General features: G+C 39.9%; 3 protein-coding genes across 5 annotated transcripts; 1 reads left to right on the top strand and 2 right to left on the bottom strand.

Moving 5' to 3' along the window:
* Nucleotides 1–19516: 19516 nt before the first annotated feature.
* On the bottom strand, nt 19517–40795 carry PSMD11 (proteasome 26S subunit, non-ATPase 11). The gene is made up of 14 exons (XM_060781171.2): nt 40637–40795; nt 34276–34377; nt 30519–30643; nt 29961–30032; nt 28477–28534; nt 27057–27251; nt 25915–26059; nt 24566–24626; nt 23926–23988; nt 22563–22688; nt 21959–21994; nt 20989–21040; nt 20541–20683; nt 19517–20434 (listed from the first exon to the last, which is right to left on the bottom strand). Exons 1-13 carry the CDS (start codon nt 40725–40727, stop codon nt 20541–20543), a joined length of 1269 nt encoding a protein of 422 aa, XP_060637154.1. The 5' UTR covers nt 40728–40795; the 3' UTR covers nt 19517–20434.
* Nucleotides 40796–55176: 14381 nt separating this feature from the next.
* NSF (N-ethylmaleimide sensitive factor, vesicle fusing ATPase) lies at nt 55177–146290 on the top strand. Of its 2 annotated transcripts, none has more exons than XM_060781169.2 (21): nt 55177–55285; nt 75879–75964; nt 81282–81381; nt 82713–82752; nt 91713–91879; nt 92484–92591; nt 93800–93875; nt 99744–99899; nt 115569–115768; nt 117443–117608; nt 117791–117865; nt 118890–119077; nt 123301–123396; nt 123526–123682; nt 125391–125524; nt 127918–127984; nt 129858–129937; nt 139190–139324; nt 140291–140404; nt 143155–143210; nt 144504–146290. In XM_060781169.2, the coding sequence occupies exons 1-21, from the start codon at nt 55274–55276 to the stop codon at nt 144520–144522; spliced, it is 2232 nt and encodes a 743-aa protein (XP_060637152.2). In that variant the 5' UTR covers nt 55177–55273; the 3' UTR covers nt 144523–146290. The 2 variants fall into 2 exon arrangements, with proteins under 2 accessions (XP_060637152.2, XP_060637153.2); XM_060781170.2 differs by having other exon boundaries at nt 144344–146290.
* On the bottom strand, nt 145985–195137 carry WNT3 (Wnt family member 3). Of its 2 annotated transcripts, none has more exons than XM_060781168.2 (5): nt 194848–195137; nt 162685–162926; nt 155444–155709; nt 152082–152569; nt 145985–150818 (listed from the first exon to the last, which is right to left on the bottom strand). In XM_060781168.2, the coding sequence occupies exons 1-4, from the start codon at nt 194997–194999 to the stop codon at nt 152090–152092; spliced, it is 1140 nt and encodes a 379-aa protein (XP_060637151.2). In that variant the 5' UTR covers nt 195000–195137; the 3' UTR covers nt 145985–150818; nt 152082–152089. The 2 variants fall into 2 exon arrangements, with proteins under 2 accessions (XP_060637151.2, XP_060637150.1); XM_060781167.2 differs by lacking the exon at nt 194848–195137 and adding an exon at nt 194334–194646.
* Between the last annotated feature and the right edge of the window lie 14985 nt (nt 195138–210122).

Genomic DNA, 210122 nt, shown 5'->3' with positions numbered 1-210122 from the left:
AGTTGTAAGGCCAAACAGGGCATAGGGTTACAGTCTGTGCTTGACGGGGTTACACTCCCCCTGAAGGCGCAGCTTGGGAGTGATCCTGGACTCATCGCTGAACCTGGAACCCCAGGTTTCGGCGGTGGCCAGGAGAGCTTTTGCACAGTTAAAGCTTGTGCGCCATCTGCACCCGTACCTTGGGAAGTCGAACTTGGCCATGGTGGTCCACGCTCTGGTTACATCCCGTTTAGACTACTGCAACGCTCTTTGCGTGGGGTTGCCTATGAAGACTGCCCGGAAGCTGCAATTAGTCCAACGCTCAGCAGCCAGGCTACTAACGGGAGTGGGGTACAGGGAATGCACAACTCCCTTGTTGCGCCAACTCCACTGGCTGCAAATTAGCTTCTGAGCACAATTCAAAGTGCTGGTCTTAACCTACAAATCCCTATACGGTTCCGGCCCAGTTTCCTGTCCAATCGTATTCTCCCCTATAAACCATCATCTGGAGAGTCTCTGCTCTCGGTCCTGCCACTTTCGCAGTCACATCTCGTGAGAACGAGAGACAGGGCCTTTTCTGTGGTGCCCCCTGACTATGGAATTCCCTCCCGAATGAAATTAGATTTGCCCTCTCCCCCCTTGACCTTTAGGAAGTTAGTGAAAACCTGGCTCTGGACCGAAGCCTTTGCAGAATGATGGTGAGGCTGGTAATCGACCAAAGTTATTGACCACAATATATGGAATGAATATATGCACTGAGCTGGACATGTTTTTATTTTGGCAAATGGCTTTTATCTTATCTTATATGAATTTGGTAATTTACTGTCAATATATGATGTTTTAGATTTTTACTGTTAGCAATGAATCCTTGCTGTCAGCCGTTCTGAATCCCTCTACAGAGGTAGAGAAAATCAGGATATAAAAGTTTAAAATAAATAAATAATAAATAAAATAGTTTTTGTGGCTGCCACCAACTATGTTGAATTGGTTGAGACCAGATGAGACATTCATTGAAAAACTAGAGCAAAATATGCTGCAGGGTGTCCCACAAAAAGCAAGTTTTTGCAGCTTAATAAACTTTTCTCATATTTTTATGATAGAACCAGTTAGTACAATATTTATTCAATTATTGTGTCAGGAGCAAACCAAACAGTTGTATTGCATTTTTAAAAACCCACAAAGTTTGCAAGCTTGGCATTCTTGGAATTAGCACAATATGGAACTCTCTGCCCCGGAGTGTGGTAGAGGCTCCTTCTTTAGAAGCTTTTAAACAGAGGCTGGATGGCCATCTGTTGGGGGTGCTTTGAATGCAATTTTCCAAGTTTCTTGGCAGGGGGTTGGACTGGATGGTCCATGAGGTCTCTTCCAACTCTATGATTCTATATAAAAATGTAATGTTTGTTTGTGGGATTAACAAATCTCAAAAACCACTGGGCGAATTGACACCAAATGTCGACACAATATACCCATCAGGCCAACGAGTGATTATCACTTAAAAAAAAAACTGGAAAACACAGCAGAAAAGACTTAAAAAGCCAAAAAATAAAAAATACATTACAACGCAAGCGCAAAACCATATATATATATATATATATATATACACACACACACACACACAAACACACATATATACATATACACACACACATATACACACATATATACAAAGACAAAACACATATACACAGACTGGGCCACAGCAACGCATGGCAGGGGATGGCTACTAATATATAATAATGTAATCATAGTATATATTTTATTTATTTATTTACAGTATTTTTATACCGACTTTCTCACCCCTGGGGGGACTCAAAGTGGTTTATATTATATGTACATGTAGTATTAGTAATAATTTTGCAGTATAGTGGTAGCTCCTGGGGGTGCAGTGGGTTAAACCACTGAGCTGCTAAACTTGCTGACCAAAAGGTCAGTGGTTCAAATCCAGGAAGCGGGGTGAGCTCCTGTTGTTAATCCCAGCTTCTGCAAACCAAGGGCAGGAGATCACCCCAACTTGCGGCTTTGAACATCTAACCCTTTGGTCAGCAAATTTCCTGCAGCTATCAGTTTAGCCCGCTGCACTACTGCGGCCCCTAAATTTTAACTAGTTATTTCCAAGCTCTGTTGTGGAGTTTCCTTTTCCCAGCATTTCTTGCTGTCAAATACATGCTTACTTGTTTGCTACTGATGGCAAAAGGCAAATCTTGTTAAGGTCACATTCAACTTGATTGTTATCTTTATGGATTTATAGTATGACCCTTTATCCATGGACCCAATATCCACGGTTTCACTTGCCTGTGCTCCAAAACAATATTCCCTCCAGAAATATTGGTGGGTCTTTCTAGGTCATCCAATGCTATTCTATGGCATTCTCCTATCAAAGTACACTCAAAACATAGGGTTCTACGAGGATTTTGGAATGTATCTCTTGTGGATATGGGAGTTGTACTGTAGTCATAACATTTGTGGCATACCTTTCCTCCAGTGAGATCAAGCTGGTATATATAACGGTTCCCTTCTCTTTATTCTCACAAACTTGTGAGTCAGAGATATGTGAGAAAGCAATTGGTCCAAAGGTAACCATTTTTTTTTCATGGCTCGCTAGAGGTGAAAACCTAGATCTCCCAAATGGTCTTCCCACTACTAATATCGTCGCTTTGTGATGATAAAATCTGATTTTAAAAAAAGCTATTCTGGTTGAGACCAGGGACTATTTGGCCCAACATCCCTTTCCCTACAGACAGATGCCTCTGTGAACTTGGCAAGCAGGCAATGACAGCAACAGCAAAGCTAATAATTGTTCCTATATACTGCCATTCAGAGGTGACCTGGGCTGGGGTATTGACTCATTTGCCACATTAGTCATCGGATGTTGTGTCCCTTTACATCACATTTTCAACAGCTTTATATATGCTGATGGCCTTGGCCTAACAACACAAGCAAAAGACTTTGAAACAGTTGAAATCCAACTTACTAATGTCTTAAAAGATCTTCCCAGCTACTTCAAAGATAATCACCTGAAGCCTAACCCTGCCAAAACACAAGTGTGTGCTTTCCACCTACACAACCGTGAAGCCAACAGGAAATTGAAAGTCACCTGGGAAGGTCAAGAACTTGAATATTGTTTCCATCCTAAATATCCCGGTGTCACCTTAGATCAAACACTAGCATATAGGAAACAGTGCTTGAACACCAAGCACAAAGTAGCTGAACGTAATGACATCCTGCGGAAACTTACTGGCAGCACATGTGATGCAGACCCAAAATTAGTAAGAACATCAGCCCTAGCCTTGTATTACTCAACTGCCGAGTATGCCTGCCCTGTTTGGCATAGGTCTGCCCATGCAAAGCAGGTGAATATAGCACTGAATGAAACATGCAGAATAATCACAGGATGTCTTAAACCTACACCTGTTGATGAACTCTACAAGCTAGCTGGCATTGCCCCCCCCCCCCCGATGTGTGATGGGAAGTTGCTGCTAAATGTGAGAGAAATAAGGTTGGACACTGTGAAAGCCATCCACTACATGGCTACCAGACTCCTCCCAGTAGACTCAATTCAAGGAAAAGCTTTATGAGAACGATCACTCCTCTTGGCGTCCACCCAGCAACAGCAAGGGTATCCCTCTGGGCAGCTAAACCAGGAAATCCCAACTGGATGGCCCCCCCACGAGGGTCTTCCTCCAGGGGCAAACCAAGAATGGGCAACCTGGAAGTCCCTGAATATACTCAGAAGCGGAGTGGGCAGATCAAAAGACAACCTGGCAAAATGGCACTACCTAAAAGAATCTCACACCTTGTGTGACTGTGGAGCAGAACAGACAACTCTGCAGCTGTATGCCTTGTCCATTGTGCCCTGCCTCATGTACAGAGGAGAAATTGTTGGAAGCTGCAGACAATGCCTTTGCTGTTGCCTGATTTTGATCAAAAGATATTTAGCCGCCTGCATACCTTCTATTGTATCAGTTTTATACAAATTTATGCAATGCTTTTGATACAAAATAAATAAATAACATTTTCTTGGTGATCCTAACCAGTCATTGCTCAGCTGTGGCACAGAGTGCAACCTTGGGATGTCTTCTTCTGTTCATCCTCCCTTATCGACTGGCTGGAGAGGATTTCTTCCCTGGAGATAACTTCTGTACCTCAGCCCTTCATCCCTTTCTCAAAGGCACTTTTCCTGTAAGGCCTTTGCTGTATTTCTCTAGCCCTCCCTTCCTGTCGAGCCTAAATAGATTGAACTGCATTTGTTCACAGTCAGCCCTCCAGGGAAGAGTTGTAGCTCAGTGGTAGAACAGATGTTTTGTATCGGTATGAAGAAGAAAGCTCCAAGTTCAGTCCTTGGCATCTCCCATTAAAGGCATCAGGTAGGAGATAATGGGAAATGATCTCTGAATTAAAGCTTGGACAGCAACTGCTGCTTGGAGCCAATGAACACAGCAGTGTTGCTCAATCTATCTGATGTGGGGGAGATCAGCAACTTCTTCCCAATGTGCCAGGGATGAATACCATATTTGCCTCTGTGCCAGCTGGCTGTGGTTATTTCTTTCTTTCCAGGAAACACACCAAGGACCAGCGGCTGATGGCTTGTGAATTTGTGTGTGTGTGTCAGAAGCACAGTTGAGAAACTACAAGTTGTTTCTGGTGTGAGAGAATTGACTGTCTATAAGGACGTTGCCCAGGGGACGCCTAGATGTTTTGATGCTTTACTATCCTTATGGGAGGCTTCTTTCATGTCCCCGCATGGGAAGCTGGAGCTGACAGAGGGAGCTCATCCGTGCTTTCCTCAGATTCGAACCTACCACCTGTCGGTCTTCAGTCCTGACACACAAGGGATTAACCCACTGTGCCACCAGGGGCTCCTGGCTTGTGAAATGGCATAGGTTTATGGACCACCACTTTGAATAACACTGGAATAATCAAGATTTGACCTGGTGGAAGGTAACATCTTAGGATCACTGCTCTTCTTAGCATTGTCTCTTCCTTACTTCTCTTCCATGCATGTCTCTTTGGGAAAATGTAGATTATAAGTTCCATGGGGAAGAGACTTAATATGTTGTTGATGATGTTATTTTGTAAGATGCCATGCACATGATATGTTCATGTTCATCCATATGCCTTTGCACAGGTAAAGCTTGTGCACTAGCTGCGACCATACCTCGAGAAGTCTGACTTAGCCATGGTGGTCCATACCTTAGTTACCTCCAGATTGGATTACTGTAATGTGCTCTACGTGGGGCTGCCTTTGAAGACGACCTGGAAAATGCAGTTGGTAAAAAGGTCGGCGGCCAGGATGCTAACTGGAGCAAATTACAAGGAGCGGTCAACCCCCTGTTAAAACAACTCCACTGGCTACTGATAAGTTTCCGGTCCCAATTCAAGGTGCAGGTTATGACCTACGAAACCCTAAACGGTTCGGGTCCTACCTATATTCGCAATCACATCTTCTCCTATTGACCTGCTTGAGATCTAAGGTCTGCTGGGGAGGCCTTTCTCTCACTTCCATCCTGTCACAAATGTGGCTGATGGGGACGAGGGAGAGGGCTTTCTTGGTGGTGTCCTTCCGCCCCCGCCCCCCCAACGCCTCTGGAACTCTCTCCTCAGGAGAGTAGTTTGGTGCCCACCCTGTCCACTTTCCTCAAAGAACTAAAAATGTGGATGTTTCACTATGCTTTTGGTTAATCAGTTCAGTAGACAATTGTGACCTCTCCAGCCATAACTCAATATCTGGTTCTCAATATCTGGTTCTTGCACTTTACCATTGTCCCTGACCTATAGTTCTATTGCTGTAATTAATTTGGCACTTCTAGCCCAAGCCTATCATATGGCTCCTGCACTTCCCCACCAGCTCTGTCTTTGCAACCGTATTGCACAAGCCCCTGCCTTTTCCTTTAGCTCAGTATATGGCCACTACGTTAGGCTATTGGCTGTCTGTTGATGGTTATGTTTTTATGATGTATGATGTTGTGTTTGCAAACTTTTACTGTGTTATATTTTAATCTGTGTTTCACTGAACTTGTTCCCATATAAGCCAGCCCAAGTCCTCTTGAGGAGGTGGTGGCAGGATACAAAAATAAAGTTGCTGTTGTTGTTACTATTTGAAACACAACAAGATGAGTCCACAGCAGACAAGATCACTCTGCTGGCTGTTGTATTGGATCACATGTTGGACACTTCCCAAGTGTCTAGGACTGTGTGATGTACTGGCGAATAATGCATGCAGATCCCAGTAGGGTGGCCTTCAGCAGCTGGCAGATGGTAATTTTGTCAGCGCCGATTGTGTTTAAGTGCAGGCCAAGGTCTTTAGGCACTGCACCCAGTGTGCCGATCACCACTGGGACCACCTTGACTGGTTTGTGCCAGAGTCTTTGCAGTTCGATCTTTAAATCCTCATATCGTGTCAGCTTTTTCCAGTTGTTTCTCTTCAATCCTGCTGTGGCCTGGGATTGCAACATAGACAATCATTTATTCATTCGTTCATTTATTTATTTACTTCATTTCTATACAGCGTTTCTCAGCCCTCGGGTGACTCAAAGCGGTTAACAATAGCAAAATTAAATGCTTAACATCATAAAAACAGTTAAAAAATGAGGTCAGGAGTAAATAATAATAATAATAATAATAATAATAATAATAATAATATACATCAGAGTATTTAAAGTATGCATAGATTGCCCTAAATTAGAGCTGTACATTGTGCACTCCTTCAGAGGTTCCTTGAACTACAACTCCCAGCAGCAATGGCCAGCATGAGGATTGCCAGTCACGAAGAATGCTGTGAGTTGCTTTTCGAAACTATCTAGAAGGCCGCAGGATTCCCAGTCTATTATATAAGCTGTTTCACTTCATTACTCTTTCAAAATTCTTGCTTGGTACATTTTTTTGGATTCAGCACCAGCATCGCCTGGCTGAGCCAGTGTTGCAAAACTGCAACTCCAATATAGCTAGAAAAATGTTGCTTTACACCCCCCTCCCAAGCTAGGTTGGGCCTAGGGCCAAAAATGTTTCCCTCCCTTATTTTCTGCAGAAAGGTTCTGCTGACTTGCAAGGTGAAATACGGATAGACTGCTGCCTCCAACATGAGTTGTGCTAAAGAATACAAGAAAGACTGAAGGCTTTTGAACTACTCCACAGAAGACATAATAATATGCATTTCTAAAATTCTGCTTTATGTGTTCAGCAGCAACCTACAACATGTAATTTTAGTAAAGTTTTCATGCCATAGCTTGAGAGTCATTCTCCCCTGTGGACAGCACCTGTTAACCAGGGAATTCTGGGAACTGTAGTTTGAGAGAAGTAACTTCAAAAAACATGCTTTGCGACAAAGCCTGACTGGCATCTTCTTTGAGCCAAATCCATTTGTATCCTTTCCGTTCCTGGAAGAGCTTCTGGACCCAGTAAATACCTCTGAAAACAGAGTAAGAGGAAGGAGGGCGTGTTTTTTCATCAATCATTCCCCTTTCTGCCCTTGCACCCCAATCACCCTCCAAATCTGATTTGGATGTACAGTGGGCTTTCTAGCACATTATGGAAGATAGCACAGTGGGCTGAAAGATGTGAGAGGAAATTTACCTTTCTGTTTGTGGAATTTGCTGCTAGATCAAACACTGTGCTACCAATGTGAAGACTCTTTCCATTTGTGGAAGTGATACACAGCGCTTATTTTCTTTTTATTAGGATGCTGTTAAAGGACAGATGCTATGAAGAGCTAGGGAAAGTTCTGTGTTAGGGATGGGAATTTATGGTTCTTCTACACATTAGACAAATACAGCCATCATTCCTGAAAATTGGCAACTAGGACTAATGGGAGTTGGAGTCCAAAAGTGACCAGAAGATCACACTGGGGTGAAAAAAATGTGCCTCCTTCCAAGGCCCCTTCCACACAGCTGAATAAAATCCCTTATTATCTGCTTTGAACTGGAATATATGGCAGTGTGGACTCAGATAACCCAGTTCAAAGCAGATATCGTGGGATTTTCTACCTTGATATTCTGGAGCTAGACCATAGGGAATGCTGAGCGAAGGAAGATAGATGCTTTTGAACTGTGGTGTTGGAGGAAAGTTCTGAGAGTGCCTTGGACCACCAGAAGAACCAACCAGTCCATACTTCAGGAAATAAAGCCCGACTGCTCATTGGAGGGAAATATATTAGAGGCAAAGATGAAGTACTTTGACCACATAATGAGGAGACAGGAAAGCTTAGAGAAGACAAGGATGCTGGGGAAAATTGAAGGAAAAAGGAAGAGGGGCCGACCAAGGGCTAGATGGATGGATGGTATCCTTGAAGCGACTAGCTTGACTCTGAAGGAGCTGAGCAGGCCTGTAGCCAGGATTTTGTTTTGCAGGGAGCTGAGTTTGATTCGGGGGGGGGGGGGGGGCTGAGTCTGAGTGAAAGAGAGTCTACCCTAGCAAACCTTTTGTATCATTACCCCAATACCCCCATGCATATGGGATATATTGAGCATGGTGATTAGATCATGATATGAATAAGCATAACAGTTTAAATAATGTACCAGTAAGGCCTTCTCGCAGACCACCATGAGAATTGGGGGGGGGGGTTAAGCCCCTCAAGCCCCCCCCCCCCCCCCCCCGCTACATGCCTGGAGCTGGGGAAGGTGACAGCCGACGGCGCTCTGGTGTGGTCCATGAGGTCACAAAGAGTTGGAAGTGACTGAACGAATGAACAACAATCCTGGGTCATATGGTTGTGTGGAAGGGCCACAAATTTTTTTGTGGTGTGGAATGCAAAATTCAAAATTCTCCCATGTCTCCAAGCCAAATGAGAGCCATTTCACTGTGTTTTCGTTTTCTATCAGCTATGTTAGGCCATTTCTTCACTGACACAATAATCCAGATTGAAACTGGTTTAAAAGAAATTAATTTCACTGTGGGATGATTTGATTGACAGGTGTGGAACAGGTTTGAGGTTGGAATCATTCTAGGAGTTGCATGTGACATCTGTAGATAGTCCATGTTTCGCAGGCATATAGCAGGGTTGGGAGGACAATAGCTTTATAAACAAGCACCAAGGTATCTCTACGGATGTCCCAGTCCTTAAACACTCTGTGATTCATTCGGAAAAATGCTGCACTTGCAGAGCTCAGGCGGTGTTGTATTTCAATGTCAATGTTGACTTTTGTGGAGAGGTGGCTGCCAAGGTATTATTATTATTATTATTATTATTATTATCAACTTTATTTATACCCTGCAAAATCATCTGAAGGACTCGATGCGGGTTACAAAGGCCAAGGCCGCCGCCAACAACAACATACAATACACAGTAAAACTCATAAGCAAATAATAAAACATCAAGCAAAACAATAGAACAGTAAAACAATGACACCGTGACGCAATTAAAAACCTAGGGCCGGGCCAAATGTAATGGACAAAAATTTAAAAGTGCTGAGCCTGACGGGTAATATATAGAGGTATTTGGCGGTAGGTGCAATGTGCAGATAATCCTGAATCTCTAACAAAGTGCGTTTGGGACTTGAAGCCAGGAGTTTCCTATTCTGGGAAGGCACACTGGAACAGCCAGGTCTTCAGGCTCTTCCTAAAGACAGCCAACATTGGGGCCTGTCTGATGTCCTTAGGGAGAGAGTTCCAGAGTCAGGTGGCCACCACAGAGAAGGCCCTGTCCCTTGTCCCCACCAAACATTATCCACCAAGGCATTCGCTGAGTCCCGTTCAACCCTCTTACAAGCTATTGCTTGCGACGCAGGTGGGATTGTGAGCAGGGCCTCTCCAGATGATTGGAGGGAGCGTGCGGATTCGTAAATGGAGATGCAGTCATGCAGGTAGGCAGGTCCCAAACCGTTTAGGGCTTTGTAGGTGAGTACCTGCACTTTGAATTGGGACCGGAAAATGAACAGCAGTCAATGAAGCTCCTTGAACAGGAGAGTTGACCAGTTAACATCCTGGCCGCCGCCCGCTGGACTAGCTGAAATTTCCGAGCCGTTTTCAAGGTAGTAGGCACAAGCCAATCCATCTGCAATGCCAGAAATACAGCTTAATGGTTTAACATTAGAAAATGTTGACCATTTCCTTAGACTACAAACCTGATCTTTTAGGCTGACCTCAGTCTGATCCAAAGAGTCAGTAAATCTCACCAAAAGTTCAAGTATAAAAGGAAAAATGCCTTGAGCATCATCTTCATATGACTCCACAGCTCAAATCTCCAGCTGATGTCATCCAGCTGTTTCATGCAATTGTTAGATGGCCCAAGGGAATAAAGTGAAGCATGAGCAAATTCTTTAGGCTGCAGAAATAACCAGGGTGGGTCAGAGTTTCGTCAACAGTATACTTGCAATTTTAATACTGCCAGAAGTAGTTTTCTTGTCAATTTATTTATTTTTCTTTGTGCTTACCCTTTATTGATAATACTGCAGTGTTATGTGTTCAGTACAAATGATAATTTAGTAAAAGTATGTCATGAACATTGAACATCCAATATGTTGTTGTTGTTCATTCGTTCAGTCGTCTCCGACTCTTCGTGACCTCATGGACCAGTCCACGCCAGAGCTCCCTGTCGGCCGTCACCACCCCCAGCTCCTTTAAGGTCAGTCCAGTCACTTCAAGGATGCCATCCATCCATCTTGCCCTTGGTTGGCCCCTCTTCCTTTTGCCTTCCACTTTCCCCAGCATAATTGTCTTCTCTAGGCTTTGCTGTCTCCTCATGATGTGGCCAAAGTACTTCAACTTTGTCTCTAGTATCCTTCCCTCCAGTGAGCAGTCGGGCTTTATTTCCTGGAGGATGGACTGGTTGGATCTTCTCGCAGTCCAAGGCACTCTCAGAACTTTCCTCCAACACCACAGCTCAAAAGCATTGATCTTCCTTCGCTCAGCCTTCCCTAAGGTCCAGCTCTCACATCCGTAGGTTACTACAGGGAATACCATGGCTTTGACTAGGCGGATCTTTGTTGCCAGTCTGATGTCTCTACTCTTTACTATTTTATCGAGACTGGACATTGCTCTCCTCCCAAGAAGTAAGCGTCTTCTGATTTTCTGGTTGATTGACAACTGGGAAATAGAGGGAGAAAATGTGGAGGCCGTGACAGACTTTGTATTTCTAGGCGCAAAGATTACTGCAGATGCAGGCTGTGGCCAGGAAATCAGAACATCCAATATACTTCTCAGAAAAATGGGCTTTGTATTTCCTTCATTGTGATACCAGGTTTCTTTGAAAGAGTGATTGGTGGAACATAAAGATATGGAAAATTGATACCCTCTTCCAAAGGCCAATGGAAAGACTAGTATTCATCTGAGCCCACAGTTCTTCAAAGAACCTGCTCAGATCATTAGGATATTCAAGGTGAAGCAGCAAATAAAATATATCAAGAAGAAATCATAGTACCACTGAGGACTGCTTTTAAACAGAAAGCAAGTCAAGGTCAGAGTTGATCTGGAAGACTTTATCCAAAGTGTGTCTCAGATTTTTCACTCCGTTTATTTTTCCTTGATGTTCAAGCTGTAATAGGTTTTTCAGTTGAGAATGGTGTTATGTGGATTCAGTAGTCATGAAAAAAGGTTACATTGTGCATCCAAAGTAGGTACCAAAATGGATTGGTTAGATTAATTTCAAAGGCCCTCTACACCTGGAAACCAGGTAGCTTTGTGATTATCCCTGAGAACAGGTTTTATCTTTTGGGATTTCAGCCTGTCTTGTCTGGATGTTTGAAGTCATAAAGGATAACCCAGTCTTTCTTATCATAGTGCCTTCCAGCTGTATTGGACTCAAGATTTGGAACAATTCCTTTTGGTGAGGGTTGGGGCAGGTAGATTTTTTTCCCCCAATATATGACAGCTTCCAGAATTCCTCAGCCAGCATGGCTAGTAGTATTATTGGCTGGGATTCTGGGAATTGTAATTTGAATAAGGGAACTTTTACAAAACCTGGTAGTATAGCACCAGATTGGCAAAGCTGGGCTGGATTTATAACTCTATTCGTAGTGAGCAAAAGCAGCAATTTTCAGAAAGCTTAGTTATCTATATAAATAAAAATGTAATGTTCGTTTGTGGGATTAACAGAACTCAAAAACCACTGGACAAATTGACACCAAATTTGGACACAAGACACCTAACAACCCAATGTATGTCCTTCACTCAAAAAAAGAAGAAGAGAGATTTTGTCATTTGGGAGATGTAGTTGCTGGGATTTATAGTTCACCTACAATCAAAGTGCATTCTAAACTCCACCAATGATTAAATTGAACCAAACTTGGCACACAGTTCATCCATCACCAACAGAAAATACTGGAAGGGTTTTATGGGCAGTGTCCTTTGGTTTTGGAGTTGTAGTTCACCTACATCCAGAGATCACTGTGGACTCAAACAATGATGGATCTGGACCAAACTCTACACGAAGACTCAGTATTCCCAAATGTGAACACTGATGGAGTTTGGGGAAAATAGAATCTTGACACTTGGGAGTTGTCATTGCTGGGATTTATAGTTCACCTACAATCACAGAGCATTCTGAACTCCACCAACGATAGAATTGGGCCAAACCTCCCACGCAGAACTCCCATGTGGGCCACAGCAATGCATGGCAGGGGATGGCTAGTAGAATCATAAAATCCTAGAGTTGGAAGAGACCTTGTGGGTCATCCAGTCCAACCCCCTGCCAAGATGCAGAAAAATCACATTCAGAGCACCCCTGACAGATGGCCATCCAGCCTGTTTAAAAGCCTCCAAAAGAAGGAACCTCCACCACACTTCAGAGCAGAGTTCCACTGCTGAACAGCTCTCAGTTAAGAAATTCTTCCTCAAGTTCAGGTGGAATCTCCTTTCCTGTAGCTTGAAGCCATTGTTCCATGTCCTAGTCTCCAGGACAGGAGAAAACAAGCTTGCTCCCTCCTATGACTTCCTCTCATGTATTTATACATGGCTATCATGTCTCCTCTCAGCCTTCTCTTCTGCAGGCTAAACATACCCACCTCTTTAAACCACTCCTCATAGGGCTTGTTCTCCAGGCCCTTGATCATTTTAGTCGCCCTCCTCCTCTGGACACATTCCAGCTTGTCAACATCTCCCTTCAATTGTGGTGCCCAGAATTGGACACAGTGTGATTCCAGGTGTGGTCTGATCAAGGCAGAGTAGAGGAGTAGCATTACTTCCCTGGATCTAGACACTAGACTCCTATTTACGAAGGCCAAAAACCCATTGGCTTTTTTTTTGCCACCGCATGACATTGTTAGCTCATGTTTTAACTTGTTGTCCACGATGACTTTAATATCTTTTTCACACATACTGCTGTCGAGTCACTCCATGTACAGGTACATATTGTAAATTAAGTTCACATTTAATGCTCAAAATTAAAATTAAGACATGTTATTATAAGAAACCACAAGGAAACCAAAGGTTGTTGGAACTGGCAGCATGGTCCAATAGTGCTATCAGCAGAGGTCAAGACTGGAAATCTGCCTTATTTATTCTCCAAGTCTGCTTACATTGCAGTCTAACTCCTTCCATTAATTTCTGCATTTACATCAAAGGAAAAAAATGTGAACAAGGCAATGCTTAATGGACTTCTGCTATTCTCTTTGTATTTCCTGCCAAGTAGGTGCTGTTGAGAAACAAAATGTGATTGAACAGCGATGCCCAGAAATTCCACATGAATAGCTGCTAAGAGGGAAGAGAAGGTGCGGGGGCTGCAGAGCATTCGCAAAACAGGAGAGAATTACTCTTGATGGGGAAAAAAATTCATCCACTCACAATACAGAGATATATGTCAATGATTGCTCACTTTGCTCTTGCATAGTGGGCAATCCGAATGCACAAGTATAAATTAGCCAATCCATAATTCGTTCATGACAGCCTATTCTAACCTGTGCACAACCACACCATGAAAACAATCCCTGATAATGACAGTCGTAGAAACTGTAAAGAGACATCTACAGGGAGAATTTTAATACCCTTTCCATTCACTGCATTTCTATGAAAGAGCGTAAGAGATTGACTATTCTTTGTTCTTTTGAAGTATGGAGAAAGAGCCGAGACTGCAGAGATGTGCAAAACTCAAATAATGTAGCATTCAACAGTCAGTATTGAGCTTCCAAAATTATGTTCTTATTCTTTGATAAAACCGTACATTTTTCTGCTTCTTATGACTGCAGAGATATACTTAAAACTGCATGAAGCAACACTTATGAACACCTTAGAAGGGCACTTATTTATTTATTTCTAATATTTATACCCCACCCTTCTCCCCCCGAAAGGGGACTCAGGACGGCCTAACGAAAGCATCATATGATGCTAGCATCATAAAAACAACCAAAATACAATCAAAATAATAAAAATTAAAACAATAATTAAAACAATTAATTAAGACACATCCATTAAAATTGAAATCCAAAAACCAGTCCGGGTCAATTCATTGCCATAAGTTGTGTGATCTTCTTCCACTTGCTGCTCACTGATCAAATGCTTGGTCCCATAACCGGGTCTTGATTTTCCTTCTAAAAGACAAGAGGGAGGTGGCCAATCTGATATCTCTAGGGAGGGCGTTCCATAGGCGGGGGGCCACTGCTGAGAAGACCCTGTCTCTCGTCCCCATCAATCGTGTTTGCGATAGTGGTGGGATCGAGAGCAGGGCCTCTCCTGAAGATCTTAAACTTCGTGATGGCTCATGGCAGGGCCAGAACTGTTTAGGGCTTTAAAGGTTAAAACCAGCACTTTGAATTGTGCTCAAAGCTGATCAGTAGCCAGTGGAGTTGGTGTAACAAAGGAGTATCTATCCTATTTCACCTGATCATGCCCAATATTTTAAAAGATTTTAAGTACTACATTTGGCCCTGCCACAGGTGTTATTGTTTATGTTTTTTGCTTTGTTTATGAGTTTTTATTATTATTGTACTGTTGTTGTTGTGTTTTACTGATATATTTGGGCTCGGCCTCTTGTAAGCCGCACCAAGTCTTTTGGGAGATGGTAGCGGGGTATAAATAAAGGTTTATTATTATTATTATTGTATGTTCCCTGTACGTCGCTCCAGTGAGCAACCTGGGTGCCGATCGTTGGACTAGTTGGAAGTTTCTGGATAGTCTTCAAAGGCAGCCCCACGTAGAGTGTGTTGCAGTAGTCTATTCAGGATGTAACAAGAACATGGACCACAGTGGCCAAGTCAGACTTCTCAAGGAACGGGTGCAGCTGGCGAACAAGTTTTAATTGTGCAAAAGCTCTCCTGGATACTGCTGAGTCCTGGGGTTCCAGGCTCAGCAATGAGTCCAGGATCACCCCCAAACTGCGAACCTGTGTCTTCAGGTACTGAACTAGATTCACTGGATAGGATACATAGATTCATAACACCCTGCACAAACTTTGTTTAGCATATAGACTATAGATTTTCAGCTCAAACTAATACAGATTGCAGAGGTGAACAGTTCTGAAACAGAATTTGGACCAGCTTCGCACAGGATTGCCATTTTTTTGTGTCCTAGTACAGTTCAGGACATCTTGCTGCTCTGCATCAGCTGTTCTATTTTTTTCAAGGATGATCTGAAGCCACAAAGCAAAGCAGACTAATTTGGCCATCATTTTAGCATCTTATTTTTCCAGTTCTTTACTTTTTACATGGTGACCATTCTTATGGCTTTCTCGCTCCTGCCTAAGTGCATTGGCATCAGGCGCTAACAGGATTCTGGCCATCATTTATCAAAATTGGAAAGAACTGATGGGCTATTTAACCGTAGCGAACTTTCAGTACGGCATCTGATTCTGACTTTGTGGCTTGAAGGGTACTCTGTCTTGTCTGACTGGTTCTCTTATTATTGTATCTCCTTGGCTATGTTGTTTGCCAGAGGACAAAGTGAGGAACAAGGACTGAAGTGAATATTTGTATTCATCACTTTCATGTGACATCACTTTTGCTAATGGAGAATATCGCAGCCAGACAGTTGAGTGGTGGGTCTGTTTACAAGCACAATTCCTTTGCAGAGGGATCTGTACCTGCTCTAATTTGCTGCCAGGTCAAAGATTTTGGGTATAGATTTAATACACCCAAATATATGAGCCCCAAATAACTCAAGACTTGAGACTGATTACTGAAATGTAAACTTGTCCAAACTTGGAAGTCATCTTCTGAGAGCCTATTGTTTATACAACACATTAGAGATGCTCACCTGACGAGAAGGAAGAACACTTTATTAGTAGTGATGATCCTGCTTTAGAATAGTCTTGCCTTACACCAAAGGCATTTGCCAGCATGGTGATGAATGTTGAACACTTTTTAAACCTAGGCCCCTTCCACACAGCTGAATAAAATCCCATATTTTCTGCTTTGAATTGGAATATATGGCATATATCTGTGGACTCAGATAACCCAGTTCAAAGCAGATATCGTGGGATTTTCTGCCTTGATATTCTGGTTTATATGGCTGTGTGGAAGGACCCCTAGATATTTAGCGGCATGCAAGCCAGTTGCTGTGGATTCATGTTATATTATCACTGTGTATACTGGATTTTAATTTCTTGGTGTATTGCGCATACACACACACACACACACACACATACATACATACTAGCCATCCCCTGCCACATGTTGCTGTGGCCCAGCCTGTGTATATGTGTTTTGTGCGTGTATATATGTGGTTATGTTCATGTGTTGTATTTTTTTTTAATTTTTTAGTTTTAAAAATCTCTTCTATTGTGTTTTCCAGTGATGGTCACTCGTTGGCCTGATAAGTGTATTGTGTCCAAATTTGGTGTCAATTCATCCAGTGGTTTTTGAGTTATGTTAATCCCACAAACGAACATTACATATATGTGTGTGTGTGTGTGTGTTTGTAGATTTTGCTTTTGTGGGTTACTGGAATTGGTGGCAAGAAAGGTAACATTAATGCCAACAACACAGGCGACCAAGTTTTTTTTAAAAAAATTGGTATGATTTTCTTTATTTCTGCCATTCATACATGTAAGAGCATGTTAACTGTGGTTGCAAAGAACCAGCTCATGTAAAAAGTATCAATATTAAAGCAATTTCTTCCACTTTCTAATGTAAAGATACACTGATTCTGTTTGCAGGTTTACTACATAGGATTTTTCTGTTGATCTATTATGCATAAAAATGCTGTGGTTTCCTGATGAATTTATTGATTTGTCCATTACGTTTGTTGATTTAACTTAAATTGGTTATTTGTTTTATTACTGTTTATGTTGCATTATTCACATTGTTGTAAGCCGCTCAGAGCCCCATCAGAGAGATGGGGTGGGATATAAAGTGTTGTTGTTATGCTTGGAAATGGTGCATACAGGACTGGGTAGAGGAGATAATAATAATAATAATAATAATAATAATAATAATAATAATAATAGTTGTTATTATTATTATACGACGTTTTAAATATTCCACCCTATCTCCCCAGGAGGACTCCAGGCGGATTCCAACATACAAAAAGGCAAACATACAATGCCTCCGTAAAACAAACAAATACCAACATAATAATCCCACATAAACCCACATATGAGTACAACAAACAGCTATCTAATCGTTTAAATGGTGACTGACTGACTGAAGAAGATAGTCGCTAAGAGTCATTTCACAGTGCACAATTACAGCACCCAATTGCTTTGGGTGCATCCTATGGAATCCTGGGGTGTCTGTTTTGGCGAGTCACTTCTTAATATCTATTCCCAAATTCCAAATCCCAGGTATCCAAGATTCCATGGATTGCAGCCATGACAGTTCAAGTGGAATCATCATAAAGCACCGGGATTGTGCCGCAGCAGGCTGAGTGTCAGCTGCATTAAGATCCCTCTGACCAAAAAGGTCATGAGTTTGAAGCCAGCCCGGGTTGGAGTCGGTTTCCAACCAATTGTTTGTAGCCTGTTGTCGACTTTTGCAACCCGAAAGACAGTTGCATCTGTCAAGTAGAAAAATAATGTATTACCTTAAAGTGTGGGGAGGCTAAATTAACTGATTTATGAGGCCATAAAGAAGACTCCAGCAAAGCATTCCAGGGGGAAGCATGCGGGAATGCAGAAGTGCTTCATCAGCGTCGCACATCTGACGATGAAAGCGACAGCTCCCCTGGCGGCCAGAAAAAGTTAAATAGCCTCTGTCTATATGTTTGTATGTCAAAATTGGCATTGAATGTTTGCTATATATGTGTACACTGTAATCCACCCTGAGTCCCCTGCGGGGTGAGAAGGGCGGAATATAAAAGCTGTAAATACATAAATAAATAATGGCATGGTGTGAAAGAGCTCGAAACAAAGTTGTTCTTTTGAGTGAAATCAACTATTAGGATGGGTTGTAGTCACCAATAAGTCACATCATGCAGCTGATATCTGAAAACTCCCATGTTGTAGTTTTACAGTTAAAGACAAGAGACAGGCTTGATGCGTTTTTTGAAAAAAGAAGATTTTTTTTATTTGTATGCCATCTGAACATCAGATATACCTGGTGTGTGTTAGCGTGAACCATTTGTACATTTGAAATTCATGGTGCCAAAACCCTCCCCCTGACAAAAAAAAGTCACTTCCCCAGAAGTTCTGGACTGGCTGAGTTGGAGAGAAATTTAAAGAACATTACAGTGCAGGGAGAATAAAACAAGGGAAAGTAGCATGAGGAAAAATAAAAACATTCAGCCAGTTGAGAGATTTCATGCAAATGCAGAAATGTTTTGTGATGTAGAAGAATCATTTTATCAAAACAAGTGTAAGAAAGGATAGAACAAAAGGAAAGATGAGCAGTGATGCATAAGGTTACACTACTCAGATGTCGGCAACACCTTAAATATAACTTCATCATTCAATGACATAATGTCAGGGTCAATCGCACCCTGGATCTCCCACACAAGCGCACCACCCCAATGTTCCCCGGGACTTACACAGAACTTGTCTTAAAAGGCAAACTACACTTTACACCTGCCAGAAGGATGCCACTGAAACAGGCATTGTAGTTCTCTCTACATACTGCTGAAACATCTATACTCAGTAACTAGTTTAACTGGAAGGTCACTTTGAGAAAGTAATGGAGTAGTAGACCAGGATCTCTTCTCCTTCACTCCTCCCATAAGAGTGGATTGCCAAAATATCCTGCAGACATTGCTTTCTACGCACGCACACTCTTGCCTCTTGAGTTGACAGTTTCAAGAGGTCAAATTTGGCACTAGGACCACCAACTGTTGATAGAAGTGCTCATCACACTGCGGTCTTCTCAGTTCCTGATCCACACCATCAGCTGGTGGTGATGAGGAAGCTCCGTGTTTTGACACTGCCATCATATGGCAAGTCCTTCTAGATGGCCTCAAAGGGATGGAAGAATTCACCATGGGATTGCAGGTCTTGGCAGCATACGTGTGGCTGGTGTAATGTGCAGCCTTGCCCTAAGGCTCATTCATCACATTCTATGTGTTGGAGGGGTGGCAAAGAGGTGAAAACACCTCTCTCTCTGGCCCCAAAATAACCACCTGGAAGCAAAATACATCTCAGGTTCTTTTTAGAAAGGTGAACTTTGGGGAACAGAAGCTTTAATTGTTCTTTCAGCAGCATGTTTTGTGAAGTTAAAAGGCAAGTACATTCCAGCCTTTCTTTTTTTAAAAAAAAAAAACCAACAGCATGCATTACAGAACGAGAAAAAATTCAGAGTCACTATTTAAAAGTGACTGGGGCAATCTCTTGTTTTTTTTTGTATGATAATGGAAAAAAATATGTTCAAGCAGGCGCCTGTATGTTAAGGCCTCAGAATTGAACTGGAAGGGTTTTTAAGTTGAGGGAGGCCAATGATATTTTAACTAACACTTCAGTAGTGTAAAGACTGATGTGGATAAGCAAACTCATCTCACTTTGGCTGCCTGATGTCTCTTGAGTTCTGAACGTAAGGTTAACATAGCTCTTGCTTTCTAGGTTGCTGCTTCACAGATTACAAAATTCCTCCACAGACCACAATAGTATGGAGGAAGACTGTGGGGAACCCCACTATCTGTATATATACCGAGAAGCTGCAGTCTGCCATCAATTTCCAATACATGTATATTTGTGTACAATTAGGGTATGCTACAATGTATGTAAGAAATGCCTTCTGTGTAAGAATTCTGTTGACATATGAAGCAGTCTTTGGTGGCCAAGTTCCTACCACGACATAAAGATTTAGCCTACCCCTCTGCCACCCTCAAGAAAATGGTAAGCATTTTTAAAGGTAGCATTAGCCTCTCTCCTTTTATTAGGATACTGCCACTGCTTCCTTCCCCCCACCCCCCAAAAGTTTTTTTAAACATTATTGTTTCCCCATCCCAGTACAAAGTTCAGCAGGTAAAAGGTTACATGGAAACTGGAACACACAATCGTATAGACAAGATGGATCAGATGAGGAAGTCTTAAAACTTTCCAAGTGAGAAGTAGAGCAAAAGGGGGTAGGGGTGGGGAACAAAAAATCCCCCCGCCAGTCTTCTAGCCTTTTGTCCCGCCCCCCAAAGGTTTCACGCATCAATTCGTCAAAGCAACAGCCAACAGTTCCCAACTCTGCAAGAAAGAAAAAGATGGCGCCATGTCATTCAAGTAAACAACCCCTTTTGAGGGAATGCAAAAATCTTTTATAGCCCCCGTTATGTGCCACAGAGCTCCTCACCTATGTTAGTTTCTTGGCTTTGTTGTATAATGAATCCACTACTTTACTCATATTTTGAATGGTCTCCAGAGCAGCTTCGTATGTTTTGTCTACGGGTGGTTCATCAAAAATAATCAGGACGCCTTCACCTTGGTCAAGGATCCCTAACAAAAGAAGTAAGTCTTAATTAAGTCTAAATGAACAGCTTGATACTCTACCAGAACCATCTATATACTTTGAGGTGACAGAGCCCAAAAGCTGGCAAACAGACAGAGCTTTTCAAGGAAATAATAATGCAAAACTCCAAGCAGGTATAGGAACTAAAACACATCACTTCTGATGTTTGACTCCTGCGCACTGTTAGAGCAACTTGCCATGATAAGTGGCCAAAGGTTGTGGTGAGCTCTATCCAACTCCTTCATTCACAACTTTATGGCTGTGGGTCTAAGTAGACAGAATGAAAACTCACCGTGGAATTTCTTGTCCAGTATCATCTGAGAGAGTTTTCTTTCCACATCTGCCTGAAATTGAACCAGGAGATGATCAACTTCTCAGAATTACAGGCCAGCAAGTATCAGCAGCCAAATTATTGGATAATACTGAAAAATCCACTAGATCAGGTGAGAGCAATCTATGGTCCTTTAGATATTGGACTGCAACACCCATAAATCCTAACCAATAGTTAGCAATGATGGTAGATGCACTCCAAAATTAACTGGAGGCCATAATTTGTCTACAGCTGCTCAAAATTTTAATGATTTACATAAATTAGACATGACCTAATGACAGCAACAGATATTGTCCTTGCCTTACAAGAAAATAATTGCTCTACACTTGGATTTTTCCTGGTTGATAAGAAATTGTTTATACATTATACAGATGTAGATTTTACAACACAGCAATACACAGAATGGGCTACTTTCCCCATGAAAGTATTTGTGGTTACTATTTATTTATTTACCACATTTGTGCCCTGCCCTTTTCACCCTGAAGGGGACTCAGAGGCACAATTTGATGTGCCTTTATATGCTTGCAGCATTGTTCAATACTGCTTACAACAGAGTTGTTTAAAATGTCACACTATGTCAAATTCCCAAACTGGCAGTTGATATTTAATATAATTCTTGGTACAGTTTAACTTTAATTCTGATCCATACTCTCTTAACTTTGAAAACAAAAGAATTATTTTCCATTAAAAGATCACAAGGGTTCTAATTGTAAATTAATTATATTCTTCAAAACTCTTAACACTAATGGCACCACATTCACATATGCACATGTCTAAAACCAATGTATTATTATTATTATTATTATTCCGACACAAAAACACTGTATGACACAGTAAATGAGATATATATGCTAAATTTTGTATTGTTATTATTATTATTATTTTATGCAATGTACCCAAGATGTTTATGAAAAAGCACTCAAGTTCTTACCTTGGACAGTTTGATAAGGCTAGATATGTGTTCAATCTGAAAAAGAAATCAAGGCAAGGCCATCAATGTCACTAGAAAGCAAATACAATACACACATAGAGAGAGATTTGTTGAGGGCACTGTATTCAGAGGCTGGTGGTGTTCATTTTAACATTAACATTTAACATTTTAACATTCCTTCTCTCTCTCTTCTTTCTTGTCCCTGTTTGGATTATGTTGTTGACATGAGAAAAGACTGGTAAAGGGTGCCTAGACTCATAGCATCCCTGGCTATAGATAACTTTAAAACAGAATACCAACTTTTATGTAAATGGCAAATGATGGTTTACTTAGAGAGAGTCTATTGCAAGCTAATTGTTCCACCTCCAATATCAATAGTTCAAAATAAAATGTTACCATGAAAAGACATGTGTAAGTAGGAAGATCTACAAGTAATGTTTTGAAAGCCGTAACCAGGAATGCCTCTAGCTTATATGGCAAGCTTTCCCCCCATAAAAAGAACAATTTTATGGGGGGAAACTTACACTCATGGCAGGTTTATAATATTTAATTGGGAAATCCAAGTAGACAACCAAAATCCCAAAGGAGTTGGAAAAAATCTTACCTGCACTCTGGAGAAAGGCTCAATAACCCTGATCAGGTTTTGTTCCAATAAGTTATCATAAAGTTTGCCCAAATGTGTGTTGATGATGGGGTCGTCCCTGAGTTCCACTTTGTAATCTTTGAGAGCCTATGGAAAATTGGACTGAGTCAAAAAGAAGTAAAAACAACCAGATTCTAATCATTCGCAGTCTACTGGAATAATGGCTGCCTGAAATAACCCCTTGAAATTATCAATTTGGGGCTTTGTTTATGCTATGAGCATTTAGTAATATCAAGGAATCTCACCCAAGAAAAGTTGAATTATGTCACTTTGCATATACGATCGACACAATACATTTGCAGACTTAATTTTTGTGGATTTGATTTATATGGTCCAAGAATCTATAGGTTCTTCAGTGCAACTTTATTGTCAACCTTTACTGGAAGCTGACCACAGAGTTGCAGTGGAGAATCTAGACATTTTCAGAACTGGGTCGTAGTAGGTTTTTCCGGGCTATATGGCCATGTTCTAGAGGCATTTTCCCCTGACGTTTCGCCTGCATCTATGGCAAGCATCCTCAGAGGTAGTGAGATTTTCAGAACCTCCCTGAGTCCCCTCAGGCGGTCTATAAATAAGGTTTTTTTAAAAAAATATTATTATTTTATTATTATTTTTAAATAATTTTATTAAGATTTTTTCCTATATATACAAAATAAAAACAGGGAATAACTAGACATAGCACTTTCTAGAGGACAGGGGAAGTGGGGGAGGGAAAAAGAGTAGGGGGAGGTAAGAGTTGGAATAAGGGGAAAGGAAGGGGAGAAAAAGAGTAGGTAGTTAAGACAAGGAAAGTGTGCTGGGAGAAGTTTAGCAACTAATTCAGCCCAAGTGTATTTTGTTTAATCCAGTCTCGTGGCTTTGGTCAAGGCCTAGAAATATGAATGTTAATTTAGCAAATGAGCTTCTGTCTCTCATGACTTAAAAAAAATTGAAATGCCTAAAAATAAACTGAAGAATAAGCTTCAAATTGAAAAAACAAAGAAGCCTCAGGAACTGCCCCCCCCCCCCACCCCCAGTTGAATTCTTTCAGTCCATCATTGCTGTCAACCACATTTCCCCAAAAAATTCACGAGTAAGGCATATTGGGCTTAATTGAATTTCAATTCCAAATGGAACAGACTCACTGAAATCAAGGGGACGGGTGATTGCTACCAAGACGAGTTCATTTAAATGGGTCTATTTTCTACTTGGCACTAAAACTGGATTTAGTTTAATAAAGGCACTCTTCAGTTCTCCTAGATATTTGTGGTAATTCCATATCTTAGGCTGATGAATTTATCAAAAGAAAATAACATCAGTTTATGTCTTTATTATGCTTTCTCACCTTTTTGAAGTCATCCAGCGATCGATTTTTACTTGCCTGGGCCACACATTTTAACGCTTCTGTCTGAAAGAGAAAGGAGTAAACTCTGACACTGTTCTGGATCACAACAAATAAAAGTTGTGTTGTCGAAGGCTTTCATGGCCGGAATCGCTGGGTTGCTGTGAGTTTTCCGGGTTGTATGGCCATGTTCCAGATATATTCTCTCCCGATATTTTATCCACATCTACCTCAGGATGCCTGCCTTAGATGTGGGTGAAATGTCAGGAGAGAATGCCTCTGGAATATGGCCATACAGCCCAGAAAACTCACAGCAACTCAATAAAAGTTGTAGTTGTAGCATCCAGTTTTCAAAAATGGCTTAGCAGACCACAAAGAAATTCAGAGAAAAATCTAAGAGTGTTTTAATTGCATTAGCAAACACTCAACCAAAGTAAAGAAAATAAAACCACCACATCAAAAGAACTCCAAATTGAACAGCAGAGAACTAGCCAACTGTAATTAGATAGCATCTGAAACTGTCCAAGCATTCTTGCAGGAGAGAATCATTTGCAAGGTAGCCAAAATCAGTGGGAAACCAACAGTAGCAGCTACGGTCGAAAGATTCCTTGAGGACAGAAAAGGTAACTCAGCATTTCTATACCTGTCTGCCTGCATACCGCAGTGCAAGTTTCCCGCTCACCAATGCCTGCACATCCTCAGGCCTGGAAAGACAGAACACAAAACAAGGGGAAATGTTGATTCACTCAATCTTATAAAACAGGTTATCACACAGGCTCACCACACAATGTCTACAATATTACACTAACAATTTTTAGACTGGGTTGTTGTAGGTTTTTTCAGGCTATATGGCCATGTTCTAGAGGCATTCTCTCCTGATGTTTCACCTGCATCTATGGCAAGCATCCTCAGAGGTAGTGTGAGGTCTGTTGGAACTAGGGAAAAGGGTTTATGTATGTTGGAATGACCGGGGTGGGACAAAGGACTCTTGTCTGCTGGAGCTAGATGTGAATGTTTCAACTGACCACCTTGATTAGCATTTGATGGCCTGGCAGTGCCTGGGGCAATCTTTTGTTGAGAAGTGATTAGATGTCCCAGATTGTTTCCTTTCTGTTGTTGTTTTAGATTGCTTTAATACTGGTAGCCAAATTTTGTTTTTAGACTATCTTTTTAAATTTCCTGAAAATGGCATATTCGATAAGTCAGAGACATCCAACAGATAAGAGTTAACTAACAAGAATTAGAAGAATGTTATTTTTCTTGGCTTAGATGACTGGCTGACCCAAAGAAACTTGCATGCAAGTGGTCACTCCAATGAGTCATAAAGAGAAAAAGAAAACCCACACAGTTTCCAACAGCTGCTAACATCAAACCTAAGCTGAAAGCACATATGTGTGCTCTTGTATAGAAAGACTTCTACTTCTTCTGTTTACCAATGCATGTTGTGTATGGAGAAAGAAAACGTTGAGCAGCTCTTTTGGTCTTCCAGCTCCCAAAGTCTTGAAATAAAAAGGTTTGCCTCAAGGGTCTGAACTCCCTCTGCATCCTTGAAGTAGCAGAGATCCCAACTGACACAAGCAAGGAAGCTGATCAGACACATATTCAGATTGCAAGAGCTTCAGATCAAATTGTTTTTAATTGTCTTGGACATTTGTTTCCTTTCAACATTGCCTAGAGAAGAGCAGTGATGTGAATTGATAATGAAATTCTCATATCTATAAGAGGTCTAAATAGTACTTACAACTGCAAGGAGAGGGAAGTACTATGCTACTATTCTCTAGGCCTTTGATTGTTAAGCCTTTTCCTTCCCTGCTATTCTCCTAATATCCATATCTTTTCACAACTACCAATATCTGCAACTCATAAAAACGACACAAGAAACTTCACAATTCATTTCACTCTGCAGACGCCTGATTACTCTCAATACAAATATAAAAAGAGGGAGGAAATAAACAGGTGTTGCATTCTTTCTATGACATAAAAACGACGTACAAATTCAGCATGATCTTGCACAACAGCATATACTTCAATGCTGTGATGGCTTTCGGACTGTCAATGGAATCGTAACCCTCAAACGCTTCATAGAAATAAGAATATGCAGTCTTCCAATCTTTTTCTTCTGCTGCATGGATGATGCCTGTTGAAATAGACAGCAAACATATGAATAAAAAAAACCCTCTCTTAGACTATCACTACCTGGAGAAATTAGGAAAGCCCCTTTCCTAGAAACCTTTAAATTAAGAAAGCTCCTACCCTAGAAACCTTTAAAAGGAACCTTAAAACCTGGCTCTTCTGCTGCGCCTTTGATGAGTAGGTATACAATCTCACACTATTGCTTAGCCTCAACGTTTTTGTCATTGGAGTATATGCCCCCCTCTTGTGGGAAAGCCTGATTCCACAACCCCCACTATAATGAGTCCTCCTCCACAAATAATCTGTCTCTCTTTTACCTCGCCCGAGTTTTTAATTAGTTTTAATCAGTTTTTCTTTTAATCATTACATGTTGTCCGCCCATTGTGATTGTGATTGTGCCTATTGTAATTTTATATTGCTATGTATTCACATGTTTATGTAATTATGTTGTTTATTGTTTGCGTTTTCGGTTTGTGTTTTTGGTTTTACTTTATTGTAAATTGTTGTTTGGGCTTGGACTCATGTAAGCCGCTCCGAGTCCCCATTGGGGAGATGGTGGAGGGGTATAAATAAAGTTTATCATCATCATCATTGTCTGGTTGATACTGACATGATAAATAAATAAATCATCATCATTATTATAATCATGACTACCTGATGAGATAAAAAAGGAAGAATTCAACTGCAAAGCCTGACCCATAAAGACTGCTTTGAACTATTATTTCCCTCACCTTCTTTGTCAAAGAAAATGAATTTCCGAGTGTCCCATGCAACCTTTCAGCTAATCCTACAAATCCTGCTTCTGCTCTAAAACAAGTGACTGCAGTTCAATTATCATATGCATATCTTTGATTTAATAATAAGGTTTTCACTGCAACTGTTTTACTAGTAACATGAAGAACAGAGAAGTAAAACACCTTAACCATAAGGAAAAGTTGTAACCCAAACTTCATCTAATAGCTCAGCTAAGTTACGGCACATTTGCTACGACCAAGACATACCTGACTGCATATCCAAAGCTGCCTGCAACTTGGGTGGGCAATAGATTGCATTGGCGGTGGTCCGGGCTGAGGTTAACGCTGCTCTTGCTTTTGGCAAGTTGCTCAAGGCATGATAGGTCTTGCTCTCTAGGAGCTGCACTTCAACTAACAGGGCCTTGTCGTCCATCTTCTTCAATTCCCGCAAAAGCTGTGAACCTGGCAAAAACCATACAATGGAATAAATAACTCAAACATCTATTTTTACTTAATGCCTTCCTCATTACTCTTAGATACTCAATCCTGATTATTTTGCTCATGGGAACTTATATGATTAATATGCAGTGAAGAGTATCCTGCTTTGATGTGAGAAACCAGTTTCAAATTCCCATTTCTACTTGAAGCTTGCTGGGCAAGTCCAATCTCAGAGAATGAAAATTAGGTACCAAACCTATTCTGGGAAATGCAAAGGAAGTGACCAGTACACACACACACACACACATATATATATGGAAGACATATAGTTTTCCTCTTCTTCAAACAATTATCAAAAAGTCTTTTTCCATTGGCCCGGTCCCCTTTTCTTCTTATCTTCTGTCTAGTTGCAAGATATTTAGTAGCATTGGTACAATGATGATAAAGGAGGGCTGGAGAAATGCACTTTCAATGTCGGTTTACAGTAAATAATGTGGTAAAGTTTAAGTTAGGAAAAATGTGAGCCTACTTTAATTTATTCTACTATAGTCATATGTGCTTACCTATAACAAACAAGGTAAACAGCAGCTGCCATGAAAGCCCTGAAGAGCTTGCATGAAGAACTAAACAACGTGAAACCAGGAAATAAGATATTTCTACCTCAACAGCTGTCACCAACAAGTTAAAGAAAAGCGCGGATCTGACCCCAAAGTAGAAATAATAAAAGTGGAAGTTTCTTATAGAAAAATATCCCCAGATGCATTCTAGCAGAAGGTTTTCAAGTTGTCTGTAGGTTACTTTTTAAATGTATACAATGCTGACCTGACTGTTTCATTTTGCATGTGCACATTGCTAATTTTGGATAAAGGTTTGCTGAAACAGGTTGAAAGGCACATTTTCAGTGATATAGAAAGCTATTTCTTTTATTTCTATGTTGTTCCTGCCTCTGACACCAAAGTTTCGGTTAAAAAAATAATGCAGAGGAACACATCTGCTTTGTTAACTGTACTTTTATTTATATGCAACACTGCAATTATCTGACAGCTCAACATGCAAACTGAAAAACACAGCTCTTAATGTGTTATGAAATGTTATCTCCATGATGTGTATGCACGAGGTGTTGCGATCAAGTGTTAAACATGATACTGTGAAGCAAACCTAGGGGCCACAAAAGTAAATATCCAGCAGATTTCCCTCTCTTTTAATCAATATGAAATGCTTAATTGTGGTCAGACAGTGATGAACTTACCTAACTGCAATGCTTCTTGGTACCTTTTAGTGTCAAAGTACAAAGACACCAGCCTTGCCTAGAAGAAAAGATGTATGAATTTGAATGGAGATTCCACTGTGGGTGATCCTACACATTCATGCCCCCCCCCCCCAGCAAATGTGAAAAAATATTAATACCACCCCCAATCAGAGAATGGGGAGCTCAGAGAATGGCTCCATCCTTGGGAGATGGATGTGTGTGAGGGGGGATCCTGCCAGTCATTCCTTGTTGAAATGTCCCACCCACATAGGAAGGTGGGTGGGGCATGGATCTCCCCCTCACTGCCATTTCCTGAGGGCGGCAAAGTCTTTGGATTGTTTTGAGGATACCAGAACCCATGAGGGATGATGGAGAGAAATATAGCTCTCATCTGCCCCACCATCTTCAGATTCTTCTAAAACTACAATCGTCCACCCAGATGGTAGGGGGGAAGTATCTGTAGATCATTCAGAAGTTGGTACTGTTAGAAATAGCAAACTTCAAGCCTCCATAGTAATTTGTTTGTATATGATTCTGTCTGCTTGCTGTATTGTATATGTATGTTTTAGTATGCAGCTTTTTCTTTACTCTATGTTTTTGAGGCTGTGGAAGGGGCTGCAGACCACATGATCAGATCTGGGACTGCTCAGACCTCAGACTCCATTTTAGAAGACAGGTGCCATTAGACTTTCAAAATGTAAAGATGTAAGACAGATGCCCTGTGCCATCTGCACAGAGAAACACCCCAAACTTATGTTGAACACATGAAGATTCTGAGTAAATCAGATATGTTACTTTTAACGAAGTCTACTTTATTTTTGCCTCTGAGGGTATGATATAGAAACAAGATATTTTATGGGAGAGTAGGTGTTTCTGGGCACTGAAAACAAAACACTTCTAAAGAACTGCTGTATTTTGTGCACTGGCATAATCTCTGTTCCTAACAGATTAGAGAAAACTAGGTTATCAATCTAACAACTGGAAACTAAATTGTCTTGCATAAGTACATGTTGTTAAATACCATTGAAGAGAAGATTTAACTCAAATGAGTTTTATGGCTCTTCTCTGGAAGATCATACTTTTACAAAAGGTTATGATTTTTAAACGGTTGTGAATGCCATTTTTCTCCAAAAGGTTATGGAGATTCTGGTTTTCCAAAAGGTACTACCCTTGGGGGATTGGGTAGGTGGATGGGTAAGATAGGTGGATGGGTACGATGCCACACCATAACTATTTTTAAACTTCTGAGGTTATATGAAATGGGGTGTCTTGTTTTTAAACTGGAGAGGAAAGTTCAGAGGCAACATATATACACTTTTTTGTAGCACAGACGATGATCAGGATATGCAACACTGGATATGCAACATATGCAAAATGTTCAGGCGTACTACAAGGGTATTCAGGATAGCAGGTTTCTAACCCTAGAAAGCTAGTGAGGGACCAGTATGCACAATTTAATGATATCAAATTACGCCATAACCTACCTCAAGAGCTTGGCGCAGGAATGTCCTCTTCTCTGATTTGGCCCACTCAATACATTCAAGACACAGGTCAACCTAAAAGAAGGACATTGAACTATCACCAATGTCTGAAGATAATTTACACAAGCTTCTACAAGCAGTCCCCAAGTTTGAAACATCTGACTTATAAATGGCACATAGTGAAGAACAGGGGTGAGACAACAGGAAGTGAGATAAATCTACTAAATTTACTCCTGAAAGAGTTATCACTGAAGCTTTATCACCAACCTTTGTTTCCACAACAAGCCACGTTTTTCAAAATGTAATTTTTGCAGGGACAGAAAGTGAGGCAAAATCTTCTGAACAGGGGCACAGATGGCAAATAAAACATCACAGGGGTGTTAACCCTTTCCTATTTTATCCAAGGATAGATAGATATATCTGGAGTTACACCTGAAAAATGTATCTGTTCTAACTTGCATACATATTCAACTTAAGAACAATCCTACAGAACCTATCTTGTTCAGAACTAGGGGTAATTCATAACAGGTAATTCTATGCCTAACATTAAATTCATCTCACCTCCTGTCCTGTTGCTGCTTCCATATCTAGAAACAGGTCTAGCAGAGATCTAACCAGGCGGGCTGCCTTTGCCTTACTGATGGAGTTCAAGAAAGGACGCACATACTTCAGAAGGCCTCCAAGTTCTGCATTTAAAAGAAAGAAGTCAAGAACCAGCATTACTGAAACAATACTAGAGCCAAAGGCCACATTTTAAAGACATTCGAGGATGGCAATAACCACACAATTTTAAAAGTCAGGAGCCGGTTTTCTTCAGGAGCACACAATGTCTTTCTACTATCACATCTTCAGTATGATTTTTGTATTATCTCTATATGACATAAACCTTTTCCAGTACTAGTTTTTATTTCCTCCAATAACTTTCACATTGTTTAACCAGATCATAAGCTTGCAAATAAAATGCTTGGTAAGAATGAACAAAGTTTTCACATTTTTAAGTATAGTGATAATATACAAATTATTCACCTAACGCCACCAAACAAAAGCTCATGCCCACAATGGTTATCATTCTAACTCAGAGCTGAGAAACATGAGGACTTCCTGAAGCTGCTGGACTGCAGCTCCCACTGTCCTATGCCATTTGACTTTTCCTGGTCGATCTGATGAAACTGCAGTCCAACAACATTGGAAGGCCCATCATCTTCCCACTCCTGTGCTTACGTCTTAAGTATGTGAGATGTGAAGTAGATTCTTAACAAGAAAAGATGCTCCTGTGTGAGATGTTCACTAAGAGCCAAACTAGGCATGATGTTAATGGTATAACTAGTTTTTTTCCAATTTGTCTTAACAGAATAATTGCTATGGCACAAACCAGAGAAAAGGTTTAGTTCCTTGCTGTAGCTGGTGTATGGTAAAAACCATGCAAAAGCCAGTTCTGTGATCAATCTTTTTTTTAAAAAAACAAACAGATAGGAACAGAGAAATACAAGGTTCTTGGAATGAGCTCCTCTTAATTATGAAACCATATACACTTTATTCCCAAATTTGGGAAATCCTTCACTCTGGTCAGATGTAATGTTATGTCATCAGCACTACTGCAGGGTAGGTTACAACTATGCCCCCTACCATGAGCGAATATGCCCATGAGGTTTGGAGGAAGTAGAAACTGCTAGGAATGTTCTTTTACAATATCATTTCTATAAGGATATTCAATCTGTTTTTATTACCCCCATTGTACAGAAGCTCCCAGGCAGAAATGAAGAATATTATTTAGAACATCTTATAGAGGATAAGGACCTATTGATCATTTCTAGAGTGGTTTTGTGAGTAAAGTTTTAACTTACTCATTTTATTACTCATGGACTTTCTCCTTTTAATGTTGCAAATTTTGATTTTAATGTTGATTTTTTTAAAGTCTGTTTTTAATGTTATAAAGTTTTAAAGTTTTATACTCTTGTTCTGTAACCATAACAGTAAAATTCATTCATTCAAGTTTCTTGAGATGACTGTTTATATCATAAATAGTCTTCAGAAGCAAAGTGGTAATCAATGCAGTTGAATATGTACTGGTACAATACTATGTTCTTTATTCAACATGTGCATTCCCACAAATGTCACCGTTCAAAAAATCCTCCTGAGGAAGACTACAGAAGAATATGTTGTTGTTGTACTACAATAACTGATGCAGAAGACTATAAGGACTTAGACATCCTTTTGTCCAAAGAAGATTAATCTTTGCCCTAGAGCAAATTTCTGGCTTTGGCGTTCAAACTACTATAATGTATTTGTTTCAATAAAAACTTTATTAATCTGGACAAAAATTTAAATCCGCAAATGTGGAGGGCCAACTGTATTAATCTAGCCCAGAGTTTACAAAACTGTGTGTCGGAACCCATTATTGTGTAAACTGCAGCATGTAGGTGTGTCCTGTGAATGTAACAAGAAATGCCAAAGGTTTTGGAAATACATGTTATTATCTTACAAATCATATAGTTCTAAAAATATAAATGAACGGTTTTCCATTATTGTGTTCTTATAGTTTTGTAATTACAATTTATGTATGTGTCCATATCTCTTGTAAAAAATTGGTTTAACTTCCAGTTGGTTAGTAATATTGAATTACTGTGTTATGAAATGATTCATGTCTAAAAAGTGTGTCACCAACATGAAATGTTAAGAAAGTTCTGATTTAGCCCTTAGAACAGACCCATGCATTTCTGACTCATTTTCTTCAACTCTCTCAGGCTCCCCCATCCACAAGTACCAGTTGTGACTTCTAGTTAAATTTCAGTGGCTGGTGTGGCCTGATGCAGGGACAAAAAGTGGTATCTGACCCCTTTGTTCACACTTGGTTTATAACAGAGATGTTGTTTATTTCTTCAGTTGCTTCTGACTCTTCATGACCTCATGATCCAGCTCACGTCAGAGCTGCCTGTCAACCGTCGCCACTCCGATAGCTACTCATAAAAATACTGCAGATTTGAATATTTGCAAATTTGCACACAACAGTCTTTGGGAGATGCAATAACTACTCACAGCCATAGCTGCCACCAACCACCTCCAAAACCAAATGTGCTGTGGGCTTTCGGAGGCTTTTAGCCTGGATGATTTGTGAGGAAGCCACCATGAATGTGTGTGGAGAACCCTTCCTTCCCTCCTCTGAAAGCCACTGCCTTGAGCCCTGTGAATGTTTTTCACCCTACCGGCCTCTCTTTTCCACAACTTGGATGCAAGGGGAAGCTCCAGACACAGAGAAAAAAAGGGAGAGTTCTGGGTGACAGCAGGGAGGCTATAATGTTTGAGTGGGAAAACCCTTTCCCTCTCTCTTCTGCTAGCCACCACTTCCATCATGATCCCCTGTATGCCTTAATTGACTTTTTGACCTGTTTCTTCTGCAAATGAGGTGGATGTACTGGATCTAGTGGAGGGAAGGGGTCTGGAAGAGTCTTTTGGGGCAATTAGCCAGGGAAGGAAGCATATAGGGTGTGGGGCAACTTTTTTTCCTCCTCTGCTGCCTCCATCCCTGGGGGCCTTGCTTGCCCTCCCTAACCCTTTCTCTGCCTACCCTCCCATCCAGCCTCTTTCTCCTGCAAGCTACTTGCCTCACCACCCCAGTCACCCTCTCAAACTACTTTCCTCCACTGTGCTCTAGTTGCAGGAACGAGAGACAGGGAGGGCAGGTGGGTAGGCAGAGAAAGAAGCCAGAAGGACTGGATAGCCCTTGGGTACCATGGTGGTGGTGGTGTCACAATGTCTCCACTCCCTAACCTTTCTCTATCCCTGAGAGATATTTGTCAATTTTCCATATTTACAAGGATCTTTCACCCACGACCCAGGTAGACGTAGTGGGCTGACGGTAAAGTGACTTTTCGACTCATGGATGCAAGATCAACATGATAACTTCCCAGTCATGTTACCAAACTATTCAAATTAATGTCTCTAGCTTTATAGTATGGGTGGAAATTGTGCAGCCTGCTGGATGTATACCACCACATGTCACTAGTAGATAAGGAGTACACTACCAGAAAATACTGGTAGAGTTTTAAGTCAGACAACACGGCATGGACAGGTTTGCTCCCTTTACAAATTCATGTACTTGTGGATATTCTATAGAACTGACAGAAACGGACTTCCAACGTAATAACGGGGGTCTCTTGAACTTTTTGAGTAAGACCAACTTGAAATTCAGGAGTGGGAGCAGATATGGTATAATGTATCTGGAATTAACAATGCAATTTGATATTCCACTTCCAGTTTTCTAATATTTTCCTTTGGAAAAGCTACAGTCCTATTTGATTACTGTAAACACAAGATTTACCTTCTGCCTGCCCTGTTTTGGCCAAGAGACTCCCCAGTTCCAAGATGCTCTGCTCCTTGACTTGCACAGCCTCTTCATCATTCTCCTGGACATCACGTTTCACTAGGAGGACAACAGAAGACAAGCTTTTTAACATATCAAAGAGTATGTATTTCAATCCTACTTCATTTTAAGTTGAATAGTTTCTCTGTGTCAGTAGGAAGCAATTGACAGTTTATGGCTTGGGGTCTCTGGAATTAAACAAAAGAATTCAGTTCTGTAAGAAAACTCATAAAAATGTGAGATCACGTTTATAAGATGCTTTATGCCATCTGACCTATTTGGCTTAATACTGTCACAGCAGCTGCATACACACAGCTGCCACTATGAAAATTAATCTTCTTCATGCTGCAATGTGTCACCAGATACTGTGAAGAAGCCAATGGAATCAAAGTTTTGCAGCACTACAAATAGTAGTTGGATTACCAGTTTCAGAAGATCGGCATGAAAAGACATGCACAAAATTGGTATATATTTTAAATGTCTGTATCCTAAGACACTGTTTGTGAACTACAGCAGAGAGTGATCATTATTTCGGACATTAAGGAGATAAAAGCTAAAGACTGTACAGTAGGACCCCCAAATCTGTTGTACATTTATCCATGTACAACAAATTACGTCCTCAACAGACATTTTAAGGTCTTCCTGCACAATCCTATAATATTCCATGGGTTATAAATCCTTCATTTCAATATGGTTTGCTATTGTTCATGATTTCACATATTCACACAAAAGTCAGGAACATAATTCCCAGAGATGGGGGAATCATTTCATTTAGGATTGGCTTCATTAATACTAACAGTTTATTTCATGGAACCCACATTCTCACTGCAATTTTCTTTTCTTTACATACCCAGAAGGAATATTGACCAGACCAATGGCTTACCCCAGAACACGTGATAACGGAAATCATAGAATTGTTATCTATGATAAGATGCACTTCAGAATATGGAAGGTAAGACTATAATGAGGAGAAACATAGTACTGTGTAAGTGGCCTAAAATTGTCTCAGTTACACTAGGTTACTCTTGGTAAGACAGACCTGTTCATCAAAGCAATTGTAGTGAGGCACATTAATACAGCAGTGAGATAAAGGTGTACTTCTTAGGTTTCTCTCTCACTACACAACTAAAGCATCCCAGGGAATATTGCGATTTACACTTTGGTAAGGCACTAAGGGTATCTGACTGAGAATTGGAGATAATCACACACCCATCTTTCAAAAGGATGGCGCTATGGCAGTTAAGCTGGGTACAAAGTAATATAATTGCATAGTGTGAGACTCAGTCTTTTCTAGTCTGAACATAACTGTATAGCAAAATGACATGGGGTACGATCTCTTCCCCCCTTTTTGGGATGGTGGTGTTGTAGTCCACAGGACCAGAGAAAGTTCTGCTTCCAACATGAGTTGTATCAATTTGATATACATCAATATTCGTTTTGCTCTTAAGGCCACAAAAATAAAGTTCCTAGCAGTATTCTCAGGCTAATTTTGTCTGGCGAAAGAAGAGTAAATGTCTGATCACTTCATCTAATTTAAAATAACCTACAGAAAGTCCATCATGTTTCAAACAAAAAGAAGGTAATATTTCGAAATGTGGACGGTCTACAAAGGAGAATTTACGAACGACAGGTCAGAACAGGGTAACCCCCAAATTCTTAATCAATAAAATGCCGACACATGTTCTGAAGCTGTAACTATAACTCTGAGGATCACAGTACATTCTCACTAAGTGTACTGTGATCCTCAGAGTTATGGTTACAGCTTCAGAACATCTAAGGGTAACACCCCACGTTCCAAACCCATTAAGTACAGTCGCTCTTACTTCTCTGACTCTGTTCCTAATTTAGTCCTTTACATGACATGTGCTGAAAGAACATGGATAACCTTTAGTTACTACAAGTAATTTTCAACTGCTATAACTTCAACATATTTGGCAGTGAGTTAATTCCCTTTTTTTGGAAATTTGTCTCCCTCGCATGTACATCACCTTATTAGTTCAAAGTAGCTGGTATATACACACACACAAGGAAAAAGTGAGTTTTCAGGCCATAGTCTATCTCAGGGATCCACAAACTTTTTAAACAGAGGGCCAGGTCACAGTCCCTGAAACTGTTGGAGGGCCGGATTATAATTTGAAAAAAGCATGAATGAATTGTTATGCACACCGCACATATCTTATTTGGAGTGCAAAAAACACTTAAAAACAATACAATAATTAAAATGAAGTACAATTTTAACAAATATAAACTTATTAGTATTTCAATGGGAAGTGTGGGACTGCTTTTGGCTAGTGAGATAGGATTGTTGTTGTGTGCTTTCAAGTAATTTCAGACTTAGGTTGACCCTGAGCGAGGGCCGTATCCGGCCCCCGGGCCATAGTTTGAGGACCCCTGGTCTATCTAGTCGAGGATCTCACTATCCAGTGGCCAAAAATGCCACTGAGAAGCTTGAAGGTTCTAAAGGCAATAACTCCCTTGTGTTTCTATCCCTGGCAGCCACTATTCAGTAACATACTACCTTTGTGGCTAGAGACTGCATATATTGTGAGTAGTTGATATTGATTAGACAATGATCACATGTTAAGGATGCATACTTCATTCTCACATTCCCTATTTAATTGTTGTGGAGGGGGAACTGTGAGAGGGTCTTCTTGGTGGCTGCCCCATGGCTTTGAAACTCTCTGCCTAAAGAAGACAGAATGGGCCCCTCCCTATAGTCCTTCTGGTGGCAGACTAAAACCTTTCAATTCAGACAGACTTTGAAAAAAGAACATTTTGAAGAATGAGCCAGAGGGTGGAATGTAGTGTTTTAAGAATGTAAGAATAAGTTTTTATTGGTTTTATATGAGTGTAACTATTTCTTTTTAATACTCCTGTTCGATTCAATTTTAGTGTTTATATAATGTAAATTGTATTGTTATTAGCTACTTTGAGAAGAAAGCAGAATACAAACAAATATAACAATTACAATAATAAAAGGAGAGGTATCTAACTTGATTCATTCTTAGAAAAGAACCCAGATCTCCCAAACACAGTACATTTTATGGCATAGGCATAAGTTATCATCTGTTCATCTGTGTATATTAAACTGTTTAAAACACAGGGTAGGAAATAATGGAAATCTAATTGTACAGTCAGCCAGCCCCCTTTCATCCTTATCTCTGCTGCTGCCCAAAATCCAGAAAATAGGCTGAATCAGGAAAAGGAATTAGCTCAATTGCTAATTCTTATCACTGGTTGCACATAGTGAGCTGAACTGCTTCCCAGAATCTCTCTACATTGTTAATCAGTATAACAGTGTAGAAAGATGCCAGTTCCTTCTTGCTCATGCACCATCAATTTTAGACCTGTTTCAAGGGTGTAGAATTAATGTTGTTTGACACCACTTTAATTGTCACTGGTCAATGTTATGGAATGACAGGAGGCACCAGCATTCTGAAAGAGAAGATGAAAGACCTTGCAAAACTACAATCTCCACAATTCCATAGCATTGAACCATGGCAGTTAAAGTGGTGTCAAACTGTATTCATTCTGCAATGTAGATGCACCCTAGATTTTAACCCAGGAGATTCTGAGGGCTGAATTGGAACAGTCCTGAAAAACAACAAAGAGTGACTGAGAAGGTCTAGCAGCTCTACTACAAAATATATAAAGAAGCTTTCAGTCAGGAAACAAGAGCAAAGTTGGGAGAGTAGATGGCAAATAACTGAAGCCCCTTCTATACTGCCATATAATCAAGATTACCAAAGTAGATAATCCACATTATCTACTTTGAACTGGATTATATGAGTCTACACTTCCCTATAATCCAGTTCAAAGCAGGTAATCTGGATTATATATAGCAGTATAGAATGAGCATGAGGGTCCTTCCATACAGTTATATAACCCAGAATATCAAGGCAGATAATCCACAATATAATAATTAAAAACCTTTATTTGTATCCCACTTCCATCTCCCCAAAGAGACTCAGGGCAACTCACAAAAAGCATTCAATAGTGCAACAGTATACAAAATATAGCAAGGTACATTGAAATAAAAAAAAAAAAAACAATAACAATGTGAGTTTACCTAACAAAATTACATAAAATAACATCAAAACCCCCACTAATATAAAAGATTCAAAAAAACAATAACACAACAACACAGCAATGGCTGTGGATATAAGCTTTTAAAAAAACTTTCTATTTCTGAAAATCATACAGATAAGAATGCATTATAATACAAACCCTATCATTCTATAAATCAGTATAGATGACTATTTACAGGTTTTGTAACTAAGTTACAGAATTTTGAACCAAGCCATTCAAACAATTAAATCAATGTATTAAAATAAGCTGACTCAGGTGGGGGGTGAGAAGAGGGGAGGTGGGGATTGTAAGGGGAAAGTAATTGTTTTATAGTGAAGTACAAACTGAACATGTAACTTAGTTACAAAAACTGTAAACAGTCATCTCTTTTGATCACAGAATGTCAATGCTGCGAATATAAGCTGGCTGTATACAGTATCAGCCCCATAAAGTAATGAAGTGAAGCAAATCACTATGTCCTCGAGTTTAATAATTAAGATACTAACCATGTTAAAAGGTGTGTTCAAAAAACATGTTTTCAGGTCTGAACTGGATTATCTGAGTTCACACTGCCATATGACCCTGTTCAATGTGGATTTTATACAGCTATGTGGAAGGGGCCTGGGTGAATTCACTCAGGAAAATCCTCTCCATTCAGCCTATGCCCCTTTCTCTGTCCCAAACACCCAAGATGCATCTACACTGCTGAATAAAATCCCACATTTTCTGCTTTGAACTGGAATATATTTGCTCCAAAGAAATGGGAAATTATTGTTTCCATTTGATGTTTTGTCTTATGTCTGTTATAACAGGCTGTGCATTTTATTTAATTTTAGTTTGTTAAGTTAATAATTCATATTTATATGTTGGGTTGTATAAATTTGTTAGTATGGATGTATTGTTGTTTGTATTCGGGCATTGAATATTTGCCTTTTGTGTTTGGAATCTTCCCTGAGTCTCTTTGGGGAGATAGAGCGAAATACAAATATTATTATTGTCAAAGGCTTTCATGGCCAGAATCCCTGGGTTGTTGTAGGTTTTCTCGGGCTATATGGCCATGTTCTAGAGGCATTCTCTCCTGACGTTTTGCCTGCATCTATGGCAAGCATCCTCAGAGGTAGTGAGGTCTAACAACCACCATGTCAGACTACACAGAGAAGCCATTGAAATCCACAAGCATGTAGACAATTTCAACAGAAAGGAGGAAACCATGAAAATGAACAAAATCTGACTACCAGTATTAAAAAAAACTCTAAAATTACAGCAGCAAAACAACAGAGAGGAAACAATCTGGGACATCTATTCACATCTCAACAAAAGATTGCCCCAGGCACTGTCAGGACATCAAATGCTAATCAAGGCGGTCAGTTGAAACATTCACACCTAGCTCCAACAGACAAGAGTTCTTTGTCCCACCCGGGTCATTCCACAGATATATAAACCCAATTTCCTAGTTCCAACAGACCTCACTACCTCTGAGGAACCTTGCCATAGATGCAGGCAAAACGTCAGGAGAACATGGCCATATAGCCCAAAGAAACCTACAACAACCCAAAGATGATGATGATTATTATATAGCAGTGTGGACTCAGATAACCCAATTAAAATAAGATATTGTGGGATTTTTCTGCCTTGATATTCTGGGTGATATGGCTGTGTGAAAGGGCTATCAGATAACCCACGTCAAAGCAGATATTATGTGATTTTCTGCCTTGATATTGTGTGGCTGGGTCCTGAGGAATTAATGCACTTTGACACTACTTGAACTGTGGGATCATGGGAGCTGTAGTTTGGTGAGGCAAAGAGAAAACAACAAAAAACCCTAAAATTCTCATTATTCCCCAGCAGTGAGCCAGGGCAGATCAAGTGGTGTCAAGCTGCATTCATTCTACAGTGCAGAGTTCCACTTGCAACTCTCCCAAGATAAACACAACCCGAGATCCCTTGCTTCGTTGTCATTCGGGGCCTCCTTCCATTGAGACCCGAATGGAGACCTCGTTCTCTCTCAATTCGGCCGCGCTTTCGCCTTTTTCACCCAAGCGGCGGTCAGAGCCCAGCACCCGTTCCTGCAATCCCTAAAGCTCCCTTCTCCCGAGGCCCCATCCCCGCCAGGAACCGCTCTCCGTCCGAGTGGCTCACGGTGAGTCAGCAGCGGCTCCAGCCCGACTCAGCCCGGCCTTTCTCCGCGCCCCTTCCCTCCAGGAGGGCGCCCCCCTTGCGGCCTGGCTGCCCTTCGGCGAGCCCGCCTCACCTATCGAGTGCAGGATGCCTATGGAGGCCTCGCGGTCGGTACTCAGCAAAGACTGGGCACGCTGGAACTCCAAGCCCGCCGCAGCCGCCATCTTAAAAGAAGCCAAACTCGCTCACTCACGCCGGCCGGAACCACAGGGCCTCACTTCCGCCGGAAGTCATGTGCCCCGCTGCCTACTCTTTCTCCTCCCTTGCGTCAAGCTAGACTCTCTCTCCCCCTCTCTCTATGGTTAAACAGTCAATCACGTCTAGCGTGCGCCCAGGAACTCTGGGAAATAGAGTCTTTCAGGCTCTCTAGTGAGGCTGAGTTCCTGTTGCTAGGAGACAGGAGGAGGGCCTGCATCAGCTTCACCACAGTGGCTGGATCTTCACTGCCCTATCATTCGGATTGTCAAAGCAGATAATCCACACTATCTGCTTTGAACTGGATTGTATGAGTCCACGCTGCCATTTAATTTAGGCCCCTTCCATACAGCAGTATAAAATCCTCCTTGAACTGGATTATATGGCAGCGTGGACTCAGGATCTGATCCCAGGTTTTCTGCTGCTTTAAACTGGATTATATGAGTCCGCACTGCCAGATATTATTTGTCGTGTCAGGGCAACCAGTCATTTATATTACATTTCTAACAGAACAAAGCGAACAAACAGACAAAATACAAAATTTGTGAGTTTGGTAGTTGATTAGATGTCCTTTGACCAGTATCTGGCCTCTTGGAGTGCCTCTGGTGTTGCTGCAAGAAGGTCCTCCATTGTGCATGTGGCAGGGCTCAGGTTGCATTGCAGCAGGTGGTCAGTGGTTTGCTCTTCTCCGCACTCGCATGTTGAGGATTCCACTTTGTAGCCCCATTTCTTGAGGTTGGCTCTGCATCTTGTGGTGCCAGAGTGCAGTGTGTTCAGCGCCTTCCAAGTCTCCCAGTCCTCTGTGTGCCCAGAGGGGAGTCTCTTGTTTGGTATCAGCCATTGGTTAAGGTTCTGGGTTTGAGCCTGCCACTTTTGGACTCTCGCTTGCTGAGGTGTTCCAGCGAGTGTCTCTGTAGATCTTAAAAAACTATTTCTAGATTTAAGTCGTTCACATGCTAGCTGATACCCAAACAGGGGATGAGCTGGAGATGTCTCTGCCTTGGTCCTTTCACTATTGGCTGCCACTTCCCAGTGGGTGTCAGGTGGTGCAATACCAGCTAAGCAGTGTAATTTCTCCAGTGGTGTAGGGCGCAGACACCCCATGATAATGCGCCCTTTAAGAGCCACATCCACTGTTTTAGTGTGGTGAGATGTGTTCCACACTGGGCATGCATACTCAACAGCAGAGTAGCTGCTATCGCACTGCTATCGCACCAGTAGCGGTATCGCACCACCTGACATCCGCCGGGAAGTGGCAGCCAATAGTGAAAGGACCAAGGCAGAGACATCTCCAGCTCATCCCCTGTTTGGGTATCAGCCAGCACGTCAACGACTTAAATCCAGACATAGTTTTCTAAGATCTAAAGAGACACTCGCTGGAACACCTCAGCAAGCAAGAGTCCAAAAGTGGCAGGCTCAAACCCAAAACCTAAACCAATGGCTGATACCAAATGAGAGACTCCCCTCTGGGCACACAGAGGACTGGGCGACTTGGAAGACGCTGAACAGACTGCGCTCTGGCACCACAAGATGCAGAGCCAACCTTCAGAAATGGGGCTACAAAGTGGAATCCTCGACATGCGAATGTGGAGAGGAGCAAACCACTGACCACCTCCTGCAATGCAACCTGAGCACCACCACATGCACAATGGAGGACCTTCTTGCAGCAACACCAGAAGCATTCTAAGTGGCCAGATACTGGTCAAAGGACATTTAATCAACTACCAAACTCACACATTTTGTATTTTCTCTGTTTGTTTGCTTTGTTCTGTTAGAAATGTAATATAACTGAGTGGCTGCCCTGACACGAGAAATAAAAATCGAATTGTTGCCAATTGGAAGCTGCCCGAAGTCGGGGGGGGGGGGGTTGAGAAGGGCAGGGTACAAATATTCGAAATAAATAGATAAATAATCTGAGTCCACACTGCCATATATTCCAATTCAAAGCAGATAATATGGGGTTTTATTCAGCTAAGTGGATGGGGCTTCAGTTCAAAGCAGATGTTGTGGATTATTTGCTTTGATATTCTGGATTATATGGCTGTGTGGAAGGGCCCTCAGTTCAAAGCAGATAATCCGGATTTTATATGGCAGTGTAGAAGGGGCTGGATCTACACTGCCCTATATCCCAATATTTGATCACAAATTATCTGCTTATCCTACATTATCTGGCAGTGTAGACTAATATAATCTGGTGCAAAGCAGATAATCTGGGATCTGATCCTGGGATATAGGACAATGTAGATTCAGCCTTACCTAGGGCCCTTCTACACTGCCATATATTCCAAACTGGATTATCTGAATCTACACTGCCATATAATCCTATTCAAAGCAGATAATCTGGATGTTATATGGCAGTGTAGAAGGGGACCTAGAAGGGCCCCCCATCTGCACCCTAAAGAGCATTCAATTGTTGATACGCTGATATGAGAAATGAAAGTCTGAAACTGCACAAAACATAAACAGTCCCTAAATTATGAACATGATTAATTCTGTAAGTTTGTTCTTAAAGTTAATTTGTGTGTAAATTGGAACAGGGACATTTTAAAAGTGTAACTCCAGCCATATATATATCTACATTATCTGCTTTGAATGGGATGATCTGACACTGCCATATAATTCAGATCAAATCAGATAATCTGGATTTTATTCATCTGTGTAGAAGGGGCCTGAATGACTTATCAGGATAAGACGTATAGTAGTCAGAAAGTCTGTCAAAGCAATGCTCCCCTTCATGTTCACCTATCAATGCGAATTAGGCTTTTTATCTTCTGCTTACACCAAAAACAAATTTACATATCCATCTGTTGAACATAAAGCCTGATTTCAAAACTATTTTTTAGTATAAAAATGAAACAATTTCATTCGTCACTTTAGATGTGAATTGAGTATTTTTGTGTACTGAAATAAATGTTTGTGGTTATATGTAATATTTTCTTGTGCCAAAATAAAAGTTTATCAAACCAGGGTTTCTTAAACTTTTCCGCTTGTGACCCCTTTGGGCCCAATAAATGTTTCTGTGACCTCATGTACATAGGAATATAAAATAGGTATAAAATTTAAACATTTTCTGATAAATTAGCATTTGCAAGACTTGCCAAACAGGCAGAGGCCTCTTCTACACTATCATATAATCCAGATTATCAAAATTGATAATCCGCATTATCTGCTTTGAACTGCATTATATGAGTCTACACTGTCATATAATCCAGTTCAAGGCAGATGACCTGCATTTTATATGGCAGTATAGAAGAGGCCTGAGTTTCCTTTTTGAATGAAGTATAGCTGAAACATATTCTGCAGAGTTCACTATAAACACTGCACAACAGATTAGTATCAATGTCTAAAACAGCCACTAGGTGACATTCAGAAAATGTTTACTGATGTCATTTTTGGGGATCTAAAAATTGAGCTAAGGGGTCCCCAAGTGGGATCAGGAGCTGCAGTTTAAGAAGCAGTGCTCTAGAGCTTCAGCTCTACCTAAAAATCAAAATAATCAAACTTCAGCTATCGCATTTTGGCTCTGTCATGAGATGACATGATTCACTGGAAAAGACAAGGATGCTTTGAAAATTGGGATGCAATAAGAAAAGAGAAAAACCACATTGTAGGTGACATACTTGATTAAGGAAGTCACTCTTTTGGTTAGTCTGAGAATGAAGGGTTGAGCAGGGTTGTTAATGACAGGGTTTTGGGAGGTCTCATATTCATAGGGTTACCATCAATTGAAGCTGACTTCATGGCAATTAACATCAAATAATAAACAATACAAAACTATAGTTAATGCAAACCTGATTATCTTCCTACTAATTTCTCCATGTATATAGCCTCCTAAGTAAGAAGATACGATAGCTATAGTTATTAGTCATATTGTGTTTGCTGTCCAAATTACTGCAACATCCTTGCAACTGAGATTAGTATTGTTGCTGCAGATTTTTTAATTTAAAAAAATCTCTTCAACTATAAGAAATCAATTGCAGCCTTTATTTGAGTTTTCACAAGAGAGGGGGGGGGGGGGGAGGTTGGGTTAAAATAACTTTCCAAAGCCCAGTTTTGTTGAAAGCATGTAAACCTGAACAGGAATTCATAACCTTGTGTTTTTACACAAAACTCTCATGATTGGCTTTGAAAAAAAAAGTAGAAGCTCCTTCTTTTGAGGCTTTTAAGCAGAGGCTGGATGGCCATCCGTGAGGGGTTCTGTGAATGTGATTTTCCTGCTTTTTGGCAGGATCTTGGACTGGATGTCCCACAAGGTATCTTCCAACTCTATGGTTCTACGATTCTATGATATAACAGTGTACACCCATATAATCCAGTTCAACATAGATAATCTGGATTATTTGTTTAAATAATCTGATTTATATGGCAGCGTAGATCCAGCCTGATTCTCTCTGTGTGTATGTATGCTTTTTACTCTCTAAAGTTTCTAAGAGGCACTCCAAAGGATAATCTAGTCCACTCCCAATTACTACTAAGCACAGTGCTATCAGTATCACCTTACTTATTTAGGTGATCCCTCATTGGCCAAGTAGGATAGTCTTCCAGGATTGGTATTCTGGTGGGTTCATAGGTGACTGTGGAGCCCTATTCTTGGTCTGCATCTTCTCTCACAGTGAGGGCATTGGTTTCCAGGTGGAAGGCGGTCTCAGTCTCAGTTGGCTTGATGCACCTTTCTCTTGGCACGTTTCTCTCTTTCACCCTCCATTCATGCCTCTTCAAATTCTGCAGCACTGCTGGTCACAGCTGACCTCCAGCTGGAACGCTCAAGGGCCAGGGCTTCCCAGTTCTCAGTGTCTATGCCAGAGTTTTTAAGGTTGGCTTTGAGCCCATCTTTAAATTTCTTTTCCTGCTCACCAACATTCCATTTTCTGTTCTTGAGTTCGGAGTAGAGCAACTGCTTTGGGAGACAGTGGCTGGGCATCCGGACAACGTGGCCGGTCCAGCGGAGTTGATGGCGGAGGATCATCGCTTCAGTGCTAGTGGTCTTTGCTTCTTCCAGCATGCTGACATTTGTCTGCCTGTCTTCCCAAGAGATTTGCAGGATTTTCCGGAGGCAGCACTGATGGAATCGTTCCAGGAGTTGCATGTGATGTCTGTAGACAGTCCACGCTTCACAGGCATATAGCAGGGTTGGGAAGACAATAGCTTTATAAACAAGCACCTTGGTATCCGTATGGATGTCCCAGTCCTCAAACACTCTCTGTTTCATTCAGAAAAATGCTGCACTCGCAGAGCTCAGGTGGTGTTGTATTTCGGTGTCGATGTTGACTTTGATGGAGAGCAGGCATGTAGCTGGGGGGCGGGGGGGGGGGGGGGGGGCTTGAGGGGCTTCAGCCCCCCCCCCCCCGAAATTCTCATGGTTTGCGAAAAGGCCTTACTGGTGCATTATTTAAACTGTTATGTTTATTCATATCATGATTTGATCACCATATTCAATATATCCCATATGCATGGGGGTATTGGGGTAATGATACAAAAGGTTGGCTAGGCTAGACCCTCTTTCACTCAGACTCAGCCCCCCCCGAAACCCCCCCTGAAAATTTTTTAGCCCCCCCCCCCCCCCCCCCCCGAAACGAAATCCTGGCTAGGGGCCTGATGGAGAGGTATCAGTATCACCACTACCATATTGCAAGTGAATGGTAGGATATATAGTATGGTGTAATGTTTGCAGTGTTGGAAGTGGAACTGGGGAGATTTCAAGTTGTAGTCTGCATTGAGTCATGAAAACTCACTGTGTGTCCTTTGTCCTGTCACTCTTTCTCACCCTGACCTATCTCTCGGGATTGTAGTAATCATAAAATGGAAAGGAGATCCATGTTTATGACCTTGAATTATTTGCCTCTGGGACAATATATTAATGTAACCTCTAAATAAATAAGCCCAGCTAAAAATTAATTGCAGAGGTGAGATATGAACCGAAGTGAGATATAAACTCATAGTGATTTGGTTTACATTGAGCTACAATAGTTGTTACCAATACTCAATCTTCCTTGCCATGTATGCTTGTGTATGTTCTTTACAGTTTGCTTCTGATAATTTGCTTAAAGCAACACAGTGCAGAAAATGGGATGGTGGAATTTGCGGCTTCTATTAGAATTCTGGTTTCCATGGTGACAATTTCCTTTGCTTTTCCACTCGGATGTCTAAGTTCATCCAGAACATTCTTCAAACGATATTGCAAAACGGCCTCACTTTCTCATATATGGCTTATGACCTTGAGAAGAGCAGCTTTGAAGAGAATTTTTAAATAAAGGAAATGGCAGTGTTTGAAATGATAAGCTGATTAAACAGAGAGAGCAAGAGAGTGTGCAAAACCATATGTGTGTGTATATATATTTCTATGCAATGCAGCACTGCCCATTTGTGTTGTCAAGGAACAGCAGCCCAAATACTGCAGTATGCAGTATGACTATTGCAAACTGCAGGAGTTTGAATTTTCCCTATAAGTCATAGCAATGACACACAACCAAAATTGATAATAGCCATCTGTCCTAAGCCTTCACTTTCACCTCCCGCTTGCAGGCATGCAGAGGCAGTTGAATGGCTATGATTGGAAATAAAATTTAGGATTCGTTTTTAGATGGTGAAACTGAAAGATTTGTGCTTTATGTATTCCTGCTGTGCCTCTCTGATGTAAATTAGACCCTTTGCAAATACACAGTCCTTGATCTGAAAAAAAGACACCAAAATTATTTTGTATTCTCTAAAAGCAGTAAAGAATCTATCATTTTTTTTGGCTGTGTTTTTTAAAAATTATTTTTGTACAACATTTTTTCCCCTTGAGCACTTTAAAGTCACTTACACGGGGAGCTCAGTGGCCTTCTGACTCATCCAGCACAGATTCGTCACAGTTTTATCCATTGTAATGCATCAGCTGCCCAGAGGCCATTCTCTTTACAAAAGTAGAGCAGAGCATGAATTTATCTTGTGCTTCTTCTAGTACTTCATAGAGAATTAAAACCAAAAGAGGAAGCTTACTGGAGAAATTTTCCTTCTCTATTCCTCTGTCATACACACAGATAGAATTTAATCAACACTTTGGCAATTATGATTTAATTTTCTTCTGAAAAGGTTTCTTCTAGTTTATGTACAAGACATTCTGTATTGCTCAACCACATTGCTTCCAGGACCTTGGACAGAGCATTAGGCACTTTACTGTAAGAGACCAAACAGCTTCAACAGGGTATGTATTGTTTAACTGAATTTGATTAAGCCCCATCTACACTGATGTTAGCTGAAAACTGTGGAAGCCAGACAACAAATTCCCACAAAGGTGCATATTTATTTATCGTGTCATGAGAAAACCAGAACAGTTGTATTGCATTAAAAACAATCAGACAAACAAACAAAACATAAAGTTTGCAGACTTGGTATTCTATTAAATGGCCTTTCACCAGTAGCTGGCCACTTGGAATGCCTCTGGCGTTGCTGCAAGAAGGTCCTCCATTGTGCATGTTGCAGGGCTCAGGTTGCATTGCAGTAGGTGGTCTGTGGTTTGCTCTTCTCCACACTCGCATGTCGTGGGTTCCACTTTGTAGACCCATTTCCTAAGGTTGGCTCTGCATCTTGTGGTGCCAGAGCACAGTCTGTTCAGCACCTTCTAAGTTGTCCAGTTTTCTGTGTGCCCAGGAGGGAGTTTCTCATTTGGTGTCAGCCATTGATTGAGGTTCTGGGTTTGAGCCTGCCACTTTTGGACTCTCGCTTGCTAAGGTGTTCCAGGGAGTGTCTCTGTAGATCTTAGAAAACTATTTCTTGATTTAAGTAGTTGGCATGCTGGCTGATACCCAAACAGGGGGTGGGTCGGAGATGTCGTTGCCTTGGTCCTTTCACTACTGGCTGCTACTTCCCAGTGGTGCAATACCAGCTAAACAGTGTAATTTCTCCAGTGGTGTAGGGCAGAGACACCCCATGATAATGCGGTACGTCTCATTAAGAGCCACATCCACTGTTTAAGTATGGAAAAGTGAATAAAAAAGCCCTTAATGTGTATCAGTACTCTGTGCTTTGTGTAATCACCATCGGGGGCCTCAATTGATTCCAGGATTTCCTTGTAATCATCTCACAGCAAAACCATTTTCTTCAATACCAGATTGAAACTGCATCAAATGGTTACTGTAGGTGTGCCCATATAGACAATTCTCCATCTCCTTGCAAAGAACTGAAAGTCCTTTGAGGGTTAGCCTACCAGGAGGTAAGTACGCCATTGCTTTTCTGTTACATCCTGCATGCTGTCATCTGTCTGGAAACATGAAGGAGACACTCGCAGTGGTAGGTCTGTGTTTTGGTTGGCTCAGGAAGGATGATTGGGTAAAGCAGGAACATTTTCTGACTGTTCCTCCTTCAGAAGGTCCTTGATTGAGGGACCTTCTGAAGGTCCCTCTAGCAGACACTATTGCACTTATCAATCAGAATTTTCCAGAAGACATCACAGCCCTGTTTCAACATTGCCTCACTACAAGCTACTTCCAGTGGGATAATGAATTCTATGAACAGAAAGATGGAGTCACCATGGGAGCTCTCTTAGCCCCCCCACTTGCGGAATTCACTCACCAGGGAAATTAGGTCATCATCATCCCTCATCACCTGAAGGTAAAAACATGGATGTGGGACCAGGCCTTTGGGTAATCTCGCTGACAATGACAGTGACAATGATGACAATGGCTATGGAAATGGACTATGGACATGCTTGATGGAGTCTCTAACTAGAGAATTCAGCTCAGATAAGGCCACCAGGCTGTCATTGAAACCGAAACCGATTTTAATTAATTAATGTGATTTAATATTTTAAATGTATGTAATTAGACTGTAGGGACAGTGGCAATTGAGGTTCATTTGGCTCTCCGTACTTGAGGGGCTATGATTTCCTTGTAGGTAGAACTATGCCTCTCTTTTTATTGGGGTGGGGGTGGTTGTATTCAATAACATACTAACAACATGGTATTCTGAAAATGTTTAAAATGTGTGAGAGAAGATAGGTCCCTACAGAACTTCACAGGACAAATGCTACAGGACTGATCTTCCCATAGTCTTCCAGCAATATCTGGCAATCCCAAAAGAAAAAGCACCTACACTGTACTTCAGTACTCAAAGTCTTCAGCCATGCAGGTGTCCAAATGGATAGCATACTTAAAGGTTTTAAAGTCACTGAAAAGTCAGGAGAATGAGTAGGATTTCACAATTCCCCATTGGGGGTTTTATGGTGAAAGTTATTCATTACGACAACTAAGGTCATTTCAGTCCCCAATTCAAGCCTGAAACCAAAATGAGATTAATCCAGTCATTCAGTCAGTTTCAACTAAGAATGAATGGAATTACACAGCAAATACCAGCTCAAGTATCACGGTAAAGAAGGGGATATTTGCAACTGCCAAACAGTTGTAATCCTGGGTATTCAAAGAAGGTAGGAGGAGTCAATGGAGAGCATTTCCTTAATTACTTTCTTGATGACCATGCTGGCTGGGAGATTCGGTGATCTGTAGTGCAAAAATGTAACTTTCCCATTCTCCTGGTAGAAGGAAGTGGGAGGAAGAATGAAGTCGTCTTAGCCAGTGTTTGTGAACTCTTCCAGACACCTTCATTGTCTACTGGGGCCAGGATTTTGAGAATGGAAAGGGATGAATGTGGTAGCCTTTGTGGGTTGAATTTTCCCCACCAGTCCCATTTGATGGCAAATTAGCAGGAAAAATGCATTGCAATGTGTATATTTGAATCAATTGCTTCATATCACTCAAATGCCTTCTTTCTAACTCATGAACGAGTTTAACCCCATCTCCAAAAAGGCATTAGCAAATGTGTTTATACTCTTTCTAACTCATGTTCGAAAGAGTATGAACTCATTTGGTACTACCTTTTTGGAGACAGGGTTAAGCAAGTTCATGCTTAATCAAATCTCTGTTCATTTCTGGTGTTTGGTAGTGCCAAGGGGACGTATGGCAGAATATTGTCCTTGAAATTGTGATACAGCCAGTCCTCCCTATTTGTGGATTTGACTATTCATAGATTCAATTAAAATGTTCTTTCTAGGAATCTTGAGGTCCTCCTTTGCAACTCCATGCTCAACTTCTGCCAGATATTGATCATCAAGTCATGTTGGAAGACCTAGAAATTCCTAGAGAATATATCTCTTGGAATCCCTATGTCTTCCAATACAATTCTATAGTTAATTTTGGCAGGAGGTGACTGAAGGGTCACACTGAAGAACCTAATGATTCCTGGAGATGTTTTCTCAGGTAAAAAATTGTTGTTGTTATTATTATTATTATCATCGTCACCTTTGCAGGATTCCTGAAACCCTAAACTCAATAAATGTGGAGGGCTGACTGTGATAGCAAATATAATTGGAACACAATGCTATTTTACTGGATTCTTGTAAACTTGTTGTTTATTTGTTCAGTCACTTCTGACTCTTTGTGACCCGGTGGACCAGCCCATGCCAGAACTCCCTGTTGGCCATCACCACCCCCAGCTCCTTCAAAGTCAAGCCAGTCACTTCAAGGATACTATACATCTGTCTTGCCCTTGGTTGGCCCCTCTTCCTTTTTCCTTCCATTTTCCCCATCATCATTGTCTTCTCCAGGCTTTCCTGTCTTCTCATTATGTAACCAAAGTACTTCATCTTTGCCTCTGGAGTATGGACTGGTTGGATCTTCTCATGGTCCAAGGCACTCTTAGAATTTTCCTTCAGCACCACAGTTCCTTCGCTCAGCATTCCTTATGGTCCAGCTCTCACATCCATAGGTTGCTATGGGGATTACCATTGTTTTAACTATGCGTATCTTCGTTGCCAGTGTAATGTCTCTATTCTTCACTATTTTATCGAGATTGGTCATTGCTCTCCTCCCAAGAAGAAAGCATCTTCTGATTTCCTGGTTGCAGTCTTGTAAACTAGAGGTACTCCATGGTAGCCTTTGAACATGGTAGCCTTTGAACTGGTAGCCTTTGAACTGAGTCATTGTATGCAACAGGCACAAATATAGTGGTAGTGTCTAAAATGTTTATCTGTCCCCTCAAGTCAGGCTCCATCTAAACTGCCATACAACATTTTTTTAATTATTATTATTATTATTATTATTATTATTATTATTTTACTGACACAAAAACACAGTATGTCACAGCAAACAAGATATATATGCTGGATTTCGTATCACAAAATCACAAGTCGAACACTTCTCAAGTGTTTAGGACTGTGTGATGTATTTTCGAATGATGTGCGCAGATCCAAGTAAGGTGGCCTTTTGCAGTTGACAGATCGTGATTTTGTCAATGTTTATGGTTTCCAAATGCCGGCTGAGATATTTTGGCACAGCACCCAATGTGCCGATGACCACTGGGACCGCCTGTATTGGTTTATGCCAGACCCTTTGCAGTTCGATTTTGAGGTCCTGATAAAGGCTGAGTTTTTCCTGTTGTTTTTCCTCAATGTGACTGTCAACAATCCAAACTTTTTTCTTTTCCACAATCGTCTGGTGTATTGCGTTAAAAAACTTTGTCAGTCTGGATTCAAAAGTCCCACAGTATTTTTGTGTGCTCATTTTCCACTACCTTTGCAGGTGTATGATCCCACCAATTCTTTACTGCTGGCAGGTGGTACTTGTGACATAAGTTCTGGTGAATCATCTGGGCCACAGAGTTGTGCCTTTGTTTGTAGTCCGTCTGTGCGATTATCTTGCAGCAGCTGAGGATATGATCCATGGTTTCATCAGCTTCCTTGCATAGTCTGCATTTTGGGTCATCAGCTGATTTTTCAATCCTGGCTTTAATTGCATTTGTTCTGATGGCTTGCTCCTGGGCTGCAAGAATCAGGCCTTCTATCTCCTTCTTCAGCTGGACCTTCCCTAAGGTCCAGCTCTCACATCCGTAGGTTACTACAGGGAATACCATGGCTTTGACTAGGCGGATCTTTGTTGCCAGTGTGATGTCTCTACTCTTTACTATTTTTCGAGATTGGACATTGCTCTCCTCCCAAGAAGTAAGCGTCTTCTGATTTCCTGGCCACAGTCTGCATCTGCAGTAATCTTTGCACCTAGAAGTACAAAATCTGTCATGGCCTCCACATTTTCTCCCTCTATTCTCCAGTTGTCAATCATTCTTGTTGCCATGATCTTGGTTTTTTTGATGTTTAGCTGCAACCCGGCTTTTGCGCTTTCTTCTTTCACCTTGATTAGAAGGCTCCTCAGCTCCTCCTCGCTTTCGGCCATCAGAGTGGTGTCATCTGCATATCTGAGGTTGTTAATGTTTCTTCCAGCAATTTTCACCCCAGCTTTGCATTCATCAAGCCCTGCACATCGCATGATGTGTTCTGCATACAAGTTAAAAAGGTTGGGTGAGAGGATGCAGCCTTGCCGTACGCCTTTCCCAATCTTGAACCAGTCTGTTGTTCCGTGGTCAGTTCTGACTGTTGCGACTTGGTCCTTGTACAGATTCCTCAGGAGAGAGACAAGGTGGCTTGGTATGCCCATCCCACCAAGAACTTGCCACAATTTATTATGATCCACACAGTCAAAGGCTTTAGAATAGTCAATGAAGCAGAAGTAGATGTTTTTCTGAAATTCCCTGCCTTTCTCCATTATCCAGCGGATATTGGCAATCTGGTCTCTCGTTCCTCTATGTCAGGGGTCCTCAAACTTTTTAAAGAGAGGGCCAGGTCACAGTCCCTCAAACTGTTGAAGGGCTGGATTATAATTGGAAAAAAACATGAATGAATTCCTATGCACACTGCACTCATCATATTTGTAGTGCAAAAACCACTTAAAAACACTACAATAATTAAAATGAAGAACAATTTTAACAAATATAAATTTATTAGTATTTCAATGGAAAGTGTGGGCCTGTTTTTGGCTGATGAGATAGGATTGTTGTTGTCGTTGTTGTGTACTTTCAAGTCGTTACAGACTTAGATTGACTCTGAGTGAGGACCGGATAAATGACCTTGGAGGGCCGCATCCGGCCCCTGGGCCTTAGTTTGAGGATCTCTGCTCTAGAACATAGCCATATAGCCCGAAAAAACCTACAACAACCCAGTGATTCTGGCCATGAAAGCCTTCGACAATACATTATACTTGTTTTCATTAATCATAAGACAAATGTGATGTTATTAATTACTTAAATGTTGTATTTCATCATTCTACTTTCACTTAACTTAGCCGATGGTTGACCAAAATAAAGGCTACTGACTGACTGACTACAAACAAATAAGAGATGATATAATACAAATAGGTTCCTGAATAAGTACATACAACAAAAATACCACTTATATATAGAGTAAACAATAATAGAAGTCAACAAACAGTTATATAGACATGTTGTACTGTTCAATTTCACAGTGATGTCAAACAATATTGTGTAAATTTTGGTACAGTCTCTTTAAAATAATATCAATGTCGTATCTTCTCATGTTGAGTAGCTTATAGATCAGCCATCCACAACCGGTTTCAGCCTACTTCAGGCCTTCTTCTGGTGGACTGAAATTAATGTATAAATCAATATTTTGCTCCAGTTGCATACATATAGAACATCTTATACTAAAATGCACTCAAAGAAATTTGTTAAGTCTTCACACTTGTTATTACAACAATATTTCTTGAACATGTCCATTAAACACCATACGTTACAACACATTTAAGTACTTACAAAGTTATACACTTGAGAATTTGTTCTCCTCAGGAGATACAGATTTTTGGCTCAGTCATATCTACAGCAAAGGAACGAAATGTGGCGATGAGTGTTTGAAAATTACGATGTTAAAAATGATTATCTCAAGTGTATAACTTTGTAAGTACACTTTGTAAGTGTGGACGGCTGATCTATAAGCTACTCAACATGAGAAGATAGGACATTGATATTATTTTAAAGAGACTGTACCAAAATTTACACAATATTGTTTGACATCACTGCGAAATTGAACAGTACAACATGTCTATATAACTGTTTGTTGAATTCTATTATTGTTTACTCTATATATAAGTGGTATTTTTGTTGTATGTACAAATAAGATATGTGCAGTGAGCATAGGAATTCATTCATGTTTTTTTCAAATTAAATCCGGCCCTCCAACAGTTTGAGGGACTGTAATCTGGCCTGTAATTTGAGGACCCTGGTTTAAAGCAATGATTCCCAAAATCTGGGGGATTTGGACTTCAACTCCCAGAATCCTCAGCAGCTTTGACCAATGATGAGAGATTCTGGGAATTGAAGTCCACCCCCCCAAAAAACAAAACAAAAACAAAAACAAAACACCTCTGGACGACCAGAATTTGGGAAACATTGAATTTGGCTCATCGGGAGAACGGAATTATCTCAACGCTATCATATTTTTCTCTTCTCAATTTAGGTGTTCCTGTGGCAGCATATGACCTCACTGACAGGCCTCATCAACCTCTACGAAGGCTGACAGAAGGAGGGCTTAAAGGAAGGGGCGGAGCTAGGTTTGGCCCCGCCCCTTACGCTCTGCGTGCCTCTCCGTCCGCTTTCGTGCTCTGTTTTCTGTCAGTCCCTGGCTGGGAACCGGCGGAACAAGATGGCGTCCCGGGTGAGTGAATGGATGAATGGCTGGCTGAGGGAGGGCAAGGCTGGGGAATGACGTGTCCGCCGGGTGAACTTGCCGTTCTTGAAGGACTCATTGCGTTGCTGTTATTAAAGCCTTGCTAATGCAATACTCTCCTCAGGGAGAGGACATCTCTTGTCAGTCTCCCTCTGTGAGGAGAGGATTACACTTGGATGGAGGGGACCTGAGTTCCAATCCTGGCTTGCTTTCCCTCAGGCGCCAATGAGGAGATTCCTCATAGAATCATAGAATCAAAGAGTTGGAAGAGACCTCATGGGCCATCCAGTCCAACCCCCTGCCAAGAAGCAGGAGTATTGCATTCAAATCACCCCTGACAGATGGCCACCCAGCCTCTGTTTAAAAGCCTCCACCACACTCCGGGGCAGAGAGTTCCACTGCTGAACGGCTCTCACAGTCAGGAAGTTCTTCCTCATGTTCTTCCTCCCACAAATAAACCCCCTCACAAGGTTGTTGTGAAAGGGATTTGGCTGATAAACCGCATCAAATATCTTTAAACTTTTTTTACTTTTTGAACTTGTTTACTGTCTGATTTAGAAGAATAGGTGGCACTTAAAGAGGTGGATTTACCTGTTACAGAATGGGCTCATCTGCACTGGCAATTGAACAGCCTTGGAATCCCCGGACTTGTAGTTTTGCAAGGTCATTAGCCTTCTCTGCCAAATGAATGCTGATGCCTCACCAAACTACAGATCCCAGGATACCATAACATTGAGCCTTAGCAATGGAAGTGGGCTTGATCTGCGTTAATTCAATGGTGTAGATCAGTGTTTCTCAAGCTTCCCAATACCGTGACCCCTTAATACAGTTCCTCATTTTGTGGTGACCCTCAACCATAACATTTTAATTGCTACTTCATATCTGTAATTTTGCTATGGTTATGAATTGTAAATACTCGATATGCAGGATGTCTTTTCATTCACTGGTCCAAATTTGGCACAAATATTCGATATACCCACATTTGAATACTGGTGGGGTTGTGGAGGATTTTTTTTTTTTGGTTGTGTCAGGAGTGATTACAAGTCGCTCCTGGTATGAGAGAATTGGCCGTCTGCAAGGATGTTGCCCAGGGGATGCCTGGATGATTTGATGTTTTTATCATCCTTGTGGGAGGCTTCTCTCATGTCCCCGCATGAAGAGCTGGAGCTGATAGAGGGAGCTCATCTGCCTCTCCCCGGATTCGAACCTGTGACCTGTTGGTCTTCAGTCCTGCCAGCACAGGGGTTTAACCCACTGCACCACCGGAGGCTCCTCGGTGGAGGATTGATTTTGTCATTTGGGAGTTGTAGTTGCTGGGATTTATAGTTCACCTACAATCAAAGAGCATTTTTTTTTGTCGTGTCAGGAGCGACTTGAGAAACTGCAAGTTGCTTCTGGTGTGAGAGAATTGGTCGTCTGCAAGGACGTTGTCCAGGGGACGCCCGGATGATCTGATGTTTTTATCATCCTTGTGGGAGGCTTCTCTCATGTCCCCGTATGAGGAGGTGGAGCTGATAGAGGGAGCTCATCCGCCTCTCCCCGGATTCAAACCTGCAACCTGTCGGTCTTCAGTCCTGCTGGCACAGGAGTTTAACCCACTGCACCACTGGGGGCTCTTAAAGAGCATTCTGAACTCCACTAACGATAGAATTGGACCAAATTTGGCACACAGAACTCCCATGACCGACATAAATTATTGGAAGGATTAGGTGGGCATTGACTTTGAGTTTTGGAGTTGTAGTTCACCTACATCCAGAGAGCAGTGTGGACTCAAACAAAGATGGATTCGGATCAAACTTGACACTCAATATGCCAAACTTGACACTCAATATGCCAAAATATGGACACTAGTGGAGTTTGGAGAAATAGATCTTGACATTGAGAGTTGTAGTCACTGGGATGTATAGTCCTCCTACAATTAAAGGGCATTCTGAACCCCATCCATGATAGAATTGGGCCAAACTTTCCACACAGAACCCCCATGACCAACAGAAAATACTGTGTTTTCTGATCGTCTTTGGCGACCCCTCTGACAACCCCCTCGCGGCCCCCAGGTTGAGAAACACTGGTGTAGATGAACCCAAGGTTAGGCTCTCTCCCCACTTTGACACAACTCCTCTCCAAGCAGTTACAATCCCTCAATGGATATTTATTTATGGCTTGGTCAGTGACTACATAGGAGCCTCTGGTGGCACAATGGATTAAACCCTTTTGCCGGCAGGACTCAAGACCAACAGGTAGAAGGTTCGAATCCAGGGAGAGTATGGGTGAGCTCCCTCTTTCAGCTCCAGCTCCCCATGCGGGGACATGAGAAAAGCCTCCCACAAGGATGATAAAACATCAAAACATCTGGGCGTCCCCTGGGCAACATCCTTGCAGACAGCCAATTCTCTCACACCAGAAGTGACTTGCAGTTTCTCAAGTCTCTCCTGACATGGAAAAAAAAGTGACTACATTTTACACTGTCCAAAAGCTGGTGCTGCCTGTGCATTTCTCAAAACAGTATCTTGCCCAGTCTGTCTTGTGAGTGGCTCTTCCCTTCAGCCTTCAGATTACTGCAGTAAATAACAAGGATGGTGGATGTAAGGGATAACTGCTAATTCCCGTTTTCTTGAAATAGATGGCTTTCCTCGAAGACGGCAAGGGAAAAGTTGCCCTTCTTAGCCATCTGTTACTCCTCAAATACAGCATTGCAGGACAGATAGCCTGGCCCACAAATGCTGCAGTGTTTTTCCTCTCTGTATGAAAAATACTGGTTGGTAACCTGTGGCTAATAAGCTTTTGCTGCTGTGTCACTTCCTCCATTTCAAGAAGGAGCATCTGCTGGGTGAATAAATAGCTCAAGGTGTTTATGCAGTGATCGCCTTTACTGCATTGTCTTCTTGGCTTGGCAAGCAGAGGACTGCCTGCAACCTGGCTTATAGATTGCGCCTGCAGTGATGCTACTGGATACTATGATGCACTGTTTTATTTTCCCAGGGGCCCAACATGTTATTGGCATTTGGTGACGTATAGAATAAATGGAGCAATATTGGGAGATTAATGGTGGGAAAATATTAATGAAGCTTCCTGTTTAAGGATTGGTACCCCTTCCCCACACAAAATCATAGAAGATTGTAAGCTTTTGCCACCAAGAGTATCCGTTTGATAAAGGTTCCTTCCACGCAGTTACATAAAATCCACATTGAACTGGATTATATGGCAGTGTGGACTCAGATATTGTGGATTACTTGCCTTGATATTCTGGGTTATATGGCTGTGTGGAAGGGTTGGTCTCATAGGTTTCTAGCAGGGTGATCTCAGCTCCTGCAATCTGTAACGAATTAGGGTATTTTTTTCAGAAGGGTGATGGGAATTAAATCTTTATGGAACAAAGTTGTATAGTTAAAGGTAGTAGATATGAAAGGAAAACAAAGTGTTTTATAGTGAGGAAAGTGGCTTGATGTTTTTGAAGCTTAATAGGGAGAAGGTGTCAAAGAAAATATACCAGTGGAGAAGTAATCTTTCCACTGTATTGTTATAAAATGAAAATCCTGCTTCTCAACTATATTTTAGGGAGGATAGGAGAATATATTGTTAATTTCTATTCCTTGAACAGAATTTTAACCACAAGCAAACAATACTGATTTCACCTGCTGATCTCCACCAAGAGATCTCTCCTATTAGAGGAATAAGGAAAAATTACAGACAAAATGTTGGTGATAATTCTGATAATATATGTACTTGAAATGCCAGGGGCAGCTTGAAGTTGTACCTAATTGTCAACACTGTGCTTATTTCTTGTCCCCAAAAAGGAGAATGGTGTGTTGAAAGATTGACTTGCTCAACTCAATCCTATAAATGATTATGTAATCATGACGGAAATGGATGTGAAAGACACGCAGCTCTGTGTGTACATAAGCTGCCTGGTTATGGCTGACCTTCTACTCCATTTATGCAGACTGAATCCTCACATTGTCACAGTGCTGTTGCTGTAAGCTAAACTTCTCCCAAACCTCATGGCTGCATCAAGAACAAAAATGGATTGCAGCGCTGTACAAGGTTATCTTCAAACTGGCAAAATGTCTGTAAAAATAGCACATACAATTTGATGTAAGCAAGTGCAAAGTAATGTACACTGGGGCAAAACAAAATCCCAACTTCATATACACACTGATGGAATCTGAGCTGGTAGCTGTGACTGTCCTAGAATAGAAGAGATTTTGAAGTTGTAGTTGATAAGTGGATTAATCCTTTGACTCAGAAGCTAACTGCTGGAAAAGGAAAGTACAAAGGAACTGAAAATCACACTTCTCTCATACGGATTTGTGGTGTGATTCCACTTGCAATACTATGAATGGTCTTGTCACAGTATTTTAGAAAGGTTATTGTGGAATTTGCAATAGTGCAGAGAGGGGCAACCAAAATTCAATAGTGCAGAGAGGGGCAACCAAAATAGTGGAAACAAAGTCATGGTGTTTAGAACTTCTTAACATAGATTTAAGACTGGGAAGGATGGACATGATAGCAGGGTATACATGTGGAGAAAGGGTCTATTGAGAAGCTTTCTTATTTTATCCAATTGCTAGAACTCAGATCATCTACCGAACTGAATGGTGAAAGATTCAGGTTGAATGAAAAGAAGTATTTAGATATGTCAAATACTAGAATTTACTACTGAGATTGTAGCAATGGCCACCAATTTGTATAGAACTAGATTCATGGAGGATACGCTTGTCAGTGATAACCAGTCATGATGTCTACATGTTACCTTAAACATGGGAGCTCTTGTGCCTGTAAAGGCAAGTTGTGGAGAAACAGGAGCATGAGGATGGATTTGTGTTCTCTTTCTAGACTTTCTGTAGGTATTTGATTTTGATAAACCTTTGGTGTGATTCAACATGGCTATTATATTCTTATGCCTAAGTCTTGCTATGGAGTGGAGCTACATGTGCAGTTTCCTTAGCTCAGTCTTTTATAAAATATGACTGGGATTACATAGGCTTTTCAATCTAGAAGGAATAATTAGGAAACAACAACCATAACTTAAGTGGGTGGGCAAACTGTATTTAAACATTGTTGGATTCCAAATTCTATCAGCTCAGATGACTACAGGTTACACATGAACTTATTTTTCCTATGGCAGTACGTTCTCATGTTAGTTTTGCTTTCTTAACATGCCCAGGTAAGCCTATAGTCCAAAACAGTTACCATATAATTCTGTGGTAGTCTTGCTATAACATAGAGATATAAATCCTTTTCTAGAATTTGTCTTAATGCCTCAATACAAATGTTAGGTGAATAAATTGTCATAGTTGGTAAATGTTAGATACATTATATTTGTGGGTTGGAGAAATTCAACAGCTCTTCAAATAGTGTATGTGTGTACTTGTTTAATTAGAAAATTTTCCTATTGGACATTGAAGAACAACTGCTAGAATAAAGAATAGGCTCTCCTGTGGAAACCTCTGAAGCAATTTAGCTAGAATTGAGTAGTATCAACATATCTTCAATTATTGAAGAAATATGTCACCATAGATACTATTCATGTGTTCTCCGGGGAATTTCTTTGCAGCTCTTAGAAGATGAATTGGGTGAATATCTGCTTCTGCCCTAAAAATGTCATGTAGTTCATTCCTTTGCATGTTTCCCTCCCAATCACATAACCATAAGTGTACAGTTTACTAGGGTTACAGCTGAAATTATTTGTGCCAGATCTAAGGGGGTGGGTGGGATAAACTAACTAACTTTTGCCTACTCATTTATGGGAAGCAATAACTACTACTAGAAAAGTGGTTAGGGAAAAGCCTGAATCATTCAAGGCCTGATGTCATACTTAACAGTTTTCTGAATTATGTGTTCTGTGTTTTCTTAGTGATTTGTTTAAATTTGGCAGCCTCTGTAAATGGGTTCACAATGCAAATTAGGACTTAATGTGACCTAATGCATGTTTAATGTGGCTTTAAAACAAGATTTCTTCTTACCTTGTTTTTGGATGCCAATAGCAGCTAGTAATTTTTATGAGTTTTATGGAAGACATGTCATGAATACTAAAAAAAAGTTGTTTTGAATTTCATGATGTCTAATTTGAGTGCATAAACATATAATTAAAAAACGAAAATCTGAATGCCTCCAAACTGACTAGTTTGGCAAAGTGATATGTGAAATTCAACATTATAACACCTTTAACGTCAGTGATGATAGAAAGTAGAGCTGACAGATGCTAATTGTCAGGGTCTAGACCTATCATCTCTTAAGTCTCTTTGGCTCCCCCAGCTGTATAAATTCCCTTTGCCTTAATATAGTTATTTTTTCTCAAGAGTTCGCACATCTCCTGACTGTAGCCTATGTGAAATTTTGGTCTAGGTATACTCTGTCCTTGTGTCCCTCCCCATTCCAAATCCCATATTAATGTCAACTTCTGTTCACCATATACCAACTTGTCATCTCGATGGCTGCTGTCCTAGGTGCCGTCCTTATATCTACTATCTCACAGTTACTATCCGTAGCACTTTTATCACCCTTCCTCTCTATATACCTTTTCCAGACCTTAAGCACTTTAAATGTTTTTAAGCCTCCCTTTTTAGTTCCTCCATTTCTTTTGCTTTTTCTTCTACCTATCCTTCCCTTGGTCTTATGTTTCTCATTCATTCTATATTCTTTCATAAGCTACACAGTTCTTTGTCCTACCTTTCATCTCTGCATGTCTGCTTCCTCTGATCCCTGATTTAAACCTATCCCATAAAGCCACTCTTTTTAGGGACTGAGGTTAACATTTCCTTTTTATCAGTTTCAAACATACTGAAAAAGTTGTACTCTTAGCAGATGGAATGTATGCGAACCAGATTCTATGCTGCTACACAGGCTCAGCCAGTCACTGTCTGAGGTTTCACTGACACAAATGTGGTTACAAGATATGTCTTTGTACAGGGTGAGGCAGCATAACTTCCTTTTTTAAAATGCGCGCCATTCAGTTGGTTGAAGATGAAAGCTAGTGGTCTCATTCGAGAGGCGGGAGTATAAAGTTTTGTCCTGACACAGTTCAGTCGCTATCATGCGTTGGAACAGTGAAGAGCGTGCTTTTGCCATTGAGGTCTACTTTTCGAGTGGATTTGGACTGTCCAGATTTGACCTCTTGTGATTTTTTTTCTATGGGGTTTTTTGAAATCCCGTGTTTATGTGAATGGTCCAAGGACCCTACAAGATTTGAAGACCAACATCCAAGAAGAAATTGCCAATAATGCCTGCTATGCTGGCAAGAGTCATGACAAACACCAGAAATCAGTTTACTCAGTGTATGGAGAATGGGGGATGTCACCTACCTAATTTGATCTTCAAAACTATGTAAAACAAAACTTTAGATATGAGCCTACATTATAAAAAAATAAAAAATTCTGATTCATACAATGGGTTTTATTAAGTTTTAAAAAAAGGAAGTTATGCTGCCTCACCCTGTAGAACTACCAGTCTAAGCTGTCCTTGTTCTTGTGCCCTGGGCTGATAATTGTGTGTCCCTCCAGCTGTTGTTAGACTGCAACTCCCCAAAGCCTTTGCAAGCATAGCCAATGGTGAAGAATTATGGGAATGTTCAACAACATCTGGAGGACATCATAATTCTACTTCTGCTATTCCCCAAACTTGTACATCACTTGTTGCCAGCAAAATATCCAGTTTTCAGTAAGATGTATACAATCCTCATAGAAGGACAAGGTATAAATGTAATAAACAAATAGGAACACGACACTGATACATAATTACATGACATACTTTGAATATATGTATATTTAAAACCAAATATTTGCTCTGGTTTGTAATCCATTCAAATTGTTGCCATTCTATGGCAACCATAAGGCAATCCTGTCACAGGGGTTTCTTATAAAGATTTATTCAGAAGAGGTTTCCTATTGCTTTTTTCTGAGGCTGTATAAGTTTAGCTTTTCCAAGGTCATACACTGAGTTTTATGGCTGATCATTCTGGTCTCCAGAGTCAAGATTTTCTTTAAGGAAATGAGAGATTTGCAGTTTTCTCTCCAAGATCTTCAGAGGGACTGTTGTCTTTAGCAAATGACTAGTACTATATATGGAAAAGATATGTAATAATAATAATAATAATAATAATAATTTTATTTATATCCCCCTCCCTCTCCCAGAAGGGAATAAGGGCGGCTTACATCAAGTAAGTTAAAACAATACACAAACATTAGTACATAGGTCAAATTAACATAACTTAAAATAGAACCATTACATTTACCATTGCAGTTATCTGAAACATACATACTTTTCCTCTATTAAAAACATACTTTTAATAGAGGAAAACAGATGGTGCTCCCATAATTTCTCCAGACCTAAACTGAAATCCAAATAGCTACTTCAAGTGTGCTCAAGCACTTGAAGCAATCTCTGTGTGACATCCTTTCTCCCACTTTGCAACCTGTTTATTAAAACTGCCTACCCTTTGCTGTGCATTAATGTAAATCATTATGAATTGGTGAGCTGCTCTTGTGAATCTAGAATCTCTTTACGAGGCAAGAACTAGCTTACATAATTCTTTGGGTTCTGGTTATGATTATAAACACTCTCTCTCTATATATATATTTACAGGGAATACAAACAAAATTCTTAAAGTACAACAACTTCCATATTATAGCACTTCTCAGGCCTGTTTGCCTTGAAATAGAAAAAAATCTTGTTGGTATTACTTTTGATTGGAGTTGAGGTTTTGCATGAGGGAGAACCCCAGATTTTTTTTAAAAAAAGGTTTCTTTACATAGATAACTATGTCCTCCTTATGGGAGGGATTAACAATTTTGTGTGTTTTTTTTCTATTCATGGTTCTTCCATTGTATGAAACCCTACCTGCATTATGGAATGGTGCAATCCACTGGCACGTTACCCATTTCATTGAGATTCTAGTTTTTGGTCATTTACATAAAACCATTTCCCCTGTTACCAGTGCCTTTTCAGCCATTTCCATAAAAATTAACAATGTTCATGTAGGATGGATAACATGTAATCCTTTTAATGCTTCTCCATACAAAATATTAAAACAAATGCAGATTAAAATACATAAGATAGCAGTAATATTTATATACACATACATACAGTTTTAAATGGAATTAGATAATCTCTAGAATTAAACCATTCAAAAATCCATGAAAAGGCAGAAGATAAAATTTCAAATAGAGCAAACTAAATCCTAAAAGCCTGTTAAAAAAGTAATGTTTTCATTTGCTGGCTAGAGGGACAACAAGGAAGGAGCCATTTAAGGTTTTCCAAAGCCTGGGGGCACATCACTGTTCCTTAGATTGCCTGCTGTTCTTTAGGTTGTTTAGTACTGTACACAAGTTTTAAGAATAGACAAAAAGTTTATGTTACTGTGAAAAGGTTAAGCTTAGGTTTCCTGCTAAGTAGGGAAAAAGTTGAAGACAAAATATTCCACAATCAATTTTTCCCAAATCTTCCAAACAAAATATCCAGAAAGACTAGATAACCCTCCCTTTGCTTTCTTTCCTCGCTTATTTCCTGATGTATGAATTAGATGTAGAAATGTGCTTCTCTTGATATATTTGCCAGAGAGTTTTTTGCAACGAGAAAACAGCACTGCTTTTTCCAGAGAAGGGTGAGCTTATGCAAGGTTAATATACATGTGTGTGATTTCAAGCCTGCATAGAACTCTTAATCAGACATGATTGGAAAGAGATCTCTTCAGGTCAGCTATACCTGCAAGGATGAACTGAACTCAGGTTACTTGGATTATTCTTCTCATCTGGTCCTGTATTTTTAATCTTACTATTTAAATTGCTTGCGCCAGCACATTGTGTAATAATCCCTTTATTCTGATTCCATTTGCTTTATCTAGTGGAGCATCATACAACATGAAACTTTAAAACCAGAGTAAGACAGCACATGTCTTTATTTGTTTTTTAGGGCTTTATATCCCACTTTTTCAAATTGCTTTCTGAAGTGGCTTACAAAACCACACTGAACATACAAGAAACACGATAAGCTGGAAACACGATAAGCTGGAAACAGCAGAAGCTAGAATCAGAAGTGTAAGAAACCCACAGTGATAAAAGCATTTAGGGAAAAAGTAAAAAAGAAATTTAATTGGCATTAAAACGCTGGATAATATCAGTTTTGGCACTAGAGGAAACAATTCTGCTCTGGAGCACCATTACTAAAAGGCCATTTTCTTGGGGGATGGACAGCCATGTGGGAAGATGAACATTAGGTTCTCAGATTCCAAGCCATGAAGCTTTAGAAATCAAAGTGAGTACTTTGAATTGGGTCCAAAAATGGGTGCTGGATTGAGTGCTTCCATTAGTGGTTACATTCATCTTTACAGTTCTTTGGAAACAGCTATTTAGACCATATTGCATGATCTCAGTGTCAATATCATGATGTGCTCATTCTGATATTAACCATGAGTTATCCATGAGTTACCTTACCTATCTATACTGTCTCTGAAATGTATCACTCTAAAAATGTCAAGGTTTTCCAGAATAGGGGGCAAAATTATGGGAGGGTTATTTAATTTTTCAGAATACTTTTTTTGTTTGGAAGGTTTGAGAAAAATGGATTGTGGAATATTTTGTCTTAGAATGATCAGTAAAATATTGAAAAAACTGTTCCTATATTTATTTCTCCAACATTATTTCTAAAAACTATCAGGTAGACTTTTTTTTGGTATATGTTCAGTATTTGTATTGTTGTGAACCGGCCTGAGTCCCTCCCCGGAGGTGAGAAGACCGGTATATAAAACTTCTAAATAAATAAATAAATAAATAAATATTCCACATCATTGCAATTCCAGATTTTGATTTCCTTTTCTCAGGTCCTTTTATGGGATTGAATGTTATCTAGCTTGGCACTATGGGGGACTAGAGGAGGCAAAATAATTTTCTTTGTTTTGGCAACTTTCTTTCTTATTGTGTTTTATCTTCTTCTCATACACTGCCAAAATAGTTTCTTTGTAATTCAGATGTTCTTTACAATTTGGGATATTTGTATCAACAACAAGTAATTTTTTTTTTAAAAAAAAGAAATTCAACTTGTAACAATTTTTGAATAAACATTATTTTTTATAATATCAAGTGTGATAATTTCTGCTAAATTAATTCATGCACAACACATATTACATTGTTAATGTTTGAAAGTATCTCTTAGTGTATAATCTGCATATATTTGACCTCCTAAACTTGTGTTTTTCTCCATTTCTTCAGTATTCCTGGAAATTGTTCATCTCTCTATCACCTCTAGATCTATAAATGAGCAGAAATATTGTAATTTCATACCATCTTTTTCTTTATTTGGTATGATCTTTCATTGGTTTCCTTTTGCTATCCCAATCTACATGTCAAAATATAGCCTGTATCCTCATTCAAAGAAGTGATCTGTCATTTGGAGCTTTTAAAAGATCTCCCCTTTCCTTCTTTATTTGTCTGTCCCTTTTAATTACTTAATAAATGAGTGATGTTCCTGGGATGTTTCACCATTTTGGAATAGTAAAAGATGCTGTACCACCTAAAAAGTTTGCTACTTATGAATTACAGAAGTAATTGTGGTCTTTAAATATAAAAATACAAATAACTTTGCTTAGATGCCGACACAGGTTTGTTTGCAGTGTGCTATACTTACACACACATGTCCTATTTTTTTTCATTTTCACCTCTTCCTGAGATATTGTGTTGCTGATAGAAGAACATTTCTGTTTTCTGACAAGTCTTTCCCGAAGCTAATCAATCTGCTACCTTCTGGAGAAGCAACTGCTTCTCGCCTCTAGGGAGAGAACAAGAACTCAACAGTGCATTTTCCCTAAGGCATATTGGAGTGATGTGGGTTTATGCTTTAGTCCAAGGGTCCGCAAACCCTTTAAATAGATGGCTGGTTCACAGTTCCTCAGACTGTTTGGGCGACAGGGACTATAGTTTGAAAAAAAAAAACACGAATTCCTATCCACAATGCATATTTCTTATTTGTAGTGCAGAAAAACAAAGCAACCCTCCAAAAAACAAAAAAGATAGAACAATAAAATATTGTATATTAAGAACAATTTTAACCAACATAAGCTTATCAGTATTTAAATGGGAAGTGTGGGCCTGCTTTTGTCTGATGAGATGACAGGTTAATTAGTATTGCTGTTGTACGTCTTCAAGCTGTTTCAGACTTAGGGTGACCCTAAGTCTAAAGTTATGGAGCCCCTGGTGGCACAGTGCTGAGCTGCTGAACTTGCTAACCAGAAGGTCGCAGGTTCAAATCCGGGGAGTGGCATGAGCTCCCGCTGTTAACCCCAGCTTCTGCCAACCTAGCAGTTCGAAAACATGAAAATGTGCGTAGATCAATAGGTGCTGCTCCAGCAGGAAGGTGATGGTGCTCCATGCAGTCATGCTGGCCACATGACCTTGGAGGTGTCTACAGACAATGCCGACTCTTTGTCTTAGAAATGGAGATGAGCACCAACCCCCAGAGTCAGACACGACTGGATTTAATGTCAAGGGAAAACCTTAACCTAAGTCTAAAGTTTAGGGTGGGGACCAGGTAAATGACCTTGGAGACCACATCTGTGATGTTCCTGGGATGTTTCACCATTTTGGAATAGTAAAAGATGCTGTACCACCTAAAAAGTTTGCTACTTATGAATTACATTTTGCAGACCTTCGTTTGCAGACCCCTGCTTTGAACTCTTGATTTTCCCAAACTGTATGGCTCTGAAAATGTGTTTGATGCTGCTTTGACAGGAGAGTGTTGCCCGAAGCAGCCTTGTTCTTTGACCACAGCTAATTTGTCATTCTTCCAGTGCCACAAATGAGGGGAAGAATGTAGCAACGCAAGACTTGGTACAATGGATTTTCTCCTGAAACCATACATCTTGCAACGTTGTGGAAAGGAGGGATTTGGTAGCATGTTAAAAAAACTTACCTTCCACAGTTTAAACTGTGGATGTTCATATATGTGCACTGGTTTCCTTAAAATGAGGTACAGTATAATGGCATGTGCACTCAGGTCGATTTTGAGGCGAAATTGAAGATAAAGGATGGAAGCATTCTGGGAGCCAACCCATGATGTAAGGTGAATGAGGAAACAGGCTTTGTCACCCTAGAGAGGAAGAGATGCTTAAGTGCAGTATAGAGTTGACTGAGTATATGTCACGAGAAGGGATATGGTAGAAGGCCAGGGAGTGTTTTGAAGATAAGGCCAAAGGCTGTCAATAAAATATAAGATTGGAATTCAGTGAGAGAATTTAAGTATGGAAGCCACAAGAGGAGTGGATAATATTTCTGTAATTTTTTTTTAATAGAATGAAATATTATTTAGTTATGGGTCTAATTTTTGGGGAGAGTTTGTCAGAGTTTTGTCAGAGTATTGTCAGAGTTTCGAGATGCTACAAAGGTGAGGCAGTAAGTCTTGGTTCTGTCTTGTGGTGGTGATTAAGCACCTAAGTAGAACAGAAGATACTGTTTTGCCAAAATGTGGAAATGTCTTGTAGAAGTTGGGACAGAGTGACTAACTGTATCAAAGACAGCAGAAAGGAATTTATTTATTTATTTATTTACTATACTTGTATTTTGCTTTTCTCAGCCTTGTTGGTAACTCAAGGCGGTTAAGAAGAAGAAGGTGTTGGCTATAGAGAAGGCCAAAAACTTGGTTGAGACTTTCAAGAGGATAATTTGGTCAAATTCGGGGACAAAGCCAGATTTGGGCAGAAAAGCTGTATGAGAGAAACACGAGACAGCCGTAAACCACACATTTGTAGGAGCTAAGGTTAGACTTTCCAGACCAGAAGTAGGGATGCAGGAATGACCATTTCCCCAAAGTGTGTATTCTTTATTAAAAATAAAGTAAGTTCTTAGAGATTCACACAATCTAGCAATCTGAAGATGCCTGGTAGTCCTCAATAGACTTGTCATTCCTAAACATTAATTGCAGCATTTTAATGAGTCACTGGCAGAATTGTTTTGAGTGTATGCGTGGGTGATCAGGCTAAAGAAAATTCAGTGCAAACAAGTTATCTAAGACTTGCAGATATAGTTGATTCTAGATCCCTACAAGAAAAATAAATGAATTCCTGATCATGACGTTACATGTAGGTCCTTCCCTTTTTTACAAAATTGCTGGCTCTCTATTACTGTATTTAGGTGATTCCATTTACTATTTGTGGTTTGAGAGAGATGTTCTTCATCTGACATAGGAGAAGCTTAACTCACTAATCCCTGCAGAGCAGGTTATAAAATAGCATCTAAATCTCCAAGAGACTTCGTGTTCCACTATGGCTACAGTGGTTGGGCATCGGGCAAGTATGGGTGACTTGAAGGCTCCAGGCAGATTTAATTAATGGGGTGTTTCCTTTTTAATTTGCTTTCTTCTTCACAATTGCCATATGCTTGCTGCAGTCTTGGTTCAGAGATGAGGTATTACTATGTTATGCCCTTAATTTTGTATCTCTTGGGCAAGATAGAGTTTTTAGAGAAAGGACTGGGAGTTTATAGTTAAATATTGAAGTCAATTGCATGTATGTTAAAAGAAAGAAACTCAGTTATTAAAAACTGTTCAATTCCCATTCAGATTTAAGTGAACTGCCTTACCAAAATGAAGCAGAAAATGCCATCCATATTTTTAGGTTATTATTTCTGTTTTGAGCCTTGGAGAGAAGGAACCAACAGCATGAATTTTTAAAAAATTGATTTCTAATCCACCCCTAGGAGCCCCCGGTGGCGCAGTGAGTTAAAGCGCTGAGCTGCTGAACTTGCTGACTAAAAGGTCACAGGTTGGAATCCGGGGAGCAGCATGAGCTCTTGCTGTTAGCCCCAGCTTCTGCCAATCTAGCAGTTCAAAAACATGCAAATGTGAGTAGATCAATAGGCACCGTTCCAACAGGAAGGTAATGGTGCTCCATGCAGTCATGCTGGCCACATGACCTTGAAGGTGTCTACGGACAACGCCGGCTCTTCAGCTTATACATGGAAATGAGCACCAACCCCCAGAGTTGGACATGACTGAACTAAATGTCAGGGGAAAACTTTTAACTTTACTTAATCCACCCCTATGAAAACCCCTTGTGTTGCTTTCCCTTTTTCTTTTCTGTATGATTTCATATCTTTATTTTTTAACGCTTGGATCATGTGATCTAACTCTTGCAATTCCCAAACCATGAGGGAATTTCAAAAGCAAGAAGTAGTTTTGTAAAATTAGGCTTTGGATAAGGGCCCAGCTGGAAAAAGTAAAAGTGGTTGGCGGTTTAGCACAACCTCCCATTTAGCTAATTAATACTTAATTAGCTTAATTCTGGAATTAATTTACTGCTGAAATGCCAACTTAAGTCAATCATTTTACTTAAAATGTTGCCCTTCCTAATTAGAAAATCCACTAAACTGATAATCCACTAAATCTGTGGTTACCGGCCTTTTTTGACCAGGGACCACTTGACCAGGGACCACTTAAACAGGGACCACTTTAGTACCAAAAGGGTTACAAATCTTTTTTTGGTCAACTTTAGATTTGGTTTGGTTATTTGGGGTACTGATTTAGAAAATTGCATTAGATAGACCACATCAGCTATAGTTTCTGATACAGAACATATGCCATCCAGTAGTCGCCATCTGCTCACCCACAGAAAGCCATATTTAATAATCTGGAGTTGATGTGATAGTAATAATCTTTTGTGTGTAGTCAACTTCTCCCCTCCTGAGATCTCTGTTGCCTCAGCACTATAAGAGACCAGTCGCTCTCATTGCCATGTGGTTTCGAGACAATGGTGTAGTAATGGTGAGGCTGCGGACCATATTTTTGTTCTTGCGGACCACTGGTGGTCCATGGACAACAGGTTGGGAACCACTGCACTAAACATACAATTGATTGCAACCAGTCAGTTCCTATCTCTGCTCCTGGAATCGTTTTCAGTATAACATTTCTTTAAAAGCAATCACGGTTGGCTTGTAGTTCCCTTTTGAAAATTTTATTAGTGATTATGAAAACATTTTCTCTGCACATTCCACAGTAGAACCTGAGCACTAGACAGCATCAAACTGTCACAGAGTTGTTCTCCTTAGTTCCTTTGCAGCTCGTCTCTAATTTTCCTTTGAACACCCAAGGCAATCATGAAAAAATGAGCTGCTTAGCATAATATCAGGCCCCATCTGGAAATCTTATGCTTTATTTCCCAGAAGTGCTGTGTTTCTCGTGCACAAACAACTGGTTGAGAAAATCTTCTGCACTTTACATAACATGTACTGCAGTAAAGATGCTTGTTCATATTGCATAGCAGTGATTTGGCAGTGAATGGTGGCACTTGGTATCTAACTGAAAGTGAACCCATCTATCAGCTACCTCAGAATATCATATTCCTCTGTCTCTCAGTCATCTTTTTGATCACATTTTCTGAAAGGCAAGAAGAGGCCAGAGGAAAGGCAGTTTCTCTATACATATCTCTCTGGTTTCCCCTAAGTATTGAGTTCTTTGGTGTCTTTGTAGGACTTTTGCAAATATAAGCAGGCAACATTATGGGACAATGGCACCATAATGTCTCTGTAAGAGGGAGACTAATAGCTTCTTTCCTCACACCTCATTGTTCCACTGCTCAAGAGGGACGATGCTTGATGTGACATGGCATATAATGATGTCCGTTTAATTATAATTTTGTATTTTCCATTCCATTTCTTCCTCCAGCACATGTTATATGTGACATTGAGAAAGCAATACCCAAAATCCAAATACTAGTCATAATTGGAGAAACCCTACTGAATCAAGATTAACTTAATATGTTAATACTTATGTAAGTTCCATTAATTCAATTGGTCATTTTGGTATCTTACAATGGGGTCTAAATAATTGGAGATAAGGCGTATACTTTATCAAACAGGAGCTAGAATCAGAAAAAAGCCAAAAGTAGGGGAATTATAGCCCCATTTGAATGTAGGTAGGGTAAGACTAGCATATAAAGCAGGGAACAAATAAGAAAAACACTAAAATCATTTATATGCTCAGAGGATGCCGTGCTTTCTGTCTTGCATTATTTTTTGAAGAGGACTGACTTATTTTTTCTGATTTTATTGGGCATGTGCCTCCTTGAACTCTGTGTCGTTTGAAAAACCACAATGAATCTGACATTCAGAGCCATTTGCTTTGTTCACTTTGTACTTGTTTGCAAAAGCACTTCTGAGGTTTTTAGCTCTTCTGAAATAAAGCTTAAGCTATCCAAGTCCTCAGTTGCTGCAAAGCTTTTCAAATGGCTTTGGGTTCATCCATTTTGCATCTCAACACGTCGCAACTTACTCATACATCTTTTCTGATATGCATGCATACACACTTTGCCTTGTGGCGGAGCTAATCTTGTCATCTCCTTTTTACAATAATAAATGCCATAGTTTTGTATGTACAATATCTGTCAGGTTGTAATGCTCTCTGTGTATATAGTTCATAACACTATTTAAATTGTATTCTGTTTTAGAAGCAGAGAATTGATTATTTTTCCCTATCAATGTCATAAATCAATGTCATAAATTATTATCTATATGTATAAGTCAATTTAATAGTCTGTGTTGAGAGGTAAATTCTTTGCTTTTACAGTGTTGGTTTATTAAGGACTGGATAGAACAGGGGTTGAGGATTCTCTTGTTTTGGAAATCTGGTGCAAAGCTTCAGGATTGGAGAGTGATACAGTTTCTAGAAATCCTCAAACCAAAGGGGAAAGAAATCACACCTCCCTCTGTTCTTTGCTTTAATTGGAAAAACAGATGGGAAAGATCAATATACTATAGAATCATAGAATCACAGAGTTGGAAGAGACCTCATGGGCCATCCAGTCCAAGAAGCAGGAAAATCTCATTCAAAGCACCCATCCAGCCTCTGTTTAAAAGCCTCCAACAAAGGAGCCTTCAACACACTCCCAGGCAGAGTCCCACTGCTGAACAGTTCTCGCAGTTCGGAAGTTCTTCCTCATGTTCAGGTGTTATCGCATTTCCTGTAGTTTGAAACCATTGTTCCATGTCCTAGTCTCCAGGGCAGAAGAGAACAGGCTTGCTCCCTCCTTCCTGTGACTTCCCCTCACATATTTATACATGGCCATCATGTCTCCTCTTAGCCTTCTCTTCTGCAGGCTAAACATGCCCAGCTCTTTAAGTCGCTCCTCATATCATATCAAAATTAAAATTAATTTACTACCTTAGCAACATATAAAAATCCTTAATAACAATGACAAGTTATATATAAACAACATGGCATATTTGTGATATCTAAAAATAAAAAGTCTTTGTGGAAGTAAAATGTAAACAAACCTTGTATTTAAGAAAGATATAAACTGCTGCTGCCTGTGGTGCTGATTTTTTTCTATCTGAGGAAAAATAAAAAGAAGTAACAGACTTCATAATAGATTTGTTTGGAAGAATAAACTGATGTGTTTTAATCTTATTTTTTCTTAGTTTTTTTAAGTGGACTTTCACATTTTTAGTATATTTACATTTGGACTGTCCTTCTTTACAATAGGGAAAGTGTTCAGTTGGTCCTTGAATTGTGTTTTATAGTGCTTTTCAGTCATTTTTACACCATGGAAGTTCAAACATTGGAGCTCTTTAAGGCATTTCAGATCTTTTCAGTGTGTACATTAAAAGTTAAGGAAAGTAGTCCAGTGTTCTTGTGGCAAAATGGCTCAAAATTAGATGATACCTTGAGATCACTAACTATTTGAAGTTGCTACAAGATAGGGTAAAAGTGATGGAACTGACATTTATTCCAGAGTTGTTTATGCTGATTGGAGTTTAACAACCAGAAAGATAATGAAAATGACTGTCTTGCATGGAGAAAGAGGAAAGGAATAAGGTTGCTCTATGAAAGGACTGATGGCATTTTGTGGAAATGTTCTTCGCATCACTTATATTGGCTATTGGCACCTACAGTTCTTAATAATACTTTTTTTGCAGAACAAAGATTGTGATAATGTTTGCATGTCTAGATAATCCTCTTTGAAAATGTGTTCACTCACTACAAGTCAGATCTGTGGAAATCCTGGCTTATCAGGAATAAGCAGCCCTCTTATAGTGAGTGTGGCCAAAGAAGCCATAGGATCATAGAATCATTGAGTTGGAAGAGACTTCGTGGGCCATCCAGTCCAACCCCCTGCCAAGAAGCAGGAAAATGCATTAAAATCTCCCCCGACAGATGGCCATCCAGCTTCTGTTCAAAAGCCTCCAACGAAGGAGCCTCCACCACAGTCCGGGGCAGAGAATTCTGCTGCCGAACAGCTCTCATAGTTAGGTGTGGGATATGGTGGGGCAAGGAGGGAGGGCACATGCATAACCCCATCTCACTCACTCACTTGAGTAGGAAAAGTGATGGAATTGGAGTGGAAAGGTATGCATTTTCACTCACTCACTCACTCACTAGTGTGGGAGAAAGAAAAGAAGGAAAGGAAGCAGGAGAAGAGCAAGGCCATAGCTACAGCAAAGATCCCCTTCTGTGTTATTGTCCTTCACTACTTTTGAAGAAGGAGGATTCGAAGGAGATTTTTGCAATGGCAGAGTCCATTGCATTCCTAATGTTCAGATGGAATCTCCTTTCCTGTAGTTTGAAGCCATTGTTCCACATCCTAGTCTCCAGGGCAGGAGAAAACAAACTTTCTCCCTCCTCCCTATGACTTCCCCTCACATATTTATACATGGCCATCATGTCTGCTCTTAGCCTTCTCTTCTGCTACTGTACACTTAATTTACTATGTTGTCAGGCAGTTGGCAGTGTCTCTTTACTTCTTTGTTTTTTTCCTTCTCCAAAGCAAGGAAAAATAATATCCTGGTCATAGGGGAGTCTGACAATCTGGGTTTGATATAATCACTGCTATGCTGGTCTGTGTTGAACCCTCATGAATGAAGGGCCTGTTATACTGAAGTCAGTTTGGAAGCTTCAGCTGACTGGGAAGACAACAGATTGCAGTGGAAGTGGGATGGTGTAATGGAACCAACATATTGCATATGAAATATTTCTTAAAGTATAGTTAGTGATCCCTAGAATGAGAATTATTCCATCTATACCCTTAGTTGTAGAATTCTCTTACAAAAAAGAACCACACTATTAAACTTTGAGCAATTGTGGGGCTATACATCTAATCAAGTTTTTTAGTCCAAAAGGATACTGATTTTTAGCTTTTGCTTTCTGAGCTAATGATAAAAAGGTTTTGATTTAGATGGTTGATGTTTATATTTTTGGTTTATTCATCTGGCTGTTAAGTGTTTTGAGAATTTTCTTGTGGAAAGGCATGATATAAATTTAATAAAGGACAGGTTTGTGTATGGTGAACTACTACACAAAGAAGAAATTGCACTGTAGAACTCTTGTCCTTGATGTACTAATTTTGAGTTCCCTTTGGGGGAACTAAAGCGGAGAATAATAATAATAATAATAATAATAATAATAATAATAATAATAAGTTGTATGAATCATCCAAAGTGAGGAACAATTTAATTCCACTAAGTGTTGGTTTTCTCAAAATAACTCTTGGCCACACACTTGACATAATTTTTAAAAGTGGACTTTAGAAAGCAAAACAATAATGTATCTGTAATCCCTTTTATGACTCATTGCTAATATTTTCCTTCTTTCTTTCCTGATACCATCACAGACTATGCAAGCTGCGAGATGTCCCACAGATGAACTCTCCCTAAGCAACTGTGCTGTGGTCAATGAAAAGGACTTTCAGTCTGGCTTGTGAGTTTTTGTTATCTTACTATAAACTTAAATGAGAGATTACTCTTCTAGAAGGAGAGACTAAAGTAGGGGAATTACATGAATCAATCAGTGTTAGAGCTCTTGTTTTGGGAGATATCATATATGCAGTTTTGACAGAATGCTAATTGCAATTTTTGACCAGAAATTGGAAAGTGGCTTTTCCTAGCTCTAGTTTTTATAAAGGATGAATCATTGTGTGTTACGAAAGAGAAAATAAGACACTGTGGGTAGGCATGACACATTCAGTGTTTCTTAAAGTCTTTGATGCTGGTGCAGAGGATTCTACCACACATTTGCTTTTTATCTCTGTCTGGTTTGCACAGGGGACTGGCACCAACCAAGCCAAAAGCATGATGTGTGAGTTGTGGAATTCTTCTGATCCACTCTCCTGAAGTGAGAAAATGGAGGCAGGGAAGGCATTGGGATACATTGCCATTGTATATATTCCTCCTCCCCAGAGCTGCTCTTTCCCTGTTGATGTCAAAAAGAACATAACGAATGATACAGTTAGATGGTAATGAGATGAAAGTGGAGGGACACAAAACTGATCCCTTTTCTCTGTGACATGGTATGTGGCCTCATTGAGATGTCAGTCAGAAGAATTGGGATGTAGCAGCATAAAAGATTATATGACTGTATATATTGTATTACTAAAACATTTACAGTGATAAGAACATACCATAGGAAAAAATGTTGTCCTTTTCAATAATGCCTGTCATATTTGGGTTTAAATGTCCTTGTAGGAAATGAAGAAGAGATGAGAATGTTCTCATGACAACCAGTGTAGGGGGAAAGGCCGTTCTGCTTTCTCTGTACATTGGTGAAATAATGCTATTTTTGGCACTCTTGCTTATGATTCAGTAGAAGGGAGGGGAGATGCAGAAGCTTCTGGCTTTCTCTGCCACATTTCATATTTTTGTAGTTTTTTCCAGCAATGAAGGATAACATTACAATTATATATATATAGGGCATTTATATTGCAGTGTCCCAGAAATGTATACTTTATGTTCAGAAAGGTGACTGTTAGTCATATGAAATAAGTCTTGACTGTTGACTACATTGCAGCTCTGTTAGTTGCACTTAGTCCTGTTGAAATTGGTGAGACTTCAGTTGGCCATAGCTTTCTATTTTAATTTACATGATGTGATGAATTCAATACCTCTTAAGGCAGAGAAAGCTCAGGAAAAGGCCCAGGAAGTTTAAGCAGCCATTTTAAGGAGATGGTGCAAGGAGGCAGCCATCTTAGAGCATTCCAGTTCCTAAAAGGGGCAGAGCTTAGGAGCAGCCTGGAGGGAATGTGGAAAGTTGTATAATTGGCTGGAAGAGAGTGGGTGGAGCTTAGCTGGAGGGAAGAGAAAAAAAGCCTTGAAGTAGGGCGTTTTAAAATCTGACAGCTCAGTTGGAATTTGGGTTTGATGAGTGAAGAGTTAGGGGATTGGTGTTTGAAGAGTAGAGTGGGGTTTTGAGGAGAGTTAGTGAAGCCAGAAGTTGGTCAGTTAGTCAGCAGAGTTAATTAGTTAGAAGATTTATAGCTATTACATAGAATAACTAGAGGAGGAGACAGATCCAGAAGGAGAGGACTGTCTGTGGAGTTTAAGAATACTAGTCAGAGGGGAACCTGCTAGTAGTTTCTTGAGGGAGTGGAGATGAGTTATAGGAACTAAGTTTTGAACTATTTTAAGAGTAACCATACACTTCTATGCAATATTGCAACCGCTAAGCTAGTGCCTGTATTGTCAAAGTTCTCTCAAATAAGCAACATTGTTCTTTGTTCACAACCACTGTCTCAAGTGTGCCTCTGTGTGAGAAGTTCCAAAGCAATTTACTGAAGAAAACAGAGTTAAATGGTAGCAGCGTTTGTTTAAAAAGAAATCTTTGTAGTTTTACCTCAGAGTACAGAGCCCTGAGTGCGAATCCAGAACATTCTAGCCTAAACAAACTTCAAGCCAAAAGCTAAACATTTCTTTAAATGTGATGGTAGCCAGTGTTCATTTTAAAAGGTTTTCCTGCCAAAAGATCATTCCAGCTTTTCCAGCTTTTGATTTTACTTAAATAATCCAATCCTATTACAATTGGTGGCAAGCGTTGGGATTTGTTAATAAATAAGTCTCTAGTCCCCTACACATGACATCAAAATAAATGTAATTTGTATCCAAAGATAGAATTTGTATGGGGTTGTATAATGCATGTTTTTATATATGTACAAGCCATGCATTGGTTAAGTACATGAAAAGAACAGACATCGAGAATTTCTCATCAGATCCTTTTTCAGCAGAAAATTGTTCTCCCCAAGCTGGGTTTTCACCAACCAGGTGTTGAACAGTCCAAGATCCATTCACTTCTTTATATCTCTCTTCCACAAGTGAAAAAAACAACAACACTTAAAAAGGTTGAAACAACCCTATTGAGTGTAAACCAGCTAGGAACTGTTTGAAGTTTTTGAACACTCTGCAGGAAATACAGGCAGCCCCCAAACTACAAACAAGATCGGTTCAGGAGGTTTGTTCTTAAGTTGAATTTGTAGGTAAGTCAGAAAAGGTGCATTTTTAAAGTGTAACTTCATCTATGTATGTATGTATGTATGTATCTATCTATCTATCTATCTGGGTCCACACGAAGCAGCCACCCGCCCACCTTTCCAGGGGGAAAAGAAGCAGAAGAGGTCTGTGTTTGATGGGGCTGACAAAGAGCCCCATCAAACACAGACCTAGAGGGAAGGAAGGAGGGCCCACGCGAGGTCTCGGCATGGTGGGGGAGGGTAGGCCCAAAGGCGAGGATGGTAGGGGCCCTGTGGGGGTGACAAGTGGGAGGGGGGGGAGACACCAAATTGGGGGCCTAGATTCTTCATATCTAGATACTCTTGGTCAAACCAAGGTTTGGATGTGAAGTGGCAAGAGCGTTTTTAAATATGGTTGTTGCACTGCAGGCATTTTTGCAGTTGTATGAGGAGGTCCTGATATGAGCATAGTACATCTTCTGATGTTTTTGCAGTAGTGTATTACTGACTTTGCTAATGGAAATCAGTAGTACACTACCCTTTTTGAAATCTTGCAGCAGAGCCATTCATTCCGTAAGTGGAATTTATAAAGCCTCAGAAGATATTATTTTGAATGAATGAAGAAACCTTGAAAGAAACCTGAAGAAGGGATACTCCTCCTGAAACAAGGACTATAAACACCTGGGAACCTTGTTGTTTTCCCAAGACTTTTTATCACATCTTGTATTCACATGGGACAATATTGGATATGTTGAAGTTTGTTCACACGACCTTTGGAGGATGTGACTAATTATTTTGGAAAACATGAATATTACAGTTGTAAATAGTCTCTATGTGTTTGTTTCCCACGCTTGTGTTAGTTTGGTATTTTCATCATTATTCCAATACTTGTACTATTGAAAAGTACAAAGAGTACAGGAAGTTAGACTTGCCATCACTACCTGCAGAATGGCTGCTATTGAAAAAGAAATATAAAAACTTAATTAAGGGAAAAAAAGAAGCAGGCATTGAGATAAAACTGGCAGAAACTAATCAATGCTTTGCAAATGCACAACACAGCTGCCTTTTGGAAAATGGTATCCAGGGGCTGGCAAAGCAATCCTCATGGGCTAGACTTCCACATCCCTGTGAAAACATGAGAAAATTATTTAGCAGTATGAGTAGAGGGAGGCAAGCTGAAGTTTTACTAACATCACAAGATCTTAATGGTCTGCCAAACTGGCCCCCTTTCTCAATATCTGAAATGGGCAGACTCATTTCCGAACTTAAACCAGGCAAAGCCCCAGGAAGTGATCATATGCCCCCTGAACTGCTGAAAGAAAACTCTGAATGGTGGGCACCAGTCTTAGTAGTCCATACATTGATCGATCTGCTTGTATATACCATCCAACTGGGGGCTTGCAATAATTGTCCCCATTTATAAAAAAGGCAATAGATCAGATCCTGCCAACTACAGACCAATTAGTCTTCTAAGCATCATCAGCAAAATGTATGCTAGTCATCTCCTAGACAAACTATTAAGTTGGTTGGAGGAAGAAAACTTCTTAGGAGAGGAACAAGCAAGTTTTAGGATAGGATATTCAACTATTGATCAGGGCTTAATATTGCAACATTTAGTAGAAAAACATTCCTCTTCCTCTCAGGGAGCTCTTTATACAGCCTTTATATATTTTAAGTCTACATTTGACTCAATCTCAAGAAACAGACTTGAGACCACCAATATAGACAGGCGCCTGCTGGTTCTCATTCACAGCCTTTATGAAAAAACACATCTGCGAGTGAGATGTAACCACGAAGGCCATTTGACTAGACCAATATCCTCATTTATGAGAGTAAAGCAAGGTTGTGTTCTTGCTCCCACTTTGTTTAATCTTTATACTAACTCCCTGGTGAACTCACTCTCAGAAATAAACCCTTAACTTTAGATGCCTTTACCACAATAAGTCTCAGGTGCCTTGGGCATTGGTAGACAAAGGTTTGGGAAACACAGTGTGAAGTGGGGACCTTAGGAGAGACGGTTGGAAGGGCAGCTGTTACTTCGCGTGTGAGAGGCGCGAGGAGCCCTCACGCTCACTCTTGCTGTGTCCTCATGAGGGGCTTGCATGCATGCACTGTGTGATTTTATCCTTTTTTTCAATTTCTAAGTGTTTTTACTGGTTTTGTCTATTTTTATGATTGTTGGTCACACCTTGTGTTGTGAGACATTGTGTTGCCAAATTTTGGTGTGTTTTAATTTATTGGTTATTTTGTTTTTAACGTGCTCACGACGCACGGAGCATTTATATATATATGTTTGTGTGTGTGTGTGTGGAGTTACACTTTAAAATGTGCCTTTTCTTTTTTCTATATCTAAATCTCTATCTATATCTATAAAATAAAAGGTTTAGATAGCATAAGGAAAGGTTAGCACCCCTGTGGTGTTTGTTTTGCTGTCAGTGCCCTTGTTCAGAAGATTTCACCTCACTTTCTGTCCTGTGATAATTGAATTTTGAAAAACCTGACTTGTGGAAACAAGGATTGGTGATTAATCTTCAGTGGAGTACCTTTCCCCATAATAACGCTGTCAGGACTGATTTTCCCATCCTAGGGGTAGACGTATCTCACTTTGTGTTGTCTAATCCCGTTCTTAACTAGGAGTAATTTGTAAATCAGATGTTTGTAATTTGGGGACTGCTTGTAATTGTGCATCTGATTCTTATTTTTTGAGGGTTAATTTTCACAGAAAAGGAATCAATTTTGCATAACTCAATTTTTAGAAGTATGGCATTCTATTTTCTTCTGCTCTCTCTTCCCCTGTAGGCATGTGGTAGTGAAAACCTCACCAAACCACAAATACATTTTTACACTAAGAAGTCATTCCTCAGTTGTTCCAGGCACCATTGCCTTCAGTCTACCACAGGTATGATTTTAACTTTTTCTTTCTCTTGGGGTAAAATGGGTATTGATTCTAGAAGTTATTTTTTTAAGAAAAGGAACTAGCTCAGTGAAATGAGGAAGAATGTTCCTCCTAGGGACATTAATGGATTGTAGGACAAGTATCTTCTTATATGGGAGATAAGCGGAAAATGTGAGTAGGGACCTATGAAGTCTACCTTGACCTCTTGATCTGTGAAATCTATCTTGACCTCAGAAAGGATTAATACTGTTGTGTGCTGCATTCCATAAACCATAGTATCGCTGATGACGGCATGTCAAGACTTCAGAATAGTTAATGACATGCAGTGTGGTGCATAGGGATGTAGATGTTCCAGGAAAGCAGTACTGGAATTCCGTGGAATCCTTTGTAAAATCTGTATGTATGCACCTTCTGTAAGGAAGAAATTCAGTGTCTTCCTGATTATCTACTACTTGAAAATTTCTATACAGAAATCTGTCAAAAGTAGCACCAATATCAAATATTTAACAGCAAGATTTTGTAATGTGTGAGTATTTCTCATATCTTCCCTAAGCTCCAGCAGAGTCAGCTAGCACTTTGCTTCTACAAACATAGCCCGGAATAGCTTGAGGAATAACTAAATGTGAAGTTCCCCCTCCCCCCAAAACATAATAATGCAGAGCAAATATATATTTTCTCTTTTTAAGAAACTATAGTTTAAGAGAATGAAGAAAATGTTATTTGCTCAATAGATTCAACTTTATATCTCATTTGTATGCCCTGTGGAAAACCTCTGTTCAAATGTCTCAAAAATAATGAAAGTTATGTATTGCCACTATAATGAATAATGAGATTTTGTTGCCACTCTTGAGTTGTGGAAGGGATCAGTCTAGAAATAAAAATAATTATTTCTGAATAATAAACAACATATGTTACATCTGTGATATAACTAAGCAAGGTTCTTTTAAAATCTAATACTGTATCAAAAGGATAAATAATGGGGGAAACTTTATTCTATTGATTGCGTATTGAGAAAAAATATTTTTGGTCAAATGTTAAAATGGGATGACTTGTACATACTGACTCTCGCCATTTCAGATAAAGGGAGCCATGGGGGAAATTGCACAGAATGAGAAGAATAAAGTAGAAAAAATTTGGTTAGGGAAAGAGGGAACCAAAACTCACAAGCAAGAATAGACTGAAAGATAAAGAGCGAAACAATGTGTTAATTTGGATATTAATAATAATGCTTTAAACACAATGACACAGTAACCAGGGTTAAAATGTGGGGCAGGAATGCACAAAACTATTGAATGAGGATAAGTTGTTGATATTTTTCTTGCTTTTTCTTTCAGAGAAAATGGGCTGGACTTTCTATTGGGCAAGAAATAGATGGTAAGTGATAACTCCAGGGCTCTCATACTAAATTCTAGTGACTAGAGCAATTGTTCCCAACCTTTGGTCCTCCAGCTGTTTTGAACTTCAACTCCCAGAAGTCCCAGCCAGCTTCTCAACTGTTGAGAATTGTGGGAATCCTCCAAAACGCTTGGGGGACCAAAAGTGGGAGCCATTGGAATAGAGGATAACTTCCCTTAATCCTATCAATTCTTGTACTTTCTCCTCTTCTTCTCATTGGGGTTGTATAGAAGATCTCATAGATGGTAAATAAGATGTGGTGTTGAGCTAGAAGCTTATTAAAGCAGAAGCCAACTAGCATTCCTGTAGAATAAATGCTGGGATCAGGTCATGTTTTAAGTGTCATAGTGGCACAATAGGAACTGCAGTTAAGAAAAGCGATCAAAAAACAGAAACCATCGAAAGCTCCAGGCCCAGACGGGTTCACGGCTACCTATTACAAAACCCTGAGCGAGGTAATTATCCCCTATCTGAAGAGAACCATGAATACAGCAATGTCGGAAAAGACGATCCCCGACTCATGGAAGGAAGCCAACATCACGGTCATACATAAAGAAAACACGGACGCATCGGGAGTGAAAAATTATAGGCCCATCTCTCTACTTAACCAAGATTACAAAATATTTACATCAATATTAAGTGAGAGATTGAAGACCTACCTATCCAAATGGATAGGCGAAGAACAAACAGGTTTCCTCCCAGGGAGACAAATGAATGAGAACATAAGAAACATCTTGGATTTAATCGAATATTATGACTACCATCACCAGATCGAGGTAGCATTCATTGCGGTCGACGCCGAGAAGGCGTTCGACAACTTGAGATGGGAATTTTTCTTATCAATCCTAGAAGAGATGGACTTTGGGCACAGCTTCATCAACGCCTTGAAAGCAATTTATAAGGAACAACATGCCACCATATGGATAAATGGATGCCCTTCAGAAAAGATAACCATAAAGAAAGGCTCTAGACAGGGCTGCCCTCTTTCCCCTCTCATTTTTATTTTATCTTTAGAGATTTTGTTAAGAAACCTCAGATCCGACAAATCCATCTCACCATTAAGCGTCAGCAAGTATGCACTAAGATTCCGAGCCTTCGCAGACGACTTGATATGCGTCATAGAAAATCCAAGAAAACAGGCTCATTTATGGCTCTCAAAGATAGAGGAATATGGATCCTTAGCAGGCTTTAGGATCAACAAGGAGAAGTCTAAAATCTTAACAAAAAATATTAAAAAAGAACACCAGGAAGAACTCAAACTCCAGACGGGTATGCCGATAGTTTCCAAATTAAGGTACTTAGGTATAATCATCTCTGCCAATAACTCCCAGCTCTTTAGGAATAATTATGAACCAGTCTGGAAGAAGATTAAAGAAGATCTGAAGAACTGGTCCAATCTAAAAATATCTCTACTTGGGAGAATCGCTATTATAAAAATGAACATCCTTCCTAGAGCTCTCTTTCTCTTCCAAAACCTTCCAATTGTACAAAACAAAACCCCATTCAAAAATTGGAATAAGATTGTAAGAGCATTTATCTGGAGCGGGAAGAAACCCAGGATAAAACACATCCACATGGTTGATGCAACCACGAGAGGAGGGCTAGGCCTTCCGGACCTGACCCTCTACCATGACGCCTGTGCGTTAACCTGGATTAAGGACTGGATCCTCCTTGAAAAAGACAAAATGCTAACGCTCGAAGGGTTTAATCTAAGAGTAGGTTGGCACGCCTACCTATGGCAAGATCAAACTAGGAAGGAAAAGTCTTTTAACAACCACGCATTAAGGAGACCTCTCCTGAGAATCTGGAATAAATACAAAAGAAACCTATATCCAGGACAAAAACCCATGTGGCTATCCCCCCTAGAAGGGGAGCAAAGAAGGTTACTAGGATGGAGAAATTGGCCCACTTACAGAACGGCAACCAAGAAGAAAGATGGCAAACTCCAACTGAAATCAAAAGAAGAGCTGACCAGGGAATTCGCAGCATTCTCGTGGCTTCACTATTTTCAGTTAAGAGAACACTTCAATAAAGATCAAAGAGAGGGCTTTATGGAAAAAGATATATTTTGGGAAAGGGTGTTACGGAAAACCAAAAAAAATGTAACATCAACATATAATCTACTTCTAGAAAGGGAAACAGAGCAAGAAAGGGTAAAAGAGTGTATGATCAAATGGGCGAGGAACATAGGGAGGCCAATAAGACTACAAGAGTGGGAACAAATATGGAAGAAGAAGATCAAATATACCTATGCCACTGTACTAAAGGAAAACTGGTACAAAATGTTCCATCGCTGGTATATGACGCCCCAGAAAGTAGGCCAGATGTACAAACATGCCAACAATAAATGTTGGAAATGTGCAGACCAGGTGGGCACCTTCTCCCACCAATGGTGGTCCTGTCCCCTAGCCCAAAAATACTGGAAGAGAATCAATGAAATTTGTGAAAAGATCTTCAAAATTAAGATCAAGGACAGAGCAGAATGTTACCTATTGGGTATCTTCAAAGAGGAATGGGACCTAGGTGAAAATGAAGACATATTACTCACATACATGACAACGGCGGCAAGATTGGTCTTTGCCAGAAAGTGGAAATCAAAGGAAATCCCATCAGAGCAAGAGTGGATCGACAAATTAATGGACATCAGGGAAATGGATAGATTGACCTACGCGATGAAAGAATGGACGCCCTCTGAAGAGGACAAACTGGAAGCTCCTAAATGACTTCCTCTTATTTTAAGAGAAAGTCTACCATAAAAATAAAGTATAGGAGTGGATACCCAAAACATGAGAAAACAAGGAACATAAAGAGATAGGCTACAACTAGACAACTTCTTAGAAGAAATGCATCAGAGAACGTGGAGAAGATGGACCAGGAAGTCCCCCCTCCCTTTACCTCCCTCCTCCTTTTCCCATAACCACCCCCCACACCCCTTCCCTGCCCTCCTCCTACCAAAATCCTCCCCCAATCCCCCCCCCAATCCTTCTCACTCCCCTCCCTCCCCCCTCCAGGCCTTTTTAACTATTTGTATAATCTATTTTCCCTCTCCTCCCTTTCCTATGTTGTAATGTAATGTATTTTATTAGAAAAACTTTTCAATAAAAAATTTATATTAAAAAAAAAAAGGAACTGCAGTAAATCAGTATTTAATATCTGTAATAACAATATTAAGTTTCTTAAGAATTAAAAACAGTGTCGGCATTCTGAAAGTAATTAGAGTCAAACAAGAGATATATGCAGAAAAAGGAAAAAAAGGAAGAAACAATATAATAAGGGAACTGACGAATCTATAATATTGAATCTCATATATTTGTGCTTTTTGGATGTATGTATAGAACCATTGAAGGAAAAAAGACGTAATCATGTCAAAGCAGAAGATGTAATAGGATCTAAAGAATCCTGAGTATTGGCTGTTTATTCATTTGAGAGTTCATCTCATTGAATGAAATAATTATTTCTGAGTAGAAGCTTATGGCTGTAAATGTGGAAAGCAAAGAAAATAAGTAAATGGAAAGACATGATGGATTGGTATGATGGGGGTAAAATAAATAGGTTGTATTGATGAATGAAAACATTGAAGATGAGATGAAGATAAAGCAAGGAATACAGCCTTAGAGCAGTGGTTCTCAAGCTGTGGGTTCCCCAGATGTTTTGGCCTTCAATTCCCAGAAATCCTAACAGCTGGTAATCTGTCTGGGATTTCTGGGAGTGGTAGGCCAAAACACCTGGGGACCCACAGGTTGAGAACTACTGCCTTAGAGTAACCTGAATGAGAGAAACAGGAATGAGAAAGAATGAGCCAAGAAGATAGGCAGAGAAGGCATACAATAAAGTGTTGAGAGGAACATTCTTTAACAGCAGAGGAAATGTGAGAAGAAGGAATCGGTGGAGAGGGAGTGAAGAAAAAAAAATCAGGCAGGGTTAAGTAAGAAAAGGAAATTGAGATATTAGAAAAAGAGTTATCACAGGCAGAAAAAACAGAATATTGTCATTGTAATGAAAAGAATATCAAAGCAGCAAAGAACGGGATGGGTTATATGGAGTCACAGAATAATCAGTGAAGGTGTAAATTTAAGATTGCTTGGAAAGCACTTAGAGCTATACATAAAATCTTTGTACACAGCATAAATGTACCTTACTAGGGAAGCATGTGTTTACTCTAGTAGCCCTGAGAAGCTGTGCATTGTTTTGTTTCCCCCATGTATGTCTGTGCAGTGAAACATCTGTGCATTATCTTTGTACAAGCCGATCTGCACCCAGGCTTTATAGTTATTACTACAGAAGGGAATAAGATGTGGTGCTTCCCTGGAGACAATTGACAAGTTTTCCTACACCTGTTTTCCATGTGGTGTGTTGTCAGTCAGGAGTACTGTGCACTGTCCACGGTGCTGGAACCCCCAAGGTTTTTGAAACATATGTCTACTTTTTACGAAGGCAGTGTTAGTACCTGACATTTAATAAGTTACAGTCAATAAAATTCAGGGAGATAGAACTAGGAAACTCTTGTTCATTAAAGATTATTTAATGAGTTACATGAGAGCGAGAAACCAACATCACTTGAGCAGGCCACTTTTAGATGCTGTCCTGGTGACCTTGAATAATCATTAACTATACTGTTAAGCAGCAGTTGCATACAATACATCTTTGATGTGTTATTTCAATCAAGTAAAAATTAAAAGGCCCTGTTAGTATTGTGATATATCTCTCATGTTTTAAAGTTTCAAATGAAAGAAAATAGAGGAATATTGGCACTAATGCACAGTTTTCCAGATTAGGAAGAGCAGTGGTGTAGTAAAGGAGTAAACAACCCACAAAGACTTAGTAACTTCTCCCTCCTGTTTTTATCAGTACAAAGCTGCTGTTTCTGGGGAATTATCAGGAACTGAATTCCTTTTGTCAATATGGAAACTTTTTCTACAAATCAAATTCTGAGAAAATGTACATGAAGTACCAATTAGTATTTGAAGTGGTATTATGCCTACATGTCTTTAAGCTGGAAGGTGGCTTCTATAGTCTGAAAACATTGCGTGTCTGCAGACACACACCCACACACACACACACACACACACACACACATTCTTTTTATCATATTTTAGCATTTCCAATGTTTGTAATCAAGATTGGGGATATGCAGATTGGAGCCATCTTGGTTTTCAGAGGCTCCTTTTAAGTCTGTGGACTAAATTAAAAAGGATTGCAATGCACAGAACTAGTTGAGGGAACGCAGCTGATCTTTACACCAGATGCTGAAATCACTAGGGGAATTTTTCACCCTCTTCTCCATTTTGCTCCACATGCACCTTATTATCTTTTCTAAGTGAGACTCTCACCCACTCCCTATAGGGAAATTTAAATCAACAGCAACTGTAACATTCACATCAAAATACATTTTTAACATGGATGTCCTGTGTTTTTGACACTCAGTATTCTGTGGGTGTGTGCCTGTGAACAACAATTCACAAAACAACATATGCTCTTCCTTTGGTGATTCATTGTACCCATCTAAGAATATAACTAATATATAGGTCCTCCTTTTCCTTTCATTCTTACTTACCTGTGATGGCTACTTGCTAGTATTAAATAAAATTAACTAAAGAAGAGCAAAGAGTAGACATGATTTAAAGTGTGTGGAAGCTCTATTATTTTTGTTACTTCAGGTGACCCCCTGTCTGATTACAAGGTTACAGGATAATGTTTAAGACACCAGCTTTGCCAGCTCAAAAAAGGCTCATTTATAGTGGTTGGAAAATGGACTATGCAGCTGAGCATCTGACTGCATTCTTGCAATCTTGGATGTGAGGCTCGTGCCAGCATTTTCCCTCCTGCTCATCCTGTTCTGTATGAAAACTGGATTAATTGGATTTGAGAAGTTAAAAGGGTGATGTAGATGCATAACATAGCTTTGCCACTAGTATAATGAGTTTTTAAAGATTATAAAAATGATTAATGCATTAGGCAACATGGGAAAGCCATTCTTGAACAGTAATCCATTAAAAACAGATATTTGCAGGGGTGCACTTAGGAAATTTAGACTCTGCATTTAAATCTTATGCATTTCGCTCATTAGATGATAATCTCTATTACTTGGTGATAAAACAGCCTCACTGCATTTGGAGATGATCTCCTCATTATGCCAAGTGGGTTCTTCAAACTGTCCCAAAATTATCTCCTGACAACACCACTGGCTATTTAAATTGAATGATTTGCTGAAAAAAGTTCTTGTCTATTTTTGTGAACAATTCTTCCCTTGAAGGTGTGGTCATTTATTTGGCTCAAAATAAAACTCACGATTTAGTTTTCCAAAGATTCTAATCATGTCTTGAGCTAGAAAAATATTGCAGCTCTGGCATGGTCTTGTGTCTGGCGTGACTGAGGTCTGACCTGATATCATTGTATTAATGGAGAACATGTTTATGTGACCAAAGAAAGTAACAAAATCTCATAAATTATGTACTTGATGCAACTTTGTAGCATTACAGGTAAAATTGATATAAATGAGTCAGATGCTTAGTATCAATTTGCCCAAATTTTGTAGTTTTGTTGCAGAAATAAGAGAAGGCCATAAATCAGACCCAACCTCAAAGTGAAATCCAAAGCTTACTGCTATTATGACTTGAAGTTTATGAGCTTTATTAATTTTGACTCTGTGACAGTGATTTAAGGTCGTGACACTGGTACCAGTTATCAACCTTGAAATGTTATTCATAGTACATGCATGTAATTCTTATAAATACACATCTATTTCACCTCTCTTTGACTTCTATCTGGCTTCAGAAAGCTTCTCTCTTAGGCTTCTTTAACAGAGGCAGCCTGGGTGCTTATTTGTGTTTAGTTAGGGGAGATAACCAGTTAAACTATTCAAATGGGATGCTTGGAGGAAGTCATAGTGGAGAGGACTAGAATCCACGAGAGCATCTCAATACAGGTCTGGTTCCTCATACTTCACTCTTTAGCCTGAATGATTGAGGGCCCCTGTCACTTGTCAGCTCCCTGTCACTTGTCAGCTCATCTGGATTCTGGGGTTTCATTATCACCTTCCGGTCATCTAAGTATCCAATTTGTGACTTTGAGGTGAAATCAGATAGGCCAGGATAACATCAGCATTCTACTTAAGCATTCTTAGGTCTTGGGATTTCAGGATATGTATAGGGAAAATGCTCAGGCTCATATAATCTTTATATGCATTTATAGATCAAAAATATATATTCCCCTGAGGGAGAAACATAGACATGCACAATGTCTGTGCACTTGTTTTTATCTCGTTATATTACATTACATATGAAGCATCATATGTTAAATCCCATTACACTGTAAGGCCATCAAAATATTACACTTTCAGAAGGACTAACCTTTATGTTTCAGTATCTCCTTAACACACTTTGTAATAGTTAATAAACAGAGAGACAGTACGCTTCTTAAACCATTTAACTTGGTCATTTATCTGTTGTGATCATCATCAGGTTTCAGTAGAGTATATAGTGCATTCAAAAGACATTTCATAAAAGCTTTCAAATATATGTGATTTGATCTCTTGGTGATTAGACAGTTATGATTCATAAGTGTCTAATATTCAGGGAATGCATTATTGTCTGTTGAGGCACTACACATCTTTTAATAGGCATCTGTAAACACACAGGTATCCAAGGGGCAATCGCTTGCCCCTTGGATACCTGTGTGTTTATAGATGCCTTAAAAGATGTATTGTGCCTCAACAGAGAAGAATGTATTCCCTGAACATTAAATCTTACCAGCATTGGTTCCAAGCCATAAGCATCTTAACAGGCATGCATGATGCTCATAATGGGACATATATCTAGTTCAGCATTTTCTAGGTGAGATGAAAGATTCCTTCTCTCTTATCAGCACAGTCCATCATTTGGCACATTTTTCAGCATGTCTGGACAGTTGTCAGGAACAGTGCAGTTGCCATGAACAATATTCTACATTGTAGTGTAGCAGGATCTATGTTCATATGACAAAGTACAAAGAAGTCTAATTTGTTTGCCCTATCTTGGCTCCTTTATTCTTTCTCTAACTTCACCCAGTTGTCCATTCAAAATAAATTAAATGCTCACTGTTACTTGCTTGTAATAGCAAATTAGAACAGATATAGTTAGATATGAAGTACTCGAGGTATCCTTGGAGGCTTCAGCTGCCTGCCATCTTGATTGCATCAACCAGTGCACCAGCTAGGAGGATTATTCTCAGTCATGTCTACCTTGATTAAAATTGAGCAGGCATTACATCTGTTAGGGAGTTATTATAAGTCAATTCTGCACACATCTTGCAGTGTTATTAGAAGTGTCAACATTCTCGCCTCTTATCTTATTTGCATCCTTGTAAGCTCCTCCCCTCCCCCCGACTTAGGTTCCTACCAGGTTTTCACTGATGCATGGATGCACACACAAATACATCTCACTTCCTGTATTATAGTTGTGTTGGTTGCATAAGGTTACACTCTGCACTAGATTTATTCCTAAGCTTGTTCAGTTACCAGTTTTGTAGTCTATCATGTAACAATTTATTCAGCTCAGGAAGTTTCCAGAAGACAGAAGCTTTGCTCTTTAAAAATAAATTTGTGACTCATTACTTGTTGTTAAAGCATATCCCACCAAGAATGCTGTACTGCAGTGTTTTACACAAAGCTTTAAAATTATTAAAGAATACATTATAAATAACAGTGTTCATGCTTTTGTTGAAAATGTCATTCAATCATTTGTTTCAACAATTTAAGCCAAATGAAGGTGAAGTAACTGTAGTTGTTCAGGTATCGCTAGATTGCAATTCCTATCGTCCCTAAGATGAAAAATTATGATAGTTGCAGTATTAGAATATTAATTTTTTTTTACATGCATGCTTCTTTTTAAATGATGGACCAGAAATCATTTTAACATGGATCCTTTTATACGGTAATGAAGCCAGTGTTTCTTTTCTTGCAGTTACTTTGTATAACTTTGATAAGACCAAACAGTGCATCGGCACTATGACCATTGAGATCGACTTTCTGCAGAAGAAGAGTGTTGACTCTAACCCTTATGATTCAGACAAAATGGCAGCAGAGTTCATCCAGCAGTTCAACAATCAAGGATTCACAGTTGGACAACAGGTAATGATCTGTGTCTATTTTGTGTTTCTCATTTAAAGATATACTGTTTCTCTCCTGTGAAGAGTGTCTTAATCCAATCTTATAAAAAGTCAAACTCCTGAATAGCTGTGGAAGGACTATTTACATGCTCTTGTAGATTAGAAACAACAAAAGTGCTATCAGCTATTTAGATTTGGAAATCTTTAATTTAGGTGCAGAAAACGTTTTTCATGCTCAGAAGTAAGTTTTTTGTGTGCTGTTGCCATTAAGCCTGACACCAGAGGAACATTCCTCTTGTGATATCTTGAAAGTTCTATAAGGAAGCAAAACAAAGATGGTGGCCATTGTAATGAAAATGGTTTACAAGAGTGAATACCATGTTATGTGTGATGAGTGCACCATTCCTGTATTGAGTTTTACATACCCTAATACAGGCAGTCTTCAAGTTACAAACAAGATCGGGGTCTGTAGATTTGTTCTTAAGTTGAATTTGTATGTCACTCAGAACAGGTCCTTTTTTTTAAACTCTTTGGGAAAATATTTTCAGGTATTATCTTGATTTTAAGATTCACTTGGTTTTCTTTCATATGACATCTTGCTTTTTTTCTTTATTTTGTTCCTGCAGCTTGTCTTTAGCTTCAATGACAAGCTTTTTGGCCTCCTGGTCAAGGACATTGAAGCCATGGATCCCAGCATCCTTAAAGGAGAACCTGCTACAGGAAAAAAACAGAAGGTAAGAGACCTCCTTTGCTTGATGGACATTGCTTGATGACTGGCAGATGTGTGTCAATCAACTCCACTTAATTTGAGGCAGTGTTTTGTTTTGTGGACTTCTTGGGGCCCTTCCACACAGCCCTATATCCCAGAATATCAAGGCATAAAACCCACAATATCGGCTTTGAGCTGTGTTACCCGGGTCCACACTCAGACAATGTGGGATTTTCTTCTTTGATATTCTAGGATATAGGGCTGTGTGGAAGGGCCCATAGAGATATCTGTTGGACACTACTGAACTAAATGTACTAAATGTCTGTTCTAGAATGTATCATTTGAAGTCAGGTGATGAAAGAAATGCTGACCTGTATGAGGTCATGTATATACCCTGATCATCACTAGATGCTTTAGTCTAAGTAAATAAAAAGCATTCAAATGGACCTTTTTTCCCCTAATGCAAACCAACTTTAGCTCTCTCAGGATAGTTAATTCCATAATTAGTTTTTACTAAGAAGTTCTACAGAAAAGAAAGCCAGCCTTTAAAAAAAGAGGAAAGAAAAAAGGAGGGTAGTAAAGTCTCAAGAATGTCTGTATGTCTGTAAGCAGTGACTACCTAGAATTTATGAGATGACATTTGACTCATCCAAAGTTTACAGAAATTTATCTGAGATCCTCACAAATGTGTCGGGCATGTCCTTGTTTCTCTGGGAAATATGCTGGTTGGATTAGCCTTGGTTACCAGAATTTGTACTTTTTTCTCTCCTTGGCAACCTTTATTGTTGTAAATGGATGCAAATAAAGTGTAGCAAACTTCTTTTTTACTGTTTTTTTTTTTACAGTTTTGTGCCTTACATTGTGCCCTGTCTTTTACTTGCACACACATAGTTTAATTAAAATCTTATAGCTCTTTTCTGGCATTTGATTTCTGCTCTGCCTCCTTATTTCCTTTTTGAAATAGCATATTTCAGGTACAGGTTTTCACAAACTTATCTGGGAGGAGAAATTGTTACAAATAAATCTTTGGGACATATGATGCTAAAAATATCTCCAACATGCCAGCTGTGCTACGATGACTTCATATTCTGCCGATTTCTGCTATTAGGAAACTTTATTTTAATACTAAAATAATTTTCTTGTTATCTTCTGAGGCATTGTGGAAACTATTGAGTGACAATGTTAGTGTTCTTCAGACATTCAGTTGCTGATTTCATTTGCCTCCCTGCACAGATTGACTCTGGTCTTGTTGTTGGGAACAGTCAAGTTGCATTTGAAAAGGCGGAAAGCTCTTCCCTTACTCTCATTGGTAAGTGTTGTAATATGAAATCATTTTCAATTCCAAACTAGAGCATGACTGCCGTCTCTACTTGTCCATCTAATATACTAACCCCAAAAAGTTGTTTTCTACTAGTTTGTTCACATTTATTGATGTAACTTGCACAAGGCTTGGACAAATATCTTCTTAAAGGGTTTGTGTGTGGTTAGTGTGTGAAGCCATCACTTGAGAGATCCAGATTCTAATTGTCATTGAGTCATGAAAACTTGCTGTGGGACCATAGGGCTTTCATGGTCTCTCAATCTCACGTGGTTGTTGTGAAGAGGACCCATATTCTGCCTTGAGCTCACTGGGAAAAATATGATATTAATTGAAATAATAAAAACACAGGTTCCCTGAGGTCACCTCCAAGTTATATAAAAACCTGCATGTGAATGGTGTGTTAAAAAGGATGGTAAAAAAGGGAACATGAGATAGATTATGGAAGAGGAAACCATCTATACTACCTTGAATAATAAAATCTTAGAGCTGTAAAGGATCACAAGAATCCCCTGCCATGCTGGAATTCACAACAGAAGACATTGGATACAAAACATTCACATCTTATTTATTTATTTATTTGCTATATTTATATACTGCCTTTCTCACCCCTGGGGGGAACTCAAGTCAGTTTACAACACACTAATGGCAAAAATTCAATGCCAACATACATGTAAAAAGAAAAATCATAATAACTAAACATTTAACTATAAATTTAAATCATTACAACCATTAAACATGATACATAATTAACATTAAAACATTAAAGGAAAGCATTAAAAACATCTTAATATAAATATTAAAATCATATGATCCAAAAATCGTACACCGTAGCTGTTCTGATCTTACGGAAGGCAAGAGAGGCATTTGACCCATTGAACCTTACGAACATTCAAAACTTCCTTATTGGACCAATTATCATATCATGTCACTGGTGGTAGATTTCCAATTGGCCAGGGATGTTTTGTGGCTCGGTCAACTTTAATTTCCTTTAGACTGATATCTGAAATTGAATTCAGATCTTCCATATATAAGCCACATTTTCATTCACATTGGGAAAAAATACATTATCTCTTATCACTTAAACAGTACAGAGTGAGCTTTTTAAAAACAGTAATGAGAAGAAATGGTCAGTCATTCCCGCTGTAATAGCCATTTAACCCCCTGTTAAAAAAGGACAGGGCCCTGCAAAATTAGTCATGAGGTCTGCTTGCAATTCATAGGTCATATTTTGTCCACCCCGTCCTGGATGTGGCATACCACATAAATAGAGTCCAGGCACCTTTAAAATTGACATTAAAACATATGCTCTTTTCTACTGTCTACCAAACAGGTTTTGTTTAAACTTTTTTGGCTTCTCCTGCCCAGATTCGTTGCCTGGTGTTTATGTTCCAATGATCTCTTCCTTTTGGAGAGGTGAAAAAACAAGTGCTGCTTGATGAAATGAAATGAGGTAGTTTAGAAGTAGGGATATTTGGTCCTGGTAGTAGAGTCCAATCTCTCAGTTCTGGGAGAAAACAAAATTCTATCCTGTGAGTCATGCTGAAGTTTAAGCGACCAAGCTGACATCATTCTCTAGGATATCCCCATGTATCCAAAGGGAGTCTAGAACAGCCTTCTCCAACATAATGCTCTCCAGAGGCTAGAGATGATGGAAAATGTAGTCATGCATACCTGGAGTGCACATGGTTGCTGAGGGCTCCTTTTGAAGGTTAGGCTGTTCTGCCTGTCTCTCGTTCATGTCTTTCACTATAGGGGAAGATAGGTCAGCTCATGAGGAGGTTGGATTAAGACAAAGTATCCAGCAGGAATTTTCTCTCTGTTTCACATTCATTCACTCAAATGTGCACTCCCTTTCTGGCTCTTGTTCATTTGTTCTCCATCTTTGGAAGGCGCGAAGAAGCTGGTTGGGTAAGTGGGCCAAGTTAGGAGGAAGACAAGAATGCATGGTTCAGATATATGTTGGCTACATTAACCATTACTTGCATGGTAAAATGGGGAATGTTTGATTAATAGTAGAGAGCAAACCTCACTGAAGAGGAAAGAGATATGGCTCAAGAAAGGGTTCTCATCTCTCTGCAAGATACAACGGAGATCAAAAGAATAGGTCATGTAATCTTCTGCTTAAAAAGTAATATATGAATAAATAATCAATCGAATGCTAAAGGAGTGTAATTTCTATATCAGTTATTTGAAATCTGCAACACCTGTACAGTAACTTTAATTTTGTACAGTTTATCTTATCCTCCACAATTTATTCAAGTTTTCCTAAAAGACACAAAGATTCATGCAGGGAATTCCTCTGCTTCGAAGTTCTAAAATTTCAACAGGCATTGTTGCAAAAGCTATATTTTGGAACAATGGAACACAAACATTGCTTTTTGATCAGGGAACCTGGGTTTCTCTAAAAACTGAATTTCCCTTTCAGTGCCATATCTAGTGTTCCCATAGAATTATAGCATACTTTCTGCCCTGCTCTTGCTTATTCATTTCCATTAGTTGGTTAGAACAGCACCTTACTCCAGGATCCATGAAGTGCCCCTTTCAACCAGACATGTCATTTCCCTGCTGTCTTTAAAGCATGTTTAGCCAAGTATGGTCTTTCGAGACAGCATTGAAAGCACTGCTGCCCCATGCAAACAAATTGGAACATTGAGTAGGGATGTTTTTCACTAACTCCGTGGCCTTGACTTTTTGGTCTGGATCTGGAGGATTCCTCCCCCTGTACTTTTTTGGTTTGGTAGTTGTAGTATGGTATGATCAGAATAGGTAAAGTGATTTTTCAGATTTCCTATTGCATTTGGCTTTCTCATGTTGGAAGAAGCTTTTGATGACCAATTTTTAATTCGTATCAATCCCCAATCTTCTTTTACCTTAATAATTTAGATGTTTTGATATAAGCTTGGTGTATGTACACCTTGATACATACATGTTGGCTGTGTTTATTTAGAACTACATTTGGAAAGATTGTAATTATTTATATACCACCATCAGTGTACATGATGTTTTACATGAGCCACTTACAATAGTTAATTTTGTAGTTCCCTTTCTTCAAACTTACAATAAAAAGGACATGAAATACAAGAAAAAGAAGAAGCCAGATGTGGTTCTCTTCCCTCTTAGTCACTGATAGTTAGATTGAGGGAGGTCAGACAATATTGATAAGTATTTCGCATTTGAATGATTACATTTAAAATTTGACTTCTGTTAATTCTGATTGTTTTTGTTGTATTGCTTCATCTCATTTCTCACTTATGGTGACTCTGAGCAGGAACCTGCATGGTATAGTACATTTAGTGATGGCTTACGATTCTAGAGACCTGGATTTAAGCCTCTGCTTGGCTATGGAAACCTATTGAATGTCCTTGAGTAGGTCACACACCTCAGAGGAAGGCAAAGGCAAACTCCCTATGAACAAATCTTGTCACCTAAAGATTTAGGTTGCCATACGTTGGAAATGAAGGCACACAGAAATAACAGGACAAATCTATTGCCATTTTCTTGGTCAGATTTGTTAATAGGGAGCTTGGCATTACTTTCCTGTGAGGTTGAGTGTATAATAATAATAATAATAATAATAATAATAATAATAATAATTTTGTGATACAAAATCCAGCATATATATCTCCTTTGCTGTGACATACTGTGTTTTGTGTCAGTAAAATAATAATAATATTAATAATAATAACTTTATTTTTATATCCCACCTCCATCTCCCCGAAGGGACTTGATATGGCTTATAAGGGACATGCCCAGCAAATACAGTTTAAAAACAAGCACAAAAATACAGCCAACATCTAAAAACAATAAAACACTATAATTAGACAAACATCATAAACCAGTATCGTGGCTGACAACAATAGTGAGTTCAGGATCAGGATTCCTAGAAGTGATTATTCCTATGTGGAGCCAAGGACAAGTGCGGCAAACAGAGGTCTGGGTTAGGAGGCGAATGCCCTGAGCTTATTAAAGTGTTAGAAGTGCTAAAGGGGACCAAACCAACGTGCAGGGGCTTAGATAAGGATGGAAACTATGAGTATGAGATCTGCCCAAGATTACCCAGTGGGCTTTCCATGACTGGGTGGGATTTGAACCCTGGTCTCCAGAACCCTAGTCCAGCACCCAAATTATTATACTACATTCGCCTTTCTCCATTCTGAATTTTGTGAATCTCTGTATTTGTAAATTAAATCAAAGATTACATCCCTCGTGCAGTAGCAGCCAGTCTATTTCGTTGTCAATTTTTAAAATGCCACTGATAGCCAGCATGTGGCAGTAGAGAATAAGAAAAGTGAAATAGGAAGGCCTAGTAATGTCAGTAGTAACTGGGAAGCTTGTATTTGCAAGATATATCCCCACTCCCAAAGGAAATGTAATAAAAGAAGTAAATGAATTGGCCATTTTTTTCAAGCCAATGTGTAACATTAAGTATTGTTTCTCTATATTTCATTTTTGCTTCCAATGCTCCACGATGGACCACAAAGCTGCAGCAACAGTAGAAGCCAGGAGAGGCAGAATTTCTGAACCGGTTTAAGCTCTAAATATAAAGTTTCAATTTATGCTCCTAAACTCCCTTGGTTCTATGGCTCCAAATCACCAGCCTTCTAAGATTTCCTGTCTTCCTGCAAGCGTGTTGAGCGTCTCATCCCTTTATGCCCAATATGTAAATTTGCCCAATCCTACTTTTCCTTTAGCCCCTCTCTAATAAGCCCTATCTTGCTTCAGATCTTTACCTTTCTGCCCATTCCTAAGTTCCCATTCTGCATGACTTGCTTCTATGCTTTATGTTTCTTAGTTTGTTGTAGTGAGCAAAAAACTATGCAGTGGCAAATTACTTAGTTTTTAAGAGACTACATATTTACTATTACTTACTTTTTAGAATGAAACAATATCATGATCAGGAACTAAGCAGATAAAGCATTATTGAAATGTGCAGTGTCACATATAAAGTTTAAAATCTGTTTTAGAATTTCATAACAATTTACTATGCTAGAACAATAGAACTAAAATGTAACAATTAAGTCTTAGTTGTTTTTAGCCACTAGTTCTGTATCCACACATGGGAATACATCCCATTAAATCAGATGGGCTAATTTCTGAAGTAAAATTATATAGGCTTACGGCAGTATTTATGAGATGCTGTTCTGTAATGTTCTATTTTGCTTTGGGTATCAGGAGAATAATGGTATTGATTTTACTTGTTATGATCTTACAGAAGTGGATTCCTGAAATGAATGATAAAGTCTAGAGACCATCAAAAGATGCTATGAGTCCAGCATAGAAAAGCATCTGTAGTGCTCTTGTGTTACAGTTAAAAATACCTTTTCATTATGAGTGACTAAATGTATTGATTTTGACATTTGATGTCTCAATGTACAGTTTTGTTTTTCATGGATATGTGGAAAAGGTTTTTCTTCATCCAAGAAGCTTTGTTAATTCCCCAGCTAAATCTCTGTGTTTTTTAGTTGTTTTCTACTCATAGAACTCCCTCTTGCATAACAACCATGTCATTGTAGGTTTAAAAAAAATAACAATTTCGCATTTATGTCTCTGTTCCTAGTAATAACATAACTAGGATGGAATTATAATTTCAAAGGCCTTTATTGGATGATGATGTGGACGTGATGGTGTCTTCGCCAGGCTTTTCAGTAGTTCCATGACTAAAATGAAATTGAGCATTTTCATCTCATGTTCTTAATTACAGTCTCATTCTTACTAGCTTCATATCTCTCTCACCAGGGTTTATATTCTATTATGTTTGAAGTTGACCTTTGGATTTTGCATGGGATTCTGCATCTTTTCTATATGCTGATGAATTTGTCATCTGTGAATTCTTTTCTTTCTCTTTCTTCTCTATAGGAAAATCGAAAACTAGGGAAAATCGTCAATCTATCATTAACCCAGACTGGAATTTTGAGAAGATGGGCATTGGGGGTCTTGATAAGGAATTTTCAGATATTTTTCGGCGTGCATTTGCCTCCCGGGTTTTCCCACCTGAGATTGTGGAGCAGATGGGTGAGTACCAGACATAAAGAGAAGTGAGGTATTGCATCACTGTGCAAAGCACACATCACAGTACTAACATCTGAGAAAATATGCAAACTATAAGAGGAGTGATGATATAGAGTTCAAAATAACAGGAAGGACATAAATGGAAGTTACTTAAAATGAGGTAGAAAAGAGATTGATATTATAAAGAGGTATAAAAAAGCTAGACTTCTGGACTATGAAGTCCAAAATATGATATTTTTCTTCTTTTCCTTAAGCAGTAGGAAGTGAATGGGGAAGGATCTTTTTAAAAATTGGATGGCATTAGAAGATGGAGACATGAAAATGTAGTACAGGTTGAGTATCCCTTATCTGAAATGCCTGGGACCAGAAGTGATCTAGATTTTCCCTTTTTTGGATTTTGGAGTTCCTGTATTTCCACGTATATACATTATGAGATATCTTGGGGGTGGGACCCAATCTATGCAAGACATTCATGTATGTTTCATATGCATTTTATGCATCACCATCATCATTATTATTATCATCTTTATTTATATCTCGCCTTTCTCCCCATAGAGACTCAAGGCTGCTAACATCTATCCACACTAAACAGTTTTTAAAAGCAATACAAAAGTTAAAAAACAAATAATAACAGTGTGGTAAAAACAGAATTAAAGTACAGCAAATACATTAAATGGCTTTTAAAACTCATATCTCTCCTCCCCCCCCCCCCCAATCTCACCCACCTTCCCCAGAGACTCCCCTTGCCCTTCCCCAAAAGCCTGTTGGTAGAGGAAGGCCTTGATCTTCTTGCAGAAGGCCAGCAGGGATGAGGCCATTTTGGTTTCTCTTGGGGGGAATTCCACAACAAGGGAACAGCCACCAAAAAGGCCCTCTCTTGTGTTTCCACCAAGCGTGCTTTAATGGGTGGTGGGACCGAGAAAAGACCCTCCCCAGTAGATTGTATATGTCTCCCATGTGCATAGGAGGAGATGTGGTCCTTCAGATAACCTGGACTGGAGTCAAATAGGGGTTTTCAGGTCAAAACCAGTACTTTGAATTGTGCTCGGAAACATATTGGCAACCAGTTGAGCTGTTGCAATAGAGGAGTTGTATGCTCCCTTCAGCCAGCTCCAGTTTGCAGTCTGGCTGCTGCTCTTTAGATGAACTGAAGTTTCCGACCACTTTTCAAAGACAGTCCAATGTAGAGCTCGTTGCAGTAGTCCAATCGTACATATAGCCTGAAGGTAATTTTACACAACATTTCTAATCATTTTGTGCATGAAACAAAGCATGTGTCAATTGAAGCATCATAAAGCAAAGATGTCAGTATCTCAGTCACCTATCTGGACAATTTTGGATTTTTGTTTGGATTTTGCAGTTCTTGATAAGGGATGGCTAATGTGTATAAGTGCAAAATTTGACATTGCTAGGTTCAAGGTAAAGTAAGTTTCAGAACCTAATAGCCTTGAGATAGGTTTCTTCTTTAAAATGGTGAAGCTAGCATGGCTGGTAGGATATTCATATTGGTCTAGAATAGAGCCTTATGTGCAAGTTGCTGGCAAGCATAACTATTTCACTTATCCAAAAGCCTCAGGATGGCAACTATGGAAGCAGATTCAGTTATTTCTTGTAAAACAATAATTTTCCTTAAACTCTGCATGAAGGAGTGTAACTCACACTATTACCATTGCTTATAGCTTGGCCATTCCAGTGTCTCTACATTGCTTAGAGTGTTGTTACACTGAAGTACAGAGCTTCCTCAGTTAAATTTTGAGGCACATTTTACTCTGACACTCAAAACTTAATTTTAGAGTATGGAAACAGTAGAAAGAGAGGACTGGAAGGATGCAAGTCCAAAGCAGTGGCCCATGTTGGTTATGCAAAAGGCAGTTTCCCCTCTCTCGCTATAGTCACACGTGGAATAGTTTCATCTCTACCACTGTGAGCTTTTCGAGCTGGCCACGAAACCACTTTTATAAGATATCCTCTTGAGTAAGGATATCTTTCCCAGCTGAGTCCCCTAATGGCGACTAAGCTTCCTACATGATGAACCCCTGCTCTCACAGCAAGCTGTAGCACTCTTCGATGACAGCTCTTGCTTATTATTAGCCACCAGAGCTTAAAGCTTCCCATTCCAGCTCCGTTTTCTCATTGACAGGGCCCCCTTAGGCAAAAGAAGCTTATCTGAAATTTGAAGAAAAGTGCCGCTTCCTGACATTCATCCTTTTTCTTTGCATTAGTTATAACTTGCTCTTCCAACTATATTTCAGGGCTCAAATGCCAGGGTGACATCTGCTCAAGTCTGCCATAATAATTCATGAGAGGTAAAAGAGAAGAAAGTACCTTCTCGGCCTTGTGAATAGTAGCAGCCCCAGATCTTTTCCCCTTTTGCTTTTTTGTCTCTGTTGCCTTTCCTTGTTTCTGTACCTCCCAAATGAATAGCAATAAATATGCCAGCGATAGCCTGGCTAGATCTATCTTTTGCAGTACTGTTGGGTTCAGACTCTGTGGCTTCCATAACTCTTGCTTTTTACAAAGCACAAGGAAAGGAAAAAAGAGTATTATAAATCAGCTTTAGTATTCTACATCTACAAACAGACTCTATCGTGAAGCAAGATTAGTGAGATAGTAGATGTTGGCTGGTAGAGCTTGGAGGTGGTTAATGCAGCCTGCCTACTAGGAAGGTCTCTTGTGCAGTTTTCATTGAAAGTAATGAGAGTAAAGTAGGCTTTAGGAAGAAATTAGTTAAGCAGAAGAAGTTGCCTTGATCTCCCAGTACCAGAAGGGCTGTCCTGCTAAGGCTGTTGCATCAACAACAAGGAAGCTAACAACACTTTAAAGATGAATTAATTTATTTGTGGAATAATCTTTCCTGGACTGTGTACCACTGTGTCAGGTGGTGAATTGGACAGTCTGCAAAAGTTCATAATTAATATATAAGTAATTTTAGGTGCTGCAAGGTCTCCTTGGCACTTCCCAAATTGACCTTGAGAGAAAGTCCGGTCAGTTTGCACCTTACAGAAATATAGGGTCCCCTGATATATATAAAAATAAATAAATGAATAAAGGAGGGTGTAGACTACACATGGAAATTATATTGCCTTCCAGATGTTGCTAGTTTGCAGCTGTCAGCATTCCTTACCATTGGGTAGGCTAGTGGTAGATACAGTTCAAAAATGGATGGATCACACAGTTTTCACCCCTTGTTGTAGGCATTTTGGAGTACACAAATGAATATATTTTAGGAAAATGTGGGAAGGGATTCTAGGTTGTTTTAGACAGGGGTCCTCAAACTAAGGCTGGATACGGCCCTCCAAGGTCATTTACCCAGCCCTCGCTCAGTGTCAACCTAAGTCTGAAATGACTTGAAAGCACACAACAACAACAACAACAACAACAACAACAACAACAATACTATCTCATCAGCCAAAAGCAGGGCCACACTTCCCATTGAAATACTTATAAGTTTATATTTGATCTTCATTTTAATTATTGGATTGTTTTAAAGTGTTTTTTGCACTACAAATTACATATATGCAGTGTGCATAGGAATTCATTTTTTTTTCTAAATTATAATCCGGCCCTCCAACAGTTTTAGGAACTGTGACCTGGCCCTCTGTTTAAAAGGTTTGAGGATCCCTGTTTTTAGATATCATCCGGACAGGAGGAAGGAATTTAGATGTGTCTGAATTAAACATAGCATGAAAAGCATGATGGCCGACCGCAAGTATTGTCCATATGTTTCTGTCCTTTCTTTTACAGAGATCATCACCATTTTTAAAATTTTGTCCATTCCAGACCCAGACTGAGATCTGGGTAGCTCTGATCTGGTATCATTTAGTATTTCAGCTAGGTTATTACAGCAAGCCCACTACTTAATCTAATCAAAACCTAATCTAAGCTAAAATATGTAACAAAACATCTAAATGTATGTATGTATGTATGTATGTTTTTATTATCTTTATTTATACCCCGCCTTTCTCCCAATGGAGACTCAAGGCGGCTAATACTCCACACTAGGCAAGTTTAAACGGTGCAATACAAAAGTTAAAAAGCAAGTAAATAGTAGTAGTGTGATAAAAACAAAATGAAAATACAGTAGATACACTAAAATGGCATTTAAAACTCATAATCTCCCCAATCCCAGCCACATTTGAACATCTTTAAATTGGTAACTGCAGGTACTTTATCTTTATTGCATAATTGTTCTTGCATTGCAAATGGCAGGGTAGAACATCAATCCATGATATTTAACTTTCATTAAAATCAAACCTCTAGTATTCATTTGCAGAAGCTGTCTTAAATTTAACTGTAGCAGTGCAGCCTGTTCCTTGAAGGTGTGAAAACATACATAAGGAGATCTGCTTTTCCCCATTTGTGTAGTTTCAGTTCTTGCTCATGCATCACTTACCAGTACGTCTCTTTTGGTGTTCCCCCAATTATTCTCAGATTTCTATCCGTGACCTTTCATGATTCTGATATTGTTAGTTTTTAGTGAAGGCACAGTGCCATCTGTGCTTAATCAGGCACTTCTCCAATAAATTGCTAACACTTACCATGTAAACTGGTAAGATTTCTATTTGCTAATGCTGTTTGATCCCAGTTATCTGAAAAATACATTTACCTATACTCTAGAACAGGGGTCCACAAACTTTTGAAATGGAAGGCCCGGTCACAGTCCCGCAAACTATTGGAGGGCCTGATTATAATTTGAAAAAACAAGAATGAATTCTTATGCACACTGCACATATCTTATTTGTAATGCAAAAAACACTTTAAAAAAATACAATAATTAAAATGAAGAACAGTTTTAACAAATATAAACTTATTAGTATTTCAATGGGAAGTGTGGGCCTGCTTTTGGCTGATGAGATAGGATTATTGTTGTTGTGTGCTTTCAAGTCATTTCAGACTTAGGTTGACCCTGAGCGAGGGCAGGGCCGTATCCGGCCCCTGGGCCTTCGTTTGAGGACCCCTGCTCTAGAAGTTAAAAGAATTTGGGCTTTTGTGATTAAAGTTCTTAGTTACCTGATGTACTCCGGTGTCAACCAGGCAGGATTTTCTACTGCTATGGAAAGTTCCATCTGTTGTAAAGTTTCCATCTGTTGAATGTAAGGTATAGGCTGACTCTTAAGAAGGATTTGTCCCTCTTCTTTTTAGAATACCTTAAAGAAAAAGGTTAACACATTGCATCTGCCAAAATGGTCAGGAACAGAAGTAACATTCTACCTGACCTAGCGAGGATGGTGAACTAGATCGTTTGCATTTTCCTTTTTGTGATAACATTTTTCTACAGGTATACTTCAATTAATGCAGTAGATGTGATCCTAGGTATGCCTTCTTTAACTGAAAATATACTGTTGGCATTGTAAAAAGGGGAAGGGATGGTTTACACATATGTGGCGGGAATGTGAGGAAGTGCAGAGATTCTGGAAGAGGGTATTAAACAAATAAATGGGTTATTCAAGGTAAATTTGTACATGGGGCCGGGGTTGTTGAAAATTGGAACATTGAGCCTAGAAATGCTGAAGAAGGAAGACCAACAAACTTTGATGGCGATGGTTAAAGCTACCCATGCTGTAATAGCATTGGGATGGAAGGATAAAAAATGGACAATGGACAGATGGAATGAATACACTTATGAACAAGTACAACAAGGTATACCATGGTCTAAGAATCAAAGAGAACTGGTTAAGATAGGTTGAAGAAGGGAAAGCTAATGATCAGATAAAGGAGAAAATGGACAGAATCCTGGACTGGCTGTACTTAAAAATCATAGAATCAAAGAGTTGGAAGAGACCTCATGGGCCATCCAGTCCAACCCCCTGCCAAGAAGCAGGAATATTGCATCCAAATCACCCCTGACAGATGGCCATCCAGCCTCTGTTTAAAAGCTTCCAAAGAAGGAGCCTCCACCACACTCTGGGGCAGAGAGTTCCACTGCTGAACGGCTCTCACAGTCAGGAAGTTCTTCCTCATGTTCAGATGGAATCTCCTTTCTTGTAGTTTGAAGCCATTGTTTCGTGTCCTAGTCTCCAGGGAAGCAGAAAACAAGCTTGCTCCCTCCTCCCTGTGGCTTCCTCTCACATATTTATACATGGCTATCATATCTCCTCTCAGCCTTCTCTTCTTTAGGCTAAACATGCCCAGCTCCTTAAGCCGCTCCTCATAGGGCTTGTTCTCCAGACCCTTGATCATTTTAGTCACCCTCCTCTGGACACACTCCAGCTTGTCAATATCTTTCTTCCATTGTGGTGCCCAGAATTGGACACAGTATGTGCATGATTTACAGTTTTTCTTTGTAAACTAGAAATTTGAAAACTACAGAAATATTATTTTCAGTTGGGGCATATTTCTTATTTGGGAGACAGTACCCTCATTGCTCTTTACCATTGTTTTGACTGGTAACTACATCCATTACTTTGAGTCAGTGGCAAACTTGGAAATCCACCTGAACCACACTGAAAGCTATTCCTGCCTTCCTTGTATATTTTTGTATATTATTTTCCCCCAGACAGAATGGCCACATTGGCGGTCGGTGTTAAGTGTTGTAGTCCAGAAAAGTAAATTTCCCGGGGATCCAGTTATCAGACAACCGGTTAATGTGACAGAATTTACCAGTGTGTGTTCTAGTACCCCTGTTTCAAACAGGCCGATAGAAGGAAAGGCTAGATTTATAGCTTGGAATTTGACAATAAGTACCTGTCTACATATTAGCTAAAAGCTGCAGAAAATTTCCAGTGATGAGGACCAGCCGCAGTGTCTAAAGTGCTGCCCACAATTGATGGCTGAAAGTAAGCTCTACTGAGTTGCAGTTCATCCATGCTGGTGGCCTTTCCTGTAATCTTCAAGCAGGTGTTTGACTGCCTTCTCATTTTCAAGCTTTTAGTGGATGAAGCTGCTGGTGTGTCTCCTCTGCGGCTGTGATTTTGCTAAAAGCCTAAAATTACAGCAAGTGAAACATGGTTAAATAAATTTAAAAAGCAGGCTTTGAGTCCCACTTTTGGGCTCAAGGTTTATATTTTTTTAATGTGTGCAGTTTTTACTGTGTAGCCCAGGGCTTTTCTGTATGTGTATTAGGAATTCCTCCTTTCATCTGATTTTTCTTTTTGTTTGCATTCCATCAGAAAGAGATAATTGTTCTTCAGTTTGCATAAATCCTAGAGGTCCATTGGTTCCAATTTATCTTCCTTTATTGTCACTTTTCCTCCAGGTGGTCTTTGGTTTCATCTCAACACTGGAGGCCAAGAGCCTAAGCTTAGCAGCCATCAGACACCCCCTTCATCTCCCATTGCTTTTCTTTATTGTCTCCCTTCCTATAGTGATGTTATGATGTTTCAAGAGACTTTATGCTAGAAGTTTGGAAGCTATTAGACCCCCTATCTCCACTTGCATTTATTTGTTGTCTCCCTTTCTATAGTGCAAAACGTCTTTTGTCTTGTCATGCTATGCTGTTCCATTTTCATGATCCACATACTCCTGGGCACCAGTGGTATGGGAATAGGAAATCAAAACATAATACTGAACATGTCTGGAAGAATCCTAAGTGGAATTCTCATTACCAATATTGTATGCTGGTAGGCAGTGACAGACTTTGTACTTCTCGATTCAAAGATTACTGCAGATGCAGACTGCAGCAAGGAAATCAGAAGATGTCTACTTCTTGGGAGGAGAGCAATGTCCAATCTTGATAAAATAGTGAAGAGTGGCAACAAAGATCCGCATAGTTAAACCAATGGTATTCTCCATAGTCACCTACGGATGTGAGAGCTGGACCATAAGGAAGGCTGAGCGAAGGAAGATAGATGCTTTTGAACTGTGGTGTTGGAGGAAAGTTCTGAGAGTGCCTTGGATCACAAGAAGATCTAGCCACTCCATACTTCAGGAAACAAAGCCCGACTGCTCATCGGAGGGAAGGATATTAGAGACAAAGTTGAAGTACTTTGGCCACATAATGAGGCAACAGGAAAGCTTAGAGAAGACAATGATGCTGGGGGAAATGGAAGGAAAAAAGAAGAGGGGTCGATCAAGGCCAAGATGGACGGATGGTATCCTTAAAGTGACTGGCTTGACTCTGAAGGAGCTGGGGGTGGTGACTGCCGACAGGGAGCTCTGGCTTGGGCTGGTCCATGAGGTCACGAAGAGTTGGAAGCGACTGAACGAATAAACAATGACAATAGTGTTCTCCATGCCCAAATGAAAATGTTACTTTTGATCTTTAAAGCTCTTTGTGATTCGAAACATACATTTCCAAGGATTTGTGCAACTTTCCTCTCTGTTTTTGAACTATAATGCAAGTATTCCTCATTTGACTATAGTGATTAGGGTTCCTGGGAGTTATAGTTCACAATATCAGGAGGCCACTCAGTTCTCTTCTTGATCTAAAGCAGTGGTTCTCAACCTGTGGGTCCCCAGGTGTTTTGGCCTATAACTCCCAGAAATCCCAGCCAGTTTACCGGCTGTTAGGATTTCTGGGAATTGAAGGCCAAAACATCTGGAGACCCACAGGTTAAGAACCACAGACCCAAAGGATCACTTCTTATTGCAGTAGACATCATTGCCCCTTTTTTAGGTTATTATTTGAGGGCCTTCTGCTGGTACATCTATACCATTAGTGAAATTTAGTGGTGGCTACAAGTAAAAGGTATAGTGGGTTCTTATTTGTAATTTTGCCTCCCTTAAGAGACATACCTGATATCCACTTTGATACCTTTTGGGCACTAGGCAAAAAATAATTTTCTAGGCCTCTTCAATGAAATGATTTTCAATATTATTTTAAGTCTCCTGTTTTTTTTAGCATCTCTGATCCATTGATATGTTTTAATGCACCTGCTTCAGCTTAATTTGCTGCTTACTACAATGCGATTTATATCAGAAACACTTTATTTTATATGCTGCCAAGAGAATTATCTGATATTGTGCAGCCTATAAATTACATGCATCAATAAATATGGTCACTTTGTTGTTAAACTGGCTGTTAGGTAAATTCTTGATTTTAATCCCCAATCATAATCAGGTTCAAGTACAGGAAACTTGCATTTGCTCACATCTCACTCTGACTATTGTTCCTTTGTTATTTTCCGCACTGTTGCAATTTTAGATTATAAACTGAAACGGCAGGAGGCACCAAACTGTCTCCCTTTACTTGTAAGCTCTGGAAGGTACCAGGTACATTAGCTCTGCTGTCTAAATGATAATGTCTCCCAGATCGCCTACCTGGATTCCTCTCCCATTTTAGTGTCTGTGCCTTATGTGGGTACACCTGCTGCATAATGGGAGTACCCAATAAAGTTCATTCTGTTATCACTGAGGATTGTTCCCAGAATCCAAATGTCAGTTACGCTTGCACCTGAATCATACAGTGAGAGATGGAGCTATAGCAAAACAAGTAATCCTGTAAATGATATCTCTAGCTGACCTTTGCAAATGAGCATAATGAGATACAGTCAGAAGATGGTTGTCTTGATCTCATTTGTGTCAAATGTCAACCTACTCAAAATTCCTTTAGTTGCAGAGCCTGCTATGGTGATGACAATTCTGGCTTGCTTTAACTGTTGCCATTACTTTGAGGAGCTGTTTCATACAGCTTATTAGTTTTCATGATGTGGATTTTGTTGCTTATGGGTGAGCAAGTAATTAAAACGTTTTCGATAAGCCTGGCATGTTATTATGTGGGTGACCTTCATTTGGGAAACAAGCCTGTTTCTAGATATAATTATTAATAGACATCTACCAAGAGGAAGAAGTTGAGTCTTATAAGGTCTCTGTTAACAGTCCTGACATTTGGAGACACTGCTTGCCTTTTTCTCTTGAGTGGAGATAAGCTGTGAAAGCAAGGGCTGCCTGAGTACAGCAGGAGCTACAGGGCGGTCTCCAGCTGTGACATTTTGAAATTTGTCATCACTTGCCTATTTGAAGGGAGGCCAGCCTTCACATTTTCAGTGCTTTCCATGTTGGCCAGGTGGGCATATTTTGTGTAAAGGTGCTTTCTGGGTTGAGACGAGGTGAAAGAGTTGGGGAAGGAGCTTGTAGGTTTTCTAGGCAGGAGATCTTGGGTCTGCCTTGTTGTGTCTTCAGTGAAGCAAACTATCGTTAGTCAATTTCACTGCATGAATGGCACTATACTTAGGTCTGAAGAAAGTATGGCTATTAATGTACAGAATTCACTTCCACAAAATGTAGTGGTTGCTGTCACTGGCTTTCAAGTAAGATTAAGATATATTTAAGAATGGGGACTAGGTTTTGGTGCTTATTAGGCCTAAAATCACATTCTTCAGAGGCAATATCTCTCTGAATAACATTGGAGACAAACAGAACAGTAGCTGTCATGGTTTGCTTTCATGTTTGCCAGAGGTATCTAGCTGAGTACAATTGGAAGTAATGGTTTGATTCAGCAGATTTCTATCTCTTTCCCCCTAAGTCTTTGGTGAGTTAGGCTGGGAAGGACCTCTCCTTATCTGGGGTCTCTAAGCTGGATGACATGGTGGCAATACTTTGATATCTTCATGATTTTCTTTGTCATATGAGGTCTTTCAACGTTACTTGCAAAGCATCATCCTACCTAGCTCCTTAACATTCAAAATCTGCAGGTTGATAGTAAGATTGTAGACTGGGGTTACATGTTCTGAGCATGCATGTGGCTTGATGAGCTCTATTGTATGGGCTTGTGCAACTTTTCCTGAAGCCCTGAGCAGTTGTATATCTTCCAGTGTTGGTAGACTACAATGATATCGTGTCAACTGAATTGACCTGGCTGATTAAGCATGATCTTCGAAGTACAGAAGCAGAATATTTGTACTAGGAATAGTATTAACTTTTGCATTGTCTATTTTACCAATTCGGTTACTCCTCACTGATTTGTCAGCATGGATAATTAAGAAGCAAAGTTCTTTAGTGAGGAAGACACTGCTTATTGCAGGAATCCAGGCAATACACTATGTTCATGTAATAGCCAGTTACACAAGTAGTTGCTTTTTCCCCAGGTGGTGGCAATGAAAAAAAGACAAAATTGGAGGCTGTGGGAGATGAAAGCTGCATTTCTTCAGTGTCTGGTTTCTAGAGATGTGACAGGGTTTGGACAATTGCTTGAGAAGGTCCCAGCAGCCCACCTTGGATATAAGCCCCCCAAAACCAAACACCAGGCATTAAAGAAATAGGCTGCTTGGAATTGACAGTCCCCTTGCTCCAATGGGTGGCTTTGTCTTCCTTTCTTTGCTATGGCTGCACCAATGACCTTTTCCTTTTTACTGCCTCCACTGGTGTAGTTATGCCAAAGAAGAATCCAAGAGAATCCCAACCAGAGCACGTGACTACTCTCAGAGAGTCCTCATATGGATGTACCCTCCAACTGATATTCAGAGGGTAGACATACAGTCACTTAAGAGAGACTTCTAAATGGGTTGTTTTTGGAACAGCTGTAAAATATCTGTGCACACATGTGCAAACTCTCCATACTTTTTGTTTACTTGTTTGATAATGGTAAATCTCAAATAAGTGAAGACATTGGATGCTTCCCCTTGCCTTGTGGCCCCTTCTTGCAAGAGGGCTAACATACAGCAACAAAGATTACGTCCATCTGGCTTGCCTGAAAACAGAAATTCCCTAAACCTGTTTGTACAAAATCTGCCCCAACTTGCTCATAGCCTTTTTGTAGCCTCTCTCGTCTCGGCAGGCTGGGATTCCCCTTCATTGGCATCACTCATCATTCAAATCCCACCTCACTGTTTTTTTGGCTACACGAGAGATCGTGTTCCCCATATTAACAGGCTCTTCCATGACACTAAGTTGACAAGGATCACTTTTAATTTATCACCACCTTGCTGGTTCATGTGTAAAATTAGTCTTTCACCTCCAGTAATATTTTTCTTTCCTCCCCCATTTACATTGTGTGTGTTTGCTTTTCTGCCTGTCTCTCCTGAATGCCAGAGAGTTGACTAATAAATGATTCTCTATCCATCTCCCCATCCAGGTAATGGCAACACAGAATCATTTTCTGAAAATTCACAAATGTCAATATTATCACATTTACTGCTGTGACTCAACCTGTCTTGGGGCTAGGCTATCATTCTATACCAGGGAGCAAGCCCACTTTACTGTTCCTCCTGCAAAGTTGTGAACTTGCAAGTGAGCCTAATACATGATTAGATACATGCCAACGCCAAACATCTATAAGAGGATATGAATCCACTCTTTTGTGACAGAGAATATCACAGAGAATATGGATTTGGGAATATGACATGGCCAGGCTGACTGAGGGAATTCTGTGAATAGTAATTTCTCCAGGTTCTGGACTGTACTTAGTATAATGCAGGTTGTGAGGAGGACCATTCTTCATCTTTGTCTCTGAAAAGATCCCAGAGACCTAATGTGTTTCTGGAAATAATGTTTGAAATCTATGAACTATTTTTTTCCCTCTGGTCATTTTCAAGCCCATTATATCCACCCTTTCACAGGTACATCTATTCCTCCTGCTAGCCTCTGTGTTTTATTCTTTCTTTTGACCTCATCCACTGTACTGCTGTTATGGTTCATCCTATTGTTCTTTCCCTGGTTCTCTGTTGATATGCCATCAGCAGCCAATACCCCTACCCTTCAATAGTTATTTTTAATTTGAATATTCTTAAGTGTAAAAAGTAATTTCTTTTAAATGTGGAATATTTTAAAAGGCCTTTTGTCAATGCCAGTATAACCCATTATCCCCTTAATGTACTTTGGGGGGGGGGGGTGGCATTGACTACAGAGAGATGGGGACTTACAACCAGTTAGTTTCATTGCCCTCTCTTCTTATCCCATTAGCAATATAGTGAAAGAGAGGGTTCTAAACGCACTGGAAGTCAGCAGATACTTTGACTCAAGAAGCTAAATTAGTAATTCAGAGTTCTTGAACTACGGAATATTAAATGAAGGAAAGGGAAATCTACAAGTAGTAGCACCTTTGACATTTACGTATTTTAACAGAAATTTCCATAACTCCTCTGTCCACAGAGGTTTCACTCCAAGCATCTGGTGAAGTGGAATGGAGTCCACATAAGCTTGAGCTTTTTGTTTTTTCTATGAAGGGGCTGCTAAATCCGTCTTTCTTTTTTCTTTTCATGTTGAACACGTCGGGGCTGAATCTACACTGCCATATAAGTTAGTATCTGATCCCAGATTATCTCCTTTGAACTGGATTACATGGCAATGTAGACTCATATAATCCAGTTCAAATCAGATGATCTGGGATCAGATACTTGATTTTATGGCAGTGTAGATCCAGCCTAATAAGGCTATGTGCTTGAGGAATATTAAAATGCTCTGTATAGTGGTTCCCAACCTTTTTTTGACCAGGGAACCACTTTGATAAGGGACCACTCTCCAACAGGAGTACCAAAAGGATTACGAATAAGTTTTTGGTCAACTTAGATTCGGTTTGGTTATTTGGGGGTACTGATTCAGAAAATTGCATTGAATAGACCACACCAACTCTAATTTCTGATACAGCATATGCCATCCAGTAGTTCCCATCTGCTCACCCACAGAAAACCAGATTTAATCATCTAGAGTTGATGTGGTCCATCCAATGCAATTTTCTGAATCAACACCCCAAATAATCCCAGAAACAGGCCTAAAAACAAAGACACTTTTTTTTGTTGGGCTGTGTTATTATCCATGGATTTTGTTAACGCTTGTGTAAAACAAAAAAAGAAGAAGGGGTGGGAGCTGAGGTGGAAAAAAAATTAAAAAGCGGAGCTTGAGACCCAAGAAACTGTCCCTAACAGCTTTAACAACAACAACAACAACTTTGGCCAACTAAACAGGGGCTTACAAAGGGCTGCTTTCCTCAGAGCTGTGGCCCATATTTTAGCTGTTGCAGCCCACCTGTTGGGAACCACTGGCTTAGAAAAATAAAAATGGAGGAGGATGAGGATTAATCTACTGGAACCGCTGGGCAACATGTGGCCCATAGATTACGTATATGTCTCAAGGCTGTTTTTGTGAATCCCAGGCCACCCCCAAAAGTACCCAAAATAAATATTTGTGACTCAAAAGCCCTTTAAAACCAATCAAGATATTTGCTTAACAGGACCATTTAGATTTTCATCCTGAAAAGTGTTTACAATTAGCATTGTGATTTGTACTGAATATTGGCAGTACGGCAGCAGGGATGTAGCCTAAGGCATTTTGTGTGTGTCTCTCTGCAAACATTTTCTGCAAATTCCAAAGTTGTCTGCTTTGTGTCCTAATTAACAGAAATATCCTGGACCTGAGCATTTAAGTTTGGGAGGCCAAAAGTTATACACTACGAAACCAAAACACTTTCCTCCTTACATTATATTTCCTTCCCAGTTGTATTAACATCAATGTTTGGCCTGGTTGGTTGTTGAATAGTACAATGGGGAAGATTGCTGGAGGATGCAAGTCTTTTGTTTTAGGAAGTGGTCAGGGCCATAGCCGGGGTGGGGGGTGGGGGTTAAGGGTTCACCCCCCCCCCCCCAAATGTGTCAGGTTAAAAAACCTGGTTTACTCATGAATGTTAAATGGTCAACCAATTCATGAGGAAATCAGGGTATTTTTTTAATTTGACACATTTCTGGGATGGGTTGAACCCTTAACACCCCCCCCCCCCCCCCCGTGGCAACGGACCTGGAAGGGATATATTTAGCTGTGTGTTCCCTTTTGCTTCCCTGAAATATCAAATTTGTCTAGCCCTAGCTTTGGAGGGCCAAAATACGGCAACATTCTTCATCTTTTGGAGGAACAGTAGGTGTACAGAAGCCTATTACTATGGAAATTGCTTCAGTGTATAAATTAGATGAGACAGAAAAAGGAAAATGTTAATTGGCCAATTTACTACCTGAGACTCTAACAGTTTATAATAGATTGGATGAGTTATTATGTGTAAAGGAATCCATTTTGTGAGGTTTGAAAACATTCATCCCTACATATACTATCTGGAGAGGGTTTTTAGTTTCAAGAAATCATAGCTTTTCTCTATGTTTTTATATTATTATGTTGACTGTTTTTAATTACACTTTTATGAATGCATGGCATCAAATCGTGCCAATCTGTAACCTGCCTTGAGTCACCGTATGGTTGAGAAAGGCGGGCTATAAATGTTGTAAATAAATAATTAATAAATAGATACGGGAATGAAATGGAAGGATTCTAAAAGTTTTTGTCTTCTACTTCACTTCTGCACACTGGAAGACCAAATTCAAACATTTGTTTAAACTATTCTTTATTTATTTAAAACTTTTATATCCCGATCTTCTCTACCTCCGTAGAGGGACTCAGACCAGCTAGGGGTGTTGAATCATACAGCATTCCAGTTGTTGTTGGACCATTGCTAAGAGCAGCCTTAGACAATGCTTGGAGTTGTAGGAAGTATGGAAAAAATCTTACTTGCTGGGTAGGTTCATGCATCTTGGGTCTTCTAGACTGAAAGGATTGGTAGCGCTAAAGGTAAAGAGCAGCACTTTGATTTGTATCTGTATACACATTGAGATTCCAAATTTAGTTCTTTAAGTACTGGTAGAAAGTGATATGAGTACCATTTAGATTCCTAGCTGGTGTATTTTGCACCAGCTGAAGTTTTTCAACTGTTCTCAGGTAATCCCACATGGAATGCATTGTTTTTTTATGTAACTCCTATCACAAAATGACCTTCATTTGTGCTTGATGATTAATGACTTATCTTTTCTCCTCCTCCAGGCTGTAAGCATGTGAAAGGCATCCTCTTATTTGGCCCCCCTGGATGTGGTAAGACTTTGATGGCCAGGCAAATTGGCAAGATGCTGAATGCCAGAGAACCAAAAATTGTGAACGGACCTGAAATCCTCAACAAATATGTTGGCGAGTCAGAGGCCAACATTCGCAAGCTCTTTGCAGATGCTGAAGAAGAACAAAAAAGGGTAACTAGATAAGAATCAGATATTGAAATGGTAATAGTTTGTGATGCGAATTCAGGCTGGAACATGACATGACTCCCACTCAGAACAGCTGTTTGCTTTACTCCCTTTTCTGTAATGTCTACTGTTGCAAAATGTGCAGTGACATCATTTTGTTGTGCTCCATCCTTGCAAACAGCATGTTTTGCATTTTAACCACCAAACATGATATAGGAGAAAGAGATGGCAGAGAGATTCAGGGGTCTTACTTCTAATAGCTTTCATGGTGTCTAGTTCTTTTTATAAGGGTTCATAGGATTGTAGTGGAATCGTAAGAGTATTTGGGTGCACTAGGATGATCCCACTGCAATCCTAAGGTCTGTTTGTTGGCTGCATGTAACATTTAGTACCTAGGATTCCCCTAACCTCTAAATGTACAGAACCCGCCCCCCAAAAGCCCTCAGCAAATTATACTTTTTTTCTATGGCTTCTAGGGGCACAATGTATCATTTGGATATTATTTTTTCATAGTGAATGATACATCTTGTCTTAGAACAGCCGATGGTTCATTTACAATCTTGTTGTAACCCTCTGTGGGAGGTCAGTAGTGGTCATTGGACTCTGTGAAGTTGTCTACTCCAGTTTGTTGGACTTTATCTTCTTTTTACACATCACAGTAGAACAGCGTTTCTCAACCTGGGGGTCGGGAGGGGGTGTCAGAAGGGATGCCAAAGACCATCAGAAAACACAGTGTTGTCTGTTGGTCATGGGGGTTCTGTGTGGAAAGTATGGCCCAAGTCTGTCCTTGGTGGGACACAGACTGTTCTTTGATTGTAGGTGAACTATAAATCCCAGCAACTACAACTCCCAAATGTCAAGGTCTATTTTCCCCAAATTCCACCAGTGTTCACATTTGGGCATATTGAGTATTCATGTCAAGTTTGGTCCAGATCCATCATTGTTTGAGTCCACAGTGCTCTCTGGATGTAGGTGAACTACAACTCCAAAACTCAAGGTCAATGCCCACCAAACCCTTCCAGTATTTTCTCTTGCTCATGGGAAAATACATCCTGCATATCAGATATTCACATTACGAATTAACAGTAGCAAAATTACAGTTATGAAGTAGCAATGAAAATAATTTTATGGTTGGGGGTCACGTCATTACGAGGGTTGAGAAACACTGCAGTAGAAGATATTCTATACCATAAAACATTTGCCAAACTTTAAAGCACCGAGGTGTTAAGATCCCACTTCTTATTTAGATCATTTATTCTGATACTGCATCATTTCCTACAGTGAGATGTTTTATAGTGCCCTTTATTTTGTCTGAATGCATCAACACTTCTAAAAATCAGACCCCCCCCCCCCCCTTGATATCAATGCAGACTGGGAAACACGTGTATTTAAAGTACCGGTGGTGACTTAAAGAGCATATATATCTCTCAAGGACCACCATTGCCTCACCCTTCCTCTACAACTTTTAAATCAAATTTGGGAAGACCAAGTTAGATTTACAGTCTGTGATTGAGTCAAGACTGCAGAATATATACATTTTAGGTGACTGGTACTTGGTTCTGGAATTGTTTTCCATCAGAGGCTTGGACAAGCAGTGTCCCTGGTTACATAATACAGAAAAAGAAAAATGGCAAAAAGCCTTCTTCTATGACATACTTTTTTCTTTTTCTTCTTCATTAGCTTGGTGCAAACAGTGGTGTCCATATCATAATCTTTGATGAGATTGATGCCATCTGCAAACAACGAGGAAGCATGGCAGGCAGTACTGGCGTCCATGACACAGTTGTGAACCAGCTCTTGTCCAAAATTGATGGAGTTGAGCAGTTGAACAACATCTTGGTCATTGGTATGAACATGTCTTGTTTGGTGTTAGATAGAGATAATAAAGAATCCTTTCCCATCCTGCTTTGTGCCTGTTGCTTAATGGCAAAGAGGGCTCTTTCAGTTCAAGATATGGCATTGATCCATATGTTCAAACTGTTCAGGCTCTCTTGATACCTTTCCTAACAGTTTTCATTTGGTCTATAGGCATGACTAACAGGCCAGACCTGATAGATGAGGCTCTCCTGCGACCTGGACGACTGGAGGTGAAAATGGAGATTGGTAAGTAAGCAATGGGAACATTCATGCAAAGGGATGCTATCAAAAGACATAACATTATAATGTGAACCAGAAAGGTCTTCCAGGAGTCAGATTTATTACCAGTGATTTTTACAGTATTGCAAACGAGTTAACTGTTATTAGCCTAAATAATATTTTATCAGCTTGTCTTAAATACACAAGCGTATTTTTATACCTAAAAGAAATTTTATCACAACTTATACTGAAAAAGAAAAACTTCTCTGTGTATGCTGCTTTTTTATTCTGATTTTTTTTTAAATGTAATTTTTTTTAAAAAAGTCTATGCCGTTCTTCATTTTGTGGTTCTGGGACTTTTATAATATATTAAAACAAATAAAACACAGGCAGCAATGATAACAGATCAAATGGCATAAAACTAATGTAGCAATGGGAAACAATGCAAATATTTAAAGTACTTAAAGCCTGGGCAACAAAAAAGATATTGCACAGCACATAAATGATAACAAGGTGGGTAGCAGGTTAGCTTTGCAGAGGAGGGAGTTCCCACATTAGTCTACCACTTTTGAAAAATATTCTTCCTTTTTTTTATCACTTGCCTCACTGTTGCTGATGGGGTCATTTTAAAAACTGGTAGACTGATGTGAACATGGTGCTGGCTCCACTTTTTCTCCTGTCTCTTTTCTGTTCCTGTTAGCATGGAGAATTACTTCCAACTGATGACATAGAGTCAGTGACCATGGTTTGCTGTGGCAATTTTAAAACCACATATCCTCCTCTTCTCCGTTTTCACATGGTCAGAGATGAAAGAAAGTCTGCCATAGTTTGAAATCCATGTTTGTATTCAGTAGCCCTGTTTAGACATAATAATTTGGTTGATTCAAAATCAGAAAAATATATTTTCCCAGAACACAAAATAGAGGGAATTAGTACAAAACTGGGATCTGAGCAGGATGGGTTATTCCTTTACAAATATTAGCCTTGTGGTCAAGAAAGAGAGCAGTATTCTCTGAATTAAAGGACTCACAGAGGTGTTCTCCCTTTTTAGGTTTGCCAGATGAAAAGGGACGAATACAGATTCTTAACATCCACACTGCAAGGATGCGGACCCATCAGCTGCTTGGGCCAGATGTTGACATTTCAGAACTGGCAGTGGAGACCAAGAACTTCAGTGGTGCTGAGCTTGAGGGGCTGGTTCGTGCAGCACAGTCCACTGCTATGAACAGACACATTAAGGTTTGATTTCTTCCAACCCATTCCATCAACAGATGTCCTCATTGTGAAACCATTGCTGCGTCCCTGTTTTCTCTCTTTTCTACATCCTTTTTTCTTTTGGAAAAGGCATGAATTCTACTTGATCGTAATAAATTTGAATATCTGCTATTTTATTCTTTGCTATAACTAATAATTATTAGATATCATTAAGTACACCGTTTCCCTCCCAATGTGTACAGACCGTCTCTTGGTTACATGCAATATAGATTCTCTAGGTTTTTTCTTAAGTTAATTTCTATGTAACTCAGAAAAGATACATTTTTAAGTGTAACTCCAGCCAAAAATATTTACAGGCAGTCTCCGAGTTATGAACAAGATACGTTCTGTACATTTGTTCTTAAGTTACATTTGTATGTAAGTTGGAACAGGTACATTTTTGAGTGTAACTCCATCCATATATATATGGCTATATATAGCTTTGGATAGCACAGGGAAGGGTTAACACCCCAGTGGTGTTTATTTTGCTATTTGTGCCCCTGTTCGGAAGATTTCACCTCACTTTCTGTGCTTGTGACAATTGGATTTTGAAAAATTTGGCTTGTTGTGGAAACAAGGATTGGCGAGAAAGATTCAATAGAGACACCTTTTCTCCATAATAATTCCTCCAGAGTGAATTTCCCTACCTAGGGATAGATTTCTCTCAATTCCTGTTGTCTCACCCCATTTTTAACTATGAGTTGTTTGTAAGTTGAATGTTTGTAACTCAGGAACGACCTGTATATAAAAAAGCACCTGTGATTCAAAGACACAGTCTGTTTTTAGAGATTTTTTTTGGGGTGGGGGGGATGGCATCTTAGAATCTTGTCAGATATTTGTAACTTGAGAACTGCCTGTATACATCACCTTTGGATAGCATTATTTTAGGCATTTTGTGTCATATGTAAGCCGCCCTGAGTCCCTTCGGGAAGATGGAGGCGGGGTACAAAATTTAAGTTATTATTATTGTTGTTATTTGAAACACAACAAGATGAGTCCACAGCAGACACTCTGCTGTCTGTTGAATTGGATCACATGTCTGACACTTCCCAAGTGTCTAGGACTGTGTGATGTATTGGCGAATAATGCGTGCAGATCCCAGAAAGGTGGCCTTCTGCAGCTGGCAGAATAATAATAACAACAATTATTATTATTATTATTAATGTGTGATACCACTGGGACTTTAACGTTCAGACCTCAAGGGAGGGATGGTGTGAGTCAGAGTTTTTTGTGCTGTACTTTAAAGAAACCTTGTAATTGAAAGCTAGCATGTCAGGGAAAGAGAATTACAGGCCTATTTTTCCTTCACAATCCGTTTTTTAATGCACAGGAGAGCTTGTTTGAAACATGGGTTGGCATTTAAACATAGAGCTTCTCCACCTGCAATCTGAGGGTCAAACTAGATTGGGGAAGTCACATTTGTCATTTACATGCCTGCTCCTCTTCAAGAGGTGTAATGGATTAATAGAAGGATTCCCCCATGCCTCCTAACTCTTTATACTCGCAGTAGCTGAAGCACTTTCTCCTGCTTTGCTCACTTTTGTGGTATCAGAGCTAGCTGAGGGAAAATACACATAGCAACAGGACACAGAGGAGAAATATACGAAGAAGAGTTCAGCCAGTATAATTTACTGGTCATTTGTGTTAAAAATAAACCTCTCCTTCACATTGGCAGGAAAGCAGATATGCAACTATTGTGGGTACTATATGAATAAGGTCTCAACTTGTGCTTGAATGTTGCTACTTTTGAATCAACTTATGTGTTACTAGATTTGTGAGACTTGAAGAGAGTTTAGATTTGGTCCTAAACTTTCTTAGTGCCTTCTGATTTGTGACCTCTGATAACCCATCTGTAACATAGGCTCAGTCTATGCCCAGACCTGCCCACTTAATTGACTTGGACTCTTTAAAAATAAATGTTCTGGGTGGGGCTATATGCGTTCCTTATTCATTTTGTTTGCATATATCATATAATTGAGATTTTCAAGGAAGAAAAAATGGTGCCATTATTATATTGCCTGTGCTAAAATGACCCCTGATAGGAGATAGGAGTATTGTCAATCTCTGTGTTGTATTATATTGTATTGTACTGTATAGTATTGTCATTCTATCCTCCAGTCACTGAACAGCTTTGCTCTATTTATCTTGTTGTTGGTCTCTGAATCTCCCATGTAACTTTTTCTCTCTTCTGCTTTGAGAGCTAGACATTTGCTTTACAAACATTATCTGAGGTATATTTTAGTTCAGTGCTTCATGGACCTGTGCTGGTCTCTGAGACATTGACTGCTTACTATGAGTTGGAAGGAGAAACAATTGTCTCCCATTACTGTCCTTAACATGTTAGAAAAAAAGTGACTATTTCCTACATCAGAATGTCTGAGAAGTTCTGGTTTAATGGATTCGCACAATAGCATCTTCTTGTGGGTTGTGCTAACTGGGTACAGAAGATAAACATCCACAAAGCATTTTAATACTTAGCTCCTGAAGGCAGGTTTTCAGGATGGGATGTAGGAGGGTGTCTTTCCCTTTATTTTCCCCTGTTCATTTTTTAGTTGTAAAGGTCACCCTGCCTTTAGTAGGAAATGAATGATGCGCACAGTGAAATGTCAGGGTGAAGGCAGTAGAGATTACCTGAAACAAGCAAAATCAGGTTTTCTATATTGGAGAGTGTTGAAATGCTTATTTTTATTATTCTGTAACAGGTGTAGGACAAAAAGTGCAAACGGGAATACACAGCTGTTAGTATAATGCTGTACACAATGCTTTAGGAAGCCCCTTCTTTTAATGTGAAAATGCACATTATCTGACATTTCTACACATGGAGTAGGGGTCATGTTCAATCAGTCTCCTCCTGCCCACACCCCAAAACACTTGGCAAAGTATATCCTCTTTTCTTAAATGCATTACTTCGGTTGTTTCACCTTTAGAGAGGAAAGGTCAAAATGTGTGTGCGTGTGTATCACATGGGAAGATGGCAAATGTGAATGCAATGTTTTCATTTCTTACAGTTTAGACATGCCTCACGCCATAGTGACCCAACACATTGCCACATGCATGACAGAAACCACTAAGGACTAGACCCAAGGAAATACATTTTAAGTAGGAACACTACACAAAGAAAGATAGGTTTCTTATCATTAGATAGTCTGAGGTTCAGGTGTAGAAAGCCCAGGGAAAGTGTGAGGAGAGAGCAAGAGCTTAGAATATCAATTCTGACCAATATTTCACCCAAAGGAGTTCAGTAGAGCTTGGTAGGATGAGTACACACCTCAGTACCAGAAAAGGAAATGCACAATACATTTCTGCTTCAGAATAGCCATTCTGAAAGTAATGCTCTAAACTACAGGAAGGGGGCAGGAATATGTGGCTTCTAGATTTGGTTAAACTACAACTCCCAGCAGCCCTAGACAGCATAGTCAATAGTGAAGAACAATGAAATTTGCAGTCAGGCTGCATCTGGAGGATCACAACTTGTCGAGGATGGTTCAGATGTATATTCTCACAGGTCTTTCTAGTGAGCCTACATTTTCAGTGTAATCTGATTTAGCATACATGGTGCATAGCAACACCTACTACGCAGGGCCATAGCAACACCTCTTCACCCTGCTGCCTTACAATTCCTGGCCAAGGTGCCTCCATGGCCCCACAGCCTTGCGGCGAGAGTACTTTAACAGCCTAGCTGGTTGGCCATAGCAACACCTATTGTGTCTTAATCGTATTACATAAAGACCAGAATGAAGTCCAAAGAAAATAGCTCACAAATTTGAAACAATTATAACTTGTAAGCTGCTCTGAGTCCCTTTCGGGGTGAGAAGGGCGGCATATAAATGTAGTAAATAAATAATAACCTTAAAGAACATTTGATCACACTATAACATTAATACACCTTTGAATTCAAAATATTTTGAAAGCATAAAAATAAGGAGTGCAACATTCACCTATTCAAAGCCTATGTCTCACTAGGCAGTCAGTTGTCAATAGCCTACTTGCATATACAGGTCTTCGTCTACTGGTAGAAAGACAGCTGAAAAAGGCAAGCCTATTCTCTCTTTGAAGGGAACTTCACACTCTGACATCAGCCACAGAGAAGTCTTCTTTTGTGTCTTTACCAAGCATGTCTCTGTGGCTGCTGGGATCAGTAACAACTGGATCAGTGAGTAAATGCTTAGCTGGCTATCTTGTAATGTGTTATCCCTTCTTCTTGTTAGGCCACCTCCAAAGTAGAAGTTGATATGGAGAAGGCAGAATCTCTGCAAGTGACAAGGGGTGACTTCTTTGCTTCTCTGGATAATGATATCAAGCCGGTGAGTGGGCCCATTGTAAATCTTGTTGTTGGACATTGAGACAGCCTGTTATGGCCCTTGTTCCAAAAAGGTAAAATAAGGAAGGGCTGATAACTCCTCCTTGATGTGATACATCTATTGTTTTTTCAGGCATTTGGGACCAACCAGGAGGATTATGCAAGCTATATCATGAATGGTATTATTAAATGGGGTGATCCTGTCACTCGGGTGCTGGATGATGGTGAACTTCTAGTTCAGCAGGCCAAAAACAGTGATCGCACCCCCTTGGTCAGTGTCCTCTTGGAAGGTAAGTTTCTCTCTGTACAGACTGCTCTGGAAGGGAGGGAGAAAATATACTGCTCTTAGGAAACTACTTAGAACTTTCTAGTATTTAAGAAGCCTTGTGTTTTGGGAGAAAAAGTCATGGGAATTTGGAAAATATTAGATAATTTTTTCACTGTGATGGCAGCCATGAGCTTTTATTTCATTAAACATTGAATTGTTATTAAAGAAAGTCAGCTCCAGTTTGCTGTGATATCTAAATAACTGCACAGATTGTAATCTGCAGTTAAACTAAAACTGGACATCAATATCCAAAATAGCTTTGGAAACCATGTTTTTGACAACACTGGTTTGCTGTGATTGGCATACCATCACTCTTCCCCCACCAGGGGCTGCTGCATCCTGGAAATGGAAATGAGCTTAAAATGGGATGAACTGCTCCAAATTCCGGTTTAACTGTTGTGTATTTGGAAGAAACTATGGCCCTGTATCTTAATGATGACTTGTCATTATAGTTGAATTGATGAAAATAATGATTCTGCTTCCAACTTTGCAGACTCAGTACAAACAGGAAGCACACATAAGGGGAGAGGGTGGCAGGAAGGTGATGAAAAGGACTGTAACAGTCATTTGTCCAGGTCCAGCAGAACCAGCATAGTGTACTCCTCCTTGATCTATAATTTGAGATCTCCAAGATTTATGAAGAAACCATTTCAGTGTCAGATTTTCTAAGTAGTCCCTTTAAGAAATAGCTTGTAGAAAATCCCAGTAAGCTTCTATCTTACCAGTACCAATTGGTCCATGGTGATGGAACTATCATACCATCACATTCAGGCCCCTTCCTCTGCGTGGTCACTGTGAAATGCATACATATGGGTTTTCTGCGCCTGTGCAGACAGTTTTGGAACTCTCTAGAATCTTAAAAGGATACTTTTTGGCGGTAGCACCGCCTATACTCCCCCATAGGCAATACATAACATAAATTAACTAATATCAACAGGCATATAAATACAAATTAAAAACATTAAAACATATTAAACATATGAAAATATCATAAAACAAATTGAACATTGCGCCAGTCACATAGTCATCCAAACATTTAAAACAGATAATCCACAATACCCGTTTTGAACTGGATTATATGAGTCTACACTGCCATATAATCCAGTTCAAAGCAGATAATCTGGATTTTATATGGCAATTTATATGGCACTATCTCCAGTAAAACTCAGATTTCCCAATAGAGCAAGTCTATGTCCAATTGAATGGTTTCGACCAGAAATAATTTAACACAGAACCATAAAGGGTATGAAATCCCAAAATACTCGCAACAAGGTGGGCTCAGCATGGATATTGAAGCTTTCTCACATCATGTTTAAATTTAGGGCATTCCAAAATCACTTTTGAGATTTTAGCACAAGCTGAGATGGCACAACAAGGAGTATCCTGAATGAGGCTTGTTCTGTTCTGAGGAACCCTTTTTACTTAGAACTAGAAGACTACTAGACTGAGCACCTGGATAGGTGTTGCAATGCTGGCTATAAATAATTCTATAACCACAACTGTTTTAAGGATTTGAAAATGAATGAGCATCTCACTCAGTCAAGTAAATTTTCAATGTATAGATGAGTTTGTTGATGCCCTTTTTCTTTCTCTTAGGCTTGTCTAAATTTCTTGTATGTTATGTATTTATTTTGTTTGCCCTGGGTTTAGTTGTTTGTTTCTGTGGACAGGTCCCCCTCACAGTGGGAAAACAGCTCTGGCTGCAAAGATTGCAGAAGAATCTAACTTCCCCTTTATCAAGATCTGCTCTCCTGACAAGATGATTGGCTTTTCAGAAACTGCCAAATGCCAGGCAATTAAGAAGGTATAAGCTGCAACTGTACAGAGCAATTTGTTATTTCACTGTTTTTCAGCCTACACTTCGTGCCATATTGAAATGCTGTTATGAATTAAGTGGTCAGTTCAGATTTAAAGTCAGGTGCCATTTGAAATGACAGCGAGATGTCATAAGCAAAGGCATTCCAATGAGCAGAACACAGATCAGAACTGGCATTGGAAACTCTTTGCATTCCAAAGTAGTTGTTATAGTATTGGACATCTGCAGCAAATAGCTTGTACCTTTTTCCAGCTCAAAAGTCATTGTTACCTTGGATCCTGCAGCCAGCTAAGAACTTGTACAAGAAAAAAGCAAGATATTAATTAATTCATTAAATATTTTTCTTAAATGATAGCACATGATAATGGGGAAAGCAATTTTATATATAAACTATCTGTCCCCTGCCACGTGTTGCTGTGGTCAAGTCTGGTGATCTGGAAAATAAAGTAATGAGAAAGTGTTGGTTTCTAATATATGTAATTTCTTTATGCTTGTGGGTAAACAGTATTTCTTGTTGTTTCTTTGTCAGTGTTGATGTAGAGATTGTCTGGTTTGCCTACTCTGGATCATGGAACATATTATTGACCTTCTTTAGGGGTCCCTTTCAAATACTATCTCTCTCTGTGTGTGTGAATCATATCTATCTATCTATCTATCTATCTATCTATCTATCTATCTATTTATCTATCTATCTATATTTATGACTGGATGGCTCTGTGTCAGGAGGGCTCTTGATTACATTTTCTTGCCCTGGTGAAGAGAGTTGGACTGGATGGCCTTAAGTATTTTCTGTTGGTCATGGGGGTTCTATGTGGGAAATTTGCCCCAATTCTGTCGTTTGTGGGATTCAGAATGCTCTTTAATTGTAGGTGAACTATAAATCCCAGTAACTACAAATCCCAAATGTCAAGGTCTGTTTTCTCCAAACTACATATTTGGGCATATGGAATATTTGTACCAAGTTTGGTCCAGAGCCATCATTGTTTGAGTCCACAGTGCTCTCTGGATGTAGGTGAACTACAACTCCCAAAATCAAGGTCATTGCCCACCCAACCCTTCTAGTGTTTTCCGTTGGTCATGGGAGTCCTGTATGCCACATTTGGTTCACTGCCATTTTGGGTGGAGTTCAGAATGCTCTTTGATTGTAGGTTAACTATAAATCCCAGCAACTACTACTCCCAAATGACAAAATCAAAAAAATTTGAGTAAAGGACATACATTGGGTTGTTAGGTGTATGCCGTCCACATTTGGTGTCAATTGGCCCACTGGTTTTTGAGTTCTGTTAATCCCACAAACGAACATTACATTTTTATTTATGTAGATGATCCATTCTTAAAATGTAGGAGTTATTTTATTTGGAATGGTATCTTGCAAGCCATCGCGATAAATTCATGTTTCTCATGTTCCAGAAGTGTTAGGGAGGAAACGTTTTACAGTTCTTCTGCATCTTGCGATAATGGTACTCCTTACATTTTAACCTTTTATTGTTCTTATTGGATGTCTGCCAGTCTTCAAATTGAGATGTCTTGACTTCAGTCCTCCAGAATAAAAATGTGGGATAGCATTTAATATAGAGGACATCTTAGTTTGTAATATGTACATAATTCAATGTTGTTTAAGTGAAATACACTAGAAGACTGAGGCTGCAAGAATTACATGCATTATTATCACCTACAAAATTACTAGATAACAGAAAAGCGGTAAAGAACTCTCAGGTTTACATAGTAGACAAAGATTGACAATATAACCACCATCCCCGAGTTTACTACAAATAATTAAATATTTACCTGTTTTCTAGAATACAGATATTCTCCTAAGGGGATTTGAGCCACAATTAATAGTATGATCTTACAAATGCTGAGCATTTGTTTTTAATTTCTTTTCAAAAGATTGGCATGTGGGAATTGATAGTACTGAATACAAACCAGCAAGAGGATGCTTGAATTCCCCCAAATTGGGGGCTTCGGAAGAATTCCAAGCATTCAATAACCTCCCCAAAGGAGGGAGAAAATTACTGGCAATATATAATGCATGATATTCCTTCATTAATCTCTGCATTTTTAGCAAAGACTTCAAAACACCTGTTCTTCAGGCTAGACTGTGCCTGTTCCGCGTAGCAGTTGTTGCCAAGTTGCTGCTCCTGGAATTTGTCTCACATTTTAAGAATATTTTTACAATCAGAGAATATCTGGAGTTTTGCATATAAATCAACACTTTATTTGTTCTGTACCTTTTTGCTTGCTAAAATTTAAATTGAACTACAGTATATATGTGTTAACTAATTTTACCCCCTTGCTTTGTTTTGTTTTAAAATAAAAGCCCAGTGCAGTTGTTGTGCTTAGAGATGAAAACTATTTTTCTTTTCTTGTTTCACCAACAGATCTTCGATGATGCTTACAAGTCACAGCTCAGCTGCGTGGTTGTGGATGACATTGAAAGGCTCCTTGGTGAGGAATATGGAGGATGGGATACCTTGGGCAGGCAGTTGAGAACTTTTCTGTGGCTTGCTCTGAGCCCGGTTCTAGTTTAGCACTGTCAAGTGAAATAAGGTATAACGTTTCTATAGTGTAAATAATTGTATAAAAGGTAAAGGTTGTCCTCTGACATTAAGTCCAGTCATGTCTGACTCTGGGGTGTGGTGCTTATCTCCATTTCTAAGCCGAAGAGCCGGCGTTGTCCATAGACACCTCCAAGGTCATGTGGCCAGCATGACTGCATGGAGCGCCGTTACCTTCCCGCCAGAGCGGTACCTATTGATTTACTCACATTTGCATGTTTTCAAACTGCTAGGTTGGCAGAAGATGGGGCTGACAGCGAAAGCTCACACCGCTCCCCGGAATCGAACCTGCGACCTTTCGGTCAAAAGCTCAGCAGCTCAGCACTTTAAACCACTGCACTACCGGGGGCTCCACACATTTTTATAATTGTATAGAAGATGGAATTTCAGCAAGTGTTGCTTGTTGCTGCGATTTCCTTGTCTGCACAACAATTCATGGGACAACAACCTTGCACCTTATTTCACCCAGCAACCCTAACCTAGATCCATACACACAATTTTCTTGCCAGAGCTCATGTTCATGAGTGTGTGGATATCACTACTCAACCTGTGTATTGGGCTAGGCAAAACTACGGTTAGGTGGATCTGTAATTGGTTAAGCGGACGAACCCAGACGCTCACAAATTCTTCCTCTTCATCCTGGAAAGAAGTGACGAGTGGAGTGCCGCAGGGTTCTGTCCTGGGCCCGGTCCTGTTCAACATCTTTATTAATGACTTAGATGAAGGGTTCGAAGGCATGATCATCAAATTTGCCGACAACACCAAGTTGTGAGGGATAAGATATAAGGTTTCTATAGTTTTAATAATTGTATAAAAAGTAAAGGTTGTCATTAAGTCCAGTCATGTCTGACTCCGGGGTGTGGTGCTCATCTCCATTTCTAAGCCATTTCTAAGACAGGAGCAAAATTCAAAACCATCTGATTGTTTATTGGAATTGGAATATTGTTTCCAATTCTGGGCTCCACAATTGAAGAGAGATATTGACAAGCTGGAATGTGTCCAGAGTAGGGCGACTAAAATGATCAAGAGTCTGGAGAACAAGCCCTATGAGGAGCAGCTTAAAGAGCTGGGCATGTTTAGCCTGAAGAAGAGAAAGCTGAGAGGAGACATGATAGCCATGTATAAATATGTGAAAGGAAGTCATAGGGAGGAGGGAGCGAATTTATTTTCTGCTGCCCTGGAGACTAGGACATGGAACAGTGGCTTCAAACTACAAGAAAGGAGATTCCATCTGAACATGAGGAAGAACTTCCTGACTGTGAGAGCTGTTCAGCAGTGGAACTCCCTGCCCCGGAGTATGGTAGAGGCTCCTTCTTTGGAAGCTTTTAAACAGAGGCTGGATGTCGGGGGTGCTTTAAATGCAGTTTTCCTGCTTCTTGGCAGGGGGTTGGACTGGATGGCCCATGAGGTCTCCTCCGACTCTAGGATTCTATGATTCTAAGTTGATAGGATGTAAAAGCCTATGCAGGGTGAGGAAAAGGCTGAGAAGGAACGCGTACACAGTAGACAGATATTCAAGAGCTAAACTCCTGTTTGTACAGGTGAGCAAGCACATTTTTGTGGACTTCTCTGAACTGTAGGTCTAAAGAGGCTTGGATGCTTTAACAGCACATAAATGGAATCCCTCTGTGATATTTCTCAGGTCACCAGTTCAATGTGAGCTGTTAAAATTTGGTCTCCAAAAAAGAAACAGAGCAGTAATTAAATTTTGCTGTTGATTTTAGTAAACTTTAATAAATTGTCTTCTCTTCCCCACCTTTCAGATTATGTTCCGATTGGACCCCGATTCTCCAACCTGGTGTTGCAGGCTCTTCTGGTGTTACTGAAGAAAGCGCCACCACAGGTAAATTCTCTGTTTCTGCCACAAGAGAAAATGTTTATAATGTGGACTGTGCACATTCAGGGCAAAGGAGACAGTAGGACAGCACTCAGCCACAGATATCATACAGGTCTCTGTCGTCAGTTTGAGGCAGCATGAACATCTTTGGAAACTCAGTGGTTGGGATCTGTGTGTGCTCATTTATGTGAGATATTAACAAATGGTTGGATATAGAATTAGGACATTCTGGGATAGTTCTACTGAAAGTGGTTCATAGAAAGTGGCTTGCTGTGAGTTTCAATGATAATAATATGTCCTTGGTGCATTGAGGGAAACATTGCTAGTTCACCACATCTGATAGCTTGAGAATAATAATAATAATAATAATAATAATAATAATAATAATAATAAAAACTTTGTTCATACCCCCATCACCATCTCCCCAAGGGGACTCGGGGCGGCTTACATGAGGCCACGGTCATCAATTCAGTAACACAATATAACACATGAACACAACAAAAAAAAATAAGAAAATAAAATAACATAAAATACAAAACCTATATAAATAAACAGCACAACAATATAAAATCAGAACATTAAACACTAAAAATAATAACTATTCTATTCTAGGACTTGGAGATGGAAATGAAACAGTGAATCAGTTATTTGAAATTCTGCAGTAAGCAAACTTCCAGTGACCAAACTGGACAGTATGTTTTCTATAATTTAGCTGTAAATCGCCTAGAGCATTCTCGGATGGAGGGCGATTAATAAGTTATTAAATGATGATGATGATGATGATGATGATGATGATGATTTGCAAAGCCTTCTCAAACTCACAATGTCTTATTAAAAAGCACCTACTTTCCAAGTAAAAAGTCACAAGTTACATTCTGGCCACTTCCATAATAGCAGATTTTAGATTGGCAGGGTTGGGAATGTCCTGGAAATTATGGACCAAGCAACTGCTTGTCAAATAACATAGTGGCTTAGCCCATCCCAGGTTAACCTAAAGGAGTCCCTGACCACATCTACTCTCTCGGCAGAGGGGAAATGCCAAAGAACCACAACCATTTGCATGCCCACACATTCAAAAAGTCTAGAAGTGGTGCTGCAGCAAAGAAAGGGGGTCAGTGTGTCTTTTATTTACTTATTTATTTACTTCATTTATATCCCGCTCTTCTCACCCCTCAGGGGACTCAGAGCAGCATACACCAAACATCTAGGAAAACGTTCAATGCCTTGATTATACACACAGTTAAAACATAGCAATTATTACTATTTCCAATCAATTTACAACAATGGAGTTTGATTTAGCTAACAGTTTGTTGCCAGTTATTCATTGCTAGACCAGTATTCAGTGTCAGTTGTGTCTTTTTTAATTGAGCAAGAAAAGCCATTCAGAAACTGGGAACTGAAAAGGCCTGTAAACTAGTGTTTTTTATTCAAAGCTTATAATGCCAGTGCTTTTGTGTGTGTTTCTCTGAAAAGTACTTTTGCATTTTTTGCATTTCAAGTAGGACTAATGCTTAACATTTTTTTCATCTGAGAGTACTTTCTATGTTTTATTGTGTATAGTCTACCTATATTCAGATTGAAGAGGAATACTAAGCAGTACAAATATGGTGTATTAAAGACAGAAACCATATCCAAGTCTAATAAGTTTGGATTGTTATAATTAAAAAGCATTAAAACATGGTTGATCAAGCTATCTAATGCTTAAAATAATGTTTTTCAGTATTGATATGATAAGCAGGATTCATTTTTTTAAATTAAAATATTACAGGAAAATAGGTTTAGACCAATAAAAACAGTTAAAAACTGTTTTTTCCCATTGTGGTGCTTATATTGATCTGCATGTAAGTCCACCCAGTTTTTTGGGATCAAATTTTTGACTCAAATTTCTAAACATATACATGCATATATACTGTAATGGAATTTGTACTTTTTATTTACCTTGCTTCTGCCAGTGACATTCTGTTTCAGTCACTGAAATCTTTTTTTCAGACATGTCCCTGGTTTCTGAGATTTCAGCAGGCTCAGATTCTTAAAAACATTCCTTTGCAGCCTTGGAGACTGGAACCTTAGTGACTAAATTTTTTTAAGGAAAAGTTGCTGAAGAATGTAGTTTCTTTATATAGGGTGAGGCAGCATAACTTCCTTTTTTCAAAACTTAATAAAACCCATTGTATGAATCAGAATTTTTTTATAATGTAGGCACATACCTAAAGTTTTGTTTTACGTAGTTTTGAAGATCAAATTAGGTAGGTGACGTCCCCCATTCTCCATATACCGAGTAAACCGATTTCTGGCGTTTGCCATGACTCTTGCCAGCATAGCAGGCGTTATGTTGGCAATTTCTTCCTTGATGTTGATCTTCAAATCTTGTGGGGTCCTTGAACGGTTCACATAAACACAGGATTTCAAAAAGCCCCATTAAAAAAAAATCACAAGGGGCCAAATCTGGAGAGCGGGCCGCCCACTCCAAATCCGCTCCAAAAGTAGGCCTCAACGGCACAAGCACGCTCCTCACTGTTCCAACGCATGATGGTGACTGAACTGTGTCAGGACAAAACTTTATACTCCTGCCTCTCGAACGAGACCACTAGCGCTCCGCTACGTCTTCAACCGACTGAATGGTGCGCATTTTAAAAAAGGAAGTTATGCTGTCTCACCCTGTATAATGTCACACTCTGCATCTCTTCTGCCAAATTATGCTATGTATGGTCCTGTTTAATGGTTCACACTTCAAACTGTTTAATGCAGTTTCATCACTTTTTTCTGTTTACATGGAGTTGGCAGAGTTCATTGGGGCTGGTTTCTGAAAGGTGTTCTGAAAGGTAACCAGCAAAGTATTCAATACTTTTGAAGGCTACTTCTATGCTTTTCTATAGTTCAGTGGTCTGAGAGTACCTCCCTCCAACAGCAAAATCTGAGGCATGATTATATTAATTGGACACTCTTGTCTGATGACTTGTTCCATCAGCCTTAAATACTTTACTGGGATATTGTTGAGGAGAGTATGGAATAGCCCCATGGAGGCATCTTTGAGCCACTGGAAGAAAGGGTGAGATACTAATGGGATAGATAATTAAATGTATATCATTCCACACGGTGGCACACTTGTACAACACCTCCCCGCGTGACCCTGTCATGATAAGGTTACAGCATGAAGGTTTTCTGCAGCATTTTGTTTGGTAAGATAATGGATGCTTAGCCATAAAGTCTTGCATTTGAGGACAAAGTTTGCAAACAACCTCATTGGCTCGAGTACAGGAGACACAGTAATTGAAACCAGTCCATTCAGAAGGTTGCATTTGTGGCATGTTTGTCTCCACTGTCTGTGTATCAAGAGTTGTATAAACTTTCTGGATACAATGAGGGGATTGTATTAATCATATTGGGCTGTCCTTCCATTCACTTGGTCTATCTGTCTCCTGCTTTCTGTAAATTTTGCTTGCACATGCTAATGACATATCCCTGACATATTAAAACTTTATTCTCCTTGGTGAATGCTGTGGCTTTGTATGGGCTTATTATGCCAAGTAGCTCGTATGATTTTTTAAATCCCTTTTTTTATATCTGCACAGCTTTCAAAGCACATCATCTGTATTTTTTGTTAGAAATTCTTTTGGTCACAGAGCTCATTAGGAGTATTGCAATCCACACTGTTCAGATTTCCTGAGCTTATGTAAAAATGTAAGCATGTGTACTGCAGGAATCTCATAAGTGATTTGCCTCTTCAGTAGCACAGAAGGTGTTGTACATGTGATCTCTTACTAGCCTGAGAAAAATTCAAAACAAGGCCAATATTTGTTTGGACTCCTTAAATTAATTTTGAAAGCCTTTCTAAAAATAAAGGGGAGGAAAATCTCTCCCCTTCTCTTTCTCTCTCTCCTCTCTCTTTTATTTCAGTCAGGTTTCTCTGGGCTTTGCAAGGAGAAGAGATTGTTGAAGGGAGGGAATAGAGGTTGGTGCGGGGAGAGCCTGAAAAGCGCTGTCTCAGCGGGGAGCCAAGCCAGAGAAAAAAGAGTTTCTCTGAGAATGGAGCAGTAACAGCTCGCCAAACCGGAGAAGCTTGCTTCATCTACATGCAGAGTCACACAAGCCATTGGATGCTCGGGAACCCCATGGAGGCTTCACATGTGGTTCCCTGCTGGTTCCTCTGAAAAAGCTAACAATTGGACTCAGAGGGTGAAAGCCCATTGCCGTATCTTTCCTCCCTCCCCCGCCTTTATCCTTAAGCCGGACAGACAATCTGGTCAGTGTTATGAGAAGTCCGGTGGACTCTTTTGGGGGGGGGGGATGCCCCCTAACAAGGCCTGCTTTAGATACCCTTCCTATGTTTGCTCTACAGATTTCCACAGGGAGGATGCAGAGACTTTCTTGAGCTAGTCCAAAAATGTTAGCATATTTGGGGCAGTCTATCTGTGGGCTTTAGAGATTCTAGGGTTTCCCCCCACTGCCAAGAAACACTATATGTTCTTCTAATTTTGGTGTTGGGGAAAATATATGCTGAACGAGACTTTTAGCCACTTCACCTCCATAGAATACACTTGAAATTATGTGCCATTTCTTGTGAAAGACGAAAGTGTCTTAAAGACTGAAGTATTTAAGAGTGGCATGCGCTCTAGTGTTGTGGTTTTCAAACTTTAACCCTGAGAACCTGTGATTCCTTAAAAGCAATTTCCCAGGGAAACATTGGCCTCAGAATTCAGTGTCTAGACATCACCCACATACTTTTAAGCCTATTCAAAATTATGTTGATAGACCATACAATCGATAAATAGATATAGAACTGCCATAAACAAAAGGAAACTAACCCGAAGAAATAGTACTAGAAGAAAGGGAAAGGATTATGAGTTAGCTTGGGAAAAGTTAGTAGGGGAAGATATGATAGAGGTGTATAAATTATGCATTATGTAGAGAAAGTAGATAAGGCTTAACTTCTTTCATAGTCCTAGAAGTAAGGGTCATACATTGAAGCTAAAGTGGTGGGAGACAGGACAGATAAAAGGGAGATCTTCACACAGTACTTGTCAAAATCATAGTCATATGATGTAGACATGGCTGCCCATTTGGATAGCTTTAAAGTGGGATTGGATACATTTATGGAAGATGAGACCATCAGTAGCTACTAATGAAGCTATGTGTGGAGATGTATGATATCTCTAGCATCGGAAAGAGAGTTTCTCTCTATATGGGTAGCTGGGGAGCATGAGATGGTGGGTGCAATTGAATTTGTTCTAGCAGGCTTCCTCCTATAGGCAAGTGAAATTGATTAGTGTGTGAACAGAATGTGGGCCCTTGCTATCCACAGGGTTTGCTTCCAATATTGCATGAATACAAAAATCTGTGGATGATTCAGTCCTATTCTATACAATTATATACAAATTTCAAGCCATGAAGGTTGAATCCGCGGATACAGAATCAGTGGATACGGAGGGCCAATTGTGTTTATTTTTAAGATTATGCACCTGATGTGTGGCACAGTGGTCTTTTTTTCAATGTATATATGATTGTGAAATATAAAACAGTATCGAATAGAAAACTTATACTGAATTGTTATCCTATTTAGTTATAGATGCTGGGAGAATATTTTTCAAATGCAATAAGACCTGATATGTCTGAGATACTGCTGTATCGGATTTTAAAACTAGTATTGTGTTCAAAACAAAAAGGCATTCTGTTCCTTTGCATTCAGTTAAAACTTACCATTTTCAATTTGAAAGTATTTCCAAACAAGAGGGAGGAGAGCTGATTTCTTTCTATATAGCTGTACAAGTAGGATTGTACCAAATTTTGCATATTCTGGAACTAAATCTATGTTTCATTTTTTAAATCCAAAATCTGGTATTTTATTTTACTCTAGAAATAACATGATTAGTTTGTAATCTTTGACATACCGGACTGGTTAAAATATAGCAGATATTTGGCAAAATATTTTCTACGTGTCAGAAAGAATAGGAACATTTTAAATTCTGAGTAAACCTCTGTTTAGATCCCTTTGAAAGTTTAAATCCAAACAGAGGTTTACTCAGAATTTAAAATGTTCCTATTCTTTCTGACATGTAGATTTTTTTTGCCAAATATCTGCTATATTTTAATCAGTCTGGCGTGTCAAAGATTACAAACTAGTCATGTTATTTCTAGAGTAAAATAAAATAAAATCAATCACTTCCTTTCTCTCTTTTGAGTGAGAAAATCGTAATCATTATTGGTTATTTAATGAGATTGAATTTTAAGGCAGATGCTTGACATATCAATATAAATAAACAATTTCCAGCCCATATTTCTAGACATTGTCAGGCATTCAGAGAAAGTTGGAGCTTTGTGCTTGCTTGACTGTGGCTAAGTCGGGTAGCTGCAAATTGCAAGGATGTTCAGCTTCTACCCTTAGGAAAGAGTGCACTAACAGTGGCTACTCTCAAAGCAGGATCTGTTATTCCACACACATAGTAATAATTCTGATAAAATTAATGTATGCAGTTAAATCCGGCATTGCCAGAACCTGTGGAAATAGCCTGAAAATGAGATTACTTCGGTTCTAGATAATCTGACAGCTTCAGGGTTCGGGAAGGCAAATAAATGATTCCTTTTCCCTCAGGTCCACATTTCAGACCATGTTAAACTTTCAACATGCCATCACTTAATTTGATTTTTAATACTTTTTGTTAGGCTTCATGAAGAAAAGTTGTAAAAGTCAAACTCGTGATTCAAATGCAACAATTTTAGGTATAGATTTATTTAAAACCTGGCTTATGAGGGCCAGTTTTAAATTGCATCAGGTAAAAAAAATGGGTTCTGGGAATATTGAGTGGTAGTTTTCTGCCATAAATGAGGGAATGTGTGATTCATACTAGTGCATTATAGTGTTTTAACTCTTCAGACTCTGAGAGATCAGGGACCAAATCCCTGTTCAGCTGTGGGTGATCATTGACGAGCCACACAGAGGCAAAGGCAAACCCCTCTAAATAAATCTTGCACCCCCCCCCCCCCCCGCCCCGGATAAGCTTGCCATAAGTCAGAAATGATTTGAAAGCACCTAACAGCAACACAATGTAATTCACAGGGGTGGGGGAAGCAAGCAAGGGAAAGAACTACGTAAATAATAATAATAATAATAATAATAATAATAATAATAATAGTGCGGTTTTCCGGCATGGTATATAGACATCACGATTGTGAAAAAGAAAAATGTCTGGATTATTGATGTCGCCATTCCAGGTGACAGTCGCATTGAGGAAAAACAACAGGAAAAACTCAGCCGTTATCAGGACCTCAAAATCGAACTGCAAAGGCTCTGGCATAAATCAGTACAAGTGGTCCCAGTGGTCATTGGCGCACTGGGTACTGTGCCAAAAGATCTCAGCCGGCATTTGGAAACAATAAACGTTGACAAAATCACAATCTGTCAACTGCAAAAGGCCACCTTACTTGGATCTGCGCGCATCATTCGAAAATACATCACACAGTCCTAGACGCTTGGGAAGTGTTTGACTTGTGAATTAGTGATACGAAATCCAGCATATAGATCTCGTTTGCTGTGACATACTGTGCTTTTGTGTCAATAATAATAATAATAATAATAATAATAATAAATCACACAGTCCTAGACACTTGGGAAGTGTCCGACGTATGATCCAATACAACAGCCAGCAGTGTGTTTGCTGTGGACTCATCTTGTGGTGTTTCAAATAATAATAATAAACTTTATTTATACCCCGCCACCATCTCCCCGATGGGGATTTGGGGTGGCTAACATGAGGCCAAGCCCTTTTAAAATACAATACAATGCAGTAAAAGACATAATACAAAAAACAAAATACATCAGAAAATAAATTAAAATACCAAATGAAATAAAAGCAAGTTCACACCTTACAAAATCGAATAGGAAGGGCAGGCCAAATGAACAAGATAAATGATAAAACCCTAGGTGAGGTAAGTACTCTTCCTGCCACCTTGCTTTTCAACAACCCCCCCCCCTCCCCGCTCCCCATTGCTTTCTCTTGATACAGAACACATGTGTCTCCATCTGAGTAGGAGTGGCGTTTTTCCTCCACCTTCTTATTGCACCCCATGTCTGCAGCTCACAGCCAGTACTTGGCAGCAGAGGAATCCTTTCTGGAGTTACCAGTTCTTTCTGCGCCCCTGGAGATGTAGATTTCCCCTTAGGAGCTGTGTTCATAAATTTGGGGATTACAGTTATGTGTCCATCCGAGTTGGACGATAGCAGTTCTAATAATTTAATATCTTAATTAGTGTGTTCATAGTTCAAACGAAGGGTGTGCCTCCATTTCACATACAGTCTCACATTTTTCGGTGTGTGCTTGATAATACTGCTCACCAGCGGGCATGTTTAAACTTCATGACCCCTTCCAGCTGGCAACTAAGCATTATTGTCCGGGTGGGCTCTGTCTTTCATTGCAGCGATTTCTTTTCATGTTTAAAAGACTTACCGCTTTTGACTTTCAGCAGTTGGCATTTCATCATTTTTCTGGGTATAATCAGGTTAAATTTGCTAAAGAGGCCAAGCAGTGGAATTACTTGTGAGAAAGGTGGAGTGGTGGTGGCACAATTTAATTACTTATTAGTGCTTTTTGAAAATGTTTCAAGTAGAGGCCTGAACTTCCCTTGCATTCCACTCCATTTCCTACCATCTCCAGCATCGTCTTCAAAACATCAATCAGAAATCTAGGCAGGTTCAAGAGCATGATTTGATAGTTTAAGCTCTATGCATTCTTGATACTTGCCCATGACTCTTCTGATGTAATGAATAGAAAATCACTTGTTTCACACATTTGTGGAGTTCATCAGCAAAATTTGTGGACTTCAGCAACAGGGAACAGAGACAGTACTTCTTTTTCTCAAAAGTTAATATGAGTTATTTTATAAAGCTAAGTGTATCAGGTCTCACCCTGTGGAGTGTCCTTCTAATTGAAGTTAAACATGCAGATCTCTGCTTTTGGCATCTTCTGAAGACCCAAATTTTCAAACATGCATTTCCTGACTAATCAATGCCAAACATTATTTAAGAAACTTACATTCAATCACCATTCACGTCTATTGGCCCATTCTATACTTCAAAACCTCCATTATTCAGTGGTGAAGGGGCATGTTTAAAACTCCGGTTTAACCTACATATTAACCAATTCTTGGTGTTTATTACTCAGACAATAGGCTGTGGCAGAACCACATTTCCAAGAAGCTTGTATGCATATTTTTAAGAAAATATGTTGACATTCTTCTTCCTATTGTGCCATCTTTCTCATGCAGGGCCGCAAGCTCTTGATCATTGGGACCACCAGTCGCAAGGATGTCCTGCAAGAAATGGAAATGCTGGATGCTTTCAGCACAATGATTCATGTTCCAAACATTGCCTCAGGAGAGCATCTCATGGAGGCCCTGGAGGTAAGCTAAGAGGCACTTGGGAATGTCTGATGGAAGAATGTTGAAAGAGAAGCCCACCTCTTTTTTCACTGCAGGAATGAGAAAAGTTGAGTTCTTGCTTAGGAATGTTAATTTAGAAGTTAAGGGATATTATTTTTTTAGAACTAGGGAATCTTCCTGCTAGTGTTCCTAGTGATCATGTTAGCTATGAGATTCTTAGTCCAAATGAGTAACTTTTCTAAACTCTGCTGCCTGCTGCCAGTGGAAGACTGAAATTCTGTTGCGGAGGTATTGCATGAAAATTTCAGCTTTTTTTTCAATTATAGGTTGCATCTATACTAAGCTGGTGCCCCTTAGGTCCAAATGAAATAAGCTTCCCTTATATTAATGTCAATAGGAATGAAGTGGGGATATCTAATGAGGATTCAGATAATCTTATCCATGGCGTAAGTCCCACTGACTTTAATGGGCATTTAGTGTGACGTCTGGATCCAATTCATAGTTTTTGATGCTAGTACTTGCAGAAACTTTCATCAGCAAGTACACCTTAACAACTATGCTCTTCGTTTTCTGTGGTATAATCTTCTAAGATGATCACTCCCACAACATGAGTGTACATTTCCCCCCAAAAACATGTTCTCGGTCACATGCAAATTGAGTGGATTGATTAGTGAATTAAAACTTGCACAAATCCATGAGGATTTATTGACACTGCCTGAGTTGATGTTGATGATTTTGCTTAAAGGTTTGGTGGATAGTAGCTTCACCCTAAAACTTTATTTCATATCAGTTCCAATGAAAATTGGACCAAAATTTGCTCCCAAATGTTTGAGATGTCAATGTACATCTAAATATCAAGTAAGATTATAATCAGTTCATAAAGATGAATTCTAGAGCAAAAAATACTGAAATCCTAACTGGGGTGGACAATGAAGTACTCAATGTGGTTGGTTTCTTCTTAACATTTGTCCTTTCTCCTGCTTGTAGCTCCTGAGTGGCTTCAAAGACAAAGAACGCGGCACTATTGCCCAAAGCGTCAAAGGGAAGAAGGTTTGGATTGGAATCAAGAAACTCCTGATGTTGATTGAGATGTCATTACAGGTAAGAGCCACCTGCTTTGGTGAGGCAAACAGCTGGTCTATCTCTTGGCCAAATATTGAGAAAGGGACTGGAAAAATAAAACTGGGTATTCATGTTTGAGTTCTACCTTGGATCAAATAACTTACCAACAAGTAAGTGCCATAAGGCACTCTTTGGTTTTGATTCCCCCATTTCTAAGGTCTCAAAGTAATTTACAGCATTAATACGTACATAATAAAATGCCAATGACAATAAAACTGAATAAAGCATGTGTTGGGACTGTATCCCTAGTCACAGATTAAAAGTAATTAAAACTACTAACACTGTGACAGAACTCATCTTCCATCTTAAGAAGCTTGACTGGAAACATTTGGTCTTCATGAGTTGGATCAAAGTCAGACAGAGGATGACAGCCTCAACTCAACGATGGGCCAAATTTACCACCTGGCTATATTTTGCAATAGTATCTGGAGGGCTTTTTGCTGGTGCTACTGCCTTGTTGTAGTATTTTGAGATCTGGTGATGCTGCACTGGGAGATGGTGGCGGGTTATAAATAAAGATTATCATCATTATTATTATTATTATTATTATTATTATTATTATTATTATTATGCCAAACGAAATGAAAACATACCTTTAAATCTATTCTCTTCTGCCTCACAATATGGAGCCAAGTGCCATTGGCTCTGGTCCTATACACTTGGGTTGGTAAAATATTCACACTTGCTTCACTATACTCTGGATCAGAACATAAGTTTCTGAATCCATGTGGGCACTTTTTCCCAATAAGTCAGTCCTGAAGTTTATCCCACTAAAGGTATTTCACAAGATTCGAACAGACAGATAACAGTTCACTTTGCAAAATCATTTGCACATCTGTTTAATCACATTGAGCTGTTTCATGTTGAAGGAGAGCAGTTTGATGAAACCAGTTAACCAGTTTATTCCCCAATCTGAGTTTGGGGAATAAAGTACAGGCAAAAGTCATAATTGAGAAACCAGTGATTATACTAGCCGTTATAGTGGAGTACAATGTTTCACATACAGAGGCAGCCATGTTCTTCAGGCAAAATATAACTATCAGAAAAGATAGTTATATTAGATGTTCTGAAAGTGCCAGTGGAAAAGGGAATCCCTGCTATATTCAACTCCCATTGTTATTTCCAGTCATTGATACTGGTTCTGCTTTTCTGTTCTCCATTAGGTCAGGGAAACCAGATTCTTTGTGGACTAGAGGTTCCTTGCTTTGCTCTACTGTCTCTTATGCAAGCCTCACTGAAACTAAGCACCTTCTGAACTAACTTCATTGAGGTTTTCAGGAGATGCTTTGCTGGTGGATGATGCCCTTCATCATTAGGATGTGGCACTTCTACCCAGCCCCCAACCTCATATCATCTGTGTCTGGTGCAGCTAAATGAAGACTTGCATCTTTCTAGGACAAGCTTTTAAGCATAATCCAAGAGGCATGCAGTTTGTCAATGTGTTAAACACTTCCCCGCTCCCTCCCATTTGACTCGCTCATTGCAATTCTGTTGAAACTTGTATAGGGCTGTGGATCTGCTCTGACTGGATGTCACCTGAGGGTACAAAGTCATTTATCTAGATTACTTTTTTCCTCTCTTTCCCTTGACTCTTTAATTCCATACCTACGGGCAAAAAGTCAGTAAGTTATTGCTCACACCTATTAAAGTGTATATAATGGGCAGAGACCTGTAAGGTTTGACTCTCTCCCAGTTATGGCCAATTGTATTATTTTTGCCTTATAATGGGCCCTCTTGGATTGTTATCCAATCATGTGTAGAAAAAACAGTTTGTATTGGGAGAATAGGGGTGGGTTTGACCCTGGGATATTGAATTCCTGGGATTCAATGTTCCAGAAGTGAGGGAGGAGACAATAGAAAAAAGTCATAGAAAGAAATTGAAGAATAGATTGAGGGAAGTTTTGGAAGCAGGAGGTGGATTAATTGTATGGGTTAAGTCCTATCTTTTCACTTTCATGCCTCCTTGTCACCCCAGAAGTCTATATGGTTCAGAATCTCAATGCACTGGACTGTGCTTAGCACACGTTTTCCAGGTTTGTGCAGAGGTTCAAAGAATGTTTGTCTTTTCCTTTTGGCAGTTATCTCTCATAGCATGAGTTGCAGTAGATCCAATCAGGTCTGGTGGCTAGTTTGTTGACTAGAATTGAGGAGACCAATTTTCAAACAGCCAGTCAACTATAGCGTTCACTAGGTAATGGTAATGCCAATCACTCTCTCCCAGAGAGATTTAACTCACAGGGAGGTTGTAAATATAAATGAAGAGGACATAGATACTCATTGAGCTCCTTGCATCAGATAGAAGTGCATCAAACAAGAAATCATTTTGTGTGTGTGCCCCTTCTGACTCTCCTTTTATAATATAATAATAATAACTTTATTTTTATACTCTGCTACCATCTCCCTGAGGAGACTTGGGGCGGCTTACATGAGGGACCAAGCCCAGAACAGACAACGGAATTTATCAACTAAAACACAGTTAAAAATATAATAAACATATCACAATCTAATTAAACAACTAGAAACAGCAGAGTATTAAAACATCATTGAAATATATCAAAACAACTTTCAACAATAAATCAATAACCAGGAATATAATGGACATGATCAGAATTAGAGAGGCTGGGCATGGACTTGTGCAAAAAGCAGACTGTTTTTTTCTTGCCCTTCAGTAAGTTTGCTGTAAGTAAGCAGAGAATTTATAAATTTTTGTGTATTTCCCTCCCCAAAAGATGGATCCTGAGTATCGAGTGAGAAAATTCCTGGCACTTCTAAGAGAAGAAGGAGCGTAAGTAATAGTAAGAGTATCTGACAGGGGTGTGTCCATTTATTCTTGCTGAAAGCTACATGCTTGCTTTAATAGTTTTCCATTTGCCACTGGCCCAAGTAGTTTGTCAAGAGTCCTTTCTGTAAATCTAGATTTACAAAAAAGGCTTATCTCATTCGTTGGTGGCTGTTAAATTGTTTCCAAATTAGCTTGCTGTGGTAGTTCATTTATTTCTTGCTGCAGTGACCCATTTGTTAGCTATTTATATTGCTGGCCCTGTTTATGTCCCATTTGTTAGCTATTGATATTGCTGGCGCTGAGAGTGTGTTTACGTGTATGCATAAGTGCATGTTAGAGTTCTAGGGGATAAGTGTTTCATATCTGAAGCTTGCATGGAAGATGCATTTTCTGACCCCAACACCTTATCCGCACATGTTTCAACTCAGCCATGGGGGAAGAATAATTATTTAGCTGTTATGTATATACTAAAGAGATAACCCCAACTAACTCTTTCAGGTTGTTACTCTGGGTTCTGTCACCAATGAGCATATGCTAAGAAATATAAGACAGTCTCTCCTGATCTGTCTTGTCAAATTACAAGTATGAAGTATTTGCTCAGACTCTTCAAACATAGAAATCGAGCACATTCACAACAAATCTAGACTAGATACTTTCTGCATGACATGCTAGTTTTTCATAGAGAGAGTTATGTTGAAGGAAGATTTGGTGTCAGCAATCAGGTGGCAGACCATTTTACAAATTCATGTTCCCTCTCCTTCCCCTACAATATTTCTGATCATTTTGGGGGTTGAGATAATTTCTCTTATAGTTACACAAATCCAGTTGAAGAATATTGAGGTGATGATACTCTAGATGTTATTCAACAAAAATTACATTTAATTAAATTATCTTCAGAGTGGGAACAGTAGTATTTGGAAAAGGTACCCACATGTTCTAGGAGAGAATTGTATGCTCTCAACATAAAATGCTATTTCACACATGTAGGCTTGGGAATGTCATGCAGATGACCCTGTCTATTCTAATGCTTGAGTGAATGCGTAAAAAGATGTAAGGATATCTGTTTTTGGCTTTTACACATCCCCTCCTCGCCTGTCTTGATTCAGAGTGAGAGTCAAGCCCTCTTTCTTTTGCAGCTTATGCGATTAATGTCTGGTGCACAACTGGCTATTGAATTTGCATGCACTTGCCCTCTCTGGATTCCCATCTGTGTATGCTGCCAGCGTCCATACCGTACCCTCGGTCCTCCCCAAGATACATTCGCCCTTGTGGAAGTTGCACTCTCTCTCTTTGCAGTAGCCCACTGGATTTATAATGAAGTCAGAGTCATCTTCGGACGCCACTGGCTGGAAAAGCAACCATGCAGGAGGCCACCCCACTGGAACCATCATCTCTCTTTCATGTGGTGCATCCGGACAAGAGCATAACATCCAGAGACTCCCCCATCTCTCCTTTTTGCATGTTGGACACAACCAAATGCTCCACCCTTTGTTATCTGTTGTCTCCAGTATCCTGATGTTTTGTGGCAAATCATATCTCTTCTAATGTAATTGCTTTTGTACTGTGCTGCTTGCTGCACCTGTTCAATCGGTGTTGGTGCACAAAGAGGAGGAATGGAAATTTGCCAAGTACAGGTCTGTAGATGTTAATGCTGACACTCAGATTAGCTCCTTCTGAATAGGGAAGTCTTTTCTCATTCCTAACCCGCAGCACTCCAATGTGAAAGATGATTAAAGTTTGCAGACTTCTAAACGCACTTTATACCCAGTGGCTCCCCCAACTTCTTCCACATCTTGTTGCATAGCTGCTCCTTTCTTATAGGCCTATACCACATTGTGGAGCTCCTTAGACTTAACAGTAGCTCTAGAATTAAATGCAATCACTTGTTTCATATGAACTAGGATCAGAGAATATGTTCTGACTAGATTTTCCTTTAAAAAGATAAGACTATCATAGCAGTAACTTTGGAGGCTCAATAACATCTACAGTGGCTGCATCTAGTTTATCTCCAGGGTTGTTTTCCTACCAGTTACAACAGCAGTGATGGGGTTCTGGTGTAATTATGGTTTTGGTCTAAAATATAATATAGTTGTACCTATAGAAGCAGAGTTCATGAGATTCCTCTAAAGCTTTAGGGGGGAGGGGTATCCTACATTTTATAATAGTGGTTGTTATTTGCTGGAGTCATATCTGATCTCTTCTAAAGGAAGGTTACATATGTTTATTTGGACAACTCAGGTTCTCCAGATGTTATTAGACTGCAAATCACCATGGTACTTGAGAGCATAGCCAGTGGAGGAGAATCATGCAATTAAAACACCTGCAAAGCCTCAGTTGCCCATCCTTGAATTAGAAACATGCAGCTTCTACAGTTTGTAGGTGCAGGTAATGCCATTCCTCTGGCAAGTGAAATGTCTGCACTGTTAGCATTTCTTTAATCAAGAGCAATGTATTGCATGGCTCTGAATACAAGTGGCTGGATCAATCTGTCAGTTTGATGATGTCCTTTATTACTGGCATGGCTCCTCCTCTCTAAGCTGCATAAATTGAGAAGATGAAAATAACATGTGATTTCCTCCAAACCTTTGCAGCAGAAGTTCTGTTAGGAGCTGCTACAGTGTACTTGAATCACAACTGATAATATTTATTTTAATGTGGGTTAGCCTGTTTTTTTTTTAAAGAAATGCCTTTGGTTTTTTTCTTTTAATGTTGAAAATTATGTGAATCCCTGGCGGACCTATAAGATCCCTTCTTTTTTTTTAGGTTGTGTGATTGGGCTGCTTCCACCTGCACCCTTCTCTCCACCACCAACCTTGCAAACCACAACCCCTTTTCTTTTTTCCTTATCTTTCAGTGAAAGCAACACACACACACACACATTGTATTAAATGTAATGTCTTGGAGGAAATGATGTAAACATTTTTATTGTGTTTTTTGTCCAAAGCTATATTGAGAGAGAAAAATACAAATATATATATATATATGTAAACAGTTATATATATATGTTGATTTACTGACTGAATGAGTGAGTGTATGGTTATAATGCAGATGAACTGATGCAATAAAAAATCACCGATACAGAACATATATTGATGCCTTATGAAGTGAGGGGGCTGATAAACACATTTCCTTGGAATTCTGTGGCACTGAAAGTTTAACTAGCGCACTACAGTGTGCAATTTCATAAACAAAAACCTCCTTCAGCTGAGACCTGGGTTGAGAAACCTGTGTCAGGGGGATATGTATGGACTGCGGTAAACCTGATTAAGGAGATGAGAATTCACAAGATCTGTTTTGCATTGAGACCCATGTGAACATGTATCCCATTCCAGGTGAATATGGATGCCCCAACATGTTAATGTTAAGTGTGGGAACAGCAGGAGTGGGGAGGACTGAGTGGAGAGACACCACAAGCGTTTTTAAGGTGGAGGAGAAGACCTCAATGTTGTCGAGTGGTTGTTTTGCCTACTTGGTAGCACTTTCAGGGGGATGACGAATTGCTATTCCTAAACAGCATGAAAAATGGTTTAATATGAAGGCTAAGAAGCATAAAGTCTATTTGAAATCTCCCCCATATATTCTCTGTTGTTCACTCCCAAGTGAGTGTGCTTCATATATATTTCAAACAGTCTTTATTAAGTTTCTGGGAAGGCTCAGCGTCAATCGTTTACTTAATCTTTCTTATTGCTAGATCAAATTAATTGCTTCTAATTAGTTTCAATTTTGCCAAATATTTTCTGGGGTTTGTATGTGTGCTCAACAGTCAAAGCTTGAGGTCGCCCCCCCCCCCCCAAGTTCCTCTGCTTGTTTCCTTTGAGGGGAAGACTAGTAGTGTGGATTGTATACCACAGAACCTTGTATGTTTTCTGCAGAAAGATGCCGAATTCTGCCTTAAATGAACTGGGAATACCACCAGAATGAAACTTCTGTGACTTTTAGTGTTAGAAAAAATGCGGAGATGATCCTGAATTTCATTCAGATCCTGAGTATGATTTGCCTCTGCTGTACCTTGTGAATGCCAAGCCCATTTCTTGGGCTTGTTTTCTAACATACCCAAATAATTATGCTTTTGAATTCAATCAATCTTATTCCACTAACATCTTAGATAAAACAACTGGTGGGACCCACTACCACTACTTCAATTGTGACACTATGCAAACATTGAAAAATATACAGTTCTTTTAAGTGCCTTTACCTTTATTGACTTAACAGGACCAAGAGAGGTGAAATATATTTTCTTCAAATATATATATATATATTTATATAATATATAATCTTAGTTAACTCAAAGATATATATACATTGTATAATAAATAATTATAAAAAGAACATTTTTGGAATATAACTTTTAAAAACGGTTGAAAATCTACTGCAGATTTTCCCATCCAGTGCTCTCTGTCCAGATGTTTTGTACTAAAGCTCCCATCTTAGTGCCATGCTGGTTGTTACTGATGGGATTTGTAGTCTCAGCATATCTGGAGAGCACCAAGTTGTGGAAGGCTGCTCTACAACTTTGTAAAGAACTTTGGATACAGCAGGTTGGTAGGAGAGGAAGCAAGTGGACTGGGGAGTCTCTTTCCTATGCCCACACACTCGTTTTTGTCTTGGGATGTCTGACTTCGGCGAGAATATGAAGGAAAAAATACAGCAAACTGATAAAAATAGGTGCTGCTTAATATTTTAGGAAACAATCCCCCCCTTAGTTTCTAGATACTCATATATTCTAGCTAGTGGACTAGTGGATATGGTTTGAAAGCAGATTCTCTGTTCTGAAATACCTCTTTTGGAATGCAGCAAACCTGTGTTGAAGCTACTTCCACAGCAAATTATAATGTCCAATAAACGTGATCTGCATATCAACTGAGTGTAGATGGGACAGCTTGTGGGCTCCAGATATTGAGCTGCTGCTTCTAGAAAGGATTGTGGGTATTGCATTCCCACATCTTGTTGCCCAATTCAGAATTACAGGCATATAATAAATCTGCAGCAGCACCTTCCATTTGTGTATAACATGCAGAATGTCTTAAACACAATTAAAAGGATCTGGAGTTTGTCAAGTGATTGACAGTATGTTTCATCCCACCATTGTCCACTTTAGAATATATTTTCTCTTGAGCGGAGACTACTCTTAATTCCTCTTACTGCTAAAAAAAAGTTTCCTCTTGTTAGGAACAGCTGATTAATTGTAATTAACAATACTGCCCTGTTGCTCAATTTACGTTAATAAGGTGGGAAAAACAGAAGGTAATTTATTTGAGAAAAAAATCAGAATTCTCCATGGTGCACATTTACCATAGCAGTTACCATGTTTACAGCCACACAAGTTTCTCTTAATCATGGACAGGTGCGGTTTGAGTAGATAATATGTTCAAATACACATACTGCCTTGCTTTTAGCAGACACTGAATGCTTAAGCATTATGACATTGGTAACAATACACTCAAAAGTACTGTGAAAATTGATCTGAGGTAATGTGGATGATAAACTTAAGAGTGTCTTGTTAATGGGACATGATGCTGAGAAGGATGATTTAAGGTTAGGTTAACCAAGGACTGTTGCATCCAAGAACTGAAGGTCCTTGACTACAATACTCCAGTGATAAACGTGACCACTGACAAATTTGTAAAGAAAAAGCTGAAAATGGTCAAGGGTCTAGAATCTCTCTGAAGAAACGAACTCTGTTTAGTTTGTTCAATACAGATTATAGAGAAGCAGGCACAATTGCTACTCTTAAATACTTGAAAGTTTTTCTTTTTGGGCCACTATCAACTGAGTGGGTCTAAATGTTCGACGTGGTATCACCAAATGTAAAGGAAACAGAAGATAGGCAGACTGGACACCAACCAAACAAGGATGTTTCCTGATGGATGGCTTCAAGTGCCACTGGCTAAAAGATATTCTACAACGTTTCTTCCCTCCTCCTGCCTGCTCCATAAAGGGTTTTTCTGTGGCAAGAAAAAAGGTGGGTGAAGTAGTGAGAAAATCTGGGAGAATTATAAGGGTGTCATCTAGAGTTGCGGTAATCTCCCTTATGTGAAATTGGAAAGGAAGAAGTGTTAACACAGTCTGGGGTTAGAACCCCCCCCCCCCCTTGAACTCTGAACAACTTATAGCACTCTGGAGGAAGACCTGGCTGGCTGGCCCCTGAACAGGAGTGTTACTGTAAAGCGCTGCTTCTTAAATTGTGGGGGTCCCTTTAGCTCAATGTTGGGGGTCCCAAAAATGTTTTCTGAGGGCCATCTAGTGGCTGTTTTAGACATTTACACAAATTTGTTGTACAGTGTTTACACTGAACTCTGCAGAAGATACTTCAGCTGTGCTTCACAAAAAGGAAAATCAACGTATTTAGCAAGACTTGCAAGTGATTATTTGTTATCAGTAAATGTTTGAGTTTTAATATCGATTTGATATACCTTTATACCCAGGGTCATGCAAGCCTTGCTGTAAAGAAGTGGGGAAATACCAAGGAGAATATTTCCAGTAGCCTTTTCCTTTCTTTAGGCAATGGTGCTTCAATGATCAGGCTTTTAAATTGGGATCATGTTTACCTTGCACTGAACAATCTACTAATAAAACATGTGAAATGCAAGACAGGTAAGTATTAGGCTATAACAAAGATATGTCTTTCGCCTGTTTGGGCAAACAGCCCTGGAACGGACAAACAAAAACAGCTCCACATCGCAATAAATGTCAGTTTTGATCCAAAGTTAAGTCAACCTGCTGGGAAATGCTGCAACATTTAGGCAAGGGTCTGATTTTTTTTTACAGCAGCTCCCAATGCTTATTCTTTTGGGAAGTGCCTGGGTTATAGCAACAAAAATGTATATACACATTGAATAGTGTGTGTGCTTGTGTTTTCACTTGGCCAACAAGCGTTGAAAGGTAAGGACAAAGGAAACCGTGTGTTTTACAAGTTCAGAAAAAACTGTTTTAAGAAGGATAAGATACTGTCAGTTACTTTCTCCCTCCAACTCCAGAATCAATGCTGCTTACAGAACAAATCACACTGGTTACATGGGTGTGTGTTTGGGAGTGGAGGGAATATAAGTCTTTAGGTTCATACATTAAGTTATTCATGAAACAACTGCACGTCGGACCTTCAGCATGTAAAATCACCTGCCATCATCAGGGGCACTTTGTTTCCCTTCACATTTCTTGAAACTTGGCTCTTAATCATCTGCATTGTGTACATCAGTAGCTGTAGTGAACAGTTACTGTGAGCTTTTGTCAGTGTTGCTACAGCCTTGCTTTTTTCCTATGGTTTTAAATATAGATATAGATATATATTATATTTTGATATGTGCAAGAAAAAAAAAAGATTGGGAAGACCACCTCCGGAAGTGTGTGGCCAGAAGTCAGCAGCCATGCTCTGCCTGTTTGACAGGAAAGAAGGAGTATGTTGGCAGGGCTGGCAGAGGATCCAGCAAAATCATGGAGAGTTGGTTTCCAGGTAGATTCTTCCTCCACCAGTATCTGCCTTGGTTCCAAACGGGGCATGGAACAGACCAGGAAGAATTTGCTTCTTCTCTGCTTTCAGGAGTCAGGGGCTGCAACTGTGAGATTTCCTGGCAGTCTCTCTTTCATGTTCTGCTACAGCTGAACCATGGGACTCTTGCCAGGAAAGAGAAGTAAACAAAGAAACAAGAGTATAATCACATCACAGTCATTATATATGCTCTGTAGAAGCCATGTCTTAAAGAAGAAAAGCCAACACCTCTTGTTTGCTTCTAGTTGAAGTTCAGGTGTATGGGAAGATTTTAGTTCCTACACCTGCTAAAGTTGTCCACTCCAAAGAGTGCATTTTGTGTTTTGAAAGCATTTCTCATACATGAATTATTGCAACAACATTACAAGAATGACACAATCCATGCATGTGTTAGCTCCTTATTGCTGCCCATATTGAATGCCACTGACACCAAAAAGGTGCTTACAATATCATAGGATTGGCTTTGGGCCAATCTTCAACTTAAATGTAAAATCCAGGTGTGTATTGATGGATCCCACCAGTTTTGAGTGTTGCCAATTTGTGCTAGACAATTTGACAGCTTTGTGTAAGAATTCATTGTCTTTAAGTGATACACACACATATATGTCACTTAAAGACAATGAATTCTTACACAAAACTGTCAGATTGTCTAGCACAAATTGGCAACACTAAAGACTGGTGGGATCCATCAATACACACCTGGATATATATATATATAGAGGTTCACACATGTATATACCAGGGATGAGGAAACTATGGTTTTTCAAATATTGTTGAACTTTAACTTCACCACTGGATATGGTGGCTAAGAGTGCATCTCTACTGTAAAATTAATTAAGTTTGACACCACTTTAACTGACATAGCTCCATGCTATGTAACCATGGGAGTTAAATTGTAGTTTTGGGGAGGAAACAGCACTCTTTGGTGGAAAGGGCTAAAGACCTTGTAAAATTACAATTGCCATAATTCCATAGCATTGAACCATGCCAGTTAAAGTAGTGTCCAACTGCATCAATTTGCCAATGCAGATGCACCTTAAGTCTCACATGAGTGGCATTCCAACTGCATCTAAACCACTTCGCCTAGCATACATACAAACATGCAAACAAACCCATACAATGTTGTAAGCAAATTACTGCACTACCTCCCCCCACCCTCAATCCTCAAAAACAAACTATTTTGTACCTGGCCCAGATTAGTGGAAGTTAGGGTTCTTGTAAAAAAACCCAAAGCCCGACCAACGAGTCTGAAACCTGCCTATTCCAGCCAACGCAATTACTGTGGTGATCAACTCTGAAGCAGGAATTTCCCAGTTTATGCTCCACAGTCATCAGATTGTACAGGGCCTTTTTTCCACTTCACTTCTGTTCTTTCACCCCACACCTACCTTTCTGTTTACTTGCAGGTGTGCACATCATAAACCCGGATGCACTCCTGGCAACTAACATAGCAGCACCAGTGGAAGATGCAGTGGCACTTCTCTTTCCTCTTCTCTGTCCTGGTGTTGTGGCCACGGCCGCAGCAGAGCAAATCGCACCCGTCGATCCCGTGCGAAGTCACGTTGCACATTCTGTCCCTGGTGCCAAATGAGCCAGTCTCAGGGTTGGGTTCACAAAAGTTGGGCGAGTTCTCATAATAGACCAAGTCGCGCTCAGTTGGCGGCTTGAAAAGGGCATACTTGGCACGCAATGTCTCCACCCACCCACGGGATTCCCGGTGTTTCTCCACCACCATCTCAGAAGCACTGTCATACTTGTCCTTCAAATAGTCACCAATGGCTCGGAAATCCGGCTGGGCCCACCAGCAAGTTTTAACCTCACAGCTGCCAGAGAGGCCATGACACTTGCATTTCAAGTGCATGTGGTCCAAGATAGTCTAGCCAGGATAAAACAAAAACACATCATGTTAGTTTGGATACATTTAGAGAAGCATCCTACAGTCAAGGGTCTTTCCTATCTGGTCTCCATTGGGATCATTTCACTTTCCTTGCAGCCTACTCTTTAAGTAGCAAGAGAAGGCTTCTGCCTTATACCCCCTGTTTTGTTTGTAAAAAAAAACCCAGACAAAATCTCATACTGACTGCCAAGCATTAGCGACTCAAAGCATCCAAAGCAGAGGCTTGAAAAGGAGTAATCACTTTTTGGGGGACTACAGTACAATATCACCTCCTGATATTGCCAGCAAGAATACCAGCCAAGAGAATCTGGCAGTTGTATTATTATTATTATTATTATTATTAACTTTATTTGTACCCCGCTAGCATCTCCCGAAGGACTCGATGCGGCTTACACAGGCCGAAGCCACAAACACAATATAAAGAGAACATATCACAACAGTAAACAAAGCAAATCAAAACAATTAAGCAAAATAAACAGCAAATGACATACATCAAGACACTATTAAAACTGGTTCGGCCGGCGCAATGGGGTACAGGGTTAAAAGTGCTGATATGGCAGGAGGAACGTAGGATTAAAGTGTGATGTGCAGCAACATTTGTTGTACTAAAGTGCTTCCAGGACTTGGGATGGGGATTCCTAGTTTGGGAAGGCACAACGGAACAGCCAAGTTTTTAAATTCCTTTTGAAAACGGCTAGAGTGGGGGCTAGAAAACGGCTAGAGTTGTAAACTCTAGCCGTTTTGAAAACGGCTAGAGTTGTAGTCCAAAAAGTAACTTTTTCAACTTGATTCCGAGCCCATCAGAAGAAATAATGGTTTGCAGCTAAGTGGTGTCAAAAACTGAGCCCAAGACAAATGTGGGGCTTCAGTTTCATTTTCACAGTATTTATAAGCACACCTAACATTTTTGGTCAACCTGAGGTGCAGGCACCCCCGAAATTATCATGGTGGTCCGCGATAAGGCCTTACTGCTACATTATTTAAATTGTTATGTTTATTCATATCATTATCTGATCACCATGCTCAATATATCCCATATGCATGGGGGTATTGGGGTAATGATACAAAAGGTTTTCTAGGGTAGACCCTCTTTCACTCAGACTCAGCCCCCCCCCCCCCCAAATCAAAATCCTGGCTACGGGCCTGCTGAGGTGTTCGAAAAAAATTGAGCTTGGAAATAACATTTCAGATCTGTGTTGTAAAGCTCACACTTCAGTGGACTAAATGTGAAAATATTACTTTGTAAATTATATGTATATCAATTTTCCATCTAGAAAAAGTGTACATATTTGATATCAATGGTTTCACTTGCCCACACTCAAAAGGATAAGGGGCTCTTACAGTGATTCTTAGTGGAGGAAGCAATGAGAAGAAGGAAACCTTTTACTATCATTCAACATTCCTTGGAAAGCTTCTCTCCCCACTCATCCCTAATTATTTTTACTACAACAAAATTACCATAAACTGATTTAGAATAAAATAGGACAATTGAGATGTAGGACTTCATCCCATGTGATAAGTAAAGCATTGGGGATAGTTGTTTTCCCCTTAAGCTTAGCAATGCCCCATCTGGAAATTAAATGGATGATTTTCCTACCCCCATCACACATTTTCCCTCATTCCACTCCCCCCCCCCCAATTATCCATTTGCCTTTCCATCACGTGGGAGACATATTTCTCCTCCACTGTCTCCTCCTGCATTTTCTTTTGATAGAAAAAAAAATCCTCTTTGTTTTGTTTTTTTGTTTTTTTGCAGAAGTACTTTTTAATGCGAGATCACATTTAAAAAGATCTAAATTACTATACTTCCTCCTTGGTCCCAAAAAGATAATGGTAGAACAAAGAAATCTATATTGCCCATCTCAGCTCCTCCCTCCAGAATGATGTCATCATTATAGTTAAACACCGGCAATGGGGAATTCCCATCACATGCAAAATTTGATATTTTTACTTTTCTCTACATAGGAAATTTAAAATGAAGTCAATTAGCAATCAACTTAGGAGTCATTGGGAAAAAAACACACTTTAGAAATGGCAAAATAGTTGAAACCCATGGTATAAGCTTGGGTCATGTGATGAGCTCTGTCGGTAGCTGTTTCTTAAATATGTAGAAATGCTGATTTTATTGCATGTGATGAAGTCCAAAATGTCCTGTTTTGCTTTTAAATATATCAACAAGGAGTTTGCTATTTGATTTAGTCCTTAGCATTTAGAACTACATGCATTGAAGATATAGTCAAACATAGTGTTCTCCAATTTGGTGCATTTACCCAGTGTTTTGGATTACAACTTCCATCAGTCCTTGTCAGCCTAGAATAATGGAATTTAATGTCCAAAATATCTAGATAGTAGTAGGTTGTTGAGTCTAATCGAAAATAAAATGGTAGTTCCTCTAAAATACAGGCATCAGTTCTTTTGTTGAGATTCTCACCTCATACAGAAATCACTCCTTCACTTTTGGTAAATTCATGGGTAATTTGGCTTCAATGACTGGGCTACTTCTTTAGCAAAACTAACAGGTGTATGTCTACCTTCTGGCTCCAAACCATGGATCTCACCATTTCCTTTTAAGAACTAGGCAAGACTATACCAAATCTTAGTAAGCGCTTGCTATAGCTGTCTCCTCTGCTCCCTGAATATAGTGATGGGTAAGTTGGTGGATCACTGAATGGCATGTCATGAATGAATGGAACCAGTAAGCAAAAGGGGGAAACTACCTGGTTTCTATTAGCTTTAGTCCTTTGGCCTGGGACAACTGTTTGGAGTCTCCTTTCTTGTAGTGACTCCACCAAGACAAGTAAGGGGGATTATTAGCCTGTGTTTTTCTAGAGGATAAATAGATGGACCACTCACTGTTCTTCCAGCTTCATTATTGTGCCTGTTCATGGCTGACCGTGCATCGGGGCGATTTTCTCGGGCATCTGCAAATTCTCGTGAAACCAGCACTCCAAAGTCAGCATCCTCACTGCAGCCACCCCATTTCCATCCTTCGCCTGGTGGACCTTTGTGGTGTGAGTCACAGCCACAGATGGTAGAAGTACCTTCGGCACAGGAGCGTGTGACAGCAAATGCCACGCCTGCCGATGCAATGGCATGAACAAAAGCAGATTCTCGTGTGGCTGCAAGTAAAAGGGGAGACAGAAAAATCCCAATCATTTAGCTAGCAGCAAAATAACCTCTGCCCCTTCTTTCTCTGCCATTTAAGTAGTTATAGCTCTGCTCTTTGTAAACACAAGCCGACCATTTTAAGGGCCCACTTTTATTCCATTATGGGTTTTTTTCAGTCAAAGGCAACTACATGCCTCTGTCTATCATATATGGATGCTGATGGCACATCCGCATTTCTTTTTTAAAGTAATTTGTCGCACGTTACAAGTACTGACTGATATGATTTATTAGTAATGTAATTTTACTGATATGATTTATAAGTAATGTAATTTACTAATAAATTACATTACTAATTAATAATAATAAAAATAAATAAGTAATGTAATTTTACCGATATGATTTATTAGTAACTAGCCGTCCCCTGCCACGCATTCCTGTGGCCCATATGGGAGTTCTGTGTGGGAGGTTTGGCCCAATTCTATCGTTGGTGGGGTTCAGAATGCTCTTTGACTGTAGGTGAACTATAACTCCCAGCAACTACAACTCCCAAATGTCAAGATTCTATTCCCCCCAATCCCCACCTGTGTTCACATTTGGGCATATTAAGTATTCTTGTAGAGTTGGTCCAGATCCATCATTATTTGAGTCCACAGTCATCTTTGGATGTAGGTGAATTACAACTCCAAAACTAAAGGACACTGCCCACCAAACCCTTCCACTATTTTATGTTGGTCATGGGAGAACTGTGTGCCAAGTTTGGTACAATTCCATCATTGGTGGGGTTCAGAATGCTCTTTGATTGTAGGTGAACTATAAATCCCAGCAACTACAGCTCCCAAATGGCAAAATCATTTTTTTTTAGTGAAGGACATACATTGGGTTGTTAGGTGTCCAAATTTGTCTTGTGTCCAAATTTGGTGTCAATTTGTCCAGTGGTTTTTGAGTTCTGTTAATACCACAAACGAACATTACATTTTTATTTATATAGATGTAATTTTTATAAACACTTACTTAATTTTAAAATAACTTAAAATGTTGTTTAAAGGCTCACAATGATTAAAAAAACAAAGATTACAGAATGCTCCCTGTATCTGCGATGGATACATTCCCAGACCTTGCATAGATACACAAAACTGTAAAGAATATCAAATACCATTGAAATTAATGTCTTTTGGTCAAGACTATCAAAGTGTTATAGCAAAAGACCTAGAAAATGCTAAAGAGGAGATATTTTGTCAGACATGGCTAAATGGAACTGTGGTCCCTTCCACACAGCTATGTGTCCCAGAATATCAAGGCAGAAAATCCCACAATAACTGCTTTGATCCGGGTTATCAGAGTCCACACTCAAATAATGTGGGATTTTCTACCTAGGACTGTGTGGAAGGGTCCATTGAATACCAGTCCCACATATACAGGCCATACTATACTTGGTATTAGGTTACTTCCCTGCTGCATCTTCCTTCCAACACATTACTTCCGAACTCCAAATTAAACTTTAATCCTTTAAAAAGCCTGGTTATCCTGTCCATGTCAACTTTATTGTTTCCATATAGCTTCCTTCCAGTTGCTTTTGGTGGGATCTAATTCTTCTACCTTTATCTAGTAATTGAATCATTTAGTCACTCAAAATGGAGAAACAGGAAAATTAGATTGTATTATCTGCCACCACTGTATTTTTTATCAAGATTGTGGCTATATTCAGATGTCTTAGTGAACTATGGCTTACTCTGGAAAAGGCCCCTTCCATACAGCTATATAAAATACACATTGAACTGGATTATCTGGCATAGTGGATTTAGAGAATCCAGTTCAAATAATATATTGTGGATTATCTGCCTTGATATTCTGGGTTATATGGCTGTGTGGAAAGGCCCAGAAACAAGCTCTGGTGAGCCTTGGCCTTTTGTACTACTCATTCCAATTTCACTTCCAGGATAGGTTTTGCTTCTATTTCGATACACTTGAGCATGACATCCAAAGTTGAACTGGAATCAATTTTAGATATGAAAACTTCTTATTTCAGATTAACTATAATTAAGATTAGCCAGTTAGATGGGTTTAGATGACACAACAAGTCATGGTCAATTTAGAAACTAGAAATACAACCATCATCTCCTTTTTTTCTTACCCCACAAGAGAAGATAAGAAGTGTATGCGTGAGTTGACTCATGTAGGCTTATTCTCATCATGATATTTATTTATTTATTTATTTATTTATTTATTTATTTATTTCTCATATTTCTATCCCGCCCTTCTCAACCCCCGAGGGGGGACTCAGAGCGGCTTACAAAAGGCACAATTCAATGCCTACACAATAATACAGATAAACATATATAAACAGCAATTAAAACAATTAGAACAGTTACAAACAATCAATTATAACTCACAATTAAATCAATCTCATGCTCAACGTTTGCCAACTCAGAGTCCATAAATTCATTCCACCTTGTCCATTCCTATTAGTCGTCGTTGTCCTTTATTTATCTGCCAGATTACCCAAACGCCTGGTCCCAAATCTACATTTTTAATTTCCTTCTAAAGGAAAGGAGGGATGTCGATGATCTAATTTCCCCGGGGAGTGAATTCCACAGGTGAGGGGCCACCACCAAGAAGGCCCTGGTCCTCGTCCCCGCCAGTCTCACTTGTGATAGAGGCGGGGTCGAGAGCAGGGCCTCCCCAGAAGATCTTGAACTCCGAGGCGGGACGTAGAGGGAGATGCGTTCGGACAGATAAGCTTTATTATCATATCCACTGCAGCCAGTATATCCATCTAGTCTGTTATATTAAAGATTGAAGACAACTGCTTTGGGAATTTGTACTGCAAAGCATCCTTGAAGTGACTGGATTGACCTTGAAGGAGCTGGGGTGGTGATGGCCAACAGGGAGCTCTGGCATGGGCGGGTCCATGAGGTCACAAAGAGTTGGAAACGACTGAATGAATGAACAACAACAACTGCAAAGCAGGGTATCATTTAAGTCATTTCTCTTAGCAAAGACAATGACAAAACAATAATGCATGTAAACATATGGGGGTGATCTCCTTGGATGGAGAAAGTTCTTAGTATGGCAAACTAGAAAAGTACACTGCATTTTGCTATCAAAAATGCTTCCAACTGCCAAGTAGAAAATGAACATGCCCCTGATGTCATGAAGATGTCAGTCACAGATGCGGGTGAAACGTAAGTAGCCAATGCTGCTAGAACATAGCCATACAGTCCAGAAACCACACAACACCCCAGTGATTTCGGCTGTGAAAATCTTCGACAATACGTTTTAGGAGTGTTGAGGTAGTGTAGTCCCCATCTGGGATGCTGTCATGAAACTGATAGCCTAATATATGGAAATGAATGAATGAATGAATGAACAAAGTTGATAAGAACAGTTCCATAATTACTACCTGGGATCCAGGTCAGAAGTTGAAGGAAAACGGGTCTAGAAACGCCCCCTTCAGTTCCGACCCCAACCCCAATCCCTAGATTTCTCTTGTGTCTGAGGAGTCAAGGGGTGGGGGTTGCTGGGATTGCCTCTGAGAAATTTCCCAGTGATCAAACTGAAGTTCCCAGAAGCAATCGGGGGGCCTGGGTGAAAGGGGGGCCAAGCTTGGGTGGATTAGGGGCTCTTGACAGAGCTTCACTGTAATGGTCTCCTATCCAGACCCCGTTACCTGCTGGGACACTCAATTTGCCATTGTTTGGGGAGTGTCACACTGTATTACCCACATAATGTGGAATGTTTCCGCCAGGCCCAGCAGTACCCACGCTGGCATTCCCCACGGCCACCCCTTGGCAACGGGGCCGGCATTCACCCTGCCCTGCCATCCCCCTGCGAGCCCACCAGTCAGGCTCGGAAATCTCTATTGAGACCTCTGGTGCCGGTCCTCCCCTCCTGGGCTCTGAGTGGCAAAAGGGCGTGTGAATGGCGCGGGGGTTGTGAAACCGTTCAAGGTCTGGAACGATATCCCTTGCCCTGATGCACAGTGGGGATTGCAGCTTAGCTCTTTTCTCCTGCATATAAGCTCATTTTCTCTCCCTCCCCACCACCCGCACTGCCTTTAAATCTCTTGCGTTTATATCCCAGTCTCCTCTTTTAATGCAAATTTGTCATCTGTGTCACAGCTAAAAAAAAAGAGAGAAAGAAAGAAAGAAGAGGGGGAAAACACTGCTGGGTTATCACAATGCTGTAGGCCATTTTGCTGCCTGCAGAGCCAGCCTTTCATTTTCCTGGAACATAGAGGCCCTGGAGATGGAAGGTTTTGTTCTACCTATTTGTTCCGAGGAAATGTGGTCAGTCTCTCTTACCCTGATTTACTTTTATATTTTGCTATGGTTTCTTCAGACCTTTTAAAAACCCAACTCTGATTTATGATTTCCAGCCCCCTCTCCATCCTCCATCCACTTCATCACGTCATTCTTTAGGTTGCGCTTTTTGGAGGGAGATAAACTAGTCTCTGTCTGGGCAATACCTCTGCAGAAGGTAGAAGGGGCCTCATATATTTGAATAATTACCTACTCACCAAATGTCTTATAAAACCTTTGGTTAGAAACCTAAATAAGAGACTGCCCTCCATATCCATGGCTCCTGTATTATTATTATTATTATTATTATTATTATTATTATCTTTATTTATACCCCGCTAAAATCTCCCGAAGGACTTGATGCGGCAAAACAACAGCATACAACTACAACAGTAAAACTCATAAAGCAAATAATAAAACATCAAGCAAAGCAATAAAACACTAAAAACAATGACACCATGACGCATTTAAAACCTAAGGCCGGGCCAAATATAATGGACAAAATTTAAAAAGTGCTGGACATGACAGGTGAAATGTAGACTTTTTGGAGGTAGGTGCAATGTGCAGACAATCCTAAATCTCTAACAAAGTGCATTTGGGACATGATGTTAGGAATTTCCTATTCTGGAAAGGCACACTGGAACAGCCAGGTCTTCAGGCTCTTCCTAAAGACTGCCAACGTTGGGGCTTGTCTGATGTCCTTGGGGGGAGATTTCCAGAGTCGGGGGGCCACCACAGAGAAGGCCCTGTCCCTTGTCCCCACCAAACGCGCTTGCGACGTAGGAGGGATCGTGAGCAGGGCCTCTCCAGATGATCGGAGGGATCGTGTGGGTTCATATATGGAGATGCGATCACGCAGGTAGGCAGGTCCCGAACCGTTTAGGGCTTTGTAGGTAAGCACCTGCACCTTGAATTGGGACCGGAAGATGAATGGTAGCCAATGGAGCTCCTTAAACAGGAGGGATTCCATGGATTCAGCCACCTGCGCCTTAAAAATGTTCGGAAACAGAATCCAAAATGGATGTGGGGGACAAGAGATTTTTTTTGATCCAGTGGATCATTGGCTACATTTCTTTGCTGGAAGATTACTAGAGACTGGCAACCGATGGCACATAAGTCCCGGAACCACTACTTTGAATATTCTGTTTGAATATTCCTACTTTGTAATAATTATTCTATGTATTGCTATATTTTTTATCATCGTATTTATTTATTTATTTACTATATGTATTTCCCACCTTTCTCTACCCCAAGAGGACTCAAGGCGGCTTACTGATAGGCAATAATTCAATGCCTTAACAACAATAAAGGTAAAGGTAAAGGTTTTCCCTTTACCTTTACTTTTGTAGTCCAGTGTATCTGTCCGAACATATCTCCCTCTACGTCCCACCCCGGAGTCTGAGATCATCTGGGGAGGCCCTGCTCTCGACCCCACCGCTATCACAAGTGAGGTTGGTGGGGACGAGGAGCAGGGCCTTCTCAGTAGTGGCCCCTCACCTGTGGAACTCACTCCCAGGAGAAATTAGGACATCAACATCCCTCCTCTTCTTCAGGAGGAAAGTAAAGATGTAGTTGTGGGACCAGGCTTTGGGCAATCTGACAACTAGATAAGGGCAATCAAACGACCAGGACTGACAGGACTGACAATGTGGAATTGGAATTTGGACTATGAGATAGCGAACGCTGACCCTCTATGAGGAGTAATTGGGTTTGTATTGTTTTATTGGTTTTATCGGTTTTAGGGTTGTAATGCAGGAATTGTTGTTTAACTGTTCAACTGTTTAATTGATGTTATTTTGTTTTACTCGTGTTATGTGATGCTGGCATCGAATTGTGCCTTTGTAAGCCGCCCTAAGTCCCCTCCGGGGTGAGAAGGGCGGGATAGAAGAAACCGAAATAAATAAATAAATAAATAAATAAATATTCCCCTGACATGAAGTCCAGTCGTGTCCAACTCTGGGGGTTTGTGCTCATCTCAATTTCTAAGCCGAAGAGCCGCCATTGTCCGTAGACACCTCCAAGATCATGTGGCTGGCATGACTGCATGGAGTGCCATTACCTTCCCGCCGGAGCAGTGCCTATTGATCTAATCACATTTGCATGTTTTCAAATTGCTAGTTTGGCAGAAGCTGGGGCTGACAGCGGAAGCTCACGCTGCTCCCCAGATTCGAACCTGCGACCTTTCAATCAACAAGCAGCTCAGTGGTTCAACCTACTGCACCACCGGAGGCTTTATTAACAACAGTACACAATTAAAATAAACATTTAAATTGAAATAAAAATCAAAAATAAAAATCATTAAAACATTTTTTAAACCATGCTATCCTCAATAATAATCCAGGTCATTCTGGTAGTCTTTGCACATAATTACAGCCCATCTATTGCACTATGGTTCTTCTTTGAAGGCTTGATCGATCCCAGAGCCACATTTTCACTTTCTTTCTGAAGGTCAGGAGGGAGGGGGGCTGATCTTTCCATTTTTACTCTATGTTTAGTGTCTAGAATTTTTGCTATTGTTGTTTGCTATTTTTTCCCCTTGACCCATAAGTTTGATGATTTTGGCTTGTACAACTATGCTAATATCACATAAATTTCTCCTAAACAAATAGATTGCATTTTACAACAATTTATATAATAACTATTTAGTATGAATGTCCAAACTATACTGCAATGTGTCATGTCTTGTACCTTTATCTAGGACAGGCCCAAAAATGGCCAAGCTGTCATCAATGGTGGTGCAGTTCCAACGCCGTCCACGAAACTGGTGTTGGCATTCCTGGATTCCTAGCTTCACACCTTCAGCCACACTGGGCATGATTTCAATGTAGTTACGGCAGAAACGAAGCTGTTTGGGCACCAATCCAGGAATGGAACCACACAGGATTGGCTGAGACCCCAACGAAGTGTATTGTTGGCCTAATGCAAGGGACCTGGCAAGAGAAAACAGACACAATCAACAGCTGAAGATGCACTGGGACACTTGAAATATCCACATTAACAATTTGCAGTTCTCTTAAGCACATATTCATAATACGTATAATAAGCCTTGTAGGGTTGGCTACCACAACATAAGTGAGTTCAAGAAGTAGTGATCTGTCTAAGGCGGAATTTGGAAAAAGTTACTTTTTGGCTTGTAGCTCCAAAATTCACTGAACCAATTCACTCAACAGATTGTGGAAATTATGGCTCAAAACAAAACCACTCAAATTATGATCCTGTATAAGGACTAGTCCCTGAGCCATCAGTTATCCTTGGTCACTTTCCAGGAAAGCAAGAAAGTTGCAGCCAATGGGCATATCTATCTATCTATCTATCTATCTATCTATCTATCTATCTATCTGTCTGTCTGTCTGTCTGTCTGTCTATCTATCTATCTATCCATCCATCCATCCATCCATCCATCCATCCATCCATCCATCCATCCATGCATCCAAGAATTAGGACCATATAAATATATATGGTCCTAGGTAAAGGTAAAGGTAGTCCCCTGACATTAAATCCAGCCATGTTTGACTCTGGGGTGTGGTGCTCATCTCCATTTCTAAGCCGAAGAGCCAGCATTGTCCGTAGACACCTCCAAGGTCATGTGGCCGGCATGACTGCATGGAGTGCTGTTATATGGTCCTAATCCCTGCTAAATGGGAATAAATGTTTGCCTGTTCTGCATATGAGATGGTCTCAGAAGCATCGATGTAAAATAAATAACATTGCTAAGCTCTGGTTTTTGGTTGTAGCAATGGAACTTCAGTATCCATGCAGGTCTATCAGTATCCAAAGACACAGGAGCCAACATGGCATAGTGGTTTGAATGTTGAATTACAGCTTTGGAGCCCTGAGTTTCATTACCCATTTGGCCTTGAAAACCCACTGGGTGACCCTGGGCAAATCACATACTTCCAGTCCTAGAAAACCCTGTGATAGCTTTACTTAAATGTTGACATAAGTCGGAAATGACTTGAAGGCACACAACAACAACAACAACAACCCAAAGGCAGTATAGCTATAATCATCAATATTTGGGATAAACACACACTGCATCTGTGATTCCGGCCATGAAAGCCTTCGACAATACACACTGCATCTGTTTCAGAACATTCAGTGTCATCTGTTTACCTGCTTTTAGAGATAGACTTCTAGTTTGGATCAAACTTTTGTCACATACAGAAGAACCATTCTTTATATTAATGGTGGATTTCAGGGCAGATTAAAGTCTACTTAGAGAAGGCTGAGAGGGGATATGATAGCCATGTATAATGTGAGAGGAAGCCACAGGGAGGAGGGAGCAAGCTTGTTTTCTGCTTCCTTGGAGACTAGGACACGGAACAATGGCTTCAAACTACAAGAGAGGAGATTCCATCTGAACATGAGGAAGAACTTCCTAACTGTGAGAGCCGTTCAGCAGTGGAACTCTCTGCCCTGGAGTGTGGTGGAGGCTCCTTCTTTGGAAGCTTTTAAACAGAGGCTGGATGGCCATCTGTCGGGGGTTATTTGAATGAGATGTTCCTGCTTCTTGGCAGGGGGTTGGACTGGATGGCCCATGAGGTCTCTTCCAACTCTTTGATTCTATGATTCTATGATTCTAGTTTATTTTGAACAGGGACCACTTGACCAGGGACCACTCTCCAACATTAGTGCCAAAAGGGCTAGGAATCAGTTTTTGATCAACTTTAGATTTGGTTTGGTTATTTGGGGCACTGATTCAGAAAATTGCATTGGATAGACCACATCAGCTCTAGTTTCTGATACAGAACATATGCCACACAGTAGTCACCATCTGCTTGCCAACGGAAAACCATATTTAATAAGCCTCGGCACTATAAGAGGGTTCTGTTAGACCAGTCACTCTCGTTGCAATGGTGTAGTAACGGTGAGGTTGCAGACCATATTTTAGTACTTGTGGACCACTGGCAGTGCATGGACCACAGATTGAGAACCACTGATTTAAAGAATGGGTCCAGCCTATCTAGTTACACATTATTTGAGGTCCTTCTATTTTAGTTTTTGCTTTATTCAGATTCTCAGCGTTTAATATTTTATTCATGCTACATTAACAATGGGAAATATTTATACATTTAAGTGTCCATCTATAAAACAAATACTTTAAAAATCCAAGACACTTTCAGAAATGTATCCATGCCCCAAATGCATAATGGCTTTCATACGTGTAAGAAATTTCAATTAAAAAGAACGATTCATCCTCTTGAAATGTTTGCTTTCTATAATTAACAGGAAGGGGAAGGGAGGAGAGAAAGGCTAACATATTAAGGGATGAGTATGAGGAGAAGCTGTTACATTTAAGGCCTGAAGAAAGGATTAAGATCTTAAGCCAAATGATAGATATTGAGAACAAGACTGAAATGAACGTGAGAGGTGTTCAAGAAGAGGGTTCATACCATTGTAAGAGAGAATGTTTACTGTTATGTTTCACACATAACATGTATGTTTTATTTTCTACTCTTGATCACATTAGATGATTTTTTTCAATACGGAAAAGGGACAACTAACTTGTACATTTATACCCGCAATTGGGGAGGAGGACATCGTTTTGATAATCCTGTTTAGAAATCTCTTCAATTTGGAGATGGGGAGCAAACTGGCACTGTTTATCCAGTTGATCTAATGAATCACTTGAGAGCTGGTGAAGTGGTATATATGTTGGACCAAGACTCCAAAACAGCGTTTCTCAACCTGGGGGTCAGGACCCCTGGAGGGGTCGCGTGGGGGTGTCAGAGGGGTCACCAAAGACCGTCAGAAAACAGTATTTTCTGTTGGTCATGGGAGTTCTGTGTGGGATGTTTGGCCCAATTCTGTCGTTGGTGGGGTTCAGAGTGCTCTTTGATTGTAGGTGAACTATAAATCCCAGCAACTACAACTCCCAAATGACAAGGTCTATTTTCCCCAAACTCCACCAGTGTTCACATTTGGGCATATTGAGCATTCATACCAAGCTTGGACCAGATCCATTGGTGTTTGGATTCACAGTGCTCGCTGGATGTAGGTGAACTACAACTTCAAAACTCAAAGTCAATGCCCACCAAACTCTTCCAGTATTTTTCGTTGGTCATGGGAGTTCTATGTGTCAAGTTTGGTTCAATTTCATCGCTGGTGGAGTTCAGAATGCTCTTTGATTGTAGGTGAACTATAAATCCCAGCAACTACAGCTCCCAAATGACAAAATCACCCCCCCCCCCCCCTTCAACTCCACCAGTATTCCGATTTTGGCATATCGGGTATTTGTGCCAAATTTGGTCCAGTGAATGCAAATACATCTTGTGTATTAGATATTTTCATTACAATTAATAACAGTAGCAAAATGACAGTTATGAAGTAGCAACGAAAATAATATTATGGTTGGGGGTCCCCATAACATGAGGAACTGTATTTAGGGGTCGCAGCATTCGGAAGGTTGATAAACTCTGCTCTAAAGAGACCTAGATTTGAACTTCCACTCAGACATGGAAATGCACTGGATGACTTTGTGCAAGTCATAGCCTCTCTCAGCCTTAGATGAAGGCAATGGGGAACCTCTACATATAAGACATGGTAAGGTTGCTATAAATCAAATTTGGACACAGTTCCGCTGTTCTACCTTCTGAATCACACTGTTGCACACCCACTCATTAAATCTAGGGGAGTGGTGCATGTTGTTAAAACATTAAGCTATTATATCACCCTATTCATTGATGTTCCACACTGAATTTAGGCATGGTGTAAAGATCAAAGCAGCAGCTTTTTTCCAGAGTGATTGAGTCTGTCATTCAAGATCTTCTCCACTTCAGTGCCTTCTGCCTGTCCTGGGTCATAGTTTTGGGTATCTTGGCAGCACACTGATTTTTGGCTGCTGTGACTACAGAGGGTTTGGCTCTAAGGAACTACAGTTGTATCCTTAGGGTATCTTGGCCACTTGTTATATTTTCTGCACAAATGTGTTGCCTGAGTCAGGCATGGCACACAAGAGATTTTGGAGTGTCTGCATTAGCTCCCTGCTTTTTCTTCCATGATAAAGTTCTGGTGTTGCTTTCTTATATTGATACTGTTTGTTTTTGGTTTGTTGTTCATTTGTTCAGTGACCTCATAGACCAGCCCATGCCAGAGTTCCCTATTGGCCGTCACCATCCCCAGCTCCTTCAAGGTCAAACCAGTCACTTTAAGAATGCCATCCATCCGTCTTGCCCTTGGTCGGCCCCTCTTCCTTTTTCCTTCCATTTTCCCCAGCATCATTGTCTTCTCTAAGCTTTCTTGTCTTCTCATTATGTGGCCAAAGTACTTCGTCTTTGCCTCTAATATCCTTCCCTCCAATGGGCAGTTGAGCTTTATTTCCTGAAGTATGGACTGGTTGGATCTTCTTGCGGTCCAAGGCACTCTCAGAACTTTCCTCCAACACCACAATTCAAAAGCATCTATCTTCCTTCACTCAGCCTTCCCTATGGTCCAGCTCTCACATCCATAGGTGACTATGGAGAATACGATTGCTTTAACTATGTGGATCTTCATTACCAATGTGATATCTCTACTCTTCACTATTTTATTGAGGTTGGACATTGCTCTCCTCCCAAGAAGTAAGCCTCTTCTGATTTCCTGGCTGCAGTCAGTGTCTGCAGTAATCTTTGCACCTAGAAATTCAAAGTCTGCCACTGCCTCCACGCTTTCTCCCTCTATTTGCCAGTAGATTTTTAAAAATCGATGCTGATTCAGAATGCATCAACTAGTTCCTTACTAAGAACCATTTTTCTTGTTCTCAAAAAGCTGAACTGCTTATCAGCTGGGCTTTGAGCACAACTCAGAGAGTTGGGTTTAACCTTTAAAGTCCCTGCACGGTCTTGAATATGCTATTTCCTGTGAATTTTATCTGAACATCAGATCAAGAGCCTTCTTATTAATGGCATTACTAAGAAAGTTGGGTTGAATACAGACCTATGTGGAAGAGGATCGATTGTATTAATCATGAGTACATCAGCATCTAACAAAGTTGAAACAGATGACAGTTTTACCACATAGTGATCCAGGTGAGTAAATTACCAGGGCAAAAAAGTCCTTTGCCATACTTTACTTCCCTAGGAGATCCCTTGTCTGAGTAGGATGGTCCTCCAGGGTCAGTGTGCAGTGTGCAGTGGGTCCATAGGTGACTATGGAGCCCTATTCTTGATCTGCATCTTCTCCCGCAGTGAGGGCATTGGTTTCCAAGTGGAAGGTGGTCCCGGTCAGGGTTGGCTTGATGTGCTTTCCTCGTGTCACATTTCTCCCTTTTGCCCTCTATTCGTGCCTCTTCAAATTCTACAGCACTGCTGGTCACAGCTGACCTCCAGCTGGAGTGCTCAAAGGACAGGGCTTTCCAGTTCTCAGTGTCTATGCCAGAGTTTTAAAGGTTGGCTTTGAGCCCATCTTTAAATCTCTTTTCCTGTCCACCAACATTCAATTTTCCATTCTTGAGTTTGGACTAGAGCAACTGCTTTGGGAGACAGTGGTCGGGCATCCGGACAATGTGGCCGGTCCAGCAGAGTTGATGGCGGAGGACCATTGCTTCAATACTGGTGGTCTTTGCTTCTTCCAGCACCCTGACATTGCAGGATTTTCCAGAAGCAGCGCTGATGGAATCGTTCTAGGAGTTGCATGTGAAGTCTGTAGACAGTCCACATTTCACAGGCATATAGCGGGGTTGGGAGGACAATAGCTTTATAAACAAGCACCTTGGTATCCCTACGGATGTCCTGGTCCTCAAACACTTTCTGTTTCTTTCTGAAAATGCCTTTGCCATAATAGGGGTTTTGTTGCCCAGATGGGACTCAATGCATACATTGTTCAGCTAAGACAAGTCACTAAATTGTGATGTAGCATCCAAAGAATGTATATTGTACATACAAATCAAACACTACATGGTCACAACCCTTAATTTTTTTGTACAATAAAAACTGATTCAACTGACAAAGAATATTTTGTGACTCTCCCCACTTAGCAAAGCACGATATGTACATAACTAAGACCCAAAGATAGTCCCTCCCTTTCTGCAAATGGTCAGGTTTCCCCACCTTTGCATTGCAGCTGATTAAGTTTAGTGCTGGTCTGGTAGGACTCTTCCTTGGAACTATAGCTAATCCCAACTCAGGGAGGAGAGAAGGAAAACTGAGCATACCTTATACCAGTAGTTCTCAACCTGTGGGCTCCCAGATGTTTTGGCCTACAACTCCCAGAAATCTTAGCCAGTTTACCAGCTGTTGGGATATCTGGGAGTTGATGGCCAAAACATCTGAGGACCCACAAGTTGAGATCCACTGTCTTATACCCACCGATATGACTGAAGTCAGAGTCACAGAGAATGCAGCCCATGTGCCACCTTCCTCTTCCACTTTATAGCTCGGAGGCATGGTAAATACTATAAAACTTTTGGAAAAGGGAAGAGGAACTTACAGGATCCTCCTTTCTAGGAGTTTTTTTTTGTCTTGATAGTAAGATAGTATGTAAATTATAGGCAGAGGGCACTGGTAGGAGCATTGGACGACTAGCTGATGCAGAACCTGGAACATTTGTCCACTAATTCATATTTGTTTCCTACTGAATTCTAGATCAGGAAGGATTTCCCCTGCAATTTCAAGATTAGAGAACTTTCCTCTTTTTTCTGAATAAGCAAGGACATATCTTCTGGGGATGTGAGGTTAGCTTATGCTACTGAGTTCTTCCCCAAATTCTCCCCATGGATCTCATTCATAAGGTTTTGACTGATTCCTTCATTTGGGCCCAAGAGGGAATTTCTTCATCTACATCAATGTTGACAGCCAGCTAAAAGATAAATGAAGTAGCTAACAAAGATTAGAACTGATCTTAAAAAACAAGCAGCGGGCAGAAGCAACAGAAATAAGCAAGGTTGTTTAATATTTTAAGACGTGCCAATAGGTTTCTCATAGTTTCAAGAATTAAGCTGCTAAAAAGCATGAAAATAATGCAAAATGGTGCAAGAGTAAGTGCCTTCTCAACCTGTTTAAAGAGTATTACATGACCTGATTGAGATGAATGTTGCTGAAATTTCTACTTTATTTATCGCAGGCTTTCTTTGCTTGCAGTCTAGTACCCTAAATTACAGAGACTGATCTGTCAAAAGGTTAGTGGTTTGATTGGTCCTATTATTGGTGGGAGGGGATGATTTAAAAGGTAAAGGTTTCCCCTGACATTAAGTCTAGTCATGTCCGACTCTGGGAGGTGGTGCTCATCTCCATTTCTAAGCCGAAGTGCTGGTGTTGTCCATAAATACCTCCAAGGTCATGTGGCCAGCATGACTGCATGGAGCACTGTTCCCTCCCTGTTAAGGCAGTACCTATTGATGTACTCACATTTGTATATTTTGGACGGCTATGTTGGCAGAAGCTGGGTCTAACAGCGGGAGCTCACCCCGCTCCCCGGATGAGAACTGCCAACCTTTCAGTTAACAAGTTCAGCACCTCAGCAGTTTAACTCACTGCTCCATCTTTGGATCCATCTTTGTTTGGATTCACAGTGCTCTCCAGATGTAGGTGAACTTCTATTCTCCTCCTCCTCCTCATCCTCCTCCTTCTTAATCAGACGCTGAATGGCCATCTATCAGGAGTGCTTTGATTGTGTTTTTCCTTTATAGCAGAAAGGGTTGGACTGGATGGCCCTTGGAGGTCTCTTCCTACCCTAGGATTCTATTATTATTGTTATTGTTGTTGTTGTTGTTGTTGTTGTTATTAAGCAGAGGGTGAATGGCCATCTGTCAGGAGTGCTTTGATTGTGCTTTTCCCTTATGGCAGAAGGGGCTGGATTGGATGGCCCTTGGAGGTCTCTTCCTACCCTAGGATTCTATTATTACTAATACTATTATTGTTGTGGTTGTTATTCTTAAGCAGACTTTCTCATTACTCCATACCACCAGACTGCTCTACAGCAACATGTGAGCCAGGTACAGCTAGTACTTGATTTTTTTTTGTCGTGTCAGGAGTGACTTGAGAAACTACAAGTCACTTCTAGCGTGAGAGAATTGGCTGTCTGCAAGGACATTGCCCAGGGGACGCCCAGATGTTTTGATGTTTTATCATTCTTGTGGGAAACTTCTCTCATGTCCCCACATGAGGAGCTGGAGCTGATAGAGGGAGCTCATCCACGCTCTCCCGGGATTTGAACCTGCGACCTGTCTGTCTTCAGTCCTGCTTGTGCAGGGGTTTAAATCGTTGATAAAACAATTGAATGGACACTATTAAAAGATGCCTCATCTGCCATGGCTCATGTATGCATGCAAGTAACTTCACATAGGCAGAATTCACCTCTCTCTCTCTCTCTCTCTCTCTCTCTCTCTCTATATATATATATATAAATCAGAATTTTTCAAAGTTTAGATTTTTCTTAAGCATTTAGAGGTGAACATGTTGTCCCCACTTTGTTCTGCTAATGTGCTATTTTAGATTCCTTCCTTCTGCTTTCTGGTTGAATTGTGGGAATTGCTTAAATTGGCTCGTGTAAACTTTAATACAATGTTCAGATTTAATGTATTGTCGAAGGCATTCATGGCTGGAATCACTCAGTTCTTGTGGGTTTTTTCGGGCTATATGGCCATGTTCTAGAGGCATTTCTCCTGACGTTTCGCCTGCATCTATGGCAAGCATCCTCAGAGGTGAGACCTCAGAGGTGAGACCTCAGAGGTGAGACCTCACCTCTGAGGATGCTTGCCATAGATGCAAGCGAAACGTCAGGAGAAATGCCTCTAGAACATGGCCATATAGCCCGAAAAAACCCACAAGAACTGAATGTTCAGATTACTTCTTCCCCTGCCCTGTTTAAATCTCTGTGATGGAGAGCATCACGTGCACATGTTTATTTTAATAATCACAGTGCAAAAAGAAATGTGAAGGTGATCGCATAAGCAGATCAAGATTCCCCTTTTTCATTGTGGTTTAATCAATGCACACACGTGCTGATGTCCATCAGGAAGCTGGTTGTGTGTGTGTCCAGCAGAAAAGTGCAGAGGTTAGAGCCAGTTTTCAGAAAAATAGAAAAAAAAAAGAAACGTAAGTGGATTGCTAATGTGAAGGGCAGCACACTGGAAATGCAGCCAAGGTATTTGGACGAAATCTGGACATCAGCAGAGAAATTTGGAGAGTGAAACATTCACCAAGCATCTTACAAGAGCGTCCCATCGTCCACCATTCTCTAAATGTGGAGTACTTTCACTACAAAGGCAAATCAGACAGGAGGAGTGTCCGACAGCCATTCGGCATCTTAGTCCCAAGGACTTTCTAAAGCTTTCTTCCTTGTGATCTTTTCTTTCGCTCCTGCTGTGAGTGCTCCTTATCAAAAGGGCAACCACAGACATTAGTGGCATCCTTAACCCCACTGGGCTGTTTCCCTGGCTACCTCATTAGAAAATGCTTATACCCCCTTCTCCATGGGGTGGGAGGCTTCTCCCGTAGAACCCACAATGGAATCAGCTTACCGTGTAAGCCACATGGAAGTCCCCAGTGTGTGTATATACACTAGAAAGGAAGCGACTCCTGGAGTAGGCAGCTAGTTGGGTCTCTTTTGAAAGCTGACAAAGGTGAGCTTTCTATCCAGTACAAAACTAGCAAGCCACAATACCTATTGGACGCAGCAGGACTTACTTTTGGGTAAGTGGATTGAAAATGGGATTGCTAGCTGCCTTTCTCTGTTCCCTCTGCCTCCTACCATGCTAAGAGTAAAACTTGTGGGGCTAGTTCTTATTGCTAAATGCACCCACATCTCATGAACACAGCAAAAAATACAAACCTCAGCCAATCTGATAGGAGTTCTGGGAGTTGTAATCCCCCAAAGTAACTTTTTCTAACTCTGGCTGGGGATAGAGCACAGGAACATATGAATTAAGACTCCAAGCATTCAATTTCTAAAATGGGAGGTGGCAACATAACTGAGATCACACTGTTAAATCTCCTCATTAAACAATACGTTCCTTAATCTTCTGATTTGAAAAATAAAATTACTGGCAACAAGTGAGTAGCTAAATTATGTCCACAGCCAAAAATGATAGGATAGGCTTTCTCTTGATGAAAGAATTGTCCATCACAAAGACCACCTTGACATCTATATAAATAAAAAATGTAATGTTCATTTGTGGGATTAACATAACTCAAAAACCACTGGATGAATCGACACCAAATTTGGACACAATACACCTATCAGGCCAACGAGTGACCATCACTCATAAAAACATTGAAAAACACAGTGGAAGGGACTTAATAAGCCCAAGAACAAAAAAATTTACATTACAACGCATGCTCAAAACCACATAAATACACAAACACACACATATACAAATATACACAAATATATACACACACATATACACAGCAACACATGGCAGGGATGGCTAGTATTTTATTATAAATTGTTCAATTTAGCAAGCATTAATACGATTAAATTTAAAGGGAAAAATAGTGACCAAATCCCAAGTGTATGTTAATTTTCAGTGCCTTTTGTGCTGATTAGTATGACTGAGAAGATTGGCGGTTCGAATACGTGGACAGGGTGAGCTCCTGTTGTTAGTCCCAGCTTCTGCCAACCTAGCAGTTCAAAAACAGGTAAATGTGAGTAGATCAATAGGTACTGCTTCGGTGGGAAGGTAACAGTGCTCCATGCAGTCATGCCAGCCACATGGAGCCATCTACAGATAATGCCGGCTCTTCAACTTAGAAATTGAAATGAGCACCAACCCCACAGAATCAGACTAAACTAGGCTTAAATGTGCCACATTTCTGGGGCCTGTGGAGGCCAGGGAGGCAGGCCTTCCTTGCTGCGCCTGAGGTCGCTGCACTTCCGGGGTCCCTGGCCTCCACTGGAGTAAATATTTTATATTTTATATTAATATTTTCAAAAACCCGTGAAACAGCGAGTGCATTAAAAGCAAAACGCGAAGTAGCAAGGGAACACTGTATTGCCTACAGCACTTGGTATTTATTGGTGATCTCACATTCAAGCATTATCAGGGCTAACCCTACTTATCTTCCAAGATCAGACTTGTACTGAAATTGGCTTCAGGGACAATGGCTAGCTTCACATCAAATCTTGAGGAAGATCTTAAGTGGCACTGCTAGCCTTGTTTTATTTATTATTTATTTATTTAAAACACTTATATTCCCCCTTCTCACCCCGAAGGGGACTCAGAGCGGAGCACAACATATACATGGCAAACATCCAGTGCCTGGGTACAATACATAAACATTAAAAACATTTATCTAAATATTAAAATACACCATTTAAAATAGCACAATTTAAAACTGTCCTAGCCATCCACATGAAATCCAATTGGCCCTGTCATCTTTCCCCTTGATGCTTCATTGCCCTGTCCCGAAAGCTTGGTCCCACAGCCAAATTTTTACCATCCTTCTAAAGGACAGGAGGGAGGGGGCCGACCTGATCTCACAAGGAAGGGAGTTCCATAGCCGGGGAGCAATCACCGAGAAGGCCCTGTCCCTTGTCCCCACCAATCGCACCTGTGACAATGGCGGGACGGAAAGCAGGGCCTCCCCGGAGGATCTTAATCTCTGCGATGGTACATAGAGGGAGATGCATTTGGACAGGTAATTTGGGCCGGGGCTGTTTAGGGCTTTATAGGCCAAAGCCAGCACTTTGAATCGTGCCCGGTAGCAAACTGGCAGCCAGTGGAGCTGGCGTAACATGGGAGTTGTATGCTCCCTGTATGCCGCCCCAGTTATTAACCTGGCTGCCTCTCGTTGGACTATTTGAAGCTTCCAAGCAGTCTTCAAAGGCAACCCCACGTAGAGTGCGTTGCAGTAGTCTATTCTAGATGTAACGAGAGCGTGTAACTCATATTGTAGCAGATTCAATATAAGTACAATCATGCCAATGGGATCCCAATGGTGGATCACCAAGTATTCCAGTGGAAAGTTTCTACCTTAAGAAAGCAGTCAACTGCAAAACCAACAGAGATGATCGGGCAAATCTTGGGAGCTAGTTGGCAAGTCGGGATGGTTTCCCCATGTAGAACAAAAGGTGCGGCCAACTTTAAAAGGCTGATCCCCACAGAGCATCCGTGCACAGTCCCTTGCCTGAATGTTGGCAAGCTTCCCTGCCCCAAGGAAATGATTAGGTGGAGATAATTGCTCTTTTGCCGGCTGCTTGCTTTGTTGTCATTACCTCTGGAGGAAACCTGACTTGGGGCAAGAAGCAGCAGTTTATTTTTAGCATCTAAGGAAGATAAGGGTTGGCATCAATTCCACTTGATACCACCTGCCAAAGCAAAGATGTCTTCCAAGTTAGGTAACTGAATCTTTGTCATATGACTTGTTTTGATTTTTTTTAATGCTCCAAGGCTATGACACACACCAAAGACAGTGGATTGAGTGGGTGGGGGAACCTGACTATCAGGGAAGTTCATCTCACCCTTAAGTGGGCACCAACTACAAACACTGGGGCAGATGCTATCACAGACTCGGAAAGTTACTTTTTGGAGCACAAACCCCAGTACCCCCAAGCTATTAGCATTTTCAAGTTGTAGCTTTACTAGCCTTTTAAAGAGAGGACCATTTATCTGTGTTTTAATGCCTGAATGTTAGTAGCAGCCACAAATAGAGGAGACTTATTGAATCGGTGAGCTTTAGATGAGACTCAATTGACTTCTCTAATAGGAACTGCCAACAGGTTTCAAGTTCACAAATGCTTTTTATGGTGACCCAAACTTTATTTGGAGATATATTTCTCCAGATCCTTATTATTTTATATTGACAATGGAGTCGTGCGAGGATGCCTGAAGAAAATCCGGGTCTTTTAGTCACTTTCCAATAATAAAAAAAAAGACATACACGAGTTTTTAAATGTAAAACTGCTGTTTGCAATGCTATGCTACCTAATACCTAAGTTATGTCCACATTTTAATCTCCAGTTTAGTTGAATGTACAAAGCTCAGCCATAAATTCAGTCAGATTATTCAGTCAGCACCGGGATTGTGTTGCTGCATTAACATCACTCTGACCAAAAGGTCATGAGTTTGAAGCCAGCCCGGGTTGGAGTAGGTTTCCAACCAATTGTGTGTAGCTTGTTGTTGACCTTTGCAACCCGAAAGACTCATCTGTCAAGTAGGAAAATAAGGTACCACCGTAAAATGTGGGGAGGCTAAATTAACTGATTTATGAGGCCATAAAGAAGACTCCAGCAAAGTATTCCAGCGGGGAAGCATGCGGGGAATGCGGAAGTGCTTCATCAGCGTCGCAGATGGACGATGAAAGCGACAGCTCCCCTGGCGGCCAGAAAAAAGTTAAATAGCCTCTGTCTATGTCTGTATATGTTTGTATGTCAAAAATTGGCATTGAATGTTTGCCATATATGTGTACACTGTAATCCGCCCTGAGTCCCCTGCGGGGTGAGAAGGGCGGAATATAAAAGCTGTAAATAAATAAAATAATAAATAAATAAATTATTGGTCCACCTAGCTTTTGTGATTTTTCTAACTATTTTGAACTATTATAAGCTATCTCGAGTAGAGTCTAAATACCCTAAAGACACCAGATCCATCCTGAATTTTATAATAATAATAATAATAATAATAATAAACTTGATTTATATACCGCTCCATCTCCTCGAGGGGACTCAGGGTGGTTTCCAAGTAACAACACCAAAACATACAGAGTAGACAACATAAACATAAAATTAACAAAACAACATAAGCATAAAAGTGTCACAACACACATATACTGTATATTAAAAATATTCCTGCCTGTTCTTCGTGCCTATTTGTTAGGGTGAGGAAAAAGAGTCAAGACAATTTTAAAAGGCCAGGCTGAGGCTAGTGCAAAATCCAAATATAGGGGCCAGGGAGTTGGATAAAGTACTATAACCGGCTAACAGCAATAGCAAATATGGGCCTGTGGCTGCTCATTTCCAGGGCCTATTAGAGGAATGACCGGGGTAGTAAATAGAAAGTGCAAGGCCATATTCTAACCATTTTGAAGCTATTACTTTTGATACTGCAGGATTTTCAAACACAGCTATGATTATCGTTCTTATACCAGATCTGAAATCCTTGTAAGAGCATCTTGACATCCACCAGAAGCATATAGTTTGATTGAAAACCTGTTCAGCTGTCTTTCAGCCCTAAAGCAAAAGCAGTGAAAGAAAGCTTTGGGTTCTTCCTTTTTCTCTATAACTACCTGCAGCTCCCAAATCTCTCCAGAAGGTTGGGATAGGACGACAATATGGAATGGGACTAGAAGAGAAGGAATATGACTATCCCCATAAATGGTCTGCATTGCTGATACCGCTTTCAAATCAACTTCGTTTTATGGCAACCCTATAGAACTCCAAGGCACTCTGTTATCAGCAACCTTGATCAAATCTTTCAAACTCAGGGCAATGGCTTCCTTGACTTAATCTATCCCCCTGTAATCTGATTTTTCCCTTTCCTACAACAGTCCATAGACCCATCAGTGAACAAACAGTTCTCCCATCTCAGGAGAAGTTCATTGTATCAGATATATCTACATGGTTTCAAGTATACCCCTATCGGGGGTTTCTTTCTTTCTCAACCTTGTTTCCACTGCAAGAAATTTTGCCACTGTGACACTTGTCCTCTGAAAGATATCTAACAATCCCCCGCAAAGGTGGGGGGACTGGTAATGTGGAACAAGATAGGATATAGAAGTTGGCTATGTTGCACTGTATAACAGTGGCACTGCAATAAAATTGGTTCTATTGTTTCTATTTCATTTCCTTCACAAGGACATAGTCTTTGGGAGTAAGGAATTCCAGACGATCTGAAGGAAATATGTTTAGTCTCACCTTTGTAAAGGATCTGTGGTATTTAATCACTGTAAGGCTTTTTAGGTATTCACATGTCTTGAATGGCTCTTTGTATGGTAAGTTTAGGATTCTGGGGGAGCAAGGTGAGTCCGAGCGGGTCCTAAGGTCTTTTGCAACCTTTACTTCAGGGATTCTTATGCCATTTTGAATCCCAAATGGAGCAAAAGGGATGTGGATAGTCCAGTTGAGGCCACTTTCCGTTCAATCCTCCTCGTCCAGAGTGGTTTGGTTCCTACCGCCTTCTACCTTACCAAACATTATTGTCTTTTCTAATGAGTCATTACTTATGTTATGCTCAACGTATGATAATCTCAGCTTAGTCATCTTGACTTCTAGGAACAGTTCATATTTGATTTATTCTAGGACTCATTTATTTGTCTTTTTGGTAGTCCATGGTATTCTTAAAACTTTCTTCCAGGACCACATTTCAAATGAGTTGATTCTCTTCCTATCAGCTTTTTTCATGGCCCAGGTTTCATAACCATATGAAGAAACTGGAGATATGATGATACAAACAATCTTAACTATAGCATTCACTGATATAGCTTAACATTTGATACCTCTATTAATATGCTTTAGAATTCCAGACTGATATAGGGCAATTTTCCCTCTCTCAGAGATTTGCTACAAGTCATCCTATTTTATTTAGGTCTTTCCGACCCTTTATAAAAGTTCTCATGTAGGTGAATGGGACTGATGTTTGAAGACTTAAAGACAAAAAATAGGAACATTTTGTTTCATGAACATTCTTAATTCTATGTATTGTCGAAGGCTTTCATGGCTGGAATCTCTGGGTTGTAGGTTTTTTCGGGCTATATGGCCATAGTCTAGAGGCATTCTCTCCTGACACCATAGATGCAGGCGAAACGTCAGGAGAGAATGCCTCTAGACCATGGCCATATAGCCTGAAAAAACCTACAACAACCCATTCTTAATTCTGTTTATATCAGGATTTAATTATTTTGTAGAGGAGCAGAGTATCTGCAACATGTTCCTTTACTTCAGTTCAGCTTCTGCCAATTACCTTTCTTGCTCTCCTTTGTTTTCTCAAGATACTGTAATGCTAATCACATATCAAAAACAAATCCTAAACTGATGTTTCAAAAGCAGGCAGCAAGGATCAATGCTAATATGGATGAGTGAACCAATCTAAGGCAACAGATACCATCTGATCTTGGAAACTAAGCAGGATCATCCCTGATTGGATGGGGGTCTGCGGAAGAATACCAGATACTGTAGGCAACATTTTAGAGTAAGGCAATGGTGAACCATCTCCTAGAGTTCCTTGCCTAAGAAAACCCTATAAAAATTATGGACTGCCAGAGTTCGATGGGCAATGTGAAGGTACAGGTACATATACATATAGAGATGAATGCAGGTTTGAGAAATCTTTAAAAATCTAAGAATCTATAAATTCAAGCAGATTGATTTACAACAATAATCAGTGGGTTGCTGTGAGCTTTCTGGGCTGTATGGCTATGTTCCTGTGGTGAAGTGTAAATTTTTAACTTGCAGTTATGTATAATTATAGATAGCTGTTTTAAAGGGTAAGTATTTAAAGTTGCATAATTGGGGGGTGGGGGGTGGTAGCCAGCTCAGCTCATGTTAAGCCGGGTTACCATGGAAACAGGGGCGGAGCCAACTGCCACTTGGCAGGGCAGCCATTTTAAAACAGTTAGTCTGTAGTCAGCGAACTACAGGAGAGGCTGATTCTAGTGTGTGTTGAGAACCAGGAAGGTAATCTGTAGTTAAAAACTACAGGGAAAGGCTGATTCTATAGTAGTGAGAATCAGAAAAGTCATGGCTTTTAGCCTGAGTAGTTTAAATAAGTCGAGTTGACTTATTTATATTAATAGTTAGTGTATGAGAGAAAGGGCGAGAGAAACCCAGTGAGAATCTCTATTGCAACAGAATCATCACAAAGAAAGAAAAAGCTTATAACTGAAGTAATCTATTAAGGAAAGAAACACAGTTTGAAGAAAAATAAGTTTGAAACCTGTTTAGTGGAAGGAAGAGTCCTTTCCAGAGTTCTTTAAGGAATGTTATAAAAGCCTTTGACTGTGTGGATCATAATAAATTGTGGCAAGTTCTTGGTGGGATGGGTTGCAGCTAAACATTAAAAAAACCAAGATTATGGCAACAAGAATGATTGACAACTGGAAAATAGAGGGAGAAAATGTGGAGGCCGTGACAGACTTTGTATTTCTAGGTGCAAAGATTACTGCAGATGCAGACTGTGGCCAGGAAATCAGAAGACGCTTCCTTTTTGGGAGGAGAGCAATGTCCAGTTTCGATAAAATAGTAAAGAGTAGAGACATCACACTGGCAACAAAGATCCGCCTAGTCAAAGCCATGGTATTCCCTGTAGTCACCTACGGATGTGAGAACCGGACCTTAGGGAAGGCTGAGCAAAGGAAGATTGATGCTTTTGAGCTGTGGTGTTGGAGGAAAGTTCTGAGAGTGCCTTGGACTGCGAGAATATCCAACCAGTCCATCCTCCAGGAAATAAAGCCCGGCTGCTCACTGGAGGGAAGGATACTAGAGACAAAGTTGAAGTACTTTGGTCACATCATGAGGAGACAGCAAAGCCTAGAGAAGACAATTATGCTGGGGAAAGTGGAAGGCAAAAGGAAGAGGGGCCGACCAAGAGCAAGATGGATGGATAGCATCCTTGAAGTGACTGGACTGACCTTGAAGGAGCTGGGGGTGGTGACGGCTGACGGGGAGCTCTGACGTGGGCTGGTCCATGAGGTCACGAAGAGTCGGAGATGACTGAACGAATGAACAACAACATAAATGTAACCTTTGAAGATATGTGCCTCTAAGAGTAAGAAACATTGAAACCATCACGCTCCTTCTACATTTCAATAAACTTGTTACTGCCCCCCCCCCCCACAAAGCCCTGTCTCTGTTACAATTCCTTTCCAAGTTAAGTCACTCTACATTAAAGAAAGACCAAGTCAATATCACCAACTATTTGCTACGCTATCAGATTAATAAACCCTTACAAAGTGGTGGCTCCTTTACAAAATCGTCACAAATTAGTGACATTTTCACGAATCATTACAGTTCCACAGAAGCATTCTCTCCTGACGTTTGGCCCACATCTATGGCAGGCATCCTCAGAGGTTGTGAGGCCTGTTAATAATCAGGTTTGAGAAATCTGAAAAAAATTTAAACTGAAATATTTACATTTTTGGAGGCAACAATTTTGTAGAAGAAACACTTCTAGTGTAGCTCCCCAACTGCTTTATAAATACCAAAACAAACAAACAAACAAGATCCGCCAGTATTGCCTTGCTCTAGCCACCCTGTTTTCCTGCTTTATTTCCCTTTCCCTTTTTATTTTCATTTTTGGAGTATGCCCCCCCCCCCCCAAACTTTATGGCAGCAAGAAAGTAATGAGGGGGTGGAACAGGTTTAAACATTTTTCAGAAGTCTTGTCATCTTTTATCAGATCAGCCTGGAGCTTTTATGTCGGGAACTCATCAGACTGTGCTCCATTCCCTTACTGTACACCGGCAGTTCACATTCCACAGAGTTTGGTCAGCTCCTATTGCACCTTCCCAGCTGCCCCAGCAACCATCTGCATGCAACTCTCTATCAACTCACACAGTCCTTCACTCGCTTTCAAGGAATATATTTCACATATTGCCTTCAGCAGGGAGGTCTACCAGTGTAACATGTATGTTACCAAGCACCTGGTTTTTTTAAAAAAACAAACAAACATTAATACATTAATTTTGCAAATGTGCAGCTACAGTGCAATCCTATAGATGTGTAGCACTTCAAAATAAATCAGTGAGACTCTTCCTAGGTAAGGACTGGATTATAGTTTTCAGTCTTAACATGCCTCTAAAGAAGACTGCCTCTTGTTGGCCATTATTATTATTATTATTATTATTATTATTATTATTATTTAAGTAAACATACATTTGCAAGTGTTTGTTGCATACAGTGCAATACTTTCTATCTATGATTGTTCTATAATCATTTATCTGATAATATATTTCTATTAAGGGGTCACAGTCTACTATCTAAATAATACATAAAAAGATATCATAGATTCTTACTTTACATCCACTTCTTCCTTGTCTACAGTCTTATAGGATCCTCTCTCTATATATTTAATTTAACCTTACATTAAGGTGTTGAATCATTGGTTGCCATTCATTAACGAAGTTGTCTAATATTTCTCCTCTTAATAATACAGTTATTTTGTCCATTATCAACATATCTATAATACATTTTTCCCATTCTTCTAAAGGAGGTATATCTGGGGTTTTCCAATATCTAGCATATACTATTCTAGCTGCCACTGTTGTATAAATTTTTTTCCAAATTTTCTTTCTAATTCTTCCTTGGGCATATTCAAAAGGTACATTTGAGGTGTCATTTTGAAATTTGTGTTTAACATTTTTTCAAGATAGACATGGATCTGTTTCCAATAATTGTTTACTTTGCTGCAAGTCCACCATGTGTGGTAGAATTTACCTTTTTCTTTCCCACATTTCCAACATTTGTTGGAGCAATTATACATCTTATCTAGTCTCTCTGGAGAGAGATGCCATCTCAGGTGCATTTTATAAACATTTTCCTTTAGGTTTTGACATGCAGTGTATTGGCCTTTTAAGACAATCTCAAAGAACCTAATTGTCTTCATTCTTTTGAATAAATTTGCATCTGAAAACTGATAATTTTTTTAATTTTTGATTTCTGGTCTTAATGTTTTAAATTTTTATACCACTAGTTTACATAAAGACCAGCCAGCTGTATACATGAAACATGAAGGAGTCTATATAAGATAATAATAATAATAATAATAATAATAATTATTATTATTTACATTCCATTTTTCTCTCCATAAGGAAACTCAAAGTGGCTTAATATTTCATTACATAAAGAACTAAAGACGTTCCTTCATCACAAATTACTGCATGTGTTGTCGAAGGCTTTCATGGTTGGAATCACTAGGTTGCTGTGAGGTCTTCTCACAACCTCTGAGGATGCCTGCCATAGATGTGGGCAAAACGTCAGGAGAGAATGCTTCTGGAATATGGCCATACCAGCCTGGAAAACTCACAGCAACCCAATTACTGCATGAGCCATATTTCATAAAGTAGGGAAGATGGTCCTTTATCACCTATGAACAACTGGTTCATCAGAACTATAATGGGTGAAATTTTTCCTATCCAGCTCTGGATTCAGTTGGACTCTGAACCATGAGTGAAGTTGAGCTCCTACATCTTCCAGCCTGAAACACATCTAGGTGCATCTTCATGCCAGAAAATAGTTTAAGGTCCAGATACTTAAAAGACCACAATTCTAAATAAGTATCCCTTTCTAAAATGCAAATCCCAAGATAGTTGGAGGATGGAATCATAACAATTAATAGGGAATCAATAAAAGTGCGTCTGACAGATGGCCATTTGCTTTTGTTTAAGAACCTCCAAAGAAGGAGACCCACCATATTCAGTATATTCTATTGTCGAATAGCTCTTGCTGCCAAGAAGTTCTTCCTAGAGTTTGAATCCATTGTTCCATGTCCTAGTCTCTGGGCAGCAGAAAACAAGTTGATCCATCTTCAATATAACATCTTCTCATACATTTAAACATGGTTATTACGTCTTCTTTTAACCTCCCCTTTGCCAAGCTAAACATATCAGCTCCTTAAACAGCCTTCAACAGAGAATGGTTTCCATATTTTTTTTTTTACTATTCACCTTCATTTGGACACATTCCAACAATTTATTTTTATTTTCCAAAGCTTTTTAGACATAATTTTAGTTCTGATTTTTTTTCTTATCTGGGGGCCACGACTAGCACTGTGGGTTAAACCGCCCGCTACAGAAGATCTTGCCAATCGGAAGGTTGGCAGTTCAAGCTGTGGGTGGGGTAAGCTCCCGCCATCAGCTGTAGCTTCTTCTTACCTAGCAGTTTGAAAACAGCAATGTGAGTTGCTGTGAGTAGATAAATAGATACCACTTTGGTGGGGAGGTAAAAGGCGCCTCTGAAAAACATGCTGGTAATTTGATCAGGAAGGCATCCATGGAGGATGGGCTCCTCGACGTGGAAAAATGAAACAACAGCACTTTCCCATGGACAAATTGAGCATAGTCTCCAGATGCCAGGGATGGAAAAATGAGGGAAGCTTTATTTATTTACTGTATTTCTATACTGCCTTTCTCAGCTCGCGGATGACTCAAGGCGGTTTACAGAGGCAAGATTCAATGTCCAATAACATAAAACATTTAAAAGTATTTGAACATTAACATATAATATATAATCATAGTAAAATAAAAAAAAAACATAAAATATTTCCATCTCCTAGTTAAAAACAAAGTCCAGTCTCATCATACAGTTGTTCCATATTCCTATATCTGTTACACTGCCTAAAAGATTTCCAAACGCCTGCTGAAACAGCCAGGTCTTAACTTTCCTCCAGAATGTTAGCAGTGAGGGGGCGTTCCATAGCCGAGGGGCCACCACTGAGAAGGCCCTGTCTCTCGTCCCCGTCAAACGTATTTGTGACGCAGGCGGGATCAAGAGCAGGGCCTCCCCACATGATCTTAATGTTCTAGTTGGGTCATAGAAGGAAATGTGTTCGGACAGGTAATTTGGGCCAGAACTGTTTAGGGCTTTATGCTTTTGTTTATGTACTGCCTGTCTTTGTCAATTGTATAACGGCAATGAATGTTTGCCATATATGTAGCTGCAATCTTCTCTGAATCCCCTTGGGGAGATAGAGCGGAATATAAATAGAGTTGTTTATTATTATTATTGTTATTATTATTGTTATTATTATTGTTATTATTATTATTAATATTATTATTATTACATGCATGGTAATTGTTTTTCTGTTTTCTTTTTATGTACTCTGTTCTGAGATTAATAAAAAGGTGGTACAACACTGTTCACAATTACTATAAATATATAGCATTCTGCTTCTGATGCTGCAGAGATAGGATGTGGAAGAGATCCTCCATTATTTCACTGGATTATAACAGAGGGACCAGAACAGAAATCACACAACATCTATATAAATAAAAATGTAATGTTCGTTTGTGGGATTAACAGAACTCAAAAACCACTGGACAAATTGACACCAAATTTGGACACAAGATACCTAACAACCCAATGTATGTCCTTCACTCAAAAAATTGATTTTGTCATTTGGGAGTTGTAGTTGCTGGGATTTATAGTTCACCTACAATCAAAGAGCATTCTGAACCTCACCAACGATGGAATTGAACGAAACTTGGCACACAGTGCTCCCATGACCAACAGAAAATACTGGAAGGGTTTGGTGGACAGTGTCCTTTGGTTTGGGAGTTGTAATTTACCTACATCCAGAGATCACTGTGGACTCAAACAATGATGGATCTGGACCAAACTCTATAAGAATACTCAGTATGCCCAAATGTGAACACTGGTGGAGTTTGGGGAAAATAGAATCTTGACATTTGGGAGTTGTAGTTTCTGGGATTTATAGTTCAGCTACAACCACAGAGTATTCTGAACCCCACCAATGAAACCTCCCACACAGAACCCCCATGTGGGCCACAGCAACGCATGGCAGGGGACGGCTAGTTCTTCATAAACATAGAAATTGTGTCTTGAATCCAAGGATGTTCTTAGCTCTGAACATCTGTCCAGGGTATTCTGGGATCAGACTGTGATCAGGTTGGCAGCCTGAGCTAGATATCTATATAAATAAAAATGTAAAGTTCATTTGTGGGATTAACATAACTCAAAAACCATTCGACAAATTGACACCAAATTTGCACAATACACCTGTCAGGCCAATGAGTGATCATCACTCATAAAAACACTGAAAAACACAGCAGAAGAGTCTTAAAAATCCAAAAAATCAAAAAATACATTACAATGCATCTGCAAAACCACATATATAAATGCAAACACACATATATACACATATACACAAATATACACACACAAACACATATACACAGACTGGGTCACAGCAACGCATGTCAGGGGACAGGTAGTCTAGAATAAAGTAACAAATTCTGAATTTTGAACAAAAAGGGAATGTCTAAGGTAGTAAAGCAGGGTCATGACTACTTCATCAAGGAAGATGCTTACAAGAAAGTACATCCCACAAGCAAAACCATTGCTCTTTTGTGGAAGGTGCCAGACATTTCACATCTGTAATGGAAGGGTTCTATTAACCTTATGTTCCAGGAAAACAACTGAGCAATTCACACAATAGAAGACTTCCAAGATTTCTATTATTAGCAGTACTGGTACTACTCATATTAGCTCTGGCATTAGTATTAATACGTTTACTATTTGCATATAAGGTTATCCATTACATGGCTTAACTGTACTCTCAGACAGGAAACTGTTATAAACATTTGCACACTTTTTATTTATTTATATAAACAAACTTATATATTAGTGGGTTTGTATATAGCCTTACATCGTAAATGCTAGAACGAATATAACGAATATTGATGTTTATTGTCAATTTCTAAAATTTTATGTGTTCTATATAATGTTTCAATAATGCATGTGTCATGAATCTTTAATAAATGAGAAACAAAACATCTGACAGTACTGCTTGATAGATTTCTTTTTTAATTACCGAATATTGTAGAAATTGGAATGGCATTTTTCATTAATAGAGGAAATTCAGTTTTTTTTATTCAAAAGTGATTTCAGTAGATTCATTATCCTTAGTGCAAATTTTAGTCCCAAATGGACTAAGCCCACAAAACTTATATAAGTATTGACTTAGAGAGCTCTGAATCTATTTTAGTTGGGAGTGACAATTGGATTTAGCTGTGTGTCTGTGCTCATATGTCTAAAATACTGTCTGAAAGAGAATAAAAGGCTCGAGCAATTGGCTGAAACTACACGGGAGGTAGAAATAATGAATGCTTTCGAGAATGCGCAAAGTGCTTTCTCCCCTTTATCTCCGAGTAACTTTTCCATCTTTGGAGGCTGCAATAGAAAAGTTGGACAGACACCTGTCAGAGAAAGATCTATTTATCTACTCTTATTTGAAGTAAGGATAGGACCTGATGACCCCATGGGATGAATTCTAAATGCTACAATTCAGGTAAGATGAAGCAGAATTTGCTAGTATTTAAACACAAGGAACTGCTTTTAATGAAAGCTTCAGCTCTGGAATAGCAGTCCTTTCTCCCTTTTCAGCTGAGCTACTCTCTTCTGCAAAAGGTTCAGTTTCCAAACTTAATTTGCACTATCTCAAAAGTAAACAGAGCATGGGTGCTGCTTTCATGTTTGCCTAGACACAGCAATGACAGACCTCAACAAGAGCTCATGGGCCAATTGTTAGGAGGTAAAGAGCATTATAACTATTTCTAATCCCCTAATGCAGGTCATCAAAAAGTCCAAACCCTACCACAAAACTCTTGTAGTTATTCTTGTAATTTTGAATTGAAGTTTTTCATTTATAGGGTTGTCACAAGTCAAAGTTGACTTGATAGCAGTTAACAACAAATGGCTCCTTGGTTTCCCTTATTGTCCCTTTTTAATAAAACACCAAATAGAAAATAGCAAGCCATGGAAAAATGGCACTGGGTAGGTTGAATTTGTAGGTAGATATGGAAAAAAGTGCCTCCTCTATCCATATTGGAATATTGCAATGCACTCTACATGGGGCTGCCCTTGACGACGGCCCGGAAATTACAACTGGTACAATGGATGGCAGCCAGGCTCCTTTACTGGAGCAAACTATAGGTAGCATACAACGCCCCTATTAAAACAGCTTCATTGGCTGCCGATAAGTTGCCGAGCCAAATTCAAGGTGCAGGTCATGACCTATAAAGCCCTAAACAATTCGGGACTCGCCTATCTTTGTGATCACATCTCCATCTATGAACCGGCACAAACTCTAAGATCCTCCGGGGAGACCCTCCTCTCGCTCCCACCTCTGTCACAAGCACAGTTGGTGGGAACAAGAGAGAGGGCCTTCTTGGTAGTGGCCCACAGCCTCTAGAATGCCCTTCTAAGGGAAATAAGACAGGACCCATCCCTCCCCTCTTTTCATAAGAGTTTGAAGACTTGGTGGTTTCAGCAAATCTTCGAGAGTGACCAGTGCTAGCTCAGCCCAGACACTCTCTGGAAGATGACCTAGCCCCCTATATATTACCCTGGTCATTCTTCTAACAGTCTCCTGGAAATAGCTTTTGTCCCCACTTTTGTCATTTTATCTATTACAGTACTGTACCAAAATGCTGGTCCCATCTTATTTCTATCTGTATCAGTCTTGATCCAGCCTTTTAATTGTTCTGACCCATTGCTTTTCCATGCCCTAACAAATAGACATGAAGAGCAGGCAGGATTTTTTCTTTTAAGATTTATTTGTTATTGGCTAATTTCATGCTTATGTTGCTGTTATTGTTATTTTTTGATCATGTTGTGACTCTGCATGTTTTGATGTTGTTGTTTGGAAACTGCATTAGACAGATTGCATTTTGTTATTGGCTGGTCAATGTGCTTACAAGGTGTGTATATGTGTTGAAGCTCTGATCTCTGGTAATCTCCGGCAGAGCTCTCAAGAGCCAAAGGAAAGCTGAACAGTGGGGGCAGCGATCACCACAGCAGCTAAGCAGGGATGCTGGGGATGCTGCTGTGACCATAGCTCGCTCAACAAAATGCGACAAGTGAAACACAGTCTCTTTCCCACTAGCAGCTGTTGCTCTTTTTGCTACTCCTCCAACTTGAGATATGGGTGGGTCAGGTCAAAAAGTCACTATATCCTTGCCAACTTATGACTGAGTCAGACCAATGGTCCACCTAGCCCAGCACTGGAATTTTGACTGGCAGAGTCTCTAGCATTTTAGGCAGGCTTTCTTCCTCTATTCTACTTGGAGGTCCCAGGCATTATGTGGTGGGCTTTCATCTGAGTTCTAATGGGGTCCAACCTTCATTAGTCTCTGAAATATTGGATGTCATGTAGGTGAGAAACTTTGCATAGAGAAAGCACTCCCATGCATGAACAAGTGTATCTGCCAAACTGCATGTAGGCCTCTATATATGAAGTTGGCTGAAACTTCTCAAAATCTGCATCTATAATAAAAGAGATATCTATCTATCTATCTATCTATCTATCTATCTATCTATCTATCTATATCATCATCTTTTATTATAGATGCAGATTTTCATAAAGTCTAAAAATCCAAAGTTGGCTGAAACTTCTCAAAATCTGCATCTATAATAAAAGAGATATCTATCTATCTATCTATCTATCATCTTTATTATTATTATTATTATTATTATTATTATTATTATTATTATAGATGCAGATTTTGAGAAGTTTCAGCCAACTTTGGATTTTTAGACTTTATGAAAATCCAAAGAAATAGGAAATATGCTATATACATTTCTATCTACCTACCTACCTACCTACCTATCTACTTAAAAACAACAACAACAACAACAACAACAACAACAACAACAACAAAAGAAATTAATTTCTTATTTAGAAAACTGTCAACTAGAGAGTTTTGTAGCAATCTGAATTTCTGCAATAGTTTCGCTGGTTGCCAGTTCACTTCCAAATACAATTCTGATACCTAGGAAGTTCAATTATTTGGAGGACCATATTTCTTTACAGGAGTGTGCCTGGATGTTAAGCTCTCCGGGAGAGGCTTATTCTCACAAGCTTTGTCTTCTCCCTGAAAATTTCTCTACATGTATTTTTAGTTGTTTTAAAGTTGATAGTTTTAATGCGATTATCCATTTCATGTGGTTTTAATGTTATTGTATTGTCATTTTAGTTTGACCCAGATTTTAATATGTTGTGAGCTGCCTTGGGTCTCAATATTGGATAAAGGCAGGATATTAAAACACATGCAAACCTCCCCTGTTGGTTTCTCTATCTCTCTTTCTCTAAATGAAGCAGCCCCAAATCTATGCCATTTGGCACAGCTTGGTGTTTTTGTGACACATCATAAGGTGCTTCCAGTTTTTGTCAGGTTGCTTTTCCTATCATGCAATTGGATTTCTTTGTTTTAGTGTACCTTCCAACCAAGAGTGTTTTCTCCATTAGTACATTGCTTTCATGATCAATTTGGGTCTTGCATATGGAAACACAGTTCATCTCGGGTTTTCAGGTTGTCTCACCAAGGCTTTAGCATTGGCCATAATTCCTCTGAACCTGAAGTTGGACTACTAATGTCATCTCCCACCTCGAGGAAAAGGCTTTGACCTCTAAACCCTGTTTGACCCAGACAAGTCTAACATTCACATTTTTTGACTGGGTCAGTATCTTACAATCTTCACTGGGCTGAATCTGAAGTGATACTTTATGGATATCACCATCTTCCAAAGCACATTCTTTTATGGTATTTTGCTCAATGATACACTTGCACAAGTATCAACCATTTCTCCATAAACCATATAAAATGAAAGGCACATAATTGCTTGACATTGACACTTTCGGTGGGGACAATGATCAAGACGGTTTTAAACAGTGTATTTTAATGTTGAGACAAATGTTTTTAATGTTTATGTATGCATATAATGAATTCATGTCCTGGCATTGAATGTTTGCCGTTTGAATGTTGTGCTCTGCCCTGAGTTCCCTTTGGGGTGAGAAGGGCAGAATATAAATGTTTAAAATAAATAAATAAATGAATAAATATTGTCATTTTGTCCTATTTTCCTAATTTATGCAAGCTATGGACTGGGTGAAGTAAAATACTGTAATTTAAAATATTTAACACAGAATTATAATGGCATGATGCTCATCCTATGAAGGAACTGAACTCCTGAAGACTACAGAACTTAATCCATCAACATCAGTTTCAAAGCTTATCTTTCTGCCATGACAGTTGCATTATGACTTGCCTAATATTGTTGATCAGCAAAGTCTTGTTGACTTGGTGTGTCTTGCAAGGAAATTATTATTCCAATGATTCTTTTGTACCGTTCAGAAATTTTTGAAGAAACTGTGGCTCTGGAGGACACAGAATTAATTAATGACAGGGAACAGATCCTAGGATGGGAGACCTCAGCTAACTAACTGGATATGCCCAATCCTTCAACCAATATTGTAGGAGGGCTACCTCTGGGTGCGTATGGTGCATCTACACTATAGAATTAATGCTGTTTGACATCCCTTTAACTGCCATGGCTCAATGCTATGGAATTGGGGACTTTGTAGTTTCCCGAGGCATGTGTATGTTTTGGCAGAGAAGGCGAAAGATTGCAAAATTACAGCTCCTATTGAGTCATGGCTGTGAAAGTGGTGTCAAATTTCCTTAATTCAAAATTACAGCTCCCATGCTGCTACATTGAGTCATGGCTGTGAAAGTGGTGTCAAACTTCCTTAATTCTGCAGTGTAGAACACCCTCTGACACTATGAGAGGGGGAAAAAAATCTTATTTTGTCTTCAATCTCAAGGTTCTCCAATCTGTGATGGGAGATGAATCCATGCTCTTATTTCTGATCAGTGATTTCCAATCGGGCCCGTCCCACACTACAGAAAGGCTGTCTCTGTTCCCTTTTCCACACAGACAAATCATTTTGTGTTTCTGTCTTTAGAGAAAGGGATCTTCTGATGTTTGGAGGGGTGGCGTTTCAAGGGAGGGGAGGCGCTTAAGAAGAAGGAGTGACCCAGAAGGTAAACTGAGATAGAAACAATTTTCTGACTCCTAACCACAGCCTTAAATCAATCATACTTGGTGACACTGGATGTCAACAATTCTGTTTAAAGATAAACGAATGAAATTTTATAACAAGCTGATGAGGATTAAAAAATAGATTAAATAGTAATCAGGTGATTTTTTTTCCTTTACAGTGAGGTTGGAAATCCATATTGGAGGCTGAAGCCAGAGCTAATTTGCTTTTCTTGGTGTCCTGTAGCCTTTCATTACCATTTCTTTTGTGTTTCCGTCCTACTTCACCATGTTTGTTTCACCCTCAATGTTTCAAGCAAGTAAAAACAGTGCAGGGTTTCTTTCCTACACTCCATTTATGATTTACAACTATTAAATATTGTTGACAGTAGTATTTTGTTCTGGGAATCAATGTGTTCAGTTAGGGACTAATATACAGAATTCTATTCTCAACATAAATATTTTAGATTGCAGAATTGGGGAGATGTTTTTGTTGAAATGCTGTGATATAACGGCCCAGATTTTGGAATCAGGTCTAGACTATGACTCTCCTACTCCCAAAAGTGTTTGTCCAATCCATGACCAAAGAGTTGGCATTTCCGTGACCAATGCAGGCATCAAACTAATAACACAACATATATTTAAATGCTTTTGTACATTTGCATTCTTCCATGTAAAATCAATCAGCCTGTGAAACTACAGAAATGTGAAAAGACTCAGATGAGTTATATATTAATATTGCCTATCTGCTTATCTGTGTTTTTTTTTACGTTATCTGTAGGCAATTTTATATTATTATTATTATTATTATTATTATTATTGATGTCTCCAAAATGTAGGAATTGAGCACTTATAAGAGGCTCTGGCTGATTTAAAAACTAACTTTGCTATGTTGTTATGAAAACTCAGTTTTTAACACCAGATGAAGGAATAAACATACAATATCATTAGAAAATAATAAACTCATCTGACCAGGAGGTAGACAGTGTGTAGCAATAAGCATAAGGGGGAAAGATGGATATGGAATATATACACACGTTCTCAATTCATAATAAATTATGCTTTGGCTCTTCAACACATTAATGCTTCAGACAGGTACTTACCTTTAAACGATCAGCAGAACAAGATGTTTTAGTCTTGGCAGAAAATATAATTATCATACCATTTGTCTCCTACTTTAGAGAACATAATTGCATGATCAAAGAACTTAATTCAGATGGAGATGTATATTTTATTTTCAGAGCATTTGGGTATCCCAACTTCCGACTCCAATAATATGCTGGATCCCAACCCTGTTGAATTATATATTTTATATTGTCTAGATTCTTAGATCCAAGGAATTACTTCTCTGTATTACGTGAGGTCACAAATGTATTATTTTTTAAGGGAGAGATTGTTTGAAGGAGACAAAGTAGAGACAAGAGAATGAATCTTTCATTTTTTTCATTCATAAAGGGTAACAGAACAGATGAGTCCCGCTATTCAACTATCAGGATGCTTCTTTATGTATCAGAATTGTTCAATCAAGGTATAGAGGCCTGGCTTGCTTCAAAAACCCAATTGGATTCCCCAAAAGCTGTATTTGGTAACCAAGACTAGACCTCTGAATCTGTTTGCATTTACAATTCTTTCACTTGTAAAAAAGCTTTTCACTGTAATTGTCCAATGTGCCCTCTTTACAACCTTTTCCAATGAACATTTGACAGAAGTTGGTTTTATGGAACCTGGGACTACAAGAAATCTGATTTATATTAATTTAAAGGAAGGGTCTGGAACAGGGAAAAGGTTGTGTTATGAACATTGGATTCTGATCCATTTTGCAAGGATAATGAACTGCATCCCGACCATTCCAAACAACTACAAAATAACAAAAATACTGCTATAAATGCTAAATGTCCATGACATATTTTATGACAATTTGTGGTCGCTAAAGCCATTTACAGCCAATGTCTTTCCCTCCAAAAACATTGTTCCTTTTAAGCAATCTGGTTTAGCTTATTTCTTTGTTGTGTTAGGATGGACTTAAAGAATGAATTGTATAGAAAGGAAGCAAAGAAAGTAGAAGAGAGCCATATTTGCCCATTTCCATGCCTATTTCCATTAGGTTTAGCATTTTCTGGCTATATTTATTTTGAAGTTAATGTTAATGGATCAAGGAAGACATTGACAAAGAGATACAGCATTTTGAAATGCTGACATCATTCAAATAATCTGAGATTTCTGTTCTGCTATACATTTCCTTTTGCCTTCTTTTACAATGGCAGAAGAATCTGGGCAAATTTCGTTCGTTTTTATCTTTTTTTGGTTTCTCCTAATGGGAACTAAGAGCAAGCTTCTATTTGGAGTTGGAGGTTATTTTCTTTTTGGCACAAGTATTCAACAAAAACAACATTTTTTCTTTTTCTTAGTTTTATAAACGAATTTATGTTGGACAATGACTAAATCAAATATTTAAAAGAACCAAAAATACATCCTCTCGAACACAGGTCAAGTACTTAAGAAGGAAGGGCAATTCTGGCAAATATCCTTTGACATAGCACTGCTAGTATAGCAATGTGACCTGTATCAACACGCCTAAAAATAATTTAAACATTTGAATTATACTTTTCCCATTCAGAACTTCTGAGCTTCAATCATCATTCAACTGGCGTTACAACATTTTTGTCCACCGCTTAAGAATTGCATTGATGATGTTTCAAAAGTACTTAATAGCCGAGGCTCCGAATTTGCCTTTAAGACAAATTGGGAGGAAAAGTATTAAGCAGAACCCTTTTGCAATAGAAATGCAATGCCATCACCACAAAACTTTGCATGAATTGTGGAAAATATGGAAGGATCAAACACACGATTCAAGGCAAAGTATGCAAACGCGGAGAATGCAAATTAATCAATAAGTTGCCAAAAGTTTGAGATGAGTGGAAAATGCATCTTACCACCAAATGGGGTAACCGGCTAAGACCTTTGCGTCACCAAAGAGAAAAGCTAAAATTAATCCAAGCAGGTGGTAATCCATTAGTCCAGGTGTGGTGTTGAGGAGAAGACCACTCTCCACGAAGTTTGCCGAAAAACATTTAAGGACAATTTGTTTAAAAAATAAACAAATAAGAAGTCAGATTCTTTCTGTCCTCTTACCCATCCCGCTCATCTATGCGCACACCCTAAATAGCCCAAGAGAGTCCCCTGAAGTGGGGGGAAATGATTTTCTGCCTTGTCAGAAATGAACCTCACTGAACCCTTTCCCCCACCCACCCCCGGACTATCTACCCAAAGCTTCTATTAAAAGTGCTGTGCTTTGGGGATGTCAGGAGACAGCCAATCAGATTGCATGGCCTAAGGTAAGGGATGAGCCTATAGTTCAGAGCTGTCAATCATTCCAACATCCTCCCCCCCCCCCCCCCTTCTGCAACTTTATTCCTAGTGCTTGCTAAGGGAAGGGAGCAGGCAAACCTTGAAAGAGACTTTTCCAGGCTAACATGATTTCTTCTTTTTTGAAAAAATCTCCAAGGGATGTTCAACGCATGGCCCCATCTGGCATGACACGATAAGGCAAGCCTCTTGGAAGGTAAGGAGGGAGGGGAGAGCAGTCTCTTGAATTTCATTTCGGAGCAGAGGGGGAAGAATATCTGAAGGCGTCTTCTGGCAGCTGGATGGCAGAAGCAGAGCACAAAGTCACGTCAGTTTTGCATGGGCACGAGAAGGGCTCAATATCTCTGTTTAGCAAGGATTGCCTTCCCCATGTCAATGGGTAAGGTCAGGCTCAAACCTATCCATCTCTCAATATTCTTCTCTATAACTCTTTTCAGGGTGCTCTTCGGCTTCGGGCGCCAATGTGGGGCAAGAAAAAGATGTTTAATCTTCTCCGTTTTCCTCTATAGGATTAAGGTTATCTAAAGCTCCAGCAGAAGGCTGTCGCAACTGAAGACTGGCTGTTGGGTGCCCTGGAATTTCTTCTGTGCAAAACGTTATGGGAAAGCATGGGACATTTTCCCACAAGTGAGGTCAACAGCTCTGTTGGTATTCGGATACATGTCTGAACATTGTTAAGGTGGGACAGGAGGAAGACGGTAATTAGCAAACTGGGTGTATATCCTAGCTCACCAGAGTAGTCATATATGCAAATAGGAAATAACCAAACTAACAGGAGTCATTGAACCTTTCTGCGCTGCATTTTCAGTGTGCACACAACACAAATGTGTGCTGTAAATTCAACAGAAGCTGTTTGGCACAATATTACGACATTAGGAGGAGGAATAACGGGATAAACAAAGATTACACTTCAGTGTAGGGATGCATCGCTAAATGTTTCCCAATAGACTAAGGTTCTGCACAGTGTTGTAGAAGGCTTTCATGGCCAGAATCACTATGAGTTTTCTGGATTGTATGGCCATGTTCTAGAAGCATTCTCTCCTGACATTTTGCCCACATCTATGGCAGGTAGGGTTGTAGTCCGGGGAGGGGGGGGGGTTAAAAGTGTAACCCTGCCCTGGAATGTATCAGATTACAAAAGAAACCTGGTTTACTCATAACTTGGTTAATCAGTCAAAATTCTTGAGTAAACCAGGTTTCGGGAGGGGGGAGTAGAACCTTTTTGGATGGGGGGGGGTAGAACCCTTAACCCCCCCCCCCCCCCGGCTACGGCCCTGATGACAGGCATCCTCAGAGGTTGGGTGGTCTGTTGGAAACTCACATTAGGAGGAGGAATAACGGGATAAACAAAGATTATACTTCAGTGTGGGGATGCATCTCTAAATGTTTCCCAGTAGACTAAGGTTCTGCACAGTAGTGTCGAAGGTTTTCATGGCTGGAATCACTGGGTTCCTTTTGCTATGAGTTTTCTGGATTGTATGGCCATGTTCTAGAAGCATTCTCTCCTGACATTTTGCCCACATCTATGGCAGGTAGGGCTGCAGTCCGTTGGGGGGGGGGGGTTAAAAGTGCAACCCTGCCCTGAAATGTGTCAGATTACAAAAGAAACCTGGTTTACTCATAACTTCGTTAATCAGTCAAAATTGAGTAAACAATTTTTTGGGAGGGGGGAATAGAACTTTTTCGGGGGGGGGGGGGGAGTAGAATCTTTAACACCCCCCCCCCCCCCCGGCTACGGCCCTGATGGCAGACATCCTCATTGGTTGAGAGGTCTGTTGGAAACTCACTTGCCTAGTTTCCAACAGATGTCACAACTTCTAAGGATATCTACCATAGATGTGGGTGAAAAGTCAGGAAAGAATGCTTCTGGATCATGGCCATACAGCAACCCACTTCTGCACAGTAATATTTCAGACGGGGGGAACTGAGGAGTGTATCTTTGTAGATGCCCCTTAGTCTACATTTCTGGTAGACAAAATAATACAAAGAGTAGAGGTACATTTTTTTCTTTTTATAAAGATGACTGTAATAATTTGTTATAATTTACTTATATAACCAAATAAAATATTTTTCAAAAATACATTTCTGGTAGACTAAGGTGCATCTATACTGTAGAAATAATGCTAATGGCCACTACTTTATTTGCCATGGGTCATTGTTGTAGAATAATATATGGTCTTTCACCTTCTCTACCAAATAGTTCTAATATTTCACCATACTACAAATCCCATGATTCGATAGCATTGAGCCATAGCAATTAAGGTTGTGCCAAACTAATTAATTCTGTAGTGTAAATGCACCCTAAAATTCTCTTTGAATGTTCCCCAATAGATCTAAGATTCTGGACAGTATCATTTCAGATTGGAGGTGGGAGATTCCTTCTTCTTCTTCTTCTTCTTCTTCATTATCATCATCATCATCTCTTCTGAGGGAGACTCTAAGCATCTTAACATAAAAGCATTAGCATACAATTTAAAATATACAAATATGCAAACATTAAAACAGAATTAAATAGAAACAGTATTTAAAAATTCATAGTTAAAAACCATGAAAGCATATGTATCCCAATTGAGTCACAGAATCCTAGAGTTGGAAGGGGCCTCGTGGGCCATTGAGCCTAATCCCAGGTTCAATGTAGGATCTCCAGCTAAAGCATTTTCAAGCAGATAGCTGTCTAGAGTCTTTCAAAATGAAGTTTTGGTGAGGACCACTTCAGATCGGAAGAGAGGGATTGCAGCTTTGAATATTCTTAAGTACACAAGTTCTGGAGAAGATCACATCAGTTTGCTAACAGAGGACTGCCTTTTTGGATGACTCCTTGTACATTAGCAATGGAACTGCATGGTTGATAGCTCTCCTGAAATATAACAGACAATCATATTGGAGAGTTATGATATCCATTTATCCTGTACATGGTAACCTTGATTTGGTGTTTTCATTTTTAGTGTTAGGGTGTATTACCGTCACCCTATAATAAAGTAAACGTTGATCTTTATTCAGTCTCCCCACCTCTTATCAGAGATAGGAAATGTCAGCCCTCTTCTGTGTTGGAATAGAGATCCCACAATCACTGATAGGAATGGTAGGTGCCATTCAAGGTACTGGCTTTAGCCTATAAAGCCCTAAATGGTTCAGGCCAGCCTATTTGAGCAACCGCATCTCCTCCTACCAGCCCACTCATGCCCTGAGATCGTCAGGAGAGGCCCTTCTCTCAGTCCCACTTCTGTCACAACTGTGGTTGGTGGGAACGAGGGAGGGGGCCTTCTCAGTGGTGGCCCCGCTGCTTTGGAAAGAGGTGCAATCGGTCCCCTCTCTACTGACCTTTTGCTCACAAGTTAAAACCTTTCTGTGGATTCAGGACTTCCCAATAACCTATAATAGGCAATGATCAGACAGCTATTGGTAAGGCATATGACTGAAGGATACCTTGGACTTGGCAATGATTACATGACCTAAAGAAGTGGAGCTTCTAGGATCTCAGTACAATGTTTTTAGGTTTTTATGGATAACCTCACTGGCCTGAGGCCCAGGGAATTTTAATGATATTTGTTGTATTTATTAAGCTTGTTGTATATGAGCCAGATAATGTGTTATTTGTTTATCTGTTTCATTTTGGGGTCATGATATGGTGTTTTTTTTGTGTCATTTAATTTATGTTGTTTTAACTATTGTTTGCTGCTTTGAGTCCCACCCACAAGAGAAAAGGGGGATAAAAATAAATAAATAAATAAAACATCATGAGGACCAAAATGTTCCCACCCCATTCTCAGCAATGTGTATGGTGGCTGCTTAATCTTTGTATGGGAATCAAACTTAATGCATCTCATGACTATGACAGAAGTTAACACATGAAGCAGAGGAGACATTGTGGCTTCTGAGTACTATTGTTTGTTTTTGAGGCAATTTGTCCAAAGTCATTAAATGAGATTTATAGAAAAGAGCCTTGATTTGAAATTTAGCATCCCATGCACATTAACTTATTAAAAAAAGTTGCTTCTGGTGTGAGAGAATTGGCTGTCTGCAAGGACGTTGCCCAGGGGACGCCCAGATGTTTGATGTTTTTTACCATCCTTGAGAGAGGCTACTCTCATGTCCCTGCATTGGGAGCTGGAGCTGACAGAAGGAGCTCAACCCGCTCTCCCCAGAAACTCTGACCTGTCTGTTTTCAGTCCTGCTGGCACAAGGGTTTAACCCATTGTGCCACCAGGACTCCGGTGAGTATGTACAAGATATGCTAATGAGTATGTACAAAATATGCAGTATCTGGTGGGCATGTGTGTATATATCATAGGAAATAACTGCATTTAAAAAATATCTTTGGATACTCAAGCTCACGTGCTGAAATAAAATCTTTATAAAGAAAAACAAAAAGTCTAAATTTTTATGCCATTTGACTGGGCATACATCACTCATTTCCATCTAATAATTAACAAATCTTCTCCGTCAAATATAGCAAAGAATGCTGGTTCCCTCTCAAATGTCATCAGTTCCAGCTGGAGCTAACCTCAGAAGCTCACTTCTACTTGAAATCGCCCCATGACCCCATATCATTAGTAAACCGACTATGAACCTGATTCGTCTTAAGCAAGCCCTATGCACATGTGTTCCACCTGATGAACTGTCGCTGACGAATGGGGGCTATTGATCTGCTCAGATTTGCATATCGCAAAGGCATCCCTGTTTTATATATATATATATATATATATATATATATATATATATATATATAATTTTATTCATTTTTCTATTATTTTAGCAGAAGCTGGAACTAACCGCAGGAGCTCTCTTTCAGACATAATTCTTTCTTATCTCTCTCTCTCTTTAACCTTTTTTTTTTTTTTTGCTATCCGAAGCTGGATCAAACAGCAGGAGCTCCCCCTCTGATCCTATTTAAAATAATAATATTATTTATTTATTTATTGGGTATCAGAAGCTGGATCTAACAGCAGGAGCTCCCCCTCTGATCCTATTTAAAATAATATATATATATATATATTGGTATCAGAAGCTGGATCAAACAGCAGGAGCTCCCCCTCTGATCCTATTTAAAATAATATATATATATATATATATTTTGGTATCAGAAGCTGGATCAAACAGCAGGAGCTCCCCCTCTGATCCTATTTAATTTTTTTTTTGGTATCAGAAGCTGGATCAAACAGCAGGAGCTCCCCCTCCGATCCTATTTAATTATTATAATTTTTTTTTGGTATCAGAAGCTGGATCAAACAGCAGGAGCTCCCCCTCTGATCCTATTTAAAATAATAATATTATTTATTTATTTATTGGGTATCAGAAGCTGGATCTAACAGCAGGAGCTCCCCCTCTGATCCTATTTAAAATAATATATATATATATATATATATATATATATATATTGGTATCAGAAGCTGGATCAAACAGCAGGAGCTCCCCCTCTGATCCTATTTAATTTTTTTTTTTTGGTATCAGAAGCTGGATCAAACAGCAGGAGCTCCCCCTCCCATCCTATTTAATTATTATAATTTTTTTGTGGTATCAGAAGCTGGATCAAACAGCAGGAGCTCCCCCTCTGATCCTATTTAAAATAATAATATTATTTGGGGTGTATCAGAAGCTGGATCTAGCAGCAGGAGCTCTCTCCCTGCTCCATTTTTTTTTGCTATCAGAAGCTGGATCAAACAGCAGGAGCTCCCCCTCTGATCCTATTTAAAATAATATATATGTTGGTATCAGAAGCTGGATCTAACAGCAGGAGCTCTCTCCCTGATCCATTTTTTTTTTGGGAGCTGTGGCTAACATCGGAAGCTCGCTCCGCTCCCGAATAAGAACTATCGACCTTAGGCCAGCAACCTCTGTAGCCAAGGGTATAACTCCCCTATTACCTGTGTAACGTTGTATATTTAACATCATACCTACTACATATAACACGCATCCGGCCCAAAATAAAGTAATTGAAATACCTTTCACTTTCATTTTGCCCCATGTGGCAAACGAAACTGGGCCTATCCTAAAATGGCAGCCGCCCCATCTCCCACAATGGCCTCCATCAACGGCCCGGACGGCGACCAAAATTGACGCTGCGGGCCCCGGCAGTGACGGATGCCAATTCAACACGAACCCTATTGCCAGAACCCTCAGGTAGCTCGAGGCCGGGCCCAATCCTAGGCCACGGTGACCATGCGCCAGGGAATGTCGATGGCTGGCTAGCCGCCTGCCAAGCCGCCCAGCTCCAGGCCCCTGGCCACATGTGCCCTTGTTTGCCATAACCAAGGCCTCTGTGAAGGGCCCTGAAGGGCCCAGCCTTCGTCCGGGAGGGGGGTGGGTGGGTGAAGCCTCCCTCCCCCAGGACCCCTGTACAGACCTGTAGATGCTCTTCTTATCCCCTTAACCTCTTTTCTTCTCTTCTTTGCTGAACCTCTTCAGACTTCTTGTCTTCGCTCTTCTCTGCAACCTCTCTCCCCAACTTCCAGGCGCGGAATGAGCCTGGGAGGGCCTGGCCTGTGCTATCAGGCCACGCCCCCGGATGTTCTGGAGGGTTCCTCCAGAACTCCTCCCTGCCTCGTGTGAGGCAGACAAATGTTTTTTCTCTCCCCATTTCTTGGGGAGAGGAAAACTGTTATCACAAAACCCACCCCCGATCGCCTCATCATCCAAGCGTGATCCAAATTCGACGTCCATTGTTCCGTTCCTATGTTCAAATTACCAGAATTGCACTGAATTACTCAAACGCCTGCACAAACATCCAGGTCTTCAACTTTCTACAGAATGTCATGAGAGATGGTGCCAGCCTAACATCTACAGGAAGGGTACATGAAAAGACATTGTACATGAAAAGACATTGTGTGCTGTGTTGGTCAAGGTGAGGGACTTGTTGTTTAATCCCCGAAGGCACACTGGAACAGCCAAGTTTTTAGACTCTTCCTGAAAGCTGCCAGTGTGGGCGCTTGCCTAATCTCAATGAGTAGTGAGTTCCAAAGTCTAGGGGCAACCACAGAGAAGTCCTTCTGCCTCGTCCCACAAGTCACGCCTGCGACAGAGGTGGAAGTGAAAGGAGCCCCCCTCCCCCAACCCGGATGATTGAAGAGATTGTGCATGTGCTATAGCAAGAACTATAGCAAAATGTGCTGCAGGACATCCTCCAAAAACAATTTTGTTTTGCAGTTTTTCTTGTATTTTAATGATAGAACCAATTAAGAAATGACATTTATAACCCAGGAACAAAAATTGTGTTACATAGTGTCATCAACAGCCATAGCCAACAACATACTGTTGATGAAGTATGATAGGAGTTACAGTCCTGTATAATATGGAAATTCGCACAAATCCTATCCCTGAATCCTATCCCTGTTCTTTAGAGGAGAGTTGTTTGTAAAAAAAAAAAAAACAACATAGGGAGCATCCAGACTCTTGGGTGGTACTGTGTTGGCCCAAGTAAAACAAACTAACATAAAAGCCCTTGCTCAGTTATTGCAAGCAGACAGACAAACTGAGTCATCTTCTCAATATGAGTTGCATTCTAGTCTTCACACTTGTGGAAAGCTAGAATAGCCCCCTCTCTGTTCTTTTTTTGCCAACAGGTAAAGACTTTTAAAATTTAAACAGATATATGCTAATTAAGCATCTTTGGGTGCAGTGATTTGAATAATGGACTATGATTCAGACTAAATAGGAAAAAGAATAATATTAATAATAATTTAAAATTATATATTAATAATATGGGGAATGAGAGATAGGAAGGACAGGAGAGAAGGGAGAGAGAAGAAGAAAGAGAGAATAAGAAGAAGATGGGGGGGGGGGGAGAAGACAAAAGAAGAAGTAAAAGAAAGGAAGAACAGAATAAAAAAGGAAAGAAATAGGAAACTACTGATGCTCCTAAACAAAAAGGAACATCTTGGAAGAACTGATTAATTGCACCTTTGAATGCCATGCCAGAGAAGAGTGGAAGTTTCAATCATCCGCCTGTTTTTATTTGCTTTTGTTGGATTTTGTACCTTTTTTCTTTTCTTCTCTTCTCTTCTCTTCTTCTCTTCTCTTCTTTCTCTATCTTCTCAAATTTAATATTCCCGATTTTATCATTGTATTTTTGAAAATTTAATAAAACTTTTTAAAAAAAACAATGGACTACGATTCTAGAGATCAGGGATCAAATCCCTTCTCAGCCATGATATATCACTGGGTGACGTTGGACAAGTCACATACTCTTTGACTCAGAAAACCCCTTGGTAGGTAGAGTCACCATACGTCTGAAACAACTTGAAGGCATACAAAACAACAACAGGGAAGTGCACTATATAGTTATCCTAATTAACAATGTGTTTTTTTTACTTTTATAGCACCATGAAAGCAATTAATTAATCCCTCAAGTTCAGAGGCTGCATTTTGATATCACAGGAGAGAGCTGTTATCTTCATAGTATTTATAGTTTTCTCATAAATGGACTTGCAACAGTGGTATCATGGCACTATCCAGAATATTCCCCTTTGTTCCTGTGTTAAGGACATTACTATCACATTTCAAACAACCAATGATATATGTGAGATGGTCAACTATGAACCATTTCGGAGATTAAGATCTTCCGGAGAGGCCCTGCTCTTGGTCCCGCCTCCTTTGCAGGTGTGATTGGTGGGAACAAGAGACAGGGCCTTTTCAGTAATGGCCCCTCGGTTGTGGAACTCCCTGCCCAGTGAAATTAGATCAGGTCCTTCCCTCCTGACCTTGATCCCAAAATGTGGCTTTGGGATCAAGCCTTTGGTGCAATAGATTGACTTGGATTTATGTATAATGAATGGCCTGACTATGATTGCAGATAATGTAGTTTTATAGTTGTAATTGTCCTCACCTTTTTACTTTATTTTTTTTTGCTCGTGTTCTGTTTTGAAATGGTCGTATGACTGGTCAAATAAATAAATTATTAGTAGTTGTAAAATTGCAATGTTTATATGTTTTAATGCTCTTAATTTTGTTTAAATTTTTAATTGAAATGTTTATTTAATTGTATATTGGATATATATTGTTTTTAAGGTATTGAATTATTGCCTATGCCAGTGATGGGCAACCTTTTGAGCTTGGTGTGTCAAAATTTGCCAAAACCTGATCATAACTCGGGTGGGGTGTCAACTTCGAGAAAAAACACCATAATTTTGCAATATTTATAGTTTAAATAAGAAAAATGTATATTCCATGCTGAGTTATGGAGTGAACAATGCTCAAACGTGCAGATGTTAAATTTGTAGAGCCTTTTACAAATTTAAGTATGGAATTAGATTGGCTCTTATAAGGTGTACTTCTCTGTATGTGGCCGCGTGTCATCAAAAATAGCCATGCATGTCAGTTCACCATCACAGGCCTATGCTGTAAGCCTCCTTAAGTCCCTCTTGGTTGAGAAAGGCGGGATATATATATCTATATATATAAAAATGCCCTGTGCATAATGAGTACCTTAAAAACAAAAGAACCAATGAACAAAATCACACCAAATTTGGCAACAAAATGTCTCACAACACAAAGAGTGACCATCACTCAAAAAAAATTATGATTTTGTCATTTGGGAGTTGTAGTTGCTGGGATTTATAGTTCACCTACAATCAAAGAGCATTCTGAACTCCACCAACAATGGAATTGAACCAAACTTGGCACACATATATGCATATATACACACACAAAACACATACACACAGAAAGGGGGAAGGAAGCAAGGAAGGAAGGAGAGAAGGAAGAAGAGAAAGAGGGAAAGAAGGAGTGAAGGAGAGAAGGAAGAAAAGAAAGAAAGGTAGAAAAGGAAGGAGAGAAAGAAATAAAAAATTAAAGAAGGAAGGAAAGAGAGAGGGAAGGAAGGAGAGGAGGAATGAAAGAGAGAAAGAGGGAGGGAAGGAAGGAAGGAAGGAAGGAAGGAAAGAGACAAGGAAGGATAGAGCCAAAAAGCAAAGGAAGGGAGGAAAGAAACAGGTAGAGAAGGAAGAAAGAAGAAGGGAAAGTAGAAGGAAAAAAAGAGGGAAGGAAAGAGAGAGGGAAGGAAGGAGGGAAAGAGGGAGGGAAGGTTGGCTACAGCAATGCGTGGTGGGTACAGCTAGTATATATATATATATATATATATATATATATATATATATATATATATAAGATCTTTCATCTCTTCTGCAGCACTCACAAATGGTACTTTTTGAACTATAACACCAGGCTGGGGGCTTCTGGGAAATGAGTCGCCGATAGGCTGAGAAAGGCGGTATACAAATACAGTAAATAAATAAATAAATAAATAGTATAGACAAGATAACCTTTCTAAACTCTCTTTAATTATTTTGCTTACAGACTCCCCTCCTCACACTCCTTTTTTTTTTTAAAAAAAAAATCAAAGTGGAAATGTCCAATGGATTTTACCTCCAGGCAGATAATGACTTGAGTTTTGCCTGCACTTGTTCTACATTCTGGAGCATAGTTGGCTGTCTGACCTTCCAAACATGAAATCTATTCACCTAAACAGCTTACTTGATTTCCAGTATGAGTTGATGGTAGGTGGGTAAGGGAGTGTTTTACTGGTTTTGGAAGTCAGCTGACTAGCTGAAATGCAAAGAAAATAATGGTTATTATCAGGAAAAGTCGACCGAGATAAACATCTGATCACAATGCCCGACAGGAAAAGGAAATGGAACAAGTATACAGGCACCTATACCTGGCATGAGGATGGAGCCATGGAGAAGATCCTGCCCTCTGCTTTCTTTCATACTATGGCCAAAGGCAGAAGAGTTTTTTTTAGGGACAGTATATTAACCCTAAACATGTGTTTTTCATTTCAGAACACACTGCACTTCCTGAAGCTGTTCAATAAACACTTTGCTGTATCACAAGTGTTGCTTCATTGTTGTTGAGGGAAAACAAATAGGAAGCCCATCATCCCCGTGCCCTGTCTCTTCACCTGAGACTGGGGAAGAACTCAAGATTGTGGGAGGAGAACCTAGGTCTATGATCACTCTCTATCAACTCCGGCTGTATTAAGAGTAAGTGTGGACAGGACTCTTGGAATATCCACCTCAAACAGATTGTGATACCAGTGACCAGTGGTGGATAGTAGTATCCATGCCTCTGGGGTTACTGATTTGCTTCAAGTTGTAGTCTAAATGTGCTGTTCAAGGTATTGATTGTTTGACTTTTTATGTATGTAGACTGCCCTGAGTCCCCTAATGGAGATAGGGTGGTCAATAAATAAAGTTATTGTTGTTATTATTTGAAACACAACATAATGAGTCCACAGCAGACAAGATCACTCTGCTGGCGGTTTTATTGGATCATCATCATCATCATCATCATCATCATCATCATCATTTAATAACTTATTAAGCGCCCTCCATCTGAGAATGCTCTAGGCGATTTACAGCTAAATTATAAAAGATAAAATACATACATACAAAAATTAAAAATTAACAGAGATCGAATGCTCTAGTGAAAAGCCAGGTCTTAAGTGCGAGAGTAAAAGGCTCTAAGTCACGCATGGCTCTCATGTAGGGCGGCAAGGAATTCCACAAGGCAGGGGCAGAAATAGAAAAAGCCCTGCGTCTGGTCCTTTCCAAGTGCACTTCTCTAGGAGTAAGTCACGTTGGGCTGGTCGTTGCGACCTCCGATGATGGGAGAAGGAGAGGCGGTCCCTAAGGTATGATGGACCGTGGCCGTAAAGAGTTTTAAAGGTCAGAACTAGCATCTTATACAGGCCACGGTACTCAGTTGGAAGCCAATGTAAATGTTGCAGCACTGGTGTTATATGGCATTTCATGGGCATTCTTGTGAGTAGCCTGGCTGCCACATTCTGAACAATACGAAGCTTTCGGATCATAGACATTGGAAGCCCCACATACAGGGCATTGCAATAGTCCAGCCTAGATGTGACCGTGGCATGGATGACAGTTGCCAGAGCCTCGTCAGATAGGTAGGGTGCCAGTTGCCTCGCTTGTCGTAGATGGAAAAAGGCCTGATTGCTGGCAGCAGCGACCCGAGCTTCCATTGTCAGCTGTGAATCCAGGATGACACCTAAGCTCTTAACAGTGGTCGATGGAGATAGGGCGGCACCATCGAAGGTGGGTAATGGAGGAGTCAGACCTGCAGGGCGGCCATGCCAGAGAATCTCTGTCTTCGCCGGGTTCACCTTCAGTCTGCTAGCACGTAGCCGGTTTGACAGAGCTTCCAGACAAAGGGTGAAATTGTCTGGAATTGACGTTGCTCCAGGCTCCAGGCGCAGAAGGAGCTGGCTATCGTCTGCATATTGGTAGCAGTCCAGGCCGAAACTCCGAGCCAAACTAGCAAGGGGTCCAACATAGATGTTGAAGAGAAGAGGAGAGAGAATTGCACCTTGGGGGACCCCACATAGGAGGGGGGAATCTATCGGAGACTTGATCCATGTACTCCACGCGTTGACTCCGGTTCCGGAGAAATGAGTTGAACCAATTGAGGGCCTGACAACGAACTCCGAACATGGCAAGGCGGTGAATCATTAGATCGTAGTCGATGGTGTCAAATGCTTCACAAGTGTCTAGGACTGTGTGATGTATCGGCGAATAATGCGTGCGGATCCCAGTAAGGTGGCCTTCTGCAGCTGGCAGATGGTAATTTTGTCAGCGCTGATTGTGTTTAAGTGCAGGCCAAGGAATAATAATAATAATAATAATAATAATAATAATAATAATAATTATTATTATTATTATTGTGAAGAGTCATTTCTTCAAACAAGCCCAGCAGCTTGGATAGCTCCATCAAATTCTGTATTAAAATGTGGTCATGGATTCAATGGTTCACTGATATAGAAGCCACCACTGCTACCACTATGGTGCATATGATGCAGTTGGTGTTGCGTATATGTGCATTCATATCACCATCTGATTTATAGCAATCACATGTGTTTCATCAGGGTTTTTCAGGCAAGGAAGATTCATAAGTGGCTTTGCCACTTTCGTCTTCGGAAATTAGCCAACAGCACCAGGTATTCATTGATAGTCTCCGATCTAACTACTTACTGGTAAGCTTTTAAGAGCAGACAGAATCTGGTACTTTTATAGTACTTAGGTCCTAACTAGTGTCATAGCCTGTGACTAATATAATCTATTAGGACAAATGTAATTGTGCTTGCGAGTCAAGTAAACCAACTCAACACATGAGAGCAGGTATTTTTATTGTTGTTGTTATAGTGTTGTTGTTTATTTGTTCAGTCGCTTCAGACTCTTCGTGACCTCATGGACTAGCCCATGCCAGAGCTCCCTGTTGGCCATCACCACCCCCAGCTCCTTCAGAGTCAAGCCAGTCACTTCAAGGATACCATCCATCCATCTTGCCCCTCGGTTGGCCCCTCTTCCTTTTTCCTTCCATTTTCCCCAGCATCATTCTCTTCTCCTAGCTTTCCTATCTTCTCATGATGTGGCCAAAGTACTTCAACTTTGTCTCTAATATCCTTCCCTCAAATGAGCAGTCAGGCTTTATTTCCTGGAGTATGGACTGGTTGGACCTTCTCACAGTCCAAGGCACTCTCAGAACTTTCCTCCAGCACCACGGTTCAAAAGCATCTATCTTCCTTCACTCAGTCTTCCCTATGGTCCAGTTCTCACATTCATAGGTAACTATGGGGAAAACCATTGCTTTGACTATGCGGATCTTTGTTGCCAGTGAGATGTCTCTACTCTTCACTATTTTATCAAGATTGGTCATTGTTCTCCTCCCAAGAAGTAAGCATCTTCTTATTTCCTGGCTTCAGTCTGCATCTGCAGTAATCTGCAGTAATCTTTGCACCTAGAAATACAAAGTCTGTCACTGCCTCCACATTTTCTCCCTCTATTTGCCAGTTATTAATGTTTAACTGCAACCCAGCTTTTGCACTTTCTTCTTTCACCTTTTATAGTAGTTGTTGTAATTATCTGAATCCCACTTACTGCTCAGGAATAGACTTCCAGACTAGCCCACAACCGTAAACTGCATTTTAAAAAACCTACAAAATATAAATATTAATCTAGAATTAAATTTATTAACCCAGAAGACAAGATTTTTCATTTTTTGGAATACTGGTATTTGCATATATTTGCATAGCTTGAAGATGGGGCTCCAATCTAAACATGAAATGCTTTTATATTTCATATACATCTCATTGACATAACCTGGTAGTAATTTTATTCCCAATATTTTTTGTATATGAAACAAAGTGTGTGTCAGTTGGATTGTTAAAAAGCAAAGGTGTCACAATTTCTGCCAGTTTTGGATTTTTTAGGGAATTTCAGAATTCCGGATAAGGGATGCTCAACCTGCCATTTTCTCGAATTTCTGGGAGCAAGATTCTTGGTTGATTTAAAGAAACTGAATGTAAAGAGCATAGCTGAGGAGGTGGGATTGCCCTAGAGTCATCTCCATTCACCCACATATACTTTTTTGCCCACAAGCAGACTTGGCAAGAGGGGGAATCTAGAGCCAGGGCCCAGGTAACCAGAGAAGCTGGCCCTTGCTCCTGAAAGCAGGCACGTTGCCTTTTATCAGCGCCCATAATGATGCCCTCCAGGACTGAAAGGCGGCTGTGAAAAGCGCAGGGCTGGTTCAAACTTCCTCGGGGTCTCCATGGGAACTGGCCCTGCAGGGGGCCTTTTCTCACTTTCCTCCTTTTCCTCTTTTGTCACAGGGTTGTTGTTGTTTGTGTCATTAAAACTTCCTTTCTCAAGGACGGGGAGTGAACCTCTCCTTGGCCTCTGCAACAGACTCCCCTCCACCCGCTGCTACCTCCTCCTGCTGCCACACAAACCAGACTCTGACCTTCTCTCTTACCCCCATTTTTCTCACTGGGGTTCATTCATTACATTCCCAAATATTCAAAGGGCTTTCCCATAGGATTTCACCTCACATTGCCCTCCCTAGCCCAGCAATTAACGGTCCCTATTTCTGTTCAACAAATGAGACTTATCTGTAAATGAGGCATCAGGTACCTCTCCATCATTATCGTCTTTATTGATATCCCACTTTTCTCTCTTGATTGAGTCTCAAAGTGGAAAACTACAGGAAACTGTCTTTTAGTTGTAAGGCTCTCTGATATATGTACAGAACAGAGTCTGGGAAGTTACTTTAATGGACTATAGCTCTTGGCATCTGTAGCTATACAGACAGACTAGGGAACTCTGGAAGTTGTTGAAAAAAGTAACTTTTCCAAGCCTTTATAATTTTAAAAAAACCATTGTTGGTCATGTTGTCATGCCAGTGAGTGCATCTATGGCAATTCTACGAGGGTTGAATAAAAAGTAATGCCTCCACCTTCGTTACTTGGGTTTGGATAGGAATATTTTAATAAATCAAATGCAGAAATAATCTTTAGAACATGCTCTTTAACTATCACTGTTCAGTTTACCACATAATCACCGGACAAT

Source organism: Anolis sagrei, chromosome 6, assembly GCF_037176765.1.
Source record: "Anolis sagrei isolate rAnoSag1 chromosome 6, rAnoSag1.mat, whole genome shotgun sequence".
NCBI classification, from domain to species: Eukaryota; Metazoa; Chordata; class Lepidosauria; order Squamata; family Dactyloidae; genus Anolis; species Anolis sagrei.
This window is presented reverse-complemented; position numbering and strand designations above follow the sequence as displayed.

Excerpts from the sequence above, each read along its gene's own strand:
- PSMD11 (XM_060781171.2), bottom strand. The coding sequence starts at position 40,727 with ATGGCGGCTGCGGCGGGCTTGGAGTTCCAGCGTGCCCAGTCTTTGCTG. Across the intron at positions 26,060-27,056 it reads AGCTTTGGATATGCAGTCAG|GCATCATCCATGCAGCAGAA; the intron begins GTATGTCTTGGT and ends CTATTTCAACAG. Across the intron at positions 20,684-20,988 it reads ACTGGACAAGAAATTCCACG|GGATCCTTGACCAAGGTGAA; the intron begins GTGAGTTTTCAT and ends TTCTTTTGTTAG.
- NSF (XM_060781169.2), top strand. Across the intron at positions 99,900-115,568 it reads TGAGATTGTGGAGCAGATGG|GCTGTAAGCATGTGAAAGGC; the intron begins GTGAGTACCAGA and ends CTCCTCCTCCAG. Across the intron at positions 129,938-139,189 it reads TGAAGAAAGCGCCACCACAG|GGCCGCAAGCTCTTGATCAT; the intron begins GTAAATTCTCTG and ends TTTCTCATGCAG.
- WNT3 (XM_060781168.2), bottom strand. The coding sequence starts at position 194,999 with ATGAAATTCAAGAGACTGCTCTCCCCTCCCTCCTTACCTTCCAAGAGG. Across the intron at positions 162,927-194,847 it reads CTGGAAAAGTCTCTTTCAAG|GTCCCTTGCATTAGGCCAAC; the intron begins GTTTGCCTGCTC and ends TTCTCTTGCCAG. Across the intron at positions 152,570-155,443 it reads ATAATGAAGCTGGAAGAACA|ACTATCTTGGACCACATGCA; the intron begins GTGAGTGGTCCA and ends TATCCTGGCTAG.